This window comes from Lepeophtheirus salmonis, chromosome 6 (assembly GCF_016086655.4).
Source record: "Lepeophtheirus salmonis chromosome 6, UVic_Lsal_1.4, whole genome shotgun sequence".
In the NCBI taxonomy this organism is placed as follows: domain Eukaryota; kingdom Metazoa; phylum Arthropoda; class Copepoda; order Siphonostomatoida; family Caligidae; genus Lepeophtheirus; species Lepeophtheirus salmonis.
The window spans coordinates 37,729,797-38,014,865 of NC_052136.2; the positions used below are offsets into that span (position 1 = coordinate 37,729,797).

Genomic DNA, 285,069 nt, shown 5'->3' on the forward strand with positions numbered 1-285,069 from the left:
GGTATGTGACAGTCGATGTTTACAAACTTTGGCTGGGAAGTCCATTTCGCTATGCTGGAATGAATCCTCTTTTTCTCTATGTAGGGCATGAAGTTCTAAAAAACTTACTTACCTTTTAGTTGGCTCCCTTATACCATATCTCACGCAGAGAATTTGTTTATGAATATATGGGGTACGGCCATGTGGCTATTCATTGCATATTTCTCACATAAAAAAGGTTTCTTCATTACTTTATAAACTCTTTTCAATGGAGAGTGATTTATGATAATAATTTACTCAAAATTAAGTACTAACTAATTTTATTTTAATATATATCCATGTATCTTGGTTGATGATTTTAATAATAGTAATAACACATCCAACTCAATGGATGTAGTTTTAAATACTTGTGTATGATAATTATTGTTGTTCAAGTGATATATACCTTGAAAATGTCTTCAAAAATCTGCAAACTTTTAATATAAAAATATCGGCTAGTTGTAGAATAATTTGTGTTTCTTGTTAAATTATCTATTTTTGTATCAGCTTTAATGTGATTAAGATGCACATTGAGTATATTTGGAATAGTCAATTTATTAATCTATAACATAAATATTCCAGGTAGGTGACACCTCTGTATTTTTTTTTTTTTTTTGGGAATTAACAGCAACAACTTACGTTATGTATTTTCATCAATCTTTTAGTCGTAAAATTATTCATTTAGTAAACAGCAATGATGGTCCATTAGCGATCTGTCAACAAAATTTCAACTGCCGAGCTTGGGGATTAGTCAAACAGACATATAATTACAACATTTGTTTTTTAGTACTGGTTTTGTAATTATAATTATTTATTACTTAAGAATTATTATTATTTTTTAGAAATTTAGCTCAACTCCATCATCTGTAATTGAATAATTCTGGAGTTGGTAATCCTCTATATATTCAAATCAATGTATGTTTATCCCTAAAAAATAAGTGTCAATCCCTCGCTCGGAACTCAATTGATAGTTTAAAAAGTTGATGTTGAGCTGGAAATTAGTTTAAGCTTATGAAAAATTGAATTGGAAGCCTATTAGGTCCTAATAGATATACTTCAAAAATATTTTTTAAAACATATTTCTCTGTATTCCATAAAAAATTAATTTTAATTATAAATAAAAAATATTTAGTAATACTAACTAAATGTTTTTTTATATTAAAAAGGTTGTAAGAAGTGTCATTAAATTATAGATTGTAATTTCGGCTGGGCTTCTTCTTTTTTTTTTTCTCCCAATCATATGGCCGGTTATAGATATATTATGCAAAAGAAATTAGCCTCACAACCAAGGTATTTTATGCTATCTTGTCCCTTTTTTACTTGCAATTTAATATTTTCTATATCTTAGCTTCTATAATAGGTAAATACACTATCTATTAACTTTCTCTGTTATACTTAGCTGTAAAACACGTTTTGGAATGTTTAGTCCAAAACGTTGAAAAAAACTCACAATTTTTAAGACACAATTTGATGTAGAAGTTCCCAGTATTTTTGTAATGAGAATAGGAATCAAACAATATCCATTTAATTTGACTAAATCTATTCAAGCATTATTCCGGTATAATCCCAATCTCCTTAACTGGGAATATTTGTTTATTATGAACGTCGAATAAACCATTAGGCCTAACCAGGGGTATCTGTAGCCCCTCCCTCATCAATTTAAGGATTTATTTTCTAGAAAAAAAAGGCCATTCGTTGTGGGGGGAAAAAAAAACCAGGCCCCCAAAAATAAAATCTTCATTGCCTTTTGGTTCTTCTACAGGCACAGAACCATAATTTTTCAACTTACCCATCATCAGTGGAAGTTAGTGTTCTGCTGCATAATTTGCCCGAAATACCTTTTTTTAAAGAAAAAACAAAAAACCTATTTTTGCGTAAAATTTTTTCATCCTGACCCAAAATAATTCTAGTCAAAAGCAAAAATACCTTGATTGGAGGGGGGGCTACAGTCTAGCCCCTGTGGACCCTTCTGAACCTTTAACATTTAAAATAGCATTAGTGGAGGTTTAAAGCTTCATTGCACGGAAAATATTTTAATTTTAGTGATGGCTGATGACTTATGAGTCATTAATATACCTAAGACTATGAATCATTCAACAGGCTCGTAGGCGTTCCGCTCAATTTATTTTTTTTAGTGTTCAGCCGTTTTTAACGTTCTCTTCAGCTTTAAATTCATAAAGTAGAAAAATGAATTGAAGTTACAAGGCAAATATAGGCTGAATTCGAAGGTTGAGCAGGGGAGTCTGTGGGATTATGTATTATCTACTATAAATAATATAAAATAAATATTATATGAACGTGTATATTTGTCCACGAATTTGCAAGTTTCAAATTTTTAGTATGTGCATTAAAAAAAGTTCATAATAAAATATATAATACGGATACTTCCTAGTATATATAAATATATATTTATTATTTATTTTTTTTTTTGGGGGGGGGGGGCTTGGATTCTATAATTTATGGAAAAAAATCTATAAATTAAAATTTTTTGCAAAAACATAACAATAATCCATAGCTATTCACAAAATATAATTTTTTTTGCTCTGCTGCATAATTTTCTCAATGACTTTTTTTTTTACAAAAAAAAAATTATCCCTATTTTGGCGTAAAATTTTTATATTTATATTACCTAACAAAATTATAGTATAAGCAAAAATTCTTTAAATTGGGGGCTACAGCCCCTCCAGCTCATATCTTGTGGACGCTTCTGTTGACATATACCGTACACTCTCTTATAATAGCTTAGTTAGATGAAATAATACATCTATTAGTAAGTTTTTATTTTAGCAATAGTCATAGTTTTTAAAGAATTTGAAACTATTCTAACAAACCAAGTTGATATAATTTTATTTGTGTGGATATATGGCTAAAATCATAATATGTCCACAGCAATCTGGTGTTTCCCCCTGATTTCACACAAAACATCTTGAAAAAAGCTTGGAGTATACATACATATATATCTAGAAAGAAGTATGGATTATAGGCGTTAAATTCTTGGTAATCGTTAGTTTTAGTGAAAATTTCAAAATAAGTACTCTTCACTTTGTTTTTGGCGAATTATATATCTATTAAGTGCAAGTTAATAAATGTTTTAGCTTTTTCTGCTAAAATAAAGACGGCTTTTCGATCCAGATACTTTAGTGCGATCAAAACCAGCTGATAATTACGGTTTAATAATAGTTTTTCTTCCTCTATCTCTGGTTGGTGTATGATTTAAAGTATCCTCGTCATTCAGAAGGGGGCTGAAGAGGATGCCCCCCCCCCCCCCTCAAATCGAGAAAACTGTCATTCATCTCTTCTTTACTTTCAAATTTAGTGGAGATCGACCAAGGTAGTGGATACTATAGGTGTGTCATTTAGCGTCTACATTCTGATCGGCTGAGCTGAGTGACGTCACATATGTTCAAAATCATTAATAAATAATATTATTAATATAACAACGTGAATTGAAAATTTATCAAGTTGGTGGATGATATAACTCTCTTCAATGTAATGGTCTGATAGAGGATCTCGACTCTTAACGTGAGATCCAATGAACGAGTGTTTCACTTGGTGGATCTCATCTCCTTTATCTCGTTGATAGGATCTGCGGAAGGCGGAGCAATATGGACTGTGCCTCAGTTTGGGCCTCGTGGAGGAAGGAAGAGAACCTTGGTCACTTACAAGAAGTGAAGTGTGTGTCCGGGTCAGGGACCACATAATTAAAAGTGGATTTAGTCCTACACAATTTTGGTTCTCTGCTGTTCCTACTCTCCCGTTCACATCATTGGTTAATGGATGTGCAACGGTCTCTCTCCTGGATCATCTCGAGTTGGATGAGGGTACATCGAGCAAGATCGATACGTCTCCCTGGGACGAGCAGGTTTGCTCGTGTCCCTAAAACCTCTATAAGGGCGAAGGTTATGTCTCCCAGGAACGAGCAGGGTGCTCGTGTCTCTAAAACCTCGTTAAGGGTGAGTGTTATTTCTCCCAGGGACGAGCAGGGTGCTCGGGTCCTTAAAACCTCTATGAGGAGTATTGTTCTCCTTTCTCCGGTGCGCGTGCTGAGAGCACGGCACGTCTATGGAGATAAAAATTTGCTGTACAAGAAAGAATGGTTTGTCCGCGCCTGGACATGGATGGAGCGGATCCATAAGCTGCTATTCATGGAGCGGAACCTGTGTAAGCACCGTCAGGGATTTGGTGCTTGGGGGGTGATGTTATGTATTTCATATTTCCTTTCCCCTTGTTCTTATCTTCTTGTATGTTCTTTTATGTATTAAAGTACTGTATTTTACGTAGGATAAATAGTCGCGTATTTTGTAAATAAATTAGAGTATGGTTTTGTACTATAAAGAATACACATGATCTTATAATAAGTGTAGTATTATTCCTCCACGTGATTTCTTCTCCTCATGTCTCTCGGTCATCCTGGATCTCTCCAACTATAAATAAGTTTGTGTCTCTCCCTCGTCAAGACACAACAATGTCGAAGAGATCTTCAATGGAAGAAAACAAAGACTGATTCTCTCTAACGAAGACTTTTTCCTGTACTTGCTTTGTTCTTTTTTTTAGTAGCCTCCATTCTTCACAGATATTCTTAAGTTCATTTTGGCAATTTCGATTAATGTTAATTTGAATCCTTAATACTTCTTATAAATTAGCTATTTTAGTTAAAGTAACATCTGACGATTGACGGATTGTATTCTGAATAGTGTTGTGCCAGTCCTTATTCATTCCGTACAGTTCAGTCCAATCTTGGGACCGATCCTTTAAGTCCATGGGACCTGTTTTAACACAGTTGGTTTTTGGGACTGCCAGTAAGTACTACAACTTATATGTAGGACTGGAGCGACATTGAATTGAACGGGACAGTAGTCTTCAGTACAAAATAAGGACTGACACAACAATACTTTTGAATACTAATATGGCGATATAAAAATAGTCCTAGTCTGATAAAAAAATAGAGTAATTTATTACCTGTCAATTCAGTTTACCTTTTCGCAATAAGGTATAATTTTGTTAGAGATCTTGTCAAATTTGCCAGGGTAGAAATTTTACAACATGTAACTTGACTATACAACAAAAATCCAAGGATAAACTATAATAGGGTTTGATATTTAATTGTTTTTAGTTTATGTATTATTACGTAATTAATAGCAATTACAAAGAACTAAACTTATTATTCTGTTTTATACTATCAATAGTTATACGAGTGCTTAGAAATGTATTTTCCAATTCAGAAAATAAAATCAAGTTTATATTATTCATAAGCTCTGATGCATTTTGATAGTTATTAATAGTAAAATAATATATTTATATTATTTAGCCGGTCGGTACCCTCGCCTTCAAGGTACCTCAAAGGTAATTTTTATATAACAGCGACTTTCATTAAATTTTCAAGTAAACTTTAATTTATTTTATATAAAATTCTGTCTTATTTGACATAATTTAGTTACAAGGACATTTTTTCTCAAATAAAGCCCCTCTAAAGATCATTCAGGTCAAGGTGATCAAAATTTTTACTTTTTCGTTTATGTAAGTAAAAAATATGAATTCTTGCACATTTTTGTATGTATCCTTTGAATTGTTTGCCTGTGATACGGTAACGAACGGACAGAGAGGTGGAATGCTGCAATTCATTTAAGTAAACTTATTATTGTTTTGGAAAGATACATAATTTTCATATAAATTTATAAAAGTTTGTTGATAGCAAGGTTAATAGAAATACAAGGTTAGACCATCATGTAATCGAGATTGCTAGAATATACAATTTGAAGTATTGTACCGACTGCTGGGCAAAACAGACAGATTTGGACAAAACACTCAACCACTTATAGTCTATGACGTTATTATTGCCGGAATTTTCAATTTAATGTATCGTACCGACTGCTGGAGAAGAAAAATAGATTTTGACAATACACACAACCACTTATCTACTTATCAATATTAAAAGTGTGGTGGAAGTCAACCTCAATCGTACATGCTTTATGTTAAAACCTTGTATTTCTATTAACCTTGGTTGATATAAATTGTATTCAAATAGTTTTGTTATTTTAACCAAGAAGCTGTTATGTGTGCTATATAGATTATATCAAAACAAAAACTATACACTAAAAGATCTTATAAAAATTTCACATTTCAAAAATTTAAATATAAGCTCCACTCTACCAAGGTAATTTGAAATACAAGGTTGTCAATAACATACATTGGGCCAACCCTCCTTTTGAAATTATTGTACCCTACCGACTGCTGGTCAGCTTAATAAAAGAATTACTTTTGTGACGTAAAAGCGTATGTGAAAAATGCATATAATATTGATATAAATATTGTATTTGAATCGTATTCATAGTAATTAGATAATAATTATTATTAAAATGTCCTATACCTCTATTTATATAGTGACTTGTGATGGAGTCCTGCAATAAATCTCGGATCTGTGCAGTTGCTATTAGTGACTCACCGAATAAGGTGGTTTATCGGATTTCCCTAAGGATTACTCAAGGAGAAGGAGATTGTCATCGAAAGGGTTTTCATGGAAAGACACCCGGAATTTGTGAAATCATTTTGAGGAAAGCAATAAGAAGCTAATATCTCATTCATATTTTCTAAGGATGATAAAAGCAGTACTTGAAAAAATATTTAGTGAGGTCCAAAGTAAACTCATTGTCAGCGGGAAGAATCTGGTAGATCGAAGGAAGAGGATATTATTCAGGGACTGGTTCTCAAGTCTCTCTTCTTAAAAGGTTACAGATCCTACATTCAATTAAGTGACCTTCTTCTCGCTCCTTGTGTATCAACTATAAAAAGGCGGATTCGGAATTTTAATGCAATCTGTCAGTATCAAAACTGTGTTTCAATAATTTAAATCCTAAAGTAGTATTTTATATTTGAGCCATCTTATTTGATATAAATTATCGTTATAATTAATTATTATTAATGATACTTTAGCTTGAAATGTTTAAATTAAATATAATGTGATTTGCAACGATCCTCACCAGAATCCCTTTGACAAATCACTAGTAAGAAATATTCCATTTCTAATATTTTGCAACTGAATCATGGTATACATTTTCATACTTTTTAGTCATTACATCTTGAGACAGATTAACACCAAAATCGACCTAAGATCTCTGAGACCACAGTAAAAAATGGATAAAGCTACAGATACTTTTTTTAGTATTTCACAAGTTAAATTATAATAATATATGGTCAAGCTTGGAGCTATGTCTAGCTTATATATCCATGATGATGTTAACGTATAAGATATTCAATTTTAGAACTCTCACGATTTATAGTGCATCAGCGTGATACAATCCTCAACTCCTAAGCATTTACATAACCAACAATTCAGTTATCATTTCATGAAATATATTGAAAAAAATGAAGAAGCAGTACCTAACTTTTACATTAATAATAATTTATTTTGACTACACCTTTGTATATATTGACATTCCAATCAGTTCGTTCGATGTATAATATTGAACGCCTTTAGTTTAATATGTCTTAGCATTATTTTAATATATTGACATAAAAATCATTTAATATCTTTGCAGAATAAATTTGGCTCTCTATATCTAAACTTAAGTCTTTCACTAACAAATTCAACATTTTTAGAGATAGTATCTAAAAAGTAGTTAAGTTTGTTTAAAAATTGAAAAACATTTTGGTCTGAATTATTAAGATCAATTACTTTATAATTATATGTTAAACTCAATAGATAAATTTAAACGTATATCGACTGTGACATCACGCTCCATCGACAAAGGGAAAAAAGGAAAACACGTGGTGGATGACATGCATCAGTCCAAATATGCGTAATTGACATACATTATATTTCAAATTACCTTGCACACTACTACATATATCTACACATTAATGCTTAATATTAAAAAGCTAGTTTGATCTAAAACTTTTTGTATTTTATGTTATTTTTTTAAAGTTACGTAAAAAAAAGGAAATCATGAGCTTTATTCTCATAAAAACTTCAAAAATAGACAGTAATTAACAGTAATGTGAATGGATAATAGTTTCAATAAAAACTTTAAGTATCTTCTAGATTTTTATTTAAAATTTGAAAGCTATATATATTTGACTTGAATTATAACTAGACAAATATCAAGTATTTATACATGATTAATGTAGATTCAAGTTTGTTTTGATTAACTAACTCATTGCAGTCTTTTGGATTCTTCTTCTACACTAACTCTTCAGAACTCTTCTCTTCCTCAGTGATACTGTGTTCAATTTTTTTTTTTCGTCTCCTCCTTGATAGTAATTGGATTCATTTGTCACAAGTTCTTCACTGCTATCAATTGCATCTTTCGGATACTTGCTAAAACCTTCATTATCTTGATTAAATACCTCAGGGTGACCATTCTCAGGGGGGATCAAAGACATCATTTTGTTCATTGAAAGTTGACTCAGTTGCTTGATTATCATTTTTGAATTTTGAAATAGAGGAGTCATTCTTTTGAAAGTATTGAGTAGCAAAGGATATGAATTTTCCAATGAAAATTTCCTTTGATGAACAAAGATCCTGATTTTTTACGAGATCATACAAAAAATCTTTAAGTGATGCAGTTATATCCATACTATAGTCATTTTTTTGAAACTTTTTACATTGTGCACGAAATCTGTCTGATTCTTCGTTATCTTTAAATGAGCTTACAAGTTTTTTACCAATTTCAAGAAGTGTTTCTTTTGTCTTCTTAAGATAACTTTGAGGTTTTAACTTTTTTAAATCAGCATCTGTATTCTGATCATAATGTTTTGTGCTTCCTATAAAAAATACTTTAATAATTTACACAGAATACATGTAATAATTGGATATACTATTGCATAACGTTTAATTCAGATCTAAACTATGAAATAAATATAAATGTAACGTGTAGGCTTAGTTCTATAGCTTATGTTAGATGAAGACAGTAGCAATGAGGTCCACGCCTCCTACCTTGCAATAAATATTTGAGAGGAAGGTGAGTTAGAAAAAAAATCATAAAAAACAAGAATAAAATTTATTTCCTTTAAATTTTTTTTTCGAAAAAAACAAAATACGATTTTCTTTAAATATTAATATCAGTCGCCTAGGAGCGCCTAATCGAGAAAAGATCTGAACTTTTGTTATAAAAAACAATAAGTTCCAAAATATTCCGAATATATACTTTAATAAATTTATAGCGTAGAGCTAAAATTAAAACATGCCCTTAAACATTAAAGTCGTTCCACATCACCACTAGTTGAAAGTATTTAAAATTTTAATTTTTCAGCCCATTTTAAGATTAAACCTTTAAATTAATACCTAAACTGAAATATGATTAAGCAAATTTTGATAGAAGTTATTTAATCAGAACTCTTATTGCAATCCTCAAAAACATTCCTTTTTAAAGTATAGGACGGAGATAACAACTTTCCTTACGTCTTTCATCATCCATTTGATTGACGTCTAAAGTTCGATGATAACCAGGTCGATGATAAGAACCATGGTGTGATTTCTTCGCATGCAATCCCCCAAGAAGTTTTCCAGCCAATAGCTTAGCTCCAATTCCCAATATTAATGGTTTAGCAAGGTGAATGAATCGATATGATTTAGAACTATGATGGTTTGGTTTTTTTCTTGATGTATCAATTTCTTGGCCTTCCAAAATTTCTGCAAAATAATAGGAACAGTAATTGTTGGTTAGTTAGTTAAATTATGTTTTGATCTTTGATGATATGTTTTAAAGGCTCAATGGTGTATGTATGTATTGTAACTCAGTTAGATTTAATTAAAAAGAAATCTTACAAATTGATAAACTTTTAGATAAAGAAATTCTAATTCCCAAACTTTTGGTTATAATTATACAACAATAAAAGAAAAGCTAATGGACAAAATAATTAAAAACAATGATTTATTGTGTATTGATTATAATGATCTAATGTATAGTCAAAATTTTTATGAAATATGTAATCTAGATAACATTTAGATATTATCCATTTTATTAATACTTTCTAAAATTTTGTTTTTTTGAATATGTTTTGAAATGTCTCCTGGTTTTTATCATAAAATTCTGATGTAGAACATTCCATCATCTTTTGATCAGCCACTGAGTTTACTTTCTTCCTATCATCCCGTAAATTAATAAGATTTTGATTGAATCTAACTTTTTCGATGAATGGAGGCTTTAACAATGCGGGAGGAAAATATTTGAAGTTATGTAAAGTGTCTTTTGGAACAAATTGTAGCAATGATCTATACCAATAATATACTAGTATTCATTGTCCATAAATATTTGAAGTTTCTGCATCATGCACCTTATATTCAATAAGTTTTCCTTTCAATAAACCCAAACAAGTTGAGCAAAAGGCTTGGCAAGAGCAAAAAACATGACGTGTCTGAAGGATTGAGATTTTTTAATTGTTGCTGGATTTGAACTTTTTGAATTCTCTGTAATCACAAAAGATGTGCCTTTATAAGAAAAAAACCCCAATGGAATCAACATATTTCCTTACATCTCTTAGTGATAGGATACTCATCAATTATCGTAAATTATGTGTAATATTCTCACCATAATAAAATTTATTCAAAAGAGTCTTATTCAAATCTAACATTTCCAAGATTTCAATTCTTCGATTTTCATCCAAAGAAAGAAATAAATAGCAGGATTCTGAAATTGTGGACGAAAATTGAACTTTTGCAACGATATTTACGATTATATTATGTTAATCGATCTCTTTATTTTTAAAGATAATATTGCAATCCTCTTCCTCCTCGAAATTAGTACTCTCAATCTGAAGGCTCCTGAATCCATTATTGGTATCACTTATTAGAAATGTTTGTGAAACAGTTTCTAGATTTTTTATTTTTTTTAAGTATTTAAAAATTCAGACCATTCCCAGGTGAAACATCCTTGGAAGGAATCTTTATACCTTTATTCCATTATAAATGACCAAGGTAAAACGGTTGGAATTGATAATTTTATGGAGAAAAAGAGTTACATAAATTGTATAAAGTATCATCAGACTGATTAAGTAATGCATTAGATACGAAGAATAAACGGTTGTTGCAATTACAATAAATCGTCCAATATTAAATATGCGTTAATAGTAACAAAAAATCCCTGTACTTAAAACACTGACTTCCATTAATTTCCATTTAAAAGGACAATTTATATTATAATGTAAATACATATACATGTATACATGTATGTATATACAAACATAAAAAAACTGAACTAAAATACAAAAAACCTTTTCTAAATTTCTTTATTTAATCTACTAATATTTTGCTCATTTTAAAAGGTACACGTATTCCTTGGGTCTATTTCCATTTTTGCCTGAAACTATGATGATTATTTTTGTAACGAGTGTAAGATGATTTATGTCCTTTATATTTTCTTAATCCTTTTTCCTTATTAGACGAAATTTTGCGGACCAGACTATCAATTTCTTCAATTGTGGCGATATTTTCACTATTATATGGACAACTCTTGAGAGATGATTTTAGATCTTTTATTGAACTTGATATTTGTGTCAATGAAGAATGGAAAAAATTGCAGTTATCTCCTATCTGATTCTCTTTACCCATCATATCCTCACCCATGCGATATTTATTATCAGACGTAAATATTTTATTTATCTTGTTTGAAGGTCCATCAACACTTGGATGTTTTGATAAAAAATCTTCTGTCATGAGAGATGATCCAAGTCTATATACAAGTGGTTTCGCAATTTTAAGAAAGTTATTCCAGGTATTTGGACTTATATTACTATCTGCAGGTGGCCTTTTTTCTTTAGAGTTCCATTTTACCATGGCTTCACTCTCTATAAGAAAAATAAATTGCGAGTGTCTAAATTGCAAAAGTGAAAAATTATTATTTGAATTTGTTCTACGTTCTAAGGTATTTGAATATTTAGTTATGTGTAACTGATTAATTATGCACGAATCGGTATTGATCATTTGTTTGTGAACGACATAATACATATTATACACCACAAGTAATGTAATAATTTAGGTACATCAACTAAAATAACTTGAAGGACTGTTAAATAAGTTATTTATATTTACATAAATATATAAGTAGTTTACAACAGTTTATGTCTTTCAGGACATCTTAATATAATATAATAAGTGAAATTATGTTACTATATATGATTCACGACATTATTTTTATTCTATCTTTCAACCTTTCCTCCAAAATCATGAAAGGAAAAAAGGCTCAAAATCAGTAAATAATTAGTAACTTCTCCACAATTATTGGAATATTCTTAAATATATAGATAAATTTAGGGCTTAACAAGAGCTAATTCCATTTGAACCAACCAATGCTGAGGACATTAATAAGTACAATAGAAGTAGAAAAGTTGATAGTTAAAAAAAAACATATATTTAAACATTTTTATGTCTGTGGAATATCGTCGTGGATTATAAAGTCAATATTTATATCAAACTTGAACCTATTCTTCCAAAAACAAAATATATATATAAAAAAATTGCACTATTACGGATGAACTCACAGTCACATTTTGATGAAGTATTGCAATTTTAACCAATTTAAAGCAGCTGTTTTCTTACAAAAAGATCTTTGATCGGGGTAATACCAGGCAATAATTGAATGAAGAGTGTAGCCTTACCATAATCTTTCTAAAAAAACATTTTCCTTATTTTGTAGACGATATAAGTACGACAAATTAGTATAGAATAATCATTTTTCATCACATTTGAGACAGTCAATCATTTATAGTAGAGTTTGATAGCAGGAAGATTTATAAAAGGCCAAGAAGAAGACCTTCATTGAAATATTTTGAACTTATAGGGAGGAATGAATAGAACAAAAAATTTCAACAAGATGTAACCAGGGTATTGCCTTTAGACCGTCATCTTTTTATGCAAACATATAAATCTATGATTATATAATGATTTACCCTCTGAGGACGATGAAGTCATTGGGGAATCCTCTCCCTCTCTAAAAGACTCGGTATCATATCCCGCTGACATAAATTCATCCATGCCCTCGATGGATCCCCAAGTTAGGACAATGATTGCTAAAAGGCAGCACTTATTCATTTTGAAATTTAAGGAGTAAGCCCAGCAACAACTAGGAATGAACAATACTGATAAATTTATTTCTTCAAAAAAATGATTAATGTCTTACTTCAAATTCTTAATTCAAACGCAATGATTAATGTTTTTTTTATGATTTATATTATTTTTTCAAATTAAAAATCAAGGAATATCTTAAGGAGCTTTGTTGGGAAGGACCTCTTGGCTTTGACTTCTTCAAGCGTGGAGAAAGGAAATTTAGAGAGACATCCTTTATGAATATGTGCTACATAATTTAGTACTTAAGTCATTAGAAGTAATGAAATTATAGTTTTAAAAGATTTCCAGAGTTCTTATCTTACTTTTCACAAAAGAAATGCGCCGTATGAACTTTATCATTATTTTATAAAAGTCAATATAAGGGCTAAAATTATTCATCTGAGCTTCATTTGAATATAATTACAATTAAAGTTAATATCTAATTATGTATATACTAGAGGGAGTATCTGGCATTGTCAAGAGTAATTAGGTATTGACAAACAGAGAAACTATGCTCTATTAATATAGAAGTCTTACGAAGTTACTCAATACTTAGGTTTTTTCTCCTCATGAATGAATATAACAGCTTGAGAAAATAAAAAAAGATTGTTCAGGTGCCCAACAACAAAAAAACTCCCACAATAACAATGCTTAGTATTTACAAACCTTTTTATATTTACTCCCTTTTTCTTTTCCTTTTTAATATGACGTGAAGATTGATGACCAGGGACTCCACTAGAGCGCTCCCTGGCCGAGCTTTAGCTACACAAGATCGTTGTTTAACCTCATCTAAAGACACATAGGTTATTTTTTTTTTTTTTTTAAAACGGATATTTTAATGCTCTTTCCTTTTTGTATATGAGCTCCTTCTTAAAAATGAGTTCTTAACTCATATTTTATGCAACACTATACAATATTGACATAGCCGTATGTCAGTATTGCGCTTTTTCCGCATCAGCGGACTATAAAAAAAAAGAAATTCAAAGGACAACTCCAACCCAACCATGTAAATCCACCATTCCCATATGTAAATATAGATTAATTATGTCATAATTAATTATTAAAATCTATTATATATGACTTATGAACAGCTATTAATAGTACTCAGTCATTATAATATAATTACATACATATTTGAAGCACGTCGACCCAAAAGGAAACTAGAATATATTTTTTCTCAAAATTAAATATGGAATACATTTTCCAACAAATTATAGTTCATTTTAATGAACAAATGATTTTACTTAATCCTTTGGAGGCACCGCAAATTGTACTTAATGTAGCTAAAATTCAAATTAAAGATTAAAGCATCCAAAGTGACAGAGAATATAAATGAAGATGTCAAGACTTGTGCTAGCGATGATGACTACTGGTTCTCTGGGATTGTTGTTCATCATCAGATATATAAAATACAGAGTAGTTCAGTCTGTCACTGGGATATCTGACGAGTGAAGGGATCAAGAAAGGGAGCTTCCTCAAGTTTTTTAAAGTTACTCCCGCCCACACTATCTCCCTGGCCGTGGATGGTACTTCTAACATATCCGGTATCAAGCAAGGTCTCGTCACTAGGTGGAAGGAGCCTGTGTGTCTACATCCATTGCTGACGCCCAGTAGTCAAGGATCTTCTCTCAGATATAACCCTATTGAAAAATACAATGAGGACAGTGCAAATTTTATACAACTTCATTGAAGGGTCACCAAAGAGGTCGGCAATCTACAAGTCGGTGAAGATAACAAGTGAAGATGAGGACCTTGCAAAGATGATGACCCTGAAGAACTACTCTGCCACCCGCTGGAGTCTCCGCTACAATGCTATACACGTTGTATCTTTAGGGATGATCAGAATCATGAAAACCCTCATTATAATGAGAAAAGATAAAAATACATTCTCTAGTTCAACAGCAACTTCTTCGCTCGACAGCATCTTTAATCATGATTTTTTTTTCGTCATTGAATTGTTGAAAACACTCCAAAGACACACATCTTGCTTGTCAGGTGAATTTCAAGGCAGAAAAGTTGACTAACAATGGCCCGAAAACAAATCAATCAATGATATTGTATCGGAGCTTGAGAGCAGATTTGCCACCTATGATACAGGCATCACAATGGATCTCATTGCAATGGTCAATGACAATGAGGTGGAGACAGTTCGATTGATAATATAACCAAAAGGAACGAAAGCGGGTTATTATCATTGGAAAAGGTACAGTATTGGGCGTAACGCGTTACTCTAAGACATTACATTAGGCAGTAACTGAGTAATGTAAATCACTACTGTAATATTACTACAGTTACTGAGTCCGGTAACGCACATTATAATCCGAGCTGTCTCACAGGCGAGGTGTTTAAGAAGAAACATTCAGACGCAACAGCCGTAAATAATGAGGAGAAGAAGACTGTTTTAAATCAACACAAGAAGAAGATTATTTGGTTTGGAGATTTTAAGATGGCAAGAACGAAGGATAATTCAATATTTTTTAAGTGGTTATACTCGCATTGTTTTCAATTTATCAGAGAAAACTTATTACTCTACACAGAAGATAATACTGTAAAGAAACGTATTACTTTCAAATGCAAGTAACTAGTAATATGAAATATATTACATTTTGAAAGTAACTTGCCCAACGCTGAAAAGGTATGACATAGAATTACAGTCGACAATACGCATGTCGGGTATAAAAAGTTCGAAACCATTGCCGATGGTAGACCGAACAGATTCGCCATATGAAAAGTGTTAGAAAGTGAGAATGAAGTGGAAGTGTGCCAAAGAATGGGATAAGGGTTATGTCAGATAGGACCTTCCGAAGATATTGTGTGTGATAATGGGATGAAGTTTAGGTCAAAATGTTTTGTATTGCCTGAGCGAATGGAGAGTCAACATTCTATTTGAAAGTGTCTTAAACCCTCAGGTTGCGGAATTGTGGAGAAGAATCAAGGAACAATTAACTCAATAACTGCAAGAACTCGAAAGTCGATCAATTAGTGTGTGTATTGGTGCAACGTCTCCCAAGATCGAAGACCTCTTATATGAAGGAATATACACTCGTAAATGACTCCCTGGGTGTATGGAAAAATGGGAGGATTGGGTTGTTACAACTCTCAAATGCCACTTAAATTTTGCTGTTCACAGGGTCCCTCGGCATGTTAGAGACCTGAAGAGAACGAAGGATTGTGGACCCTGACTGTCTCGTAACATCAAAAGAAAGTTTTGTAAATCGTAGTCACAGGAGAACGTTAAGAACAAGAAGGAGGCGTGAAAGATTTAGAAACTTTGTAATTGTTATGAAAATCATGGGTGAATGTTGCTCCGAGGGTACGAGCTCCCCTGAGAATGTAAAAAAAACGAAAATCAACATGTTACCCTTGACAATTTTAAAAATGTTTTGGAGGAGAGCAGCTTAGCTGTCATGATGTTTCTCAAGATTACTCTACGTCCGCACACACGAATGTTCCATCAAGTTTGGTATGTAATAAAAAAAGAAGTTCACTCCTATGGAATTAAATAATAATGAGAACATCTGAGGAATGGAAAATTAATTCTTCAGATTAAAAATTTAAAAAAACGGGGAGCTAAAAAAAACAACGGATTTTCATCCCTAAAAATAATATGATATTGAAAAAAAAAACGGTTTTTTGTATTTGCTATCTGAATATATGTTTTTTTATTTTCCAAGGCTGTTAGCATTATTCTTATACTCTTGAAGAGAGAACATATAACTTTTAAGTATAAAATAATCACTAGTGCTTAAAAGACGAAAAGAAACACTGAGGATTTGTTGTGGAATTATAACTGTAAGTCCTAGTTGGATTCAGAGTAGAATTGAAGATCGATGTGGGAGTAATTCCTACTTGTGTCATTGCCGGATACGGAGTAGGGTTTGGGTTTATTTCCTTCACCCTTAAGCTGCTCTCAGGTAATTTAATGAAACGTCATGACGGTTATGCACTTATTCTCCCAAACATTCTTCAAATTATCATAGTGACCAGGTTAATTTTCGGTTTCATTTTTCAACATACAAGTAAATAATTTTTATCTATATAAATATATGCTTTAGTTGAGTATAAGGAGTTCAGTAGATAAGTTGTTTCTGAATTCTTTATTGTAAGAAAACGAGAAACAAGTTACAGGATTTAAGGAAATTTAAGGACAATATACTTAAAAATATCAAGTAGTTATTAATTTTTTGTCTTTTACATATTTGATAATATATCAATAATTATATAATTTTTATTCTACCCTCTAAAAGAAAATCAATCGTGAAATATGGCAAAAATTCCTATCTTATTCTAACTTTTTTACCCACAATTATCACATTGAATTTCAAAACGCAGAACAATATATTCCTTTTTTTCCAAAAAATTGTCTTGAATTGTTGTCATAATAATTAAAATCATGTACGAATTCTTAACTTGGTTAGGGTTATTAACACAATTTATAATTGCATGTCTTCCTCCATTTAGTAAGTAATATGAAGCTCACAACTCATTCACGGTCTTCGTCAATAACCAAGAGTTAAAGACAAAAAAAGTTTTTTTATCAACATCCTTGGCCTTTTGCTTTATTATTTTTATTTACTAAATTGTTGATTTATCGCATTCAAACGATGATTTTCTGGTATTACAGGCAGAATAATATATGTCCGATAAACTATTAGAGATTGCATTCAAATTTCTTCGGGCAAATATATCCAACATATTTTTATTTAAGCTATGATCATTCATGGAGTCCATATTATTAAGAATATCATTCAAACAAAATTCTGGATTTATCTATTTTGTACTCTTCACCAATATTGGAAGTTTTTATAAAATCATAATTGTTCATATTCATAATTTGGAAAGTATGCACTCTGCAGTGAACACAAAGTTGCTCACCAGGAACTAAACAAATTTCTTCTGACCAAAGAAATTTAGCAAATTTAAGATTAATCTCTCAAACAGAGGCTAAAATAGAATGTTACATTAGTTAAAAAAATATAGGTATACTTATTGATATTAATTTTTCTAAATTTCCTTGATGTACCGAAAAGATTGCAACAAAGCATGAGGAGGGATAAGGCTTAATTTTTTGTAGAGTTTTAAAGTTAAAAGAAAAAAGAAATTTTTTAAAAAGAATCCCTCAAAGGGATAATTTTTGGCTGATAAAAACGGAAGTTCCTTGATTGGGGGGGAGTACAACTCACCCTGTGCAGACCCCTTTGAATATAAATAGGTGATTATGACATATTGTTGGATTTCAATTAACTATTGAAAGCCCAGATCTCCAAAATATAGTTAAACTATTTTCTGCTGATTATATTAAAGAAAATTTAAATGATAAATAACCTCATAACTACATGACTTAGCCATAATGATATAGTATGTATATTTAATAATTGATTTTTGATAAGTTAGAGACAAATAAATTGAATTGTTGATCAATGTAATTGATTTCAAAAACTTAATTGATACCTAGTTACATTATCCAGTTTAATTTAAAATTACGTCATACAAAATATTCGAGAGGTTGCTGAATGTTAGTTTAAAACTTCCGAAAAATACAGACACATTGCAAATATTACTCATCTATTACATTTTAAATACTAATTAAACAAAAATTAATGCAATCGAAAATTTCATGTATTAAAGTCTATGAACTGTAATTTCTAGTGATACCCCACACCAATTTTTACACCAAGGGAGACTGATACTATCAACGTTTAAATAAAGGGATTAAGTATCCGGATCAGGTTTACGTTAATACTTAATATATGATTCTTAAACAATTTATTTAAAATAAGAATAAAATTATACTAATTCATATATATTTTAATTCATTTAAACCATTTATTATTATATTTAATCTTATAGTGTAGGGGTAAAGTCAAGTTTCTGTTGCTTTGTAAAAAAAAAAAAAAAATCAGAAATATTAATTACTTTGACTAAAATTGGGTATAATTTTCATAAAGAAGTATGTCATGGACATTATCAATTAAGCAACAACGAATATCGCTCAATCTTTATTTTTGTCACGGCCTTTCATAATGCCAAATTTTGCAAAATCGTAAATCGTAGAAATAAATCGGAAATATTACACTAGCTAAGAGAAAATTAAACACATCAGTCTAAAGGATACTATTTCAGGTAAAAACGATAAATTTTTAAGTACATGGCTCCAAACATTTTTATATAATATCCATTTTTATGACAGATGGTATTTTTTTTCAGACGTCAATAAAATTAGGGAGTAGGGCTAATATATATATATTTTTAATGTCCCTGTTCAATAAATAGTTTAAATTAGGTATCAATTCAAAGATGATTAAATTGCCAATAAGATAATACGTAAATGAAGCATGTAGGTCTTTCTTATAATTATATATGGTTACCTAAAGCCAGGCATTTATCAAAAAGTGTGAATTTGATTCCCGTTTCTCAGTTGGTACATCTTTTTTAAACGGTCATTGCACAAAAGTTATGAAAGAAACAATTAAACAAACAGTTTTATTTTAAAATCCTGGCCACTATCTATTAATTTAACATATATAATGGTCTTTTAAATGTACATTGAAGATTCTATAGGTCTACAAAATTGGAATTTCAAAAAATTTGCCACGCAAAAACAGTCATTTTTTGGCAAAATTAGTCACAAATTCAAATTTCTTGGCTAAACGACATAAAATACAGGATTGAAACTAAAAAATAATAATTTATACACATAGAAATGACTTATTAAACAATTCAATGCTTATTTTATACCCTAAATATTATTTTTCAAACTTTTGGCAATGAAACAGGAGTCAAATCTCTAACCATGTCATACACATATTTCATGACTCAATGAAGAAACAGAAAACATTTATAAGTATTAATCTCGCCGATAAGAAACTATTTCGTAGTTTAACCAAATAAAGCAAGGAGCTTTGTTTCCTAATGTAAATTTCCATAGAGGAAAAACTACCAGTTCCTACAAACCTTTTGAATCTAAGTTCTTCTTCAACATCATAAAATGTGACATTTCTGTGTTTCCAAGTTCGCATATTAGAGATATTGTCAACAGATGAAGAACATATCGGGGAAATACAACTGGTGATAATATGTTTGATCAATAGAATAATGACATCTTATAATTGAATAAAATATAGTTGAACGTCATTAGAGATCATCTGGCTAAAAACAAAATCCTAACAACATCAAATTTTGCTCATACTTATAATCTAACTAGCACGAGTATCTGGCATTGCTCGAAGTTATTAAGAGGTGATAAACTTTGTTTTATATAGTCCCATTTTTTTAGAATTATTATTACACCAATAATAAACTTTGCTTCACTACATTTTTATTACACGCTGAGCATTAGCCACAAACACGTGCTACATTGTTACTTCTTACATCAAAAATGACTTTACGACAAACATCTAGATAAACTTTGCTTATGTAAATATAATGATATGCCATCTTTGAGAGGCTATTCTCTGAAGCATTATATTTATATAAAAAACACATTCATATTAAAGAAAAAATTCTAAGCAACGATACCTTTGCTTCATTTTTTTGAATTTTAAATAAAATTTGTGAAATTTTGTGTTGTAAGAATAGTTTTTTTTTTTTCTTATGGATCAAAAATAGCTAGAAATAGAAATCTCCGTTTTTCTCTATTCCTTCCATTTTTTTCAGAATCATTCCTTGCGATAACCTCAATTAGGTATGAACAATACATAGAATAACATATGATATTAAAAAGTTGATTTTATCTAAAACTTTTTGTATTTTATGTTTTTTTAAAGTTTTTTGATATAAAAATAAAGGCTAAAATTATAAAAAATTTCAAATAATTGTTAGCAGTAATGTGAATTTATTATTTCTTCAATAAAGATTTTAAATACACTCATTGGTATCCAGAGATGGAGATCGAGAGAAAAGTAAGGAATTAATATACAAATTATAAGATTGCATTAGTTATTAACTTTGAAATTCTTCATTCTATTTCTTGATTCTTAGAGGTTAAAAATATTAAATAAAAAGTAAACGTTGTCCGTTTTTTATTAAGTTTCCCATAATATGTATATTTATTTCTACGACTTTTTCTTTATATATTGGAATTGGAAGATGATGGCATCTGGAAGAGTAAATTATTCCTTCGACTTTGCTGATAATCGCTTCTACTTAGAAAGTATATGGAGAATTGGGACTGGTTCCTGTGAATCAGTCAACTTCTGTTGTCCTGTCTTTCATGCTTACTTCTATTTTAGACTGCAGAGTTATATTACTAGCCTTACTTTAAGAAAGTAATAAGTATTTCCTAGATTTTTTTTTTTTTCAAATTGTGAAAGTTTTTTAAAACTAATTGCTATAAGTATAACGTAAGAGCCCATAGAGAGTAAAACTATTTATAAATAAAATTGATGACTACTCAAAAATTTATAATTAGAATAAATAGTTATCAGATTGAAAAAGTTATATGTATTTGACTTTAATTACAACTAGATAAACATCAAGTATTCATAAATTATTAACATAGACTTAAGTCTGTTTTGATTAACCAACTCATTGCAGTATTTTGGATTCTTCTGCTAGACTAACTCTTCTCTTCCTCAGTGATACTGTGTTCAATTTTTTTTACGTCTCCTCCTTGATAGTATTCGGATTCATTTATCATAAGCTCTACATTGCTATCGATTCCGATACTTACTAAAACCTTCTTAATCTTTATTTAAGTCTTCAGGGTGACTATTCTCAGTGAGATCATAGACATCCTTTCGTTGATTTAAAGTTGACTCAGCTGTTTGTGTTGTGTCTTGACGAGTTGTGAAGTTGGAATTAGAGAAGTCATTCTTTTGAAGTATGGAGTAGCAAAGGATATGCATTTTTCAATAAAAATTTCCTTTGATGAACAAAAATCATGATTTTCTCAGAGATCTTGCAAAAAAATCTATAAGTGATACAGTTATTTCATTAGTATAGTCATTTTTATTTTTTTTAAACTTTTCATATTGCAATGAAATCTATCTTTTTCTTTGTTATCTTTAAATGAGCTTATTGTTTTTTTACCAATTTCAAGAATTTTATATTTTGAACTTTGAGGATAACTTTGATAAGTGGCTAAATTATAGAAAAAATAACTATAATAAAAACAAGAAGTAAAATTTATTTTCTCTTAATTTTTTAAGAGAAAAACAAATTTAAAATCAGTCGCCTAGAGGCGCCTAATGGAAAGAAGATCTGAAATCAAGATCCCACTTCCTCCAATCAAGAAGAAACTTTTTTTCAATAGACTTTAGTAAATTTGTAACACCTGTTTAACTCTTGCCACATCATCACTGGTTGAAAGGATTTAAAGGAGGGATGTACCGATACCAAATTTTCAACCAATTTCGATTCCATCGTTATGGACGATTCCGATACTGATTCCTTATTATGTATAAAGGAATTTCATAAATATATCTCTCATAATTACTTGTTAATAAGTTTAAATTTTTATAACTCTCCGTGCTCGGAGTCAATTACTGGTTAGCTCATATTAGGGAATTTGACGTTCCTCCTTTGTTACATATTTAAATATCACCCCTGGGCCTTTGATCTAATTTCAACTGCGACACTAATAAAAAAAATACTTATAACACTGACAATAGGTTATTTTCTATTATTTCACTGGTTCGGCTGAGATCAAATGGTATTGAACTGTCTCTAGTTCCTGACTGAGTTTTATATAGTAGCCTTAGAAATTGAAATATAGAAACCATATTTTCTGAGTCAAGTTCGAGTCAACAGTATCCATCCCGGACTCTTGAATTTTCAATGGCCCCAGGATTTGTACTGATGACTCGAACTTGATTCAGAAAATATGGAATCGACTTCAGTACTGTTATAAACAATTTTATTTAACAAACATACAAAAAAGAAATATTTAGTGATAAAGTTACTTAATGGCTTTAGAGTAAACCGCTTAACCCAACGTCTACATTTACGGACTTTTTGAAAGAATCATAATTCTAATTAAATTTATGGGGCACTAAAAATGTGGTTATTATTAAATTGTTACTTTAAAGTAAATTTAATGTACAAACTTGCAGATTTTTATAATTATTGTGTGTACTTCCTCCCCCCTCCCCCCCCCCTTTCTTTTCTTTTTTTGAATTTGTCTGAACAATATAGATATTTTATTGGTTTGTAATCGTAATTTTGCCTCGAAAAATGAGCTCTAATAAGACATATTATCCAGATAAATTATTATGCATAGGTAATGGTGGAATCGGCAGTAATGAGCCAATTCCGATACTTTAAAAAAGGTCAGTTCTTGCCAATTACGATGTATCGGTACACCCCTAATTTAAAGTTTTAATTTTTAAGCCTATTTTAGGATCAGACCTCTAAATTAATACCTAAATTAAAATAAAAGTAATCCCTGTTAAGCACATAGTTTTGATAGAAGTTATTTAATCAGAACTCTTATTGCAATCTCCTAAAACATTCGTTTTTAAAATATACTGAGATAACAACTTTCCCTACGTCTTTCATAATCTATTTGATTAGCACCTAAGGTTTGATGATAACCAAGTTTTTTATACAAGTTATGAGAAGAACCATGGTGTGATTTGCCATTGTTGGTAATTTAGTTTAATAATTTTTTGACCTTTGATGATACGTTTTAAAGGCTCAATGGTGAATGTATGTATTGTAACTCAGTTTGTTTGAATTATATTTTTTTAAGAAGAAACTTTCCAAATCGATGAACTTTTAGATACAGAAAATATAATGAAATTATGATTCCCATACTTCTGGTTATAACTATATACAATAGAAGAAAAGCTAATGAGACAAGATAATTAAAAACAATGATTTATTATGTATTGATTACAATGATCAAATGTGTGGTTACAATTAGTATGAAATATGTAATCCAAATAACATTTAGATATTATCCAATTTATTAATATTTTCTAAGATTTTGTTGATTTTGGATATGTTTTCAAATGTCTTCTGGTTTTTATCATAAAACTCTGATGTAGAACATTCCTTCATCTTTTGATCAGCAACGGATTGTACTTTTTTCATTTCACTCTGTAAATTAACAAGATTTTGATTGAATCCAAGTTTTTCCATGAATGGAGGGCATGCCACTGCAGAAGGAAGAGCTTTGAAGTTATGTAAAGCGTCTTTTGGGAGAAATTGTCTCAATGATCTATATGTATTTGGATGCTTGCCTTCATGTCCACGCCTTTGTTTTCCAACAAATTTTGTTTTCAATAACCCCAACAATTTGACTCCTATAAGCAGAGCAAAAGGCTTGGCAAGAGCGAGAAACTTTAGGTGTCTGTAGGATTGAGATTTCTTAATTGCTGCTGGAGTTGAGCTTTTTTGAATTCTCTGTAATCATAAAAAATATGGCTTTATCAGAAAAAAAAGAACCAAGGGAATCAACATATTTCCTTAGAACTCTGAATGATATTATGTTCAATCAATTATCGTTATTTATGTGTAACATTCTCACCGTCATAAAAATCATTTAGAAAAGTCTCAGTCAAATTTAACATTTCCAAGATTTCTATTCTTCGATTTTCATCCAAAGAAAGAAAGACATTGCAGGCTTCCGAACTTGTGGATGCAAATTGAACTTTTGCAACAATATTTACGATTGTATTAGATATTTTATCGATCTCTTTATTTTTAAGGATAATATCGCAATCCTCTTCCTCCTCTAAATTAGAATTCTCGATTTGAAGACTCCGGAATCCATTATTAGTAACACTAATAGGGCCAACTCTTTCTGAAGCAGTTTCTAAGATTGGTTTTTTCAAAGTATTTAAAAATTCAGACCATTCTTCAGAAGACACATCTTTGGGAGGAATCTTTTCATCTTCATTCCATTCAAAATCCCCCAGTTCCCCTAGTTCATGGAGAAAAAGAGTTAGATGAATTGTATAAAGTATCATCAAACTAATTAAATAATGCATTAAATACGAATAATAACATGTACCTCCATTAAACATGGTCCTTTTAGACTAACTAAACGGTTGTAACAATTACAATAAATCGTGCACTATTAATTATAGTTTAATAATAACAAAAATTCCCTGTACTTGTATGTATTATAAATGCATAAATATGCATGTTTATATGTTGTGTACATGTTGTACAATGTATATCCAAGTACAACATTGATCTTTTTAATTACCAACTATTCGTTGATATTATAATTTTATTTTGATTTATTAAAATTACTTGTTTATTATGTATTTATGAGTAATATAACTGTGGGAATTTGAATTTCATAATGTACCATAGAATAGTTATATTTTAGTAATTTTTATAAAAATAGTCAAAAATTAGAACACTTATAGGTCGATAATTCACGGAGTATCCAATTATTGAAATATCTTTATCCCAAGTACACTAAATCCTTCATTTAAAATTATGCTGATTATTTTTTTGGTTGCAATTAGTACAATTTTCTTACACAAGTTGCATCTTGTACACTTCTTAAACCTTAAAAACCTCTTTTAAATTTCTTTATCTAATCTACTAATATTTTTCTCATTTTAAAAGATACGCGTTTCTCTGGGGTGTAATTCCTTCTTCGCCTTGAACTATGATAATAATTTTTGTAAAGAGTGGAAGATGATTTATGTCTTATATATTTTGTCGATCCTTTTTCCATATTAGACGAAATTTTGTGGACCAGACTATCAATTTCTTCGATTGTGGCAATATGTTCCCTATTATATGGACAACTCTTGAAAGATGATTTTAGAACTTTTATTGAACTTAATATTTAGGTCAATGAAGATTGGAAAATATTGCAGTGATTTCCTATCTCGCTATCCTTATCCATCATATTCTCAACCAGGAAATATTTATTATTTGCTATAAACGTATGTTCAAGCTCGTTTGAAGGTCCGTGATGAGTTGGATGTTTTGTAAAAAATAATTGTTCTGTCATGAGAGATGATCCAAGTCTATATACATGTGGTTTGGCAATCTTATGAAAGTTATTCTAGGTCTTAGGACTGATATCTGTAGGTGGCATGTTCCTTTAGTCTTCCATTTTACCATGGCTTCACTATCTATAAGAAAAATAAATTGCGAGTGTCTAAATTGCGAAAGGGAAAAATCATTATTTGATTTTTTCCTAAGTTTTAAAGTATTTGAATATTTAGATATGTATATCTGATCAATTACGCATGAATCAGTATTGATTAGTTGTTTGTGAACCACATAATACATATTATACACCACAAGTAATTTAATAATTTAGGTACATCAACTAAAATAACTTTAAGAACTGTTAAATAAGTTATTTATATTTACATATATACATAAGTATTTTAGACATTTGTTTTGATTTTTAAACTCAATTTTATGTATTTCAGTTCATTTAGAATTAATTTAATACGTTAACTGATTTTTTGGATAGACAAGGGAACAATTAGAAGGGGAAATTTTGTAGTGGAGCTTTAGCAAATAAACTACCAAATAAGCAACATTTTCATAATATAATTTACGATTTTAATGTCAATTTCATGACGTCATTATCACCGTATATAACAAAAATCAACGATCTCTTTTTCAGGATAAAGTACCTCAGACTTCTTTTTTTTGCCCTAATTCTTAAAGAATATGGAGGTCTTTCCGTCTTCAATCAATGAAGATCGGTCTAAGCAAATGAAACCATAACCAAATTTAAGATGAATCTTTCCATTTAGTTAATAAATTTTGATATATTTAAATTTTATGACTATAGCTCATGTATAATATACATGTTCTGGTAATACTTAATTTTTTACATTATTATAGTTACATATGAGACATCTAGTCTCTTATTGTATTCAATTCAAACAATAGTGTCTTTACATTGACAAAATCGATATGACTATTTTATCGCTAGTTGATAAATGCAAATGATAGTTTTGTAAATCCTCTATAGTAACTATAGAGAAAAATCTATAAAAAAAGAAAATAATATTTCAGATAAACTAATCACTAAAATACATTATCTATTTTGTTGTCAGCTGTCGATTACCTCCTTTCGCTTGATACGTGATGACTATTTCATAATGTATTCTTTTTATTAATTAAATAGTGTAATAATTTATTCAATACTTATGCTCCGTTTCTAAAAGAACATAAATACAATTTCTTGTTGATCCCTCTTTGTTTATTTTATATTTATTTTTTGGTCATTTTATCATTTATATTATTAAGAAATTTTGGCTACCCTATATAAAAATCAATTTATAGCTAAACCTTTAATAGTACTGAAGCGTATTTAGAAATTACAAAGGTTCTTCTTTCCTTCCTTCTTCCCCTCCTCTTATTATTAATATCATTTAATATGTGTATATGTAAAGTACTGTTCCATCTTAATAGTATAAATAGCTGTAACTCTCATACATTTATCCGAGTAGTGTCGAGAAACAATGATGTCTATAATATATGTACTTGTTTCTATATAACTTCTTCTAGTCTCATTCCTCCCCGCATTCTCTTTGTTCCTATATGTCGTCCTGGATTCCTGATATTGAATAGTTTGTGTTTTTCAACCTCGTCAACAAACAACAATAACTAAGCAATATTATGATACAATATCGAATAAAATACTATATATATTTTAATATTACGAAATGTACTGGATAGGGAAGCAAAACGTGGATTTTTAATTATCATTCTTATAAAAAAGGTTTAGTGATTATTTTTCCATATTTTGTTTCCGCTGGTCTTTTTACATAAACAAATTATACTAATCATTTAGTCATTTCATCATCATGAGCGAGAAAAAAGCTAAAAGGCAGCACATCTCAGATCTCCTAGATGCTGGAGTTGATTTGATGAAGATTACAGACATTGTTAAGTATTCTAGAGCCTTGTTTTTAAAGTGGAGAAGATGAAAAAGAAAGGAAAAATACCTCTCCAGGATGTCAGGAAGTGGAGAGCGTAATTTCAAGAGGTATAAAATGTTCTTTTTAAATTTGGATAAGAATATAAAGAAGGATAAATCACAACTTGGGAATTGCTTCTTTCACAAAGACCCAACCCAATATTCTGACAGGGCTTGAAAACAATGAGGCTAAAGAGATGCAAGAAAATCCTCACATTGATCTAGGCAAATGCGTCAATTTTGCAACCACCTGGGAAAGAAGAGGTCCAAGGGGTTTACCGCACCAAATAGCCGCCCAAACAATGGTCCTCGGCGTTGTAGGCTCTGATGGCCTCTTTCAAAGGCTGGACAGAAAATCCGCCAGGAGGCCTACTTTAAGGTGCTTATGTACACCATCTTACCATGGCTGAAGACTAACTACACGGGAGATAACTACGTGTGGACTAAGGACGGTACCCCTCTTACAAGTCAGCCGAAAGTTATGTGCAGATAACATGGTTCGATTCTGGTCCAAAGTGATATGGCCCTTTCTTCACCGGATTTGAACCCACTGGACTTTTCTATATGGGGCAATTTGGAGTGTAAAACCTACAGGGCCACACACCCATATGTGGACTCAGTGAAGTCCTCCTTAGTGGCTGCATGGTACAACTTGTCCGAGGAGTTTATCATCAACTCCTACATGGCCTTCAGGCGACGTGGAAAGGTTGTCATTGATAATGAAGGTGGCCATATTGAGTGAAAAAAGTTTTGCAAAAACCTTGTCTACATGTTTTGTGAGTATTATTATTTTGCCTATTATTTAAAATATGAAATTATTGATGAATTTCGAAATCCATCTCTCGAGTCCACGCTTTGCTGCCCTTTATATGTGTAATTCATTTTAAAAATGTTGTAGAAATAATATGACAGTGATAGAATAGAAGTACGTAAGAGATATAAAGCAGGTTGTATGATTGACCTATTTGGCTAACTATTAGATGATTTTGGGCCTTTTTTCTGTTTCTTTTTGTTGTAAAGATTGCGTCATACAATAAAGGTAACAACGTGTAATAGCAACACAGATTATAATTTTGAAAATATTATAGATATTTTAATATATATTAGTACCGAGCAGTGTCAAATCGGTTTAAAAAAACTATAAAGACTGCAGTCCTATCAGTCCTAGAACAGGTTCTTATCAGTTTTTTACGGAAACTACAACAGCTGAAATTATGTAGTTACTTCCAATCAAGGTTAATAGAAATACAAAGTTATACCATAACGCGTGTACGACTGATGTTTGACTTCCATCACGCTTTTAATATTGACATCATAGTATATGAGTGGTGCCATATCTGTTTTTCTTGCCCAGCAGTCGGTACGATACATTAAATTGAAAACTCCAGCAATAGTGACGTCATAGACTATAAGTGGCTGCGTGTTTTGTCAAAATCTACTTGTCTTGCCCAAAAGATTGAAAATTCTAGCAAGGCTGATTACATGATGGTATAACCTTGTATTCCTATTAACCTTGCTTTTAATTACGTCATTAGATTTACTGATGTTTCATTATAATTCGGAACCTTTTTCAAATAGAAAAGATACCTTAAATTAAAAGTAGGAGGTGTGTCACTAGAACGTATAATAATATGTAATATGTCTTTTTTTCTTCTTTTTTTCATTTAAATTAGTTTTGAGACTACGAACCTCAACTCATACTTCATAAAAAAATAACATATGCCCAAAAAATACTATGAACACATTATTGCAAAATATAAAAAATAGCACCCCAGCTATGTTTCAAAATTAACCTCGCCAATTTTTTCGAAGACTTTAACCTACTCATATTTCATATGTGTGCATAAAAATTAGAGCGGAACCTCTATAGGATGGATGATCTTCTTATAACTTGAAAAGTTATAAAATTCCGACTTTTCTTTTGAAATTTTTTGAAAAAGCTCATATTAGCTAGTCTTCTGTTTTTTTTCGTTTTATCAACTGTTAATAATTATTTAGATAATATTAATTAACTATTATGTACCTTGAATTGATAGTTTTATTAAAAGAAGTATCAATGACAGAGTATGAATTGTTATAAATTATAAAGGAAGGTCAATGATAGATATAAATTGATATCAAAATCCAAATCCTATATAATACCTTTTTTGAGTTAATTATATTTTAAATCATACAAGAGTCAACCTATGAAAGTTAATGAAAACAGCAGAAAGGAATGTTGAGAACACTAATAAGTAGAATACATAGTATAAAGATCGACAACTGACAAAAAAAGTATGATGTACATTTTTATGTAAGTGGAATATCGTCATGGATTATAAAGCCAATATTTATACCGAACTTGAACCTATTCTTCCAAAAACAAAGTATGTACATAGTTAAATTGCATAGTTATGGTTGAACTCACATTCACATTTTGATGAAGTATTAGGGTTTAACCGCTCAAAATGATAGGATTAAAATCCCAGAAATCCTCCCTTAACCAATTTAACGCAACTCTTTGAAGGGATTAGTGCACAGCAATAAATCTATGATGAGTCAAAACTTACCATAATCTCTATAATAAACATTTTCCAAAGTTTTTAGACGATGTAAGTACGAGTAATTAGTATGAAATAATCCGGTTTCATCATATTTGAGACAACCAATCGTTTGTCGTATATTTTGATTGTAGGAAGACATATTGAAGGCCAAGAAGGAGACCTTCACCGAAATTTTGGGAGGAATGAATAAAACAAGAATTTCCAACAAGATGGAACAAGGATTTTACCTAACTATCCTTTTAGGGCCCTAATATTTTTTATGACACATACAAATCAATGATTTTATAATGATTTACCTTCTAAGGACGATGGGTAATCTTCTTCCTCTCTAAAATTCCCTTCATCATATTTTGATGGCATAAATTCATCCTCCATACATTCAATGGATCTCGAAGTAAGGACAATGATTGAAAAAAGAAGGCTGCACTTATTCATTTTAAATTTACGGAGTTGGCCCAACCACAGCTAGGAATGAACAATACTGATAAATTTATTTCTTCAAAAACGAATAATTAAGGTCTTACTTCAAATTTTAAATTCAAACGTAATGATCAATGTTTTCTAGGATTTATATTGTTATTTTAAATTGCAAATCAAAAAATATATTACTGAGCTTTGCTAGAAAGGACCTTGTGGCTCGGACTCCTTCAAAAGTTGAGAAGCGAATATTACAAAGAAATCCTTTATAAATAGGCGATGAACAATTTAGTACTTAAGTTATTAGAGGTAATAAAATTAAATTTAAAAGATTTACAGGTTCTCATCTCACTTTTCACAAGAGAAAAACGCTTTATGAATTATATCATTATTTGATAAAAGTCAATATAAGGACTAAAATTATTCCTCTAAGATTCAGTTGAATTTTATTATACAGGAGCGATAGTACCCGGCATTGCCCGGTGTTATTAAGTCTCGACAAACATAAAAATGTTGCTGTAATAATATATTAAAATAACACCCCAATAAATCATTCGTGTTACCTTCCGTTTTTCATGAGCACACTCACACAATACTTAGACATTCTCTCCTCAAGAATAAAAAAATAATAGTAACAGATTGAGAAAAAAAATGTAATATGATTCTATGAGTCAGGGAGTAGTCAACCTTTATTTTTTTTAAATTTTATTTAAAATACTTCTTTTTTTATATAAGATGAGTTGAACTAAACGTTTACGAGATTTCATTAATTTTTTGCAATGGTCACTCTATATTATACTGCCTTTTTTAGCTCTATACTATATTGGTATATGAATCAAGTATCACTATACCCAGTCACGTCTTTTCATATATAAATTACTTTTTACTCGTTAGACGGCTCTTAAGTCTAATCAGTCTTACTTTTAAAGACTTTTTCATGACAATTATATATATATATATATTTATTATCATATCTGATGGTCACATAATAAATTCCATAATGTCCCTAATAGAACCAAGGGCGTCTGCAGGGGGTAGACTGGAGGGGCTGTACCCCCCCCAATTAAGGAATTTTCGTTTTTTTACTAGAAAGTTTATTATTTGAGTTTTTATTTCAAAAAATTTTATCCTTGAAATTTAATTTTTTAATTTTTTTTTGATAACACCTTTGAATTTTTGATTCTTTTTACAAAAAGAGTTGAAGTATTAAAAATACCAAATTTATAGAGATAGATATACTTAATGTGCATTATATGTACAATGTATATATATTTATGCTTGTACAAAATTATCGTCACAACTCATCATAATGGGAGTTTGCAAAATTGAGTAAATTCGGCCACAATTGTTCAATTTAGTAATTTTTTTCTCAAAAATCATATGACATGCAGTTGATGTTAACAAGGGTATTTATTCAGTAGTACCGTAAATCTCTCTCCCACCTTCTCCATGGCCGAAATGCGCATACACATGTATATCTGTTAAAACGTACAAGGACTTGTTTGCTTTATATTACTTCCATTAAGAGTATCAGGAACAAACACTGCTCTGTTGTGTATACCACGGGTATCCACAGGATTATATTTGGGGGGAGGGTGGGGAGATTTTCATAAAATTCCAAAAATTATAATTTTTTCTCAGCTACATAATTACCTTATTTTTTTAATTTGAACCTGGTTTCTCATTATTTTGATTTCTAGAGCGATAATATTTCATAGTCCTAAACAAAAATTCATTCATTTGGGGTGGGACTACAGCTCCCCTCCCCCCTGCAGACGTCCCTTATACCAGTACTATAGTAGTACCGAAGTACTAAAGCATTTAAAACGGTACTGAAAAAAATATATAGTACTTGCAGTTCCACTACGTCATCAAAAAAAAAAAAAAAAAAAGCCCGCCAATGACCTTACTTATCACATTTCTGCTTGCCAAAACAAAATTGTCCTTTTTAGAAGAACAAAAATTAAAATATTGTTTAATAAAAACAAGTCATCAAATTTCTGAGCTAGACCCCACTCTAAAAAAACATTCTATGGATGCCCCTGCAAAAGGGTGTCAGTTGGCCTTAACCACATTATTGTTTATATCTTTAGTGGATTTGGATATTGAAAAGTATCCAAATACCGAGGTTTAATTGGAATCGGAACCAGTACTAAAATATTGGTATCGCAAAAACAAAACACTCTTCCTTCGTATTCATTATGTATTAATTCTTAAGGGAACTGTATGTAAATATTTATCTCGTCCACCTACAAGTTTCTGAGTTATTCAATAAATTTTGATATTTTTCTTAATAATGAACTTACAGAGTCAAAATTAGCGCCAAACTTATATTTTATTTCAATTATTGTATGTATTCATTTTGAACCGATTCCAATCTGTAGTTTTTTAAAATTTATACGAAAACACTGAAAAACTAGAATGGCCACACGGTAGAGCTCAAAACCTCCATCTATGCTCATTTTTCCTAAATGAAATATAATTTCTTGTTTCTGTTAAAGTCAAAAATATACCATATTGAATTTAATGAAATTTAATATCTATTGCATTCATACTTTAGTATGTGTTATATATGTATAAATACAAGTAGAGGCATAAGTTCGTAAAGACATGTTTTAGCTTATGAAATCAATATAAATTTATTAATTGACATTAACTTTTTTGAATATTATCTAATTGTAAAATATATTAATTTAAAAAAAGTTTTGTTCGAAATATCCCCCCTTTCTCCTGATTACACGGCGAACACAAAGAGGCAATGGGTCAGAGGTAATCATGGACAGATTATTCATAAATATTGACTAATTCATGGATGAGCACACACTTCAGAATGTGGAGTGTCTTTGGCGGGATAGTGCTTAATACAAGCCTGGCCTGATAGATGGATCATACAGAAAAGTCCAATGGATTTAAGTAAAACCTTCTAGGAGGCCACTTATTATTTTCCTAACAGGCCATGAAATTTCTGCAGGTGTGAGAGGGTGCCCTGACTTGACTGAAGATATAGGTCATCACCATATGTGTCCTGAACCCAGGGAAAGATCTTGTCGACCAACATGGCCTTGTAAACGTGTTAGTTGATCTTCACACCCTCTTCAAAGAAAGTGAGGGTCATCTTCTTCACGTCTGCCTTAATACCAGATCAAACAATGACACGGGGTGGCGTGTCTATTGTCAATGGTGATGATGCAGTGCTCCTAAGGGATGCTGTCAATGGTCTTGCCTAAAAGGTTCGTGTGGATGGCCTCAACGGTGAACAACCTTTGGCTGTGCTGTCCCTGCCCAAATGCTTCTTTGTCTCTGCAATGTAATCCGGGAAAACGGTAGCTATTTCGAAACAAAAAAAAGTTTGTTTATATTACAATTTGATCATTTTTACAAAAGTTTATGCTAATTAATAAATTTAAATAAAAATATATCTTCCCGAACTTATTCATCAACCTGTATTGTCTGTCACAAAGAACAAGTAAATCCATCATTAGTTGTTAACAATATTAATTTTATTCCAAACTTGTTTATAATAATAACATTTTGTTCTAGAGATTATTTCAAAATGCCTTTGTTGTAGTGATGATGTCAGAATGCTGAGTTAGCACTATATCTTTATTCATGGGATGATTTCAGCTCTGTACATCAATTTGTTCAAACATGATGTTCGATTATGTGTTTTGACCTTTAATGTGACTTTGACCTATAATTTTGACCTTGGATTTTTTGTTATATAAAGCATCTTTATTAAACCTGCCGAATGACAACAATTTGAGCTCTGTATCTTAATAGTAATATGTTTATAGTTATTGTCGATTATGTTTTTTTAACATTTTGTGCTACATTGACTTCTCAAATTTTAATTACCTCTTACGCTGACCATATTTAATTTTCTAATCAAGTTATATCAAAATCGATGATTTGTAACTTTTGCCATAATCCTGTTGACCAACAGTCAAACAAACATCAGCAATAACATCCCCTCTGTTCAATATCGTTGGACGAGGTAAAGAGAATTGTCAAAATAAAATCTATTAACAGTCCAATGAAACCATCCCAGTTGGATGATCATCTCAGAAGATGTCAGCATCATTTAAAAAAGTTATAATTGACATAATATAAAAAACGGAGAAAGAAATATTCAGTAAGAAAACCACTGTGGACAAGATATTTGCTTCAACTTCAAGGAGAAACGTATAGATGAAATTAATCTTGATGTTGAAAGCTTTATATGTAATTATCTTTCTCTGCTGGGCAAGCCTAATTTATCCGGTTATCAAGGACTTATATTAGCTTATGTGCATTTTGTTAGGAATGATGAAATTCACGAAGAGTTTCTCTTTTTCATAAATTTGACAACAAATACTAAAGGTAAAACTATGTATATTTAATGTTCCGAAAGATTTTTAAACTCAACAATCGATCGCTTTATAAAATTTTATACCAGCACAAGATGCACCCTCGGCAATTTTTGGGCACTTTCGTTATTTTATAGCCATTTAAAACGAAGTGTACCTTGGGGTACTTAGTGACCAATTCTCTGAGGGGCAGACTGAATTAATCTCTTCAATTAATCATTTATACTATAAATTAGATTCGTACAAATTCGTTGAGTATTATTTCAATAAAATGACGAGTACTTAAATAAGTTACTGCTCCACAATGAAGTAAGATGCCTGTCTAAAGGCTTTAGCTTGACAAGATATTTTTCCTTATATGATTACATTTGAGAGTTTTTAGCTACTAAATATCCCATTTTGAAATAAAATTTAAATGGAAACTAGACATAGCTTATTTGACTGATTTATATACTAAATTTAACTAAGTTATAGGGAGATAGTCTAAATTTAGTGAAAGCAAAGTCCATTCTTGGTAAAATTGAATTTTAAAGCAGAAAGTGTGATCTATGGACTAAAAAATTTGATGAAACTCTGCTCTAGAGGATCTTCAACACCAACAAAGAATAGCATTTTATATTGTCGAATATATATCATAATTCAAAATCTTGCTACTTTTTAAACCCTTAAATCGAGAATACCATATTAATAATCTGTAAGTGAACATACACAGATTGAGGACCCAAAATTTACAGTAGGACCTAATTAAGATTTTTTCCCTGTTATTACGAGGTTTCATTACGTACCCTCTAACAACTGAAACAAAAATAAACAAGTTTTGTGGTTATCCAATGTCTCTAAGTGTAAAAATGCCGAAGCAACAACAAACAAATTCAATTAATCTTGCATGCATGTATACTTAAAAACTTCAAAATAAGATTTTTGGAATAAAGACTGCCTCACTTTCATGACTCATTTTTCTACACATTGTGTCTTTTATTTCAAAATATCATATGGATCAAAAAAAGATTGATAGAACATACCTAACCATTACATGGCGTTTTTCAGTACATATTATTTAGATTTAATTCAAGTATCACTAAATATCATTGACATCAAGGAGTATTCAATGTATGTTTTAATTTTTTTTTTAAACGTATTACAAATCTTATATACAAAATCTACAACATCATCTGGTCCTGGAATTTCTAAATTTATAAAGCTTGTACGCTATTTTTATTATGATTAAATTAATATCCTATTGATTGGGTCAATGGGTCATATATAGATAAAATTTAAAATGATTCGGTTTTAATGTAACTCTATAACTATCATAAAACATTTCTGACACTCGACTACTTATCCCTTCAGTATGCTTACATTTTGAGAAAAAATGTTCCGGAATCTCCTTCTCTATTTTACAGAAAAAACATTGTCTCTTCTTGCGTGTTTTTCCATAAATGTTTCCATACGGCTGAAGTATTTTTTTATGGTTCTGTAAATGAACCAACACATAGAAAAGTTCATTTTTTTAATATTTATGAAATGTAATATTCCCTTTTCCCCCAAAGATTCCAGTTTATTGTTTATTGATCTCATATATTCTGTTTTTGTAGATTCAAGGAACTGTAATCTCCGAATCTGTCGATTTCCCAGTCCCCTTATGAAATTAAAAAACTATCCATCGGTCTAATATTACTTCCACGTTCTGTTATGTTTTTAAGAACTCTCTTTATCTCCAACTCATCAAGGTGGGTCGACTTACGGCTTTCATTGAAAACCTCATGGACATAATCAAATTTATTTTTTATTGATATCTCGCACAAAAAGTCAAGTCTAGGATTTTTAATAAAAAGTTCCTGTCAGCCCATTTTTACATAACCTACGACGACATCTCCCTAAGTATTGTTGATGTTATTCTCCGAAAGTTGTTAATTCGCCCAGTGGCTCCCAATAATTTGAAAGTTGTCTTGGCTCTGAATTTCTTGCATCGAAACACTGCCAATAACAGCTCGTCCTTTGAGAAGCATTCCTTAACAGTTTCATTCATTCTCAAAAATTATCTTCTGAGGTATGAGAATAGCGTAATTTCCCATAAAAATTCCCACACAAAGTAATCCAAGACAACATATTTCTTCGGACATGTAATTCGTTTCCATTATTTTGTCTTTACCTCTAGGAAATAAAAAGGTCTTATATTTTCATCTATTTTTGAGGACAAATTCTCTATTGTAAAGAATCATCGTTAGCAGATGGGGATCCAATGTAGAATAAAGGTATTCCACACGAGTATCCTAGTTGTTAATTATTATATACGAGTATCTTGATGCTGTTATTTTATTTCATCTTCGATTTGGTTTTCGTTTTTAGAGTTGTTAAGTTCACTAAGTGATGTCAAAGTACTAAGAATTTTAATTTGCAGAACATATTGTTTCCCTTCCTTAATGCATTAATGCTCTAAATTTGTCAGTTTCTTAGTTTTTTAGAGTTTTCTATACCTGATATTTTCCCCAAGTATTCAATTGTTTTTAAGCTCCTGCTAAAATATTTTTTTACTTGTTCTGTAGTCCCAGAGAATAAAGTCGTCACGTCGTCTACGAAAACTTAAACTCTAATATCAAAATCCTCCAAGTTAATTCCCTTTATATGTTTGGATGAGTTTATTTCTCAGATCAATGGATCAAGTGCTCTAATAAACAAACTAGGATCAATTGGATAGCATTTTCGACATCCTCTGTCTATATGAAAGTCTTTCTCTGATCAGCATATTCTATTCGGAGATAAGATAAGCTCACCTCCACCATTCTTATGAATTTATCACCAAAACAATATCTTTTCAACGTACGTATTATATATTTGTTGGATATGCTGTCGAATGCTTCCTGAAATCTATCGACATAAGTATCCATTTTTTTCACTTCAGATATGGTGCTCCTCACCCCTCGAACTGCATCCTCTATTCGTCTTCCGGGAACAAACCCTTTTTGTGAGTTCTCAGCATCCTTTGTCAAAAATTTCACTAAATATATTGTAAGAAGTGTTCAGAATGGTCAAGGGTATTATATTTTTTCCCCAAGAGCAATGTCTTCATTTACAATTATTTATATAAAAATAAATACATAAAAGGAACATTTCGTTTTTATAAAAACATAATTCAACATTAGAGTTAAAAAATATTTTTCTTCTTAAGACCTAAAAATCAATCATATTCACACATGCACTATTAGAATATAAAAGCCGATTAAGAAATGTATAAAGAAACCTATTCTGAAAGACATGAAAAAATGAACAGATAAGAATGATTTTCATACACTCAGACTTATTATTATTATTATTTTGTAATGTTTTCTATACTGACTCACGTTAAAATTTAAAGTTTTGAAATGTATGGCAGAGACTGATAGATAAAATTTCACTAAATTTGCGGCAATATTTCCTTTTGTTCGGCGTATCTGTGGAATGATGATGGAAGCATAGAATATCTTGCTCCTGCTGAAATCATTATTCCTCGAATATCGTTTGGCTCGATAAGTTTTTCTTCTATTAATGTTTATACCACATAAGCTTTGACGTTACTGATGGCCAGATTCATAGACTTTTCTTCTTTATTATCATTTAACTGACCAGAAGTAATTCCAAATAGCATTGTAGCTTTTAAAACATTGGACAGTGTTTCCTTCAAATTCAGCCCTAAAAACTTATTGACTATCTATAGAACGGGACAGTTAAAAAAGGCGTGCAGTGTATTATTGTAATTTTTCCCATAGTATTTGCATGACTTAAAATAACTCATGATAACTCATGATAAGCTGTAATTAAGACGTGAATTTCCTACCGTCATGAATTCCCTTCATTGAACAAAGTATTTTTTGCCCCAAGATACTGGCAGATCTAGCGATTATTTATGCTTTATGTAAATGATTCCTGGTTCCGCTGACATCTCAACCATACTGAAATTTAATATACCATGACATCAGAGTTAGGTGTATTCTCGATGTTCTCTCACAAAGCAAAAAATAATCTTCCACTAGTAAAATAGGAATCAAGTTTTAGATCGTAAACTGTAAGAGGTTTTTCAAACAGAATAAAGCCCTAAAGCTCCTCAGGTCCTGGAAAGTTTTTGAGGAAGTGTTCTCTATGTCGGTTTTGTTGAGTGATATCAATCGTTCTATTATTTTCAAATCTCGAAGTCCTGGACCATACAATTCTTTGTACAGCTTTTCATTCAGTAGATATTTCACTGATGGAATCATTAGAGATAACAGAAGCAAATATAAGAATATCATAGATTACATATTTTGTCAATCGACAACCCCCCCCCATTGGTTGCAGGGTCTTTTTAAGGCAGAAATATATATTTTATGGAAAAGTATTTTTAGCCAAACTTCTTCCTCTTTCATGACTTTGTCATCTACTGAGGGAATAGCCGACGCTACATAAATTATTTGCGAAACAAGCTTGGTATTATATAGATCGCCTCTTTTTTGCAAGTAAAATTTACGCTATTCATAGTAAAATATTTCTGCAAAAGAACGTAAGTTCGAACAATTGGGGGACAAAGTCCATTGGAGTTCCATACTATCAAAAAAAAATCCTTGTTGCTTACTTTACATGTATTGATAATCATAAGTGGTGAGAACTAACTGGAGAAAGCAAGGAGGATATATATTCTCTTTACCAGTTGAACTTCTGAATTCGCCTCGACTATGAGGGTGAGATTATCCACATACAAATCCACTTAATTGTGTTTCTCACCGAGGAAGATACGTTAAAGCTCCTTACTTACGTAATAAATTAGAAGTCATTAATTCCATAACTACAACTAATAAGAGAGGAGATACTGGATAGCCCTGTCTACAAATTTTTCACAACACAATCGATCCACTCGGTATTCCATTGATGGAGATGGTTGATGTTCCATTATAAAGAAGAGCACGTATGGGTTGAAAAAAAAAGTCTAAGTAAGTATTTCTTCACACCTCTTAGGATGAGTAAATCGGAAATTGTGTCAAACACCTTGCTAAAATCAGTAGCAATGAGTGCAACATATTTTATCTTTTACCTCAACGAATCCATAGAAGCTTGAATGTTTCTGTGCTTAAGAAAAATATTTATACTCAAGATTCAGCTTCTCATTTAAAATAGGTTATAATTGCTTAGATAAAGTAACTGCCAATATCCTACCAGATTTGTTCAAAATCGTCAAGGGTCTCCAATCGCTGAGTTTTGTTCCATTCCCTTTTTTTTCGGAAAAGGGTTTATTCTACCCCTGGCAAGGGATGGGATAGCTAACACTTCCTCTCCATATAATTTCCAAAAATTAAAAGATAACGGACACATCTTTGGAGAAATGAGTGAAAATTTTAGATTTGATACAATCTGGACCAGAGGATGTATCATCCTTTTATAATTTCCCAATATAATCCAAAATGATTTTATTAGAAAGCATAGAGATATATTTTGCTTTTTTGGCCGCAGGAAGTTATTTTTACGGCCACTAACTACTTTTTGTAAGTGATCATGAAACATATTTACCATCAATTTTTGAGTCTCTTAGTTTTTCTTTGCCAATAATAAGTTTGTCAATTTTTTGGACTGAATAATTATTTTCAGATGACAGCATTTTAAATCTTCTCATAGTGTTGCATTCTTTGTCGACTTTACTTGACTTCTCTTCTTCTGCGATCTCCGACACTTAATAAAAGGTAAAAGTATCGGTTGTAATATTTCGTACAAATAAAGAGCCGTTATTCAGTAGTTTATCTACATCTTCTTGGAACTGCTTCTCCACCTTCTTTTTTAAATTAATATAAGACAGTGTGGTGTCTCCAATAATTTTTGAAATATTTTGATGATTTTATTGCAGGAGAAATCAGGATCTAATGAAATTCATAATTTATTACTGAGAGACGATTTATACTTTTCCAATTCCAAGATCCACTTTGGAATTTCGAAAACCTTTCTTGTTGGTGCAGACAAAAATTTTAATACCACCATTTTGTGATCAGAAGACGGTTCGAGTCGGTAGGAATCTCTCCTCAAATACTAATAAAGAAAAAAAGATATTAAAGTATGATCTACCCAAGAAGAACAAAGACCCATTCTCCATTTAACTAAATCACCCTCTGGACATGACATTTTAATAGCGTCCTGCAACTTCAGCTCATTAATTAATTTCAAAAGTATACGGAAGTTTTTTTTGTTGTTTTTTTGTCAAAACCTACGTTAAGGTCACCGATCAGGATAAGAGGATTTGCATCACTTGAAAAAAAGAAGATGACTTGTTGTTAGGTTCATACACGTTGATAACATAAAATTCAAGACTCCTAGAAGAGAATTTTATTTTGTGCGAGTCACTTTTGGAAGAATATTCAGCGAAATACTTCAAAATTCCATTAGACTTAGATACAAAAGTCAAAATTCCTCTAGAGGGACTTAAATCGGTGTAATAACAGTTATAATAACCCGGTATGCAGAAAGGACATGAGTTATTGCGAGTAGACGACACTTTTGATCGAAAATCCTGAACACAATTTATGTCATGTTTCAAATCCAAAATTGTTTTCATCAATCCATGTCTGGTTTTCCGCTCTCTTCCACCTCTCACATTTATTGATATCACTCTTTTAATTGACATGTTTCTTCGTAGATCCGCATTAAAGGGTCCATGATAGAAATCATCTATAGTGTAGATTGACATGTTAAAAAAAAGAAACCGAAAGTCAACATGGTAACCTTGACAATTTGAAGTATGTTTTAGAGGAGAAAGAATAATTCTCATGACTCATGACGCTTCATTTGATCAGCTACAATCAGCTATGACATGGAAGGAGGGAGAAAAGGATATAAACAAGTATATTTGCTAGAATTTCTCCGATTTCAATATCCAATTCTACTCCGAGTCCAACAAATAACCCTTTTACTAGTCATTGTTTCTTGATATGTCAAATATAGTTAACATTTGCAATTTCATTTTATGCAAAACAAAAGGCTAAAAAAGATGGGGAGATGTAGTCAGACATCACAATAAAGAGTTAATAGAAAATAACCTGTTGATCCAAAAACGGAAAGGATCAAAAATCCTTGTGGCCAAATGATTAAAACAAAAAATAACAGAGGAGAAAGACCAAACAAGCATTAAATAAGAATTTAAAAGAAACACAATTATATAATTTGTAAAATTTTACTTCCCCTATTATTAAAGTAGTATTCGATGCTGGTATTAAGTATTATTCTACAATTCGTTACATGAAGATTTATATAAAATTTGTTGAATTTATATAATAAAAATATTAACTATGAGCCTCCAAGATGGCGTTGCCTTCCAATAAGATACAATTGATGACGTTGGTGGAGATGCAATATAATTGAAAGGAGTAATCTTTGACACATTGGTTAAGTAATTAATTTCTAAAGTTCTTAAATAATTTACAATAAGTTATACTTGGTATTTTGAGTCTGGTACTAACTCCTTCAATCTATTTAGTTCTCTCCCATTTTAGGAATTTTTATATAACTTAGAATAAATTATGATATGATATACCTAAAATGGGAATTGAATTTACTATGTTAATTAAAGTAGGAAAAATTATCGTCCCCCCCGTGTTTAATAATTATTTTATATTCCATTAGGTATAATCCCATTGGATATAATATTTATATTTCGGTGATGTGTATTAAAGAACTTAATAAAAAGTTTCTAGGAAAGTTTTTATTTTTTTAAACATTAAATTCTTTATAGAGGTTAAACGCTTTTTTAAGTATCATGTTTTCTTATAGAAAAAGTTTATCTATGTGTAAGAAAAAATAAAAGAAGATATTTATGTAAACAGATATAGTTTTTAAAAAAAAGAGACCATATCTGTAATTTAAACAAAAATAGCAAATTTAGTTGCCTTGAGTACTCTCTTCGGCTGGAAATCACACATCTATATATATAAACAGGTGGGCACGTCAATTCTTATTGGTAGGAGTTCTTTGTTACATGATAACACAAAGTTTTACAAAAACCTTTATTACCCACATTCATTGTAGATTTCTAAAAAAAATTCGTGCCCATAAACTTTGCCCAATGCCATTTTGCTGAACAATATTGTTTATGGGCAAATGTCCTAAAACCGAAAATTTGACGCATTCTTATATTTAAAATAAAGAATAAATTTTCTAATACTCCTCTTGCTAATGTCACATATAAAATATTATCTATTTAAAGGCTTTTACATACATCCATAACTTATAAGTTAATTTTAAAGTCTTGAGAGCCTTACCTAATATTATGAATACGATGTTTTAATAAAATTATTCACACAAAAATATAAATAAATAATACTATCAAAATCTTACTTATCTATTGAGCTCCAACGAGAGACAAAACAGATAATATTAATTAAATAATATAAGAAAATATACAAACACAACAGCCATCAAAATGGAAGATGTAGTAATCCCTTCTCCGTTATAGTTATCATCAAAATGACTAATTATTCATATTGAAAAAGACTAATGGATTGGCGAACAAGCATAACATTGAGCAAGAGCACTGATGGTCCACTTTGTTATAATCTAGGATGTGTCAGAACAAGATACGATTGGCTATTGGTGAGGCAAATTACTAAGAGAATTCAAGGAAACACTATCTATTCCTGTTTATGGCAACTTGGTCAGCTTAAGGTTTAATGGAGTCCGTCAGCAGTTTCAAAAATGCTTCTATTCCAGGATTAAATGCTCTGGCAATAGGCTTCAGATTTTCGAATATAGATCTGTTCTCATCCAAAAATCTACTCTTCTTCGAGAAAGAGAGTTGTATGGAGATACAATCGAGAAAAATGAATCAACTACCAATAAGGATATTACTACAACAACAAATAAAAATGTTAATACTCCTAATGAAAGTGTTCCTATATCCTTAGAATCACTCAAGGAGGTTGGTAGCAACTGTGTTAGTGCCATTGATGAAGAAGCTGAGGCTCAGGTATCATACATTTTAGATGTTCTCACTGAATCACCTGATAAAGCAGTTAGGATTAATGATCACGAAAATGTGAGTCAAGGTGAGAAAACTGAATACATATATCATAAATATAATATATTCTTCAAGAAAGTGTAAATACTATCTTATTAATCATTGCTATACAGTAGAATTGTTATAAATTTTATTATTCATTTAATTTGTTAATAGCTGTTACTTTTTAAAAGTTGTTCTTAGGTATAAAAAACATGCTCTGCAACGTTTCAGTACCATAGAAAGAATATTTGTATTGTTCCAGAAGCATGAATATTCATATTGATATTGTTCCAGAAGCATGAATATTCATATTGATATTCTTCTTAATAATATGATTTTTAAATGCAAGAATTCAAATACTGTTTTTGAATGTCTCATCTATTAAGCAGATGTTTCGAAAAGTGGAGCCTCTAAAAATAAATCTTTAGTTAAGAAACATCGATTAAATAATTTTATGATACAGAAAATAGATATATCATTAATATCCTTAACGATTAAAGGCTCAGTATCATAGTTTATTTCGATGCAAATGACAAAAATAAAAGTAAAAATTAATCGTTTTTTGAGAATAATTGAACCTTTTAATACTTAAATTTAACTAAAATTTGCTATATGTCTTGTCAATAATCACCTATGAAGTATTATGTGTCATTTTTATTTTTAATTACTTTTATTAAGTTGAGGTAGATAATCTTTTGAATCATTAATGTACCTTTTGACTATAATTCTTACTTGTATTGATCTTTTATTATTCGATGAGTATGTACCTATTTTACCTTTTAGTCCATTAGAAATATATTTAGATAGTGTATGCTTGTACCCTTAATTAAGTAGTCATTATTGAAAACTCTTTCTCCAGTATCTTGCTCTCCGGTAGAATCTGTAGTATTTTAGGAAGACTTCATCAAGTTTTTTTATCTAGTCAATATCCATTTTCAACTTTTTTCAAAACACCGTCATAAATGATCAACTCTACTATTCTATCCACCGGACAAATAAATAGTAATCACTTAAATAAGTATTACTTTTAGAAATAAAACAAGAGTTATCCATAATTTGATATATTATGGATCAAAATTATTATGGTTAGACAATAATGAAACTCAAGCGAGAACTCGTAAAACGAGGTGCTAGGACTCATGGGAGAAAATTACTTCTGATTGAGCATCTCCAATCATATGATAGAAATGATGATTTTGGAGGATCAGTAGTTCAGATTCTTGATCTGATTCCGATGGCAAATTGGGAAAATTCACCTGAATTGAAGACAATTATTAAATATGACAAATCGTGTATTCCCCCTGTGAATAAGGCCCACGTTAATTAATTATTTCAACTTATGCGACAAAATGTTTGAGATCCCCCACTTTTTTTCCTAGCCTTTTTTTCTCTCTATTTCATAGTTTTTTCATATCTTCTTGTCTTCCTATATGGCCCCTTTAATAATTAAATAAATGGATCTGATAAGATAATTCAAAAATGAGCTGTATCTCCGAAATATTACAAAGACATAGAGGGGTTTCTGAATGGAGGCTTTGTTAAATTATAGTTCAGACTTTCAACTATCAAATGGATACTTTTACAGTTTCTGGATTTATCCTTTTTGAAGCTATGAGCCTCTAAAAAAACTGTTTTCAACTTTAAACAAAGGTAACTCAAGTTCTAATGATAATAAATACATTTTTTTTTAAATTTTGGAATTGTTTAGCATTAAGGTTTTCAAATATTTTAATATCATTTTAGTATTCAATAACAAAATTAGGGGATCAAATTCTACTATTTCAATTTTGTGGCATTTTTGCAGTTGAGCAGCATTACTAATTACTGCCTTTGTAAATGCCATTCAATTTAGTTTTTGTTTTCTTTCAATAATATGAACAAGGCCCAAGTATGACGCGTCATCTAGCAGTATAAATTTTTTATTAGTTTGCTCGCATCCCATTAATAAGTCCTTTAGTAGAAATTTGGTTTCTACACGTGTAGAGAAATTCAGTACGACTTTACCTAAGGAATTAGAAATTAATGAAGAAATGGAAGTTGGAATATTGATAAACCAACCAAAAGTATACGGGCTAAATTGTGACGATCCCGTTCTTTTTAACAAAAAACTTTCAACTGTTATTTTACGCGTACTAACCAAAATGAGTGGAAATTTTAATATAAAACTTAAATATGGTCGAGATTCATTCAGCGTAGAAGGAATCATCATCCTCGAGCTATGGCGTCCCTCTCTTCTATTTTAAAGACCAACGGGTTTTATGACTCTGCTAACTTAGTAAAAGATTATAGTCATACTTTTTTTTTCTTTGAATAGATTTTCCAGACCTGTGTCCTCGAGAATAGATCTTTTTCTCTTTGAAGGTTATCCAACAGATACATTAAAGTCGTACAAAGTGATAGATACTAAAATATCTGACCATCGTGGTTTATTTATTGAAATGAGCCCCATTTTAAGGAAAGCAAGAATTAGAGGTCTTTGGAAGCTTAATTCTTTACTACTGGAGGAGATTGATGTGAATGATAGAATATTTGATAAAATTGAAAATGAAAAATCAAGTGTTAAGAATGGTAGTTACATTTTCACTGAATTGAAAAAAACGTTTATCAAATCAAAGGTATTTGTCGACAAGCAGTTGCTAGACGTGTCTAGAAAAGAAGCAGACAACTGAATGTAATACAAAATATAAATCAAAAATTAATAGCTGAAAATGTTAAAAAATATATGTTGGGACAACTTTATTGAGAAGCAGACCTTTTTCATAGAGTTAAATTGAAAATAACAAGCATCGATGACTTATCGAAATTAAGATTACAATATTTAAAGCTTGAAAAGAAAAATAACCTTTCCAATAACTTATTAATCATACTTAAAAATGTAATGGAATCGAATGATCCTGAATTAGTTTGCAAGGAGATGTGGTCTTTTTAATCCAATATGTATAATTGTATCGACTGCAAACATACATCAAAATGTGTGAAATACAATTTAAGAAATGCTTCTTTCTGTGAAGACTTCAGATGCAGGTCTCCTAAAGAACTTTCACTATCAAAGGAAGATAACAACCTGGTTGAGTGTCACCTTTCAATAGAAGAAATTATATGTGCCATTAATAAAAATGTAAAATTAAATAAAACTCCTGGCCCATCGGGTTTTACCTTTGAATTTTATTAGGAATATATCTCCTATCTTGCACCGATTTTACTCTTGTTTTATGAAAAGGTTCTTAGTGTTGGTTTTTTCCCTGACTTGCCTGCAGAGGGACACATCGTCTTGCTTCCGAAACAAAAAAAGGGTATAGGATATCTTAAAAATTTAAGACCTCTTGTTGACCTCAAAATTGGTTGCACAAATTTTTTACATTCAAATCTCTAATCGTATACACAAAGTTTTAAGTAAAATTTTACATGGATCACAATATGGTTTTGTAAAAAACAAGATCATGGATATTAACTTTTTCCCACCACAGACTCTTGTCGAGTCTAACAGTGACTTAACAATGATGATAACCTTTGATACTTTGTCTAATGAGTACAAAATAAAAAAGTTGTACCGCTTGGATTTGGTGTTTTTATTATTTGCATGGTTGCAGTTACATTAGCGCGTACTCGTACAATGATTAAATGCAAAAATGAATTCGAATATTTTTCGAATAACAGGGGCGTTTGTAAGGAAGATCCTCTGTCACCAATACTTTTTATTATATGCCTTGATAGGCTAATACAAGAAATAGATCATAGAAATGGAATAAAAGGTTTTCAGTTGCCACATTTAAATTTAAAATGTCTATGTTATGCAGACGACTTAACAATGATATATTGTGGGAGTCCGTACAAGATAATAAAATCAATCATAAACACGTTTGGGGTCTTATTTTCATTCTCTAAATTATTTGGTCTGTTGTTGAATGAAGAGAAAACTGAAATTATCAGTCCTTATAGTCAGTTTACTTGGAAAGGCTTGACCTTATTTTAAATTAAAATCAAAGTTACAACTCTTGGGATCTTGGATAGGCGAAGGGAGTTGCGAAATGAATGGGAAAAATATTTGTAAGATAATTAGGAAAACAATTTCTTATTTCTCTTCTTTCAATTTAGAAGTATGGGATAGGATCAAGGCATGGAATATTTATATTATTTCTAAAGTAACGCACATCTTCCATGTTACACCTTTCAACAACAGTATCGCTAGGGAAATATTATGTCTAGAAAATTCCTACTTGAAATTATTGACCGAAAAAAATGAACCACCAAAGAGTCTATAACCCATTGAACTTTGGGGTCCTAGGTGTGGTGGATTTTGTTTTTCTATAGAAAACTCTGAAATTAGATTGTATTAAAAAGTTATGGGAATATGACGACTATTGTAAAATTCATTTAAATGAATTCTTAAAGCTAAATCAAGTGAAATCTCAGCTAAGCCCACATTTAGGACTTTCGTATGCTTTTATAGTATTATCATTATACTCGAAGCCTTTTAAAATTTATTTTGGTGATGCTACTGAAATAGTTAAAAATTTTGAATTATCTTTACAACAGGAAGATGCCAACTAGAGGTTACAAAAACAAAAGTTGTGTGTACCATAAACTCCAATATTGCTGCAGATGTTAATTTGGCAGATTATCTAATGAATAAAACGACTTGTTTCTTTTATTCATCTATTTTTGGAACAAGCATTTAAGTAAAATGTCCTCTCGTCCCTTTTAGACTGAAATCATGTTATACAAGTACTTACTACTTGAGAAAAAGTATGTACAGACCAACCTTAACACTATTCAACGCATATTTGGAACGACGCAACATTAAAAAAACGCAGTCAAGAAAGCCTTAAGGCAATCACCAACAAGTTTTTTAGTTCGAGCGAAAGATGGTTTAAATATAGAATATTATCCAGACACTCAAGGTAGCTGCCAATGGTCTTATTAATTTTCGTTTGTCTACATGTTTTAATGAATAATTTTTCGAGTATATTGTGTTATATTATAATAAGATTGTAAATGTTTAAATGCATGCCAATAAAGACCAATAAAAAAAAAGAAAAAAGGAGACACTCAAAGGTTGGGGAGAGTACAAAGAAATGAGAGACGTAAGTGAGGAAAACTGTAACAGTGAATACAGTTGGAGAAATCTGGAATCGAAAAACAAAGGTGGTGTCGTCCATCTAGTCATTAACTTTATTGTACTCTAATATTTTCAAATGACGAACTTTCCTGACACCAATTATTGTAGAGTCAATTTGAAAAATTTCACTTTCTTTAAATCAGGGCGGCCAAACTTTTTAGCTTGAGGACTGCATTCAGAATTATATTCAGTTGGAGGATATGTCTATAAATTTTACATAAAATAATATTAGACAAAAGTTTATTTTAAGTATTTATTCGTAAAATTTGAGACACTTGTATCACAAGTACGAGTATTTATTAGATTTGTTCATTTGATCGCAGTCATTAGCCAACTTTTCATAAGTAGGAGTAAATTTGGTTGTGCTGATTCTTAAAGCATAGTGAGGATTTAAGGTCTGTGATCAGTGATCCGTTCTTTGATTTGTTAATTTTTAGTATTGAAAAAGTATTCTCGCAAATGTAGGTTGATGCAAATATCACGAGCATTTTTCTTGTAAACTTTTTGAGGTTTTTAAATTTATTGGCGTCAAGAAATACATAAAATTCAATGAGTGATTTGTTTCACTCATTTTTTTCAAAGATTGATGAAAATCAATCAGCTCTTACCGTATTTTTTTTTTTTTTTTTTTTTTCAATATCACAGGCAAAAGATGAGCTAAGTAAATTGAAATTTAAAAAACTACTGATAATTATTCATATAAGACTATAACCCGCAACTGTAATTCTCTGACGATTATTGTGTGACGACTGTTTGTGTTTTCAAAAGTGAGAAATGAATACAGTATGTCCAAAAATTGATGGTTGGATTAAAAATATCCGTTTTATAGTTTAAAAAAAAAATTTTTTGGAGCGGAATAAAATAAAATTTATCTGATACAATCATTACGCAATATTGAATTTTTCTGATACAATCATAACGCAATATTGAATTTTTTCTGATGCAATAATTTTCGATGATTGCATCATACATCATTATAAAAGGGCTCCGAAAACACCACAGAATGTTAGTTGAAATTCAATATCCGAAATAGTGAGAGAGCACACATTGAAGACCAGGGACAAGGTTGTTGGCATGAGAGGGGATGGATCAAGCCAGAGAGACGTTACTCAAAGGTTACAGATTCCTCTCAAGACAATTGAGAATTGGTGTAAGAAAAGTAAGGATAGACAAACTCTTGTAACTCAGAAGGGTTGAGGAAGGAAGAAAAAAATTAGCAAAGTTCCCAAACTGGTGATTTCAAAATGTTTGACCAAAAAAAGGCAATCCACAAGGAAACTTGCAGAAAGATTCACTTCAAAAGGCTATCCAGTATCCAAGTCATCTGTCAATAATACCTTTGGCACTCTTTGAATGCTTTGCCATACAAACCTCATCTAAACCCCAAACTTTCAGAAAACCAAAGGAAGGCCCAGCTTCAATTCTGTCGTGAGCGGAAACACTGGACTCCAGATGACTGGAAATGTATCTTCTTCAGTGATGAGAGTCCATTTGAGCTTTTCCATGCCCCAAATTCCCAAACAGATCGGATTTGGGCAAGAGATAAGAGAGAAGTGGAACCCACTCCAACTGTGAAATTTCCTCTGAAAATTCAGGCTTGGGCCATTAACAGCCAACAGGCAGTGTCAGTATCTTCACCTGATTCCACGAAACCAAACTGTGACGGCCGAGTACTACGTAACAGAGATCCTCAGCAAGTGTCTGATGTCAGCTTTGTCTCGTACTGAATAAACTGGGCCTCCTTTGAAGAGGAAAATGTTGTCTGATACATCAAGAGCCATTTTCCAGCAGGATGCTGCCCTTCTCACCACTCCAAAAAGGCACAAAAGTGGTGTTCAGACAACTTAGATTCTTTCCAGGGCAAAAACACATGGCCTGCCAACATTCCAAATGATTCTCCCATTGAAAATTTGTGAACTTTGGTCCAGAGGGAACTTAATAAAGATGCGCTAGCAACTTCAGAGGATGAATTTAAAAAAACTGACAAAAGCTTGGGAAAAAATTTATCCAGATACTTTGAATAATATGTATGAAGGAATGCCAAAACGCATGAAAAATCTATTAAGCTTAAAGGTCGTTGGGGATATTGGGAAGTAAATAAAGTTTTTCGCCTAAAAAAATAACTTGTTTAGGTTATTTCAGGATTCTTTTAAAAAACCACCATCAATTTTTGAACATATTGGGCTTCAACTCCATGGCAATAATTTTAGCCTTTATTTGGAAGGCTTCCCCTTCCGATATATTTCATGAGCAAATACAGTCTTACTTTGTAGTTTTGCGTTTGATTCATTAATCTTTTGTAATATATCACCAGCAAATGTAAAATAGCATACCTATTCAGGGGCGTCCGTAGGGGAGATTGTAAAAAGTTTACCTTTTTTTTTGAATGAAACTTTTAAAAAAAAATGATAACCTCTGATATCTCATTAAATTTTTCCTACCAGTGCAATATTTTCTTATATTACAAAACAAAAATTCCTTCATTTTTTTTTTTGGGGGGAGACATATATAATCTCCAGCCCACTGCTGGACGCCCCTGATAATCTTCCAGATGCCCAGTTAAAAATAGTTTTCTATGACCATGAATATTATCAACAGATCAGTTGATAATTATTATTGACCGCGGAGAAAACAGCTTATTTGCTATTTACATTTCCTATGTTTAACAAGGAACTTACTTTCTTGTTGTTGTTAGTTTTATGAACATTTAATAAAAAAATAAATAAGTATTTATTGTTTTTCATAAAAAGAAAAATAATGCTGATATTTATAAATGAAATATAAGAAAAAATTCCCTTTTCATAAACTAAATACTTTTTTCGTGAGACAAAGTCTTTTCATTAGACAAAGAAAACAAATATAATTATCGCATCAACTAATTTTCGTTTACAATGACTTCCATCCAAACTGAGGCTATTGAGGTGTGGTACGGGGTCAGTAAAAACTATTTGAACTACATTGAGCAATGATGAAAGATATGACCTTTTAAATGATTAAAGGTGACTATTTTCACATGATGTCTTAAGGAAATTACTCAAAGTCTATGAAAAATATGAGATCTTTGTTTGTATTTGAAGAAAACTCAATGTTGTCATAGATACCAATTTCTCCATGCTATTCAATATTTTTGACTCTATTATTTAGTTCTTCTGAAAACCAAGCATGCATTCTAGGGTCATCATGTCCCGTTAAATTGTTTTTGAGCCGATCCCAGGAAATACCAGAATTCCATCAATAGTACTCGATCGCTCTAAAGAAAAAATAAAATGACTACAGTCCTATCATTCCTTTCTTAATAAAATGCATCAGTACGAGGACCAGTCCTTATCGGTCTTTTGTAGAAACTACAACAGCTGAAATTACATAATAATTCGTAACCTCTTTCAAAAAGACAAGATACCTGTAGGAGATGTGTGACTAGAACGTATTTTATACATTATTGCTATCATTCATTATTTTATAGGCTCTTATATTCTTCAATCTTAGCTATTATTGAAGGAAATAAAAGCTAGGACCGTAGGACTGAAAGATCGATGTGTCCCTCCTTAGGGTCGTTGAATGGTAAAAAAATCGGACCGATAAAAAAAAAAGACTCAAACGGGATGGAAAAAAAGACTGATAAGGCAATCAGTCCTATGACTGATCCAACACTATCCATCAGTAAATAAAAAGTACTGTGTAATTTAAGTATTTACCAATTTAATCTCCATTTTCATGTTCAACATTTGTATAATTGTGAAATACATAACCTGAACCGTGTGCTAAAAATAAACTCATGCATCACTAGAATCCATGTAACTCTTTTTATAAAATATGAGATATATCAAAGAAAGGGGTAAAAGAAAGAAGGACCTAGAATGTATAAAATTCGTGTACTAAGGTTTCATCATTTGAAACATTTTGGTGCTTCGTGGAGCATCATTTATTATAATAATGTTATATTTATTATTATAGCCCCAAGTATTCCTGGAGATTTCGGGAAAAAATCCCTAAACCTTGGCATATTGTGCTCTGTCTAATTTTCAGTCTTTTACTTAGTTACATATATATGTAATATATGTATTTTTCTGATGTTTCCTTTATACATCCATTAATAATTAATTATTTAGAGTTTCAGGAAGTGGAAGGCTATTGACAATTAATGAGGAATTTAGAATAATTGAACAATGCAAACCTGACTATGGGAGAACAATTATAATTTTCTATGATTTGATACAAAATATAAGGGTTTTTTTCTGTATCAATACGGATGTTATATTATACGTTTATATATTTTAACAAATTATATATGTATATGTTTTTTATTTGTTGATGTTTACATTAGTATCATTGTAATTGCACCCAGGTTTGAAGCCCTTCACACTTTTTCCATTTATCCATTTTTTTTTTTTAGTTCAAGCACTTAATCGTTAGTTTCTTCTCACTTTTCGTTCATTTTTTTAAAGGAAATGACGAGATCAAATTTACTTGTTTACAAAAACTTTTTTCCTCGCGAGAGGACTACAGATGACCTCACATAATCCTTTTTCCTCGTTACGTATGTAACTTTTTCCTACAAAATACACTTTGATAATTAATGGGGGATGCGTAGTATTATATAGTAATTCATGATAAACATAGCACCCCCTACCGGACAAAAAGTATTTTTGTAGCCAATTAAATTTGGACCTTAGCAAATTGGTTTTAGCTTTGTTACTGAGATAAAAATATGTCTTTCATAACAATAAAAAAGGACGGAAGAAATGACCACCGTTCAAAGATATTAATTGTACAATTTTTCTCTAAGTGAGCAGTCCTCAATTTCCACTCCATATTCAAGACAGATTTTTACCATACCCAAATTTCCCATATATTACAGGGTGTAGAATCAAAACTTAAAATTTAATTAAAACCTCTGTATCTCCATTATTACTCATCTTTGAAGGTTGCATTAAAAACATTTTAAAGTTCTGATTTTCAGTTTTATGTTTATACGCATAAAGGTCGCATAAACGGGGAAATGTCTGAACAAGAACATAAAAGAAAATGTCTGTATAATTTACTCCTCGTAAAAATGGTTGCAAACATTGTTGGCGTCTTTTTGGCCACAGTCTACAGAATGGGAGGCTCTGGATAAAGGTAAAGGTGTAAAAAATGTGACGATAATCTTGTTGCCGGTATCAAATCAAAAATAGAGGAGGACCCCACGATCTCCATGACAAAGTTGACTTGGTAATTTGAGGTTGACGAGAAGACCATCAGGATCCTTTTCAGGGAGATTTGTGTATAAGATAATATGGAAGGATTGTGAAACATCTTCTGACCGATGGTATTAAAGTCAGCAGGTTGGAAAGCTACCGAAAAGTCTTAACCTATCTGAAACACCATGACTTTACTGTGAAAATTTTTGCCAATTAAAAGATTTTCACAGTGGATGCTGTTGCAAACAGAAGAAATGACAGTTACCTATCCAAATCAATAGAAGTGGTTCAGGTGATCTTCACGATAAAACATCTGGCTGAGGTGATGGCCTTGGAAGTCGTGGCATCAGATGGAAAAAAGATGTCCATGTATTATTTCCTCCTAAATGAAAAAATTGGTGTTGAGATTTACTAGAAGGTATTGCAGTGCACTGCTTTACCTTAGTTGAAGATTTCTTACCCCAACACCTACACTCAGGGCCATAAAAGTCCAAAAGTTTTGTGCCCTAAACATGGCTGGTGTATGCCCTAGAAATAGTCTAGATCTTAATCCATTTGATTATGCTGTTTTGGAGTCCAAGACCAAAACGACCTTTAATCCTTGTGTGGAATCTCTGAAGTCTGTCATCAACAAGGAGTGGTACAATCTTTCTCACCAGTTCATTCTTAACAGCTCCTTGAACTTCAGGCCTCGTGCAGAGGCTGGCATTGAAGTAAAGGGGGACATATTAAAGAAAATTTCTCCTTTAAGCATTCCTTTATAAATTTTATAAAAGTAATTTGTCTATAAAATCGTTTCTACAAGCAAAAAAAAAAGTTTTATGTTTTGTTTCCTAACCCTCCAAAGAATCAAAGAAGTGGTTACTGGACATTACAAGCATTGAAACATATTATAGGGTCCATATATAAGATCATAATAATGGGGTAGACGGCCTGTTCAAACTGGTTGCGTGTCTAGAAGAACATGTAGCAGCTTCTAATTTTAAGCTAATCAGAATTAAGAACTACTAAATCCTCTTCCTTGCCTTGAGTGTCCCCTTTTTGCCTTGAGTGTCCACTCTTTACTTAGAGTCTTCTAGTGAGAACTAATATTGGATCGTTCTAAAAAAGATTGTAGTCCTATGAGTCCGGTCCTAGGACCGGTCCTTATCGGTGTTTTATGGAAACTCCAACAGCTAAAATTACGTAGTGTCTTCTAACTACGTAATTTGAGTAGCTGAGGTTTCAGCTACTAATTCATAACTTCTTTTAAAGAGACAAGATATGTACCTGAAGTTAAAAGTAAGAAGTGTGTGACTAGATGATACTATAATAAATTCTAGCTATCATTTGTTATTTTCTTAGTTCTTATTCTTGAAGAATTTCAATCCCAGCTAGGAGTGAAGAAAAAAAATGATAACTAGTACTGTAGGACTGAAGCCCCCTCCTTAGGACCACTTGAATGGTAGAAAAGATCGGACCGATAAAAAAAGACCAAAAAAGGGGAGGGGGACTGATAAGGAAATCACTCCTAGGACCAATCCAACACTTGCGCTGAGAACTGAAAATGGTTGAAAATTGTTAACATTGGTACATGGCTCCTATCAAGAAAAAACAAAAAAGTCCTCAACTATTTTGCTTACAATTAAAGACTCCCGATGCGACTCGAACTCGAAAACTAGTTTATACTTAACTCAAGAAAAACCATATCAGTTTGAGCCAATAATATTATAATTATGGACTTGAAATTAACTCGAATGGAATGTGAGGATTCAAATTGGCTTTAAATTAAAACATTCATAGATTTGAACTTGTGAGCAAAGATTTGAGATTCGACTTATACTTATAGTATAATTATGTCCTTTTTCCCCCTCTGATACAAGCATTCATTATTTAATTATTCGTAATATATTATCTATACAAGATGCACTCTGAAGAGAGAACGAGAGTAATTATACAAGTTATGAAATGTCGTTGTTATTTTTTGCATTCAAATTAATGAGCAACTTGTCGGCGATTTACATTTGATTTATAAATTGATATAGTAATGTATACTTATTTATTTTTAAAAATATTCAGGACGCCTGAGAGGACAAGGCGAAGAAACATTAGCACTCGTTTTTTTTGTTTTTTTGTGTTTTAATATTTTTTTTTTTTTCATTACTTACTAACAAAAATACATCGATAATAATAAATAAATATACGCGTGTTCTATCGTAATTTTAGTCTTCAATCAGGAGTCATCTCTAACTGACTCAAGGAAACAAGCTAAAGAAGCCACATTAAGTTTTTAATTAATTAAAAGGGACTATTTTCATCGATACATCTGTCAGCATCAGTAGCACATCATAACTGTTGTGTTGTTCGTTCTTTTAAAATTTTCTACATTATTTGAGGTAAGAATTCCAAATTCAATATTATGTATAGGATAATTATAATTGATATTAATAAAATTGTATATTCGTACGTCATAGAAAACGATACACGTACACTTGAATAGTATATCCACAACATTATTATTAGACATTTATTATTGGTCAAATTTGAAGTATATTCAAATTATTATAATGGACTTCCTCAAGTCTATAATGATAAGTTTTATATTATGTTCCTCAGGACTGCTTCAAGCAAATTATAGGGCCCTGATTTGAGCAAATCAGGGAATAAATAATAAAAATACACCTTTTAAGCTCATCAGTGGCCTATTAAACTTGAAGCCCTGAGCTTCATCCCTTGCATTAAAGGGGGTCGGATGTCCTATGTACAAAATGAGAAAACATTAAGATTGAAGTTTTGAGACTTAAGTTTACAATCAAATATCACCATACTAACTAATAATTATATGCAATACTTGATGTTATCTAGGTAGTATTGACAGGTGTCACATTAGTAGTCCATAATAAACTCTCTGCTCTATCACGTTAGCAAATATATATATATAATTACATAGGTTTTGTTGCTTCATAATTAAAAAGATTAGTATTTCCTAAAGTAAAGATTTAACTCCTTAAAAACACGAATGTTTCTTACATAGAACAAGACAACAACGTTTGTAGGTGGAGGAAACCTCAGGGTTCTTCCGGATTATTTTTGTTATTTTTTCACTTTTATTGTTGTATCATCATTTTAATCATGTCCAATGCAGTAAGTTAGATGTGTATGTGAGGCTTAATTCTCTTTGGAACGCCTCTTCCAATTATGCATATCTATGGAAATCAATGTATTTATGAGACTACTGCGTTGGAAGTATCAATGTATTGAAACCTTATTTTTTGGAGGATCAATGATTTCAAAGAATGTCTTTATATTTTGATGAGGGAGAAAGACGGCGCAATAGATTTTCTTAAGAATGAGTGGGAAACCACCAATAAAATATGGTTCTTATCTGAATGAGTGACCATGCTATGGGTTCAATGTGTACATATGAGACGACCGTTTCTTTAAATAAATAAAAATACACATCTCCTTTGTGTCTATTATTACATTCCTGTTGGAGGTCTTTAGAATAATTCCTTCTAGATATCTAGATGGATATACATAATTAAAAAGGTATGATGATGACTGAGGAAGAATATGATGACTTTAAGAAAACATTTCTCCGGAAATTCCATTTCTTTTCTTCACCCTCAAGTCTCAGAGCTTTTAAAAGAATGTAAAAAAAATATTCTTGAACTTAATTATAGTATTTGGGCCATCAACACAAAACCAAGCTAAAACAATTTTTTTACAAATTGAACAATTGTATTCCTCGACAAATTATCCTCTATTTTTATCAACAAAGTATTCTTTCTAATTAGGCCTACGGAGGTGCTGCAAATTGTACTTAAAGTAGTCTAAATTAATTTTCATAATAGAAAAATGAGAAATTGACAGATTTTATATGAGAGGCTATATCAGGCCAATATAAGTCTTAAACCAAATAAAAGTTCTAATCTAGAACTAAAATTCAAATTGTGGTTTTTTCCCCCTTTTCTTGATTTTTGAACAAGATTGATTTTATGTTGAACAACACCAATCATTTCAATTACCGATTTCTAATTTATAAGATCACTTCATTTTGGTTTTATTAAAACTACTTGGTCATTATGTATTTTTGACTAATGTAAGTATGTACATTTGAAATTTAAAATCTTCCTCCAAATAATAATGATTTGTAATTTTCATCAAAAATTACACCATAAATATATCAATCTTCACCTTGGCCTAATGATAGGGCCTGGGAATGAGAAGACTTGTGGGCTGTATAACCTACAATATATTAATATAAATTTTCGGCTCATCAATGGACCCCAAAACTTAGTAGGCCCTTGGGATTCAGCCCAGGTTAGTCCTTACATTAAAGTGACCCTCTCGGCCATCTATAATAGATATTGAGTTATTGCATTATCCTAATCAAAACTACTCCAAATTTCTCACTTCAATTTTAGGTTGCAACTTTTGCACAATTGTGGCCTATCAACAAAAAGCTAGAATGATTTTTCTCAAAATTGAGTGTGGATTAGATTTGTATTCTCCGGCAAATTATCAGCTATCTATATCAGAAAATTATTTAACTTAATCAAGTGGAGGCCCCGCAAAATGTACTTAAAGTAGCCAAAATAGAGTTGTAATTAGAGGTGTGTCAATCCTAATTGATTCGTTCCAATCTAGGTCCTAAAGACCGTAGACCCATCGGACTATCAATACTAGAACTGATAAAAAAAGATGGAATAAAGTTTGAATAACGTCTTCAAGCGCCGAGCTTTATTAGTTTTAGGACAGAACTGGACGGGACTGCATTCTTGAGTCCCAAATGAGGATTGACATAGCACTAGTCGAAATAAAATAATGAGAAATTAATAGATTTTATTTACAGGGGCCATATTGTGGCCAATATAAGTCTTTAAAATCAATTAAAAGTTATTAACTATATATAAAATTCTTAGAAATCTTAACTCATCCCACGAATTTGAATACAAAGCTAATTGACTCAAATATGCCTATGAAACATGAATGAATCTATGGGTGGGGGGGGACTGTCCTTTTTTTTAATTAAAGATTCTTTTTATTTCGACGCACCACAACTATATCCATATTGTTATGGTTCAAAATTTCAAACTGGAGGTAGGATTTTGTTTTTTTGTATGAGAAATGACATCAGACTTAATTCAAAAACACATCATCATTTGAACCTTGAGACGTTTTTTATATTATGTACACATAATAACTTGGAACAATTTTAGACAGTATGATTTATTTATGTTTTTATTTTTATGAACGATTTTTATTGCTTTCTGTAAAAATGTTTCTTAATTATGTAGAAAAATGATTCAAATACATACATTGATACTTAAAAATGAATTCACCAAAATCTATGTAATACTGTATAATAATTGGGTCGATAATGATATCATCTTCAATAGATCATCTATATTTTAAAGATGACGTCAATAATGATTGGATTGAAATGCTATGTCATCATCCGACCTATGTACTTGATTCAATTTGCGGAAGTGGTGCATGCAAACAATGTAGAATTAACACTTTCCGCCGCATATCCTGTTCACTATCTATATATGTACTAGTACATAACATATGTATGTATCTATATAATAATAAATACCAAATACAAATATGTAGTCTCTATGTACGGACATATCTACGTTTCACAAGGTCAAGCAAGACAATTTTTTTCATTAAAACTCTTGCTATTCATGTTATTTGCACGGAACTTTGTTTTTCTTTTTTAAAAGTATTTAGTGATTGTTTCCAAGGATCCAGGCAATTGAACCAAACCAGTGGGACCATTGGCCCCCATTGTTAAGAAATGTGTATCGTTATCCTCATATAAAATTATGTTCTATTCTAAAAATGTCAAAAAAATTTAAAATACAATTTTTCCAAAAAGTATTTTGTCTCTTCTAAAAAAAGTCATTTGGCATTTATAAAAAACACAACATTATGTCAAAAATGTCCAACATCCAATCCCAACCACCAATAAGGCCATTGGTGACGTCAACAATAGAATTCTCCCCCCCCCCCATACATTCTAGCGCCGCTGGTATTAACTTTGAATTGTTACCAAAATAGAGGAATCATAACCAAGCCCGGTTGAAAGAGGGTCTTGCCCCAGGACCTCCCCTTAACCGGAAGGTCCTATCCCGATTATATTTCTTAAAATTTAAACTGAGAAGAAATTTTCAAAAAAGTAAATAGAAATTAATGTTATTTGAAAAGAAAAGCTACGCATTCTATTTTCTAAAATATTCAATTATCTTTTAAAAAATGTTGTTAAGAAAAAAAATTGCCCGCACATTTATCTTTGCCCCAGGCGCCGGTCACGCTAGAACAAGTCGTGGGTCCAGGAAAAAGGTAAATGTGTGCTTGCCGGGGCAGCTATCCCCATGCTTCCTTAAAACCACTCCTGTTAACAATTCTTAAAATTAATTTTATTATCACGTGTGTACATTTAAAATGGATAAAACTCTAGTTCACCTTTGTATTTTGTTGTATATTCAGTGGTGGTTTAAGGTAATCTTAAATGAGTAAAACCTTCCCAAAATATGATTTAGACGCACCTTAATATTCGGCCATATAAAATGTGGTCGAACAAGGAGGAGCAGAGGGAACAGAGCCATCCCTACTTATTGTATTTCAAGGGGAAACCAATTGAGAAAAAAAGAGCCATTAACAAAATACTATATATTTTCTCATATTAAAACAAAGACCAAAATTTTGTCAAGGTAAAAAAATGGCAAAAGGGCCGCAAATTTAGAAAATCGGCAGTCGAAGGGCGGTAATTTTTAACACTGCTCTCTGTAAACGTCAAATCATAAAAGCTATATGATATGTTATAGGTATAATTAAAAAGTAATATAGACCGATTGCACTTAAACTAAGGCCCTGATTGTACTAGGCCTTGAGCAACTGTCCAAATTTGTTAGATCTATCATATTTGGAATTCTATTTTTTAAATGAATGCCTTAGAATAAAATTATTTATATATTTTGATCCCTGTTTATTAATTTAAAACATTTTGATTTTAGTATTTCTATAATTTGGTTTTAACTTTTTATTTGAAGTCCCACGTAGAAACAAACATTTGATGAAATAATAATATAAAGTCCACTGGTCCCTACTGTTAAAGCTTTTCTTGAGTTCTGTATAAACTTAGCTTTCAAGTACAAGTTGAGTCGTGAGTCTTAGTTATCAAGTTAAAGTCAAGTCACGAGTCTTTGATTGTAGGATCAAGTCGATTTTTATGTCTTCAAAACATGGATTGAAATCCAAGTTAACTCCTTTATTCATTACTAAGAACTACTTCTCTTTAGAGAGGCAAAGTAAAAAATGTTTTAACACAAATTATTAATTGACAGGGTTTTTGTTATATTTTCAAGTTAACAAGCGAATAAATATTTTTATTAAGTAGAAAGTGGATCAAAAATTTGAGGTTTTGGGGGCATGTAACAACGGGCCATGAATTCCCAAATTTTTGATAATTTATGGCTTATCATAGAACTAAGGTGTCCATATTTTGATTTCCAAAAAAGGGCACGTGGCCCAATTAGCCTCTGTTTTTGGGGAAGAGGGTCAATATTTTGAAATAAGGGAAATTTAAGGTTAAATTAGGGTTCTTATTGATTGTTTTAGATTATTTTATACAAAAAATTTGATTTTGATCTTCCTTTATTTTTAAATTGACTTATATATATATATATTTTTTTTTTTTTTTACAGAAAATTTCTATTGTATATTAGATTAGAGAGGCCAGCTGGGGGTAAATAACTCTTTTACGCCCTGAAAATTGGTTGAACCCATAAAAAAGTATCCCGGACGCTATGGACAGTTTATAAAAGAGAACATGTACGGGCAAATGAGAACGTTTGATCACCCATCATAAAGCAGCAAAAAATTTAGTTTTAAATAAATAAAAAATTATTCGCCCCTCCATTTTCAAAAACGGTGCGCTGAGCCTGGAGTAAGAGTTTCAAATTCTAAAGCCTCTTAAAAACATAAATTTTCTGTACAATTTACGAACTGATTCCAAAAACATGAAAATTTTCACTGTATTTCTTTGTCAGTTGTTGATTTTTCTATTACTCTTGATTATTAGTTTTTAGTAGTACGATCTTAATCTTGATGAGTTAAGCTCGAATTGCTTATCGTAGAGTTGTGAAGAATTCCCTATTTATAGAGAAGAATAGTACCATAGTTTGGAATAATTGACTAATTACCTACTGATTAAACTTTTATAATTTTTTTTAAGGACGGACTACGATATACACATTGGTGGAGTATGTGGGAGGTCCGGGGATTAGTCCCCCCTGGCCCTCAATATTCATTATATTAACATGTATATTTTATATGTACATGAATACAGTTACCCTTCCCCCCCCCCCTTCTTTTATATATTTCATACACAGCCTACGTATATACAAGGTAGGGTAGCAAAACGTATACCCGAGAGAGGATTTCGAAATACATCAATAATTTCATATTTTGAATAATAGGCAAAAGAATAATGCTCACAAAACATGTAAAAAAGGTTTTTGCAAAACTTTTTTCACTCAATATGGCCACCTTCATTATGAATCACACCCTTTACATGTCACCTGAAGGCCTTGCAGGAGTTGATGACAAACTCCTCTGACAAGTTGTTCCATGCAGCTACTATGGAGGACTTCAGTAAGTCCATATTTGTGTGTGAGGTCCTGTTGGTTTTCCTCTCCAAAGTTCCCCATATAGAAAAGTCCATTGAGTTCAAATCTAGTGAGGAAAGGGCCATATCTCTTTGGACCAGAATCAAGCTTTTGGCACTTGGTGGACGTGTGAGAGGGACACCATCCCAAGTCCAATCGCACTTATCCTACGGTAGTTAATTTTCAACCATGGCAAGATGGTGTACTCAAGTACCTTATAGTAGGCCTCCTGGCCGATTTTCTGTCCAGCTTTGAAAAGGAACAGAGGCATCATCTTTCCGTCAGAGGTAACAACGCCAAGGGCCATTTTTCGGGATGGATATTTGGTGTTGTAAACCCCTTGGACCTCTTCTTTTGTTTCCGAAAGTCAGCGATTGTTCCGGTGGTTGTAGAATTGATCAACAGTAAAAATATTTTTGTCCGATAAAATTTTAACAATTGACCCATTTGCTTTGATCCACGTGAGAATTGCCCTACACTTCCTGATATCCTGGAGAGGTCTTCTCCCTTTTATTTTTTATCTTGCCCAGCTTAAATACCAGGCTCTTAGAATACTTTACAATGTCTGTAATCTTCATCACATCATCTCCAGTATCTAGGAGATCTGAAATGCGCTCCCTTTTTCTTGTTGCTCGCTCATGATGATGAAATGACTAAATGATTAGTTAAGTTTGTTTATGTAAAAAGAACGGCGGAAACAGAATATCAAAAAATATTCACTAAACCTTTTCATAGTAATGAGAAAATAAAAATTAATTTACAGTCCACGTTTTGCTGCCCTACCCTATACAATAAATGGGGATATGAAAATTGTCGAAATCCATGTGAGTATAACTTTTTTTTAAAGTATATGTTGATAACAATCAGATATTTGTGCATGATTAATTATGTCTCCCTAAAATATATATAATCCTCCGGATGCGCCTGAAATTGTTCTTTTTATTTAGACTTACTAGGATTTAGACCATTTTCACATCCCTAAAAATAAAAATCACAACGTGTTATAGGATCTAAATTCAGAATATGTAATTATCCATCTCCCAGGTCAGAATACCTTGCTACACCACCGCCTCTATATTTCGATCGTATAGAATCCAAAAATGTCTACATATTTCATTTTAAAGATCAATGTGAATAATGGGGCTATAAAAATCCCTACTGAAGATAAAAAATAAAAAAACTTGTACAACTATTAAAATTTGTGAGGTCAGAGTTGAGTTCACATCACTCTTTTATTTCATGTACAAATCCGTTTAATTGGTAAAGTCAGAGTTTAAAATAAAATTTGCGTTATTTTCATTAAATTGATGGGCGATCAGTTTAGATATTTATTCACAATTGAATGATTTATCGTAAGTGAGATCATGAACAACTGTTAGTTCATAGTACCTACACCTTTTTTATAACATTATATTTATTAATGAAGAATGACGTCAGAAAAAATAGATGTCTCTACACTCTTACACTAAGCTATACGTTAAAATGTACATAGTTCAGTTAATACAATGGTGATGAGATCATATTTTATATTAGGATATTTAGTGAAGTGGAAAGCGTTAGAATAATGGTATTACCTTCTGGAAGAGTAAGCTATATGTTTTCCTTTAAAATTATGTCACCATTATTCATGGAAAAGGGATTGAATTAATTTTGAAAATGTAATCAAATGCATGCCATTCAAAAGATTTTGAGGTTTCTCATTGATTTGTATTATTTTTCAATATTTTATAGGTTTTCTTCATTTACGCTGCTCTTGTACTCAATATGTCAATCCTTCTTTTATTTTTTCTTGCTGGTCAAGAAATCCTTCTACAAATGACATCCTCTTCACCAGAAGCAAATATTACCAAGAAAAAAATGCTATTCCCCGACGAAATTGCTCAAAATGATGGGCCTAGAAATAACACTCAACTTAAGACTGCAATACGAGGAATGGGTCAAAGAAGAATTACAAATCGTACGCCATCACATTATCCAAATCCCAAAAGAGTAAAAGACAAAAATTTCAACAACATTTCTCAAAAGTAAGGATTGAATACGTTAATAGGTACTTTGTACTATTATTTATAACTTAGTTACATATAATTATTTGTGTATAACGAGCATCTGCTCTTCAGTTTTACTTAGCCACATAAATACATATTGGGGCTTAAAAGGTACGCTAAACCCACGTTTTGGTAGGAACCGCGGTACACCCTTCACGGTACGTGGTTCGGTACGGGTATTTTGTCAAATGTTTTTTTAATAGAATTAATGTAGTTTTTCAAGTTTTTTTTCGATATTTCATTCTTTAATAATTTATTTTCTGTACAAATATATATATACATTTTTTTTTCTTTTTTTTTGAAAAAAGATGAGCTTGTCTACATTTTCCTGTAATAAACAATATCAATTAGCAGTTAAAATATTGCCAGCTGTCAAAAAGAATATATTTCGGTTGATACTGATGTACCTGTAGTTGCGAGGTATCGACAAGCTAACTTGGTAACATTGTAAAATATATTTAAAATATCCCTACACTGGGATTTCGTCTTCTGGTATGTATTTTATCAATTTGTAAGTAATTATCCCTTTTTTTGTATAAACAAATACGTAAATTATTTCTTATATAATTGGATGCTTGTGGATTAATAATCTTACCGCACTATCGAAATCTATTAATTAAAAAAAATGATCAAAATTTTATAACATCAAAATATTTCATACGTGATTATATTCATATATATTCATTCCGTCGTACAGAACCGTTAGAGTCATACCGAAGCGAACCGCGTTACAACCCCTTGCCGTACCAGCTCTAATGCATATGTTCACATTTGGGTACATATGTGGATGAAAATTAATTTTATATTTAATTAATATATAGAGTATATTGAGGCTTTGAAGTAAAACTTTAAATTAATTCATGCTTAAGTGTAAATAAATAACTTGTTAGTACAAGGGTGTTAAATTCTAAGTCCATTGACGGCCCTTTTATATGTTTTAACAGCTTCTATAATTTAGAATAATATTATTTGTAAATCCTATGTATATCAAAATATTGAAGCACATAATATCATTTAAAAAAATTTAATCAATAAGTAATAAAATTTGAGGGACACATACAAAAAAAAATTGAGTATTTATGGTACATGTTTAACATGCCTGGTATAGGTACATCATGACTTTAAGTTCATTTTAAATCGTTAAAAGATATGTAAACAAAGATTCAATTATAATCAACTAATTAAATTACAAATTCATTATTATAGGAATCCAAGCCCAAGAACGTAAGAATATATTTGTTGTTGTTAACGTGCTAATAATGTCTTAACAATATTAATTTCTGTTTTTTAAATGTTGTCTGTGATTCTGTATTATAAAATCCGTCAAGTTGATTTTTATATGACATCTAATCGTCTTAATTTTTATACACATTCGAATTATTTTTTTTTTGAACGTTTATATAAAGTGAATTTAAAAAAGGTGAAAGAAATTGTCTTGATTGTTATATATATGTAACTGATTCAATCAACTTTATTCTTTTTTTCAGAAATCTCTGCGGCGGCCAAGAATTTTGTGAAAATCCAGATGTGTATCCTACAGCTCTGGTAAATAAGCTCATTAAGCGTATAATGATCAGAGAAGGAGGCTCTAACTCCCTAATTTCCCTTCTTGATGAAGAAAAGAAAGAAGGAATGCAAACCGAAGGGAGATCCGCTAGTTCCTATGTTTCAAATTCGCCTATAGATATATTACCATCTCAACTCCGTGAGATGGATGGAGACAAAGAAACTCCTGTTTGTGTCTCCATACACGAATACATCATACCCAAGAGGGCTATAACCAAGGATAACAACTACAGATTTATAATCAATTCAGAAAAATTTGGAAATAGCTCTCTAGTTCAAAAAGTTTTAGTGAGTAGTTTTATAGGTGTCATGACAAGTCACAACTTAATTTCCGTATATCATTGTATTCTTTTAGATAGGGAAATGTCATAGTCCAGGTAGTGAGTGCACACTTGGATCCAACATTAAACCCTCTGACTATGGCCTCAAAACAGTGTGCCGCCAGAACTACACTTTCAAAAGACTTTTGGCCGTAAGTGACTCTGGTGAGGAAATGGTGGACTCTTTCAAGTTTCCTTCATGCTGTGTTTGTCATTATAAAGAAGAAATACGACGCAGAAATGGTTAGTTTATGACAGATTTCGTTTAAATAAAGACATATCATGGCATACAATTCATTTATATTATTAATAGCCAGCTCTACCAGAGTCATTGATTCAAGCATAAGAAAAAAACGAAATATTAAACCCTAATATTGAAGAAAAAATCCCCATCTGTTCCGTTCTTACCTCGCGAATATTTGCCCTAGCTGCTACCAGAACTACTATATATATTAAATAAGAGATTTTACTACAACTCAACTATACTTTTTTTATTTTTTAAACTATTTATAAAGTGTTAATTATTTGTATTATTTATGTCATGTTTTTATGTTGATTCGAAAACATTTATTCATGCATTTCAATACTTTGGTGTACTTATTTCTTTATATTAATAAATATATTTTATTATTTACCAAAAAAAAAAAAAAATTACTTGCTCGTATTAAACAAAGAAAAACATTTGAATATATTATTATCAAAATGGACAACTCATTTGCTATCTCTTAATAATTAAATTATGACCCATGAAAGGAAATCATCTTCAAACTGATCCTTCAGAGGTGTTTCACACTTCAAATGTATGTGAGGGTAATAAAATGAATCTTCATCAAATGGAGGAGATTTAGCTTGAAGTAGCAGAGTTCCATCACTCTTTTTTAATGTCATCTCACAGGAGTGCAAAAACATTCTTTCGGGAATGATATCCTTTTTATTTGAATAAGTGTAGTCCCCAACAATGGAATGACCCATTGCAGAGCAATGAGCTCTAATTTGGTGTCTTCTTCCAGTAAGCAATTTAATCAGTACTAAAGTTGCTGGATATCCATCTTTTGTGACCCCTTTACTTATAACTATAATACGCGTCTCTGCATGTCTCCCATTCCCAACTGTGGATACCCTGAAGCGATCTATTTCATGAATTGGGAGTTTGATCATAAAATGAGTCATTGATGGAAGACCTCTTAGAAGAGCAGTATAGTATTTATTAGAATTGTTTTGAAGAGCCTTGGATGCGATGGAGGCAAACTTTTTAGTTAAAGGGATTACCATTATCCCTGAGGTGGAGAAATCCAGTCGATGTAGAACAGGGAAACCGTGTTTATAGGTATTGTAGTTTACAAGGTCATAAATAGAGATACTACATCCAATTCATAGTTATTTTAATGTCTACATTGCATTTTTTGCAGTGAATTTACGAGATTTATATTCAACATTCAATAAAATCTTATTTTTTTACGTACAAAAATAACTATGAATTATAGGATTTATATCAATGAAGGTACTAGGAAATTGACGTCCGAGTCTACGATACAAAGAATCTCGTCCAGGATCATCATCATTTATCACAAGATCCGGAGGTTTATCAACTACCACATAGTTTTTATCCATTAAAAGGATAGGGACCTACGAGTTGTTAAAAAAAATAAAACTTCATTATAATGATTAAATAATAAATATTATAAACTAGAACCGCTGGTCAAATACAATTTTTAAATCATCTTACACTTGACTTGGAATATAACCATTCCAAAAAGAAGTCAATGATCGAAATGCATGTAACAATCATTAATAATCAGACCAAAAGGCTTATAAGTCAGCAAAAGTCCGGTCTATATGAGATTGAATTTGTTTCAATTTCTATATCTAATAGAGATAAACGATAATTGAAAAAACAAGTAATATCTAATTTTGTACTTTATTATTATGTTCAAGATACATAGACTTAGAGACAAAAGAGACTAAGTATCTTGATTATGTTTATGCGGTATATGAATATTTTGACATTCAAAAAGCAGTGTGTTTCAGTTTTAAAAAATATTAACTGGATCAAAGACACCTAGAACCAACGCAACCTTAACAAACCATACTATGTAATTATAATTATTTCTAGGATCGATCCTCTATTATAATGGGTGACTGATTTTAATTTTGGTAACATAAACATTCCATAAATCCTATAAATAATGAAAGAGAGTTACAAACGCTTGTATTTTAGATTATTTAATAGATGTTAAGGAATTTAAATAATATTTATTATTTAGTAGTTATTAAATAACTAATTATATAAGTGAAACCCCAAGTTATAGCTATACAGGGCCGATGCCAGAGGTGAGAAGATGCGGCGGTCCCTCCCACATATGACATGTATATTATCGAAGAATTACTTTAGACTATGGTAATTCATTTATTATCTTATTCCTTCTTAAACGAGACACATATTATAATAAATAAACGTATTTAATAATTATGACGATATTTATTAGATACTTGGTCAATAAAAATATTAATAGGTTATAGCCAAAGAGATTCAATTTATTAATGGTTAATAATTAATTTTATTATTTATGTATATAATATTTAGTAGTTCTTGGTCGTATTTAATTACAATTCTAGGAGGGAGGTTCGTTAGTTATTTAAGGAAAAGTCCGGTAAAAGGATGTAATTGTTTTGATTTGTTAGTATCAAAAGAATCAGAAAATACGTAGGGACATGCTCTTACTATTTATTAGCAACAACGCCAACTACTAAGAAGCACGTGGAAAGAAAAGATCCTTCACATTTTCGGTTTTGTTAATTGTTAAAGACTATACTCAATAGAAAATAGTTCATTCCATTGATTGTCGGCATCTTTTTGGGTCAACATGGGAAAGTTTCGAATAGCTAAAAATACACGTAAAACGCGATGGGCCAAGGGTGGAAGTTCATCTTCGAATCCTCAGGGTCGTAAGTTTCGTAATGCCTCTCAAGGCTTTGTTGGTACCTTTGGAGGATCCAATTCTTCGAGTTTTCCCTCTAAGCTCACTGCTGAGAACCTGCTTAAACATACGGTTGCACTGGGTGGAGAGGCATCTTCTAGAGGCGAAGAAGAGGAGGAGAACGCAACTTTGGGTGCGACTTTCAAGACATTTGACACTTTTGCTTCGGATTGGACTCAGTGCACTCATGTCTCATTCAATAAAATTATCAAAAAGTTTGAGTAAGTGAATACAAAATACTAATAAGTAATACACCTCCATCCTCTTCTTTCCTTTCAGCTCCACAAATGCACAGCACAAAGAAATGCTTGCAGTCCTGGCTGCAGTCACTGAGGTAATCAAATCTCGTGGAGGAGGAAACGATGATGATAATCCCACAGAGTATTTCGGTGCTCTCCTCGCCACACTCGAAGCAGCCGACAATGAAGAATCCTTATCTGCAATTCTCTCTTTACTTTCAATGACTATCAAGTCTATTTCTCCTGCAGTACTCCAAGACAAGTTTTCATTCATATCCAAACTTTTTTTGGATTTATTATCCAAGCATAGTCAGACAGAAAAAGTTCCCCTTGTTAGATCACTGATTGGTTGTCTAAGTGTAACTCTACGAGCTCAACCTCGATTAGTGTGGGGGGATTTATCTACCAAACGTATCTACGATTCCATTCTTACATTTGTTATTCATTCTAAGCCTAAAATTCGAAAAGCGGGGCAGCATGCTATTGTATCCATACTCAAAGGGTCATCTTTCATTGTTCAGGATAAGGAAGAGGATAAAGTTAGAAATCATCCCATGGCTGCGAGTACGGCCAAATACTGCATACATCTCATTGAAGATAACATTGGAAGTGGTGGAAAAAATAATGTCGTTCTCTATACACTTTCACTATTAAAAGAACTTCTGGGTACATTTCCAGCACAGCAAGTTAAATCTGTCTCTGAATCTATTTTAAAAATTATGACTCTGGGCAATGCATATGTCATATCTAGCGGTATGCAGGCTTTGTATGGTCTTTTCTCCTCTAGACCTCATGCATCATCTCTGTCTGCTTCCCTTAACGCCCAACTGGTATCTGCACTCTACGACTACCAGCCCTCTATCAATGATTGTCAGCCTATGATCGCTTGGCTTACTGTCCAACAAGAAGCATTGACTAATTTGGCGAGTCAAGACAACCAGATTTGTTTAAGTAACTTACCAAAGTTCTTTGGTATTGCTGCTCTTAAAGGTTGGACATCTGATCGTGTTGAAGTGGTGCGTATAGCGTCGATAGGATTATCAATTTTAATCATTTTGAATTTTGTCATATATATTCATTTCTAGATTACAGCCTCTACTACAGCCATGAAATGTGTCATTACGCAATGTTTGCTACCATATGCAGAAAGATTTATAGGTGAAAAGATTAATTTGGTTATGGCCGAAAAGATTTTTTTAGTCCTGTCTGAGGGCCTCCGTTATCAATTTCATGCTGCTTGGGCTCACGTAAGTTTTAGTTATGATACTTGTTTTATATGGTTATAATTATTGATAATATATCATTATAGGTTTTTCATTTGTTGGCTGAGTTTATTGACGTTTTTGGTGGATATGATAAATGCTCCAATTTTATCGGGAAATGTCTTAAATCTCTCTCGGAACTAAGAGAATCTGTCAATTTCTCACTAACCAACGAACTTGACTATGTTATTGGAAAAGCTATTCGTAAAATGGGGCCTCAGAAAGTATTGGAGATCATTCCTCTTCAAATAACTGGCGAAGAAACCTCTTACGATTTCCCAAGAAGTTGGCTACTTCCTGTGCTTAGGGAAAATATACAAAATACACAATTGTCGTATTTTGTAAATAATTTTCTACCTTTAGCATCTATTTGTATGAATAGATCGAAGCAATGTGAAGCATCTGGTGATACTGTAGGAGCTAAGAGTTATGAGTTAATTATGTATCAAATATGGAACCTCCTTCCTGGCTTCTGTAATAATCCAACTGACTTGAAGGAAAGCTTTAAAGGATTGGCTAAGATACTTGGTGTTCAATTAAATGAGCGTAAAGAACTAAGAATGGATATTTTGGCTGCACTCCGTAAACTCATTCTCAAAAATGGGGACAATGAAGATAATAAATCCGAGCTTGGAAAATACTCCAAAAATTATCTCCCTATTTTGTTTAATCTTTACTCTAGCTCTTCTGATGTTGGTCTTAGAAATTCGATTTATGAAACTATTAAGTTATATGCTTCTATATCTCCAAAGAATCTCATGAACTCCATGTATGATACTGCTCTGGCCAGACACTCTGATAGTAGTGATGAAAATGTGAAAGAATCTATACTTGAGATAATTAAAGTACTTGTTTTATATCAAGATGAAGCTAGAATAGATAAGGTGTATAATATCATTGTCTCAAAAATCAATTCTAAAAATCATAAAGATCAGAAAAAGGCTTATAGACTACTTGAGGATCTGTGTAAAATTTCTAGCGATGAAATGAGGAAATTTGTGTGCCAAAGATTGTTAAAAATAAAGTCTCTTATATCTGAGTCACTCACTTCTTCTAGTCCTCCAAGTCAAGCTTCAAGATTGAGAACATTGCTATTGATTCTCAATCTTTTAGACAGTGAAACTGAAGATCAAAAGCAATCGAATATTGAGTTTGCAACTTCTATAATTCCCGAGGCTGTACTTTGCATCAAAGCAGTCAACGAAAAGGCCCGTTCTGGAGCTTATGTTCTTTTGGTATCAATTGGAGAGTCATTGGTGAGGTGGTCGTCTGACATTGACGAAGCTCTAAAAAAGTATTTAACAGTCTTACTTGCGGGGCTTGCTGGAAATACTATGACCATCCATTGCTCTCTTCTTGCCATCACTCGAATATTTTACGAATTCAAGGATGTGTTTCCTGATGGGATCGTCGAAATGCTTCTTACGAATGTGTGCTTGCTTTCGACTTCCTCTTCAAGAGAGGTCGTTGGTGCTACATTAAGCTTCCTTCGAGTTTTTGTTTCTTCTCACAATATACTTAAGTCAACCAAGTATATAGAGCACATTATCAAGTCTCTCGTTAACATGACTGAAGATTGCAAACGGAATTTTAGATTAAAATCAAGATATTTATTAGATAGAATAATTCGTAAATTTGGCTATGACTTTGTCGCAGCTCAAGTTCCCCAGTCTGATATAGTAATGCACAAGAGACTAAAAAATATTCGCAAACTTCATATTCGTAAGTCTCGTATGGAAAACGATCAAGAGGAAGATGAGTGTTCTGGTGATGAGGAGGAATTATACCGAGTAAAGAACAAACCTAAAACTATAGAGGATATATTGAATGATTCAGACGATGATAGTGTGATGGAATTTGATGCTGATGAATCTTCCGGAAAGTCGAAGAAAAAGAAGAATAAACCTAAGACATACCTTAACGAAGAATCTGAAAATATTATCGACTTCTTGGATCCAAAGGCATCACAAAAAGTTACGAGTTCCATGAAGCTGTCACAGGACACTCATAATGAGGAATCAACCTCCAAGAGGAAGAAAAAATATTTGCCTAACGGTGGATTTAAAATGACACCTGATGGAAGGCTTATCATCAAAGACAATGATAATGACGACGACGACGATGAGTTCAATGAAGAGGCTGAAGCTGCAGCTGAGTCTAGAAAGAGGAAATATATGATGATGGAAGACGATGAATTAGATTCTGACGATGAAAATACATTCCAGAATCTTGTATCCACATCAGCAGCTCAGAAGCGCAAAAGAGGGGGAAGCATTGCTAGTTCAAAACGCTCATTTGCTTCTTCTGTGGGTGGACAAAGCAAAGCCTCTACTATGCTTTATAAGGTAATTAATTTTAACAAATATTAATTTGTAACTGAAGTTTTAATTAATATTTTCCTCCTTAGTCTGGTGGAACTGGAATTCATCGTGTCTTAGATCAAAAACAAGACGCCAAATCGGACCCTGGATCAGAATATAGATCCAAAAGGGCCAAGGGAGATGTTAAACGCAAGGGTAAACCTGATCCATACGCATATATTCCTTTGAAAAAGTCTACTTTGAATAAGAGAAAGAGGGCCAAGAATGCTGGTCAGTTTAAAGGACTTGTTAAAGCAGCAAAAACTGGCGCCTCTGTTGGATCTAAAGGTGCTAAAAAAGCTAAATTAAAAGAAATGATGAAGAATCTTAAAGTGACTTGAGTTGATTGATTTTATAGATATATGTCGGGTGCAAATATATCACTCTTTATTTTATATATATATATATATATTTTTTTTTTTTTTTTTAATTATGTATTCATAAGGAATATAAGTTAAATAAGTTTTAGTCCCACTATTTAATTATTGAGTTCTTCAATATAAAACTCCATGAAGTATTTGTGAGGCTAAGTATAGAAAACCATTCACTAATCTGTTAGTATTAACTTTATTAGATGATCTTACGCATGTAATAAAACAGTGGTTCTCAAACTTTTTACAGTGTGTGCCACTCGATAAATTATTACCATCAAGTTCTATGAGCTATGCCCAATAATAGCGAAGGTTAAACCTATTACGTTCTATCACGTACGACTAAAGGGACTAAAATATGTTCCGGGTTATTTAAAATTGATAATAATTCTTACACTATTATCATATGAATAGTGTTTTGTTCCAATAATATTTTTTTAATTATTATTACTGTCATTGATGTATGAGCTTTGATACGCCACAAAAATATCATATTGAAATAAAAGGTTAATAAAATTTATGTACTTATTTAAATCCTATACAAAAAGTTATATTCATTAGTATGGTATTTGATATACATGATTGTAACAGAAAATATACATTGAAAGATCTGTGTTAGAAAATACAAAAGTGCTATTGAACACAAGTATCTAAATAAAATTTCTGTCACTTAAACAAATAGTAAGTATGGTAATTATTTTTTAGGAATAGAAAAATTGAGAAATTCCCTCAATTTCTGATATTAGAATGGCTCATGTTAAAGGAATCAAGGAGTCCTTTAACATAAACCATGTCGTAATCACGGTTTTGTTGGAAGGGGGTGCTGATTTTAGTGACTGTAGAGGGTTCACCTTAACAGGGCTGATAACTACCACTACTGGCAAAAAATATTGTGTACCCAAGTTGTCAAAAGGTTGTCCATATCAGCTCTAATAGTTCATAAATATATTTATATATTATCATTAAGTGTGAGCTAGACCTAAGAGAATCGTGTTTTTCTTAAAAATATATATTTTTTTTTCTTTAGTATGATGGAACAAGTTCAGCGATGCCCGATGAGATGATGGAGGGAAAGTCCCATTTTTTGCTCTTATACACTAGATAGTAACTTTCCATTCAATTGAAATAGTATATTAAAGGGAGAGAGAGAGTAAAGTCTCTTGGTGTTTGGGATGTCTTTTAATCTTAGATAGTGTGAAACGGGACACATTGAGCCCAACTATAACAAAGTTGTAACATAAAAATGATAATTGAAAACTCGATTAAGCTCGTTGGAATACTGAGTCAAATGCTAATATGGAGTCAAATTACTTAAAGGAAGATGTAATATGTATTTAAATGAGTAGTATAGCTTTATAAATTATAGGACAATTAATATTAGTGTGTCAGCATGCTCAAAAAGAGGTAGCTCTCAGGTACTTTATATTCAAAAAGATGCAGGTATATGACCGTTTGTAATATACAGGTATTGTGTACATAAGGAGGCAATATTTGTTGCTCATAAGAAACAACCATCGAAATTAGATGCTGAATCATAATGGGGCATTTATGGATAGCCCTAATTACGATTGCTCTAGCAAGGAGTCAAGATTCATATGAGGATTATGGCCTGACAGGCAATGAAAGTCCCGAAGGTCCTACTATCAGCGATCAATTTTCTGTAACAGATCCTCCAATTAAAGAATTTCCTACTACATCAACTTCTCCGAGATTTAATTTCATTGATCCTTTTAAAGAACGATCTCGTCCTCAAGTTGATGAGTTTGGAAATCCAATTGGTGAGATACATTCTGTGGACACGACAAAATTTGAACTAGGAGAGGGGATTGATTTTGAAGAATTTCAATGCCCTCGGAATTGGGTTCGCTATGGAAGTAAGTGCTATAAATTTACAAGGAGTCCTTTAAAAAGATGGTCAGATGCCCGTTTGATTTGTCAAGCATATCGTCATAAAGATGAGGTTTGTTTTATTCTTTCATGATATAATATTATGTCTACAACAATTATTCTAATTACAGGATAGTGCAGACTTAGCAAGCATTAACACGCTTGCTGAACATCGCTTTATCGCAAGTCACCTAAATCGAATTGATCCTCAACATAGGCGTTGGTATATATCTGCTCGTCAAGAGAGTGACAACACTTGGATTAATCAAGGAGACTTAACTCAAATGAAAAATCTTCAAGACTATTTTATTGATTCTGCTGAATGGGGCGAAACTTCTGGAAATAATTATAACAAAGATTATCTTGTGTATGAGTACTCTGAAAAGATGGGTCAATGGGGATTTAAACCAGTGTTTGGCGATGAGGAATACTTGTATATTTGTGAAATGCCAATTGATCAGGTAACATATTTGATGACCGATGAAAGAACACATCAATATGGCCAACCTGTTGGAGATCCTCGATTTTATGAAATGGGCCCCGTTTTCATTAAACAACCAAATCAAACGATTTTTGATGTTGGTTCTCGCAGCGTCAAAAATGATATTTCACTACTTTGTATTGCACATGGTTGGCCCACACCAACTTATTCTTGGTACAGCGAATTTTTTTCTAATGATAGTTACACCGAACAAAAAGTCGACCCTCTTAAAGATTCCAGAATTACCATATCTGGCGGACAGTTAATCATCAATAATCCTAACTCTGTGACTGATAGAGGAAAATACTTTTGTCAAGCCAGTAATAAATTTGGTACAATTCGTTCAAGGTCTGTTACAATAGCTTTTGGATTTATCGGTGAATTCATTCTTCGAAGAAATTATGAAACCGGAGATATTAATTGGGGCAAATCAATATCATGTGACCCCCCACAGTATTTTCCACTTGTGAAATTTTATTGGAACCGTGATTATTTTCCAAATTATGTCGAGGAAGATAGACGGATTATGGTTTCGTATGACGGAAATTTATACTTTTCTTCGGTTGAGAAAATCGATGAAGGAAATTACTCATGCTCTGTTCAAAGTTCTGTTGCAAGCTCTGGTCGAACTGGACCTTTTTTTAGATTAAAAGTTTCTCCACATCCTAATTATCAACAACTCCGATTTCCGCAGAATTTTCCAAAAATATTTCCCGAAGCCCCAGTAGCTGGACAATATGTTCGGATGGAATGTATTAGCTTTGGATATCCAGTAGCACATTACAATTGGACAAGAAAAGGATCGGATATTCCAAAAGATGCCTTAGTCACAAATCATAATAGAGTTCTTATCATACCAAGGGTTAAAGTTGAAGATCAAGGGGAATATATATGTCGAGCATATAATGACAAGCTCTCAATTTCGGCATCTGTAAAACTGAGTATTCAATCAAGGTAATTTCTAATTTACTCAATTATATATTTATATATATGACCCTATCATCCGTCTTTCATGTTAGACCTGTTTTTACGATATCGATTGGAGACTTACATGTGGATGAAAAAGATGATGTGACATGGACATGTGAAGCTTTTGGAATACCGGATGTCAAATATAAGTGGCTAAAAAATGCCAAACTATTGAAGACTGGAGATGACAAATTGGCGATTGAGGATAGAGGAAGATACGAAATTAAGGATAATGTTCTCATAATAAGACAAGTATGAATTTATTAAATTAATGGGACGTTAATTTTAATAGTTATCTCTTTGAAGGTCAGTAAAAGAGATCAAGGGATGTACGAGTGTCTGGCTTATAATGATCTTGATGCTCGATATTCTTCAGGTCAATTAAGAGTTCTCAGCTTTTCTCCTTCCTTTGATAAGTATCCTCTGGAAGAAAAACTTTTTGCGGCAGAAGGTGGAAATATAACAATTAAATGTAAACCTGAAGGAGCTCCAACTCCAGAATTTGTTTGGCGTAAAAATGGTGCCAAAATCGGTTCTGGTGGCAAGTACATCATTTACAAAAGTGGAAGTTTATTTATCAGAAGAGTAAATGCAGATGATTCTGCTGTATTTACTTGTGAGGCTTCAAATGAATATGGCCGAGCAGAAAGCACCGGACGTTTGATTGTTAAAAGAGGTCCGAGTTTTCAAGCAGGGATTAAACCTAAACCGTTAGTGATTGTGAACAAAGGATCAAGTGTAAATTTAAAATGTAAAGCAGTAGCAGATCCTTTGTTGGATATGGCATATAGTTGGAGCCTAAACAATTTGAAGATACGCTTCTCTGAGGATGAAGAGAATTATCGTTTGTTGTCGCTACAAAATGCTGAAGGGCAACGAATTGGAGGACTATCTTGGTTGAGTGAATTGTCGGATCATCAAAAACTATTGCAGTCAAGTGGACAATTTCTGAACCATCACAGTTCATATACCAAGGGAACAGGAAATTTCAACAAATTCAGGAGAGGTAATTTTTAGATATTCCTTTAAAAATAAAATCAGAGTTTTGATAACTATATATTTCCGTGTATGTCACTAGGCAATCGAGATGGATATTTAAAGATCTATAACATAAGTTATGCTGAAGCTGGAAAATACATATGTATAGTTGATTCAGCCGTAGGAAGAATTACTGCTGAATCACAAGTTATTATTCATGGGCCACCTGGTCCTCCTGGATCTGTTTCTGCCGTTTCTTTGTCCTCTAAATCTGGCACAATTATTTGGACAGATGGTGCTATTTATGGTAGTCAAATAAAATATTATCGTATTGAAGGTCGTACAAGAGACAATTCAACTTTTACAACTCTGAAAGACTATGCTGAGGCTCAGGAAATTACTTATCTTGGAAGAAAACCAAAGGTTCATGGTCGTCGGCAATATAAAATTATTGATCAACTATCTCCATATTCTGCATATCAATTCCGAGTTACAGCATATAATGATCTTGGGCTAGGTGAACATTCTGAACCATCACCAATATATAACACACTGCCAGACAAACCAACAAAAACACCAACAAATATACGAGGAGGCGGAGGACATACGAGAGACTTGACCATAAAATGGGACGCACTATCGAAGCAAGATCAAAATGGGCCTGGAGTTTTTTACAGGATATATTATAGAAGAACTGGAATCGATCCTGAATGGGATTTCCAACAAAAAACACTTACAGACCTCGGAAATATTAATATTTACGTTATTAATATCCAAAGAAAATATTTTTTCACAACTTATGAAGTAAAAATACAAGTTTTTAACGATCTTTGCCAGGAACCTAAATGTGAAGGTCCTATTTCAGATCCCGTAGAAATTTATTCTGCTGAGGATCTTCCTCAAGTGGCTCCAACTCGAGTAGGTGCCAGACCTTTCAATTCAACTGCGATAAGAGTCACTTGGCTTCCAATATCCAATAATAGAGATAAGATTCGGGGTAAACTAATTGGCTACAGAATAAAATATTGGAGAAGAGAATTAGAAGAAATATCTGAATCGCAATATCTTTTAAGTCGTTCTCTGGATCCCGAAGCTTTTATTATTGGTTTAATACCTAATACATATTATTGGGTTCGAGTAATGGCCTATAACTCAGCCGGCCCTGGTCCTGAGTCGGAGAGATTTTTAGAAAGAACTTTTAAATTAAGACCTCAGAAGCCGCCAACTGCCGTACAAGTAACAGGAATCAATCCTTCAACTATACGTGTCACATGGCGATACGTTGCTCCTTCTGTCGAGGAAGAACCCTTGACAGGTTACAAAGTCAGAGTCTGGGAGTCAGACATGGATATTAGTCAAGCCAATGACACAGTTATATATATTGGCAATCCTCTTGACGTTGAAATTACAGATTTAACTCCAGGAAAAGTCTACCATCTTCGAGTTTTAGCATTTTCTCAGGGTGGAGAGGGGAAAATGTCCTCTCCGGTTTGGCAATTTCAAATGGGTGATCCCGATAAATTAAACGGCTAATGGGTTTCTTTTTATTTTATACGTTTATAAATCGTCATCAATTAACATTATACATAAATATAAAATTAAGGGTCACGCTCAATATCAAAATTGGGGATTTTATAAGTACATAAACCCCTTAACTTTAAAAATGCAACAGACCTCTTCTTGTATAATAGCTTTAAATATATATATATATATATTATATAATAATAATACCTCAACCTATTCTTTTAAATACTTTTTTTATAAATGCAAATAATTTTAAATATATATATCAACCTGTGTATTCCATGATGTAGTAACCTACACTTATTAAATATATCCTTAAGTACCTATTAGAGACTGACTATATTAATTTATTATACAGAAAATACTAAACTTAATGTAATGAAATATGAAGATTGACGATAATTCATTTCATATGACAATGAATATAATAAAAACATGGCTAATAACTAATAAGAATCCATATTTGCGTAGAAATCAAGCTTTAAGCTGATACCACTAATAGTTAGTACTTACTTATTTTTCAATTATTATAATTTATATTATGAATTCGGTCAACTCCTGATATTATTAGTACAACTACTAACGTTTAACTTGCTCTATAAATGATGAAAATAAGAGAGGAGGCAAACACCAAAGCATTTCATGAATTACAAAATCTTAAGTCTTCAACAGAATAAATAATAAAGCAGCAGAAGGGAGTTGCTGCTGATGGAAGAAAAGGTTCCAAGCTGGAATGACGTCACAATCTTTAATTTGGAAAGGAAAGAAGAAAATAAAAATTGTGTAGTGTAGAAGTAACTTTAATATATATTAATATTTTTATTATTTAGAATCAAATGGAGAAACCCTTTTTATTGTTTAATCTCTTGTACTACTGAATAGTGAATACACACTTGTCACTTGGACTCTCATATATCTCTTCTCGCTCTAGCTAACCTATTTACCACTCACAAACATCTTACATCATGACTAATAGTACTAAAACTATAAGTCTATAATTAATAATAAAGTCTATATTAATATATAATGTTAATCAGCGTAACAATAACTTGAAAGTATGTATTATCCCGTGGGTTGGCCAAAGGTCCTCCAATTCCCTCAATTGGAGTCGGGAAAGCTTCAACAGGTTATTTGTAATTTAGACAAGATTCTATGTGCCATTCTTACTTCCGACTCCTTACTCATTTGGTATATCAAGGTAGGAAGGGCTGATCTTCTCCATAATGGATCACCCTATTGCATTTTGATAGTACATCCATTCCTTTCATTTCTCTCTCATTTTTAGCCCTGTGTTCCTATCATTTGCCATCGCAGATGCGAAAATTCCCTGGAAGAACTTGGAAACAATGTATCTGTTCAATGGAAACCTGATTCATCTATGCTCATCGTCTCTGTAACTATCATCATGATGCATTCGGCATTTTGTGTGTAGTGTTGATACGTCATTCTTTTTTTATTTTCTTTTATTTAGACGTCCAAAAGCCATCTCATTGTCTATGAGCTCGTTGTTCCAACAAATACGAAAACCCTCTACGAATTGGTAGAGTCTTCCTATCCAACCTTTAAGAGAGAAAGTGATGAACTCTTTATCAAAGAAAATATTCCTCCCCCCTCATCTTTTCAAAGGCCTATGAATTTGAAATTGAGGGTGGAATATCTGACGTTGTAGCCATTCGTGAAGAGCTCATGATTGCAACTTGCGATGGAAAGATCCTTCGCTACTCCTGGCAGGGGGGAGGAAAAACGTGATTTTTCATTAAATCTAAAACGAATACCATTCTGTACGGATCAACAAGTCATCAGAGCTGTTCCACTTGCTGATCCAGGTGTCTTTGTTAAAAATATTAAATATTCTCCACTTCTTGGTGGATATGCCATTGTATTAAATGATGGACGAGCCGGCTTTCTTGCTTCTACGGATTCCAAATTTGACCCAAATGTAAGGAATTGTTAAATTTTTAGCTTCTTTTTCGTAAATGAAACGATCAATTCTCCTATAATTTAATACGCAGTATTTTAAGCTAATTTATTATTGTTAATTAAATATAATTCTATTTGAGTAGACTGTTACTGGTATATGGGCAATGCATTTAGAGGATGCAACAACGGTGGCCCTGAATCACAAATACAAGCTCATAGCTTTTGGAAGGAAAAAGTATGATCAAAGTTAATTTATTTTAATAAAGTAATCAATAACCTCTACTCCAGCTCCCATGGAATTTTGTACAATATTGATGAAATGACAGGAGGGTTATCTGAAGTTCACAAACTTATTCTTTCTACACACGACTATCCTGGATTTCCTGGATCTGTAACTACACTCAGATGGACTCCCGACGGAACTGCACTTGCTATGGTCTGGTCCTTTGGAGGATTTTCCATTTGGTCAACATTTGGGGCAATGATTATGTGTTCATTATGTTGGGATTATGGCATTCATGTCTCTGATCCTGTTATTCAGAATCCTCTTTGTATTAAATCGCTAGATTGGACTGCTGAAGGGTATCAACTTTGGATGATCAATGCTGAAAAGCGTACAGAAAGAAAGAGTGATCCAGAATTCGCTCCTTTTCCAGATAAGGATAGAAATGGAGCAAAAAAAGAGTCCAAATTATTCGCCTTTGCTAATAAAGCTCTTGTTATTAATTTTGCAAAGAGTCCAATGACTGTTAATCCCTGTATGAGTAAACAACAGCACATATATCTCCAAGCAGAAGATCGGATATACATCAATCTGGGTAGAATCAGCTCTGTTAATGTTGATGAAGAAACTGTCATATTAAGTACAATAGAAAACGGCATTAATTTACACCCCCCACTACCTAAGAATGATTGTAATAACCATTTAGCTCTAATGTCTGCTGGTGCTAAATCCTGGAATACAATTAATATCCCTCATAGTTATATCGGAAATAGCTATCCTATTCGTGTAAGTGATAGCAAGATCCCTTGTAAATACTTTTTGATTGTATATTCATGGATTTGTATTTTTAGTATACTGCACTTGATGATGAGTGCGAATATCTAGCTGTTGCTGGACGTACCGGTATTGCTCACTACTCTCTTATTCAAAGAAAGTGGCGACTTTTCGGTAACGAAACTCAGGAAAAGGATTTTATTGTCACAGGTGGCTTAATATGGTGGAAAGGAAATATTATTATGGGGGTATACAATTTTTCATTGCAACAAGATGAAATTCGCATTTATCCCAAGACTGAGAAGCTTGATAACTTGTACTGCAGAGTTGAAAAAATAGAATCCCAAGTGATTTTGCTAAATACATATAATGATAACCTCATAGTGTATACAAGTGATAATAGTATTACTTTGTATACCATGAAACACTCTTCACCTCCAGCCAGTGAGTACACTAATAATAATTAATCGTTATTCATGAAAAATTAAAAGAAAAAAAAAAGATTAATTTAACAAATTATTATTATTTCAGTTTCTTCAGTAACGTTGACAAAAAGATACGAATTTGACTGCAGAGATATACAGGGTTTTACCTTTCACCCTGCTTGTGTTATTCTAGTGGCATTAACTAACATACGAATTGAGACATCACGTTTCAGTACCAATAATAGAGATTCCGTCCCTCGTGAAACGTCTGTTTATCCTCCTTCAATTCCTGAAGCTCAACAGACTTCAAGTCTTAGTATCATAATGAATGTTCATGGCAGAGTTATGATGATCAAAATTGAAAAGGATGATACCAATGAGTATCATCGAAAACTTAGTCTTCCCACTGTTTTGGTTTCCAATTGTGAAACAATATGGTTTCCAAAGGATACAAATTTAGAAAAACCACATTTAACTGCATCCCTTTGGTTGTATTGCGGATCACATGGTATGAAGGTATGGCTCCCTGTTTTTCCAAGAGAAGGTGATGAAGCTCATACTTTCATGTCGAGGCGGATCATGTTGCATTTTCCATTGAATAAGTTTTATCCTCTTGGTAAGGAATTAAATAATAAGATTACAGGTCAATTATTATTACATGGATAATATTATATTGTTTGTATTAGCCATTCTGTTTGATGATGCTATCATTCTTGGTGCCGAAAATGATACGATTTTACTTGGAAATGACACAAATTCAACAATTTCTCTTCCTTATTCCACACTTGAACGCACTGTAAGACACACTTAAATAAATATTTACATGGATTTACTCACTATAGTTTTTTTTTGTTATTTTATAGAGTTTATTATTTTTGCATCCAATTTTACGCCAGTTAATAAAGCGTAATCTTGGCTTCCATGCTTGGGAAATTGCTCGTACCTGCATGATGTTACCTTACTTCTCCCATACATTAGAATTGCTTTTACATGAGGTACTGGAGGAAGAAGCGACTTCAACAGAACCCATTCCTGATGCATTACTTCCATCTATTGTTAGTTTCATTCAGGAATTTCCTGTATATCATCAAACTATTGGGAGATGTGCTCGTAAAACGGAAGTCGCTCTGTGGCCCCATTTGTTTTCAACTGTTGGAAGCCCAAGAGCCCTATTTACTGAATGTCTCAACTGTGGAGATTTAGATACTGCAGCCACTTATTTACTTATTTTACAAAATCTTGAGCCTCCTTCTGTAGCACAGAATCACGCTACTCTTCTTTTGGATGCAGCATTGGACCAAACCTATTTCAATTTGGTAAAAGAACTTGTTAGATTTTTAAAAAAGAATAGATCCTGATGATGCTGGTGGCCCTAGACAATTAAGTACAACTAATCCTTCTTATGGTCCTGTATCTCATAAAGTCGAAGGGCCGGAGGATGAAATTTCAATCTTATTAGGGACCTTGCAAGTTCCTCGAACTAGATCCGCAAGTGTTCCTATAAAGACAACATCTTCCCCAAAAGTAAGTAACTTTTTAATTGTTCATATTTACAAACTGATTTTCATTGTTTTTCTAGGAAAAAATATCGAACAATAGCATCAATACAAGTAGTCATCGGCCCGGAGATGTTACAAAAAATACAAATCAAAATCGAACCCGCAAAACTTCTTCGGGGGGATCAAAAGATGCCGATAAATCATCTTCTCTAGAGTATTTATCCCCTGATGAGTTTTACATTGATGTTATTTTACAGAGACATGCTCGAAAGCTATTGTCAAATTGTAGACTTTTCGACCTTGGAACTTTTGCTGCTCAACTGGATTTTCATACAGTAACATGGTTAAAAAAGGAAGCCAATCGTGCGGCCCGTCTTGACAATTATTTACAAGCATTAAAGAAAATTCATGCTGACTTCAATTGGCCTTTTCCCATTTTCTTTCCTAACTCTGTGATGGAAACAGAAAATGGCATAAACACGACTTCCTCCTCATCACTCGTTGCCCCCTCTCAATCTGAAGACGAGATATCTTCATCATCTGGACTCCCTCAAGTTCAAGTTGATTCAGGTTATCAATCTCGGCCTCCCACGGAGAATGGTAGAGAAGTAGGCGGAGGAGAGCTTGGAATTCTATCCGAAAAAACAATTAATGCCATGCTGAGACCTCATAGTGGTTATAGAGGTAAGATATTTAATACGATAATGATTAATAAAGGCACAATACATATTTTTATTAATTCGTTCTTGGTAGAAGATCTGTCTATAGCAAGTGAAGACGTGAGTTCTATTGCTGGTGGAATTGAAGATAACTCGGTTTTAGAAGAATGGGCTAACAAATCAGAATCTATATCAAAAACAGTTTTATCAAAAAATGAGAATTTTGTTCAGCAAGATGTAGAAAAAAAAGGTTCACCTAGATCAGAAGTTCAGTTGAGGTAATTATATTCTATCGATTAGGATTTTTTTTTTATCCTTTCTATTTTAGATACTTATTACAAATTATGATGGAAGCCAATTGTTTAGAAATTGCTTCTTTGATTTCTGTGGTACTTAAGGACTATCTTGCCCTGATTCGCATTGTCAACGCAGCAAGGAGTCCACCTAATGATAAAACTGTAGTTTCACGTTTGTATCAAAATCTGAAGGCTATAGAAGCATGGGCTCAGTCTGAATGGTATGTTTTCTATAAATTTGTTTGTCCTTATAAAATTTTATTTGAATTTTTAGTCATGGATACACTCCTTTTTTCAATCGCATACAACCACAATTAAATAGTTTAAAAGCCTTTCTCCTTCAAATGCCACAAGTACCAAATATACCAAGGCAATCATCTGCTAATTCAAGCCTCCTGAAAGGTGGAGCAAACAAACATCTTAATTTAAATCGCTCTTTGTCTATGGGTGACTACCCTAAGGATCCTGGAGTGAAAATAGATTTGTCAAAATATTCACCTTCCAAAAAAAGCCACTATGATGCTACTGAGAGTAATGATATCAAAGAAAAGGGCTCTTCCCCATCTGAGGAAATTGTTGAGTTACCAACGGTTGATGAAGATGGCTCCTGCATTATATCATAAAAAAAATTATCAATTGTTGTTATTTTGATTAATTGTAGTTATTTAAAGCAAATGTCCTATTTTAATTATGTTATATATTTCTACTGTGATTTGTTTTTATAAGAAGAAAAATTTGTAGACACTTTAATTGTAATACTTATGTATTGGTTGACTATGGTATGAAAATTTTATAAAAATAAAAATCTACACACTCATTCATTATTAAAAATATACCAATGAACAATTGTTATTAGTTAATCCAAGGACTACTATAAGTTGTAATCCTACTCAACGCCAGCTTGACGAGGCTTCCTTTGCTACCAGAACACTTTTTTCCCTCGACAGGAGTCGCTTTTGAAATACCATATATTTTTTTAATCAGGGCCCATGGTTTACTCCATAGAGAAAGAAATATATCTCTATGGTTTATTCTTACAGGACATATAAAAAGTCCCAAGATTACTGAAGAAACGGAGTTAACTTTATTTTGATTTTTTTAACTAAGATTTTATAATGATCATCATACAAAACTTTCACTCATATTAAAAATAAGATAACAAATTTATCTTAAATCTCCTTTCTGATATCCCATAATACATCCACTCACAGGTTGTGCAAAGCACTGCAGGTTCAAGAAGTGGATCATTATCCACCGCCATCGCTTTCCTGAGCATCAATGATCCCTTTCCATATCCTATAATACTACCGGGTTGAGCAAGTGAACAGCTATTTGGAAAGGTGGATCATTAGCCACCGTCACCGCTTCATTAAGCATCAAGAACCAACATTATTCACACAACTCAAGGGATTGAACTTTATTTTGGTATAATACATATTGAGCTCTGTAAAGGTATGTGTAACTTTGTTGGTGGTTTATGCCCGTCATGCGGCTCCTCTGCAACTGGAGGGTTGAGGTGTTTTTTTATACTAAAATGTAAACCAAAAAGGCGAGCAATTTGAATGAACGTGATAAAATGTGGGTATATCAGGATGACTATAACAACAAGTAAAGATCTAATAAAAAATTTCATTAGAATAGTTGTTCCTATTTAATGAAATTAGAACTATTTCATATAGGTACATTTTATTACTTTCTTCAAAATAGAAAAAAACAAAAACTTATTTAAATATACTTTTCAACATGAAATTTAATTATTTCAAAAAATTATCTTTTTGCACATAACTAACATAACCTAATTTTTTACATTAATATTTATACTTAATATATCCTAAACATAAACAAATTCACCAAAAAACTACTTTTGCAGCATGTTGTGCTATTATGCCATTTGTACACCATTGCATAACTTCCAATAGCTGAGATGACAACAGCTATTATCTCTTCAGTAGCTAAGGGCTCATAATTTGTAATTTTGCTGGCAATAAGAGCTCTGGAATTCAATAACGCTAATTCCAACGCCTTCGTCTTTCCCGGGTATCCCTTTTGTTTTGAAAGCCAAAAAAAAACCAGTGTTTTTGTGAATTTTGATTCTTTGCCATCTAGTCCCTTTACGTATAAGAAAATAAATAGTTAAAGAATTCAAACACTGGGATAATCTACGAAAGCGTGTATGGAGGAGTTATTACTTATTACTTATTAGTTTTTCCATAGTCTTTACATAGACTATTATACAAAATGAGACCAGCCAAGATTTGAAACTGCGCAGTAAATTTTTTGTCTTCATAAATATATAGTAAGGATCTCTATTTTTTTATCCCTAAATTTCGGGAGATCTAAAAGTTTTATAAAATGTTCACATATCACTGTAATATTATTCTTAAAATCTTTCGAATATAACATTTTCAAATTATTCTAGTTTATTGTTGGCTTCTCAAAGAACACTGGCTTTATTTTATAAGAGTTTTTATCAATGAGAAGGATAAGAGGAAGACCGTTTGGAGATCCAAAACGTAAGTTAGTTAGACGCTGAACGATGAAAGTGAAAGAGTACTTTAACTAAAAGAAGGATTCCGTTTTTATGAATTAACAGACAATAATACTTCGATAAATTAGGATTGAAAAGGAAGGAGAAGAACTGGAATCTTATCTTTATCTGAAGCCTCTAATGTTCAGGGTGAGAGATAAAAATTAATAAAATAATTATTATTATAGATACCTAACATGGATGTCAACAGCTGACGGATAACTCTCCTTTTCTTTACCAATTGAGTATCAAGTTATTATATAGGTTCGTGGAGTCAAAGTATGCAATTTAATGAAAACTGCTAAAAGAAAAACACATAAGAACTAAAAAAACAGTAGTGTTAATTCAAATATCATTGTTTATCATTGGCATCAAGTAGGATTTAATCAAGGTGTCTTTTTCGAATCATAAAGCCATTTGATGGAGTTTAATCAAAATTTATTGGAAATCTGTCAATTTGATCTAGTTACATATGGGGTGAAATGTTCCAGGCTTTGCAAATAGATGGCGTTTTTTTCCTTTATCTGATTTTTAGTCAGTACGAACCTGACAAATGTCATGACAAAGACGAGACTAAGACGAAACTTTGACGAAGACGAAACTCTGACGAAGACGAAATAAAAGATAACTATGACAAAATGTAACAAAGACAATATTATGAGGCAGACGAAATGATGACGAAGACTATTGGCTGACAAAGACGAGACGAGACAAGACGTTAACGAAACGAAGACGAAACGAAACTGAAAATGGCTGACGAAGTTAACACTGCATACCAGTGGCAAAGTTCTTTAGTTTCGAAAATCCTTATCAGGTAAGGAGCTATAAAATGCAACAAGTTTCCCTTCTCTGTGCTTCTTTTTCAAAAAATAATTTGCTGTAAATCAATGAGCTCCAACTGGTACATCATCAAGGTTACAATGAAAAAGATTCTGAAACTGAAGAATGTCACTCGCAATTCTGTCAAGATCTGAAAAGCTCTTCAAAAACCCTTCCTCACTCCAGCCAAATTTTTTCCTCCATCCCTTGTAACACGTTGAAGCTGATTCCACTAAAAACTAAAGTCTTGCAAAGTTTTTTGAACATCCATAAATATGTCTTTCCCATTTGATATTCCATGCATACTGTAAAAGTATGCCAACTCTTGCGTTATCTGAAAGTCCAAATTGAAACTACGAATTAAAACGAGAAGTTGTAAAGTACTCGAACGATAAGTAGACTCATCCAGCGCCAGAGAATACCACAAATTTTTTGCAGATTTGAAGCACTATATTATCTCCAAGTATTATCTATTCTCCGCATAACTGAACTTGCCTAAAGGCTGATACTTCTAAACAAATCGGATTTCTCAAGACGCAAGTCATTTGCTATTCCATCAAACATTTCATGAAGTTGCCATGAGTAAACGGTTTTCCTCGTTCTGCCATCTTATACACTATTTTGTAACTTGTAAGAGTGACAGATTCATTTTCAGCAACCTTTATCTTGAAGAAGTTTCTTTGAGTTTCTAGACCACATTTGATGGACTCATATTTTTCAGAGCGTAACTTTCCAGAAAACTTTAAATATGTTGATGGATGTTTTGTTTCATAGGGACGCCTAAGCCTGTATTCTTTCCAAACTGCAACACTTTCGCTCTATATTACGCAACTGCTGGTTCTTTGTTTCTACATAGAAATACTTTATTGCCCACTCTTCATTGAAAACGCGACACTCGGTGTCCACCTTTCTTATTTAGTAGCCATTATGAAGGGTGAATTAAAAGGGATCCGAAAAAGAAAGAACGGGAAAGATGCGTAATTGTGAGATACCCAAATAAAGAGGGAGGAAATGAATCTCGCTCCTGCAGGTGCTACATGTACATTGAATATATATTTCTAGAAATACACAAAACAGGACAAAAGTACTCTATAGTTATTTACAAAATAATATGCATAAAATACACTACAACAATAATAAGATACATAGCAATCAGGATCTTCTAGTATTCTAAACATAATATTCAAATTTAAATTTTATCACAAAGTTTCATGTTTCCTACGTTTTATCAATCAAATCCAAATACGGTTGGCGGGACAGATGAACTGACGTTGGGGATCTGATCTGGCTCGCGGGCAGTAGTTTTGGTGACTCCTGCTCTAGAGCTTCATTCTACAACACTCTTTTGATGATAGTTAATGCCTGTGTTGGTCTCAGGTGGTGATGGTGATGAGAGATAGCTTGCAAGATAAGATTCGTCCACTTTGATGGGATAGTATCATCTTTCAACCGCCTGTGAATATACATGTGTGCACGTCTAAAACTGAACACTCTGAAATTTTTAAAATATTTAAATAATTCTGTAATTTTTAAAGTGGTTGTTGTGTCTTGACGAGGGAGAGACAAAAACTTATTTATAGTAGGAGAGATCCAGGATGACCGAGAGACATGAGGAGAAGAAATGCGTGGAGGAGTTAAACACTTTTTACAGGAACATCTGTATTATTTATTATACAAAACCATACCCTAATTTATTTACAAAATGCATGACTATTTATACTACGTAAAATACAGTACTTATAATACATACAAGAAGATAAGAACATGAAAGGAAATATGAAATACATAACAGTGGTCGACGAATTAATTTATTTAACATGAAAGATGAGAGTCTTACACACAAACCTATTCAATATGGCCACCCATGTTCTCCACTACCAACTCCAGCCTGGACCGGAACATGCTGCATGACTTGGCAGTGAAGCTCTGGTCGAGGTTGGCTCAGGCATTCTTGAGGGCAGACTTCAGCTGGTCCTTGGACTTGTATTGGACTCCCGACTGCATCCCCTTTAAACGCCTTACCACTGCGAAGTAAAGCGGCAAACAATCAGCCGAGTGAGGCGGCCAAGAATTCCGATCGAAGAAGGATGGAGTCTCAATCTGAAGGAACTCTTGTGTAAAGTTGCAAGTGTGGCAGCTGGCACCGTCCTGCTGCCAACACCACCTGTCCCCGTAAGTAGGCCTGGCCCAAGGGAACACTTTGTCCTTCAAGTATTGGCAGTACGTCTCAGAGTTAAGCCTCTCGTGGTCCTCCAAGAAGATGAGATCCTATTTCTGACCGTCGGGCGCAACAACATCCAGGACCTGGAGGTTGTCGAAGTGCCGTTCCTTACCCACATGCACCACGTCATCATCCCTAGCACCTTGTAGACCTTAAGGCCAAGATCTTTCTTAACTCGCAGGTCCATGGTCCTTCTGCTGACGTTGAACTCCCTGGAGAGGCTGCTGACGGTGACCTTGCCTCTCTTGTCCTCGACAGACTTTTTTACGGCAGCAACCATTTCGTCCGACCTTCGAGACCTTGACTTAGATCTTGTGATCGCCTCAGAAGTCCCTTTGGCTACCACGCTGTAAATGGTGGTGCGGCTGCAGTTCAGAACCTTGGCAATTTCAGTGGGAGTTTTTCCCCGCCCGGAAAGTTCCAAAATTGAGACTCGACGTCTCTCCATATTATCGGCTGTTGTTTCACTGTTGCTATTTAGATTTTGCTGGAGTTTTGTTTATAACTAGTCAAGACCCTTGCCTCGAAGTATAAATCGGTTTCAACTTAATAAAATCACGAATAAGTGTATGATGTAAAATTTAAAGGAGTGTTCAGTTTTAGACGCGCACACCTATGTATCATTTATAAGTATCATTGATTACTAAAATTACAAGGGTAGAAATTACAATATTAAATTAAATAATTTAGAATTTGAAGGGAATGTATCTGAAATATCCTATAATTTCGTTGTCCAGACAACTAACACTTATCACACAGTGCTTTTAAAAATATTTTAAAGGAATTTAACCAAAAAACGAGTCGTCTCAGGGATTCACAAGCATATGTATAGTATTAGGGAGCATTGCTTACCTTAGTTAGAGTGGTTTTCCTTTATTACAGGATTTATCTACTTATTCAATGATAAAATCAGTCACTTTAAAATGCAAACTACATAATTGTGAATTTGCTGTTGGTGTCTAGTCAATTGTATCTCTTGGCATGGTCCTAAGCTGGTTGGTTATTTTTTTGGTTTCTTTTATAAGGAATTTGGGAAAGCTCACATCCAGACCCTTTGTAATGCTGTCATGCTTCCCTCCAGAAGCAGGACACTTGTACACTAGTATTAATTAAGAAATTAATAATGATAACAAAACAAATCAATTGATTAATTTTTGTGAACCACGTTTTCCTTTGTTATAATTTATAAAACAAAGGAAGAATCATAGCCTCTGTGTTTGGTTTTAGTATTCCTTGATTGAGTTCAAGAGAATAATTAGAAATTCAAAGAATATTAAATGTCGTTATGTCAAAAAAAGAAACAGAAAATTAACGAGGTCAGTCTGATCATTTGAAAAATGTCTTGGCGGAGAACAGCTTAGCTGTCATGACGTTTCATAAAATTAGCTGCGAGTAGCAACGTTATGAAGGAAATAAACACAAATCCCACACCGTAACTAGTAAAGATATGTGAACAAATTTCAGCAGTGTCGATCATCATTTCTACTCCGAGTCCAACAAGGAATTACACTTATAACTACACAACAAATTCTCAGAGTTATTATTCGTCTTACACGCACTAGTGAATAATGATTATTTTACGCTAATTCTTCTCTTTAATAATAATAAATGACAGCTTTGTTAAAGCTTCAGATTTCATATTTGTATAACCTCTGAGAATCAATATTCCTGGGTACGTTGTCCACTGAGCTACGGCTATTTCTTGCATACTTAAAAAAATTGAAGATTTTTGATGAAATTAAATTAATAAAATTTTGAAAATAATGACCATCATCACATTCGGAAGTAACAATTTCAAGGCATTCTGTCCTTTCACAATTTCATCGAAAGCCGTAAGAAGCAGCACCGTTCTTGGGAATTAAGATGACAATATTTAATGCCTTGCAATGAAAGATATGGTAAAGCAGATTGAAAATATGAACCACGATTGAATATAATATACCACTTGGGTTTTTGGGATCACCTTTATTTTATTTATTTATTTCATATAAAAAGGAATCGACTTTATTTTGACTACCAAAATAAATTAAATAAACCAATCCACAAAGTCTTATGGTATCATTGTTTAAAATACAGATGTGATTCTGATTTGCCTGGTTTATTAGGATTTTTGAGGGTATAACGTAAGTATTTATTAGCAAAATGTTTAATGAAGATATACTACGTACAATTGACTTAGACGTTTTTTATCCGTTACAGTAGATTTGAAAACGTCCCACTCCATGAAATCGTCATACATTTATATTAAATATACAAAATTAAACAATTATAATCATATAACTAATAATAACAATAACTTATAAGTACAGAATATTGAAATAATATATTGATCTTAATAATATTTTCTTGGTCTGACATCGGAATTCAGTTAAATATGTCATAACTTTAGGTTGCAAAACATAAATCAGACGTCGAGTTTAATCAAAAAGAGCTCCACCCCTTTTTCTTCATGTGGAAGTTGCTATATAATACACTTGTGCACAGGATAGATATATCTCTACCGATGAGATCTAACTAATTATTAATAATAAAGTAAATGTAAAAAATCATTAAATTAGACAATAAATATACTAATAAAAAAATGTTAGAAATAAATCCATCTTAAAGATTTAGAGCAAAAGCTAATTATGTAGTAATGTCCGGCGATATTACTCTTTATTAAGAGCATCAAAAAAGATATTTTCCCCTTTATTTATGCTTATATAACAACATACTATTATCATGAAGGATATACACAATTGCTAATTATAATGCTACACCCAATGTAACTACCCCGTTGTTGTGACCATTTAAGCAGTTGTTTTTGCCTTTTATGATTTTTCCGAACACCATTTCTCGGAGCCTATCAACCATAGCTAAGCCTTAAGTGATAAAAAAGTAATATTTATTGACTATGTAATATTGGAAAACCTAATTATCATAACCAAGTCTTTAAGTGAAGAAACTAGTCTCAGACAAACTAGTTGCGAACCATCCAAAGCTACTACCCCCGTTGTTGTGACTATTTAAGCAGTTGTTTTTGCCATTTAATGAGTTGTGTATCATAATTCTTGATATGTTTAGCTAAAAAAAATCCTATTTTATGGTTATATTTAAAAAAAATTGAATACTCTTTTTTCTTAATGACCCGCATTGACTTCGCTAAATTTATAAAACTGATATTAAACATCTATCGATGCAGAATGTATTAGACTTCAGTCTCTAGATAAAATTCTCGTAAGAAAGATTATAAGTTTAGTTTTTGATATATATGTAATAAAGGATCATGAATAACCCTCAAAGTCTTGAATATTATATTTCGATTCAAATGCATATTATTAATTGTTTAAGTATCTATCTCACGAAAAAAATATACCATGAGGGTTTAAATTTCAGTAATTATTATCCTAAAACCCCCCCCCAAAAAATTCAAATGACCTTGAAAATTACTAGTTTTAGGGAGTTGTAATTTCAGTTGACAAATAAATCTTATGTAAAGTCTCGAAATATCTTTTGAAAAAAGATAAAGAGATTCGAAATTCAACTCAAATTTAAAAAAAGAAAGGACCATAGATTCTGCTTACGATAAACACCGGAATGCCCTTGTATCTCGACACAATATTCTTCGAGACCCCAATAAAAAATTGTCTTGTCTTCGTCATGAAAAAAACCTTCGTTAACGAATACATTTCGACTTGTTTTGTATGATGCAAGTAACACTCCTAGGATTTAACTGGAAAATCTATCAATTAATAGAATAAATACTATCACAAGGCTTCTTGTACCTCGCAAACTTTAATCTGAAAAAATGAATAAAAAAACAAAATCAGTTAGTAGTTAGGTACTTTTTCGAAACAGTTTAACCACCCTTGAAGTAACATATGTTAATTGTTCAAAGCTTAATAACAACTAGTTCGAGTTCAACCAATCAAGGTTCCCAACAGCAATAAGGGGAACTGGAAAGAGAATTAGAAAAATCAAGAGCTGGCAGAAAATACATAGTGAACTTCTATTTCAGTGAGATAACAGTATGTTACATTTTTTAGTTGAAACATTTTGCTTATTTTCTTGAAAATAGAAAATAATGGTTCTAGGTAATTTTATCACATAATAATAATTTAAGTATGTTTTTAAATGGGCATTCAGAAATACACATAATAACTACAATTTTTTTCTTTGTAACGTGATTATTATTCTCTAATTGAATAGGTCTGTAAAATTATAAAATGTAATGTTTTTTGAATAATAGTAAACACATAATCCTTACACAAATCCTTAAACGGAGGAAACAATCATTATTTAGTTAGGATTTCATCGAAAGTTCCTTTAGTTAATCATCCATCAGTATCAATCAAAGGTCAAGAGCTAATTCATGAATTTATTAAAGTCTATATTATATTAATTCACGTGAGACTGATCACGATATGAGCTCATCTATTTCTTCGTGAGTCAGTCCTTGGTGAATAAAATGTATACTCCGAAGGTTGAATTTCTTTACGATCACCATCTAAAATATTAAATAAGGATGATAGTCAGTCGAACCTCGTTTATGAGTCCTCAACGAATAAAGAGGCAAGAAGACGAATACATGGATTCCACTTGGGAAACGAACCTTGTTCATGAATACACAAATTAAAAAAAAAGAGTCGTTTAGTCGAATAATTAATTAGATTATTATCTTTTATCAAATCAAGCAGTTTGCTTTGTTACGTAGATATACTAAAGGTTGTTTATGTCAACCTATGTATTTTCTAAAAGACGTTCACTCTTCATATATATTAATAGTGATCCCTGGATAAGACTAAAGCCAAGTGAGATGAATCCAAGAAAAGAGATGCAACTTTGTGATTTATTTAATCTCGTTGATAGTAAAAATAGATACGGTGGAGAAATAAGAGGCTATTCACCATCCTCGGAAAAGAGCTATGATTCATCAATAAATATTCCATTCTTTCTATCGATGAAATTTTGTTCCATTTCTTAAAGACACATCTAAGGGGACGATTATGATTCATTGACAACCCACAAGTCTATGAGTCCTATCGAAATAGATTCAGCATCCCAGATCCGTGATTTCTTACTCCTTCTCCTTGGTTATAATAATATATAAACAGTACAAGATTACAGATTACCCCTTTATCATTATTCCTTTTTTCTTCTTCTCCTATGTTATATAATTAATCTGATCGAGATACAACTGTAAAGTTCGAGCCGATAATAGAAAAACATAAAAAGGTGGCCAAGATGTCATACGACAAAATCCAAAGATATATTTTACTATAGGACTTGAATAGCTCAAGCAACCTATTAAAAGTGCGTGCTGTTTTCTTTAGTTATATTCAATACATAGAAGTGAAGTGAAGAAAATATTATTCAGTTAATTTGGACATCAATTAATTATAATTATAACTCACTAATCAGAATTGGAAATTCCAACATGGGTTGTAGTTAACGTTTATTAAATTGAGACTTCGAACTCCAGGAGGACTCGATTTGGACTAAGAAAAGAAATTTCAGATCTTTCCTAGAAGAACATAATCCATTTCTTTGAATTTTAATAAATATATTGAAAGTTCAATCTCACTAGCCGACGAATGTTTCAGAGTGTAAAAAGTTTTCTTGCTTAAACCTAATTTATTTAAGTTATCCTATTTACAAATCCAGTTAACAAATTGTTTGAAAATAATAAGGGTTTCACAATCCCTAAAATCAACAACTGCCCTTCTATTATCTTTCAAACGATGGCTTCGGATTTATTTTTTAAATTTATGCGACACCAGAACTCTTTTATCAAGGACAAAAAGTTTGCCTTTTCTCCCCATATTAAATTCATATTTTCATACGTCCTCAGAGTCATGAAAAAATACAAATAGCTAGTTTGACTTTAGCTTGCTCAATGGTTCGTGGATTAATTACTTTATCAGTTAATTTGTGCGCATACTTCACTGGAAAGAACTTTGAATGATTTTTGAATATGTTGAAGAATGTTTTTGTAGGCTCCAAGGTTAAAGAAATACAAGGTTAGACTATCATGTAATCGGACTTACTAGAATTTTTAATTTGATGTATCGTACCAACTGCAGGCCAAGATAGGCAGATTTTGACAAAAACGCAGCCACTTATAGTCTATGACGTCACTATTACTAGAATTTTCAATTAAAATTATCGTACCTACTGCTGGTCAAGATAAACAGATTTTGAGAAAACACGCAACCACTAATATAATATGACGTCACTAACAAAAGCGTGGTGGAAATCAAACATCAGTCGTACACGCGTTATGGTATAAGTGAGTTATCTTATAACTATAGTTGATAATATTGTAGAGAAAAAACGCGTGCAAGGAGGAGGGGGGAAAAAAGACATATGGTATCATTGTTTAAAATACTGATGTGATTATCATCTGCCTGCTTTATTATGATTTTTGAGGGTATAACGAATGTATTTATTAGCAAAATATTTAATGAAGATATACTACGTATAATTGACTTCGACGTTTTTTATCCGTTACAGTAGATTTGAAAACGTCACACTCCATGAAATTGTAATTCATTATGAACCTTATTCTCAGAATAATAGCTAATGAAACGACAAGGTAGAGTATTTGAAATATATTTGAAGCTCAAAGTTTAAAACAGAAGGCTTTAATTAAATATAATCTACATACTAAAAAATAAAACATTAAACATTTAAGTTAAATATACAAAATTAAACAATTAAAATCATATAACTATTAATAATAATAAATTATAAATACAGAATATTGAAATAATAGATTGATCCAGATAATTTTTCCTTGTTCTAACATCGGAATTCAGTTAAATATGTCATAACTTTAGGTTGTAATACACAAGCGAGACGTGGAGTTTAATCAAAAAGATAATCACCCCTCTTCTTCATGTGGAAGTTGCTATATACAATTGTGCACAGGATAGATATATCTCTACCGATGAGATCTAACTAATTATTAATAATAAAGTAAATGTCAAAATCATAAAATTAGACAATAAATATATTAATAAAAAAATGTTAGAAATAAATTAATCGTAAAGATTTAGAGCAAAGCTGATTATGTAGTAATGTCCGGCGATATTACTCTCTATTAAGAGCATCAAAAAAGATTTTCCCCCGTTATTTAGGTATGCTTATATAACAACATACTATTATCATGAAGGATATACACAATTGTTAATTATAATGCAACACCCAATGTAACTACCCTCGTTGTTGTGACCATTTAAACAGTTGTTTTTGCCTTTTATGAGTTTTCTGAACACCACTTCTTGGAGCCCATCAACCATAGCTAAGCCTTAAGTGATAAAAAAGTAATATTTATTGACTATGTAATATTGGAAAACCTAATTATCATACCCAAGTCTTAAAGCGAAGTAAGTAGTCTCAGACAAACTAGTTGCAAACCATCCAAAGCTACTACCCCCGTTGTTGTGACCATTTAAGCAGTTGTTTTTGCCCTTTACTGAGTTGTGTATCATAATTCTTGATATGTTTAGCTAAAATAGAATCATATTTTATGGTTAGATTTAAAAAAAAATTGAATACTTACTATGAGATAGTACAAAATTCAGAGTTCCATTTAGATATTCGTAAATACTTTTTACTTATAACTTGATCGTCATTTGGTGTGGATGACTCAAAACATTTTTATATGTATTTCTATAAATGACATCAGTAACAACATCCTCCATTAATTTAATGATGGTTCATCGGGAAGGGATATGTTTACCCTTGTATTTCTCCATAAATTTTTTGAACGTAGATGATTAGCAATGGATAAGGTTATATTAGATGCAATAAGCATCGTTGTGAGATCAGAGTTAAAGTCTGACTTGATGTATTCATCGTTTATTTGATTTTATAGATGAATATCGATACTCTTATTATGAGATGAGGATAATGAGTGGCGTGTAATTCTAGACAGGGGACTAAAGGCACATTTATATCGACAAACTCGACAAGCCATCTGTTTCTCATCCGGTAAGTATTTTCCAAATTCCTAGGCCTCCATTTTCAGAAATCCAGACAGAAGGCGACGTTATTTTTTGCATTTTATTCAGTTCTCTATCAACTATCCCCATCTAATATTATTATATTAATATTGAATAATAAAGGCGGGAATGATAACGTTCATGATTGATAGAAGAAGATGTATATTATTTAATCAATGATGCCATAAGTATTTCTTCTTTTCTCCTCGCACGCTTTTCTATTCTTACCAAAATTATCACCCTTACTTATAACCTTGTATTTCTATGTATTAACCTTGGTAGGCTCCATGTTTTCTAGCCCTGTAAATTTCCCTTTTGAATATTCAATTTTTTGAATGACATACACTTCATCAATGAAAATAAGTACTTTATGATCTTTATGTTGTATTGATTTGAATCTGGTTTCTAGATATTTATATGATTCTAATTCTATCCCTTACATCAAATAACGTACCGTTAGTAATATAAGAAGGCCTTCCTTAAACATGTATTTATATAAATCGGGTGAAATATTTCCCCATAGAGAAACAACAGTCAAAAGAGTAGGAGAATAGTGTTTTCCTGTTAGGCTTTAATACCAAAAGAAACTGTTTCATAAGAACACTGATTGATTTAGCGATATCATCCTCAACATCTGAAAGAATATTCAAAATGCTTTCAACTTGTTTTTCAATGTATTTAATTGGATCAGGATTGGAATTTGTTTCAATACCCTTCAGAATTACTAGAATATTCAATACTTCGGAACAGGTATTGATTTTTTGTGAAGGCACTATATGGCTTACTATGGATAAAGGTAATAATTTATTTTCCTTATACATTTCAAATGTTAGGTTCGAGTCTATGACCGAACTAAAGACAATAGTTGGAGCTCCTAAAAAAATGTTTTAAATTATGCTCGTATTAGAAATCAAAAAATAATTGAATTACCTAAACTTGGTTTCTTAATAAGGAAGTACGTTAATGAAGTATCTTTGGAAATAAAAAGTACACTTGATGGAATATTGTTCTCTTTAATTTTTTCTTTTAATTCATCCAAGGTATAAATATCATCGGAATTTATCCATTCCTGGTTCATATGATTAATTTTTTGATTTTCTTCTATTAGCTGCTTTTTTTCTGTATTTCTACATTTAATGGATTTTTTAGAAAAATAACTTGGACGAGGGAATTTTAAAAGAATAGCACCCTTCTTCAATAATCGAAGTTTTAAAGGGTGGTCAGTATTTAAGCTTTGGTCTCTATAATTACTATCTGTGAAGTGAAGGGAAGATATTACTGTTTTTTTTATATTTATTGATTTGCCATCTGAAAGAAATACAAAGTTGAGAAAATAATTATATACTGTATAATTTAATTAATGAATTCCGATGTAACAGATACGAGTATAATACCTTGTGCCTAAGTGCTTGGAATGGCTATTTTCCATTTATTTATCATATCTATATTAGTTGGGAAGCCATGTAATGTGATTTTCGAATAAGTTTCTTTATTTTAATTTGATCGGTATCCAGTTCTACAATCCGAAAGAGTGCATGTGCTATTTTTGCCCATTTTTTAACTTGCAAGGAGCATTGAAAATGAAACGATGATAAATGAATGACCTAGCATTTAATAATTTACTACAGCAACTAATAAGAAAATCAATAGCACGTAATTCTTGTGGAATACAAATGTTCGTTTTTTGCGTTCAAGTCCTGGAGTAAAGGATGTCTTTGGACAAAATCTACTCAAGGAAAAATTGCGAGCGGTATAATTGTAGGCGGAAAAAATGTTAGCTACAAAAATACAGGTCACGGAAAATATTACCCATAATCTCACTTGGCCCAGTAATTGTCCAAACTAAACCCCAGTAAAACATGCTTTAACCTATTAAAGATTGCTCTGCAAATTAATTAACAGTTGAAAGGCGGAACATTAGATTCAAATACATATATTGTAAATAATTTAATTAACATTTAGTCTATATAGACTTTTTGATATTGTCATTTAGATAAACTTAGGGCGTATCCGCTAAATATCAGTCATATTTGATAGAGTAATATAATTACTAAATGTCATGTTGAATATATTTCCAAAGATTGTGGATTTTTTTCTTCTTCTGACACTTGCTCTTATAGTTATAGTATCTCGCAATACATATTTAAATTTTAGTCACAAGTACATTGTCAAATTTTAATAAATTATGTCCAATTATGGGGCTACAAGACAATTTTTTTTGTTGAGTTTGTCATGAATATTACTTTAATAACTATTCACTCTTTGCAAAATTAAAATTTATTGGAAAAAAATGGATTTTTTTTTAATTTGAAAAATTAAAAAAAAAAATTTCAATTAATTTAAAAAATTCACAACTATTCAGAAAAAAATTATCATGTGAAAATATGTGAAATTCCATTTTAAATATATATCTTCTAATCCTGCAGACACTCTTGGAACTAGAATAGGTTTGCCCGGCGTTGCCCGTACATTAAGAAATTAAAACTAACTCTGTACTCCTCTGCTTCACTAAAAGAAAAGATAAAGAATTATTCTAGCTGCATGTTGTTATTCGTATCTTTGCACACTTAAAAAAAAAAAAGAGACTATAAGGCTAAGGGAAGAAAAAATATCCAAGTTGAACTGTCGTTCGCTCAACTTTCATATTATTTACAGAAATCCTTTGTCTTATTTTCTCTTCTTCTTCTCTAAAACTTATAACTTATCACTTTAAATCCCGAACACATACACCTACACATAGACTAAAGTACTCCCTGGCTCCTAACATCATATTAAAAAAAATCATCAACCTGTTATTATTATTTAATTCTGGGGAGAGCGCTTATAAGTATTGAGTAACTACGTGTAAGTGTGCTCTTGAAAAAAAAAATAGTAACACTGAGGATTTTCTTGGGAAGTTATCTTCTAAAATATTAAATCACAGTTTGTCCGTTCGTCTACACCAAATAACAACGGGCAATGCCCGGTACTACCGCTATTATACAGAGTGCGACAGGAAAATTTTCCACGAAATGATTCTTTTCATTTTTTTTTTGACTAATAAAGGTTTCAGGTGACATCTCAAGCAATGTTCCGATACATGTGTTATTTTTCTTACAAATTGTTTTGATTTGATCAAAATCGGACGAAAAATGAGTGAAAAGAAATCTTAAAGGTTTTGGATCTTCTCGACACGAATGTTGATCCGATAATTATTTCAGACATTCTCGGCGTGACCGTGAGGATAGTTCTGAACAGCAGGGTGGCCAAGGAGAATTGGAAAGGAGTCAAAGGGAAGGAAGATGAGGAAATGGTTTGAAGCGAAATTAAACATTTCTCAAGTCCCTGGAAGCCAAGATCAAGGAAGATCCAACAGTATCAATTCACCGTTTGGCCGACGAGTTCAACTGGGACGATATCACCGTCAAGAGGGCAATTCATGATGACCTTGGCCTTAAAAGCTTTGTTAGGACTCCAAGACATCTCATCACCGACAAGATGAAGGCCTTAAGACTTGAGAGATACAAAAAAGTCCTTAATTACTTGAAAAGTAATTAATCCGTCAACTGTGAAGACCTTCTCCGACAAATAGATATTGACAGTCAACCTGGTTTTAAACCCCAGAAACCACACATTTGTAGCAGCATCACCTAAAGAAGTCCAGAACACCTTCAGGACAAAAAATGCGGCCCAAACAATGTTCTTGGGAGTCGTGGCCTCTCATGGGAAGAAAATGGATCCCTTCTTCTTTAAGCCTAATGAGAAAATCGGAGCTAATGCCAACTTTAAGGTCCAGAGCCCTTGACTTGGCTGAATGCTAACTATCCTGAGAACAACTATGCGTGGACCCAAGATGGTGCCCCCAACCATTCGGCCTTGAAGACACATGAGTTCTGCAAAGAGCACTTTGCTGACTTCTGGGACAAGACTTTCTGGTCCTCTTCCAGTCCTTATCTCAATCCTCTCGACTTCAGTGTGTGGAGTGTCTTAGAGAGCAAGGTTGGGAAGACATCACATAGAAATGTGCAGGAGCTTAAGGTCAGCATCAAGAAGCAATGGGCCAACGCCGAATATATTGTGTTAATCTGTGCCAAGTTCCTACCTCGTATGGAGGCTGTGATAGAGGATTGAGGCGCCCATATTGAATCATTCTTGCCAATATTGATTGCTAAAAGTTTTCAATATCATTTTTCATTATACTTTTCTAATAAAAAGTTATTTAGGTTTTGACTTTGCTTCTTGATCGCGGAAAATTAAACTAGGCAACAAAGGGATAAACTTTTGATAGACAGTAAGCTTTATTATCATGAATAATAATTTTACGAAAAGATCGCTAAAATAGTAATTTGAGCCTCAAAAGTGCATGTATCAATGTATAATAGTGCTGTTTGGTAACTCGGTACTACAGTGGTCCTGGGGTAATTATACATTTAAAACAGTACTATAGTAAATAGATATTGGAACCGGATTTGGCAGAGCCACTGCATCATTATCAAATTGTCCTACCTATGATGTAACCCCTCCTCCCAAATTTATAAGTTAGATGATTATACTTTATAAAAGAAAGCAAGAACGAAAATGGTCTAGTATAGTATTATCAAATTTATGAGCTAGTCCTCTCTCCCATCACCTCTCGAACTCCTCTGTAAGTGCATGTTAATTACCTTTAGCTTTGTTATGTTTAGAATGATCCAATAATGATGACGACTGATTATTGTCTTATTTACACAACTATATTATATTATTAACTAATAAGCAATAAATTATCTACACGTCATGGTCAATGCTATATTAATAATGATTCTCCTCTCCAGTACCTAGTGTTAGAGAGAGCGACATTCTTACCTATTTAGTAAACTACTAAAACCCCAACAAACGACATTTTTTTAAATATGTTTAGTCGAATATATATCGAAAAGTATTGAACTACCGATACTTATTTTAGAATCGACACCGGTACCAAATTATTGTGACCGTGACCAGGGCTGCGGAGTGCCTTTTTTGGTGAAATCGAAGGCAGGAGTCGAAAAATTTGTACCGACTCCGGCTCCAGATTCAAAAATTATTATAATTTATCTAATAAAACTCATTTAGAATGTAAGGCTTACATTGAGTGTTTGTAAAAAAAATCATAAATGATTATAAATTATAAGTTTAAAGTACTATTAATTTATGAAACTTAAAAGTTAACTCATTTATAAATTTACTTCACAAATTTCAAACGTGCTCTGTAGTATATACAATCACAATTCCTGACCATTTCTAAAGTCTAAACTATTATGTTGGGTAGAGCATAGTCAGTAGCCATGCTAGTTTGTTACTTAATCTTGTGAATAGACAATGTCATCTGAGTAAAGAGTAACGCTGTAGTATGAGGTTGTTTTGTCCTCGGTTACAAGTACATAAATTATATTCGGGAGTCAGAGTGGGGAACATTCAAAGTACTGCCTATGGACTCAGAGTCGGGTATTTTATTTACCGAATCAGCGGTCCTGATCGTGACAATACTACAATTTAGGTCAATCAATCAGGTGAGACAGGCTGCTATTCTATTTTTGCTTCCAAGCCACAACGTTACCATTATTTTAACGCCAATTGCATGAGATTTGCGAGCCCTGGGCCTTATCTCATACAATGAAAATGTTCAAAAATTAACATTATTTATATTTATTCATTTATACGCTATATATATAGTAACATGCGTTAAAATTGCACATTAATCAACTGTATTTTCAAAAAAAAACCTGAGCCCCCAATAATCAGAATCAATCGCTGACCATCTCCCTGGTTTGCTTTTACAAATTCGACCTCTGCTTATAAGGAACCCCTTGATTATCAATTACCAGGAGCTGCTACACCAATAATTTGTGTGAAATTGCTGCCTGTTTGGGCAAAGTTCTACTTCGGTATTGAAGAGGATTCTCATACTTAAGAAACTTGTTGCCATGAAGATGTTTTTCTTGGAAAAGTCGGAATAAACTTTTTATTCGCTTATATTAGGTCAAGGAGAACAATATAAAGAGGCTAACAACGTAGCCAATGTACAACTCGCTTGGAAAAAATTAATTTTTTTGAACTCATACAACGTGCTCAAGAGAAATTATTCTCTTGAACTCAATGTGGTTTGATCGTTCCTAGAGAAGCAGATATATTTAATGTATATAGACTTCAAAGATCATTCCTAGGTCAGATGGAGTAAATGTAATACTATAATGTTTAACTATTGTTAATCAGTGCAACTTCATCTGAACAATTAAAGAAACATTAAAATTCTAAAAAAGTGGAGAGAAACGAAAATGGAACGAAATTTTGAATGAAAGGGCTAAATAATCTTTTCCGTTATTAGTTCAATTTTTTCCTTCTCAGACACTCACAAATGAACAGAAAACATGTAGGGCTTTAAGTCTGGTTATAGGTAATATTTATTAATTGTGAATCATTGTTAGGAATTCTAGAGTAGGACATTAAGGAATCGATACATCATAGACTTAGTTTCAATACAATAACTACCTACATTTAGAAATAAGTATGTATTTTGAAAAAAGAATACAGATTTAGAACTTGATTTGAAATCTTATACATTATATTAATCAAATTGGCTTTAATAGTACATATTAATAACAAATAATATCAGATAAAACGTAAATAATAATGATATTATGAACCAACACATGTAGATTAAAGAAATATCGAACCTTAAATTTTCGTTTGTCAAATATAGGCTTGATTCTTATCAAGCGTACAAAAATAACATGCAGTTTCCTTTAAAATAAATCTCATTTCTATATGAAAATGAATAAATTATAGGTAAAAAAATACTCTGATACTTTTTTGGCAAGCATATAATCTTATACTAAATGTAGTTAACTAATAAATTAATGTTAGTTCTTAGAAAATAAGGGTTAGATGTGTATTCAAGGTTACCGGTCGTATCCGGATTTTTGAGAATCTATTTTTTTTAAATTAAGTAAGATCAATAAGACCCAACAAATTTGCAATGTAACATTTGCATATTAAAAAAAAAATAACTTTGAAAGATCTAAATAAAAGAAAAAAATATATAAAATATAGTTTGTAGTTACAAGTTTCCAAATTTAAAAAATAAATAAATAATTTTTGTGTCTTTTTCTGAATGGGAGAAAATGTCTTGTATGTACTAAAAATGAACTTTTATTTGAAAGAAAAATAAATACTTCATTTTATTTGTCGTAAAAAAACACATTAAAAAATAATATCTTACCAGTTATTTAAGAATTGTTGCTCGAAAAAATATTATTGTACCCTCATTTGTAAGTAGTTAAGGTTAATTGATGGTTTTTTGTAGAACACAAAATCAAAAAATTTGGACTATAAAGGTCATTATTCTGTTTTTCGAGGTAAAAGCAACACATCATTTCCATCAAAGGGTACAATTAATGATTTCAACATTTGCAAAAGATTCACTCAATCATTCACGGATTTAATTTCTGTCAATCATAACTAATATAAAATCAAATCTAAAAAATATTAGGTTGACCAACCCATCTCTTCTCCTACTGACATGTCCCCTTTTTCTATACTGACCGAAGCTTCCAGAACATTATTTTATAAATCTATGATATCACCGGTGTTTTTTGAGTGAAGTCGATTTTAATTTGATTTAAAATTAAAGTCAAATTAATAATAAGGAAAAGCCAAAACAAAATTTATTATTAAAAAAAAAGATTCAAAATATACAATTATAATGAAATTTATTAATATTTTAGGTATTCTTAAATTGCATTAATGCTAAAATATCAACGCCCTACCCCAGGGACGTCGCTAGGGAGGGAGGAGGGTTATATATATCAAATTTCCCGCCTGACATCCCATTTTTTCGACTCTAATATACAATGACATTTTTCAGGAAAGACCAAGACAGTTTAGTGTGGGAAGGGTCTTGGGAAAAACAATACATGTCTTTTCTTTTTTCCTTTTAGAAAATGAAAATTACATAAGCTTTTATAGAATATAAAATGGGGGCCTTTCTATTTTTTCCAAAAATATTTAGTTTTCATAAATGTTTAGTAATATTTATTGAATTACCTTTTTTAGAGAAGGTCAAGCCTTTTTATTGATTTTTTAAATAAATTTTGTCCATATTTAATTAAGATACTTTTTAAATATTTATTTTCTTATGGAAAAGGCCAAATCAAGTATAAAATATCTTTTTTTACATAAATAATCAATATTTTGTAACTGACATACTATTTTTCCTGACTCATGGCAATAATCACCCCTCCCTTAACCCCTAAAACCGTCACTGACAGGCCGCGAGTCTCTTTTTTGAAAATCAAAATATGGTCACCTCAAAGATTATAAATGTATATATTTTTATCAAACTTATGGTTTGTTGTATGACTTCATTTTTCTGTACTTCTGAAGATTCGTTGTAATTAAAACTATAATATAGACACAAATTACTTGTAGCTATTAAAATACCTGTGTAAATACCAAAGGTGTGGACTTGAACTATAATCCATATTTTAAAAACATGTGACTAGACTGGGATTCGATAGCTAAGACTCGTAACTCCCCATTGACTAATTTATACTGAACTCAAAAGATCCTTAACACTATAGACTCTATTATATAAATATAGGGTTAAAATGAGCTCAAAAGAAATCTGAGAACTCGAACTAGAATCGATAAAAATATTTAAGATTTGAGATAGATTTGTAGAATGAGGATTTTTTCCCCTACATCTCGTTCGACCCAAGTTCAACTGTACGTGTCTACTCGGTTCCCAAAATCCATCCATAGTCCTGGTCTACATATGAGGAGGGTTCATTGTATAATCTAATTATATTATAGGATAATGTAACTAGATTTTTTTTGTAATAGATAGTGGTATGTCGGTCCTTATTTAAAATCATAGTCAAGTCCAGTATTGTACCATCCACTTTTCGGTCCTCAAAGAAAGTAAAATCGATCCCTCGTGAAGTCAATAAGGGTATTTTTCCTCTTTTAATTATTCTGTTATATAATAGAATGAATTATATAATTAATTAACAATATAATAAGTTCTTATTATATTCTATTATAATTAAAAGTGTAATATTTTTTTGCAAGATATGTATAATAATCTTAAAACATATTTCATATATCCTCTTTGGGTTAATTGGCCATTGATATTTTTATGAAAAATTCCAAAAACCGGTAGTTAAGAACCGGTCCCAAGGAACAACACTCCTTAGGACATGTCCCAACGACCGACGGTATTAAAGATCTGTTCTAAGACTGGACTGGACCAAATAAATAAGGAACGACACAGCACTAGAAATAAAGAGCACAGTAACTCGTTTTTGTGTCCGTTAAAATGATTATGGTAAAAAGGTGTCGGGCAAAAACGTTGGCGTAATAACTTAAGGTGGTAATATCATCGTGAACGTTATCATAGTAAGCAATATGATTTTGATTAATTTCACTGCGAGACAATATTATCCTTTTACATTTTCTTTACAATTTATATTATATTCAGACGATAAAACTATTAAATGATGGAGAGACATATCAGGATAGAATCCTTCTAATAAACCCTAGCCCAAGGGTTGTGTAAGTGAACTGCTAGACCCGAATGCAAATGAAGTTTATCTTCATTTGGCAATACAAAAGTTGTGAACAATATTCTTTAATATTGTCTATTTTATATAGAGAATAACAATGCCCTTTTTGTAATGATAAACCTAAATTTGAAAAGGAAAAACAGTTGTTGCGTATTATTCAATAGGCTGTGATGATGTTACCTTCTACCTCTGAAGTACGCATTCTAGCCTATCTTTGGTATAAATTGTATTTACAAATGCATAAAAAATAAACGTATATCAATTTAAATATAATTGTAATATTTTCCATGGACTAATGCTACAAGAATTATTGAAGGTTCCCCTATCTATAATACTAATATATTTTTTATCCCTCTATACAAATTATATATTGATATTAATGTATTAATACCATAAATTTCGACCCACCTTCTCCTCAGACTCAATTTCTTCTTTACGAAAATGACGTCCTTACCTATTAAATAAAGAACAAAAAAGAAGAAAGAGCACACGCATCAACCGTTTTTTCTTTTCTAATTGGTATATTTAGTTGTTGTTTTTTTTTCATACAGATCCCTTCTTTATTTATAGTAGAGAGTTGTTTAAAATAGGAGTTGACCTAAACGTCAGAAAGATTTTACAAACTGTTAATATCCAACACTATTCTTTGGATACTCACTTTCCTTTTTTAATATGGTATGCTACATACCTAAGGCCTGGGAAATTTCATTAATGGATTTCATTGATGGATGGAAGACGGATATGAACGATTTATAGTGTTTATGCGTTAGAAATGACGTAACAATAAATCTTCATACGTGGATATTTTTCATACTTTGTGAAGTAGAAGTAAATTCCGTCATTACTCTTCTCCTGCTATCGTCTTTCACTACTGCTTCTCAACAATTTCATCATTCCGTTTCTTTTCATTTCCTCTTCTCACAACTCAGATCTACGTAAGTAATAGACAATTTTACTGGGCCCCCTCACTCAATTCTTCAAGATCTCTCACCTGCTTCGAGTTCACCTCTAGATTGAAATCGTTTGTCGTCACTACATATAAATATTTAAAGGGGTAATTTACTGCGAATGAAATTAAAAAGACAGAGAAGGAATTTACTCAGAATGAAATTACCCAGCACGTTTTCAAAAACTATGCTAGCTAACAAAGGAATGATATTCGAGTCTGTTCTGAATAATGTAGTCATAATACAAGAATTGATTTGCTCCAAAACATCAAAAGAAGGAATTCCGATTGGTTGGTCTGTGAACATGTTTGAACAAGTGAAAATTAGTAGGGGTTGGGGGGAGTGAAAATGATTTCACCTCTTGTTGAGGTGGCATAAACTTTTTAGGATAATTAAAATACCATGGCTAATAAACTTTGCCTAGAGGTGATGTTCACATGTCTAATAAAATACTTTTTTTCAGAAGGCTAGGGCTTGAGTACAAGATAATATTTTACAACAAAGTCAAAATGATATCAAAAATGATAGCATTGTAGTTTTAGGCTTAAATATCGATGAAATCAAATGAATAATTATTTTCTTTGTTACATTTTTGCAATGAAAATTTTACTTAAAGACATATATATACGATGTGGGTAATTACTAAATGTAGTATACCAATGTGAGCTAAAAGTCTAATACTTTGACAAAAAATGGTTTGTTCCTCTTTTGCTTTGGACACACAATATATATTCATCTACATATGTATTAAACCCCCAATAACACTGGAGGTACAGTGCTTTACCAATATTCCGTAATTTTTACTCAGAAAATTGCATACCGTCACATAAATTATGCCTAATTGCACAATAAAGAACTAAATTATTTCTGCAAATATTTTATTTTGAATATAAAAGTGAAAATTTAAGTTTGTGATGAGTTTCGATGACAAACAGAACTAAAAATTGAGATTTTTCTTGGACTCGGACTTGAAAAAAATGACTGTAGAAATGCTTAATAAAAATAACGGAATGGAATGACGTGCTCAATTGACGACGCATTCCGGAGAAATTATTCTCGTGAACTCAATGTGCGTAGGTTCGTGCCTTGTTCATTTCTAGAAAGAAAATTTACTAAGTCTATATGGACTCCAAAGAAGATTTCTAGATTATATGGAGTAATTGTAATACTATAAAATGTTTACTTATAATTAATTAGTGCGAATCGATCTTACCAATTAAAGGAAAAATAAAAAAAAGAAATAATAGAGCCAATTCATTTTATTCTAATCTCAACTCAACTTCCGACCAGAAAAATAAAAACCAATTAACTATTATGTGGAGAGTCCAGTCGCACACAATAATTGTAATTTCGTCCCATAGGGTCATTGAGAGGTCAAATATGTAGCACAGATACTTTTTCAGTTATGAGCTTCAAATTCGAAAAAATGAATCACAATCACATGACCAGGGCTAGGGCCCATCAGACCCCTTCCCTGCAAATAAAAAATGTTGACTTGGAGGTATGATAAAAATGTTCTACCCATAATAAAAATATGAAATATTTTAAAATTCGAATAAATTCTACCGGGTCCGCATTATGTATTTTTAAATGAGAATATTATATTAAATAGTAATATTTCTATGGCAAGCAAAAGTAAACATTCATTTTTGCTTTTTACAAGAATTATGTCTTTAATAATATCGTTAACTTCCACTTCTTCAAAAATATGTTGATTTACTTTCAGTTAGTAAGAAATACATGGTTACTAATCTAGAAACATTGATTTAATGGCGTAAGAGAGCCATAGTAAAGAAATTACTTCACTTCAGTGGAATTCAAAACTTACGGGTACTTTAACAAATTTTGAATGTTAATGAAGAGCGGTTGACTAAAGCGATCAGTGATGTGAACGAAATTAAGCGTCTTTGGATCTGTCTATAAATTTGAAAAGGAAAAAAAAGCAACAAATAAAATTAATGCCATCTAATATTATGTTACATTCAAGTTTATATTATATGTGTGTATACTTGTAGTGTTGTCAAGATACCAATATTTTCGTATCAGCTCGAGTTCCAATACTGATAGCAGTATTTCCGAATTTTTCAACATTATATATATTTTTTTTAAATGTCGTTAAGGGCAATTCACAGAGAAATTTGATTATACCAAAAATATAATCATGTTCAATTTTTTTTTTAATATAAAAGACAAGTTAGTTTGATGGTTTACGTCATCGACTCCCTTATTTTTGTATGACGTAACGGTGCTGCAAGTACATGTTCCAATACAAATTTGGTAGTGTATAACTTTAAATTCAGCAATACTAAATATGGACTAATATATCAGATTAAAATCAGATAACCGATCTATCGGGAAAAATATATCTGTTTCTTATCAGTATCGGAGAAAATTCTAATATTTTATATGATACAATCAGAAAAAAGAAGGGAATCAAAATATAATTGCTATTCCATTTTTGTAGCAAGAAAATGCTTAATTCACAGAGTTCCCACCCGAAAGTTAATGATTTCATCTTTTATGACTAAAGAGGGGATGTGTGTAAAGAAAAAACTACGTGTAGCGATTAGAAAAGGAAAAACGGTTGATTCCTGTGCTTTGTCTTCCTTTTTGTTCATTATTTAATCAGTCATGGGTGTGTTAACATCTTCCTCTAAAAGAAAAATTATCACCTACATTTGGTTTAAATTGTTTTTCAAATCCATAATTAAATAAATATATCATATTTATGATATTTTCATAATTGGTTAATATATGCATCTGTTGGCAAATGAAACAAACAAATTTAGAAAAAAAACATAAACTTTAATTTCATAATTATATCGGATCGAAAAATATATTGATATCAAGCCATGTCTAATTAGTATCCCGGTATCAGTATAGTACCGAAGTACATTAATATCTACGTATATTTTAGCCCTATCTTAAAATATTTTCTTTCTAATTTTATGGGCAATCCCAATGTCTTATAACTTTTGTATATATTTGGGTCATTCTATAGAAATGTAACTGTTTTTTATTTATTTTCATGCGATTTGAATAAAATATACTATGTCAAATAAATTATTATTGGAAAACTTAAAAATAAAATGTCAGATCTGAAACTAAATCCAGTTCTGAGATCTTTTTCATGATGAATTTAACCAAAAATAGTCTTGAAGACCCTTCCATTTGGATTTTATTTCGTAAACAACTCATTCGATGGATGCAGATAATACATCATTTGGTAGCTGTTCAGTTATGCAACAAAAAACTTTCAACATTTTTTTAATTCTTTTATAAAAAAAGTATAATTGTCCTTGACCTTCTTTTTTTACCTTAAATATCTCAAACATCATATCCCTGATTTTGATGAACCTTTTATCAGAATAAAATTGAATTATTGCTTTAATCTTTCGAAAAAAAGATTAAAGCAATAATTAGAATAATTTAATTATTATTTTTTTGTGACATCTATGAGCATGGTAGATAGGAGATGTTTAATTAGTTAATATAAGTAACATTATAAAATAAATTTCACATTTAATACTTTTTAGAGGTGTAATGCTTTTAAAGTTAAACCAATTCACATGTAATATTCATTCCTAAAGGATTTAATTCTTACTCAAAGCCAATAGTCTAACTAAACCATTGGTTGTATGAACAATGCAACTAAGCTATAATCTTAATAACTTACCCATATATGTTGAATAATTTGAAGATTGAAGGTACCTTATAGCGAATATGGGAGGTTTAATTTGTTCTCATATTTAATTTTCTCATATATAAGGGTTTCTAGAGGAATAATGCTTATAAAATATCGGCAATTTTCAAATTATACTACCTGAATTGCTTAGTTACTAAAGTGGTAGCTTAGTTTTATTATTCATGGGTTTCTAAATATTAGTACAACCTATGGTTCAACTAAAACATGGATTATATTCTCAACGGGGATATTAAAGCTATCCGATTAACTTTAATTAAATGCGTATATTTAGATTAATTATACAATATATTGTTAAATTAATTGTTTTTATTAAATAAAATCCTTGGGGAAATATGAATTATAGTTAAGTCATGTAGAAAAATATGACATTATTACAAGTTGGGCTGGGCCAGAGGCGGGGGGGGGCGTCGTGAATGATTGAAGGGGTACCAAATTTTAGATCTATGAAAGAAGAAAAATTATTAAATTATTTTCTAAAAGCGGAAAAATATATATATCCCCCCTCCCCATTTGAAGGACTGCCTAATTTTAGATTCATGAGAGATTCTCTGAATTTTTAAAATTAGGGGCCGTAAAGTTTATACATGGTCACTTTGCCTTTTAAAGTCGAGTCACTTCGCCATAGATAAAAAAGTCGACAAATTCTGGAAGGTTAGGAAGTCTACGAATGTTTTGAATTACATCAAATGATGTCCAAAAGATACAGATTGGAAAATTTGCCACTTTTAGAATGGAGTCATCCAAAGAAATTTAGGACCATACCATAGACGAGTGTTGTGTAGGGGGGGGCGAGTCTTTTATGATTATACTCTTCATTAGACCTTGACATTGAATTGCTTGCAGGCAACATATAGTCCTTTGGTCGACTCTGATTGGCTGTATATAAGTGTTGTTCGGTATAGATAGGGTTGTAAATTCTAAGCATTTTTAGTATTGTTGGCTAACTCGTAGTTTTTATTTTTATTTTCTATATCTGTTGTCATTTTTATCCATAAGAGAATAGAATAAAAATAATGACGTGTAATTGGTTCACCGTTAGGGGAAATTAGCTAACTACAAGATAATATCGGAGCTTTATTCCTTATCTTTTAGATGGAAAGGTTCAGAGATTAAATGGATATATGTGGTCGTCAACACAAAAACAAGGTAAAATGGTTTTTCTCAAAATCAAGTCTTGATTACATTTGTATTGTTCCACAAATTATCGTTAATCACTATCTACAAATTATTCTTAATAACCCTTTGGAGGCGCCGTTTATTGAATTTGAAGTAGCCAAAATGAATGGACTTTATTTGAAGGTCATATCGGGCCCGTTATAAGTCTTTAAAATCAAATAAAGATTCTAAACTAAAGTAAAAATTGAATACAAAGGCCATAATGAACGATGTGTGTTCCTTTCCTTTTTACATGTTACATGGGTTAAAAATATGAAAATTGAAGATTGTGCCCTTTATGTCATTCTTACCTAAAAATAATTTCTATATTTACCAAAGTTGTCATCCTGATTCTTTTATTCTTGAAGAGAGAACAATAAGTATAAAATAATCATAATTTCGTGAAAGACAAAGAGTAACTGAGGCTTTGTTGTGGAATTAAAAGTGTAAGTCCTTGTTGGAATCTGAGTAGAATTACTGTAATTCCTGCCTATATCATTACTAGATACGGAGTGGAGTTTTTGTTTATTTCCTTGATCTTATAGTTGCTCGCAGCTAATTTTTATGATACGTCATGACAGATAAGCTGTTCTTCTCCCAAACATTCCTTCAAATGGTCAGGGCTTTTTTTTTTTTTTTTTAAACTAACATTTTATTAGGTACTATTTGAATCTTTGACCATGTATGTATAGAAATGAAAGTAATACTTTCATTTTAAGTCAAACAAAGATTGTTTCGAGAAATAAAAAAATATTGAAGTTTTATTTTTGTAATTTTTATTTTCTTATGACAGGTAAACAAAATACAGAGTGTTTAATGATAACATCAAGTATTATAAACGATTTCAAATAAGGATAATATTATGCAGTCAGTTTAATAATTAATTATTCATTAAAATGTATGTATATATATAAATATATATTTTAATTATAATCAAATACACTCACAAGAAATAATAATCAAAATATTTTGTGTTGTCTTTTACAAATTACAATAATGAAGAAAAATAATCGAAAATATCATTAATAGGAACAATATTTGTGATTGATTTTTTTGTTTTTGTTTTTTAAATATTGAGGAATTATAACAACAATGGATGATGATTGACAAGCGTTAACATCATTTTTTTGTACGTTGTGTTCATTAGTAGCCTTATATGTGTCAAAAAGGGTTGAGATTTGTGCAAAAGATATTTTTTGTTGAGCGCTTATGTAGTAGGTAAATTTTTTTCTTCCACTTTTTGTTTTTAGGAGAATGCTCTAAAAGAGCTACTACTAGAGCTAGTAGTCTAATAACAATTTCTAAATGCTAAATTGTAGTCTTTTAATATTGATTCTTTAATTTTAAAAAAGAAGTTTATAGTGTTAGAATTAATTTCCGTTCTGACACGCAAAAAAAAAAAAGAAAAATATGCCAAAGAAATGACGATAAATATAAAAAAAAGTAGGTTCGAGTCACAACAACATAGCAGGAACAAAGAATAAATTATAATTACATATATATAAAAAAAGTCAAGCACAAAAACCAAAGGCTTTCTTTATAGATTTTGTCGTTACAGTAATTATAATGATTATAATTTAATATTTATGAATAAAATGCGTTTTTTTGTTTTTGTTTTTTTTTCTTCATGTTTTACGTTCAGCTAAGGAGAGTTTTCCAATTGGTGCCTCAACACTTTTCATTATGAGTCGTGACCAAAGTGGTTTGAGGAAGAGAAGTGTTATTAATCGGCGGCGGATCCTGGGCTTGGTCATTATTGTCCTTGTGTCGATTTGACTCTATGGAAAGAGGAGGAACAGAGGAGGAAAAGGTATTGGAACATCTTCCGATCTTCATTTTGCGTCTTATATAAGGTAGACAGCCCTCAGGTTCAGGCTCTGGTATCATATCCATTCTTAGATCAGGTGAGCGTGTGTAATTAGGAGCAAATACATTCAGCTCATCAAAAACTTTAGTCTCAATCATCTCCTCTTGCCAGGGAATGGAAACGGCTCCTGTACTAAATTTATGATGAAATGAATCATCCTTAGAATCGAGATTGACACCTTTCACCGTTGAAAACTGTTCAATATCTAATACATCCTTGGCGTAGACTGCGTGAGGATCTGGAATAAAAGGAGGTTGATCCTTAGTAGCTTCCATGCGTCTCCAATTAACATCATGAAACCAACCGTGGGCCATAACGTCTTTTGCTCCATGACGACCTGAGGTACAACCAAGTCGTTCTGACACTTTTTTCGCTAAAAGAGCCTTACAAATGGATTTGGCTCCATCACTAAACTTTTTAGAGTAAGACTCATCCATTTCCTTTGTGCGACGATCCACTTCCTCTTTCTTTACCTTTTCTTTCCTCGCTCGGAAAGGACCTTTCCCAAGGATCATTTCGTAAATTAAAACACCAAGACTAAAGTAATCTGGACTGAAGGAATATTTCACATTTTCAATTACTTCGGGAGCCATATAGCCAACAGTTCCAACTCTTCCACGAACTGACTCTCCCTCAGGAATCTGAAGTGCCAATCCCAAGTCAGAGATACGAACATGACCATGGTCATCCAACAGAATGTTTTCAGGCTTACAATCTCTATAGACAATTCCATTTGAATGAAGATGATCTAATCCAAGAAGGATTTCTGCTGCGTAGAATTTTGATCTTTCTTCAGTAAATCCTGGCTCACCTCCCATATTGTAGATGTGGAATTTAAGATCTCCACCTGTCATAATCTTAAGAACGAGACAGAGAGCTTCCTTAGTCTCAAAGGCATAGGCTAAACTCACAACAAATCGAGAATTGATCTTTTGAAGAATTAACTTTTCAGATAGAACCATAGCCTCGCCGTTCCTCTTTTTGATTCGTTTTTTCTCCAACTTCTTACAAGCGTATAGTTTTCCAGTAGCACGAGATTGGCAAGCACACACCTCGCCAAACCCTCCTTTTCCTAAGACACGATACATTCGAAAAGTCTTGTAAGTCACATTCGCCCTTTCCAGAGAAATCCATTGAAGATAGCGATCAAAATACATTGAATCCCTGAATTCCAGAAATGGCTCACCCGACAGATAGCTCTTAACTTCTTTAACGCAAGTTCCAAAGAGCTCTCTTGATCCAGAGTCCACATTGTCAATGGCACCCTTGATGGTCTCTTCTTTCAATCGATCGATAAATTTGTCTGAAGATTCTTCTCCTGTATCTACTCCAGAGTCTGAAGTATCGGGACGTGTCAAGTATTTGGACACAATTGCGTTTGCGACTTTTGCTCTGACATCTTCAAGTTCTAATTCATAGACTTCCACAGCGTCCAGGAATTCATTGTAGTGATAATATTCCTTTCTATGATTGATGCAGAACTGACGAAATAGCTTTGCTCCAATGGGTTGAGAGTCCACAATGAAGTCATAGGAGTCGGATGTGAGGTTGTGTATCAAGTCTTTACAAGTAGATATATGAGGGAAATTGAGAATTTTCCGCCATTTTTTAGATCTGCCTTTTGAATTATCAGGGCCACCTTCTCGGGCCTTCAGGTACACCGTATTGGCGACAATATTCTCTAATTCCATGAGCTCCAGCTTGAATGAGGTATGTTTTGAGCAAGAGAGTGTGAAGAATTCCCGGATAAAGAATTCTTCAAACTCTAATGGCTCTAAGTTTGAGGTCAGAAGAAGTGAGGCTAATAGTATTATCTAAAGCAATCTGAAAGTAAAATAATCAAGAATAAAATAAAATATTAGATACATAATATTATTTATGATGGTAGGTACATAAAATACGCAAGTAGAGTAAAATACTCTTATTACTATTATGTTCTATGGTTTCGTGGTTTTTTTGGTAGAAAAAGTGGCTGTCATTTGGGTTCCCTATTGATTTTAAATTTATTACATTTAAACTTATACTAGTCTAGACACATTATATATATTAATGTAATATGTAGTTTTTAGATATAACTTTCTTATAAGGAGAAAGAGAGGAAAAGAGAGAACGAAAAAATAACTAAAAAATTTGCCTAGTGAACTTGAAAAAAATACTACTACGTTTAAAAAGGAAAAAAAAACAATACTTAATTTATGTATATTGAAAATAAAAAAACTTAAGAAGGGACCCACATAATACGTATGAACAATACATAGCTGTGAATACCTTCATCTGAATACTAGATGCGATAATAATAATTACTCGAACCTTAAGAAACCTACTTTTTTTTAAAGAGGAAAGATGATTTTTGTATTGGTTTTTGTGGTAAATATGAAGTCATACGATAAGTATTTAAAAAGGAGAGACTGTATCTATTTCCTCCTCTTTTGATTCCAAAGTGAATATTTAAAAACAACAATTAAGGAATAATAGAATCTTTGAGTAGGATTGCCCATGGATCTTGGATTTTTTTTCTCCTTTCCATCCTTTTATCAATATGTGAAGAATTTATTTATTGTTTGGGAGAGAGACACAAACAGCACAATAGTTTCTGTTTTTTTTTTCTATATAAAATTTAAATAAATGAAGAACAGAGACTGATGAATGATGTTAGTTTTGTCATTACTCTACCCTACTACTAATCATTAATCGGGTATTGTATGTATGCAATGCTAGTAGATTTGAAAGGAGCTTTTTCTCTCCCTATTTTATTGTTATTATTCGTAGTAGAAGAACATAACAGTGTTGTATGTACGACCACCATCACGAAAGGGGAAAAGCTACTTCTCTCCCCTCTCTACCCTTCCTTCCTCCATATCTTCCTTACGGAAAGGGCTCTTTATTTTGCGCGTGTGTATGTAAAAACCGAGATTTAGTACAGCCCCCCTACTGTCTCCGTATAAGAAAAAAAGAAGAGACTTTCGTTTCTGAAGATTCAACATCAGCTAGAAAGGAGGCTAGGAAAAGAAACACAGAGAAAAGGAAAAGAAAGAACTTGAATTTTGTGGATATCAATAACAATAATAAGTTACTGAAATTATGAAACACAAGTTGATGAGGGGTTATTGGTTATGTTGTGACCTTTAACAAAACCAAAACGCTCAGGCGTTACACTACGATGTACACTAAAAACAATGTAAACACCCTTCTCTATGACTGTAGAATGAATGTAAGTATCCTTGTAGCAGATGAATCAATATCAAAAAGATTATGATCAACTATTATAATCAGTAAAATCAACAACCAAAAACCCTAAAAACAACAACAGAGATATAATCTAGAAAAATGGTTGGGTGTTGTAATTGCATTCTTTACTTTTTTTTAAATTTGATAATAAACCAATTAAACAAAAACATTTTTAAAAAAACATAAAAAATTATCGAGCAATGGGACGCATGTGTCGTTGTCTACTATCGTCTCTATTTCTACTCCCATTTCGGCTCCTGTTGCTTGCAGAGAATCGATCTTTAGTCCTTGAATTACGGTCACTGTTACCCCAATTACTGTTTGAGTTACCACTTCGCCGTGAGGATGAAGAGTTACCGTTGTTTGATCCGAATCTTCGCTCTCCTCCATCCTCCCGATAGTCTCTGGACGTAAGAGGAGAATATCTGGGTGAATAACGACCTGTATTACTACGGTCTCGCGCAACTCGATCGTTATTATTTCCACTTCGATAATTCCCACCTCGAGCACTATTAGAGCTAGTTCCTCCACTACCTGTCCTATTTCTATCAGATCTGTCAGCATTACTGCCACGGCACCGATTGTTGTTGGAACCAGTTGAACGATTATTAGTCCTTCGAGAGTCACTATTACCACTACCACTTCCACCTCCACTCCCACCACCGCCACTACTCGATCCTCCTCCGCCGGCCCCAGAAAGAATTCCATTGTTATTTCGTTGTTCTGAATACACGGGTTTGTCTGTAGCTTCTCGATAACCAACAACTGAGTTTTTACTTTGAGCCGCCTCCCTCTGCGCGAAGAGCTCTTTAGCAGCTTTGACTGACTGCTTGTTATAGCCAGTAGGTCCTGTAGGCTGCTGTCCCAAGGATTGTAGAACAAGAAAGTCATCGACATGTAGAGAAGGAGGACGAGAAGTATTGGGTGGCCGAGATCGAAATGCATCAATTCGTTGGCCACTACGATTAAATCGATTTCCATTATTGTTACCACTGTTGTTGTTATTATTGTTACTACCATTGTTCTGACGATGTCCACTATTTGAAGAGCCACTTCCGGATTTATAATTTGAGCTCACATTTTTATGGTGGTGATGATGGTGATGGTGATGAAGAGCCTTGGCTTCGAGCATAGATTTTTTAACAGGTTGATGGTGGTGGTGGTGATGAGTCTTTTTCTTTTTAGCAACTGTCTCTCCTTCGTCATCCAATGCTTCTAGTTCACGAACAAGATCAAACTCTTTGGGCAAACACTTTTCAGCAAATTCTAATAAATTCACTTCAATATGATCTCTCTCACATATCTCTTCACAATAATATCTTTCGTCATTCCTCACCATTTCAAAATCAACTTCACTTTCCATAACGCGTGTATCAACGTCTATAAGAACCCATACAACTCGGGATTCAAATTGTGCACTTAGAGTGTCCGGGGCAGGAAATGAAGTATCATTATCACATAGAACCGAGAGTGAGAGTTTAATGGCATTATCATTTTCAGAGCTACAAGAAGAGGACTCAAGAGTATCCACATAAGACTCTAATTCTTGCGCCATTTCCTCAAATTCCTTTCCCTCCGAGAGTATTTTCCCCTTCAGAGTTTGAATTGGATGTTTAACGTCATTAGGACCATCTGCATTCTCAGTAGATTGATACTTCCATTGAAGTAAGTGAGCTAACTCTTGAGTGGTAAGATGATTTGAACCGGATGTCATATTTTTTAAAGTATCTAACCACAATCTAACTCTATGTTCGTTAAATCTTTCAAATATAATATGGAAAATAGTCTTCATAGCTGTAGGTGTTCGAAAAAATGCAGTCCTTAGAGAATAAAAGCCATACTCATTACAGCTAAGTCCTTGGAAACTTTTAAGTATCATCTCCAAGAGAGTATCATCTTGAGTTGAATCCAATTGAAATGAGATTAAATATTCCATACACATAGATAGTATAGAGTTTATTTGAGCTTTACTAGGTAGTCCATTAATAATACCAGGGGCTATCGATACATTGGAATCGCACAAACGAGTTAGAATCTTAAAAATGGGATATTGAACAGTTCGGTTTGAGTTTAAAACTTTCTGAAAGGTTTCATAAATACTTTTATCCTCCTCAAGCGTCAAGGAAAGGAAGGAACTTTTTATAGCTCCGTTATCAAGAACATCGGCCAGAAATGACAAAGAACGATAATAAGTTGGTAAGTCCTCTTCATTTTTCTTTAAAGAGTCTATTAATGCTTTAGTTACCATGGTAGAAGAATGATACGATAGATCTGATATTTGTATTAACACCCGTTTAAAGAGTCTTAGAAGCAAGGGTGAAACACAGCCAGATATCATCGCAACTATTTCACAAATAGATAACTCTAAAGGAAACAAGTGTCCACTCCATAACTTACGGAGATTGATAGCGTTTTTAGCATCTTCAGAGTCTATCGGTACACATGACTCAAAAGGAAGAGGGAGTGGTAATATATCTGAAAGAACACGAAGTCCAGAATAATACGATTGAGGAGACGATAATGTAAAATCAATTATTTCCTTCACAGTCTTTTTCCATAAGCTATCGGCCATATTATGCTTGGCAGGGTCAAAAGGCGGCTGAGTGAAAGTGAGTATAGTCTTTAGAACATCACTACGAATTCGATCACCAAAAAAATGGCAGAGTGATCCGTTTGGAAATGCTAATGATAGTGTGTATGTTCGCAATAGTATAGGAATTGGTCGGAGATCTTGAAACTCAACCCCACGACAATTAACAACAAATTGTAAAAGATGCCTTAAAGTTCTGAGGAGAGGGCAAAGTAAAGACACAATTAAAATACCATGTCTATAAGATGATAAACTTGCAACACGTAGATGAGGCTGATCATAGAGCTGAAAAACCTTACCAAGAATTGAAAGAAAATGTTCATACAGATCTTTACTAAAGACAGTTACAAAGTAATATTTCGTTTTATGTAGCTCATGTGAATTTTCGTCTTCTGTTTCTAATGGATAAAGAGCTAGCAAACGAATTGAAGTGATTAGGATAGGTGAAATCGAATTGAAGGACTCCACTGATCTTTTTACTATATCACATAAACGCGTAATAGCTATTTCGTCCTCATCAATATTATTATCAGCATTTTCATTGCCTTCATCATTGTTTGCTTCATCCCTGGTCGAACTTCTATTAAGATCTTCAAAAGGACTTAGCCAAGGAACTAGTTCATGAAGACGTGAATTTTCGTCAAACTTTGCTAAATCAATCAGCGAAGAAGAAAACCTTTTAAGATAGCCAACATCTTCACGAGCTTTGATAGTAAGAATAATAAGTTCACATGCATATCCTCGAATTGCAGACTTTTTCATATCCTTTCCCGTGTCGTGTTTAGCAAGTCTAATTAATACTTCAAGGTTATCATCAAAACCTAACACTTCTACAACCGCTTGTTTTCCTCTAATATCATCAAAAGTAAGTCCATAAAGATCTTGAATTGCTATAAGAACTTCTGAGCACTCGCAATCTCTCCTAGATAATTTGTCCTTGCAAATATCATAAAGTTCATCAAGAAGAGATAATACTTGAACGCGGTAAGCAATTAATTCGGCTAATAATGGACAATCAGTATTTAAGAGTGCTTCAATAATTCTAATAGTAGCATCAGGCTCGTCAGCCATGAAAATAAGTCCTTCTTGAGACTCTGAAAAAACCCCTAAAAGGCGGTGTACTGATACTGCGACACGAGGTGATATTTTAGGATTTGTTAGTAGAATAAGAAGAGAATGTAATATGCCGTTGTTCCGTAAAAGAGAAAAGTAACCCGGCTTCGCGTCATAGAAAACACCATCAGAGAGTTCAAAATGAGATTTCACTGGTAAAAACCGATCCGACTGAGAAATTCTCAATTTAGCGTCTTTATACGTATCGATAATTTCATCCAAGATTGCAGTCATTTCTTCTTCTTCCCCTTCAACATATTCTGTTACCCTTTCACTTAACTGTTCCATAATTTCATTTAAATGGGCCTTTCTTGCAAGGGCTGATAATGCAAACTTGGATCTAGTAGATTGTTTACTAAGACAAAGTCGCATGATTTTTTCGTAAGTAGTATTTAAGAATGCGTCCATACCATTTGCATAATTCATTAAGGAATCTATAATTCTTAAAATGAGGAGGCGTAAAGAAATGGCCATATATTTATCTTCGAAGACTTGAAGGAGCTTGTTATATATATCTCCGACAAGTAGGTCCTCAACAAAATCCCCACCATATCTCACAAGTGCAAGAATTAATTTAAGTCCTGACTTAATATGACGCACTTTGAATGTAGGCATTGATTGAGCTAAGGCCTTGTCCATATCTAGACCTACGTCGGCATAATGCAACAATCGGTCTCTATAGTCATCTTCGGCTCGAAGTACATGAAGAAGATTTCTTGTTACAGCTTCAATATGTTCAACCCATTCCCCACTACTGGCAGCCTCTTCATTAGAGGATAATTTTTCCCAGTCGGCGTCCGACAAAGTTTCTTCCTCATGGACAGAGAATGGATCCTTTAATAGTCTAAAATATTTTAATGATCCTGCAATAGAGTTTTCTAAATTTGCAAGGGGGTCAAGGGTTTTGATAGGATCATCTTCGTCCTCAAGGCATTCTCCAAGCCGAACAAACTCTTCATCACTCCACTCTAGAACATCTTCATCAGATAGCTCCTCCACTTCTTTGACAAAACGTCTTGGGCCTCCCCCCCCAGGATAACAATATTCTTCCGCATCCGGAATATCCCCATCACTAATGTCCGACATATCGTCAAGCATACTCTCCGTGCTTTGTCGGCGAGATGAGGGTCTTGGGGATATTGAAGGTTTGGGAGGTGATGCCAGCCTTCCTGGGCTTGCTGTTGTGGGAGTCTGAGCCAGGGGAGGTGGGGGAGGAGAAGGGTGTAGCTGTTGGGGCGGCGGGGGAGGAGGGTTTGCATTTCCATTCACGGGATTTTCGCTAGTGGAGCCTTGAAGAGCGAGCTGTTCAGGAGTGGACTTGGAGAAGGTGCCATAGACTGCGAGGGTGATGGCAGTGTAGAGACCTCGAAGGACAAGCCCGTCCGTGGGGATCTTCTTCTCCGTTCCCAAGTGGATCTTGCCATCGTTGCGATAGGGAAGCACACCTGCACCAATTAAGGAAATAAGGAAATCAATTAATCAAAACCTCACACAGACCCGTCTTTTCAATACCCACGTCCAAGGGACGCACGTATTCAAAAGCCAGCTCCACCAAAGTCTTGCCTAAGCTTTCGAACGTCGAGCTTCCGGGTTTCGTCAGATCATTCACAAAGAATTCAAGATCGAATTTCGTAGGATTCGTTGCACCTAAGCGAACTCCTCCAGGGAAATTCGCCTGAACACGAGCCCCCAAAGGAATCACACGGACTTCATCCACCACAACTGGGCTGGGAAATTGAACCAAGTCTAAATTAAGTTCTTCCTCCGGAGGACTCTCGTGGGAAAAAGTGTCAAAGAACAACAGTTCGGAACAAGGGATCATCTCTTGGACTCCTTCTTACTCCAAAACAGACACATTTACAGATACGCACACTACATTAACATTCCAGCCACAGCCAGTCCAACAATAACCTGCCCAACTTACACTCACTCACTCACTCACTCAGTCACACACTCAGTCACATAGCTACTTCCAATCAACGTCTTCTTTCTTTTCCTTCCCTTTCTTCTTTTGTTTTTTCTCTCTAGCTAGCTCTCTCCCCTAATCATTCACGATGCAATTTCACCTTCATCTGGCTATTCCTCCCTTTTCCTTCACCTTATAGCTACATACACTCATACGGCTAAAATTTCTTCTTTTTTTTTTCACCCTCTCTCCCAACCTACTTCTACTTATTCACATTTTTTCTTGATACGCATGGACAGAGAATACTAAAGTGAGATGTCGGATCCAGGATCACTTAGACCTTAAATACACTCTGATTATTCACCAAGTAAACAATTAATTAATTCCTATTATATTGAAGTATAACTAAAAAAAGGGTCATGTTATTACGTGGGCGTTCCATTATTATTTTTGCTCGTAATCAATACATGGGGTAAAAAGTTATGCCATTAAATAATATGTTAACATATGCATACAATCAAAATTTAACAAAACCTACTTCAATTATGTACCCTTAGCTATGAAAGGGTTTAAAAAATATTTTTTTTTACTAATGATAATCCATATGTAAATGAAAGTACATATCATTATTTAATTTATTCGGATATTTTCATCGAAGATAAAATGTAATTTTTTTTGCAATTACTCTTCTCTCAATTGCACATAATAATATAAATTTGGCTGGAAGGCAGTTTTGCATACAGATCTGTAGAGGATTTTCATGTGATGTCATTATTAATAATGTCAGCCATATAGGGGGCCTAAACAACCACGTTATAACAATGAAAAACCTTTTTTTCATTAATATTAAGGAAACTAGTCAACTATTACAAGATAAAATAGAATCAACCAATGTATCCTTTAACTAAAAGGAAGAAAAGGCGTACAAGAGGAAATACGACATGAGGTATTTCTATGTTTTTATTTCATTTACGGGTATATCAATGTAAATAAGAGTAGATTGGAGTCAATTTATGAATTTATTCAATATTAATAGTAATATTGTACAATAAAATTAAACCAGTGAAATTTTTATAAAGGTCTAAGAACATAACCATTATGCCTAATGAAATAAATCATCATTTTAATCTCAGCCTATCAATTTTTGAATACTTTCTACTCTTTATTTTTCTTTTTAATAAAAGTTATTTTTATATAATTTACATCAGAATTTTTTTTTTTCCCCACATGTACTTGCAAATTTGACCGAAATATAAAACGATCATAATGATGATTGAGATTGAACGTCTAGAATTAGTCTTCTCCTCTTAGTTTTAAAAATATTTTAATTATTGAAATTATTCTTTTAGATTTTTTAGTTGAAGATATAATTTTCTTGAATTTAGATATGTAGTTTTTAGTTTCTGTAAATACTGAATAAAAAACGTACCCACTAAGAAAAGTAAGCACTACAGTTACTTTTTTTAGATTTTGATGCCTTGTAACTACTACATAAATCCGGGACAAACCAATTATTCACCATATCGATGGATATCAATACGAGGGACTTAAACTAAACATTAAACCAATTAGAGTAGTCAATCAAATTCTTACGTTTTTACTACTTTAAGAAATATTTATAAGTATATTATCTAATAAGTGTAAATCATAGTAAATTAATCTATTACACTATGCAACAGGATTTTAGCACCTAGTCTGAAACCCACAATTATTAATGTTATTTAAACCGTAAAACACAAATATGACCATTAAAACTTTCATACGATAAAGTTTTGGCCTTTAAAGCCTTTTTTAAATCAAGTTTTTAGGGTATAACTAAGATTCAGCATTTGAAAATGAATTATTAATTACTTTATTTTAATTATAATTAATAAAAAATCTATATAACTACCAAAAAAATGCATTTAAAAAAGGTCAATTTTGATTGATTTTTGGACTATTTAGTTTATAATATTTATTAAAAAAATTATATCCAATAAGCTGGTTAGGTTTAGTTGATGTACAATAACATTTAATTATATTTAAATTTCTTAGTAAATATTAAAAACTAAATTGACCAAATTTGTATTCCACGGTTTAAATAACAATAATACATGTGGGGTTCATACTGCAGGAACTCCAACACCTTTATTTTATTGCATAACGTTACCAAGGCTAAAAATTAAGACAAAAAAAGTTATTAACTTAAATCAATGAAACTCATAAATAAATACTTATTTATGTAGACGCGTGAGACCATTATTTACAATTGATAAATAAAAAAATAATTACAAATGTTAATGTCATATTATTATGTTTTGTAATTGTCAAAGCACTTAATCAATCTTTTAATGTCAGTGAATAAGAAAATAATTGTTTGTATATAAAGTTTTGTCACATTGTAATCGCTTAGTATAATCGGTAATTTATTCATAGAATATTGACTCGAAGATTTCAAATCCTCAAAAATAGTGGTATTTAAATATGGTTACAAGTAATTTAGTAATTCAGAAAATGACTCCCGATCACTAGCCTTAAAAAAAATATGCAACGAAATTCATTATTTATGTATATTATTACTAAAGTTATAAGATCACTGACAATTTTTAACATATTTATGACGTAAAAGTTACGATGGACTTTTTATGCATATATGTAGGCAATACGAAAGTTAAATATGCTGTACAGCTAAAGATATCTGGAAAAGAGGACCATATTAAATTTCATGGTCCGAGATCGTCTTTTTACTTTCTTTCCAATGACAGAAGAGACTAATAACTAATAATGAAATCGGAAGCGATGATGAAGGGTCTATAATTACAGGAATAAAACAGCCTTATAAATGAATTCCGGCCATAGATATTAAATGTATGTTTGTTATACACATTGTACATCAATGATCCTTAAGGACTCCAATAAATAAAAAAGTTTTCTCAGAATATTAAGAGACAAAACAGTGTAGACTTTGGAAGGAATTTCAATGGAAGAGCTGCAGATGAAAGATTGCCTCTTAACAGTAGTATTCATCTTTATCAAACTTCTAAGTTCTTGTTAAAGTATACAATGATTCCATACAATATCTAGAGCAACTGATGTATATTTGAACCAATGGACGATGAAGTAACCAATTTAGATATTAAAGGACATCTGCAAAATGAATGATACTTGCATTAAATGAGATGGCATCACTGAATATCATGGACATCTCAATGTCATAAACGGATATGACTTCAATGGAACTATGAGAAGACTCAAATCTATATATACGTATGTTCCACAAAAAAGAACCATCCAACCCATCAAGTCATTAATTTTATGAATATATCAATATTATGACTAAAGTTTATCACACAAACTGTTTTCACAAAAAAGTACTATATCATTTTGTTTATTGATAATTTAAGCCCATCAAGTAGGAGTTTGAATGTAGGAGGTTTTGTGGGGCTTCTTATTTTTTCTTTCTTAAATACTATTGGACCAACATATTAAAAGTACTGTAACCTTACAGTTTATAAATATTTTATCCCTCCATTGCTTATTTTTATTATATGTATTATCCTAAAATGTATTAGAGATATGTTGTAAAATCATTATACAATCTCTTATTTCCATATTGTAGATAAAAATTAAGTATTGCAATGGAAAGAATTAAATATTTTTTCATTAATTATCCTATATTTTTTCCTCCCTAATTTAATCAATCAAAAAAAAATGTAAAAATATAGACACTTGTAGGGATTTTTACAACATATTACATTGATTTAATTCAAATATTTGTATTTATCATTGACATCATCTAGTATCCAATGCAAGTATTGAGTCTGTTTTTATTTTTAAGACCATTTGATGGAGTTTAATCAAGATTGATTGTAAATTTGTCCTTTTTATCTACTAAAATATTAAATTTGAGCCCTCCCTTAATTATGATTCAATTTATGACATCAGATAAATTGTACTGTATATCAAAGGAAGGTCAATCCAAATTCTAAAAGGGGCAAAATTAAAAAATAAACGTTTATTTATAACAAGAATCTAAGATGTCTTCATAATTATTACAGTATTCTTGAACAATGATTATGTAGTTTTAATATCATACATTTTCATTAATGAACATCCACGTTGTACACATTGGGATGATTACGTTTTTTTATATTGGGTTACAATAATTACTACTACTGAAAAAATTATAAAAGAACCAAAGCAATAGAGGAAAAAAGTAAATAAGTGACTTGGTATACAAAAGACTGCTACATTGCCTTCAGTTGTAAACTTTGGTATGCATAAGGAACTGTATTTTGCCCAAACAGCCATCAAATTAATGAGCTGACTTTTTTCTCAGGATTTTAACATAACATTTACTGGTAAGCCAAGTACAGCAACTGCATTAAACTTCTCAAGATAAGAATATTTGTCTGCCTGACTGAGCCAAGCAGCCAAGTAAAAATCCTAGTCACCTTTAAATGTTTCTTTCTCTATGCCCCAGGTCTGCCCATTACGTGCTGAGAATAGGTATGAACCATGTATCGAAATTTTCTTTTCTAATTTTTTTTGTGTAGATTGTATTTAACTACGTGATTGGTTCATGGTTAGTTCAGTTTTACAAAAATTAATACGCTCTCAGACCAATCAATGGTTCCCAGACGGAAACCGAACACTTGTACACTGTCTTAAGTGATTTTTTGAGGACGGATTTGTATGGCTATTTTCGTCCCGGCAGCAATTTCAGACAATAGACTGAAATTTAATCGTTTTCAAATCATGGACCGATTTTTCTACCTTATCCTGATTTATGAGTCGTAACATTATTTATGCAACAAATTTTAACTTAATATGAAGTTATTGTAGGTCAATATTCACTATTTTGAAACACACATGACGTCTCAACAAAATCGGTCTGGACACAATTTTTCTCTGGGATCGACCTGGGTAAAAATTTTCTTTGAGACCGTTCAAGTTGGACTTCTATGAAGTACAGTTTTAGTTCGGTCCACCAGAAATAATAACAGTCTAGGATTTTTTAGACCGAAAACCAACATAGTATTATTTCTATTTTAGTTGGCAGACACAAATATCTTTTTTACAGGTGCCTCCCATAGTTACCAACAGTGGCGTTACTAGCCCTCCTTTTTTTACGACTATATGTGTATAACAAACCTATTTATATATTATTATATTACTGTATTGATCATTTTTGGGGCGAAGCCCCCCCCAATAATGAAAACTAGCACTATCAAATTAATAAGAATATAATTAATGATTATATTTATTTCTCATTAACTTATCATGAATAAAAATTAAATAAATAGATTTAAAATATTATATTAAGTAAATAGTTCATAACTATTTTATCAGTCGGAGAAAATAATATTATATAAAAAAATAGAAACCGAAAATCAATATGGTAACCCTGACAATTTGAAGAACGTTTTGGAGGAGATCAGCTATAATCAACTGTGAGAAAGGAGGAGGGGGAGAAGGAAAGAAACAGAGACATTGAAAAGAATTATTCCATTATCGATCCTCAATTCTACTCTCAGTCCAAGAAGGACTTACGTCTTACAATTATAACTCTCCAATTTCTCCGTCTTTTATGAGCACACACGAATGTTCAATAAGGCTTTAAATATAATTGAATCTATTTAAGGGAGGAAGTTCACTATACTATGGAATTAAATAATAATGAAAACTGCCAAGGTAAATAAAAATCTTTCTTCAGATTACTAATTCCACAAAAACGAGACAGGTAAAAAAAATCACATGATTTACATCACTACATATGTACCTATAATGGTTTTGTGTCACTTGAGTTGATAAATTAGAAAAGGCAAATATAAAACACTGAAACAAATATAGCTATTGCAAAGACTACTAGAACTACAACAGACTATCGGCTTTAACGGACAACATCTCCCACCCTAATATTCCGTTAAATCGAGGTTTAACAGTATGGGAATGTTTCAACAGAAGTTCAAGCCTATAATATATAAAATTCATAAAAGGGCGGCAAAATTACAAAGAATCCCTTCTTTTAATGAAAAAAAAAAGAAGACATTTCTTTATAACCTCGTGGAGCCCTGGTCGGTGATTATGTTTGGTTGAAGCCAAACATAACTTCTATTAAGTTTTCAAAGATGGAAAATCAATTTCCTTGCAGTATTTTCTTATTGTTATACTTAATTCGTATAATCTGTAAAAAATATAAATATATATAATAGAGTTTGTTTGTGTCTGTCCTTTATGGGTGTATCGTTGGACCAAGGAGGCTGAGACTTTGCAAGGGTACCTCTTTTTTTTTTTTGCAATTTTCTTCTTAAATTTCGATTTGACAATTTTTTGACAAAAATAAAAACTGGACTTCTCATTTCAATAATTTCTTTTTGTTTATGCGTAAATGTTGTTGTGTTATTTGAGGTTTACAACACATTTAAAAAAAAAAAAAAATTATAATACTACTACTAAGGTTACAAGAGCCAAAATTAAGAGTTTTTTTTCTTTTTTGGGGTGGGGGGTGTCTATGATGAGACTTTGTTGATCACCTAGCTTAGTAGGATTGATATAGTGTTATTAGTATATTTTGTAGTATAAAATATAGTCAATTTCCCACTCTATCGTTATCATCATAGCACGATAATTAGAATTATCCAGATATTTCTCGACAACAACGAAACATTAATATCATAATTATTAGTATAATATAATTATTCTATATAAAGAATTATTTTATGAATAGTTTTTCAATTATTTTGAACACTCGTGTCAAAAATCAACGAATTGATCCGAATATATGTGGTATTTTATTTAAACACGCGGGTTCAAAACTGCAGTTTTGGTATTTTCAAGGTTAAGTCAATGTGATGTCCCACTCCCTCCTTGGCCGAGCAACACCGGGTAACCCTTTTCTAGTAATACATAGGGGTGTTGGAATCGTTGACAAAGAACGAATTTGATTAATTGAAAGAGATTATATAAAAAAAAGGAATACAACAAGTTTGTACGCCTGCATCTTCTAATAAATTTTCCTCATTATTGTAATAATCATCAGCAAAGCAACCTCCCCTTACTGCTCTCTCTGTCTGAAAGAAAAAAGAGGAACCAGATAGTTGAAGTTCTATTTTCGGGCGCGCTTGCGCAAAAGACTATTCCAACAACCCTAGACAACAATCACTAATACATATATTATAATGATCGCCCGCTCTGAAGGGGTCTAAATATTAACAAGAAATAGTATTGACCATTGTCCATGTGATTTCCTGCTCCTTTCTTGGTCTGAGTAACGCCCACTAATACTTTGCTAGTGAAAAACAAAAATCAATTCCATTTTTGGAACTATGATTAACAATACTTACTAAAAACTCGCTAGTGTTATGATGCCAAAAATTTCCTCTGGTAGGTTCTGTTATATTACTAATGCAATTATCATATATCTCATTAAACATGTTATTCATTTATAAAATTGAAAAATATAAACAGTGAAACAATTCTGAAGGAATGAGAAAAGGATCATAAAATAAAATATTATTATAACATTGAAGTCAAAATTTTAGGAATGAAACTTATTAACAATTGAGGTTGAGTGATTAAAAATCAAATCCGCTAGAAAAAAAATATTGGGTATTTTACATGTTTGAAAATAACCTAAGAGTTTGAGTAGAGTCGCAACCCCACAAGTCTACGTATAAACTATCACTGAAGGTCAATTAATATGTATATATTTATGAGTACATGTACCTACCTTGTTATTTACTCTCCTCACGCATGATTTTTATAACTTTGGGTAAATCTATTCAATATTTAAAAAATAAGTATAATTTAAGTTAATAACAATGCATGTTTATAAAAAATTAAACTACATTGATGAATACAAAGGTACATACAATACAATTTAAAAGTAGTGATAGGAGGGGTTCCGAAAAGATCCGAACCAACTTTGGTTACTCCAACTTTTTATAGTTTTATAGAATTAGTTCTTATTAAGCTATGAACTGTTATTGAACAATTATTCCATAGTTGGAAGAGTTGGCTAACTACCAACTGATTTTGGGCCTTTTTTCTGTTTTTTGGACAAGAGGCTGCAAGATATGGGAAAGGTAACACCGTGTCCTATGATATTATAATAATAGTTTTATTAATAATTAATAACTAAAAATCATGTTCTAATATTAATAACATTAGAAAATTCATTGTTTCAGAATCAGTAATAAGTAAAAATGTAACCGTAATCTTATTAAGGTCCCAAAATTCGGGTCAAATGCTCATAAAATTCGAGACAAGTATCCGCCTAATTTTGGCTTTCGGATATGGATCCGAAAGTTCAAGTATCGGGAACCCGAACTTTACACGAATATTTATGTCTAAAGATACAACTCGACTCGAATCCGAGAAATTATAGATCCGTATTATTTTCATTGACAAGACGAGTAAAGAAATTGAAGGAAAGAATCAGAACCTTTAAGGAAATAAAAGATCATTATAGATTTTGCATCCAATTCAAAGATGAGATATATAAATAAACAATCAATTACCCTTTTTTGAGAAAAGACATTTCCATCAAATTTTTTGACTCCCATTCCATTTTTTCCAACTCGAATAATCAATGGATTTATTAAAATACCCCTGAAAACGCTTTTGTTTTTGCACAAATCTCTATAGTATATTGATGTGGCTCCCAAGATTGGTCTCTTGGGTCTCAATTCCTCTAAGTCTTGTTCATGTATAAGGTGGTTTTGACCACAATACTATTATTGTACATTGTATTGATCATGTTGTCTACCTTTTTAGACTATAATATTTCATAAAAAAACAGCAGGTGTCAACGATGCTATTATTTATCGACCCGATTCATTTTATAATTAATGGCTTTATGCATAAAATATAGTCAGGATGCAATATTCATGCTTCAAGGTAGGTATAAATAATAATTATTTTTATTACTGATACAATTAAGAGAATAGTGAAGAAAAAAAATCTTATATATTGCCTGGATCCCTTTACAACGTGGCAGAATGATACCCGGAGTCTCCAATCTGCATTATCACTATCAGGAAATTCAAGAATAATGATAGTGCAAAAAAAAAAAATATACATATATATATATTTTTTTATATAAAAACTTGAGGTTATAGAAGACGTAAGAAAAAAAAATTGAGCACTTTAATTAAAAAAAGTGATTTCCGCGTTACTTCTTCAAAGTTTTTTAAAGTAAACTGCAACCATGAAATGATTGCTCCTGCAACGACGCAGCCGACTTTTTCTAACTCACCCACCACAAAACTAGCATTAGTCATAGACACATCTTATTCTTTTATTAATAGAATGAAATAAAACAATTAATAGAATTGTAAATCCTAAGTGGTGTAAGGAAAAAAATAATGAAAAACGAAACTCAACATATGTTAACCCTAAAAATTGAAGAGTGTTCGGGAGAAGAGCATCTTATCTGTCATGACGTTTTAATAGATCAGCTTAAAAACTTTAAAGTAAAGTAGCGAAACGCGTCTGTTTGCTTCGAGAGATACTTGATCCTTGAGTTATCTTTTTCCCCGACCAAGAAGTATTTTATCATACTACATATGACGTTGCTATATCATTTTTCCTTATGCCGTATGCAACCTTTTCTTCATTTTACATAATTTACTCAGTCAATTCAGTTATAAGGTTAGATTTACGTACGGGCGTAATTAGTGATGGATAGGGCTGGGCAAAAAGCAGAGAAAAATAACAGTTTTGAGATTAGAAAAGGAAACACGGTTGGTGCTATTTTTTTCTTTTTTGCTTACTCTTAAATAGATCGTCGTGGTGTTAACATCATGCATAGAGTGATCAATTCTCCCCCCCCCCTCTTTTTACCGTAAATTGCTTTAAAATTGCGAAATAAAATAATATAATTATGATATTTTCCCTGCACAAATGTTATTTTAAACCTGGAAGGCTATAATCTCTATTGCAGTAAAATATTTCCCCCTCCCCCCCCCCCTTCAATCATAGAATAGAAAACTGATGTTAACATGGATCTTAATTAAGTATTACCATATGTCTTGCTCCACCTTTGAATCACGTCCTCAAAAATACCCACCCCTAGTTATGGAGTAATATGTAACACTCTCAGTGGACATAAAAGGCGTCGCCACGATCACTACCTACTACAAATATTGATCATGGGATCTTCGTTTCGCTACTTTTTTTTAAATGTTCAAAGCAGCTATGACGGGGTTGGGGGGGAGGGATAAACAAGGATATAAACAGGAATGTTTAGGATTTACATTTAATATATACATACTGTTATTTATTACCTTGAAATAATATAAAGTGATGACAGGAAGATTTCCTCCCATCGATGGGGCATTTTCATCTTTTATCTTTGAGAAGATATTTTCACTACTTTTTCGTTAGATAAAGGAATCTTTGGAGTCATATCTAAATGGGAAAATAATACAAAATTATTATTAGGTTAGATGCAGAGAGATATATATAAACGTCTTTACAAAGAAGAATCATTACTCAAGTATTTAAGTATAGCAATATTTATGAAATAATATACAAATCTTTCTGGGAAGGAGTGAATGACTTCCTTCCTAGTTATGAATTTTTGCAATTTTCCTTCCTCTTAATTTATTATTAGTAATATAACATAAAATAAAACAATGACTTTACAAAAATTAACATACATTGACTCTTATTCAATATTTCTCATCGTTACTTTCAAAGTATGTAGAACATAATAGGTGTTGAGACGTGGTTCGAGCCTATATCTATTTTCAGCTCAGTCTTTCTGATAGGACTTTTTTTTGAGCCATTATTAAACAAAAACGTCCAAAAACAGTTATCAATAAAAAAAATCATAATTTAGATACAAAAAACTATTCCACACATTGATTCGGATGTAATTCAGTTATTTTTCAAGATTGAAATTTCGGTTCTGACCCCCGCTTGAAACTGTAAATCGAAATTGAAATGACTGATGTATTTTCTAAAAAAAAGTCTGAATTAATAGACCGGTCTATAATTTATTGTCAGACCGAAACCCATCACTAAAAGGAAGTACCTTACTTATTTACTTTTAATAGTGCTGCATATAAATTTTAAAAATGTATGTTATTTTGACAAGAAATTACATACATAGAGAGACTGATAAATATCAAATGGTGTGCATCAACATAAAAATAATGTTGAAGAAAAATCAAGAAAATAAAAAAGATCCCTACTTATATTTTTACTTCATATTTACATACTGGCCAATATTTCATTGACATATCAATTATGGGCTTTATATTCAAATTTGTGGGTTGGTTGAATCGAGATGTTGAAGAATATAAGAAATTGTTTAGAACCTTTATTTGATTGATGATACTTAGTTTGGACCATGAATTTGATTGCAAATCACTTGACTATGGAATGGTCCTGTTTAAAATATGTATTCTAGGCAAAGTAAGAGATCAATTTTCTACACACCCATTCATTTTGTTATTTTTAATCTTGAATATTTCATTAAAATCTGGATTTGATTAAATAACAAGACTGTGAATCTCGTGTAAAATCAAACAAATTCAAAGGAATGCACATAAACATGTAAAGTAGCAATTTCTTGGGTCTCAGATTATGTATCACTAGGGCAGTGAAATGTGGACGAAAGAAGAGATAATAAATAAGGTTTCGACTCGTGATTGGACGATTCTAAAAAAATCCCGATGCCATTCTAGTAAAAAGTCCTAATGCCTATTCCAATTCTTTAATATTTCAAAAATATAATTTTGCTATAGATTTCTAAGAATTACAATGGATAAAATAAATTGCTTTCTTTTATTTAATATAAATATTATTTACATTAAATAAAGGAAGGCGATTCATCTGCCCGGCGAGCTTTTTCTAAGGCGAGTAATCCCATCGCAAACTTTTCAAAGGCAAATTTTGCAAGGTGAGCTTTTCTAAATCCCTTTACAAAACTTATTCCCCTAAAGTAACAATATCTGCACTGACTGCATGTGTTTAAAACACTTGTTCACGTTTAGGATGTGTTCAATTCGTTTCTTCTCAATTTTCGAGTATTTTTTATCATAAATTATTTTATTATAGAATTATAAGAGTCGAGAAACGAATTCACATGGTCGTTTTTATATCTTAACTGATATATTTAATACTTTTTTTTTCTTCATAACTTAGAAAAGTAATAAATAATAATAGTACATAAGAATTGGAATCGCAAATTAAACATTATTTTCCCAATACCGATTCCCAAAAAAAACACTCGATTCTCCGATTTTGATTAATTGTCCTATCATTAGTTTCAACATACTTAATTAATATCATCAAATTTAAGGCATGTCTATTTCATAATGTAATCATTTTGATAAATAAACAATGTGATAAGTTATTCCGTACTTATTCTCCGTTTCCAAAAGAACAGGAATACAATTTCTTGTGGATCCCTCGTTGCTTATATAATATATACATAGGCCATTTTATGATTTATATGAAGCAATTTTAGCTATCATACACAAATACAAATTTATAGCTAGGCTTTTAGTTGAATATTACTAAGCAATATCAGAATACAGTATCGAATCAAATACTATGTAGATTTTAATATTACGAAATATACGTAATTCATTTTAAAAATGGGGAAGAAATAATATGACGGCAATAGTCTAGGAGTACATAGTTTAGTAGGAGCTAATATTATAAAAACTAATTCAATTCGATATCATTTGAGGCCCAGGTAACTCAATATTTAAAAACGAATGTACCATTTTAATATTAATATGCAAGTTTCAATGTTTAATTATATATTAATAAATCGAAAATATTTTGTTTTTTGTCTGAAAAGGAACAAGACCTCGATTTTTCAATTGTTCTTACGCCAAAGAAGTTTTTTAAAGTTTCAAAAATCAAGGTTACATTTACGAAAGAGTATTTGTTTCTAAGAAGTCTAGTTTAGCTGCAATATTGTTTTATTTTCATTTTTATTGAGAAAAAATCAATAGATTAATATAATAGTAAATAAAACATTCATTGTATACCAATTTATATTTGGATATATTTTCTTATTTTTGATACATTATAAATTATTAAATCGGAATGGTGAAAACTCAGACAATAAACTATGAGAAATTTCTGCATCAAAAAATTTGAAATCAAATCAGTAATGCTACTTAACTAAACGTCTTAGAACCAAATATACTATTGTAAATGAAACCCCAATTATTTATGCTTCAATTGAACTCCTTTGGCGTAAAAACAATTGAAAAATCGAAACGTTATATTTTCTCAAACAAAACCCTTCAAATATTGTGATTTTTTAACTTTTAAATTAAATTTTCTCAGGATTGAATAGTTGCATATAAAATATAAGCACATATTTGAAATGGACATAAATTTTTGGGCTCAAATAAATTAAATCTCATGCGAATGATTGATTGTTTTCTAATTCAAAATTTGGCTCAAACCATTAAAAGGTTAGACATTTTTATAAATTAAAATTTAAAAAAATATCGATAACTAGAAGTATTACAAAAAAATAAGTATATATATATTACAGATTCGTAATCAGTAGTGTACTGAGTACTACATAGTAGAATGAATGTAGAATTTAAAAGATTTTTTTGTTGACTCGCGTTATTTACTATGCATTTCTGGAACAGAAATAATGTCTACAATACTATGTGATCCAAGTGTAAAAATATAAAGATGTTCAAGGACCATTTTTTATTTAAAAATTACATATAATATTCACATTGGTTACTTATGACTACTTGATAACCCATGAATTACCTAACATCTGGATACATAATATCACTCTGCAAGAATGTTAAAAGTAATATATTTAAATATTCTTATATTTAATTGAAGGGAAGAATTAACTCTTCAATAGTCAGTTCTTTCATAGCTATGAATATTTTTTTATCTTATATTGTAGAAGAACGTCGTTTCTTGATGAAGCAATTAAAATCTCTATAAAACTGATGAAATTAAAGATATTTCATTCATAATTCATTAATTGGCTAAACATAGTGTTTCAGATTTGATTTCCAAAATATATTGATGCTTCTGGTTAATTCCTGCAAAATATACTATAATTAGTGATACCCTCTTTATGGACGATTCCAATTTATTATTATGTATAAAGGAACTTCATAAAAAAATAACAACATTATTTAGTTACGAATAATTAAAAAAATGTATCAATCAGAATTATTTGTTGATAAATTTAAATTCAAATTTTAAAAAGTAAATTACTCTCCGTCCTAGGAGTAAATTAATATATGGTTCACTCATATTAGAGAGTTTTCTTTGTCCAATATTTAAAATCAGCCTCCTCGCCCCTCGGCCTCTGATCTAATTTCAACTCCTTCACTTCTAAAAAAAAAACTTGCGGCACTAAAGAAAGGCTATTTTCTATTATTTTAGTGGTTCAGCCTACATGAGATCAAATGGTATTTAACTATCTCCAGTTGCTAACTGAGTTTCATATGCTTGTCCTAGGAATTGAAATATCTATAAAGCAGTGCTGGAGGCAGGACTCGTATTTTTTTTTTAATGGACCCGGGACGAATACTGGTGACTCAAACATGACACAGAAAATATGGAATCGACTTCAGCTCTGTTTTGTAGACAATATTAATCAACAAACATAAAAAAAAAAAATATTTAGTGGAAAATATATTAATGGTTTAAGAGTTAACTATTCAAGCCAACTCCTACCCTTACATACTTTTTGAACGACTCATGATGCAATTCAAATGTATTGGACACTAAAAATGTGGTTATTTCTAAATTGTTAGTTTCAAGTAAATTTCCTGCACAAACCTGCATTTTATCTTTCTATCTTCTATCTATCGCCCCCTTCTTTTCTTTTTTTGAATTTGTCTAAACGACGTCGTCTAGTCAAGCTATTTTATTGATTTTTAATCATAATTTTGTATCCAAAAATGAAATTCAAATAAGTCATTCTATGTGTATAAATAATTATACATATGTATCGGTGGAATCAGCATGATTTAGCCAATTCTGATAATCGATTCCGATACTACAAAAAAAAACCGGATTCTTGTCGATTCTGATGCGTCAATACACCCCTTATTAGATGCTTTCTGCTTCACTGTGTAGCATTAGTTTCAGTAATTTAAAATTAAATTATTGATTAAGAACTTAAGTGTTACTAGAGCATCCTTGTCTAAGTCGTTATCAATGCCACAACTCAAATTGAAGAAACGATAAATTTGGAAATCTGGTTCATATTTCTTTTATTTTTGAAGTATCGCTTCCAATGAAATTGTCCAGCAAGGACTGCAAATTTTATTAGTTTTATAGTGTGCCTATTTACTCTTAATTTAGATCAATACTGACTGGAAAGTAATATATAAAATTCTGATTGATGCAAATTTGATTATTTTTAAAAACAATTGAAAAAAAAGTATTATTTCGTATGTTAATGAAGCATTGTTTTTTGGAGAAAACAATACAGTTGAAGCCAAGGCTTAACATTAATTATTATTCGGACTCTACTCCAATCAAATTAACCGCTGAAAGAAGGTTTGCTAAATTTATATTTGACGAAATAAGCGTTGAAGGCGATTCACGCACTGGACGCCCAAAAGAGGTAGTTAATGACATATCCAAAAATAGGTTGGTTTATTTTTTGAAAAAATTGTGCTCTTATGATTGATAAAATGCAATTTAAATGTTAAAAACCACTACATTTTGAGGGCTTTGCTTGAAAAGTATTATATCCTCGGGATTTCAATTGTTTCTACATTTTATTTTATGTTTAATTAAAAAAAATTCTTAATAAAAATATATTTGATTCTAGAATGTCAAATTCTCTAGCAATATTGATTTTTCTTCAATTTTATTAAGAAAATCAAGATTCTTGACTAATAAAGCTCTTTGTATCATTTTTGAGTGCATCTTTGAACTGCTTAGATATTTAAGCATTTCAAAATAACATTTGCATTATATTAAAAAAGAATATATTTATCAAAGTTAATAGAAATACAAGGTTATACCAGCATGTAATTGGCTAGCTGGAATTTTTAATTTTATGTATCGTACCGACTGCTGGACAAGACAGGCAGATTTTGACAAAATATGTAACAAATCATAGCCTATGACGTCACTATTGCTAGAATTTTCTATTTGATGTATCGGACCGACTCAAAGTGCTTTATTTTAGAGAAAAAACGGCCAAAACCCCCAAATATTAATATTATTGAATTAGATTTTTTATGTATGCATCTAATAAAAATGTGTCAATATTTTCTTATTCAAGCAGTATCAATCAATTTAGTGAAGAGTAATATTGTTTTTTAATAACTTAATTAACGAGTATATTAAACGTATGAGAATATACCAATGATTTACTATGATCGAGTTAAGTTTGAAGGCTATTTAGAGCTTTGTACACAATTTTAAATAAAAATAGGTCAATGCATTTGTTAAAGATAACTGTTTTACAGTAATTTTTTGTAAGGTTTATATTTATATATTATTAAAAAAATATTTTTTTGTTTTTCAAAATTTTACTATTTTTATGATTTAAATATATAAAATTATTTATATACCTAATGTTTCAGTATGGAAGAAGAAGTGTGCACAAAAAAACTAACTAAAAAAAACTCAATAAGGTGAGTTAGATGCATCATTAATAAATAGTATAAAATAAAAACAACCTGCGCATATTTGCGCACTTTTCCAAAATAAGGATTTTGCTTTATAGTCTACTGCAAAGTTGAACAATCTTAAAGGTATAATCCAAAACAAAAATTAAAATAGCAACGGTTTAATTGTTGCGAAATTTGCGTCTTGACAATAGAAATGAACATAGAAAAAAATATTTTTGGGCTCCCCACTCAAACCTCACATCTTCCCCCTCCATTTGGCACTCAAACGTTTCCATTTGAAGTAATTTTTTTTTGGTCATGCGTAATTTAAAATATTATATTTATAAAAAATATGTGTATTATCATATAAAGAATATTTTATGCTATTAAAAAATTATCGGGAGATTTTCCAAGGGTTCAAGAAAAAATAAAGGCTTGCGTGTGCACTGTTTGATAAAATAAGTAGGTGCCCCAAAAAAATGTATATTCATTTCTATTGCCAAGACACAACTGTTGTCATGGCTAAATCTTTACTATCTCAATTTTTATTTTGGGACGGTAAGTCTTTATGCATGAAAAACAAGTAATTGAGTCATCTGTTTTTCCAATTGGGCTTGATTGCTGGAGAAACATTAAATTATAAATGCCAGACTTAATTACTCAAGAAAATCATTAAGAATTAACAACTTAACACACATCAGATTCACCGTTTTCTGATAAGCATTGACCCCTTGATATTTCACCTTCTAAAATATAATTCATAAGAAAATAAACAAAATTGGCAGATACTAAATCAATATTGATATTGATAAAGTTAACGATGAATCTTATGAGATAGATTTAATTTATTTTCCCTGTATCAACAAATGAATTATTTTCATAAAAATAAACATAAATGCTTTAATAGTCATGAAATCAGTTGATGTAATATATATTTTTGATATATAAAACTTAAATTACAACTGGACTTGTAAAAATAAATATAAAATATCAATTTTTATAGTTTTGGCCGTTTTTTGGGGGAAATAAAGCACTGTGCGACTGTTGGGTAAGAAAGACAGATTTTGACAAAGCATGCAACCACTCATACGTTATGACGTCAATATTAAAAAGCGTGGTGGAAGTCAAACATTAGTTGCACACGCGTCATGGTATTACATTGTGTTTCTATGAACCTTGATGCATACCGTTGTATATTAACGGTACATAAACATGACTGAAATATTGTATTCGTTTGGTCAACACTTATTTTTAACAAAATATGTTCCTTCTTTAAAAATAATAATGATTCAAATCAATATTGCAATTGAACTAGACATTTAAAAGTAATATATCTAACAAGACTTGATAAATTACTCATTTCTTAAAAAAAAAACACTATTTGTGTATTTAACAGAGACCTCCGCAGGGGTTGGACTGGAGGAGCTGTAGCCGCCTCCCCCTCCTAAAATCCAAATTTCCTAGAAATTAAATTCTTACATGTTTTTGCCGAAAAGTTAAATTTTTCAATTTTTTGTGAAAAGCTTTTGATTTCCCCCACCCCCAAAAAAAAATTCAGTTATAGGATTTGTTTTCCAAAAACCAAGCACCCCTCTCCTCTCCCCCCGCCAAAAATAAATATATATATCTATATCTATATATTTATTCCCGCGAACACCATTAAAATGAACACCTTTGGTGTAAAAAAAAAAAAGAAAAACTGAAACGCAATTCTTTTTCAAACTAAACTCTTAAAATATTGTTGTTTTTTCACCAAAAAATTGTATTTCCCTCGAACAGAATGATTACAGTTAAAATATAAGCAATTATTTGGAATAAACATAAAAATAAATTTAACAGAAAGAAAACTAACTTTTATGTAAATGATTGTTTTTTTAATCCTCCAAAACCAGATCTGATACGAAAAGACCAATTCCAGATTTATGGTCGACTTGTCAATTAATACTAGAATATAATACGGAATTGAAAAGATATTTAATTTTGATTTGTGAAATTAATAGTCAAATACATACATACATCATAGCCAGAACATTAATTCAAATACGCCACTAGATTGATGCATATTATAGGTATATGTATTTAAATAGATAACTCTTTGAAATACATAAATGTAAAATAAAATAAGAAATTTTTTGCACCTATGACTATAACAACTCTTTGTCTATACTTAAATGCATGTGTATACTTACATATATACATTTCTGAAGGTAAGCCAATAATAAAAACACCATTTAATAATATATAAAGTATATTGAGACAAAATATAAACATACGTAGGTTGAGTGAGTGAGTTATTTAAATGATAAACCATTATAATATTACGTAGATTCAAAAACAAAACAAATAATAGGGACGACAACTCACTGTTTCTTACGTTGTTACCACATTAGTAATTTACGGTGACAGGCAGCTTTGCCTCAAACACATTCACCTCGAACACACTCGCCGTCATACATGCTTGCCTCAAAACACGTTTGCCGTGCTACATACTTACCGACCAGCACTTTTGCCGTCAAGTTATATAATAGATCTTATGCAGTAAATACTCTGGCGGAACGCTTAAAAAAGAACTTCATGCTTGTAATGATATTTATCTATTTTATTGGAATTATGGAAGTCAATTCGTTATTTCATACGTAAGCCCTGGCTTCAATAATAGAACTAAGAAGTATTTATTTATCTCTGAGAAATACCAATAACATGTTAATGCTTTCTGTATAAGATATATTTTATAACTTTTGATAGCGAAAGTGCTGGGCAGCAAGTATGTAACACGGCAACCATATTGGAGGCAAGGGGAACGTGTATTAGGCTTTGTATACTCCTAGCTTTGGTTTGATTCAAAAGTTGGAAAAGTTTTATTAAGTGTAGTGACTATATGGACGACTCAACATTAATTGGCTGATATTTACTACTACTGAAAAAAAATATTGGGGTCCCATCCCGGTGATTACAGCCCTGCAATTCAGGATAAAACGTGCGACTGAAAATATTGGGTAGAGCTGACATTTTTGTAAGTAAAAAAGGAGCACGAAGAGAAGACGGGAGCAAGACACATGGTACTACTGAATTAAGACGGTTGTTCATATTGGCTGCCTGTTATATAATTGGGAGAGGGGTGAATACATGTTTTAAAGAAGAGAACCTTTTGCACTTAACCTATAATTAGTGCAGGAATATATTATAATTATATTTAAATTAATCCATTTTTACTTTTTTATCACCAAAGATAGACGAGAATTCTTACTTCAGAGGGAAAAGGCAACACCACGAGGACCTACTAAATAATGAGTAAAAAAGAACACACATAACAAACGTGTTTCATTTTTCTAATTTTTATACGTGGTTTTTTTCTTACAAACATGTCAACTCTAGTAATGGGATAACATTCATTCTTCAATAAAGAGGGAGGAAAGACAAAAATGTGGAAAAACATTCATATAATATATATTTTGTTTATTAACTCGTAATAAGTCTACATATACTATGGGGCGGTAACTCCTTTGTCTTGTACTCAACAACCTATGTAAGTTTAAAATAGAGACCATTAAAATCAAGTAATCTATGAAGTTATTTAGTAGCTATTTAATAACTTGTGTAACCACTGACCAAAGATTTAATGCTAAATGCTGTTTTTTATGTAATGAAATTCCCAGTGAGATGCTTAAATTAAGAGATTGTTAGATCTGGTTTGACTATATATAAATATAAAATGATTATCTTTCGATCTTACTTCATTTTAAGGAATGGACCTTTGGGAAAAAATTTATAGTCTTATCCTAATAGCACTCTACAAAAGTACCATCCGCAGTCATTTTTACTCTATATTATTTGATCGAGGTTACACAAATGAGCCTCTTAAAGCTTAACAAGAGCTCATTCGAATTCAACCAATCAACGGGGAGAGATAAATCAATTGCTGACAATACAACACAACACAGTATTTTTATGTTAGTGTGATAACGCTGCTTTTTTTAATTATCTTTTAATGCAAATTTCGTGTTGTTTGGCATAATCAGGTTATTGACCTTGCTGCTGAACTATCCACCCCATAGCTGTACATACAATATAATCAAGTATGATGTGTCATCCTTCTCCTATGGGGGTGTACTATTACTACTGCAAAATAAATACATATGTAAATACAAGTATCCCAATGTATTTAATCACTGTGTGTGATAATTATAAATATATACATAAATTTATGCCTAGATTGGCCTTGAATTTATTTTTATTTTCGTAGAGCTACTACATTTATGAATAATATTATACAGACTACTACATCTAAGAAGAAGAAAAAAAACTAAGACAAATGCAAAAAAAAAAAGACATTAAAAGTTGTAGAAATAATTATTATGTAATTTTAAAAGTTACACATGCAAAAATGTTAATACAATGATGTATAGATATATATATTATATGGAAATACAAAACTACGTATTAGGTAATTTTCAAACAGTTATGTTTTTGAGTGCATCAATAATCGGAATGGATGATGTGATATTGGAATTTGACTATATATCATCATATATAGTCATTATAATAAATATGGATAACTATCATAAGTGTAAAACAAAAAAACCTTTCGCTGAAAGATAAACTACAAATTCTCGATTATCTGTCAAAACCAGGATGTAATCAAGTACTGGTTGCCTCGAAAAGGGGGAAATTCAAAATTACGAATTTACACAAGTATCCAAAAAAAGTTGAGTTTTTATATACTTTGAATATAAGAAAAATCCGAATCTAGTCAACTTTTAACATGGAAAATAACAATTTCCTTTATCCAAATTTGACTGTACATATATTAAATAATATTATAATTCAGAGAGTTGTATTATTTTACCGCAAAACGACAAAATCGTTCCATGGTAAAATCGCCATGTACATTATAATTGTATTATAACATATTAGAAGGGGTCCTTGATGATTAGAAATCCGGCAGCAGTGAAATTTAATCTATTTTAGGACCCAGCAATTCACTTGTGGCCCAGGGATATTATATGGGGTCTTTAAGTGCAAGTTTCTTCATCATTAAATAATTTTATTGTCCGAATGTTATATAAATTGCACTCAATAACAATGTTTTGCAATGAAATTACTCACAACCACATTACTTACAATGATGTTGCTTCACGATGATATCACCCATGACAATTTTGTCTCACAATGATAATGTTCACGACGATTTTACCTCACAACGATATTAACCCAACAATTTTGTCCGCAACATTTTTACCACAATCATTTTAGAGTGAGCCATATTTTATTGATATCTTTCAATAATCCAGCTATATGACAAAAAGAGATGCGATTTGCTTTATTTTTGCTACTTTGTCATTAGTTTTAGAAGAGAAAAAAAAACAGTAAAGAAGATATTCTATTATCTCTGCTATCTCTTAAAATAGACTGTGTACCCCTGGAACAAAGTGAGTTGGAATAGTCAAAAAATCATTTCACTAAATTTTTATAATAAATGAAACAAATCTAGACACATGGAATACTCGCACATCCTACATAAAGATAATATAAATGGAGTGATTTGTTGAAAAAAAGGATGAGATGAGTAAACCTAATGTTTTACTGCTTACATCATGAGGGGAAAAAATAGAAGAAAAACAAGTGATTATTCCATGTGTCTAGAATTCTATTGGTAAATTAAAAAAAAAATACTTCATATGTTAAATCCGCCAAAAAATAATCATATGGGCCTTATTTAATTATAAGATAACTGATGTGTTGCTGAAAAGCTAAGCGCATAAAAGGATGACTGATGTAGATGAAAAAACATCCCCATATTCCTGGTTTTATTTATGGTTAACAATATAAAAATGTACATCATTTTTTCTTTGTCATTTTCCCCTATAATCAAGAAAATGTTGGTCTGTACTAACGCTTCAATCCAAGTAGCAAAACGCGACCGTTAGCCTGAGAAAATAGTATGGTTAGTATTTTTCAAAAATTTCACTATTTCTTGCCTTTCATTCATTAATACTGAAGACGTTAACACGTGTTTTTTGTTGATTAATATATCATATTCTGGTCTCTAAAAAGTTAGTTAATTATATTACTTTTAAATTATAAATAAATTATGTCAGTTTTGGGGTCTTCAGATTTTTTAATCTGTAAGGTCTGCAACCTGTCCTTCAAGGGAGCAGACGATTTTTTGATCATGCAAAGACGCATTTTGAAGGGAATGAAAAAGTTTCGTATAACTCAATCTCTTCCAATAATTTCAACTGTAAAGATTGTAAAGCTATATTTCTGACAGTCGGTGACTTAGCCATACAGTACTGGTAGGGGTCAATTGACTAGCAGAGTTATTCTCTAAAATTACTCTTGATATGGTTTATAGGGTAATAGGTAACTTCACACAAAACATTTTCGTATAAATTTATGAAGAAACGGGCCATAAACTTTATGAATAGTCATTTCAACGCGATGCAACCTACCTCTGATACTTAAAGAAACAACTAAGAGCCTCCAATTGTACCCCGAATATCGGGGGTGTTTTTGGGAACTGTCAGATCCTAAAATGGGATGCATCCCACTGCCGATACTTAAGAAACTGTTAAGATCCCCTCACAACTCCCCCCCCCCAATTGTACCCCAAACATGTATGAAATTATAATTTTAAGGCGATAAGAATTGAGAACTACTAAACCCCGAAAACACCCCAGCCATTGGGGAAGGGATTGTGATGGGCTCTTAGTAATTATTTCAAGTATCGGTGGTGGGCTGCATGCCGTTTTGGGATCCAGTGGTTCCCGAAAACACCCCCAATATTTGAGGTACAAAATGAAAATTCATAAAGTCTATGCCCCGTTTCCTTATAAATTTATGCGAAATTATTTAAAAAATATGAAAAGTCCTTATACGAAAATGATTTATACGAATTGTTCTTAAATACAAATATCTTTTATAGGAAGTTACCCTACATCGATAAATCTCATCCGCTCCCTTGAAGGACAAGTTACAGAGCTGTCATAGTCAACCCTTCTCAGAAGACCCCCATACATTCATTTATTACCTCACATAATTTATAACTAAAATATAGTTAATAGTTATTTATTAAGACTATAATTATAATGTATTCAGTATTCTACTTTCTACGCTTGTGACTCAAATTTAGATAATTTTCTGAATACAGGAACATATTCTAGTTTATAGCTAAAGTTGTATACAAATAATAGCCAAATAATGACCCAGGCAGATCAAAAAAGTAAATTCTGACCAAGACATTTTCCCCCGGTTAATTGTTTTCGTGCTCGTTTTTCTACTTGGTTTAAAGCTTTAATCTGTACTAGTTAAAAACAGGGGGAAAATATCTCAGCAAACAAATTAAATCTTTACTTTACTAATTCAATGATCCAACCAAAAAACATAAAAACCTGTTTATATCTCCAAGATGGCACAGATCTACTAAGCTCTAGTAATAAAAAATATGTAGACAATCTACTGATTAACAAAAGCAACATATAAATGTATTTTGTTTCAATTTTTTAGACACTATCCTGGACTATTTCAGTCCTGAACAAAATAGAATTCTTACCTACAAAAGAGTAAAAATAGATCAATGCTTGTATATCATAAATAACTATTTTACATGAATAAACAATGTTTAAAAAGTTTTTATATATTTTTTTCCTAAAATGATTATTTATTGTAAAAAAATGCTGAAAAACCTGGAAATAATATAAGAAAAAAAGCTTTAGTAGAAATCGTTCAATCAAAATCAATATCATAATTTTTAATATTGTCGAAAGCTATTTAATATGTACATTGTATAAAAACAAACGGCATATTGAGAAGATTTGTTTGTGAACAAAAAAAGAATGTACATGCATACATGATTCAACAAGGACTTTTAAGACAATGAATTCTTTTTGTTTTTTGTTTTTGCCCAAAAGAGGATCCCCTCCATGGTCATAAAAATGACTCCATCATCAACGACTCATCAATTAAGATTTTTGAAATAAAAGTCATAATTTATATATGTATGTATATATATGATTCTGAAGACCTTGTCAGGTCTTCAGAGTCCCACTGGGAGTTTGTAATTTATGTTTAAGGATATTGGAAGGAAGGAGCAGAGATAAACTATTGATTTTGTGAGCGGAATTTATATTTGTATATCACATGTGGTGCGTCAACATAAAAACAATCTTGAACAAAAATAGAGAAAATCCCTATTTATTATTTACTTCATATATGTATACATACAACCAGCCCCATATTTCAGACATATTTGAGTAAATTATAAGCGTTTTATTCAAATTTGTGGCATGAGTTAAGATAAGCAGGGATTTTATCTATAGTTTAGAACATTTATTTGATGCAAAAGACTTACATAAGCTCCAATATGACCCTTTTAAAATAAAATCCATCAATTTATTTTTCTTTTATTGAAATGATCATTTTGGCTAATTAAGTGCCATTTTCAGGCCCTGCAAATAGTTAATAAGAATAACTTTTTGATAAAAATGAACGATAATGCGTGGAAGTACACAAATATAATCCAGACTCAATTATTTTTTAGAAAAATTATTCTAATTTGCTTTTGTGTTGGTATATATATGAATGTAAATGTAATGATGATTTAAAGCCTTATCACAACTAAATTGTTGCTGTTTTCTTTCTATATAATTGTTCAAGGAATAATACATTCATATGTAGCTGCAATAGTGGCAAGTGTTGTTCCCTTGCGTTATTTTATTTGATTATTTATCACTTAGTCTGAAGGAAGTAGTGAACTTCTCATACTGGAGTAATGTACTTTATTTCATTCTACAATTGACAATATATATTATCAATAATAATAATAATAGAATCCTAGTCATAAGAAAAATCCTTTGCCGTATTTAAGTATATTATTGCACACAACAAGGATGATATTATCTATAGAAGCACAATGAGAGGATTATGACAAATTAAGGTTGAAATAAAATATAAAATAAAATTCAATACCTCTATCATTTAATGAAATCTGTTATTATTATATAAATATACACAATTATTGACTATGCCCAAGGTCCCTGGAATGAGCACATACTTTATATTCCTTGCGGAATATTAAGCCCTTTGAAAGAAGAAAAGGAATTGCCTGTTGGAAAATTAACCTTAAGAGCAGGATTCATAGGTGTGGGTATTTCGGAGAGTGCGACGAAAAGGCAGGAACGAAACATATGGTACTCCTGAATTAAGGCCTATGCTAACATCAGCTGCCTGCAATATGATTTTGGAGGGAGAAAATGAATTACTCCTATAAACAGAAGAACCTTCTGCATATAAGTTAGTCTTCGTACTGGGAAAATATTACAAAAATATATTTATATATGTGTTAAATATGCATTATTTTCAATGATGACGTCAATAAAATTTATGTTTCAGAAAATTAAGAATAATGTTTTTTTATAGAAGAAAAGGTCATTTGTTCTACCATAAAGTAACATAGTGGAGGAAAATTATTTTTTAGTGCCGTCGATAAACGGACAAAACTAAGGTTTTAAGTAATGCTCTAATTGGTTCTATGTATATAAGGCAATCTTAGAATCCTAAATTTTCGTGACTCCAACTGCTGCGAACAAATATATAAAAGGTAGTTTTAGCTACTAAAAGGTTCCTTAAATCAAAAAACTGGATTAAGGGGATGCCAGGACAAATCAATCGTCCCTTTTCTTAGCTGTATGTATGATGCAGCATATTTTAGATCTAATATTGCCTAATTGTGGCAAAACTGCCAATGGAAAACTGACCAAAGGCAAGTCCTAGTTATGGCCCTATTTAGAGGAACGTTATAAATAGATTAATCCTCCATATTGTACAATCAGTTTGGTCATGATGGAGGGTGGTAGGTAGTATTGATCTTGATCTGAGACCGTTGTAATTTTTGTAAGACCGAACCAATTCGGTTCATGTTCGATCTGGACTGGTATTTAAAAAAAAAAAAAAAAGTTTGAGAGCCACTGTTTTAGGGAATTGATGGATGTCACGACTCCAAAGTGAATTTGTCATTATATGTAGTTGCAATGATTAATGTGGATAAAGGGACTCTGTAAGAATGTTAGTGGTCAAATTTTATTAAGTACTATTATGTATTATGGGCCCCCTCCCCCAATATGAATATATGTCTGTATTAACATACATATAAGGGAGTAAAAGGCAATCCTTATTATTATATACATAGTATTATTTAATGGAGCAATTACTATGCAGCAGTAAATCATTCATTAGAGTCTGTATATATTATGGGCGTTATTGCTCAAATAGTAATAATAAAAATCAACAAGAACAAATGATTATAATAACCCAATGCACTTAAATAGAGTTGTGTCAATATTTATTTATATATATTATTCACATATTTTGTGTGTGCCCTTTCGAGAAGTTGACTCTAAACACAATGATAAATAAGGAAATACAAGGGGCTACTAATACTACCCTTGTATGGATTCAAGGAGGAGATCCTGCTGTTAAGACATATTATAGTAACTCACTTCTCCTCTTGATTTTTCATTTATTACTAGGATATATCATCATATACTATAAATGTATACCTAAAAAATGAAAGAAACGACGTAATTCAAACATTTTGTTTACAAGGACATAAACATAACTCGATAGGGGTAAAAGAGTGACAAATGATGGTGATAGTACATGAATCTAGTGTTGCGTCAATCCTTATTTAGAACTGCAATCCCGTACAGTTCACTCCTTGATGACATCACTTCTTCTACAGTCCCAAAGATCGGCCCTAAGACTGGACTGGACCCAATAAATAAGGACTGACACAAAAATCACTATAGATTTAAGGGATTCATTCAAATATGAACATAATATCTCACTCGTCAATACTAAAGCAAGAAAATTTTTTGTGTTCTTCAAATAATAATTATTATCGTTCACTTCTATTAATAAATTATTCTGATTAATCCTTCAAAAACATTGGTAATGAAGCATAAAGGTCACTTGGTCACAATTATAGAGAAATAATATGATATAAATGATATATCGGAGCAGAATAAAGACTTTAGATAAGCGCTGTTAGAGGGCTATGGTCCCTAGTTTTTCTGTAATCCCAAAATGTCCCACTCCCAAGATCTTACATTATTCATGTAATTAAAGTTTTGAATGTCCCCCTCCCCCTCCAGCTCAAAATAGGTTATATTTTTTCAAAATATAAAAATTAGTACTAAAATTTCTCATTATTTTTTTTTTTTTAAATAAAGGAATCCCGAAATTTAAAAAAATATATATTTCCTGAGATACTGCTAAACAACGATACCAGAAAATGAGCAACCCTAGTGCCAATACTTTGCAAAAATTGAATTTAATATGCCTGTGAAATGTTGTATTAACATATTATATGAATCAAAAAAGTAAATAGATAACTCTGAAATTATCATATTGTTAAATTTTGTTCAAGAGTGTTTTTGTGTTGACAAATCTCAATTATTATGTACGTATTGTAGGCTAACATCTTCATCTATCAGTAATAATCCGTGATAAACATAATGTGATCTGCCGGTAGGTTAAAAAAAAGAAACCAAAAATGAACCTGGTCACCCTGACAATTTGGAGGAAGCTAATCTGTCAATACCTTTTATTAAATTATCTGCGAGCAGATATGAAATGACGGTAATAAACACAATCTAGAAATGATATAGACAGGAATGACTCCCAAGTCAATTTTCAAGCAGGGGAGTCAACAGAATAATTATCTTTAAAAAAATAAACCCTTTTTCTCATTAAATTTGTTCTTCCAGAGCAATAATTTTTCCTAGTCAAAAAAATAAATAATAATAATAATTATTCGTTCATTTGGAAGGGCCAACATCCCTCCTGCCTACCCCCTAGGGACATTCCCATCAATTTTACTCCGAATCCAACAAGGACTAATATTTATAACTCCACAAAAATCATCCGCGTTACTCCTCGTCTTTCACGCACCAGTCATCCCTTTATACTTATTTATTCTCTCTTCAAGAACACAAAAATAATGATAACATTTCATCACTGGTAATCAAAATAATAGGAAAACAATTAAAGATTCAATAAAGGAAAGGAAAATGATATTTGATGGGGGTCACTTCTATTACATTATATGTAGTAACACTATGCGCCTTTACAAAAAAAGATAAGCTTCACGGTATACATAATATGTAGACATCGTGACACCTCATTGCACAACATCCAGAACATGAATAAGAATAAATATATTTTCTTCTTTAATCCGTCATCGTTCAGAAGTGAATACATTATAAATATAACTTTTTCAGAATTGCAGTTGCAATGGAATTTTACATTATTTGGATCAATTCAGGATTTAAAGCTTTTATTCAATTTTGAATTGGAATCATATAATCGGTCAACAAATAAAGGAAATATGAATGGTTCAAAAACACTAAAATATCTTCTCCGTATCTATTCAAAATTCAACTGTGATTACAGTTATTATTTAAAAAAACTCTAAGGAAAAAGAAGACAGACACATATAATCTTGAATACTGATGGGTATACATAAAATTGTCTACTTGCGCAATGAAAATCTTTAACCTCGCGTTATTGTTAAATATATAATTTTTTTTGAAGATAAATATTACAGTTTCATTCTCCTCGCATCTATAAATAGGTCCACCTCCCTAGTCATTTTTTGATCGAGGATGTGCGAATGAGTGAACATATTTGAGATGATTGTTTTTTTACTCAATATTATTTCCTCTTGGAGTATTTTTAGTCCTACCCATGTATTATAATCAGTTCTCATTTTCTTCATTTGTATCATCATCACACATAGTACAGGGTTTTTCTTAAAGTACGCAAGTCTCGCTTTTTTAAACCTCCGTAACCCAATCCGACTCGGAAACAAAAATACTAGGCTAATACTTTATGTTTATGAATAAAAGAATATAATTAGCAATTATCAGGTATTTTTATTAGGACAACATATTTGTTTTAACTAAATGTAGAAATATTCTGGAAGCTCTTGATTTTTAGTTGACAATAATACTTTGGTCTTTGATAGATAATAGTATATACCCAAGTGAAGAACAAGCTAATTTTTGGTGGATTATAAATATAATTAACTGAATGAAACTTATGTAATGAAATAATTAAATATTTATCAATAGTGAAAAATCTCAATAAATCCCTGGAAAACGGAATATAGAGAGAGAAAAAACTAAAAAGTTATTCAATAATTAAAGGGTACGTCGTCGACCATGAATTACAAAAATGCAAAACAGTTAGGATACGCTCATTCATTCCATATGCCTCCTGTTTTCTATTCAATGCTGATAACAATGACAAGAAAAAGTGCATTAAGTCGAATGAGAATATGGTTACAAGATTAGATCCAAGTCTATCAAAATGTACATGGTACTAATATATTTAACTAATTTATGATGAAGTTTAACATTAATGGAATGAGGTTTTTTGAATGAGTTTCATTAGATTAATTATTAGGAATGTAGCAGATCCAAAATTTTGACGTACCGTCCTAAATCTTCATCCATTTGCTGAATGACATCATCAGGGAATATGCAAGTTTTTGGGATTTTGCCCCCCGCCTGTTCGTACTTAGTTATATCAATGTTGCCATTTCAAAGCCCTCCCCAAATCCATACTGCGTTTTTAAATAATAGATAATCAATATCAGTTAGTGACGTAGTCGTCAATCAGTCTTCACCTACATAAATCAATAGGAATAATAAATAGTTACACTAAGCTGCAATTAGGAATAAGAGCGAATTATTATCATGCATGAAGGATACTTAATTTTGAAACTAATTACCTTATTTTACCAATGGAATTAGATTCACTATAGTGAAAATAATGCCTATATCTTGTTTTTATAGAAAAAAAATTAACGGAAAGGGATGTACTAAGATTGCATATCTCAGAAAAAGTGAACGGTTCGTTAGGCTATTCTAGGAGGCTTTTAAAATTTAATAGAGAGAAAGGACTGATTTTAAGTCCATTTCAAGGATCGCAAAATACAATTCTATATTTTACAATAAAAGAGAAAATATTATTTGAAGGAGTGAGCCAGCCAAAAAAAATGAAGATGAAGTCCTTCCTCCATGGAAAATCTTTTGAGATCCGAATTTATTGTTTGAATTTTTGGGAAGATTTATTCCTGTTTTTTGTTCTTATTATAAAGTTATTTAAAGTAAATGCCTCAACTACAGCAGTTGTAAAGTATTTTATTTTAAACATATTATTAGTGCTAGTGCATAATCAGATGACTCACAAATAATGATAATTATTATATATGCCTGAAACTAATTAACATCAAACAACTACACACATACAAGGTGCAAAGAACATATTTTTTAGGAGAGATTTAATTTAAGAGCAAAAAGGAGTAAAACATGTAATTAAGGTTGTACCATTTGGAGAATAATAGTAGGGAGGGGTGAGAAACGAGACATGAATAGGTAATTAGGATTTGTGGATTAGTCATGACTTAAAATATAATATAATACAATAATAAAGAGATATCCTTTTGGTCCAGAGTGTACCACATACCTATGTATTACTGTCCCGTTTTAAGCTGAATCTTTTTTCCCCCTTGCACAAAGACGTTTTATACACAGAAAAATCAAAAAACTCACATTCACAAGTTTGAGGCCTCCCAAGCCTTTTCGGTGTGATACAGGGCTTTTTAACTTGGGGGGGGGGGGAATTGGATTTTTCCATTCGAAATTAGCCACTTTTAGGCCTCTTGTACCAGCGGCACCGAAACCATAGGGGCATTTTTAGACTATATGTAATTACTCTACAAAAAAATTATGTATAAGGTTGCGTGATTATGACAACACCATTATATAATTATCTCCCCGAACTGAGGAATTTTTGTTTTTTAATAGATTTTTTTTTTTTTTTGGTCAGGATGACATTTTTTAGGCGCAAATAGTGGTAATTTTCCTTTTGAAAGATTTCTTTTATTTTTTTAGCAAATAATTAACATTTTTGTAAATAATTATTAATCTTGGATTTTTTTTCGAAATTTTTTTGTGAATAGCCATACATTTTTTCAATAAATTATAATATTTGGATTTTTTTTTCCAAAAACCAAACCAGCCCTTACCCCAAAAAAAAAAACATTTATAAATATATATAATCCTAGCCCCTGAATATACATTTGTTACTATTTGAGTGCCAGAATAAATTGATGCTGATCAAACAAATAATGATAATTATAATAACTCTCTCCTTCCACCTGGGAGCTTTGAATTATTATATTTATCTTGAAACAAGTAGTACGATGTACTTATATATATATATATGTAGGGTAGGACAGCAAAACGCAGACTATTAATTAATATTCATTTTCTCATTACTATGAAAAGGCTTAGTGATTATTTTTTCATATTTTCTTTCTCCCGTCCTTTTACATAAGCAAACTATAACTAATTATTTAGTCATTTCATCAATAGTGCTAGCAGCAAGCAAATAGCAAGTGCATCACAGATCTCCTAGATGCTGGAGTTGATGTGATGAAGAAGACGGACATGCTTCAGTGTTAATGAGCTTTTTTTTAAAAGAGTAATAGGTAACTTATAAAATATTTTCTTATAAAAACAATTTCGTATAAATTTATGAAGAAACGGGGCATAGACTTTTTGAATTTTCATTTTATACCCCAAATGTTAGAAAAGTTTTCGGGTACCGGCGATACTTAAGTAACTACTAAGAAGACCATAAATCCCCCAATTGCACCCCGAATATTGGGGGTATTTTCGGGTACTGCCGGGTCCCAAAAAGGGATGCAAACCACCGTCGATCCTCGAAGAAACAACTAAGAGCCCCTCAAAACCCCCAATTATATCCCGACATTTAGAAGAAACATATAGCAGATTATAATTTTAAGCCAATAAGAATTGAGAACTACTAAACCCCAAAAACACCCCAACATTCGGGGTATAATTGTGGATTTGTAGTTACTTAATTATCAGTGGTGGGTTGCATCTTGTTATGTCACCCGGTGGTACCCGAAAACACCCCCAACATTCTGGAGGTTGTGAGGGGCTCTTGCTTGTCGAAAACACCTCCAACATTCGGGGTACAATGGGGGGGGGGTTGTGAGGGGCTTTGATTAGTTACTTAAGTATAGGTGGTATCTCCAAACCCCCTCAACATTCAGTGTACAAAATGACAATTCATAGAGACAATACCCTGTTTCCTCCTGTTTATTCGAAATTTTTTATACGAATTGTCCTTATACAAAGTTACCGTACACCTTAGTTGCCCAAGATGAAAAAAATAATGGGAAATACATATCCAGGATTTCAAGAAGAGGAGGGCATAAATTAAAGAGGGATATGAAGTTCTGGTTAAGTTTGGAGAAGAATATATAGGAGGATCACACGAAGTTGATGAATCACCTCGCCGACGACTTCTCCGAGGCTCCTAGGACCCTCAGGAGGACTATTAAGCACAACTTGGGATTAGTTTCTATCCCAAGGACTCACGCAATTTTCTGACAAAGGGCATGAGAGCCAGGAGGCTTGAGAGGTGCGAGACAATCTTCAAATAGATCAAGGCAAATGGGTCAATTGTGAAAATGTTCCCGGATAAGAAAATTTTGAGTTGATCAATTCCACGACCCCCAGAACAACCACTGGCTTGCAGAAACAAAAGAAGAGGTCCAAGGGGGTTACCACCACAAATATCTGGCATAAAAAAATGATCCTCCGCTTTGTGGCATCTGAAAAGGCTGTGAAGGTGGCCATATTGAGTGAAAAAAGTTTTGCAAAAAATGAATGTTAAAATTATTTTTTTCCCTATTATTGAAAATCTAAAATTACTGATGTATTTTAAATCCATCTATCAAGTCCACGTTTTGCTATCCTGCCCTGTATATAGAAGCAATGAGACGAAGAGGTAGGGGTGAATAGCACTTATTGTTTCATACAATGTGGTTTTTATGTATTGTGCAACCACATAAAAGTATAGAATATAAATACATATATTATTCAAGGTCATTGGAAGGAAGATTTAAAAATAAATAAAACAACTGTATAATAATAAAAAGAATAACTAACTAATAATAAATAGGTTCCCCTCGTTTATCCAAAGAGTTCTTTTTAGAGTATGATAGACACAACAGAATACATATGTACGAGTATGTATAACCGGTATTTGGTATTGATGATGAAGAAGCTATCTCTCCTCCACCTCCTTCTTCTCCAAGTCCTCCCCCCAATTGAGCACTAATTTATGTCGAGGCCGATCTCCACACGAAAAAAATATAAGGATATAAATATTATGATAAATAATTTGTATGTATTAAGAGAGGCAACCAAACAAAATATATTTATATGAATATTCTAGAACTTTGAAACAAGGAACTACTTATGATACCTATAAATAGTTATTTCAACCCTCCCTAAAAGAATAACTAAGGGTGCCCTATTAAAGTATCATTCTATCCTATTAAAAGAAATAGAGAAGGCTACAAAAAGTAAACAATTGTATACTTATTAGAGGTGGGACGGGGGTAATCGGATTCGGAGAATCGGATGTTTTTTATGGAATCGAGTTTGGGAAAATAATGTTGTATTTTCAATTTCAATTCTTATGTATTATTATTTATTACTGGTATTTAACCATTTATTACTCTTCTAAGTTATAAAAAAATATTTACTTTTTTCTAGAAAATTGAATATTTAATTTTTTTTCTCTATAAATTTTTGAAATTTAATTAATTTTTTGAAATTTTATTTTCTGTGAATCACTATGTATTTTATAATTAATTTTTCTCCAAAATAATTTATTATAAATTTAATTTTTAACTTTTTTTCCATGGTTAATTTTTTTTCTATAAAACTTAATTTTTGTAAATTAAAAAAAAAATTCGAAAAAATTTAATTTTTTGGTGAATAGTTGTGAATTTCTTTTTAAAGAAAAAAAATCCAAAAACTAAGCCTCTTCTAAAACATAATCCTTTGGAACCCTTGATGTCAAAATAATATTTTCTAACAATTATTTAAAATATTAAAGAACCAAAATCGGCATCGGGAATTTTTACTAGAATCGCATAGGAATCTTTTTAATTTATTTTTGGAATCGCCCCATCCCTAATGGTTTTACCAAATCCAAAAATATTTGATACTTAAGCCTATAATCTAATACATAGGTGAAGTAAAATAAATCAATTATTTTTCAAACAATTCAATCTGGGCCCACGGTCCAGAAAAAGTTATTTAAGACAAAACCAGGAAAAAATCGGTCTCAGAACGAGTTTTATAACTACTACATATCTAGGTACATAGGATATGAATGGAAACCCATTGGTCAAAAGATAGTGCATTCTACATAATTTGTTATTTGTATAGGTCCAGTCCAGATTATTATAGGTATATTAATATTATCTTTATTCAAAATCCAATTAACTTTTTGATAGGCCTTTTCCTTTTTTGAAGTATTATATTTATTGGGATAGTTCTATAACATGTACTATACTACTCCTATGTTTTACTGCTATTTAAATGTTATTTTCAACATGTTTCCACACATAAAAAAAAATATATATCTATACATATAATTTTTTTGGGGGTATTTGATTGCCCGTTTTGGAATTGTATTTATACAATGAACATATGAATGTATATTGTATTCATCAAGTTCTCAGGTTGTGTGAATTTGATATCCTGCTATTGTCAAGACAGTGCACAATAAAAGGTAATCATATACCTACCTATATATAAGCAAATTGTAGCTAGTAGCTGTGGCACCAAGTCCTTAAAAACACCAATAAAACATATGTATTTTAAAGTATGCCCATTATATTATAGCACCTAATACTTTCCAAAGGTCTTTTAAATGAAAGTATGATCTTATCTAGTTACTTCTAAAGTATATGTGTATTGCATCCAAAGATCATAAGTACAAAAAAAAAAAAAAAATGATGGCTGTACAATGTACACACATAATATATAATATTTGAAAAAATTGCAAAATACATTTGCGCAAAAATAACAAATAGTAAAAGTGTTTTTTCCACCTTATATAATTTATAGCACTCATGCATGAATCACGCAAATAAAAGAAATATCTTCTACTTCTATTAGATATACCAAACTTTTTCCTCGGTTCAGTCTTAATTTAAGGTCTCTAAGCCGATCTGACGGGGAGTTTCCTCAATAACATAAGCATTAACAGTGTATTTTGTAGTCAGCAGTCTATTTCTCTAATCCTTTTCACCTTATCAGTGTTCTGAGCGTTGATTGGTTGTATTTGAATGAGCATTTTCGAAGCTATGAACCATTCTAGACAAATATTGAATTATAATTTCATAGTTGGGAATAGGAATTGGCTACCTAACAACTGTTTTTGGGTCTTGTTTCTGTTTCTTTTCAGAGAAAAAGGTAACAAGGTAGAATAAAATAACAACACGCTCAACCGATATTTCGGTCATGATGGCAGTCCCAAACCATGGACCGATGTCAAGGGTGTCTACAGGATTAAATAAATATATATATATATTTATTAGTAGCTTGGTTTTTGGAATTTTTTGAATAAAAAAATCCAAAAATTAATATTTTTTGGGGAAAAATTTAAAACTGTTGACAAAAAATTTTTTGGAGAAAGATTTCAAATGTTAAGTTGTTTAGAAAAAATTTCAAAAATGCACAGGTGTTCAAAATAATTGAATATTTTGGAAAACAATTTCAAAAAATACATTTTTGTGATTTTTTTTTTTTTTAAATTAAATTTTCTGGAGAAAAATTTCAAAAATCCATAGCTGTTCTTAAATAAATACATTTTTTGGAAAAAAATTTCAATAATTAAATTTTAAGTTTATTGAAAAGAAAAAAAAATCAAATTTTATTTTATTTGAGAAAATTTTGAAAAATCCATTGCAATACACAGAAAATTAATTTTTTTGGATTATAATTATTTAAAAAAATTAAATTTTATTGTAAAAAGGAAAAATTTCTTAATTTTCGGGGGGAGGGTGGGCTAAAGTCCCTCCAGCCCACCGCTTGCGAACCCCTTTGGATATTTCCTTTGTAAAAAAAGGTCATAAAACAACTTTGTTTATTTTCTTTTCTAAAAAATACTAATACCCAAGTTGTACATTCTGTTTGTCTTAAAAATAAATACATAAAATAAAGAATAAATTTTATTGTATGTAAAATATAAGATATTATGTATTCCAACACTACATAAACGCGTATCTCTATAACGAAATTAATATTCCTTGAGGTATACGAATAATCCCTGTTAGAAGACGTGATTTTTATGATGAGAATTTGAATCAAAAGTATGTCATTGAAAATGAATTTAAATTAGTCACATAATATATATTTATATTTACCTCTTTTGGCTCAAACCCAATCAGGGAGACACATGAAATTTACGTTTTGTTTTAAAAGTTACTAATCTATCTATGTACTCAATAATGAATAAAAGTCACGTATGAGACTTTTAGAACAAAATATGACTCACAATAGATCATAAATACGCATATTTTTAGTGGCGTCCAAATTTTTTGACAACTTTTGTGTTTTTTAAATCAAATAGTGGCTCAAGTTGAAGTCTCACATAGAAGTTATTGGGCAGCATGACTGAATCAACTTCATGTCATCAAATTTCAATGGTTATTTAAAAAAAAATATATAGGAGTATTTAAATGTTATGAAAAAAGTTAAAGAATTTGTGGAATGTCAATACTTTTGTATACGGCTATTTGTTGCAATTTTTAAGTGTCATACTACCTTATTTTATTATAAAGTCAATTATTATAATTACCAAATATGAGAGCTAAAGACTCGTATTCTTCACTTTGGACTACAGTCATACTTCAGGCTAATTTAACTGCAACTTCGAACTCGAAGTCTACGAATCTAAATTTGAAGCGGACTTGATCTCGAAGACTTGATTCAGACTCGTAAAAAAATACTTTTGAACAACTCTGCCTACAATAAATTTAATCTCTTAATTTTTTCTTCCAAATCTAAGAGAAAAAAGGCTCAGAATCAGTTGGTAATTAGACAATTATCCCCAAATGTGTAATTATTAATCATTTAATGGTAGAGATACGTTTGCAGCTTAACAGGAGCTAGTTCGAGTTCAACCAATCAACGTTCAGAAGAAGGGTGATGAGACGTATAACAATTCATAGCTGGCCAAAGAATAAATTGTAATTTTGATTTTAGTTGGATTATACCGTGATATCAATGTATATTATATGACGTGTATAAGTTGCAACCAAAAAATTAGATAAGAAATTTAGTGATGAAAATAATGGTCTTGGATGTTCAATATATTAATGGTATAATTTATTAATTGATAAATATTCTGTTAAACATTATATTGTTCAAATGTTCCGAGATTTATTATTTGTACATAGATAATAAATTAATCATGGACATGGTTGAAATTGATATGATAACCTCGATTAATAGATGACTAATAATGAAATAAAATAATGCTTTGATACCTAGAAACTGTACAATTTACAATAAAAACTAGATGACTTACTTTAAATGATGTATTGTGAACATGGATATGAAATTTTCTTTATCAATAACTCAAAGTTACACTCTTGAGTTTTTACAACAACATCAACTCTTGTTTCCTTTAATATAAAAGGATATTTCATTAAGGGAATTAGGAAATTTCATTATGTGACCTTAATATACAAATTGAGTATTCATTGAGTTGATACAATTTGACTGAATTGAGTGAAACATCTGTTCTTTTGCAGAACAAAATCTAGCTAATTCTCGTGAAAAAGTCTTAAAAGGTAACATTGTTTCAACTAAAGAGCCGTCGAGCGAGTAAAAAATAAGCTATGCATTTCGGAACGTATGTTTCTAAGAAAAGAAGTCGGTGGGTGCACCATAAATGGTGTTCCATGATGTATGTAACATACAATACAGTATAAAGAGGGGAAAAAGGAGTATAATACTCAAGGAGCACTGTTTAAAATGAATAAAACCTTTCAATCGCTAAAAGAAAAAGTGGGAAGTACTTTATAATAGAATTTAAAAAATCCCGTGTACTATCACTAGTAATAGAGTATTCTGTTGATGTTCGATATATCATCAATGGTGAATTTTTGACGTTTAAGAAATAAAAATTATTAATTGATAAGTTCTTTGTAGCACAGTAGATTATAATCCAAAGTTCCGCAGTTCGATTACTTATACTAGTTATCCATAAAATAAACAAATAATTTCGTCAGATCAAAATTAAAATGAGAACATCATTTAATATTCGGAAGTTAAAATAACTAGTGTTGTAATTAAATAAAGCGTTATAAAAGTACAAGTTTGAAATAGAACAATTTATTTATGCAAGTTACAACAAGTAGGCCTAACATATTATAAATATATTCTAGAACAAAAAAAATTACCAGACCTCTATGTAAAAAATAAATGGTGTATTTTATTTTTAACTTAGTAGTTTTTCTCAATAGAATTCCATATTAGAGGAACAAAATAACTACTATAATGTTAGAACTCAAATCATTATTATGATATAGATAATCAAAATATTATCTCACGAATGATGATATTATTTTTTCCAAAATTATATTAAATTCAGAACATGTAAGATCATTTATAAATTATACAAAAAGGAGCTTAACAACCAAGTATGTGTATTAGTAACAAAATTAATAAAAACTTTTAGGTCACGTATTCACAAGTTATTTCTCTTTTTTGCCCAACTATTAAACCACTATTATCAAATAATAACATTTTAATTGATATTATGACCTTCAATATTATAATGCTGATTTGGCTCAATTTGCGTTGAGTTGTGTTTAAAATAACTTATATTTATTTCAAGTGTCGAAAAAAGAAATGCCTTACTTTTGAAAAAATTAAAAGCTTTATTTAACATAGTTATAATTATCAAATTCAGGCCAAATTAGTATTGTTTTACTCAATAACGTGTTGCCATTATATAAATAATTATATTATTCCTCTTTTATAAAATCCCTTGTCCCTAATAAAAATAAAATACAAAACTAAGACAGCCCATTTTCACAAGTTTTTATTGATTCCAAAAAAATTTCACAGCAAAATCATTCGATATATACAGGAACAGACAACAATTACTTACTGCCAGGTTCAAACTAATAGGGTGTTGCACAATAGTTTTCTCGAATTTCGATTATGAGTTTTGCGGATAAATTGTGAATTGGTAAAAAAATAACCTATGCAAAATTTCTTAGTTCTACGATGTCATCTTCATTTCGCACAATATCTCGGCCAAACTTTCAAAAAAAATAATTCTTTTTTTAGTCAACAATAATTAAGATTGAGTGATATTCTTTATTTTACATTGCATCATTTTGACACTGATTTTTCTAGCCTATAAAAATATTAATAAAGTTATTCCCCCTCCCTCTATGGATAATGAATACTGTAAGGGGCCATATACAAAGTATGTACACACGCATTTGGCATTTTTTGTCCCCTCTCTCCCAATGTTCGCATTTGTTACACATTAAGTACGAACTTTATTATAGCTTGTGTTCGCAATTTAAAAAAAACCTCCTACCTGCGTAATTACTGATAAAGACTGATATATGAATATAATCAAAGTGATATGTACTAAAAATGTCTTAATTTGTATAAATTATTTGTTGATCGATTACGGACGAGAGAAGTAGGATAATCAAAGAAAAATATTTATTCTTTACATTGCAATAGTTATTTTTTATGGACAATGAGTAATACTGTGATAACATATTTTTAATAAATTTCAGTATCAGAGATATATAATAAAACTAGACCTTAGAGGGATATATTTTGAAAGACAAAAGTATTAAGTCCTTCAATTTGTTTGCGTCTCATTTTGACATTCAATAGTTCACTATGTTCCTTAATATGAATGAAAAAAGAGCTTTCATTTTTACAAAACTGGGTTGTACTGCCCTCCCCCCCACCTCATCCCCATTATAAGCTACCATATAAAACTAAGCTCTTAAAAAATAGATATATATGCTAACATAAAAATATTGTATATTTCCTGTGTTAAAGAGTTCTCCTACAAAAGCGATTGGCATGAAATTCGAATTGCTTTAAATGGAATGAGTTTCAGTCTTATAAATGCCTATGATCCGAATGATAGGTCTGCTTCCTTTTTTCAAGCGATTTTTAATAACCAAATAAAAGATTTAACTCCGTTCCTGCTAATTGGGAATTTAAATGCTGATCTCCATAAATTTGATTCACACTATCCAAACCTTACTGCTCTACAAAATATAATTCTTAATTTCAATCTTGTTGACTTAACAAAAAAATTCAGTCCAGAAGAAAATATTTCTTTGAGGAGAGGGAATCAGTCTTCCAGAATTGACTTGGCTTTGATTTCTCACATGGACTCATATGATAAATTAAAACATTTTATAAACCTGAACCTTCCTCTGATCATAAATTGATCTGCTTGGAATTATATTAACCTTATCAAATTTATCAATTAAGTATACCAAAATGGTTGATTAAAGACGATAAATACAAAACAAAATTTAAAAAAAGAATTGCTAGGAGGTGTTAATGACACTTTTTCATCCAACCAGCGACTCAAAAGCTCATAAAAATAATTCATTCAACGACTTCACGGTTTCTTTTGGAAAATAGGAAAGAAACAAGGTTATACGCCAGTGAAGTGGATAATGGTCTCAGTAATGGATCAATTTTTGTACGCACGTATTTTGCTGATTCTCTGAATTTCTTTAGAACTGCAGAAATTGCTGAGGCCGAAATGAAAGAAAGAGTTGAGTTGGAAGGGCCTGCGTAGAGAAGACTTAAGAAATTTTTTAAGAAAGACAGATTTTCTGCCCCCAATGTTGGGAAAAATTATTCATGAAGGAAATTTTATAACTAAACCGGTAGATGTGTTAGACTACTTTCATTCCCATTTCCAAAACATTGTTGGCACAAAAAGACACCACTTTCCGAAAAGAGATGTAATTTCCACTGTTCAGGGGAATTATATCTTCTCCAAAGATATTATATTTAACTTTATAGGAAAGTATTATAAGGATAATAAAGCCTGTGGTCCAGATGGAGTCTCGGGTAGAATTTTTGCGATAAAGTCGTTCCGTATCTTTTAAAAATTGGACGTTCTATGGGAAAGTTTGGACGACTACCCGAATCAAAAACAAAAGGAAGAATTGCATTGATTCCGAAAAAAGGTGATGGGACAAATTATAGACATTGGATACCAATTAAGGTTCTCAATGAATCATATAGGATTATCTCTGGAGTATTAGCTAAACAGACAAAAAAAATTGGGATTGAACAATAAGGATTTTTAAAGAATAGGAAAATTTCCAATGTTTCACGCAATATTCAAGCTGCAATTGACAAAATGGAATGTAGGAAGATGTTTGGAGGGATAATAGCAATAGACTTCTGCAAAACTTTCGACTCTATTTCACATAGGCAAATTCTTTGATCTGTAAAAAAAGTTAATTCCGAAACGTTTTTTTAACCCCGTTTGTGCCTTCCTATATAACGGCACTTCAACGATCTCATTGGATGGACTAGAAAGCCAGCCAATCATCTTAGAAAAGAGCTGTTGTTAGGGATGCCCCTCACCTCCACTTCTTTTCATAGCTGCAATCGAAGAACTCGTTTTAGGTCTTACAAAGAGATACAGAGGCTTTGGGATTAGCTTTGAAGTTTCTCAACATATTATTGATTTGTATGCAGATAATGTAACTTTAACCGTAGAGGCGAATTCTGAGTATCAGCTAATTGCCAGAATAAAAGTCTTACTTAATTATTTTCGGAAGTTTCAAGAAAAAACAGGATTGGCTGTGAATAGAAATAAGACCTCTATTTTATCTTTGGGCACCTGGAAGCCTGAAGAGGATCTGAAAGTCGGAATTTGTAAAGTTACAAGAATGGTGGAAATTTTGGGTATAAAATGGAATAAAAGTGGTATTCATGAAAATAACTGGAACGAAATTCGGACCTCAGTCAACCAAAGAATTTCTTTTTGGAAAAGATTCAACCTTAAAAAAAAAGTTGACTGTTATAACAATTTGGTAATACCTTTAATTTTATATAAGGCTACATCAAGTCCGCAACTAGTTGAAAAAGCTAGTTTAGAAGAAGACAAATGGCTTAATTGTTTGTTTTATAAGAATTATATCGAATCCGTGAAAACACCTTAATCCCATATAGTTGGTGGATTAGCCCAACAATCTCGTATTGTCCCGAAATTTACTCCAAAATTTTTGTGGATATTTCAAGAAATCCAACAGTAGAGTGGTGAAGAAATATAACGAACCGATAACTGTACATTTGGCTTTATGAGGGGGACTAATCTAACCAACAAAATTACATCTTTGATCTCTCCAGTTTGGGGCTCAGCTCAGAGAATAATTTGGATGCTCACCCCTGCATTTAGAAATGACTCAACCATTGATATAATTTTTAACAAATATTTATCATAATTGTTAATTTGCATGTTTACTGTTGTTTTTTTAAAAGATTGGTATTTAGAATATTAGTTTAAATTCTACCCCGGAGCATTAAGTATAAACTATAATGTTTATTTATGTAATTTTTTACGCAATTGCTCCGGTTTATTTATATATGTATGTTCTATATAATATATAAACCAAATAAAAAATGTTGAAAAAAAAGAAGAAATATTGTATGGCATTGTCTCGGTCCTTATCTAAGACTGTAAGTTCAGTCTCGTCTAATCCAGTTTCACTTTTTAGTATTTAAAAAAAGGAAAACACGATGTCATTGATGTGTTTCCTACTTAGGATTTATGAATCAACTAGCGGGAGTATTCAGGACTCCTCGGAGTAATTAGTCATCTAAAAACAAACACAAAAAACATATACACTTTGCATTAATTATATAGATGGTTCATTCCATGATACATTTCTTTATTTCCTATTATTGTTCTGATTTAAAATATATCGCAAATCAAATATCCATGAAACTATAATTATTCATCTGTAAGGCCTCTAAACTCAGAGTCGGAATAAGTAACAGCTCCAAAATTTGATTAATGAGCTGGTCGACTTTCAAAAGGTAATAAGACTCACCAAATTTTAGTGAAAATCCCTTTCCTCGTGAAAACTTCTAATGGAATGACCCAGATATGTACTCTAATTTTCTTTTTTAATATGACGCACTGAGCTTTAGCTACAAACGATCGTTAGTACATAGTTATTTCTTAGATCAAGTTGTCACGCAATTCTAAGATATGAAGTACACACTCAAAAGTGAGGTACGTACAGATAAACAAACATTGGTTTATTAATATAGAAACATACTTGATTCAATTGTATAGTAGGACCTATCCCAGACTGCACTGAAATTAGAACCGACACTATATTGATAGTGTGCCTACTTTTAACCTTAACAACCCTTAAAGAGAAAAGTACCTTGAAGTAAATAAACGATTAAATACCACATTACTATATAGGAATGTAAATGAATATATTACCATCTTAATTTAATGGGGTTTATCTTATCGCTTTATTTCAAACCATTTATAATGCTTCTAATACCGTTGTAATATAAAGTGAACTTGTTACTCTCTTAACGAACCTTATTCTCCACATAAGGACACACTTTATTATTCGTTAGTATTTCAATATTATTAGTTCTTATTATAATTTATTATTTCCTTTATTGTTTAATGAGATAAAGTTTAAAAAAAATAATTGAACGGTTCATTTTCCCCCCTCCTTCAAATGTTATGTACTGATATTTCTAATACTTAATTGGGGTTGTATCAGTCCTTAATATTGGATTTATTTAGTATTGTGTATGTCCCAATTTCTTGGATTCAGTTCAGTCTTGGATCAATCATCGGTGGAGTTTGGAATTGGTTCTAGAGGGCAATATTTTGAGGGTCAGGGGGAGAGCAACTCCACCTATGTTATCTAAAAATGTCGATAGATAGAAATAAAGAAGAGATGCCAGATATATTGTCGTTTATTTTACTCCATCTCGCAACCTTTCTTTCAAAAAGAAACCCAAAAAAAGAACCCATAATCAGTTGTCCAATTAATGATCTACCATTTTATGGTAGATCATCGATCAATAGCTCACATATTAACAAGAACTAATTCGAGTCTAATCCACCAGCATTTAGAACAAGAGTGAAGGGAAGTAGAAAAATCTACAGTTGACCGAAGAATGCAGTGTAATTTTGTATGTTAGTAAGGTAATTACTTACAAAAAATATACTCTGCTTTCATTATGATGCATTAAACAGAGGCATTCTTAATTATTTTTTTATTCATCAACAGCTTTTGCAATTTCATTTTTTCTTCTGATCCAGGTCAAAATGCATTGATGACGACTAGTGTTGTGTCGGTTCTTATTTATTTGGTCTAGTCCTGTCTTAAGACTGCTCCTTAACTGTTGATCCTTGGAACTTTTCCTAAAAATGGCGATGGTTTATTAAGGACCAACAAGTGGGACCATACTGGATCACAGTCCTCCATAAGGATTACACAACACTTATGACGACTTCTTCGGTTGATATTAATGATAATGACCTAATTGAACTAAGTTTGTTCCATTTGCGTCCGATTTGGACATGTGTTATTAAGATTGAGTATGGAACAAATAGACAGAAGGGGTACATTTTTTAGAATGGATTCATCCCATCCCTAATTCAAATCTTACGTACTTATATCATTAATAGTACAAATTTGATTTTATTAATATAATTATTATCCAAGCGCATAATTGCAAAAGTGCAATTAAGATAAGCAAATACATCCTTACTATGTACAAATATTGTATTATAATTATAATCATTCGTAGGTACATATTTAATATTAAGATCCCACGTCATTTAAAAAACAATAATAAGTCGTCTCCACAATATAATTGATTGTGTAGTTGAGATCATATGTAAAATTAATGTACCACTGAAATAATTGAAGTATCTATTAAATCAATAATAACGAATAAGGAGGGTTTATTAAACAGGACCTTCAAAAACCTTGAAGCTATTTACATATATATGTCAATTAAAATATGGGTGAAGAGTTATAGCTTTAAAATGCATCTACCTATGAGCTACATGTAAATATGTAGAGGGAGAGTTGCAACACTTTGTACTTGTGAACAATTATCTGTAGCTAGTTCAACTTTACCCAAATTTAAAACAACATATCGATGTCCCACATATCAATTTAAAAATGAGATCTGTCATTCGTTTTTCCATGAATTGTAAAGGAAATACAAACTGAAAAATATTGTAACTATACCATGTGGCCAGGGTTAGTTTTAGTGCAAGGGGCCCATGGAGCAAATATAAATGTGCAAAGTCCTTTTCATTCTTTTATTTAAAAAAAAATCACTTATTTAGGAAATAAATGTAGGGTCTTGACCTTTTTTAGAAAAGGTGAATCCTTTTAAATTTTTATGCCCTACATTTTGTGCATATTTTATTGAATGACGGTCTTTTTTGAGAAATACTTTTTTTAAATGACCTTTTTTTTTTTTTTTATAAAAGGTTGTTCCTTTTTAATTATTTATTACCTTTTTCTAAAATGTATTTAATATTTACAATTATACCCAGCGTGAGTATCTAATCAAGAGCAGGGCCTAGGGTACTTATTCCCTTCATAAAACTGGCTTTGCATGTAACTAGATGGTTTCAACTTATGTTGTGTGTGTCCCAATTTCTTTGGTGTACAGGGTGCCCACGATAAATTGGAACTACTTTAAACTTCATCCAGATCCATAATGTGGATATTCGGGGTTAAATCATACTAATATAAAAGGTTGCGTGAACAATACACCATAACTTCCACCACAATTGTTTTGACAACAAACAATAGTCATCATGGAACAAGCAAGGAGAGACGCCATCCTCGAATTGGCTCGCGTGGGACACAAGCCCTCTGCTATCTACAAGCTTCTTAACTACCCCAAGACCACGGTGTACCGGGTCTTCAATGACTGGGAGGTTGAGGGGAGGGTCTGCCCAAAGGCCCACAACATGAGAAGTAACCGAATCCGCACTCCCGGGTTCCTTGAAGGCCTTCAGAAGTCCATCAAGGCTTCGCCGGGGACTTCCTTGTCCAGGTTGGCCAAGAACCGTGGAGTGAGCAAGCAGCTGGTCTCCAAGACTGTGAATGAGGACTTCGGGTACAGGATTATACCGTATGGCCAAACAACACATCCTCACGGCATCCATGAAGGCCACCAGGGGCACCAACATCAATGACCTGAAAAGCCATGGAGGAAGAATCATCTTCTCCGACGAAAAGAACTGGACTGTCGACAGAAGCTACAACGTCCAGAATGACAGGTGACTTGCCAAGGAGAGAGAAGAGGTCCCTGCGGTCTTCACCACAAAGTTCCCGGCCTCCGTGATGACCCTGGATGTCATCTGCAGCACCGGTGAGATGATGCCTCCTTTCTTCTTCAATCCCAAGGAAAGGGTTAACGCGATAAGGTACTGCGAAGTCATGGAGGAGTTCGTCATCCCCTGGATGAAGGATAAAAAAAGGAAAGAAATAAATAATATTTCATTTAAGAAAAATGATCCGAGGCGGATGTTTGCGTTCTACCGAGTGCCCATTCTAGTTTCGATTAGAATAATGAAGAACTAAAAGAAAAAACCAGACCATCATTGACGTCATGAGGGATTGATTTGATATTTTTTTAAGGATCAACTTGTGGGATTGGAATGCACCATGGTCCTCGATCAGGATTGACATACAGTTGCAAGAGTTTCAGAAAATCAAGTTTGAGTTAGAAAATAAAAAAATTAAAATAAAGAATATTTTTTCAAAAAAGTAAGATGTTAAATCATTAACTTTTAATATTTATGATTCACTCTCTCACCCCTCTTCAAGCCACTGCTTTGTTTAACAAACAGGGTAGCTATGCCATGTAAATATGTTAAATATCAAATACAAGGAAAATTCTAACACTTGTTGCAACTCACGTCTTTAGTTCTGAGCTTTGCAACATCCCAAATTTCTCCTCAATAACTGTGTTTTGAATGTTAATAAAATAATATCAACTGCTATCAAAATTATCAATTATTCAAATGATGAAAGTTACAAAAAAATAATATAAACTTAATGCATGATTAAAAAAATAATAACCCTAAATATCAATTTTAATTCAATAACTCAAAGAAAAGCTCACAAAAATGATTGACTGTTTTCGCAATAATCTGCATTATATGTAATACAAATCTTGTGGATGCGAATCTTTTTTTAGGGGCCCTTTGCAACTGTTCCCAGTTCCTCCTACATTGTGCATAATTGGAACCGGAAGATTCACCCCACGGAAAGTTCACCCTCATATATATATATATATTGTAGCATAAATGTACCTTCCGCTAACTTTTCGGGCTTAAAATGTTATAATCATTCACTTGAAGTCCTTTGTAATTCATTTTTTTTTACATCGACAACTTGGCCAAATTAATTTCAACAGGCCTTCTCAAAATAAATCCCTCAGGATTCCGAAGCTTCATTTAGTCCTTTCAACGATATGAAAAAGTGGAGGTATGTCTCCTGCGATTGAGATAATAGTTATGCAAGAAGACGTGGTTTGCCCTATAACGGTACTTATTTTAAAAAAACCAACTGATTACATACGCCCAACGCTTGTAATTAACAAGGGTCACTTTCACCTCCAAAAATTTATACATGATTCTCATCGAATTACCTACTCTCAAATAGAAAGAAATCGTGCCCATTGGCTACCAAGGTATATTCGAGAATGAATGCGAAAATGCATTACAAATGACTTCAACTGGAGGGAGAACCATTTTAAAACTTAAATTATATGTGAGAAGATGTTTTTTAGCCAAAAATATATATATGAGGGCGAGAATCCCAGGAGAGAAATATTCTAGAACCGTACGTAATATGTACAAAGAAATTCATTTATTTGAAATAATATATAAATATTTACGCATAATAATAAAAATAATATTGATCTTTCATGCAGATGCATAAACCCTCACGACGTTATGAAAATGCATATAATTCCAAGGGTGTTTAACCTTTGTGCATCTGTGTTAATGATCAATAAATAACAAATGATCTTGATACCACCTCTGTAATTATTGAGAGTAGCAGAGTCTATCTAATGATGGAGGGAGTTCATTGTGAACCCCCTTTTTGAAAGCTTTAAAAATTATTACGCATCTTTATTTATAGTTTATCCATCGTATTGACTTATTGGTAAGAAGAGCCGGAGGAATGCGATTATACACTTATTTATAGTTATAAGAGGTACAGTCCAAATAAAGGAGGAGCCTCAATGGACAATCTTCTATACGTAGCCTATTATATACATGCTCAAAAAAGATTCATATGTCAATAATGGTTTGATACCTATATAAAATATGTAGGTCCATTTAACATATCTTGAGTCAAATGGAATTTTAATAGACAAAGAATAAACATATATGGTTCATCAACATAAAAGCAAGCTGGAATGATATTCATCACAATTAAATCTAAACTAAATTTGTACTCAGATGAATGATCAATTCCTAGGAATAATATATTCTGATTCATCCTTGGGAGGTACTGCCCCAAATTGCACAAAAATTTATTCTCACAATGAAGTAATTAAAAAGTGATAGATATTTTTTGAAAGGGTCTCATAAATCAAATGGAAGTTTTTAAACAGTAGTTAAAATTCTTCTTGGGTATTTCATCTCATCCCAAAAACTTTATTACAAACCTCATACTATTCTATGAACTATTAGGCTGTACCTGTGTTTAAAAAAAACATAAATTTTCTTAATGTTTGTTACAACTCACGGCAGAATATATTCTTTCAACATGAAGAAGTTAAAAGGGAAGTTTTGAAATGTCTTATCACATACAATCATGCATGCTGTAAATATTATTCCTTCAGGTCATAAGGAGTACCTATATAGATGACAAAAACAAGCACCCCCCTCCCCATCATCATAAAAACAATTATGAAGGAAAAAAGGAGGTTGGTCTACATATTATATACGATATACATTTTTAAAAAAAAATGTATACATGTAGATCCATATTTAAATTAGAATTCAAAAGAAGCATGAAACAATGGCTATAGGGAGTGTGGAAAAAAATTATAAATACATACGATGTGTGTTTGTTAAAGTCTACCAAAAAATCATCATACAAAACAAATACAATCCATAGTTCCTACTACTATTCATAACTGCGTGGAAATGGGTACTTTTGGAATGGACGTCTTTCCCAGTTACCTCACAAACACTACTACCCCTCTGAAACAATATATTGAGTGGGCAGTTCTCTACGTACTTTTAAGCAAGTAAGGATACCAATATAATAATGATCAAGATAGGAAATAACAAGGTTATCTATGCCTGAATGCCTTTACAAAATGCCATTTGGGGGTCCTTTATTGATATATGATAGAAATAGAAGTCTTCATTCAAACCATACATACAAAAATAACAATCAATCATAGTATGTTATTTTATTATAGAATTGTCGTAACACATCATAAAACAGTTCAATAATACAGCTTTATTGAAAAGGATCATCGTAACCTTTTTAATCATTTGTAACATGAGATATTCCTAATGATTATACAATTAAGTTATACATATCATTCATACACTTGCATGTTTCTACGATATATGTATATTATTTTAACTCCAATTTTAGCTCGAGTCGGGAACATAAATTTCTGGATTGGTTGGAATTAAATGAGGTGGATGAGGGGAGCCATTTTTGGAATATGACATACTTATTATTCTTTTAAGCAGAAGGCGTGTCAACAGTGGCACTGAAACTGTTGACAATTGTTGAATAACAGAAGCAAGCAAAAATTGTGTGATCATCAATATGTCACGTCATGTTTATAACCCACACTATTCATTCATGTCATATATATAATATGAACTTGATGTGACAAATTCAATAAAGTGGTAGGGGGTAGAGACGAGTTAGTTGACACACTTCAATTTTCTAGTAAGTATCTACGGGTTGTGTTTTATCACTTTGGTGGAATAACTACCTATTAGTGTTACTTAGCTACGGCTCTTTGAGAGTGTTGTGCTCACCCAATCCTGAGCTGTTAAATATTTTCTGAATTACCCACCTAGGATTATTATTATTCTTTTTGTTTTTAATTTTAAAGTATTTGTTTAGAAACTGAATGAGTTTATCATCAATTAATCATATTATATGATGAATTGAAGAGGTATTTGGCAAGCATTGAGTGTAATATTAGTGCTTGAAGTCAAAGAGTAGCTCAAGGACAAGCTGACATACTCTTGTTGAGGTACCTTACGACATATATACAAAAGGGAGACTATTATATTTTTCTAAATTTTTCAGATTAGAGAAAATTACATAAACCTTAAATGTTGATCATGTTTATCAGAAGATTATGAACCATATAATATATATCTTCCCTCAAATCAAACTAGTTATTAGTAATCCATATAATTGCTACTGTCTCAACTTACCCCATCATAATTTATATTACAGCTAAAGTACTACGGTATGAATGACAAAATTGGACTATGCAAAAAGAAAAAAGTAAATAACGTTTCAACATCACTTCTTTACCTAGAAGCAAAGTAACATGGCAAAAAGTGAATTTTGTGCATAACAACAGAGTGTCTTACACCAGAATGAAAAAAAGCACAACAGTATGAGGGGTTAATCACAGTCTCAGTGGAGGCATTTTCTTCTTCAAATGAAATACCCACAGGTATCATTCAAGGATTATTTTTTTCATTCATACATGGAGGAATTGCAAAGAATTTGCTATTTGAGGATGCTACTACTGTATGATATATAAATAGAATGGTCCCCCATCTGTAAATTGGAATAAAAATAAAAATACGGTGCCCGGCACTTTTGCCTTAGGACATTTTACTTTAATATATAAATAAATGAAGTTTACACGTTGTTATTGTTTATTCTTAGTCAAAATTGACGTTTCCTTTGAAATTTTTAATTAAAAAAATGTAATGTTTATTTTTATAAAATACATTTAATGTATGTGTTCTTATGAAATAATATTCTTGCCTCATATCATGCTGGTTCTTCAATCCATGAGTGTTTTCTAGTGCAAATAATCCATCGTGTCTAATAATTATTACTGACAGTGAAGTGATATGCAATTCTTCTATTCAAATCGTTGCCTTGTTTGTACATTTTTTTTTTCCTAATTATATTTATTTTGTCTCTGGTTCGAATTCATAACATAGATAGATTTTGTTGTTTTTTCCTTGGCATTGTTGGATTGAAATTTTGGGGCATAATTCCATCATTTTATAACAGAAAACAAATATTTAATGCATTTTAAAGTTGTTTAAATTACATTTTTTATTAAAAAAATCAATATTGATAAAAAATAAACAATAACGACGTATTCATTCTTATAAAAAAGCAACTAATTTATGTGACCAGAGAATGATGAAAATTCCCGCATTAGGTTTAGCCCTTTTCTGACCATTTACCAATAAATAATTAATTTTAAAAGGTTTTATTTATTGCTCATTAATAATTAAAATGGTTATTTATAGTTTTAATCATATAGTCAGTTTAGTTCAAAATAAATCTCATTAAATAGTTCAAACTGATTGATGAATCAAATATAATAAATTAGATGTAACAAAACACAGATGCAACAAAGTTATATTATTTATTTTGACTAAAAATAAACCATCTTGTTTTGGACAATTTGATCCAAACCCACTAGAAAAATATAAGACATATTTGGAGGGAGTGGTGTACTTCCCCGATAATACTCCCAATCAATAATGAGCTACGTAACCCATAAATCTTTGTAATTATATGTAGATTTATTAATTTAACATATTTCCAAATTTAATTATTTTTGAAATCCCTTCCATAGTCGGATAATCCTATTTATGTAAATAGTTCCCAGAAAGTTTCTAAGCCAAAAAGAAAAAAATAGCTTCCACGTCGAACAGAGTTTAGAAAAACTCTTTTTGGGAACCTGAACAATGTTTTTTTTTTATCGAGCTGTTATCATTATTATTTGATTCTTGATGAGAGTACATCAAAGTATTGAGTCATTACGTGTTAATAAAAAACGGAGATTAACACTGAGGATTTGTTGGGAATTTATCTTCTATATTATTAAAACAAAGTTTGTCTTTTAGTCGACGCCTAATTACTCCGTATAATCCTGGGTTAGTAAAAAATAATTGTTTTAATCGTACTAATTTCTATTATTTTTTTCATTCTTGAGAATCTTATTATTGAGTAACTAAGCGTGAGTGTGCATATTATTAAAGCAACATGTGTTTGTTGGTCGATCCTTAATAACTCCAGACGATGGCGGGTACTACCAATAAGTATATTATAGAAGTAAGTTTTCATTGATATATAGCCCACAAATTTATCATATTGATATAATCTGGTACAATGCATTAAAATTGATGGATGTTTAATCAAAAGAATGTCACCTTATCTCATAATAATTCAATGGCAAGAATTCCCGAGATCTGACCCCTTATTATTCCTCCAAATAAGAGATAAACCTCTACTGTTTTAGGTACATATCTTCAAAATACAACTTATAAGCAACATTTAAGGATGGTTTTTACATCTAACAGAAGGGCACAGAATACACATTATGACGTATTAGGCAATGGACACCTTATTTCTAAGAACTAATTTTAATTATAATCACCAACCACGACTGTTCTGTGATTTGAAATATTTCCTGCTTGTAGGAGACAAAATGCAGCAAAAAGGTAGATTTTTAAGCACGTTAGTGGATCTATGAAAGCTAGCCTTTGGAAAAAATGCATTGAAATTTTTGCCGTGGGATTACTCGCCATGGATAAAGTACGCCAGGACATTTACATTCACATGTTCAAATGTCATTATATAATTTTAGAAAAATAAACTTAAAAATTTGTTGAACTCATTAGTCATTACATAATTGAGATTCTTCTGCCCGGTGAGTAACCCCACGGCAAATTTTTCGAAAGGTTGGCTTTCCAGACATCAATATACATTATGTCCAAAACTACGAGTTTGTGGAAGGGGTACTAACAATCTCAGAGCTTGTAGTCAAACTTGTCAAAAGGAAAACAATTTTGTCGGTTATTTTTTTTTTCTGTCACAAGTTTGAAATCAACAATTTTATATGTTCTAATTTTGGATTTCGTAAGTAAATTTCATTTGGGTGAAATTTAGTCTCCCCTAAAATATTTTTTCCTCATTTGTCTTTTCCAAATAATTGTACCGTCTAATTTTTCAAAAAAGTAGTAGTCACTTTTCTAAAATTTTATTTGTGAAATTTGGCATTTAATAAGAAAAAATATCTAGCAAAATTGTCAACCCCTTTTCCAAACAAAAAACCTAGTAACTGCCATAGGGTCCACAAGTGTACCCCACCAGTTGCGAACTGTTGATGTAGACTATAAATAGTTATATGTGTGTGAAATAGGTAGACCTGGCCAAGTATAAATCCGCAAGAACATGAATGCTCACTTCTGAGACCAATTAAGCTTAAATGGACGATAATGATAGTAAGCTAATGGCAACATTTGTAGGTACAAACATGCATATACTTCTATCTATCATCTATAGATGTAGCTTAAGTAATAAATTAAATATTTATTAAAATAAAAGATAATAATAAATAAAGCCTTTTAAAAATTATTGGATCATTAGATATACTTAATTTTCAAGTTATATTCCTGATTTGATCAGATGAAACAATCCTCATCATCAAATACCGTTCTACTCTTACACACAAAAATCCACAAATGCATTTAAATTTATGGAGAAGTCTATTGAAAATGAAAGAGTGAGTGGACAAGCTACTATTGTTGTTATTGTTCACGTTGAGGTACTTACCAGGTGTTCCATGGAAATTGGGACACTTATCAATTATAATTTAAACAAAATACATATTTCTCTAACAAAATAGATAGAGCTACATTTAATTCTTTTCAATTTTCTTCACACACTCCTTGAGAACAATTAATTATCAATGCAGTCGCCATTAGAGGTATCTAAAGGATGCATATACGTTGAAAATAGTCTCATTATTCCTGCCTTCCCAGTACTCATTGACGCAGGCCTTCAGGGCGGTGATATTTGGGTGGTAGATGGTACAGGCCCTCAACTACAATTGTGCTCATAATGTAAAGCCACGGCTGTAGGAGGCGTCACATCGACTTGAGCCAGAAATCCAGCCTGTAGCTCTTTTAACGGAGGAACTTCTTTGTAGCGTTTACTGTAACGGGAGAAACGACATCCAATTGGAGGACAACATAACAGCCACAATTGGACACCTTGGCCTGGTTAGGAATATATGTTGGAGTTAATCCCACCCGAAGAAGTGTAAAGATATTGATACAAACGTCTCTTTCTGAGCTCATTTGTCCACTGTGCGATGTAGAAAAACAAAAATACGATCAGCAGTTGCTGACGTCTCCTAATATTAATATTAATTGTGAACCAAGTATTGATATAACAAAGTTTAAGGTACATCAAAAGTCGTCATCATCTTTATGGTGATATATACTAAATTATATGCATTATACTGGTACCAATGATGGATTTCGGTGTGGTCTTTTTGTAAAACATAAAAAAATTCTTTTTTTTTCCAAAGAAATTTGAGTAAAATAAAAATTATATTATCATCAGCTTCTTTAATCCAAATACGTGTTCCAAATAATGATTTGTTGAATTAAAATTCGCTATTTATAAGCTATGTACCATTCCAAACAATTATTTAATAATAATTATCTAGTTGGAAGAGGAATTGGCTAACTACCAATTGGTTTTGAGCATTTGTCGATTTATTTTCGTAGACGATGTAGCGTGATACAATAAGGATAACGACGTATGCAAAAGAGAAAAATTTAATCAAGGACAAATATTTTTCACTGTCCTATAAATTAGTTTTCAAAAAATTTATGACGACTTCATTACTATAACTTAATATATTTACTTACTCTCTTGAATGTACTATAAATGGAAAAGTTAATTTATTATTTTTAAAAGCTGTTTCTCTCTAAAAATTTATGAAATTTTAGATGTAAATTTTTGTTAAAATTTCAGATCATTGAGTTGCCTCGAGATGTAAAACAAGTCATCTGGGGTATGAAAAAACCAGAAAGTATTATGTTCATATAAGTTCCAATCTACTTATAGTAGAATAATAATTTAAAACGCCCTCTAGGAAACACAATGATAACTTAAATTAATGTAAAGTCCCTAGCTAAGTATAATAGTTTACCTATTGAATTCGCTCAGTAAAACTTTAAGAATCTTTTATCGTTATAAATATTGATGTAGACAAATATGCGAAAATAGTTTTCCGTAATTTTTAATTTAGACTCATCACGGCGTTGCCTCGTGATCACAAAAAGTTATTAGAGTAGATCTAGCTTAAGACCATCTCAAGGGACCAACAAAATCTGTCCGGTACAAAAGAAATCCACCATAACGAATTAATTATATACTAATAAATAAATAACTCAGTCCCACTATAAATGAATATTCGAATTAGGCCTTGACACATAAATTGGACTTCATAGTTGTGAAGAATTGACTAACTACTTTCGGGCCTTTTTCATGTTGTTTTTTAAGGTGGCAAGATACCTTCACGTGCCTTATAAACAGCCAATACATTTATAGTAATGAAAATTGGGTGATTTTTTTGGCTCGCCTGCTTTTCTTTTTCTGAGATCTTTGACATTATTATTTAATTCCTGAGAAAGGAAAGTCCTTTTCTACTGCATTCAATTATATTCATAAGCTTATTGACCATTTGCGTGTGCTCGTACAAGACGGAGAGTAACCCTGAAGATTTCTTGTGCCCTTATTGAACTCCGAATATAATTGAGGATCTATACCAGAATCATTCTTGCCAATTTCCTTCATCCCTCGTCACAGCTGCTTTTAATTGATCTAATGAAATGTGTTGACAATTAAACTGCTCTTCTTAAAAACATTCTTGAAATTTTCAGGGTTAACATGTTGATTTTCGGTTTCTTTTTTTAACATGTCAAACTGCTCCCAATTAGCTTCATTATCTATGATAGCATCAAATTTAGATATATTAGAACAGGAAGTCAAAATTTTGAGACCGGGCTATCCTTACCAACTACCTCACAAACTGTTTTTTCCTTTCTGTCCTATTTTGCAGGAAGGGTTGAGAGATATTAGACATCGTGATGGAAATGTCTGTGATTCAGTTTACAAAGCTTGACTTCATTGCCTTGTCATGGATAGCAATGAGAGTACATTGAGATTATATTGTATATAATTAATAGTGTGTATATATAGGTAGGTATGCACACTATAAACAAGAATCAAGAGCTTATTTTCATTAAGGAATTTAAAGTATTTTTCCGTAGAAAGATAAATAAATGTGAAATATAATAATGAGTGATTATTTTGTATGTAAGTACAAGAGCAAAGTACATTGGTATTCAACAATGCACGTCCTTAAATAATGAGTATCAAGTACCAACTAAACGTCAATAAAGATATTAGATCCTATGTTAAGAGCCCTCCCTCCTCCTTCCTTGACTTACAGTCTAAATCTAATATTTGTTCATAGAAAAGGAAAACACATCGCCCATAAACAAATAAAGAAAGGTTCAAACAGATAAGAGCTCCTTACTCACTAATGACGACATCAGCAATCATATTTAATTCCACAAAAACTGCTCTGACTTCAATATCCTACAAAATAAATATAAACTCCATATACAAACATATCGATACACATAATAAGAAAGGGGCGTCCGTAGAATTTTCTTTATTTTTGGAATTAAAAAAAAAAATTCAAATTTAAATTTTTTTTTAAATAAATTTCAAAAATCCCAAACTAATAACAAAAAAATTCAAAAATTGAATTTCAAATATTAAATTTTTTAGAATTTTTTTTCTTCACAAATCCACAAATTTTCACAAATCGATTTAGGATTTTATGGGACTGTTTTGTAATTTTTAAGAGCATTTGAGACAGTAAAATTCCCTCTTTTTTATTTGGTAGAAAAATGGTTTTTTAAGGGATAGCATTTGACAGTTTTACAAATACATGATGAATACGTTTTGTTCCATCATCTCACTTGTAATAATTATTACAAGTAAGTACATATTCTCATATTATTTGTAAATAATATGTCAGACAGAATGTTAAAAACTCTGTCTACGAAAATCAAATCTGAAAAAAAAAAAAATTAAAAAAACTATAATAATATTTTTGTTTGTTAGTTATTTCCATAAATTTGATATTTGAAAGAGGAGGCCTTGTGTTTTGTTATGAATAGTAAGGCATATGTAGGTATATTAATTGTGGCAAAGTTCCAAACTTTTTTTTTTTTTTTGCATGAGACTTACACGAACAGGGGTGTGCTTAAAGTCTTTCTTTCTTTATTTCAAATTCCAATAATGAATTTATATTTATCTATGAAATACTGCCCCTTATAATTTTAAAAATAATCCCCTATTCAAAATATGATCCAGAGAAAACAAATGTTAGAAGAATTAGGGCATCAACATAAAAATAATCTGTAGAGTCATGGGGAAAAACACTGTTATTGAATATATAATTGATTTTCTAAGTGTTTAGAAAAACAAGGATTTAATATAATTTTATTTAAACAATAGCCTTAATTTTTACTAGAGGGATTACTATAAAGAAATGAAATGTAAACAGATTTTAAAAGTAAAATCAATATTTTACTAAAAAAAGGAAAATGAGGAAAAATACTCATTAATTAATGCGACACTTGTTTCTACTTATTTTGTAATATTTTTTCTATATCAGGTGAAATATTTGTCAATGACAGGAGCAACACTTTTATAATGGTTATGATGAGTTTCATAGTGCCGCTTAATGTTAGTAACTTTCCTTTTGGAATAGTATGCCTATATTTAGATGATTGTTCACGATAAGATGGCGGGCCGCTCAAAATTCACTCGCGGCCAGTGGTTGCCGACCTCTGGCTTAGAGCCTCTTTCTGATTTAACAGGTTTAAAGTGGGCTCACAAAATTCCTTACGCACATATTTAGCACGCATAATTTATCCCTTTTTATTATTATTATTGCACTTTGCTTCATAATTTTTTTTAAATAAAAAAAGTTACTCCAAAAGGCTAATAAAAATAATATAAAGGAAGAAAAAATATGTGCTAAATTATACGTTAGCATTTCAGTGAGACCACCTTTATCTTGGCCCTGAAATGATCCTTCAAAATAATCCATCAATTTAGAATGTAATTAATGCAATTTGCGGCGCGGTTAATAAAAATAATTTATGGACAGAAATTGACGATAATTCTTCGTTGAAGAATACAAACGTCTATTATACACAGTTTATTTTGAAAAAACTTATTCAAACTTGTTTTGGAGTTGACGTGCCACAGTTCTTCTTTCAGCCCCTCTGTCATAGATACATTGTACTGATGGCATCAGTGAAAGTTAAAGAAAATAAAAGTAAAATACTAAGCACAAAAGAAAATAAGGAATCTTGAAAAGTCTCATTAAGAGATAATTCTGGTTTGATACGGATCTAAATACTGATAGAGCTAATGATGTATTATCATTATTGAATGTTTTAATATGGAATAAGCTGAGGGTGGGACTTGGACTCCAGCCCTTATTTTGAAAACTTGCGAGCAGCGTCGTTTTTAGGGAGCCACTTGCACAATGACCCCATTCTTGACTGGGGTTCCATGCGGATATAATTGATTTAACAACGTCATTTTCACAATATAATTATTATTATATTATTTTACAATTTTAAATAAAAAATTGTTAGAAAACATTTTATTTTCTTTTTATATAAAAAAATTATTAAAAAAAAGAGCTCCACAGTTTATTTTATAAAAAAAAACGAAAATATTTTTCAATGAATCCATTTAAAAAAAGAAAAAGAATGAAAAGGGCCCTCACATGTATCTTTGTCTCATGCCCAGGTCACGTTAAAATCGGCCCGGCTTGCGACTCAATTTGATATCACAACCAAAAACTCACAAACTTGACTTAGACTTGAGGCTTTATTGGATTTCAGAACATTCTTTAACAAATTTTATCGCAATTGATTCAATTTTTTGCGAAGAGGTGAGTTAGTACATGATTTTCTTCATAGTACCATGGCTTTAATTTTGGAATTGTAAATATTCTTCATACATTTTTTTAATTTATACTTAACTCAAAAATTATCACTATGGATGATACTTTATAATTATTACGGACTTATTCCAAGGGATGAATTTTTGACTAAGGACTTTTCCCCTACCTCAGGGAATAAATAGGGTGATATTTATTCAAAGTATGCAATAAGGAATGACAAGAGATTATTATAACTATTAATAGACTTTGAATAGAGAAGAGTTAGAAGTAATTGTCAGATACATACCTACTTAGTCCTTAGTATCATCATCTAATCAGAACAAGGATCGATTTTGAACTAAGCAAAGGACAATGATTTGAAGATCTATTTATAATAATTAAATTATGTTGAAAGAAAGGAAATATTAAACAAGCAATCATGACATTCAAAGGACTTATAAAATAAAAGTAATTATAGGAGCTATAGCATTTAACTCCTTTGCCATTGAGAAGATTGTAGTGATATTTCAAAATAATGATGCACTTTGTGAGTTATTGGCTCTTGGATCCCAAGAATGTAAAAATTGAAATTTATTGAATGCCTTTCTCAAGAAAAGTATGATTGAAAGCTACATATTACATCAATCCATGGACAATAAATACAATTTTTTATTACACCATAATAATTGATCAAAATCATCCTACTTTTTGTTATTCATTTTCATAAATTCTGGATCCCTATTAAAGTATTCCAAAGTGTGAGGAAAAGTGTTCAGTGCTCATTTGAGTGAGGGCAATGTAACAACATATTTTCTGTTATTCAAGCATAAGTAACAATCATAATGTGCTTAGTGAGTAGTAGACTCCTTTTATCATAATCGACCCTTGAACCTCTTTTTAAGCAATCCTTGTACTTTTAACAGTCATGTCCCTTTCTCTAGCTGATCCCAGCTATTAACGTAATTGTGGATATGGAGGCTACACTCATGGTGGATATGGAGGAAATCAAGTTTATCACACCGACTATGGGCATGAAATCTACAAAAGATCAACTGATGAAGAGTTGACATGGATTGGTCAAAAGATCCTCTAGCTTTGGAGGATACTATGGAAATGGGGGACATCAAGCTCAAAGCTATGGTGACAACAACTTTGCTTATGAATACGGATGAAATTCTGACCATAGTGGCCATCAAGGAGGTGGTTATGGGTGATATAGGAATCATAGAGGATACTAGGGCTATTCCATCACTTGAGAATGGATCTTGTGAAAACATCGTACACACAAGAAATTACTAAAATGTCTGTTGAGTTTTAATTGTGCAATAATCACAAATACATGTAATATAAATGATATCAATTGTCTTATTGTCAATTATTCACATTATGAAAGTGAGAGTAAGTGCCCTACTTCTAGGGCCATAATACAGCAATATCCTTAGACATCCCACTCCTTGATTTTTATCCAATGTACATTTGTGTACTGTAATATTGAATATTATGAGAAGATATAGGTAACTGTGTCCCAACAATTAATAACATGAAGGGAAACACAGTTGCACATAAACAAATGCATTTTATGTTTGATACAAATATTAAGAGTTTTAATTTATTACTTTTTGGACCTCTCAAAGTGACCACGCGTTGACCAAATACGAGAACTCTCATAAATAAATAGTTATTTAAAATAAATAAATGGGAAATTGAAAAATGAAAAGTACATACCTACATATTATAGGTAAGAGTAGGCACAAACAATTACACATTTAAAAGAGAAAACCCTTCTTTTTTTCAAATCCTCCAGATCCAATAAGGATTGTATCTTCCAAATAAATAAACTAGAACTGCATACTTTCGAAAAATGAAAACAATTTCGAAATCTCAAGGCTCAGTCGTTAACTATTTACAATTTGTCATCACTTTTTGTCAAATCATAACTGTTTCGGGACAATTAGTAAGAAAAACAAATTAAATAATAACTCGTATGTAGAATTACCTATTGGTGGTATCTATCACCAAAATCTCATATTTATGGAATAAAGAGACTTGACTTCATACTCCATCAGGTCAAATATCCATCAATAACTAAGAAAAACGGAATCCAAAAAAACATCCTTGGATAGTCCTTATTCTATTATTATGAACGAACATGATGATTGGAAAAAAAAGCAAAAAAAAAACAAACAAATGCCAATAGTTTCGGATGAGTGAAATTATTCTCGATTGTGTGATCTCATCCCCTTCTCCTCTCTTCCCCCTTGCAAAGGGATAATTGAAAATAGAATTAGTATATAAGACATTGTAAAAGTTCGAATCAGCAAGCAGTCGTAGGTTGTAGACACTTACAGTCACAAGCAAATTAAAGCAAAAGTAGTCTTATTTATAAAATCACAAATAATGAAGTGCTTTGTGAGTACTACATCCTCATTATATAAAATTCCTTTCATTAAACCTAATTGTATTATTATCCTTCACATAGGCTTTACTTATTCTTGCCGTAGCCGTGGCTGTAGCCAATCCAGTCGTAGAGGAAGATAGGGAATCCGAGATCCAAAAGAGATCTGCAGAGCCAACACACCATCATGGACATCACGATCATGGACACCATGGTCATCACGACTCTCATTACGGAGGCCATGCTCATGTCCACGTCTATCACCATCAAAAGGGACACCATGATTATAGTCACCACCATCATAAACATCACAAACATGGTCACCACAAACATGATCATCATCATGGAGGCTATCACAAAAGAGATGTCGAGGATGAAGAGATTCTAGAAGAGGAGATCCATGACTTGGATAAGAGATCCGCTGAGCCCACTCATCACCATGGACATCATGATCATGGGCATCATGAACACGGTCATCACAAGCACGGACATAACTCCTACAAGTTTGGATATGACTACGGATGGAAATCCCACCATCACGGACATAAACATCATTCACATCATCACAAACATCATGATCACCATCATAAACATCACAAACATCATGATCACCATCATAAACATCACGGATACTAAATGATCCCACCCACCTGCATTATGGAATGATGATTAGGATGATGACGAGAAACCCCTGTACTCAATCCTTTTCAAAATATGCATTTACATACAAAACATAGGTATGTAAATGCATGATTGTTTTCGTTGTTAATTGTTTTTTAGTTTAAATACATATTATATAGCAAGTTATTAAAGCAAGAGATTTTTCTTTCTATCCATGCCTCACATAATATTTAGACATAGTAAAATAAACCACTGTGTGAGGCCAATAATTGGAAGAAAGACAAAATTTGCAATGAATTCATTGTTGGTATATATACTATCATACCTATTTATATTGCAGTTAGGTATTAGTGTAGAGTTTGGGTCTAAAACCAAACTAATTCGCTCTTCAAAGAAGTTATTGACTTAAAAAATTATGAAGTTTCAAAGTGGTTCACATCATTGTGTACTAATCGTAAATATAACTAGGATGGGGAGAAAATCGATCAACTATTTGGGAACACGTTCAAATTTTGATTCACGGACTGAGACCCCAAAATATTAGTCCAAATCGTTTAAAAAAACACTTAAGACATAATTTGAAAAAATCGATCTCGGGCCGAGTCTCAACACTAGTAGGCATATGTATATGTAGTAGCAATTCGCTTGAAATCTATTCTCAAATATCCCTCATATGCATCTTATAATAAAGCAAATGAAGAATGGGATGTTGCAAGAAATGTATGCATAATAGGTGGGCAAAAGACTCCCAGACATTGAGGAATGAACCTTCTGTGTATACATTACAATATAATATACATATACGTGTACATAAGTACAATTCGTAAAAGGGCTAAGATATCCTTTATCTTTATATTCCCAAAAAACTTTAACTACAAGGATCATAAAAGTGAGGAGGGCCACGAAGAATGTTGGAAGTACATATTATATATATATATATATATATATATGTATATATTAACTCATAGATTACTTAACATCATATACTCTGAAGTTAATTACCACTTTTAACAAAAAAATAAAACCCCTTAAATAATGTATTCTTATACAGTTTGTATAAGGGCAGACAAACTTGATTAAAAGTGTTGAGTGTGACACTTCGGATCAAAACAAATACAATAATAAAAAACGGATATGAAGTACACAAATTATACATCCATTGTTTTCAAAAAAAAAAAAAAAAAAAAAAAAAAAAAAAAGAGATATTTCAAGTTTTTGGTTGGTGGAACTCCCTGTTCCTTCTATGAAGTATCACTTTTATTCAATATCATCACATAAACTTTACATCACATATTAATATACATAGGTTGTACATTTTTATAAAGTATGAAGTTTTGATTAACAAAAATAGTCCATGATGCAGCCTTTGCATTTCCGTATTGATTTCAAGAACAAATAGAATTCATTAATTTATATAAGGCAATTTAAGATGATGAATGGGTTATCTATGGTTATCTTGATGTTTCATATACAACAAGCCTGGGAGGACTTTCAAATTTCGTTAACTTAATGGATATCAGAAATTGAAAGCATAACAAAATAATATTTTATTGCATTGTATATTGATACTAACAAATTTATTTAGCGATTCACCACCATGGAGTCAACATATGAGAAATTAGGATATATTGATTTCAACCAAAAGGAGAAAACTGTGCTGAAGTGAATAACCTGGTAAATAAAAAGTGCTAAATGACACCAATAGGGATATTTATTTGAATGAGATTTTTTTTTTTGTCATGAGGCATTGAGATCATGCATAAAAAGTTTCCACTCACTGTAAGAATACCATCTATCCATGTATCTGAGAGAGGGCTCAACTATCTGATTGTAATGGATACCAAAGCCCTGTATCAAGGAGATTGCTTCTGTCACACACATGTAACAATGGTTACGACTTTATCTCAAAAGGCACAGTCCTCTCCAACGCCTCACGAGATTTGAAACCTACGGAATAATTTTTATGTTATGTATTGGGTGGGGGCAAGAGCATATAGCTACATTACCTCGCTCATCAACATCAAGGAAGAGTGCAACAAGTTACAGAAGGTTAAAATGAAGTTTACCTACATCCGCGTGAAGAGAGCAATTGAGGTTGAGGGCAACACCATTGAAATAACATCGATTTAAGATGTTGTAACCATTTAGTTAGTTTTTAAGTTATGAGAATATATTGATTTTCACAGAATTATTCTTTTCCCCCTCATTTTGAATGTTAGGTGAAAGTTACTAGTCCCAACCCTGTATATATATATGTATAATATACACATCTAACAGCCTTGTCCCTGACTTTTATAGCCCTACAAAGTAAATCCATGAATATATTCCCCCTCCACTCTTGTACTTACCCCCTTCATAAAAAGGTCCTTTTATAATAAGGAGGAATGGCTAAAGAAGAATTGAAGGTTACTCAGTCGTGGATACTCATTTCTTCAATAATCATATTATATGTATGTATAGATAAATAAAATAAGTGACTTCTACCGGTTTCCACCTTTACTTCAATGTCTTGATTTAATAAGTATTTCAATTAAAAGTTTGTGGTGTTTTTTTTTTTTTTTAATTCTACGGAAATTAGATTGAAGTATATACAACTTGGATGAAATAAATAAATAATATACATATAGGTATATTCCATTAGAATAAATGATGACAAACGATTAATTAATACAAATGTATTGTCAATATAATCACTGTCAAGACAGAGAGAGAGAGAGAGAGACGGACTCTTTTCTTTTCAAGAAAAAGACTCAACAAGAGACAGGAAGTGAGACTTTAAAGAAACGTGGAAAATATTATCTCCATGATGATGTACTAGCCATTCTTTCCGTATATATTTTATATACAGACATATACCCATAAGTTTACAAACAATCGTAATAATAATAATGATATGTACTTTAGACTGTTCCGTTTTCGGGGACAAAACATAACATATCTAAATTGAAGCCTAGTTGAAGTGATAGTTTTTGAACAAAAAGGAGGAGGAACGTTATCTTTGATAAAACAGGGGGAACCCACATATCATTTAGCACGTCTAATGAAATTATTGGAAACCAGCTGCAGCTCCCCCAAATTGAAATGACCTGCACCATGCCAAAAATGGCATTTAACTTTGTCAAAGTGGGTTTTGTGATTGTCAACAGCAGAAAAGATATATGTGCTTGAGTAGAAAAAAAAATATATCTGAAAACGAGACAGTCTATTGTACATAATATCAATATGTATGCCATTGAGACAAAAGGCAGTTGCGTTGATAAGATTACATATAACTCCCAAAATGGCCAAGTAAGGAATTAACGATTAACTCATTCTTTCCATCACCGAGGACCAGAAAGGGGTTTGCCAAATGTGTAGGGTGATGATGGGTGGATAGCATGATAAGATTTTTCATTAATCATGGCAGAAATATAGTGAAGTGATAACACGTCATAGTTGTGTGTTAGGGTGAGGGTTGTATCAGCTATGTGTGGTCATGATCGTAAGGTCTACATACCTAGTTATAAATATTTAAAAGACTTGGAACATGCATTATATATTATTTAAGATTTTGCAAAAGTTATGTGCATAAATATATATTATAAGTGACTCTCTTAAATTACGGATTGGATTACATAGATCAAAAATCCTGATCTTACAAATTGATATATTTGATTACATACATATGCACATAAAATTGATCCAATGAAGTAAATATTATTATTTTAATTATGAAGAAGATATCTCCAATATTATTTGATGCTTACTGGGCTTACCTGTAACAAGAGAAGGGATTCCTTGGAAGGGGGTTAGTGTCTGGTGGTGAAGCCTATAGGGACATATAGGAATCACATCTTTGTTTGACAGTTCACAAGTCACTTACTAATAGTCGTTGTCGTTGAAATAGGAGGAAAAACAGTAACACAAAGTTGTACTGATAACTGAATATATTCCGAGACTAGAATTCTTGGCACCACATATAATATCACACAAAGTAAAGGACAGATTAACTTTTTCACCCGTGTTTGGGCTCCGTGATAATTATGAAGATTATCTCACTTACGGATACATCAGAGTAGTAATATTCATATATAAATAACAAGGAAGACCACTCCTAATGTACTTATTTGTCTAATAATATTGCAGATATGAAAAGCACTAACGTAAATACGCGTGTGTAGGTCTGTCCTCTCTTACAGAAATACTGTTAAAGGTGAAGAAGCAATTTGAGGGCGCGGAAAGTGAGAGAGAGAGCGCCCCAAAAAGTATAATACCGGGAGTTAGGTAGGGATCGACCCTTGTTGGGATATGATGAGTTTCTAATGCAGCACACTCTCACAGGTACAAACGGCCATTCGGTTCATTATGTACAGTAACAGTCTATGTTATTGTTATTACATATTTTCATTTCGAAACCCAAATAAACCTAAGTGGATGAAAAATACCTACCATTTTACATACATATAACTTCCATTGTTCTTTTCCTTATTATAAATAATATGAATTTAGGCTTGCACGACAACCCAAATGCAATTTTGAAAAGAAATAAACCCACTACGTTTTATACAATTAGGGATGTTATTTTTCTAAACCCTTTTTTATTAAAATAATATATTCTGGATTTTTAAGAAGATCCTCATATCACAAATTTTACGCATCGTGTTAATCCCTTTCCATTCAATACAATATTAAGAATCATATTTGTTAATCTTCTGCTCAGAGTACTCTTCTAACTGGAAAGTCTCAAAACATTGGGAGGGTAAAATGAATTATTGGGGTAGCATGTAAATTATAATAATTTAAAATAACAGTGTTTATATTATAATTAATATGAGTCAAAGACTGTGCCTAGATATCTACCCCATGACTATCATAGTCATGCATAATTTCTGCATAGTACAGCCCAGGTAATAAACTTTTAAGTTGAGGATTATGACTTATGAGTGAGTCCTATGACGTCATACATTACATTGTTTACATTTTCCCGCCGGGATCTTAATCCTGGGGAATAAGAAAAACTAAGGAAGAACTAGAAATGGAGGATTCAATGGAAGAATCAAGTATTTCGTGCTCAGAGAAAGACTCTATCTATTCTCGCTATAGGAATTTGTTGGATAATGTTGGAGAAGAAGAATGCGACCCAGATGAGAAGGAGGATGTGGCAATTGAGGAAGCATTGGTTGAGGTAGGATTTGAATCATGAATGAAGCGTTAATTTCAGTTCTAATTATTATCGATAATACTCTCATTCATTCACTCATTTCTTAGGCGGACTCTTTATTCGCTAAAGTGGACAATACACGACTTTGTGTACTGGATGCTCAACTGATCGAGAAAGTATCCGACTTTTGCGTTAGAAATGCTCGCTCTGTAAATACAAACCTCCAGTCTTTTGAGCCCAATGAATTTGCTTCCAAAATAGCTTCTTTCGTAAAGGCAGGACCTCCTTCTTCTGAAGATCGAAGATATAACATCAAAGCAAACAATTGGATTAAACTTGGAAAAGGAACTCAGCTTTTATTTCCAAGGGTTCCCTATTTAACATACCTCAATGGGGCCATTGATAAACACGGAGTCCAAGAAGTCACTGTCAAGAAGCAAAGGTCACAAAGAAATGCGAACACTGACGCTGTTGTAGCAACTCGATCCACTCTTCTGAAAGAATCGGACCAAGCTTCAAAAGACAGTAGCAATCAAACGGAAGTTCTCGTGGAGTCAACTTTTCGACAACTAGTCAGAGAATTTAGGAAATCTGAAAGAAGACCCATTAACTATTTTATTTTCGTTCTGGACCCCACAAGTTATTCAAAGACAATAGAAAATATATTTCATTTATCATTTCTTGTTCATGAAGGCAAAGTAGCCATAATTATGGACGAGGATGAATCCCCCTTTCCTCATATTCATCCAGTTAAGCAAAAGAAAGCTGACAAAGACAGTGAATATCAAGATGAAGAGAAACCGCCCAAGTTCCAATCTGTAATTTCCATTCAAAAAAAAGAATGGAACGAACTCGTAAGTTTTTTACAGCTCGAAAGTCCCGTCATTGATCACAATGCTTTCCTTGGTAACGATGGCGATGATAATGGCAGGAAACGTCGAAAGAATTGATACATGATAACTAACATTCCCTTTTAACATGAAACCTGGATCGATCAAATGCAATCTAATTATTAAGTTATATTAAAAATATTTAATGTCTAAATTACGAGAAATAAATTATTTGAAATTATGATAATAAAAATCAGGAGAAAAAGATGACTTCTAGCACATTTGATCAAAGTTGAAAAGAAATATAACGTGAAATATTAAACAAAAATTTAATCATAAATTAAATAAAATGCTAAAAAGTCCAGGCCCATAACTGAGACGTAGTGTTCAATTAAATGCAGATACCATAAACTTGTCGAAAATCACATGGACCTAAGCTCATATCTTGTTTGAGCGAAGAGTGGAGATTATAAAACTGAGTGGTTTGCTGATTGAATGTAATGGAGATATCTTCTTAATTCAGAGTAATTGTCCATTCTTCTGCTATATTTGGTGAAGGTTTCCTAATTTTTAAGACTTCATCTTTGTATGTAAATTCTACAACGATTTCTCCGATCAGAGGACTTGATACAGTTACTTTGTTTGGTCCAGTTTTAAGGCCAGTAATAATCACACGCTCTAACCATGAAGGAGTCTTGAAGCCGGGAGACTCTAATAAGTGACTGGACAATCTATTATTAGCATATTTAAATTTGATATATAGGAATTCTCCGTTTCTGTAACCATAGGATTCCCCATCATCAATAAATAGTGTTCCTTCAGCTGTTTGATTTTTATCCAGGGCAACGACAAGAGTGTAAGGATCATTTGCCATGAGTTTTGAACTCCTTCTGACACGCTCTTTCTTGGGAATAATAGAGCCACCTCTTTGATAAACTGGAATACTAGATGCAGTCACTGGGATATTGATATTGCCCGGAGTATTGAAGGCTCTGTAAGATGATATATCGTACCAAATAGAATTAGGAGGAAAGTAAACATCCACAGACGTTGCACCAGAAGTAAAAACAGGTCGAACGAGAAGCGCATCTCCAACGAGATGTTCTTTGTCAATTCCAAAGGATTCCTCATCTTGAGGAAATTCATACCATAAGGGTCTCATTGGCGGAACACCCTTTACCTCTCCTTCATAAAACAAGGTATACCAAAGAGGAAGGTATGAATAACGAAGTCTTATAGCCTGTCTAATATCTTCCATTTCATTTGGGAAAAGCCATGGCTCCCTTCTCTTAGTATCAATATGAGCATGACTTCTAAAGAAAGGCTGAAATGCAGCAGCTTGATACCATCTTCTAAACATTTCCCCATCTGGATTCCCAAAAAATCCACCAACATCTGAGCCACAATGTGATAATCCAGAAATACCTAGAGAAAGACACATAGGAACCGATGCCTCAATATGAGACCATTCTGCTGTATTATCGCCAGTCCAAATGGATGCATAACGTTGACTTCCAGCAAAGCCGGACCTAGTTAGGATATATGGTCGAAGTTTATTTTCTGAACGCATGAGTTGCCCTTTATGCGTTGACATAACATATAAATGACCGTACATATTATGTATCTCCCTGTGTTCGCTATCACCGAAATGGATAAGATCTTTTGGCATTGTAATTTCAGGACCATTGAAGACACTAGGCTCATTCATGTCATTCCATGTATAAGTATCTTTTGTGGATCCAACATATTTATCAAATGCGTATTGCTTGGAAAAGTAATCTTGTGCAACAGGATTTAAGAAATCGGGGTAATAAGAAGCTCCAGGCCAACACCAGCCTTCATAATCACTGCCATCTCTGTTTTTCGTATACAATCCCAAAGAAGTTAACTCTTCATGAACCCAATAACCAGATTCTTTTTTGATGTGAGGATCTACAATTGTGACAAGTTTACGTCCACGAGCTGTCAAATTATTTACCATTCCCAAAGAGTCAGAGAACTTGATAGGATCCCATGTAAAGTATTTTTTGCCATCAGTATGCTCAATATCAAGCCACATCACATCCATGGGAATATCATATTTGTCAAATTTTGTTTCAACATCATGGACGTCCTTTTGATCATTATAATTCCAACGACATTGATGGTAAGCAATGGAAAACATTTGTGGTAATGGAGTTGTACCGGTCAAAGATCCATATTGCATTGATACATCCTTAGGTCCAGGTCCAACAAGAACAAAAATATCCATTATACCAGACTCAGACATCCAATGCGTACCAACAGAGGGTGTTGTAGGGTTGACAAATCCCGCTAAGGAATCCAAAACTCCATTTCCTGATTTCTTTATATCAATCCACGTCTCGGCAGCATTGAGCCAGAAAACTCCAGTCGTTCTCTTGGAATTATGTGCCATCATGAAAGGAACGGCAGCGTATAAAGACATGGGACTCCAGACTTCATATTCAAATACATCTAAGTTATAGAGGCGATAGGGTTCTTTACCAGTGGTATCCTCCAAACTAAAGCGATCAGCATGCTCAGGAATACCATAAACATGCTTCGTATCATGAAAATCAATGTCCAAGGCTATAGCCTGAGGTCCTCTCGGCTTCGTGTCCGTGTTTCCCCCAAAGGACTCCTCCCAGGGGTTCACCCAAGAATCTTCCTCTCGTTCTCCCTCTTCTCCCTCCTCTTTCTTCTTACGCGTCTCCTCAAAGCGCATCAAACTCCGAGAGTTCATACTCAGGGTTTTCACTCCTCCAGAACTCACTTCAACTCTAAAAGGATCCGCTTGGACAGAGACGCTATTCCCCAAGGAACCGAGAACAAAGCCACTCTTATCAGAGTGCGTCAGAGTCAGAGGAACTTGCTCCAATTTCGACAAAAGGACTTGCTCGTCCGGAGTCAAGCGAGGGATCAAAGGAAACGCCTCGCGAATCCGAAATCGGAAAACTCCGCGAAGCGAAACTACCTCCAAACGAAATTGAACTCCTTTTTCAGAGGTGAGAAGAGCCTCCGCAGTTGTTGTAGTCACACGCAGCGTTTCAGGGTCCATCTTGTAACCCAAACCAGAATTTTCCGCCCGGCATCGAGTGCAAAAAGCGGATTGAGCACAGGTCCGAAACTTGGATTGGTCTACCATATCCGAGGGCACTGCCAAGGAGCACAAGACACCTAACAGGACAACAAGCCTCCAATCCATCTCCACGAGAAAATGATATCAATCTTTTTCTTATTCTCCCTTTACCTTTTCTACTAAGAGGTTCAAACCGGGGATGACGACACCGAAGAGCCAACATGAGTTATTAATTTGTGTGTGGGCCTCTGATTGGCTCCTCACTCATGACGAGAAGCTTGCTCATTGAACGAAATTTTTACTCTTCTTCTTTCTCCGGCGCGCAGCGCAAGAGCTAGACTCACATAAAATACCCAACCCAATTCACTCTTTTTTTACTTAGTAAATTATATAATATTAAATGTTTACAGTTATTTACTAACGTTATTTTATTTCCTAGACTAGCTTTTTATTCACTCTCAACCTCGACTGAGAAAGGAAGAATGTGGGAAAAAATATGGTAGCTAGCCTTCTGTATTTTCCTTCTTGCCAACTGTTTATTATTATTTAGAGGATTTAGAGGATAATTATTATATAGGTACATTGAATTGATAAACTTTCAGAGTATGAAATTACACGAATTCCAAACGAAGGCCCTTGCTTTATATAAATTAATAAAAAATCCCAGTTTATTTGTTATATACTACTTTTAGTTCATAATACAAATTCTGTTACTTTAAATCAAGAGTTTACTTAAGCAAATTAATAGTGATGTGCAATTTTACTACATGAGTATATTCGAGTTTCTTAAAAAAATACTCAAGGAGCTTCATTCGTTACTCGCTTGAATACTTTATACTTGTCAGAACACTCGATACTCACCCAAACACTTTTTGCTCCCTAATAAAAACTCGTCAGTCAGAAAAATTATATTTTTTTTATGAATTTTATTAAAACTTGTCATATAAAACTTTGTGTAGTTCTCTAGACTAGAGGACTCTGTATTTCTATATTTCTAATTGAATATATTATATATGTATATATTAAAGAATCCTATAATAAAATTAATACTAGTATACTACCAGAAGGACTATAATTCATTTAATATAAGGTTCTGATTACCACACATTATTGGTTTTGTAATTTATTTTCCACAGATTAATTAAAAAATTAGTTGAATTTATTTGAATCGTAGTTATAAGCGTAATTTAACAGTTTATATAGTCAATAACTCAATAATATACTATAGTCTGGTTACAATTTGTAACAAATGTATTTTTAGTGGCACTGATGCTTATTAATATGAATGCATATGGCTAAGTAACTCCAAGTAATGTCGTGAACTCCCACTAGATTATGGTTATATCGAATTAGGATTATGAGTACACATTGCAGAAAAGTCAACACATTTCTAAACGTGGGATAATTTAGGTTTTCCCACATTTAGAAATGTCATAATCCTACTTTTACTTCATAAAACTCAAGTACCAATTTACAAATTTTGCTCGTGGCACATAACTAAAAATTATTGAAAACAGCGGAAACAAAAATACCCAGTATTTTTGTTTATGTCAAAAAGCTTGAGATATAAAACCTTAGATATGTTTTTAACATTGATTCCTTCTTTCTTTCTTTTTGTCGACGTCATCAATTCGTTGTTAACTAGATATTAATTAACTGCCAACTTAGTCTCGTATTGAGGTATGGCAGAAATTATTAATGTTAATAATAATATTAATATACACCTAACTTTTTATTTTTATCGTCCGTCGCTGTTTAAAAAAATAAAATCAAGTTTATAATCATTAATAAATACTGTTGTTTGATAAAACATAATTAACAAACGAAACATTTATCAAATGTCTTTGTTGACGTACAATAAGTATCAATGCTGGAAAAGCTAAGATAAAAATTCAACTTTATTACCTTAATGTACATAACATTCAGCCTATAATTACAGTTAAACCGGGAAGTGCTTGGTTTATGAATATAATAGGTAAACTCCCTAGACTGGAATTCACTCCCAATTAAGTTGGGACTCAACCCATTCGGAAAATGAAATAAAACAAGAATGAAAATTGTTTCTAAAAAAAATCCAAATTGTCAATTTAAGAAACTTGTCCACCCTACAATTATTTTTCTTAACTATATCAATATAAAATTTGTCAAATTGGTCGAAAAGACAAAGTTTTTTTTGTCTAAGAAGGAATGTATGTCGCCATAATTTGAAATGAAAAATCCATAAAAAAGTTTAAAAAGCCCCTCTCCCATAAGAAATAAATAAATGGTAGTATCAGTCATGCCTCGCCATAGACTGTTCCATCTCTTTCCCAACCTTTTTAGACATATATTAACACAACATGTCATAAATATTTTATTTACTCTGCAAATAATTATCAGAACTATTTTTGTTAAAGATGACCATTTAAAGAAAAGTACATACATAAATATATATCTTGGTCTTATTAAACTTCTTATTGAAATGAGTAATTTGATATAACTTATAAGTTACACGTATTGAAAAGCTGTCAAGTCTGAAACATACATAATATGAATCGTTATTAAATTTGATTAAACAAATATTGTAAAATGTGACTAATTTTCCTTATAAATAAAACAAGATTTAATTTTATTCATTAAAAAATTGATGGTTCGTATTTTCAACTTTTGTTAGAGATTTAATAATTTTTTCAAAGGTTTCGGTATTCGTGGATTTTTCAACTAAATTCATAGGTAGTTCAACTTTTCTTGAAGAATGAAATCCTGCTTGTAATTTTCATAACTATTGAAAGACGGAACATTATTGTCTACAACAAACCTCGAAAATATAACATTCATACAGAGCTATCCGAATCAGAGCCCTCTAAGAAGAGTTACGTCACTAGATTACAGCGTCCCCTTTTGACGGATATCAAATGGCCCAAGAAAAAAACTTAATACAATAAATGAATACTAAAAAAATAATTTTATTGAGCTTAATTATTATGAAAAAATTGAATAATTACTTTAATAATAATTTCCTTAACTTACTTAATTTCGCATACACATTCTTCATGTTCCGAAAGTAAAAGAAGGTATTCTATTTTCTTTGATAATCGCAGTTTGCATTCGTAAATGTATGTGCATTCTTATACTAGCATACTTAAACACAGTAAAAATAAAATTTTATGACATTTGGCCACATTTATAGACTACTTAATTAATGGAACCTCTACTTTAGTTATTGGGTTTATATTTTTTTTTTTAATTGATTTACATAAGATTTGAATAAAGTCTCTATTTTTGCAAATTGATCCAAATAGTTCTTGACGCAGTAGATTAATTGAACTTATAGTTCCTCAACGATTCTTAACTGAAGTGAATTCTCTATAGTTTTATTAGTCCAACGGCGGATTTTGGAATGTGAAAACTTGCAACTTAAATTTTTTATATGGTTTGAATAAAATATGGAAGAGAGGCGCATTTTTAAAAACTTAAACTTTGATTCTGCGTCCCAAATTTTGACATCTTTCTCCTACAACTTCTTTAATTCCTTTATTTCTGCTCCATAGACTCCAAGTTGAATTTGTATGTTGGGATTTATTTCCTTTAGATGTTTTACCTAAGGAGAAATATCTTTAATACAACATACAATTATTATTTTCTAACGATAAAGTAACTAATGCAAAAACAAAAAAAAAAAAAAAAAAAAAAAAAATTTAAACATCATTTTAAGAAGTTTCATCTTCTATTGTTATGAAATTAGATTCATATCCACTAGGTATGTTTCTCTATTTTCGGAAGTAGGAGGTTCCAAATAAGGAGTAAAGTATGTATGATCCTGAAATTGTGGAAATCTTTTTTTACCTGAAATTCGAAATAAAAAAAGTTGTTTGAGATTTCCTTAATTATTAAATTTTCTTAGCATCAGCATTCGTTCTCCCGAATGAAAATGGGTTGATTGGAGTTTTTGCTGAGCCTTGGAACTTTAGGTTTTAGATGTTTAAACAATGTTGGAATGGCTTGAAAGCTGGAATTTCTTATTTCTTCAAAATGTTTACAGCACAATCGAGAATTATATTATGGTTTCCAAAGATTTCATTTCATTTTTAGGACCCATTGCCTTCCAAAGAATTTGTCCCTTGGAAATGAAAAAAGTGTCATCCTCTCAGCTCAAGAACGATTCCTGTAATCCCCGGCACACGATAAGAGGGCATACTTGGAGTATTTTAACAAAATATATCGCCTTTGTAGATTTCTTCACCTAAAATATAGTATTCCATTTTGAATGTTTTGGGCTGTGACTCAAACACATGAGGAAGTAATCTATTGTCAAAACAGATAGCCCGATGACATAACTCTACTTATTGGGCTCTGATCCGAATAAGGGGCAAAGACATTTTCTACTTCAGTACTTGAATGGCATTCACAACCTAAGTAGGTTACAAACCTAGAGAGCACCACAGTAATATTGTCATACTTACTGTTAGAGGTTTTCTTTGTTTTTTCTATTCAAAAAAAAAAAAAAAAAAAAAAAAAAATATGTACATTTCTTCTGTCGCTAATTACTCTGCGATTTTTTTTTTCAGATAACTATTTTTCATGAACTAAGCAACAACTCTGTCTATTTTTTTTTATTTCAATGCCTCTAACACATTAAAAATCAAATTTTTAAAATGTGTTTTTTTTTAAAGTTAATTTTCGTCAACTTTCAGAGATCTATGGTTAACTACGGGTATGATCCGGTATCCTTTAGGGTTTTTTCTATCAACTTGCAAAATTTAAAAAAAATATTTCAGCTGACATGGACGTTATTGGACTTGCAAAATATAGTTTCGTAATCAAAATTTTAGGAGGGTACAAAACATAGAAAACATATCTTTTTATAGAGCTTCGAATACCTTTTTGTGTCATCTACAACTTTGTGTAAAAAAAATTCAGTTTAAATTGTTGTAATACATTCAAAATTGACTTATTAAAAATCGTGTTTTAAAAAAGGTAATTTTTCGACTACTTTCATACATCTTCAGTAAATTACAGTTATAATCCTGAAGACTTTTGCCTACAAACTGTTAAAATTTTATAAAATTCTTTCAGCTGACATAAAATTTATAGGACTTACAAAAATGGGATTCTTAATAACTTATTTATTTAGTGGCCACGAGACATGGAGAATACATTTGTCTATGGGTATAAATAATTTTTTTTGAACTCTACAATTCTATGTAAGACAAAATTGATTTTAAATAGCTCTAATACATTCAAAATTGACTTTTTAAAATTCGTGTTTGAAAAAAGATTAATTTTTGTCAACTTCCGGATATATCCGGTCAAATACGGGCATGATTCGGTAGACATTAGACTTTTATCTATTAAGAGGCATAACTTCATCAAATTATATCCGCTGCAATAGCCATTATTGGACTTTTAAATGTTTATTTTTTATATTCATTACACTATTTCAAAGTTGAAATAATTATCATTTTTCAAACTTTATGTTATGTAAATGTTATTTACCGCAGCTATGAAGTTGCACATTTATTACTCGGTTCATTCCGGATATTTATAGAAATCATTGCCCGATCCTTGTTAAGACTATCTTGTTTATTATAAACATTTAAAACTATGAACTTATATCGATAATTACTTTGTGAATTATGTATATTTTTTTATTTCTTTTTCCGTTGAAAATTATTCATATACAGAACTTAAACTCTTTGTAAAAGTATTTGGAGTTAAAATCGTTCTAATATATTAACGATCTACTTTTTAAAATTTGTTTTTTTTGAAAAGGTAGTTTATTGTCAACTTTTGGATATCTCTGGTTATCCGCGCGTAGGATGTGGCGAGTTTTATTATTTTGTATATCAACATGGGAAATTTTATCAAATTCGATCAACTTCTTAGAAAAATATGAACTTTCAAAACATTGTTTTTCAATGATAAACTGTAGAATATAATTGAAATTATATATAATAATAATTTAAATCTTTTAAATTTAAATTAATTAATGCTACAATGTTAATCAACTTATTGTAGTTCTTAATTTGTGTTGTTTGTTTTATTAAATAAATATATTTTTAATTAATGAATATTTATTTATTTCTGTAGAAAAAACGAAACACTGAAAATATTCGTTCATACACTCACACTGGAATTGCTAAATCATTTATTCTTCAACATTTCGATACATTTCCAAATTCCTGAAAAATGTACAAAATGGACACATTCTTTACATGTATATGACATCAAGAGAATATAATGAATTCAAAACAGCGACGAAATTGAAGGACTTTTTTTTCCAAATATTCTATAGACGATGATTTTAATTTTTATAATCATATCAGGCAAATTGTAAGTAAGACCTTAAAGAAATTTACTAATCTTAAAAAATCAAGCTGTTATGGATAAATTTAAAATGGCATGCAATGAGACATTACTTTTTCAATTGGATGCTTCTCCATCCAAAAGTTCATTGGATGTAGTAGCAGTAGTGATGTTCAATCATTAATCGCCTCGTTATAAAAAAACTAAAGACCAAAATGATAAACAACGCTTCAATTTAAAAAAAAGGCTTTCCGTTCTCGGAATTTAAAACTTTAATTTAAGATTAATACTATCAAAGACTACATCTAAATTAAAGTCTAGCAAAATTACCATTTCTTCGAATAAAAATAATATTGATAATTTGAAAAAAATATATATCAATTGGATATTGAGGTAAAAAAATTAAATGAAAGTGCCCTTAAGGAGGAATAAAAATTATCTTAATCTAAATTAAAGCGTATGAGAAATACGCATTGTAAATTATTGTTTTATAATAGCATAATAAAAACAATAATTAATATGGTTCCAAGAGTTAGTTTAAATAATGCAATGGCTGGATTGAAGAAGAAGGAAGTAATTATGAAAAGATTGAAGACAGAAAACTTATTTTTTCAAGAAAATTTTCAGTGTCAAGAAGTTACCAAATTATCTAGAAAGACTCGTCTAAATGTTTTACAGCCTAAAACTTATTCAACAAATATGAGAATGAAGGTATATCACTGTGTTGTCTATGAAGTTCCGACACCAAACACTGAAGTATTACTAAAATCATTATTGGGCACTGAAGATGACATTAATACACCTAAAAAGAGCTCTGTAGAAATGATGGCAAGAGAGCTGGGGAACATATCAAGTCTACAATCAGCGGAATGTCTTTTTAGTAATAGTAATGTTACATCGGGATTTGATGCCACGAGCCAAGAAGATGTTCTCATAAACTCTATTCATTTTACTAGTAGGGACAAAAGTTTTTCCGTTGGTGTGGAGGAAGTGCCTGTTGGTACAGCAGATAATTATACTAAACATATTTGTTCCACTATCGATGAATTAAGTGAAGTATACTCCTACTTCAATGAAGATTCAAATTTTAATGAAATAAGGAGTAACATTATAAACAATATTAAAAATACCTAAATGGATAGATGTCTAACAAACTTGGCTACAATTCGAAAAATTAAAAGTGAAGGGGGGAAGTATTTAAATGAACTGCATTGTCACTTACATCCCCTAGATAGAATTGCTACAAGTGTCAAAGCAGCTTCAAAGAATTTAGAAGAAAGGAAGGGCAAAGTTTTTGGTAATGATTGCATGGCTGGAAACTTGATTTACAACATAAACAAGGTAAGGCATAAAAATGGTAAGGGATATCCAAAGGGATTTATAATTTTCCTTAACCAAAATGACCTTTCCAAAACTTTATTGCCAAGGTATAGAGGCAACCGTCTTAATATTATCTTCTATATTGCTGGAAAGTTATTGGAATATGAGCAAGAATTCAGGGAATATTTTAATAGTGGTACTTCCTGTGGAGGATTACAAAGCGCTATATATGAAGATTTCAATAATTCTTATTGTTTGAAACAACTTTATGTACCGGCTATATTAGGGAAGCATTTGAGGGGTAAATGGATGAAAACTTTTTACACTAGTTATGATAACCAGCTCAATTATATAGATGTTATCCAAGTCGTCAAATATTTAGTTGAGAGATGGAAGGGGGCTTCAGCTGATCCTTAATCCTTATCTACTAATGAAATTGATTTCTTCGGGGAGTTTATATTAATGGATCCCACTTTCCGTAAAATTCACCAAACTAAAATTGATCCATCCGTTGATAAAATCATTGAAGTTTCACTGTCATCGATAATAACTGCTTTGGAGAGACAATACAAGAAATATTTTGAACTAAATCATACAACTTTGTCAGATAAATTGAAAGAAGAAGTTACCTCAGCAAAATACCATAATAGGGATGCTGAGGAAATCATTGGTATGTTTTCTGCCTTAAAAAATAAGTCAATAATGCAACAATTGATTTTCTCTCATGTCGCATGAGAGCTTCAAAAAATATGACTCTTAATTATTTGGAAAATCTTCAAATTCATCGGAGAGATGATATAATAGAAAAGAGTATACGATTTGGATGAGAAAACAGGATTTTTTTTATATGGTAAGGAAGTAAGTATGGAGCTGTTAAGAAGAAAATTTTGGAAATATACCTTCAAAGATGAAAAATTGAGAAAAAGGCTTGAAAAAAAATTGAAAAGTGGAGATTTGGAATTGATATGGAAAGAAATGGAAAGTATTGATGAATTGACCAAAGTTCAAGTAATATAAATTCTTAAAGGAAGAATAGTTGGAAGGAGAGCTTCTCACTTATGGTTAGTTAACAGTAAACTTGAACTTTATAATGCTAAAATTGAAAAATTTAATCTAGATGAAATGTTGTATAATGTTTCATACTGGTCTAAATCTGATAGTTACGACTCAGCAGCAGATTATGAAATGACAGCATATGCCTTGGGAGCTGATCTCTATGTAGGAGATTTATAAAATTTTAGAGTAAATTAAAAAAACTTATCTTTTAGGCAATTACTTTCATAATCTATCAATATGGTTATTTGTACTATAACTGTCTTATTGAATTGTATATTGCGTTATTATATTTTCTAATTATTGTATATATATATATATATATATATATAATTGTGCTAAATGACATTTTGAAAGAGTCATTTATCACAATTTGGTTATGTACCAACAATATTCAATATATTTTTGTAACTATAATTTAAAATTGTTATTATTGTATTTTATACATCTATGTTAAATAAGATAATATATTTATTATTATTAATATATAATTTCATTTGAATTTCCATCTTTAAATAAATGAAAGGTTTCGTTAGAATATCAATATTATAATAAATGTAAACAGATGGGGGTGAGTATAAGATGTGTATCTACCTGTATAAACATAAAATTCAAAAGAACAAGTGACGTCATTTTTTGAGGATGTATTATATGAAGAAAATTCACTTTTCGGCTTAGAAAAAATGCAAGAACTCAGTGCCTATCCAACAAATAAAAGTCATTTTGGTATCAACAAAATTGTGCACTTAATATACATCGTAGGAACCTATTAAAACTGTTTCATTAAGATATTTTTTGATTTTTTGTAACCTACATTGACAACCTAGTGAAAGTGCCTGCTGTTTTCTTTAGTTACAGTCAATATATAGAAGTGATGTGAGGGAAATATTATTCAGTGTATTTGGTCATCAATTAATTATAATTATAACTCACTAATCAGAATTGGAAACTCGAACATGGGTTGTAGTAAACTCTTATTAAATTGGGATTTCGAACTCCAGGAGGATTCTCTTTGGACTAGAAAAATTAAATTTCATTTTTGAATAGGACTCGATATGAAGTCGTAACTCGTCTAGAATTTGTCATCAGATCGACAAGGTTCAGATTTTAATAAGACTCTAGGTTTGAAACTCACTGACTCACGTACCCAAAAACTTTTACTTTTGAGACTTCACTCGAGCTTATTTCTCAATAATTGAGATTCTACTAGGGGTTGTAAAAATTACTTGTGAACAGCTCCGTTTACGATATACTCGTAAGATTGAATTTATATTTGATATGCGTCGAAAAAGATCTACAAAAGAATGATCATCATCACATACAATTGTTAATATGCAAGATAACTCTGCTCTTACACTCGAATTATATAATATATTATGGTTCTAGGATAATTGGACAAAACATTTTTGCAGAACGGACAATTCGCCGAAGGATTATTTAGGACATTTGGTCGAAACATACTATTTATTAAATCCTATATTGATATATGGGATGGTATATTTTAATTCAATTAGAAAAGATTGTATTATAAATTGCCCGATTGTTATTGTCATATAAGTAAATTAATTAGTGTTCTTTTCCAGAAAATATTTTTTTATTATTATTATATTCATTATTGATCAAATTATATATAAGAGCACAACACAGTAGCATGTAGTTCGAATATTTTACCGTTGGAGTACTTTAAATAAATTAAATAATAAACAAACACCACAGTGATTCAATCGAATGGACGAAGTGTTAGTAGGTAATATCTGTTATCAATTATCGTTCGACATGATGGGTTATTTATGTTTGAAAAGACTCATGGATGGACGAACAAGCATAACATCAAATCAGGGAAGAGTAGTGATTTCAGATTTTTACTTTGTCATGATCCAGGATGTTTCGGAAGAGGAGGAAGTTAGCTGTGGTGAAGCGAACTACTGAGATAATTTGGGGATGCACTAAAATGCCAGGCCGTAGAAGAGCACGAGGAAATTAGAGACGTAAGGGAGGAAAACTGCAAAGCTCAGTACAGTTGGAGCAATCTGGAATATGAATAGAAAGACGAGAACGACGATTCTTTGTCTCTTCGTGAACCTTCTTTCTTACACAAAGAATAAGAAACAGGCTCCATTTCGTAGTCACTCAAGGGACTCGGAGTTGTGTATCTAGGACTGTGAATGTATACCTTTAATGGATCACGAGCCAAGTTATGAGAACCGTAACAAGTTGCTTATAAGTTATAAGCTCACTCAACGAATTTTTAGGTGTATTTTTCTAGTATGATACAATTACACTTGAATATGTAACTTTATTTCTTAAAAAAAGCGTGAAAGTGACGTACTTCACTTTCTATTCATTTGGTTTGTAATCATTAAGAGTTAGAAGGATTCAATCTGCGATTTAAGTATACTTAGAAGTTAGAACATTCAAATTTGATATCTTCAAAAACTATTAATTTATCATCATTATGGTCCAAATTTAAAAAAATCATCCTTAAATTATATTTTTAAAGCCCGGAATATTATTGATCACCACTATACTATCAAAATATATTCCTTTTTCATTGTTAATGTTAATTCCAAGATCCATGTAATAGAAAATTTCTGAGTCTATTACACTTCAAATTGGTTTTTTAATTTAACTATTTTGTGACATTGGTAATGTGGTAAGTAATATAACGTACCTTCATTCTTCTGTCCTCCATCGCCATATCAGGAATTTTATCAATGATTTCTGGTGTAGTAACTTCAACAGGGCGTTCAGAACGTTCAGCGTCACTTGTGCTCATATGGTCTCTCCGAAGAAAAAAAACACTAATAAACAGTCCTAATCGAAGGTGCAGAGTCCCCATAATGTTTATCGCGCATCTTCTTAGTTTCCTGAGGTGTTTTGTCTTTCATAAAGTAATGTTTAATTAATACACAAAATTATTTTATTGTCCATTTTTTGATAATCACTCCACTTCCTCGATTCAAACGAATGCCAAACACAAAGAAATTAACCGATCAGGCTTTACGGATATTTTGCAAAATGCCCGGCCTGGTACGAAGAAAAAAACTTTATATATTTTTTTTTTTTGAGATTAAATTTTTTGAAAAAAATTCAAACATTAGAACTAATTCTTATCAAAGGATTTCTAAGTTTGTGTTGTTCTTCAAAGAGATTCTACTAACTAAAGATAACCTCTATACGTGCGATCACTTGGACTTTGCACGGACTTTTCAAACAATCCTTGCAATGTAGCTACAATTAATCATTACAATAAAAGAATGAGGAATTGTTTGATTTTATGTAAAAGGCTTTTATGTCTGAGCTAATAATATAAGTTTTGCAAACCAATTAGAGGTTCGAATATATAGTTTAACCTTTTCTCTTATGAATTAAAAATTGGTACAGAATACAGGCATTAGTTACAACGATCTTTACAAAATAATAAAAAAATTACTACGTACTATTTCTTACTTTTTATTTTTATGTGATTATGTGACAGCAACATATCACACAAGTAGATACCAACCATGAATTTATTATATTGTTGTACAATTATTGGGCACGTTATATCTAAATGGCGATTGTCTTTTTATGATCACCTTTTGGTAGGTCACTGATCTCGTGATATACAAAATTAGAGGCTAATTGAACATTCCTATTGTCTTGCCATCGAATAACAATGAGGTAGTTGCAAGCATCCACTCTCCAGTCGTAGGATCCCCTTCCCCTCCTTCTCAAACTTTTCTCAGACTCTGATATTTTTTTTCCTCCAGCCATTCTTTTTGCCTTATTGTTCCAACTGCAATAATCCTTTTTAACTGCCTCAATAGTGTTAAGGAGGTGAAAAGTTTTCGTACTTTGGTAAGAGTGTACACAATCTCATTACCAGATTAACAGTGATTCCGAGGCAAGATGGTTTATTAGAACAAGTAGATTCTCCCGTATAAACTTCAAAATCATCGACAATTCCATAATACCCACATCTGGTGAATGCTTGGTATCCCCCCCCTACCACGGCTTTTTTGGGCATGTACTGCTTGATAGTGGACTTATAACTTAGTTGTCATTCAATTAAATAAACCGTTTCAAGCTTTCAAATATGTTTACACTTCATTTTAGTGCTTTGGTTATTTGAGGAATACTACTAACTAGACTCCAATACATCCTATATTGTGGGTTAGGATAAATTCCTATGTAGAGAACGATTCCAATGAATTTCCTCCTTATTTTTTTAAAACAAAACTGTCTTTCAGACACTTTGCCAGAACTTTTTGAGTGTGATACAGATTTGTTTGTTCAGCAATGTGTTCAAAGAGAGCGCCATCGAAAAAAGATTTGAAATATTCGTTTCACCACCTATCATTTCCTAAATCAGCTGATGGTTCTATGAGTGATAAACTTTTTTTCAGCATTAGATGATCTTTATGATTGCAATGGGATATGAGATGATCATATATGCAATATAAGTTCTCCTCTATTCCGTTTGTGCAATAATTCGTTTTTGGGTATTTTATTTTTTTGGTGCATTTTCAAATCGACAACCCCTACCTCTTAAAAAAACTTTGAGACATGGGGAATTTATCTTATTTTATGCAAAAAAAAAAACTTATTGTCGAATAAACGAATTTAGGGATAGGGCAAAACGCATAAGGCAGAGTATTTATTTAAAAACAGAGGCAAATACAGACTTTAAACATAAACTAGAAGTTGTTTAGAATTCTGAGTTATGTTGTTAGGGATATGTTTCATTCTGATCAGACCAGATTCCTGAGTTATAGAGGGTGAGGCTATTTTTTTTCCAAATAGCTGATTTTTTCATTAAACAAGATCGATTTCTTGTGTCTCAAAGTTTTTATTAAGGTATCGTTTTTTTATTCAAAAATGTAACAAAAAAAATAAAAAAATATTATTGTCCTAACGGAAAAAGGGATGCCGTATAGTAAATACGAAAAAAAAAAAGAAATGGAAGAATAGAATTGGCGAGTTAATATTATTATGGATGAAGGAGGAAAATATTTGTAATTATAATGGCCAAAAGGATGGAAGAACTTCAAATGTTGTCTGGCGACAAGTTTTACTAAATTCCGGAACATTAATAAAATATATAATAAAGGTACGTCTTAGTAATATTATATAATAGTAGATATCTCTAATAAAATAGTAATTTCTATTTCTTTTTTTATATAAAGTAATATAATCGTATGAACCTTTACTCATTTAAATACTATGCTTATTATTACTTTTATCTGAAATGAATAAAAATAAAATTGACTAATTTTTTGAGAGTAGAACGTATTTGCAAGGCCTTTTCTCAAATTCAACAAAATATATTTGGGAATGATAAAAAATTCCGTATAAACATTTAGAATATACAAATTTAATATCTAGATTAAAGTTAGTAGAAATATAAGGTTAGACCATCATGTAATCGGACTTGCTAGAATTTTCAATTTGATGTAACATAACGCCTGCTTGGCAAGACACTCAGATTTTGACAAAAAATGCAACCAATCATAGTCTATGACATCATTATATCTAGAATTTTCAATTTGATGTATCGTACCGACTGCTTGGAAAGAAAGACAGATTTTGACAAAACATGCAATCATTAATGGACCATGATGCCAATATGAAAAAGCACTGTGGAAGTGAAACATCAGTCGTACACGAGTTAGTGTATTACCTTGTAATTCTATTAACCTTGGTCTAGATGTTATATTTTATGTGCCTCCCTTTTTCCTGAACGAGAATTTCGCTGAGGGGCATTTGCTGATATTTAATATATATTGATTATATATTCAATAACATATTTTTAATTTAGCAATTTTTTAATTTATATTATGATAAATAGGTATTTTTTATATGCTATCATTATCATAAAGGTATACTATTGTGTGTTTTTTTGCAGAATAATATTATCCTATTAATTATATTCATTAATGATCATAAATAATAGCATCTAGTTTGAATTATATTCTAATCTTGATTAGGATCTAATTGCAGGATAAAATTATATAATCGTGACGTCTGAGTAATGGAACCTTACAGTTTCATGATCTAACTATTACACTTAGTCTAAAAAGTGGAGAGCAGTGGCTCTTTAGCCCTTATGGTTTCGGCGCCGCTGCTATACAATGTCAGAAGCCGAGCTGTGTTCTTAAAAATGAAGAGGCTAGTAGTAGGAAAATAACAAGGGTCGTGGTAGAGATAAAGTTACAGGATCCCCTGCTGCATTATATATATATAAAAATATATATAATGTTCCTTTAATTGGTTTGATGGAGTAGCACTGATTAAGTATAAGTAAACATTAAAGTATTACAATTACTCCATCTATACATAAAGTATATTTCTTTCTCTAGGAATCACCGGGTTGCGAACGTACACACTTCAAGTTCAAGAAAATAACTCCTGAGTGTGCTGTCCATGAGCTATGACGATTCCTTGGGGACTTGGTTATTGGATTTTTTTTGAAAATAATTGGAAAATTTAATTTTAATCCACAGCTATTCAAAAAAAAAATTTTTTTGGAATAAATTTCAAAACTCAAAAAAGAAAATTCCAAAATTAAGTTTTAAATAAAAAATAATTAAAAAAAATTTCGAATATAAAATTTTCAAAAATTAAATTTTCGGAGAAAAATTTTAAAAATCTATACTGATTCTCAAAAAATTAAATTTAAAATATAAGATTCTTTGAAAAAACAATTCAGATATTAAATTTTTCCGAGACAAATTTCAAAAATCCATAGCTATTCACAGGCAATTAAATTTTTTGGAATTTAAAAAAAAAAAGTACAACAAAAGTATAACATAAACACATAAATTTTTCTATATGTAGTAAATTAGTAAAGTTAAAACAGTAAGAAGTAAGAACAATACCATGTATACTTAGTACAACTACACTATTTAGACATTAAGGGTCTTTAGTGCTCACATAAAAATGCACTATGTTTTTTGTTGTCAGCTGTCAATGTTTTTGCATCTGTTCTTCTAATTAATCTTTTGAACGATGATTGATATAATTAGCGGTTAATAATTCCCAACAATGATTGTGTAATGATTCCATTATCATGAAGAATTGACTAATTACCCACTGATTTTGGGCCTTTTCCCCCTGTTTCTTTTCTGAAGAAAGGTTCCGTGATGTAAAAATATAACGTATTGTAACCTTCTCCCGAAGAGGCGTTAACTTGGATAAATTTTGTCTATTAATTGGACATACAGGATCAAGAATTTATAACACAAAAACAAAATCCTAAAATAGTCTTTAAAAATACCTACATATTTATTGCAATATCATTTTAAATGAAATAAAAATATGTAATTCCATATCAAATATCCTTCTTCGGCCAAATGTCTCAAATGGACATTGGGTCATAGAATTTTCATACACCTGTAGGCCACATAATCAAATTTTACTCTGTTGTATGGGAGAATGGGGCAAGTTGACGCATTTTTCACTTTTTGGCAAATTACTCACCCCACTTTTAGTATTACAAAAAATGTGTATTTTGATATATTAAAATTTCATTTTAGAAGATATTTGAAAATATTACTTACGAAGTTCTAAAAATTCACGTAATCCATTTGTTTCTAGTTGAATTTGCTCACGTAAAGTGTCACCCAAAGAAAAATAAATTATGAATATAAAGAAAGTTTTGTTTCCACTAAATATAATCAAACTTTCTAGGTGATTGATATATATATATCCCTTCATAACAACACAAGCATCAACACTACATACATAATACAATGACGACCTCACATTTTACAAATACTGCTCTACTTTTTATTTCATTTGATCAAAGTACCTTTTTTTTGTCATCGAATAAAAATGTGTTTTTCAACTGGACTGTTTAGTTCGTACAGAGTGCTAACAAATAACACACACCTATCCTCATCTCCATAACTTTTTTTTATGTGGAAACCAAACATTCGGAATATAAGAACAAGTGTGTGTGTTTTTCCCCTCATACCTGTAGGTAGAAGTTCAAAGAGCTCTGCATTTCTTATTTCTGACATAAAATTTGACTCTTCGTGATGAAACACATCATCTATTTGACAATTATTGTTCTCTGTGGTTCGTAGTTTCTTTTCGTTTATATTCCCTGTACTATTTTCATTGGTGGAGTGTCACGATTTTCACTGGGGAGGCCGTTTTTAAATTTTAACGCACCTACGCTACAGACTTACAAATGTCTATTACAAAATTTAGCCCCTTGAATATCGGATCTTCTTTCGATTTGGTGCCCCCCCCCCCTCGGAATTATTTCTCACTTTGATTTAAAAAAAATAAAACACACAAAATTTTGAATCTTCTTTTAAAAATACTTTTGTAGTATATTTGATGTGAAGATATAAATTTTATTTTTCTCAACAGTATTTTTAATAAATGCTATGTAACGTAAATTTTATTAAATGACCTTTTTGAAGCAAGAAATTAATCGTTTAGATTATTTTTGCAACTTTTTTTTAATCAACATTTACAGAGAAAAAAAGGGAATTTCCATTTAAAGATTTATTATTTTTTCCCCGAATTTAGTTCCCTTTGATTTTTGGTGCACTTTAAAATACTCTCCGAAACTGCTTGGCTTATAAAATATCCAAACCAACGCTTAACTTTATTGTATATTTGGGCTTTTAAACATTTGTTCATTTTTGGAAATTACTTTTTTGAAAATGTCAAAATGCAAATTTTCTTCCTTAAAAGAATTCATTGAACATTAACAACAAATTACAAATTATTTTTATGTAATTCAATCTATTTTGTCGTTGTAAATTTGGTTCATGAATTTATGTGGAGAAAATGATTATTTTGAACATGGCAAAAACAAAATGAAGTCTACCTTTGATTAAAATTATACATAATGAAGTATTATGTAAATTTTGATTGAGTAAGAGAACATATTATTTTATTGATTGACAACTGTTTGAGAGATGATTCATGTCAAGTTCCAGGACATTTCCTTGATAATAGAAATGGAATAATAGTATTTAATATATGTTGTGTACATGTTGGGATTTTATACAAGTGGTTCCATGTTCAAGCAAATTGTACAAGTTGCAAGTAAAAAAAAAAAAAATGAGTAATTTCAAATAAATAATTAAGAGTACTTTAATATTTTTATATTCCATGGAGTGTCGATATATTAATGATTACTCGTAAATAAAATTAAATTAGTTAATTTCAATATTTTTAAATGAAATAATGATATAAATTAATGTTTAGTATTTAAAACGACTGATACTTTATTTTTATAAAAGTTACAACTTGTACACAACATATTATAAATGAATAAATAATTCATTATGAAACTATTTTAAAATGTGCAATTATTTTTTTGTTTCACGCCTTTTTGAAAACAATTATGTATATACTTTATATTACACTTAGCGTTACAGATAATCCAACAAACCACAGGCTGCTATTCACTATGTCCATTGGTTGTTCGCAAAGCACGAAATACAAGAGGCAGAGCTGGACCTGAAGGAACTGTTGTTGAGGATGCTATTTATAATCCCACAAATTATGGTTCAACCCCTGAGGAAATTCAGTCCACATCTGAAAAAGAAGAGGAGAATGAGGATAGAGACTCCATGCAGGGATCATTACCAGATATTTTGGCTGAAATTGGATCACTAGATGGTGATTTAAATAGCAATGTTAGCATTGATATCCCTATTTTACACTATTCCTTTGATTGTGAGTCAATCAATAGTAACGATCCCCTAATTAAAAATAGAGAACTTTGTCTCACTCCAGCATCAAATCTGTACAAATTAATTAATGTGACAGTAGGGGATATACGATCATTTGACAATTCAAGTGAGGCAAGTGATATTGATCAATCAAATACAGGCATAACCACTCACTCCGTCGAATTGAATAATAGTTTTATATCAGGAAATGATGAAGAATATAGCACAAATGTTCCAAATACATCCAAATCTTTAGAAGGTCTAAAATATGAATTAGAAGTTGAAAAATCTTTAATCAAAGAAAACGAACATAATCAAATTGTAACTCCAAGTAAAGGACCTAAGAATGTAATTGATAAACCAAAAGTTTCTATAGTAATAAGTAAAGATAATAAAGAGAATTTAAAAACTACCACTGAAGTTGAAAGCAAACATCATCTGGATATTGATGAAACGGTCGAAAAAGTTGATAATACCATTAACAAAGAAATACAAACATCTTTTTCAAATAATTTATATGAAAATGTTCATTCCAGTCAAGGACAAGAGGCTAAAGAAGATGAAATTATTGAAAAGGAAGAACTATTGAAAGATGATAAAAATGGGAACAAGATTGAAATTTTAAGGCCCTTAGATAATAACAACGACATGCAATCAAATGTAGAAAGATATACCACAAATGGAAGTCAAATTGATCTGAATCTTACACAAACTGAATCTCCATCCAAAGTGATGACAAATAAAAGTTATTTAAATTTTTCAACCAATATTGATACAGATAATGCTTCAAGTAATCATGAATCAGAATATCAAAATAATAAAAGTAAAATGCATGATCAAATAGATATTGATGAAGAGAGTGAGGAATTTATAAAAACATCAGATTCGTGCGGGAGGAACAATAATTTGGAATATTTAAATAGAGATGGAATGATGGAATCTTTAATAAATGACAGTGATGAACTTCACCACAAGATTACATTAATAACATCAGAATACGACGATATTCAATCAAGGGACTCAATTTCAAATGAATCAGAGTCAGAAAGGAATAAAAAGGAAATCAAAATCCCATTTACAATTATCCAGTCGACAGATGAGCAATATTTTGCAAATAAAGATAAACCTATTGATAGTGAAAAGCTTACAGAGAATGAAAAAGTGGATGTAACTGTTGTAGAAGTTAGAAAAGAATCTAAAGAAGATGATGAAAAGTCTTCTTTGAACAATCAAAGTCAATACATCAGACAAATAGCAAAACAAAAAAATAAGAAAGATGATCTATCCTCGAGGGAGGTGAGATTTCTAGAACTCGAACAAGAAGATATATCGTTTACAAAAAGAAATATTAGGGACGTTAAAAAAAAATCCGAATTAGAAATGGATAAAAGTAATAAAGATTATTCTACCCATATTACCATGGGCAATAACGATAGTTCTGAAGCTTCGTCTAAGCTAATTAAGAGTAAACCACATTTAATAGATAAAAAAACATATAAAAATGAAAGTACCAAAGAAAGTATAACTAAGTTGAATAAAAAATATATCCCATCCTCTAAAAAACAGAATCCTTTAACCCATGATACATCTTCAGTTGAAACAAGTCATCTTGAGGAATCGGGGTCAGAAGTGTACATGGATAATGATAATCGACAGGATAGAACTGATTTTGCCAAAAATTATGAAGAAAATTCGAAAATAAGAAATCACACAAATGGAACATTTGGCAATAAAACTGAAAAAGACAATATAACAACTACATCGAATAACGAAGTAGGAATTGTAAGTTCACAAAATATTGAATCCATTGAGAATGATCGGGATTTAGAAGAGAGTAAGTCTAATGATAACATTGATATTATATATTTTATTGAAGAAGAGCATTTAATTTTAGTGAACAATAATCCAATAGATCAACAAAACGTTTATGAAACAATATCTTCAGAGAGCACTGAGAAAGAAGTTGAAATTCCTGCTGGAAATCAAATCTCTGGCTACGGTTCTACAGAAAAATTCACCATTAATTTGACCACAACTATTTATGAAATAGTTGACGAGTCCAATGACCAGTGCTTGAACAGCTCAACTTCTCAATTTTCATTAAGTCATGAAAATGCTGTAGACTCCTCACTTGCTCAATCGGTATCAGTTGACGACGGATTTATAGTGAATGATACTCAAGAAGCTTCTATTTCTCATTCTCGGAAACGCTCACAATGGTATAAAAGAGAGCCTATCTATGGAAAAGGGGATACTCAATATATGTTATTTAAACATGATTCAAATGAGCCGATTGATAATGAAGACGACCAATCAAATGAAAAATGTACAATTAGTGAGGAGAGTAAAGAGGCTCAAACTTCTGACGATGAAGAGGCCTTTGATTTTGATTCGGGTGAAAATGTAGAAAGCATACTACCTGGAATTATAAGAAGCCATTTTGAAACTGAAACATATGACAACGAAGTCATTAATCAACGAATCAGTGTTCTTTATGATATAAGTGAAGAGAGTAGTTCAATATCTGAAAGAAGTAATAACGAAGAAAAGTTGAGCTCAGATATTTCACTGACTGATAGTACATCTACTAAATCAAGTGCAGGAAATGTAAATCATTCAACACCTTTTGAGGATAAACTAGAAGAAAAGGAATTGCAAATTAAAATTGAAACATTGCAAATTGATGACTTGAAAGAAGTAGAACATTTTGTACAAGAGCCTAACCATGAAAACGAAGAACGGCGGATAAATCTTTCTAATACAAAACTGGTCAGTGAAACTAATAATGATGATGCAAGTATCAACGAATTTGATAGTATATTTGATTACGATGATAAACAAGATGAGGAAAATGAACATTTAGATAAGTCATATGAAGAATCAACATCCGAATTTCTTCCAGCAAGAGGTAATTTAACTGAGACATCTACATTTCAATTAGAAGTACAATCGGGCGATATAGAATCTTCAACCGAAAAATATAGTTCAGGTTCACCAGAAACTATTTGGAATGATCAAAATGACTTATTGGCTAGTTTGAATGAAACTGCGACAAATGTTTTTGAAGAAGGTTACAAAGAAACAGAGGAAATGACTGTGATTAATGAGTCCATCGAAATTCCAGTAGATTGTTTGAGTTCAGAATCTTCCGGACAGTATGGATTTCAATTGCTGAATCCGTTATCTAGAAATAACTCAACGAGCGATGTAATATTGGACTCTCCATCAGAATATACTAGTGAAAGTGAAAAATGAAATACTATTTTTCAATTCAATGCCAAGTAGTTGGTAATTGCTTATCGTTTGTGGCTCCTTAAAGCCTAGCATTTTAATTCATGGAAAACAATTATTTTTTAAACATGGATGAAACTATTATAAAGAATTAGAATATAAACATTACAGAAGCCATATAACTACTTTTTCAGAATCTGCTCTCTGATAATAACATGTTAATGCTTTATTTGTTCTGTATTTCATTCAGGCTCAGTTACTCATTTTATCTTAGTACGAGCCATGACGTTTGCAGATGAACATCTTTATAAACTAAAAGTTTTATACAAAACTTCATATTTATTATCTAATTTCTGTAAATATATGTAGTCATATCAATTTGAAATAGTTTAATCTCTTTATATAATAGCTTTGTCATTTATATTATTTGTGATTCAGCATTTTATTTGAAATAATATGTTATTCATTCCTACTTATGTACATGTTATGTCCATTATTGGTCCTAATTGAATTCCTTGAGCTTCCTGTTTTTTATGTGCTTTATTTCAATTCAGTTCAATTTTCTTAAATAATATGGACAAATAAGCAAATAAATTTTTACAAAATGTAACATGAATTCATTACAAAAATGCAGCAAGTGTTTAAAGTAAGGCTTGTAAATAAACTAATAGTGAAGTGTTAAAATCAAATCAAGTCACGTAAAACTAAAAAAAATATTTACAAGTAAACATGCAATCTCATTATTCTAATAATTTGAAAAAAAAAAACGCCGGAGTATTTGATGTAATTATAATTTATTATTCAACCGTTATAAAAATGGGAAAATATTGTTTATTATCAACTGTTGGATTATTTACTTTGATTTTCATTTACATCGTTTTCTTTTGTGGAAAGATGGTACTGAATCTTAGAACTTGATTTAAAAAGAAGGCTTTAAAGGCCAAACCTTTCTGAATTGAAAGTTTTAATGGTCATATTCGTCTTCTACAGCTTAAATAACAGTAATAAATGTGGGTTTCAGCCTGTGGGCAAAAATGCAGTTCATTGTGTTATAATTGAAGCACATTTCTTTGGTTATTGATGAAGTAGGAAGATGACTTGAGGAAGGAAGCTGATTTAATATAGGAGGGCTTGAAGTAGGAAACGGATTCAAATAAAATAGGGCTCTAGATTGTTAACGGATTCAAGAAAGCAGAGGGGATTGAGGGTAGAAATTGATTTAAGGTTGCACGCTCCTGGGTTGAAAGAGGGCTGGAAACGGATTTAAGGAAGGATAAGTGCTAGAGTTAGGAAATGTACATGAGGTAGGATGTAAGCTTGGAGTAGGATTGAGGTAGTCTTTCTTGAGGTAGAAAACATACTTAAGGTAGGAGGATAGTTTGAGGTAGGAAACATATTAAAGATGGGAGGAGAGCTCGTAGTAGAAAGAGGGTTGATGTAGGCAACATATTTAAGGGATGAGGTAGGAAATTGAATTAACGTAGGAATAATCCTCGAATTAGGAAAGAGATTCAAATCAATACTTTGCTGATTTTTTAAGATTTAGACTTCTTCCAATGCTTCGATCAGCAGAAACCTTGGAATGTTTCTCTACTAGAAAATGAGCTGAGATTTATCCGCTTTCCCCTGAATTACAATGAATGCTGAAAGGCCCATAATAATGATTTTTTTTTTCAGACCTCTGAAAATGAATCAAAAAATAAATGGCAAACAAAAATATTTCTAATAGAAATCATCCACCCACAGTTAATGCATTGCATTTCAAGTCCAGGAGCTAGACTATAATACAATATTTCATGCTATATAAGTTATGCAGTACAATTAGGCCCTTTCTAGCAACTTTTTTGTAATAAGTATAGATGAAGTAAGATTTTATATATGTATTTTTCAATATAGGAATCATTACAGACTTATGTTCAAGCTGCTTAGAAATCGCGCATTGCCTTATAAAACCATGGGTTGATAGAAACTTTATTGAGGAGATCTGATGGATCAATGGTATGATGATAATATTATTAGAAGTTAAGTTCTATGTTCCAGACTGAATAATTTCTAGATAATCCAAATTACATCTTAAACTCAAATTAATGTTGGAGAGTAGCGTAGAGAAAGAAATGAAAGCAGCAGCTTAGGCAAATTCATTAAAAAGTTCATGAAAATATTGTGTGAATCAAGATTAAGTTCAAATCGGGACATGAGTACTACAGAATTGCTAGAGGCTAAGCGCATTTGAATTCAAAATAGGGAGCAATAGCCTCCTTAATTATAAACTATAACTTTATTTTTGAATCATCTCATCTTCATATGGTCAAAGTGAGAATAATTTGGTCATAGTACCGTGCAATCAATGAGGATTATAGTTACTCTTGAAACTCCTATTCCGATTGAAATTCTCAGAATTTTAAATGATCCATGACTTTAATGTATATATTGGCTAGATGAGTCAAGATTTTTGGTATTGATCTATCTCGTTTGTAGAAAGTAAAACATAGAGGGCTTCATAAATTGAAATTCTGAGGGATACATTTGTTATTAGTGTTTAATCTACGATTCAAAGTTGGTCACAGTGTGCCTTTTATATCACTGAAATTAAGTTCTCTGGATGCCTTAGGATATAAAGCAAAGAGCAAGGAGTAAAAACTCTGAAGTTGATTAAAAACCATGATTCTTCCCACGAGTTTAAAGAATGAACTAAATATAAATAAAGTTCGTTGATAGTTTCTAAAGGAAAGGTTGCGAGTTCATTGATTCCCCAGGTGCTTAGAAATTTACTATTAACCTGATAGACATTTTACAAAACTAGTTATTACGTCATTACCGTTATTATATCTCGTAGCTTTCATCTAAAAAGAAGGGGGAAAACAACAACCTCAAATCAGTTGGTAGTTTTTATTTATTTATTCATAATTCAAATCCACAAACTCTTTTGTTAATAAAAGTAGATAAAAAACGAAACCAATAAATTTAAAATATTTGAGGTGAAGTCAGTCGGTAGTTTGATAATTCTTTCTTTAGAATTATTATGTAATAATTGTTGGAAATAGGTCACAGCTAACCAAGAATGAATTCAATTGCCACCAATCAACAGTTGATCATTCATTAGGCGAAAATAAGCTGAATAATCGACAGCTGACCACTAAATACTCTGTAAATTTTTGTTAATAAGGTAACACCAACATGTTATGTTATCAAAAGTATTTAATTTACTATTATTTTTGAGTTACTTGCAACAAAATAAACCTGATTGATATGAACTTGAATAATACAATGGGATTGCAAAGGTCCTATTTGATTTAATAATATAAATGATTGAGACCATTGGAGATTATTTATTAACATAACGATGCATCTGCAGAAATGGAGAGCTATAAATAGATGACGTGGTAGGTAAATAACCTTATATCAGAGCATTTCCATTTTTTTCTGTTTCTTTTTAGAGAAAAGGTCGCGAGATACAATAAAGGACTACAACGTGCTAGTATTCCTCTCTATTTTTAATACAAATTAGATAATATATAATCATTTATTTTGTAGGAATTGGATAATGAAAATAAAGAAACAAAACAAAAATATTGAATTAACTAAACATTCATAATATCAATTAATTAATTATTATCATAATGATCTAAAAACAATACAATAAAAAAAAGCGTAACGGGAGGTTTTCTTGTAGTATGTAGCTGGCACTAGTTTGAGGTCATGAGTGTAACGAATTCTTCATAGTCTAAATGTCCATCTCCATCCTTGTCAGCCTCTCCAATGAGCATTTCCACCTAAAATTAATTTAAATGTCATTGAATCATCTTTTTGGGTAGTAGTACTATAGGTATATTTAAAAATATGTATGCTAATATTAAAGTAAACAATGCACATTAAATAATTTTTAATATGTTGGAAATGGGGCACATGACGTAAGTCTGACTCTCAGTTAAATATACGTAGGTAATATCTCATAAAAGACTAGATTTTTATTAGAGGTTCTCATTTCCTGGGAAACAAACTTTTAAATATGGGCCTCCCGTGTGTAAATAATAATTACTAGGGAATTTAATCGTTTCTTTTCATAGTTTACGAAAAAAGAATAAGTCCTACCTGAAGAGACGACATGCCAGTAACAATTATAATGAATCAGAAAACATGTCCCGAGAGAGAAACTCTACAACTATTTACGTAAGTACTTACGTATTACATAGATTGTACATCTAGGTATATAAAAGAAATATATATAAGTAAAACTCAATTCTAATATTAAGGAATGACGTGTTTTTTCATCTTTTTGCATAGTGTGCCTGGTGAATGGAGCTTTAATACAAGCACTCCAATACATCAGAGTACCCCTATATGTTGAAATCTATCTTGGTCTCAATATAGTATAATTCCCCTTAAAGTAACTCGATTTAAATTTTCTTTTTATATTATAGAAGATCTTTTTTTTCTAATAGTCGCGACTTATTGTTAGTATCGATCTCTTAGAGTCATGGACTTGTTTTGATCTCAGGTAAGGTGGTATTGAGTCTTGACCATAACACTAAGTATATACTAAAATTAGCCAATTATTCAATCATAATATCACCGATATTTTTATACAATTACCACTAATTTGATATCTAAATTGGAAGTTGCTATAGATTAAAATAATTTATAAGCATGGGTGTAGGAGATTAATATCTAATTCAATACCAATTGGGTACTAGGATTTCATTGGAAAGACTTTTTTTTAACCAACTCAGCTCACCTCTCAAAAAGTAAATATTTACTTCTGCAATTTTTTAAATCTTGTTTTATTATATTTCTCTATATCAGTGTCATCCCCCGAGATTCTAATCACAAGCATATTTTGGCCCGCCTTTTTTCTTTAGTTGGGAGGCTAAACGTGTCTTTTTGTTTCTTAAGCTGTTATCATTATTATTTAATTCCCACGTTTATTTCCTGGTCCCCTCCTCTTCGTTGCATCTACTTGTAGCTGATCTAATGAAACATCGTCACAGCTAAGCTGCTCTTCTACAAAACATTCTTCTAATTGTCAGGGTTAACATGTCGATTTTCGATTTGTCTTTTTTTTTAATATGACAAAATGTTAAGTATTTTCAGAGGGCTAGGAGGCACAACTAGCCCTCTGAAATGGAGCCTTCTGTTAGTTGTCGATTTGTCTACCCTTTCTTCTTATTAATTTTTTATTGTTGATTGGTTGGTTGAGCTTGAATTTATTCTTGTTAAGTTGTGAACAATTATTTATTATTAATCATTGAACTAATGATGATTAATCTTTCAATTGGGGAAAATGGGATAGCTACAGTTGATTTGGAAAAAAAATCATTTCACTTTTTGGAGAAAATGTTGTTAAATACAAATAGAATAACTTCATTCTCACTCTTTTAAAGAAAATGTCAAAATATGTAATAAAGATTACATGTGTAAATGTGTCCTTTAATATATTTGGTATGGTTCGACTTATAGTATATATTATACTTCTATCAATATAATTTCAAATGAATATATGAAAATATCTTAAGATGACATCAACTCGATTTTCTACTTTTCCCGTTGCTCCTCCAAAAATTGAGCTATTGTTTGCTTATATTTCTCACCTATTGAAGCGATTGTTAGGATTAATAAAACTCACTTCATTGACGCAAAATGAGGGAATTTTAAGAATTTTTCCTTTATTGTCAATAGAAAATTCCTTTTCATTTTGCAAATTCTACCTAATTATTAGACGATTATTCATTTGATATTATAGAAATATTCATAGTCTAGCAACTACTTATTCGAGTTCAACTAATTAAAAGCTTATAAGAATGATGAGGGTTACATAAAAAAGATATTTTGTATATTTTTAGGTTAACATAACGGAGTTTTAATTATCAGCTCGTCAAAATTGACCAATAGTAGTTTGTCACATAAATTTAACTAAGAAAAAGGCTAATAGATTTAATCATTCTGGAATTCGATATTATTATATATTTTTTTCCTTTCAAGACAATATATTGTCTTGTAGAAATGAAATCCACCATTTACAGTTCAAGTCATAGTTATGATACTTTTAAGCAGTTTAGTTTATTTACTGATGGTTTGAATTAACGTTGTACTAAAAAATTATTAGAAACACTCAAGAGCTCAAAAATGGGATATGTATATTTTTTTGTAATTGTTAAAAAAATTATGTGTTTTGGGCCCTAAGTAAATATTGATATATTTCAATGAAATTTCACAAATATGTTCATAAGTTACATAGTGTGAACAAGGACGTCTGCAAAATTATATATATATATATACATACTTATTTTTTGGTTTGGTTTTTGGAATTTTTTGGAAAAAAAAGTTAAAAAATTATTTTTTTTGGAAAAAAAGAAATCGAAAATTCACTAGTATTCACAAAAAATTAAATTTAAAAAAAAAAAATTCAAAAGTTAAATTTCAAATATCAAATTTTTTTTGTCATCAAATATTAAATTTTTTGGAAATAAATTTGAAAAGTCCATAGTTGTTCAAAAATTTTTTGGTAAATTTTTCAAAAACCCACAGATTCAAAAAAAATATATATTTTTTAGAAAAATTTCAAATATGAAAATTTCTAGTAAAAAGGAAAGATGAAAACTGAAGAATTATATCGCTCGTTCGTTCAGCTTAGATAATAGGGGATTTGGATTTGCTAAATCAACGCCTAACACTGTTATCAGGAAAAGAAGCAGGAATATTGACAGCTAACAATAAAATACAAGGTAAATTTTTGTGTTAGTGAATTAACGTAGTGATCCATGCTATAAACTGTTAGTTTTTTATCTCTCTATTGGAGGAACTCTTGATATATACATACCACTGAGGTAATATCGTGAGAAACATAATTATAAAAAATCCATGTTCCACGTTAGTGTATTACAAAAAATAAAAATAATTCTACTTCTTGGAGATCTTTGATACTTGCTTGTAAATTTATCGAATGTTTAAAATTTTACCTTAATGAAACTCATATTTTACTTTGTGTAAGCATTGTATATTAGGCATAATTAATAAATAATGAAAGTAAGTATACCTCAGTTGCAGATAGTTTATCACCGATGTTGGTCATGAGATGTCGGAACTCCGCACTTGTTATTGTTCCAGATCCGTCCCGATCTAGAACTCTGAAAGCCATTCGTACCATTTCTTCGTCATTAGCTTGACCCGTTTTCATAGCCATCATATTGCAAAACTCAGGGAATTCAATTTGGCCAGAGCCGTCAGTATCGAACTGTAAGGAAAATGAGTTATTAAGCAGTTGAAGTAAATGCACACACATTGTTACATAAGAACTAAAATATATAGGAACTCCATATTGCAGTCTCCAAAAGCTATAAAAATAATGTTTCAACTATAATATATAGTGTAAACACTCAATTACCCTCAATTATGATAATTAGTGTTGTTCTTGTACTTATTTAGAGTCTCTTGGAGTTCAATCTCAGTCCAGTCCAGTTAAATCCTACATATCAGTCCTTAAAACTTTTAAAATTCGGTACTTGATGACGCCACTCGACTTTATTTCTTCTTGTTTAATCAGTTCTAATATTGACAGATCTCAGGATCGATGGTCTTAAGGACTGATCCCAAGGACTGATAGGACCGGTCCGAAGACGGATTGAACTGGATTGAATAATTAAGGACCGACAAAACACTGAAATACACTCGATTCCTTAGTAAAAGGTCAGGTATTATTTTATGACGACAGATGTGTTTAAAATAAGTGTAGTAATATTCTAAAAGGATTCTCTTTTAGTTGAAAGTAATATAATAGTAAAACTGATATTGAGTATTTACCCTACAATGAATTACTACAAATCAAAGACGATTTACTATAATATATTTCTTCTTAGAATATTTTTCATACCTTATATTTTTGTTATTTCATTTAAAAATACTGTTTGAGCGTTTAAAGGTAGCCGTTTGAAGGATACGGAAAATAAATTTGCCAGGAAATGGACAGCTAAGGAATGCTTGAACAATTTTAATTATATTCTAACCGAATTTGAAACTCGTATATCTGTAGTCATTTTTTTGAGTATTTATGTAAAAAATAATAATTTATTTGCCCGTAAATGTACTTTATTTAACATAGTTTTTGTCATATTTATCTCTCTAGTCTAAGATTCATACACAGGTGGGGTCATTCCATAGAAAATGTATACATTTTATTTTTTGTCATCCGATTTGAATAAAATTTGGTATATTAAATAACGAATTACTTAAAAAGAAAATTTCGGAAATGTAACTCAATCCAATCTCAATCTGAGTTTTTTTTTATAATAAATTGGATTGCTTATCGTCTTGAAAACCCTAGTGTTTTGGATTGTTGTTCCTAAACCACTCATCTGATGGATGCATCAGATGAATGCCAATGAGTTACGCAACAAAATATTTAAAGTATTTTTATTTTATTCCGTTATAAAAAATATGGTTGACCTTGACAATATTGTTTTACCTTAAATATCTCAAATATTTTTTTTGAAAACGATATCAAATCAATATCTAATCTCAAAATAAAAGATTAGAGCAGTGATTCATAGCCTGAGTTCGATCGAACCCTAGGGGTTCAGTGAGTCTCTCTCAGGGGTTCGGCGAAGGTCAAAACATACATGATGTGTGATGACCTACTCCACTTGTCCAATGAAAAAGGGTTCGATGATATTAATATGAAACTGGCGGGGCTCACTACCTCCAACAAGATTAAGAAACAGTGGATTAGAGTCTATGTTCTTGGAGGATTTTAGAAGAATATTTGTTCATATAATTAAAATTTCAAATTGAATGGTTTCTATTGCTATAATATATGTAAGTTAATGCAAATCTTCCGATTGTTTAGCATAAATTGGCTATTTGTTGTAAGGTCACGGGTGAGTTTATTAATATAACCAATGGTTCAGTTGCACCATTGTTTTTGGTAAGGGATAAATGACGGTTAATATTAAACTGAAAAAGGTTTAGTTTAAATATACTTTATCGAAGACTAGTTAATTAATAAACTTCTATCATATTGAAAAATAGTAAATCGTAGTTAGTTAGTTAAATATTTATTACTGCTTGCCATACATACATAAAATAAAATTTTATGTATGTATGGCAACAAACACGACCACACAACGGGGTATTTGGGCTACTACAGCAGATTCTAAAAACTAGTTTACATTAAAATTTTGTTCAATAATATTTTTAGTATGCATATATTTCATACTTTGATCTTTTTTTTTATATCGGTCACACCAATATTGACAGAAGGAGTCATGAATTACCTTCTTTATGTAGCTTGGAGGTGTCCCAATAAATCATAGTTAATTAATCCATTTCTTTTGTCAAACTGTTTATCAAAAAAATGTTCAATCCATATAACAATTACCAAACCTTTTTAATTTAAATATTTGTCGTACAAATTGTTCAAATCGGATGATGGTAAAATATTGTAAATTTTCCATGATAGGTATATTTAAATAGATTTGATTTAAAAAGCAAACAACAAATAATTTCAGCCGAATACTTATTTGAATGAATAGGCAATGTAAATAAATCCTTTTTAAAAGTAGATTAGATTATCTGTAAATTATAATAGAAACCTTTTATCCAAATTAGAATTGACTAAATGGAAAGGTTGCCTTCCAATCTGTAGTTGTCTTTGTAAATGTTACTATTGATACGTCTCCCAACGTATTATTTAATTACAACACCACTTGTTTAAATTTAAAAAAAATGTTGTTAGAATTTATTTTGACAAATAAATTTAACATAATTAATTATTATAACAGTTAAGGGTGGCTTTAACTGTTATCAAATGTGGCATTATAGGATAATAAGATTAGTACAAAAACTTAATAAGTATCTAGGGTAAAGACTTGAATTTTAAAGAGCATTAAATTTCAAACACTCTGCGTATTTGTATTAAGCGTTAGGACTTAGTTCAACCATATAAATATTTTATAATTTGTATAACCTACTTTTTAATTAAAACAGTTTTTTGCACTAATATTGGCAGGTTGGCCCACGTAATTTCATATGCAAGTATAAAGTAAATAAAAAAAACAACCTTCAATTGAATAAATATTTGTATTACAACTTAGAGCCAACAAAGAATTCATACCTTGAATGTACAAAATTCATGTAACCACATATTAATATTAAATTATTAAATCACGTGTCTCCCAGATAAATTGACTAATTTCACAGTTACAACTAGTATATATTTGTATCTGCCTGCCTGTGTGTACCATATAGGTGTCAACACCGTTGGACTTAAGAAGTTGAAATTTTTCATGGGTGCCTAATTTGAATCTAGCTAACAAAGGGGTACCGATTATTATTGCTTTTTTTTTTTTTTTGGGGGGTCATATAAGAGTACTTTATTCTATAGCCAAAACACAAAAACCGTTTTTTGGAGCTCAAGGACTGGCGTCTTAAAAAACAACTATACGAATAAGGACGTGTTATAAATTAATCCAAAAGGTAAAAAAGTTATTGGCAAAAAATGAAATCCGTGAAAATTGTACTTTTGTTTTTTGAGGTGAACAAAAAATGGATTTACAATGGAATATTGTATTCGCAGTCAAACAAAATTTGTAGAAATTGGTCTGGAGATCCGTTTGCAAATAAATTTAACATATCAAAAATTATATTTAACTGAAATATCTGTCATTTTCTAAATAATTTTTTATTCTCTTTTTTTTTTCATTAACGTGAATTTTCAATTTTGAAGAAGAAACACCACAGAACGATACAATTTGTACATAAAATTTTAGACTCTAACATTACATATAGTATATTACAAACATATATACCTATGTATTGTAGTATTTTCAATTTCAGGAACATTTTATCTCATAATTATTGCTAAATTTGCAAAAATGAACTAGTTGTCGTGGTTATTTTTTCTACAACATTATTATCCATTCTTTTTTTTTTTTTTACGAAAAATATATTAAAGGGTTTTTGTTCCTCTTTCCAATGTCAATAAATGTTATTTACTACTTTTTTTTTTCCAAAATTAGTGCAAAAAAAGGTTTTTTTGGTAATTTTCTCTGCAAATTTCTATTTGGCAATTTTTTCACAAATATATAAGATGGACTTCTCATCTAGACAATTTGAAGGGGACAACATAAATATCAATGAATAAATAAATATTTTTTCTTAAAAGTACAAAGTCCCCTTACTTTTTTAACACAACTTGTATGTAGTATATAGTAATTTTCCCCTCCAACGTTATTATCATAGTAAGAGAATTATAATTATCAGGATCTTTCTTGTCAACAACATTTTATCATTATTAGTATAAGAGTATTAGAATAGCCAATTTCTTGTTCCATCCTCATTATCATAGTGAGAGAATTATAAATAGATATTTCTGGACCTTTTCCGACACTAACGAAACAGTCATATTATAATTATTAGTATATGTGTGGCGATAACATAAAAGCGATACTTTGTGATACTTTTTTCAATATTGCAGTAGTATGATAAAATGAGTACTATAATTTATATTCATTCATTATTATTAAAGAAGAGTGTATTCACGTTGTGAGAATAACGAAAATAAGAAAGGGATTAGCTGCTTAAGAACATGCCTCACCAACTGAAATTGTTTATATTGATGATATCAAAATTCGATTTAAAGTTCAAATATCATACGATCAAATTGACTGAATTGGTATATAATATGTTCGTGTAAAAATTTAAACAAATATCATTTATATTAATAACTTGTTGGACAGTTTTTCAGTGGTTTAATATTGTATTTGACTCTTTAAAAACTCCCCTTCAGTTTTTCATTGAAGTAAAACACTTATATTGGGGTTTTCTCCGTTTCATCTAAAAATTCCAAACTTCTTTTATATTATCGCCACACATATAGGAGTATTTTCAATGATTTTGACTAGTGTCGATGTGATTTCCCACTCCCTTCTAGGCATGAGCAACACAAGATAACCCGTTGGCTTATTCGTAGAAAGACATGTTATAATAATAACATGCCTCTCTGCGAAAAAAATTCTGGCTAAGCAATTGTCAAGAAGTAAAATGTAATTGGTTCAATCCTTCTTTCGAGTGGCAACAAGGATTCCCAACGGCCATTTGGTGGAAGAATGAAATATGTAGACTCATGAATAAATACTTTCTGGTCTTTTGAAGTATAATCCTATGTTGATGCTTAGAGATAAGTGAAATAGAATGGGTATCTCCCAATTTTGCAACACGTAATAGTGATAACCTTCATTATAAGAAAATCCTTGACTCCTAAAGATAATGTGCCTCTCTTTTCTCGATAGTTTTGCCTGTATTACCAGTGCATATTCTATTCTGCTAATAAGTATATTTATTTCAGTATAAAAATGTATCATTCCATTTTGTATATGTATAGTGTCGCTAATAATTTGTTGAATCTATTTGTTTTATTTTATATTAATAACTTCTATATCGTATCATTTGTCCTTTTAAATTTGTATAATTCTCTGCTTATCACTTTGAGTTATAATTAATATAATTATTTTTTTAGTTGTATTTCTTAAAAATTTACCCATACTTATTTAACTTACTATTATAAGCATACGTTATAACACTTGAATAAATTATCTTAATAATGTTCATTTTTTAATGCAACGATAAAGACGTCATACTTCGTAGTAATTAATATTTCTATATAATATTGTGTTTTGTACAAATTCAAATAAAGTAAATCCTAATTATATTTGAAATATTGGAATTCCCTATTCATCGTGAATGGATATCTTGAATGTTCCAATCTTTTAATCTCCTGTGCAAGGAAGGAGTCGAATCTGCTCTCTTTTTAGATGGATGATCAAGTCTTTCTTCGATTTCCTTTATTTGGCTTTGTTCCTATTTCTTTGAGAACATATCTGAAGAGTCTTCGTACTTTCGTCTCATCAAAAATACAAGTCCGGATTTTCGCAGTTGTAAGTTAAATTGTATCTGGATTTACGAACAATAAGGAAGAACTGCCTGAATGGTCTCAAAGGGGGTCTTAGCTTCAAATGGTAAACGAGGTGTTTTTACAACATCCGTTTCTTCGGATAAACACTTGGGTATGCTCCATGGATTCAAACATGTAGATGTAGAATTTATTTAAGACAGTTTTAAGTCTTTTTAGTGTATTTGAAGTATGATAGGAAGAAGACTTATTTTATTTCTAAATGTTAGTCATTAGTTTTTGATTACTCATTGTATAACATATCATATTAGCGACTTTAAGGAGATAAATTTAGGAGATCTCAATGTTAATAGATCTATAATATAGAAACATGAAAGTTATTTTTATGATTTTCACGAAGTAAATCGAATATTCCTTAATTTGAAAATTTCGACTACTTTTTATATTACCTGTTATAGCGTTATATAGAAAATTCACGTTTCTATAGTAGAATCACGTGATATTCCAATATCCTCCAAAACCGTAAATTTAATCATAAGTCTCGCACTCGCTCGATAACCATCCTTAATAATTACATATATATTTAGTGTGTAAATAATTACACACTTCCCCCCACTGAAAACTGTTCTTATATGAATATTCATATATTCTAAAAAGTATATAATTATTATTTATGTCCCTTTTTAACAATAATAATTTAATTTCTCTTGTACTCAATGAAAAAACATTCTCAGGCTCTTTGTTTTTTATTTTTGGCTGTAATTTTTCGTATGAATTTAAATTAATTCACATTCAGTGGATATTTGAGTTAGATATTATGTGTAGCGTTACTGGATACAATTACAGTTAATAGTATTCATATTAATTTAGACTAAAATGTATCTTTCAATGTCGCCTACATGGTGTGGTTTAGTTAAAAGAAAAAGTATTTATTTTTATGAAAAATACAAAAATCATACTTGGTCGTGCAAAATGGATGTATCACTAATCAACTTGAGCAAACTTTTGCTCCTCCTAAGTCTCAATTAAGACAGACGTGATATATTACTTAAAAACATTAATTAAGCACACAATGGCAGATATTATTTATGAATTTGACCTCTAGTGCCTTCAAAGCTAACAACCCGATTGCTCTGCATGCTGAAGACGGGTCTACAGTGAATGTTTTTTTATTCGAGAAGAAGATCACACGGTTACCATGATGCTTCAGGTTGCTTAGGAGCCATTTGGCCCGCTCCAAACGGACAGTTTGATACTGTTGAGTAATTATTAATCTTTCCACGTACCTCTTGGACTTTCCCCCGGCGCCCTTGATCACCCTGGACACGGTGGAGGGAGCCACTGACTTATTTTAGGCAAATTTGATCATAGACATAGTGGGTTTGGCCTAAACACCTTCTTGGCCACTTCTGGGATCAGTTTGGCCGGCCTTCCACTACTGGGCTCGATTTTTAAGGCTTTTTCCCTTTTTCATGAGCTTTCTGACCCTGTAGACGGTGTGCTTCTCGATCCCAAGAATCCTGACAATGTCAGGAAAGCTTAAAAAGTCAGCTGTCGTGTAACACATCGGGAATTTAAGAATTGAATCACTAAACCTCGAAAAATTAATCTATTGTAGTGGTACATCCATTTCGCATAACCCGTATGTATTAAGGTTCAATATTTATAAAATGACAGGCAATATTTGAAAGATATATTACAGTCAATTATAGGGCTTGATTTCAAATAATGGGATGAATTGAGATACCCGAGAGTGTTAACTGTAGTTGAAAACCTTTGTTTTATCTAGCTGACTTAATTTGGCCCATATTTCATTAGAAATATAATTTATTAATTTTCGAATTCTATAAATGTGGCATTTAATTTTGGCAAAGTACAATTTGCGGTGCCTCCAAAGAATTAATCAGAATTATTTGTTTGTTGTTGGAAAATGTATTCCATGTTCAATATTAAGAAAAATTATCCTAGCTTCCTTTTGAATGACGTGCTACAAATACGCAATATATTACAATGACTCAGTACTATTAAGAGTTCGTCATAAGTTATATATAATAGATTTTGATAATTAATGATGACTTAATTAATCTATATTTAAATATAGGATTAAGAGGAGATCGAAATGAATCCCAACGGACATGGCTATTCCACTTCTGTCAAAATAAAATATTGCAATTTTTAGTCGGCTATTAGTGTTTTGAACTCGAGCTCAATTAATTTTTTTAATGATTCCCATAGATATTTTAGACAAAAAAAAGAAGCTTTTGGCGCCCCAGACATCCGTGAAAACCATCTCGTTTTTATACATTCAATTTGATTTATCAATCTCCTTTGGGGTATCCCACTTTTTATGCCTCAAAAACTGTCCAGCTTCATTTAACAAGGTCGTTTGTGTACACTGCACAAGCATGGTACTACCTTATAATTGGAACGCTGAACGGAACAAAAATAATGGCTGAACAATGAATGCTGAAGGAAAAATAAATTGAACGGAACGCCAAAATAGCGGAACGCTTACAAGTCTGTCAATAGGCGAGTCATACTTTATTTTAAAGTTATGAATACTACTATAGTTGGAAATGTTCCTACGTCTTTTGGAGTAAGGTTGAGAAAGTGAATAAAAAATGTTATTCGTAGAGTTGTAGAAACTATGAACTGCCCCTATACTAAAAAAAGAAAACAAAAACGAACATGGATTTCCTCACGATTTGAAGAATGTATTGGAGGTGAGCAGCTTAGCTGCCATGACGTCACATTAGATCAGCTACGAGTAGGCATGAGAGGAAGGAACACAAACCTCACTCCGTATATAGCAGCAAGGACATGGGAAAGAATTACTATGGTTTTGATCCTCAATTCTACTCTGAGTCAAACAGTGACTTAGAATTATAACTCCCCAACAAATCATCAGTTTTATTCTTCGTCTTTCTCACACTAGTGATTACTTTATATTTAGATGCTATCTCTTCAAGAATAAAACAATAATGATGATAGCTTTGCTATATAAAGAACATGTTCAGATTAAAACTAAAAATGGAATCGTACTTATTAAAAGTCATATTTTGTACAACTCTAGTTATGCAAAGTTATAAGTAGAATTAAACTTTTGAATGAAAATTGAATTAGTTAGCTCTTAAAACGTTATTATTATTGGCCCATTAAGGGGGATTTGGCACGCATATAAACAGATAAATGTTCATACGTAGTACATAAAAAAAGTAATTACGCAAAGATAAAACAATATATAAACATATAATATATTTTGACTTTATGTAAATTTTAATTCTCAGAAATTTATTTGATATTTATCTTTATGAGATACACTGATTTAGTACGTATATTGTATACAGTAAACGTTGTTTATGTGGGGTATTGCTTTAAGGTGAAACTTCAGACTCCTCTAGATCAGGGGCTCTCAACCATTTGCAAATGAAGAGACACTTATGATTGTCAAAAAAATTCCGAGTCACACTCTCCTAACATGTTTTTACAACAAATATTAAACTGGGCAGTAGATTGTCTCACTGTCAAATAAACAACAAATAAAGAGTCTCAGCCTCTTCAAATAAGCTTTAGTTTTGTAGCCACTCGTATGTTACCTCCTGTAGGTTTTACTTGTTCCATTTGCTAAATAATAATCTAGTATTTCACTGGTTGAGAACCCATGCTCTAGTTATTATGACTGTACTATATATATTATATTTAGGTTAACTACATTATGGTGATATCCATGAATTCCAGGAATGTTTTGACAATTCAAAGTGTGAAAATAATATGAAATAATAAAACTGATCATTAATAAGCTTCACATATTTATTTAAACCTGTATCTACGAGACTGATAATTATTATATGTACAATATATGTAAAAAAAAAACCTATTTCAATAAAAAAACAGCATCATTTTCTGCTGAACATACTTTTTAAGTACAAAGGCTGTATCCGGACTTAAGAATAAAAAAAAATATTTGGACTTCAACAAATTAACGTTTAGAACACTTATAAGGAACAAGAGTAGACAAATGACAAATAGCATGATAAAATTCACACATGATATATTTTGAAGAATATAAGCATTTGTAGTAGAATTATGGAAATGGTTTGCTTTCCTAATTTGTGTTACTTCACTAATAGACAAATTTACAGCTATCGATTGTAGAGCTTCTTTTCTCCTTATCAGTGTTCTAAACATTGATTAGTTTAATTAGCTTTTGTTCAGTTGTGAACTAATTATTAACAATAGTTGATTAATTCCTCTACATATTATTGGTAAGAATCAGCAAACTAACAACTGGTTTTGGGCCTTTCTCTGTCTTTTGCTTTAATGGAATGGTTGCAATACACAATTAAACTAACAACGTGACCCTCAAATTTTTATGCAAGATTTAAATTTCTTACCATTTCCTCCACTTTTTTGACTATTTTATTCGATCATATTTTTTTTTGTTGTGATTTTCTGCAGGCAAAGCAAATAGCATTAATAGCAAAGGGTTACTCAGAGTTGCTCGAGCCAAGGAGGTAGCGGGAAATCACAATGCACATGATATTTCTTCTTAATCAAGAGTAGCTTTTTCCTTGTTCTACATGTTGGACCCCTATATGGTAAAAACTATTTTTCACTAAATTTGAAAAAAAAGGAGTAGATAGCATTTTTTGGCATTGTAAAGTGGAACACATACCTAACAAGATTTTTTTCGTACTTATATAAAAAAGTTGGGTATAGCATAATCCCCCTGATATGACTCCCTCGAAAATCGGTACCCGACATTTTATATATATATACAGATTAGTTATTGGCGATGGTTATAAATTACATTTATAGAAGTATATTCCTTAGTTATATTGCTAAGGTGTGGATAAATAGAAGAAAGAATACATAGGTGTACATAAATATAAGAATAAGAATTTTCTTTCAATATGTATGTACTTCTAAGAAAAGAGAGACACGTTCATGAAATGAAATTACTGACCTTCCTACTATCCTTTTTATGTTCATAAAAAGAAAAGAAAAATTCTAAAAATGTTAGCGACAGTAAGAATTCATTGGCAAACTTTCAAAACTAAGAAATAATAAGCAAAAAGGAGGATAAATAAAGGTGCAGAAATATCTAGGGATTGTAATCGGGAACTTTGCTTTCCATTGGTACTATTTTGAAATCGCTAACTTTACTGTATCTTGCAACTTTTCCATCAAGAAGAAGCAGAAAAAAGCCCTCAAGTCAGGTGGTTGAAGTTAACCAATCTTTTGATTAATATTTGTTGGGAATTGTTCACAAAACCTTATTCAATCAATCAACGTAGAGAACACTGCTTATGGAAGAAGAAGCAGAAAAATCTATAGCTAATAGAGATTAAAAAAAAAAAAAGGTGAATTAACGCCACCTTGTAGTTACGTATGTATAAATGCCACTAATAGACACCCATTAATCATATTAATTTTGTAGATCGAATTAGCAAAAGAGCTGTTAAAAGATAATTTTATTGAAGACTAGTCGTAGTATCCGGCATTGTTCAGAGTTATTTCTTGGGTGGACGAACACACAAAAAGACAGACACACTTTGTTTTAGTAATATAGATTTCCTTTATTCATATAGAAGATAACTCCCGAACAAATCTTCATCGTGACTCTCCGTTTTTCATGAGCACACAAACTTATTTACTAATAATTACATGTATTCTTCTCAAGAATGAAACCTCAACAACCTACAGCTTGAGGAAATAAAATAAAAATGCCAACATCAATAAAACTCTCACGATAAAGAAATGATGAGGATTTATAACCCTAAATATATGTATATGTACTTCTCTTTTCTTTTTTAATATGACGCGCTGAGGTTAAGATTCACACGCTCGTTGTCAAAAATAATCCCTTTCCAGATAAAAAAACACACCAACTTATAAAATTTGCTTTATTAATATAGATTATACATCAAATTTAACAAGGGACATATTTTCTACTTAGATATAGACAATTTCGTAATACCGTGAGAGGCGAAAAAATCTTTACAGTTCGTTTTTACTACATAAATCAAGGTGTTTGTAAATGCAGTAAAGTTATTCCGGTCAAATACTAAAAATAAACTAAAAAATGAGATAAACAAAAAACTAGATCTTCCTAAGTGTCTTAGAAGCCGAGAAAATGCCATCAGAACGTGACCCACGAATTTTGATCTGTGCACTTTTGGAGACTGGCAAGAAACCAACAGAGAATGCATTGTTACTATGGGTCCAAACTAACTATCCAGAAATTAACATAGTGTTCCAGCAGGATGGTGCACCAGCACACACATCCAAAAAGGCCCAGAAGGGGTTGGAGAACAACTTGCCTTTCTGGCCAAAGAAAATGTGGCCTCCTCCTCACCAGATACTAATTCATTGGTCTTAACTTTTTGGGTGCATGTTGAGTCTAAGGCCTTCGCCGTTTGTAATCCAAATATCAACAACCTCATGGCCACTGTCAACCACCACTGGGAAGCCATGTTTGAGGACTGCATCCTCAATGGGTGCAAGACCTTCTATGGCCGCCTGGAAACCATTATTCCTACCAAAGGGGGCTATATCAATGATTAGGGTAGCTAAGACATCATATTAGTTATTTTTATTTTATTGACATACCCTATTACAACTGGTTGCTGAAACACATCTGAATAAAGATCTAGACTGAAAGTGTAAAGATTTTTTTGGTGCACTCGGTAATTATAGTGCTAATATTTTGACTTTATATACCCTTTTCAAAAATTAATTTGCATTTCAATTGCTGTTCTTCTGCTCTTGTATTTTGTAAGGTTTTACCATAGAAATATAAATACATAGTGACGACACAGGGATCCCAATTGGTAATTTACCATAGTAAGACTGCAGTAGATTAAATTTTGCAGTCTAAAGCAACTAATATCAGCTATGATAGCAACGAGTACAAATAAAGATATAATAATCTGCGAGAGTCACTTCAAGGTGAATTATTTTTAGTTATTTCTTTTAGGATAAATTGCTTTGACTTACAAACTCCGGTTCAGAAACGAATTAAACTCGTATGTCAAGGTATGACTGAATATTTTTTATGTTTGGGTATAATGCTGTATTATGAGCTAAAGTAAACAAATTGATTATTTAACTTTTTATTACATCATCAAAGTCAATTAGAATTAATTATCATTTCTCTAGTTGGAGTTGTCGATTATTATTAATATAAGGAAAACAAAAAGTGTGACGTCATATTATACCCCTTTTGTCAGCTTATAACTTTGTTTCATCATTCGTGGATCTTGTCGCCTCTATATATTTCTTTCGCTTGGGTTTTACAATCACTAGTGATATTTTGGTCAAATAGATCAAATAAAGTAGTATGCAGATATTCATTGTTCGATCCATAGTGTTTGGTTCATAAACATCAATACGCTATTTACGTCGTTAGCTATATTATATCGCTCAATCTTTCATCCGAAAAGAAACAGAAAAAAATGACCTTAAATCAGTTGTTAGTTATTCAATAAATGTTGATAATTGTTCCAAGCTTAACACGAGTTTATTCAAAATTAATCAATCAACGATCAGAACACTGATTAGGGAGTTGATGCAGAAATATAAGCAGCTGACAACAAAATACTATGTAACACCGTGTATTGATTATTAGGCAATGACGTCATATGATTATAATTCTTTGTTTATCTTTGAATAAGACAGTTTTTCTCTTGTCAGTGGATACGGATAGAATAAAGTTCATATTGTTTTCTTTATTAGAGCTCAATTTATCAATCATATTTTATTTATCAACCATTTTTGAATCAATATAAAAATATATGATGAATGAGTAATTTAAAAATGAAATTACATTATTAAGTTATATACTTAAGTTAGAGCATAATTTTAATTAGTTAATTCGATTGATCAATGCTGAGACGGGATTATTTATATTAGTATTTTGTAAATATCTGTTATCGATGGAAAAATTTGTACTTAGGTATTTGTTATTTTCTATCAATTTGTATAAATTTTTGCTAGCAATCGGATAACCCCATAATAACATACTAAACAATGATAAGCCTAACTAAACAATCTAAATCTGGGAGATGTAATTTGCTTTCCCTTATATATACCAGGTTATTTTCTATTTCTTATTTTCAAAGAGAAAGGTTGATATATGTAATTAGGATATCTATATTTTGTGCCAAAGGTTTGAAAATAAACAACTGATGCTGAAATAGTAAGATCAATTATAAGAAAAAACATTGGCAAATGATAATGATTAAGTGTTTGTACATCCTACTAACTACTTGATCCTAGTTATTGCTCCGAACATTGATTGGTTAAAATCGAATTAGAAGTTGTGAAGCTAAGTAGTTGTGAACAATTACCTACTATTGAATGAAAAATAGTTCAACATTTGGGAATGATTAGCTATGTAACTTCCAACTTTTGAAAGAGGAAAGGTTGTGAGATGCAATAAAGACTATTAAAATTTGTAGTTAGTTGATTGTTTTAATGCATAATGTGCTGTCACAGATGAGGGGATTGTCCATTGAAGCTAAAAATAGTTACCTCAATGAAGAAATACTATTAACTAATTTTTGGGGGCTTTATTGTCCTTCCTTCCGTCTATAATTATATATCTTTTCCTTGAATGTCAGCCAACGGTAAATACTACCTTTTTTTAAAAATATTCCCTTAATTGTTCAGATGGAGTTGCACCGATTAAGAATAAGTAAACATTATAGTATTACATTTACTCCATCTGAACTAGGAATCTTCTTTGAAGTCCATATACATAAAGTATATTTCTTTCTCTAGGAACAACCGAGGTGCAAAACCTACGCACATTAAATTCAAGAAAATATTTTATATACACATATTTTATAAATTCATTTAGTCAGCAATTAACATGTAATACTAAATAATTTATGAACCTTTTAAGATTATGAGTATGTTCATTTCAACCCCATTTCCCTAATGACATAACTCCAATGTTAAATCATAATGTTAAAGAAACATAATAGTCTCTCACCTCATTAATGAGTTCTAAAAGCTCTTGTTCCGTAGGATTCATACCCATGGCTCGCATGGCATAGCCCAACTCCTGTGTTGTTATAGTACCCGATCCATCGTCGTCAAATTCATTAAATGCTTCTCGTAATTCCGCTACTTGCTCTCGTGTTAAGTCTATACCAGCCATGTTGGTGCAAGTAAGAAGTCTATGGTCTGAATTGAAGGGAGGAAAAATATAATCAAGGTCCACTCACTCCAACTATCTCTTGAATGTATTTCACAGCCTCAAATTGATAGAGAGGATTATGAATAATTTGACTAAGGAAATTCAATTGTAACCTTATGAGTTCCTTATAGTCTTTTTAAGAACTATACACTAAATTTAAAAGAAAATATTTTATGGAAATTGTGGTAGTTCAACATAAAAGCAATCTCCAACAAAAATTAAGAAATTATTATTTTGCCTCATATAAATGTACTCATACATACATCTCAATATTTAATAGACGTATTTAAGCCAATTATAAAGTTTGTATTCCAATTTGTGGGTTGATTTAGGATACCCATGAATTTGAACTATGGTTTAAAACCTTTATGAGAAGTTAGAGACTTATATTGGCTCCGATATGGCCTCTTTTAAATAAAATATGTCTACTTCTCATTATTTTAATTTGACTACTTCAAATACAATTTGCAGATCCCCCGATAGTTAAAAAAATTAATAATTTGATGAATGAAATTGACGATATTTTGTCAAAGAATACAAGTGTAATTCACACTCAATTTTGAGAAAAAGTATTCTAGTTTGCTTTTGTGTTGACAGACCACATGTCCTTTTCTATTTTCTGAGATTATTTCTTTAATTTGATCCCTTAAAATCTTCCTAACTACATGTTCCCCCTTAATATTACATAAAAACAGTTTTTATCAAAACTTTGTATTGGTTGTTTTTTATTTGATTTAAAACTTTCAAAGATATGTATAAATTGGAAAAGCCAAGTGCAATGAAAGAGAAAAAAACCATTTTCATGTCAGGGATTTGAAAATTTATCTATTTTTCAAGTATGTACAGTCAAACAATAGACATCAAAATACTTCATGAAATATATATATATATAAAAAAGACGGTATTTGAACCTTGGTAAAATTTAAAGTTTACAAATGAATTATGAATGATGTAATACGAAAATCCGTCTCTTCAACTCATCTTCTTCCTTGATTTATTGTTAATAATATGATCCTCCTCTTTTTAAGCCAGGAATTCTCACAAAACTTATTATAAACACATAAATTAGTTAAGTCATCTTTGGACCAATGTAGTATGAAAGATGTATTCTATCACAAACAAATCACTTTTATGAAACGCACAGTTTAACTTTTACACTTTTTTGAGTAGAAGGAAATCAAAACTAAATGTAAAAGCACTAAAAAAAAAAAGCAAAAACAACTATGCGTTCTATGTACTTCAGCTATTATCAGTTTGAGTAGAATAACGTCTATGTCTTACACCTTCTAGCACTCTCCTTCATAATATTATATATTTCTCCAGGCCCATATCCTTCCCCACACACGTTCTTTCCTATCGATCTACTAAGATAAAAGTCCGCAATAACTTTGTTGGGCCGTAGTCGTATATTTTGTTCTATGTATGTACTATGTGTCTTATTAAACTGACAGAGTCAACTCGCATTCCTCCACGAGGAAAGTGAAATAGACACTTGGCAATCCTTGAAATAAGGTCGATGATCAAGCTTTGTTCAAATATACCTTAGTACAAAAACATACAAACAAGTCTTTACTACTTATTTAATTGATTATTAGGGAAAATATTTTCTAAAGATCACAACATACAGTATACTTCACATATATTTTAAAAAATACGTCATTAGAAACACAAAGATGAGTAATCAATATCATTTACTGCAAAAATGTTTGACATTCCAAAGGGTATTTTTATCAACTCTTTAATGACTTATCTTAAATGCTTAGTTACTTATACTACCCGGCATTGATTGGAGTTCTTAGGCCTCAATAACAGACCGACAAAAGGTGCTTTATATATACGGTGCGGCACACAAATAGAAAGTAAAATGAAATACAAAATTCATATTCTGCACTTTATATAATTAATAATTATTTATAGAAAATTTTATGAATATATATTTTAGAAATATACATAAATAACTATTAATTAAATTTTCAATTTTCTGCTTCCATACATTTTCTAAACTAGAGCAGAAGCTTTGACATACACATATTAATTCTTTCGGTCCATTCACGTAAAATAAAAGCCTTCAGGGCTTCAAGATTTGGATGTCGTTTAAGACAAGCCTCCTCTCGGCATCCCTTCAAAAAGAATAATCCAGAGGATTCAATTCTGGTGATGATTATTAACCCAGAATCTGTTTTTCCAAAAGCCTCCAAACAATATTTTGGGGTGGCATTGGAGGTGTGACAGGGGCTCCATCTTGTCGCCGTACATAATTCCTGCCGGAATAGTTATTTCGGAACAATGGCATCCCGGAGTAAAGCAATGTCTATTGACCATTCGGAAACTGTTGTATCAAAATCCACCCATTCGGCGATAATTTCATCTGAATCATCCCTGGGTTTATAGGAAAAATGTCAAGAAAACAATTACAATGAAAAAAATAGCAAGATTCTTTTAAACTGATATAACCTTTCACCTATATTATATATTAAGATCAAAAAATTTCTTTTTTTTCCTCTGTCCTTTTTTCCTGACACTGGAGTATGTTAATGCTAGTCCGTCAATCCATGAGTAACGAGAGAATTAAATTCTAAGTCGAACCACTGTTGTATTTGTATATTTTTGTTTTATCTTAATATGTATTATATGGGTGATAGGTATTATATCAGTTTAAACGAATCTTGCCATTTTTTTATTGTAATTGCTTCCTTTTTTTTCTCCTGCCATTTTTTCCATTGACATTTGTTCCTTTTTCATTTTCCCCTTGCCATTTCTTTCCTGACACCCATTGACTTTTAACACTCCCATCCTCCCATTTTTGAGCCTGGAAATCTCGTTAGATCCAAAAAATTGTGCTTATCCAAGACATCAATAACCTCCTTCATCGTCTTAATAACGAGATGCTCGTGAAGTAAATCAAAGACTCTTTGATGTTGTTGCTTTGGCATCTTCCATTGTCACTTTTTTTTAAAATGTGACCAATATATAATCTATAATTGAAGCTAAAAAGGTATTGCCAATATGTACTCCCCTTTCCTTTTTTAATATATACCTAAAAGACTGATCTGAAACCAAAATTATAATCATTGAGCGAATTTGTTAAAACTACATATAACGATCTCAGACCCGTATATGATTTTCAGAACAAAACGCAACACTACTAAATATGTCGTGTACAAATTGTAACCAAAAAATACAATGACTAATATTACATGAATAAATTACAGTTGGTGGAGAGAGGGGCTAGTTGACATGAAGTTTACTTTATTGCATATTACTCAGCTTTTCAAAGTGATATTGAGACATGAATCTTATTTTTTCACAAAACTCAAAACATTATCGAAATTGGGACATATAAAAAGGGGGACTTTACTACTGATACTTGTTGTCTACTGTTGAGAGGGGGAAATATTACAATCACCTAGCTGATATTAGAAAAGAAGAGTTGCCTCTGAAAATAATTAAGATTGTGTATTTTTATTTAATTATTACTGGAATGGAATTCAGTATTCATAATTAAATGACAACAATGCCTGTTACTTATTGAGCGCCAAAGTGCAGGTCAGGTTACTCCGGCAATCCAAAGGACACCAATTATTTTTTTCATAGGCTACCTATAAAATATCAAACTATTCTTCACAGTTGGATCAGGGCTATACCAAGGTATCATTTAATAATATGATTTCTTAGCAATTACTATTTACTTATATCTCTTTCACTGATTTTAGGTAAACTTTGAACAAATGTTTTAATACTAAAATTTTCCGTTAATATACTAATCGGAAAGATTAGGAGCCCAATAAAAATTTAAGATTGTGCAGCAAACATTTTAGACAAGAAGACTATAAATCTGAAAGAACGGATTCAAACCCCCATATAAAAATACCAGCTATTCTCTCTCGCCGCATCTTAAAGAAAGATGCTGTTCCATTTATGTTTGAGGATTTTGAAGCCATATTACTCAAAACCAGTCCAGCTCCGAGAACTACTGCTTCAAGTTCGGCTACTAGGTAAAACAATAGTAATTAGAAGCTTAGGCAAAAGTATTTTTTGTGTACTAATATTTTTTCTATAATCATTACAGATTCCAAAATGAAACAAATCCTCAACTAAACGCAGAAGTAACCTTTTTTGAAAGAAATAAAATAACATTCTTATTAGATATCAAAAACAAAAATTGAACAGTGTTAATACCTATTAACCAATACTGTAATACCAATTTTATTGTTATCAATTTTTCGACGAGACAAGTTGAGACAGTAGCAATTATCAATAAATAAATATAGTTTTTATCTATATAATTTAAAGATAATTTAATTTAAACCCAAATATATATTTTTTGATACGTGATCCAAAAAAATTTCACATTTAAGGCTCAGGTGCTTTTTTATATTCATATAAAGCAATTTAGAAAAAAAAATGATTTCCTAATTTTTTCCCTAGATATACATTGTAATAGGTCTCAAGTTGCTTGAAATGGCCTCCATCTAATGTTTGACTTCTAACACTAATATCTGACTGAATACTTAATTGTTTAACTCGTAAAATAAAAAGTGCATAAAATTTTTAATTAATAATTGAATTTCAGAATAAAATAAATTAACATTAAAAAAATAAATCTGAGTTTGTAAATTTAAAAATGTGTCAACGCAAGTTTAAATGTACTCACCATCCCAAAGAGCTGTTGTTAATGCAACACTAATAGATGGTTATTTCTCGAAAGTGCTGGAGGACAGTTTGTAGAAACTTGATAGAAAATTGAAATCTTTTAACTTTACTGCGTGTCAACTAGCCCATCTTCCCTCCCCTACTTGTGATCAGAATAATGTACAAATTGAATATTCCTTAAATTGTCGATGAATGTATTATTAGTGTAATTTTGACTATTTTGATGGCAACAACTAATTTACATGTATTACAGGGCACATTAGATCTTCAAATACCCACAGTTATAGAAAAACACTTAAACACATAATAAATAAGTAATTGTTATAGATCAAAATGAAATGATATCATCAAATAAAAGTTAGTAATATTCAAATGAAAGATGTTGTAATAAAATAAGGGGCCATGAAACCTTCAAATTTTTAACTTGTACAATTTGTTGTGTACAAGTAAGAACTTTTACACAACAAATAAGTATTATATATAGCTCAGGCAATGTTAAGCTATTAGTCATCTACTTAATATAATTTTTACACTTTTACATATTACGTGCTCGTTTCCATACTTTTAACATAGCCTTTTATTTATTTTATGAAGAAAATTTGGAAGCATTTATTTTACATTTAATTGATTTTTTTATAATAATAAATATTTAATAGTGTTGGATTTCGGTCTGAAAGTACAAGACCGGTCTGAGACCTTTATGATTTTTAATTAACTGAACTAATTTGGACCTTTCAAAAAGCTCAGTGTGGACCAGTCTTAAAGGATAATTATGTTTAGATCGATTCCAAAGGATAATTCTGTCTGAATTGGTCTTACAAATAAATCAGTGGGATCAGTTTCATTTAAATTTCTTTCTAGAACACGGTGTTACCTCATTAATACAAAAAAAAAAATACTACTGATGTTTCTGCTTATTTTCTCCTAATCAGTGTTTTGAACGTTGATTGGTTGAATTAAAGTTAGTTTGTGTTTAGATGTCAACCCTTTTCAACAGTTTTGAATAATTATTACCTAGTTGGGAAGACTTGACTTCCAACTATCAACTAATTTTGGGAATTTTTCTCTGTTTCTTTTATCATGAAAGGTTGTATGATGCAATAAAGTCCAGTTCTATAGATGCATTTTTGATGACGTCATGTGTGCTTGTAAACTGTGAATGTCATCCGAAATTAAGTTAGTTGCATAAATCATATTTGTACAACACATGAATAAGGATAGGAGAGAAAATCAGTCTATTCATTGAGATCGAAAAAATTGGTCTTGGATCAAGTCTCATCACTAACATTTATGTAAATCCATATCTTTGCTACCCATACATCATATGTACAAAGTACATAGAAAAACTTGCATGCTCAAAGGATACTATCAATTTATTTGGGAACAATATGTTAACGTATACTTAGTCATGCCAGTTATCTTTCTTCAATTGAAATTCATTTACTATGGTTAAATGTGTAGATGTGTACGAGTATGTATGTACCTATCTAAATAAATTGCAAATTGGAAAAATGTCAAAAAATTACATACCTTTGTTGCAAATAGAGATAATATTTGTACCTACTCTACTATGTAGCTGCAGTAAGAAAATAATTGCTAATGAATAAACTGTACAAAAATGAGAAATATCAACATTGTCTAAGGCCAAAGATGAGTTCATTCATTCCCAATTTATGAAGACTCTAATTTCAGTCCCTTAAGGGTGATCCAGAATTAAAGTTATATTTCCTGTAACGTAATTAAGTTAAGATTGTTTGAGACGTTTTGTAGGCCCTATCTGTTTCTAGCATGATGGGGCCTTATCCCATACTGCAAATGATATGCAAGAATAGTGGGGTTAAACTCTTTGGCCTCCATCTTCACCAGATTTTAAACTAATTGACATTGCAATGTAGGGTATGGTCGAAGGGGAGACCAATGCAGTTTCTAGGTTCAGCTAAGACTCGTGGATGACACTCATGAAGACCGCGTGGGCATACATTCAGGAGGTATTTTACATACTAGCTGCAAGTGCAAGCTCATTTAATTAGATCTTTTATTCTGCCCTAAATTGAAAAACTGCCCTTTCTGACATTTTCAATTTTTAGTTTTTGCTTATATAGTATATATGTTTATCTTATTTTTGTTGTTGTCAAATAAACAATTCGATATTGAATAAAAATCATCTTGAACAAACAATATATTATCTACATGCTAAAAGAGATTTATAATTAAATATTACCCTTCATTAATTAAATAATCAATATCCTAACTAATAATAAAATATAGGAGTATTGAATAGAACAATCGCCATTGCCTCTGAGTCGCTTTCGATAACTGTTGGTGCTTTAGGCATTATGTTGAATCTGTCGAAGTCCACGAGTACATAAACTCGATTAATTAAATCTAATCATGAATAAAAATTATCTTGAACAAACAATATTGTAGTCTATTGAAACACTAGAAAGGTTCTTCTTTCCTTCCTTTTTCCCCTCCTCTTATTCTTATTTAAAGTACTGTTTGAGCATCTATCTTAATAGGATAGATAGCTGTAACTCTCAAGGTTTTATCCGAGTAGTGTTGAGTAACAAGGATGTCTATAATATACTTATTTATATATAACTCCTTTTAGTCTCATTCTTCCACGCATTCTCCTTGTTTCTCTCGGTCGTCCTGGATTCCTGGTATTGAATAGTTTGTGTCTTTCATCCTCGTCAAGACACAAAAAATATATTTCGAGATGATTATATGGTAAAAAAGATTTATAATTCAATACTGCCCGGTATATAATAAAATAATAATTATACTTACAAATAATAAAATATATAATTATGAAAATAAAACCCCACATGCAGTCTTTTCAGGATTTAATCTTAATCTAATAAACTGTAAGGCTCCCAGTTAACGTTATATAATTCTTCAGATATAAATATGTTGCAATAAAGTATGATTAGTATTATAAAACACAAGAATTTATTTTATATTTTACCGATATGGTTCGTGACCATAGATAAGGAAATTTTCACTATTTTCCCAATACGAAATCTTTATTGAAGTGTGTTCACATAGTCTTTCGTAAATATCGCGAAATAATGTACTATTTCCAATTATTATTAATTAACATTTTTAAGGATAAACACCCTGTCTACATTTTTTGGCCATATTAGGTGTTTTCGAAATATGAACCCTACCCATTTTAGGTTTGGTATAACAATGGAGACCGGTACTACCCCTCGAACTATTTTTCCTCAGGAAATTTAGTATTAAACCATTTCACCATAGGACATTTCACCTTAAAGCAATTTTGCTTAATGGATATTTCACCTTGATATATAAATAAATACGTCGTTATTGTTTATTTTTGGTTGAAATTGATGTTTCCTTCAAAATCAAAATATGTAATATTTATTAATATAAAACGCATTAAATTGTTGGTTTTGTCTTGAAATAATGATGGAATTATGCGTTTGCCTAATATTATACTTGTTCATCAATTCATGAGTATTTTCTAATATGAATAATTCATTATACTTAATGATAATTACTAACGAAGAAGTGATTAGCACATCTTTCATTCGAATCGCTGTTGTGTTTATTTAATTGTTTTTTTCTTATTATAGTAATGGTATTACAAGGTTTGTCCCTGGTTTGTCCTGGTTTGACCTCATTACATAGTGAGATTTCAATAATATGTAATCTTTAAAATTTTGGGCATAATTTTGCAATTTGTTCTATAGAAAACAACCAGTAATGCATTTTATGGTAACAATCAATACATATTTTGATTAAAAAATTCAAAGGGATCATCAATTTCTACCAAAAATAAGTTATAACGACCTATAAAACAGAGTTATTTAAATATTATGTGATTTATCCTCGAGGCAAAATGGTTTCTGGCAAAATAATTTAAGGTGAAAGTACATAGCGCCGGTAACAAACCTACGAACAATCATCAGAAAAAATTCCATAGGTAAACTTTACATTTATCCCAATATATCAGTTTTTCATATAGGGTAGTATTTTAGACTAATTCATTTTTCATTGAAGAAAATGTACTTTACTTTTTTCAATTGATTATATTTTTTCACAACAAATGATTAATCGTTTGACGGATATGTACAAGACATGGAACAGATTAAGATAGATTCTTCTCGAAAGACGAGTGTTTATTTCACCTTACTTTTATTGCATATAATCTACGCATATTCTTGATCTTCAAAAAATGAAAGTTCAAAATAATGCTATAAAAAAAACGACTGCCCACTTTTCGTGAGGTAACTTCGTCCACACTCAAAACAAAAGATAATACATATTATGTACAATTGTCGACAGAAAAACATTCGGATTGGGCAGTAAATATTACGAATAATAACTTTTGTCTCCGTATTCATTTCAAGTCAACATTTATATGAATTTCATATCTTGACGTAAATATTACGATTTACACAACATTATAAATTTTAAACTTATAATAAATTGGATAAATTTTATTCCTGTTCTAAACCAAAAAATACCTTTCATAATGTAAGTGTATTTGCAATGCACAATTTACCAAAATGTCAAATTAATGATGACTGGTGATGCTAAGTCCAAACTTACTAATATTTATACATATGATCTTACAATCTTAATGATTCTATATCAAAAGCTCAATTGATATTTTGAAGAAGTAGTAAATAAATCTTAATCACTTTAGAGGATAATACTTGTTATTTGTACAAATATAAATCAATGTAAATTTTGTATACATTGAAAATATGTTTTAGTTTCAGGAATCAAAATATTATATTTTATTGATGGTTCTTCTGGGAAGTACGATAATAGCAAATCCCTTCAGAATAAATGTAGAGTAACTGTCAGAGATAGTGTACTGGACCCTTCAAGAGGGGTTGCTTTTGTTTATTTTATTAATTGTTCAGGGTTCACTGTTTTGGTTATAATTATGCTACGTTTTTTGTATTTGTAGTTTTTCCCCCCTCTTTTTATTAGTATTGTTAATAAAAACCTTTTCGTGAATACTCGTGTGTTTCAACTGTATAAATAGATCAGCCCAGACACAAATGGAGTTCTTACAGTAACATTTATTTGTAGTTTCTCATGATAAAGGTACATTTTTTAATGTATTCTACTAAAAATTCAATCTACTGGTTTTAAGTAATGCTTCAAAAATTGTGCTACATTTGCATTCAATTTGAGAATACTAAGCGCTTTGGTCTTTCTGCAGGATGTATATGTTTTGAAAACTCTTTTGTGATAATGATATATTTCCAAATGAGGGTAAAGACGTGATCGATTTGTTTAGGTCACTTGGACTGGAAAGCCTGACAGACAGACGATGTAATCTACGTCTTTCCAAATTATGAAAAGTATTTTCATAGTTTTCGAGTAATTTATAACTAATGTGTACGTATAACTTTAAATAACATTTTAGAAGTACATAATAATGAAGTAATGCAATTAAGTAATGCACCAAACTTACAGATAAGTAATAGTACCTCGAAAAGGGGAACAAGTGGGTATTGGCCAATCCACTTTTTGAAAGATTATAATTATGAAAAGTTGCGTGATAATGTGGCTTAAGGATAATATGTCCTTTTAATAATTGTGCCTCCAGCTCTTTACTTTTGAATCGGTTTGTAGCACCCTGGAGTTAGGTAGTAAATTAGTGGAAGTTAGCGTAGGAATTCCTTGCAATGGAGACAATTTATTTTCCAAAATGGAGAGAATAGATATAATCATCTTAAGCTAAGAATTCCATCTTATGTATCGTCAGATTGATGCCGCTTTTCATTTTTCAACAAATCAGTTTCAATTGTAGTTATTTCCTTAGCGAGTTTGGAGTCAAAGGCCCTCCATATTAACATTTATTACTTACAATTGATGAATTATTTATTGTTTCTGAAACATTTTTTAAGGATATAAGTTAAATCTTTTTCATAACTTTCTGTCCAAAGTATTTAAGTATTCATAAGTACTACTTCTTAAGCCAATATTCGTGTAATTTAATACTTTATATAATAAATTAAAGGAGTTAAAGACACTTAAGAACACTTACTAAATGTACTTGGCCCCATCCCAAATTTAAAATGTGTGGACCCCTATTTTTTAAATTAAAGCGCAAGGCCTAGAGCAAGTGTCCACAATACATTTATGTATCATCAGTTATGTACAAAAAATGCATAAATATTCAAAGATTTCGTTATGAGATAGAGTAACAATTATGTAAATACTTTATTTGTTCATTATAATTTGTTATCTATTATCAAAGTTAATCAATTAGGGTTGTAGCAACAGCTTTTCAGAGTTCAAGATTAGGTTTGAGTCGAAAAGCCAATTAATTAAGGCATTTTATTTAGTTTTGTTAGCAATTAGTTTGTGACTGCAATTATATTCTGATTATGAATTACTATTTTTTGGTCCAACTCTATTTCTAATTAAATTGCCCTTTTTTATCTATATTATTGTCAATTGACGTATCAAAGGCTTATGAAATTAGTATCGACATCTAAACTGCGGATTCAAAAAAATAAAAATGAATATGAATTGATCTTGTTTGTACAATTGATATAACAAAATACAGAGCTCGACCTCTGTTTAACAACCAACACACTTCTTAAAAAAATGGATTTCCTCCTAAACTGATCCTCCGATTTTAATAAAAGCCAACCCTAAATGGCGTCAATAACGGCCTCGACTCTAATTCTTCCTAGATCCTGGACATCAGTTCGGATTTTGTGTTGAATGAAAATCTGTTGGTGTGTTACTCAACTGCACGTCACACAAATAAGTTCATGTGGCTTAGGCCCAGTGAGCGTGGAGGCCAAACACTGAGCCTAAAAGACTAAAGTAACAACCAAGTTTACGTTTTCTTTGGAGTGTAATATGGAGTAGAGCTTTGTTGCTCTTCCAGTTTTTTCCTGGCTCTAGGGACAAAGGACCTGTACAGGTTTAAGAAATTTGAAATCTCAACATTGTCTAGTCCGGTGTGGTTTGAAGCAAGGGCACTCTTACTTTTCCACGATTTGCAATAAATACTTCGTTTATCGATGCAATTTTTTAGCTGATACCAAATACTTCTGGCTAGACTTTGGTGCCAAAGTTTGTTGCTAAAAAACGGGAGCACGCTGCATGTAATTGATTGGTTGTAACTAAAAGACTCAAGGGAAAGAGTGGACAGAAAAAAAAATCATCAGCAATTTCAAAAATAAAAATAAAATATGTTCCTCTTTTTAGATGAGTCAGCTACTTATCGCATTGGTTGATAGGTGTTGTTCTTCCATGATTCATGTCATAAAAGTTTTTATTTATTTATTAATTATTTGACATATATCAGGGTTTGTTTTAAAAATCACATGGAAAAAAGTATATATTTATTTAGAGTATTTGCCTATGGGTTCTTTTCAATGACACCTGTCTGCAAAATTAAAATAGGGACTATCAGAGTCAGAATTGATTCCGAATTAAACACGAATCAAACTGCACATAAAATTGATGTATTTTATAAAAATATTTCAAAGATATACATTCTGTAGAAAAAGAGATGTTTTTGTAGAGTTTACTTTAGGATGAGCAGCTGTTATTTAATTTTTGAGTCGCTATAAAAAGGTATCTCACTTTCAAGATTCTAATTTCCTGAATTGAGGGGCCAAGACAAAAGACAAACAACTAAATTAATTATGCAGCTCACTTTCTCTTAAGGACTGACTATATTTAAAAATGGAATATTTATTTATTCTTTCCATACTATTTCATTTTCTACAAATTATAATCACGGTCTTCCTATAGAACAATCTATGCTAAATGACCTACTTATAAACATAAGCAATGGACTTATAATAATATTGTCATTAATTTTGGTTCTAATAATAAATGATTTAAATTTAAAAATCAATTTCTACAAAACAAATTCAAATTGTAAACAGAGGAACTTTATATTTATTATATTGAATCTTTATTCAAATTTAAAAACATCGAATCTTTATTCAAATTTAAAAACATCGAAATAAATACACATTTTCTGTCAGAATAAAACAAAAGTTAAAATAAAAATAAATAGAGGATACGAGCAGGGTGACTTACTATCGCCTTAAGTGTTCATTATAGCTATTGATCTACTATTTGAAAAAGTGATCTCTAATCCATTAATCAAAGATCTTAAAGCAGGAAGGATACCATTAAGGATAATGCTATTCGCTGACGACGTATCTGTATTTATTGTTGGTTCACGTGACGAAGTAAAAGCTGCTTTACGAGAACTGGAAAGGGTGTTACTCCAATTCCAAAAAGAATGTGGATAAAAGGTCAACCTATCAAAGAAACAAATACTTACATCTATGGGGATTACTTATCGAGGATTTTTCTTAGTATTCATACATTATAGTCTCCTGTCAAAGTGAGGAAGAAGAGTTACACGAAAATGGTGATAAAATGTTAAGTATAATTACCAAAGCGGTCGAGGTGTTAGTCCCATTAAGGATAAACAAACTTGATGAAATATACAAATTATATAATTTTTTTATCTTTTGCGATATTCCCCTTCCACAAAAACATTTGCAATATAATAACGGCAAAGAAAGAGCAGTTTCTATGGGAAGGACGAAGGAGGTTTATTTCCGAATTGAGGTTAACTGCTTCAACCTCAAAGTGGGATATAGGACTTGTAGACCTGTTTTTTTTTTTGTTTTTTTTGGCGAACCTTGAACATTATCTGGCTCAAAAGAATCCGTACAATAGAGATTTTTCAACAATATAAATTAAGTCAAAGCACAAAAAAAAACAAAAAAACATAGGAAGCCCTTACAAGGAAAACATATTTAATGGACCTTTATACCTTTTTCACGTGACAAATACGCTTAGTGGGTAAAAGAACAGAATGTCTCACAGGGGGTCAAAAACCTTTTTACATGTTAGCAAGATCATAGGCCATGAAGAACCAGTAAACTACAACAAGTAAACAACAATTAATACTATTAACTCCCTCAAGATTACCACCACTGGAGAACTCAGGCTTTGGAATAAGGTAAGGGAGAAACCTTACCGGAAAAGTTGGTAACCAAACGGTTGGACAGACTAGGTCTCCCAAGGGTTGACATCGATAGAAAAAGACAGTTTAGAAACCCTTTTACTTCATCAAAGCAAAAGTGTCTCCACTACAGAATAATTACCTCATCAATTTATACGAATATGTAGAATAACAAAGATGAGAGTATCAATTGCACATTCTGTAGTGAGAAAATAGAAACATCTACACAAATTTTCTAAGAGTGCAATAGGGCGAGTCCTTTGGTAAGAATGTGTGAAGTAAAATTATATGAAAAACTACAAGTCTCAACGTCAAAAACTGATTGAGTAGTGCCCACAGATCCGAAACTTCCATGGCTTTTAAGGTGGAGGCCATCATCAGGAAAGGGCAGGTGATAATATATTCTTGCATGATGTAACAAAAAACCCATACCAACAAATTTGGAAGGAGTAATTGAGAAAGAAACCGACGAATTAGCAAATTTCTCCGACAATGGTCGTTAATTCGGACTTTAAAGTGCTTGTTTTAAAAAAATTGATAAAAGTTGTGATTTTTATTGTCATTTTTCTTCTTTATATTTTTCTTTAAGCAGATATGCTTAGGGATTGTGCTATGCTCAGTCAGAATGTTTGTTTTGTTTGTCAGAATTATAGAAAAAGATATGGCTATTGTGTTTAAAAAACAAGAAAAAAAAAGAATTATTAGATAATATATTAATTTGGACAATATATATAATTTTGCTAACTTGAAAATAAATTTAATTTCTACAAAACAGATATGATTTGTTGACTGGGTACTTCATTATAATATTTGTGAATACGATATTTATAAAGCAGGGGTTCATAACCAGTGTGCTGGAGCACATTGGGGAGCTGCAGAGCGTCATTTAATGTACCACCGACGCAGTGGGAGTACGTTATTTTTTTATTATTAATTTATTTCAGAAGGTTTGCCTTGGACATTTTTTGACAATCACAAAAAGGTTAAGTAAGAACCCCGGTAGTAGAGACCACTTTTAAATTTTAAATGTTTTTCTAGGACCAATAGCAAGGATGGAAATTTACTAGAACGATTGAAGGTCCTCTATTATGGACCCATATAATCCTAATTTTAATTCACTATCTAACAAAAATGATTTTTTTACTACTGAAATCAAATGATAAAAAAATAATCTGGTAAAGTTGAGAGAACTTTCAAATATATTGAATTTAAAGGAGAAATAATTTCAAAGCAATATATATTGTATCCCATTGCTCACAATATTGCCAAAATGTTTCAAAATTTACTTAAGTTACACATATAATAGATAACATTGTTATTGATATATTATAATCCAATTTTTATGTAGTGTAAGGCTTACATACCAAAATTGAACATAAGAGAGAGAATGCACAAAGCATGAGATAAAACACACTCTCTGGCATTGGGATTGCACAAAGTAATTTAATCTAAGGAGTTCATAGATTTGAATTGATCTTATCTTAAACAAATGTGATAAGATGAGGTCTAGAAAATATAAAAGCCTCTTTATTGTTGCAAATCCTTGTAGTTTCATATCTTCAACTTCCAAAGAAACATACATACCCACATCATGAAATTCATTGCAGTTCTTGGTCTTTTGATCGCTGGAGCATCTGCTCTCTCAGTTGAGATCCCGTGGGATACCTGTGTTGAAGACAGTGCCGCTACCCTTGTCACTGACTTCACTCCCTATCCCGTGAGAATCGTTTCTGGAGAACAATTGAGTACAAAACTTGTATTGAATGTCCTCAAGGAAATTGATGGAGACCTTGAAGTTGAATTGAAAATGGCCAAGAAAGGAGCTCTTTTCAATATTCCCATTCCTTGCATTGAGGTAATTTCTTCCATTTTAAATTAGATTTTTAATTTCACAATGGATTTATAATTCATAGATTTCTGAGGGATTTTTTCTCGGATCCTGCAAGTACAAGGTTGCTGAACTATTGGAAAAATACGGAGAACTCTTGTGCCCTGACTTTGTTCCCGAAGGACAAGAGTGCTCTCTTCCTATCAAGCCCGGTACATTTGGAGGTGAAGGAAGTCTAACCCTTCCTGATATCCCCAAGGCCATCGCCAATTTGGCTAAGGGAAAGATCATTGTTTCCGCCAATATCGTAAAGGATGGAAGTGAAAGTGTTGCATGCATCTCTGGAGTTATTGAACTTACCAACAAATAAATTTCCAATTTAATCTTTTTTTTTAAATAGAAAAATAAAAGAAAATTGTACGACCGAGATCTTTAGTAATTATATTATTTAAAAATTAAGACGCAAGTCTATTTTCAATCAAATTTCATAGTATTAGATACCATGTTAATCCGAGACATTGACCAATTTCCTCTACTTTTTTGTCAGCTCTGGATTTTCACTGTCTTTTCCTTTATTTGGGGTTTAAACGTTAATTTGATGAACTTGAATCCGCTGTTTTAAGTAGTTAACAATACTAAATGGCATTACCTCGCTAACACACAAATATGCAGTTTATTTTGATGTCAGCTTTCCATTTTTTCTGTTTCGTTTCTCCTCATCAGTGTTCTAAACGTTGATTAGTTGAATTATAATGATCAATTGTTAATATGGTAGCAACTCCAATCATTGGTTGAATAATAGTTTCATAGTTTGGAAAACTACCAATGAGGATTGACCTTTTTTCGGTTTCTTTTCGGAGAAAAGGTTGTGCGATAAAATAAAGACTACTATTGTTATGGAGAATAACAAAAAATGCGGAAAGAATGGGTTAATTCGTAATTTTCTCTTTCTTTCTCCCTCTTTTTGGAAAAAATGTTGAGGGATACGATAAAGATGACTCAAAGGAAGCTTTTCAAAATTGTGTGTTTATACGGCCATTAATGATTATACTCTATGTAGAATTGACATTTTTGCAAGGAAAGAAGGGCTGGGAGAATGCAGGAGTAATACATATGGTACTACTGAATTAAGACCCTTGTTAACATCGTCTGCCTGCTTTTTTTTTTTTTGGGGGGGAGGGAGAAATTGAATTAATGCCAGTTTATATTCTGTAGGATAAATATCATAACTTTATAAAAAAAACATTTATATTCTATTATAGATTTTTAAAATAATATACACCAAAGATAAGCAAGAATGCTTACTTCCGTGAGAGAAGTTAACACAACAACAACCTGTTAAAATATTAAACAAAAAAGATGAAAGGCTATTTCTTCTCTTCTAATTTCTATAGTTAGTTTTTCTCATAACTAAAATGTCAACTCTAACTTTAAGGATGATCAGGAGTTATGATTTTTTAGCTCACCTGTTTTTTTTACTTGTCAAACTGAAATTTTCCTAAGCTGTTGTGATTATGTTGTGTAATTCTTGTCTACGACACACAATTATATACAAAACCGGATGGAACAAAATTTATATACAAGATGTATTGTCATTTAAAAATATTAATACCATATTTATCTCAATATAAAACTACTATACAAATAGTCCTCTCAAGTAGTTTCTAATATTTGATTTTAAACTATAAACCTAGACAAATAAATAAACTTGTTTTTTTAGATACTCCAAATATTCTTTTTTGATTGTATATTACTCTGTACAAATTTTCACTTGTTGAAATCAAACAGTTACAAATATATCTATTTACCATGTTAAATAGCATACTGAATGAAAAAGTAGTTGATAGATAGAAGTTGTTTCCTTTTCCATGGGTTTGCTTTGGTGTTCCTTTGTTTTTATTTAATGTTTTTGTCTTTATTCTTTCTTCATTATTTATTAATTTTTCATAATTGTATTAAAAAATGGTCATGGGATTCCAGGAAGATAAAATGGAAAGTCTATAATTAAAATTAAAGGACACAGAAAATAACAAGGGATAGGGCAATACATAATGGTTTGGATTAATAATGTTGTGAATTTTTTTTTGTGGATGTTGTATTAATGAATATGCTGAATTCAGATTGAACATGAAAAATTTCATTTGCTTACTTTTTACAACATAAACAAACTATATTTGATGACTTTGTCCATCCTCTCTTGACATTGTGTTTATAAATGAATATATTTATTATGAGATTTTTTGTGAGCTCATTAATGACCTTATACATGTTTATTTCAACAGGATTAGTGTTGTCTACAAAAAAGGATACACTCTGCTGACGTTTTAATTTCTTTGACAAAAACTTTAAATTATATCCAGTTACATAATATATCACTTCTTCTTGACATTTTAAAAGGATCATAATGTCATTAATACTCAAATAATTGAAATGGTTAATACATGGTTTGTAGATTTGGTAAACAGAAACTGATATTTTCCATGATTTAATTGGAAGCTTGAGAAAGATTCAGGGAATGAATACTTACCTTAAAGGCAAAGACATCTTTTACTAAAAATAAAAGATATCTTAGCCTTAAAGGAAGATAAAGCATGCAAGAGGAGATATGGTATAGTGTTTTTTAGATTCTTGTGAAATTATTCAATATTAATAATAATATCATATGTTGAAATTAGAGAATAATTTTTTTTTATAAAAGTTGAGGAACATTATCAATATTCCTAATAAAATAAATCCCCATTATAATCCCTACTATTCAATTTTTATTCTTTAGTTGTTGTTTTTTGTAGTTTTTTTTTAATATTATCATTTACTTTAGAAAGTATTTGTTTTGTACTTGAAAATTTGACCAAAATATAAAAACCATAAAAATGATGCTCTTCATTACATTCAACGTTAAGAATTTCTAGTAAATATAGTTCTTCCCTATAAGTTTTAAAATATTATAAATAGTGAAAATATTATTTTGGATTTTTATGTTGAAGATGTAATATTTATAATTTATAAAATATTGAATAATAAAACGTGAGACAAAGAAAAGTAAGTAATCACTATACGTATTTTTTTAGACTTTGATGCCTTGTAACTACTGCGGCATTCTTGAACGAATCAAAAACCCTCATGAATAAACCTTTGACCAATGAGAGTGTTCAACAAAATCTAACGTTTTTACTACATACCTTGATATCTAGAAGGATATAAGTATAATAAGTGTAAATTGTAGTAAATTAATTCATTATCAAACATATTATTCGGAATTTATTCCTATCCCCTTTTCTGTGTGTTTGACGCGGTGTACAACGTTTTTATTATAGAAGTATACAACGATTCCATGGATGGGTATTTGAACCAGTGTATGATATAGTATCAGATTTGGAAGTTAAATTACATCTGCACAATGAGTGATACTTCCATTAAATCCATCGAGTAGGGTGCAAGCACCTTTTCTAAAGCGATGAAATCCCTAAGCATTATGAGCATCCCAATGTCATAAACACATAGGAGTTGACTCAGATTCATATATTTGGATGCTCCAAGAAAAAGAACCATCCAAACTATCCTTATTGTCTTATAAGTAATTAAAATTTATCATAATAATTAATAACTTTTTTCAAGTTCTATATCATTTAATTTCTTCTTCCTTCACACGATGAAGTAGTTTGTTTGTAGGAAGTTTCGTGCCATCATGTTATTGGTTCAGGTCATAAAGAGCAATTATACTAGCATTTTCTGCTTCTATTTCTAAATTTATTGTATTGTATGAGAGTCCCTTCCATTTTATTATTAGCATGATGTATATATTTTCAAATCCCCTTTACTAAAATAGCTTATGTTAATAGTTTTTATCGCAATAGTGTACATAACCTCAATCAATCATCGTCCAGTTTGGCAATATTTATTTATTTAATCAATCTAATGGGTTGCTATATTAATCAAGTAATAATGTATATATAGATACTCTGATGAAGAATACAAGTCAACAAATTTCGATGTTTTGAAAGGTTTATGTATTTACCACGTTCCGTTGCAAGGATGCCTCATTTAGGTTGAAATTTAAAGGAGCTAAATTGCATTGTCAAAACTGTTTTGGCCTAGGACATACAAAACATGGCTGTAATAACACCAAGTTAAATCGGGTATCATGTATAAGTTTTCCCGTACGTCATACTTTCTGTTTCTATCTCAAAATTGGAGACAGCGACAGAGGATAATTGAAATTCAATTCTCTCAACCTTTTAATAATAAGGAAATAACTTCGGTACGTCAAGCGAAGGAAGGCGAAGTGAAGAGAAAAATATATTCACGGATGAAGAGGAAAAGAATCGACTTTCTTGAGTTATTCGGATGATTAGTACTTCGAAGGGTCACGGAAATAGATGGAAGGTATCATTGTGAGGAAGTAGTTGTGAATTTGACTCTTATGGAGTATTTGAAGGAGGGTAGGGGGTGAGTTCTCTCGGAGTCCATCCGTTGACTGAGGGATTAGCCCGGAGGAGATCATATCTAATTATGTAAGACATTACAACTTTTTCTTATATCTACTATGAATCATCATAGCAGAATTATTTTCTGAAATACTTTGCACAGTAGTCGTAGTGTGCAAATTCGTATTGGTGTTTTTCTTCGTCGACATCGATGAAATCGGATAAGAGTGAATTCAAAGCCTAATTGAAGTATTTTTACCCTTAGTCTATAATCATGGTCCTTATTCAAAAATAATTATTTGTTACCAAATAATAAATCTTAATATTATGTTACTTTAATTATCATTTGATTTTGTGATGATTTTATCAATCATAAATGTTTAAATAAGTTTTTAAGTTTGACCGGGAACAACTGTCATTTCTGACGATTGGGAAGCATATCCCAACCTTGGGAATGAGTTAGATATGGCGCACTTTACAGTTGTGCATAAAAAGAACTTTCTGGATCCATTAACTGGAACTCATACTCAGACGATTGAGTCTTTCTGGAGTCATTTCAAGGGTATGCTCAGACGGTTAGGGGTAATGTATACCTCTAGAGAGTTTTTTTAGACATATCTCAACGAGTATATGTGGAGGAAGTGTCTCAAGGATATTAGTCCTATTTATAGAATTCTTAACGACTTTATGACCCAATAACCAAATATGAGGTTCTTTCATATTTTTTATTTATTTTTTAAAGTTCATTTATGCTCCACTTTTTTTTCTGTTTCCTGACTTAGTGGATTTGATGGTATATATGTTTTTCACAATGATACCCATTACTTTCATCAAAGAAAAAGAAGAAATGTATCTGAAATATTATTCCCAAATTGGATCTGTTCGATAGCTTTCGGTAAAAAAAATCTTTTGGAAGGATTGTGAATTAAACGAATTGGAAATTTGGAGTTCTTTAATTTAATGTTTTTAATCTATTTTAGAATTATTTTCTTTATTTAAGTATGACCTTCCACACAATGAGACCTTCCATCTAGTTTTGTGACCCTTTGAAGTGCTAATTCAGGGGCGTCCGCAGGATTTATGATGATTTTTTTTTTTTTTTGGGGGGGAGGGGCTATTTCTTTTTTTTTCATAGAAGTTATTTTTTTAAATTTCTCCATTTTGGGGGGCTACAGCCCCTCCTGCTGACGCCTCAGTAATTATCCGAGTAACTCACAAAAGTTAATATCATTCTCCTCTTCACTTCGCTTCACTCTGAGGTACCAGAAATGATATTTGAGGAGGATAATAGTGGAGAAACCAAAGAGAGCCCTAAAAAAAGATCAACTTATGAAGAAACTTGATGAAAATAATATTGTTCTCTCTGAGGTAATTTTAAAGAATATTGCCTTTATTGACTCCTCCTCAGCGAATACAATTGAAAAAGTTATTGCACCTTCGTGTATTCAAAAGGAAGAGAGAAGAAAAAATTTAAAGGAAAATAATTAGGACTCATTACCTGCAAGCCAAAAAAACAAAACACAACTAAATCCTGAACTTCTTTTACTATCTAGGACGAGGTCTGGTTCGGTTTCAAAAAGATCTTCTTCAACTTCCGGTTCCTCCCCACAGAAAGAACAATCATATAGCTTCCAAATAATTAATTTTATATAACTTTCTAATAATGTATTTTAAGAAACATACCAAAATCGATTATTTCTTCATGCTGCTTATTTCTAGGGATGAAAATATTAATATAGGAGTTGGTAAAATAATTTCACTGAATACGAGGGGTGGAAGAGATCGAATTTCTTGACATTATCTTATGAAAAGTTGACTCTATGGAAAGCCAGATATTAACCCTGTCCAAGATGTAAGGTCTTCTACTTCCAAGTAGCACTTTAGCACTTGCTTCTTCTTCTATCCGGTCAAAAACAATTAATGCATTCTATCGTGCTCATCATGAATAAGATAATAAAATTATTAAAATTGATATTCAACAGTATCATTCAAAGAAACGTTTTAAGATCCCAATGTGTGTCGTGATGGATAACATTTTATTAAAGAACTTAAATCAAATTTTATTCACCCTTTTAACTCTACTTTTAATCCAATGAAAATCGCTAATATTTATTACAATTTATTAAAAGGAAAAGGAAGAGAGCAGTATCATTTCAAAATGATCTTGAAGATGTTTTGAATAACAGATCTCTCTCTTTACGCTCAACTATAGCAGAAACTGCCAATTTATTGAGTACTTCAGAGATTGTTAAGATACAATTTATGGAAAAAATTGTCTCAGGCACAAACGTATCTAAAAAATTAAAACAAAAATGTTCCCAAAAGACCGGTCAACAACCTTAATTTAGAAAATAATTGACAAGGGCCAAACTGACCCACAGGGAATTTTGAAGCTCCTTCATAGGTGCTTTCAAAAGCTTGTTGGGGGTGAAAGAGCTAATTTTCCTTGTTCTAAGTTAGGAAAACATTCAATCTTCAGTAAAAATGTTATATCATAAAACATTTTAAGGATGGAAAAGCTTCTGATCCAGATGACATTGGTGGGAAGATTTTCACCCAATGTGTAGATGAGGTTGGTTCATATTTAGTTGAAATGGGGAAGTCTGTGTAAATTCGTAGGAAACTTTCACAATCCATGACAAGAGGCCAGACAGTTTTGGTCCCTAAAAAGGGTTGGCCACCCATACCAACAATTGGAGATAAATCACGGTGCTCAGTAAGAGCTATCACATTCTTTCAGGTGTTCTCTCCAGTAGAATAGAACCAATTTAGAACTTCAAACTTGGCAAAAAAACAAAAAGGTTTTCGTAAGAGGAGAAAGATTTCAGACATTTCAAGAAATTTACAGTCTCTTGTTGAAATTCTACATAAAAAGGGAACTTTTGGTGCAATTATAGCTGTAGACTTCGGCAAAAAATTTGATTCTGTCCTACACAGTCATATTTTGAAAGTAGTTAAAAGACTTCTTCCAACTAAGTCTGAGGCTCAATTAACAAAATGAATTGAAGTGATTTTAAATTACTTAATGAAGTATGAAATGAGGTCCGGTTTGAAAATCAACAATAAAAAAACCGTTGTTTTTCCTAGTAAGGATATTCAAATTGCCAGCGGTTCAATTAAGGACACTGTGGAAATATTGGGAATTATATGGGATACAAAAGGTGCCTCTTATTAAAAAAATTCTTAAAAAAAGTACGCGTGCTTTTCCATTTACGAATGTAGAAGTTTCAATCTTCAAAAGAGGATTGACCTTTATAATTTCCTAATTACTTCTAATATACTATATAAGATAAAACCTATTCTCTGGTTCACTGAGACGGCAATTGAAAAAGAAGAGTCCCGGCTTAATAAGTTATTTCATAGAACCGATTTACCCTCAATCAAACAACATAGATCTCTTGTGGGAGGAGGATTATCTCTGCTCTCAGAAACATTGCCCAAAGTCTATTAAAAAGTTCTAATTGACCCTTCAAGACATTTAGAGACTGAGTAGTGAGCTACAATTTCCTTACACCTGATTTACATATGAGTTATGCTGCGAATAGATTTTTATTAATGATTACTATGTGGAATTATCTCCATCTTTAGCAGGAGCACATAGGATTATTTGGAAAGGAATTCCGTCGTTTTCATCCACCTCCACCATTGATGTGGTGTGAACAGAACTGTAAAAATAAGTTTTATTTTAAAAATCTCTTGGAACCAAAAAAATAGAATAGAATGGTTAACCTTATCATGGAGTATTATCTCCTTTTACGATTTGAGCAACGACTCAATGTCCAACGATGGGGAAAAAAATCTATCCACTAAAGAGAGCCGCAGACAATCACATAATGGCCATTCCATGGCATTAGAGAATGTTTTTTTATTAAACTATTAGGAGGAAGCTGACAAAATCTGCGACAAGTTTTTGAAAATATTGAACCTGCCCATATCGTTGAAGAAGAGAATGATTCGTTCAATTTCTAAAGTAAAAAATGAAAAGCAATTTACTTCGTAATTTCAAATATCTTCACGATGTATATTCTTCAATGTTCATTGCAAGGACTGTGAAAAATTGTTTAACACAGTTATTCATGTTTTGCAGAGCCCTTCACAACATATAATGAAAAAAATCCCATTGCATAACATTGCAGGAATAAGTGATAAATTCGTGACTGCTATTCTTTTATTCGGGCTCACTTCAAATATTTCGAGTGCTCCTACAACAACTTGCGCTATCGAGTTATCTCTCTCGAGTTGTAGAAGTCAGATAGCAGAGAAGCTGTCAGAAGGAGACCCTATCTGAAATGAAGAATTTTGAGCTATTCTTATTTCGACAGCTGCGAGATACTCTCTTTTTGCCATACACATTCCTGATTCTTCTAATCTAATCTGATTTGATACGCTACTATCCATCTGGTTCGAAAAATAACAGTTTAAAATAGACAGTTTAAAAAGTTTTGTGCGTCCAATGTTTAATTGATTTTCTTTTTGTCTCCATCCGACTTTTTTTATAGTCGTATAGTTTGTATTCATTTGCTTTCTAACAAATCATTTTACTCATTTTATTGAAGATTTTTATGAAATATGATAAACTACTACAGCGTATTTTTATTATCTTTTGAATCACCGTGCTAATTAACTGTTGTATTGAATTTTGTTTAGGGATTTACTTGTAACTAAAATGTTTATTTATATATGTAACTTCTCTAAAAAAATGGAGTCTTTATGAAAAAAAACCATATCAATTTAATATAAATCTCAATTATGGACTTGAATTAAATATTAAATTCGTCAATTAGCTACCAAGAGAAAGTAATTTTTAAAATGAAACATTCTTTTTTTCATGTAAATATACGTCCTTAATACTTATATTTATATTTGTATTAGGGGGATCATGGTTTAGGGTTTATTTTCTAATCATTTGAATCATATTGTATTAGTCTTCCTATCGTTAAGTACTCTGAATCTTCTTACTATAACTACGTTGTGTATGTTTTTTTAAAGTTTGTAGTAATACGTTAATATATGTTCATATAAGTGATATGATGTAACTCCTCAATATCTTTCTGATATCTTGGTTTATTTTTGTATTGACTAATGGCAGTAAAATAAGATTTTGTATACAAATGGATTTGTTCATGACTCCAATTTGACCTTTTTTTTAGTTATTTCAAACTTATTATTCCATAAAATATTTTTCAGTACAAACTTTGTTTTTGTTAAATATATTTTTCATGTCTGAGTATCCGCACGTACTGAAAGTTTCTTCGGGAGAGGAATAATTTTAAACTAATATGTTTATTTATGTTACTTATAACTCAATTCCTCTACCTACATATATTATCCAATATTATATAATATAAGTGTTTATGAGCCTTAATTTAAAAAAAAAAAATGAATGTTATATAAGTCAAAATGATCAATTCAAGGTCTATTGAATATAGTATATTCAATAAATACGTAAATATGTTGATATAAATAGAAAATATTATTGATGTATGTTTCATAATCATTTACAAATATAATACTTACCCTATTGATACTACCAGAGATGAATGTGTATTAAGACTCTAATATTGTAAACATTGATTTATTAATTCAAGTAAAAAGTTCTGAGTATTTTTCACTAGATGTCTTTAGTGGGTTAAATCTCACAAGAGGTTCCCGAAAGGCCTGAAAATCGGGGACAATGAGTACCAGGACGTCCTCAAGGAGGTGGGGTTGCCATAGATGAGGTCCAACTATCAAGACAGAAATTATATATGCCAGCAGGACTCCTCCCCCAGGGGTAAGACCGGTACCACGCAGCAATGCCTCGAAGAGAATTTTTCCAATTTCTCCAAAAACAATTTGTGGTCTCCCTCCTCGCCTGACATGAATCCTCTCTGTGGCTATCTCAAAAGTAGGTCCTGTGCCGTCCCCCGTCTTAGCGTCAACGTGTTAAAGAACTCGAACTCGAAGCAGCTGGTGGGCATGTCCGAGGGCCCGTCTTCTGGGTATGCTCAGCCTTCAGTCTCAGGCTCGAGGCCATACCAGTAGCAGAGGGACATGTTCGATAAGACCCTTAAAAAAGTAACTCCTGTGCCACTGCCACGAAATAGGTCTCCGAAGGGGTCGTCCTTGCTTTATTAGTCCTTTAAATCATATTTAAAAAAGTAAAAATAAATATACAAACTTTGATTTCTTGAATTTTTGTAAGTACTAATAGAACAGATCGCTAAAATCTCAATTGAAGCGTTCAACATTCAGCGTTAAAAAAAAATCATTAAACGCACGTTTCACGGTACGTCGTTCTATTTTGTGTTCCGTTCACAACTCTGATTTGGCACGTTTAACCCTATCAATTCTTGCATTTTTTTTTTGTGCTCCGCTGTATTGGCCAGGTATTTTAGTAACAAAATCGTACGACTTTGAAACTAGCTTGTTTGTATTCAGTTCGTTGTTCAATATTACAGCAATAATACCCTTGGCTATATATTTCCCAGTATTACTCTTTACATGTTTAAGTGCCAAACAACGTTCATAAGGAACCATATCTTTAATTATATCCTAACAACGACCATTTCATCATAACAAGATAGTTCAGGTGTTGTGTAAGTGTATATTCCGAACATTAAAAAAATTCTATACTTTATTGTATTCTTAAGAATCACGATTTTAATCAATCAACATGAATCATATGATTAGGAAATGATAAATAGAATGTGCATAGATAATTAATAATAATTAAGTTAGATCAATAATTTAGTTCCACAGCTTCCATTTATTTATTTTTCTTGACCCCCCTCCCCTTTGAAAGATAATTAAAAACAAGTAAATCTCCGATTAAAAATTCCCAGAGATAGAGAAGCAGGTCAAGACTAAAGCTTTAAACCAAGTAGCGAAACGAGGACCCACATGATCAATAGCTCAAAAATGTATTGGTGCACATAAACTTTTTTTATTCCCTAGAGGTACTATTTAGTTATTATTTGGGAATATAATGATGAGTTATCATGTTATCTAATGTATTTTACTTTTTAGAAGACCGGAAGACGGACTTAGCTTAACTAAAGAAGATTTTTATTATATGAATTTTTGTTAAACCAATAATTTGTTTATTCTAGTTCAAAGATTATGATGTTTATTCTGTGTTATTTTTGCATATATAATTAATGTAAAAATAAATATTTTATATTAAACTATGAAGTTCAAGTTAATTCTCGAGTCCAAGTTCCCACCTCCGACAATATGCTAAAGGGGTCCCTTCATATCTCCTTATTAAATTTCCGTAGGTATACAATATTATTTTTCAATGGTGGTGCATGCAATTTTGTGAATAATTTGAGCAAAAGTTATGCTTTTAGACATATAGATTTGTACTTTTATCTCTTTTCTCCAACCTCCAGTACGAAAAAGAGATGTCAAACGGGGACGTTGAAGCATCATTATGAATAGTTATTAGATTGTCAGTTTTTTCGTAGTGTATCATAATTATCTTCTATAGGAGACGAGTGCCTCTTAATGCACTTTGCTTTTATCTATAGATTACTTGTTATGTATTTAATATGTCCTTTCTGGTTTTTATCTTCCTGTATATTCGTTTATGTATTTAAGTACTGAGTTTTATGTATTATAAATAGTGTCGTCTTATGTAAATATATTTAGAGTATAATTAGAATACACATGATCTAGTGTAACATTATTCCTCCACGTGAATTATTCTCCTCCTGTCTCTTGGTCATCCTGGATCTCTCCTATTATAAATAAGCTTGCGCCTCTCCCTCGTCAAGACGCAACATTACTTTACATTAATTTATTAAATAATTCATTTCTAATATGAGTATATGTTTATGGGTCATTTTTGAAGAATGTATTATCAATTATCGTCCCGTTCTCCCCTGTTAATATATCCATATAGATAATATCTGCTTGAATTTGTATCATTAACTTCAGAAATTAGAAACTTATATTATTTATTGAGAATCTTTCTATGGATTACTCAATATGTTAATCAATTAATGAATTATTCCATCTTTTGCTTATTTTAATACAGCAAATCGTTATCCTCGCCACTACTCAAACTGAAGACACGGCGGCGTATGATGATGTTTAGTTGATAATTCTTTCATTTCAAATTGATTTTGACAATTTATTGTGAGAGCAAGTTCAACTTTTTTTCCCCATTAAGTTTTTTAAAATATACTTCTTATTTCATATTTAGATGCGACTGCTTCGAATCCTCTTCAATAGGAATAACCCATGATCTAAAACATTAATCACTCGATCAAGAGTAATTAATCTGTTTTATAATATTTTAGAACAAGCTTTGAATTTATTTTTAAATTGTATAATAATTATTTATACATGAAAATCTATCATAGATTACTATCATAAGTATTGGGTAAGTAAGAATCATATTTATTATAAACATTGACACCTAATGTTAAATCAGTTCATAGATTTTAATTTAATTATTTTTAACTGGGATGTTGAGTTTTTTTATTATAGATATAACAGATGTTTCTCTGATTGTTTAATTGTTGATACTACTAAGTTTTTTATCATAAGTTTACAAAATGTAGTGGATGTTATACACAAGAAAGATTAGAAGGAATGGCCTGATTGACATAATGTAGGGCAAAACGTAATAACTGATTCAATAGAGCGTTGAAGAAATTGATAACTTTGTAATATTTTGAATGCATAAGATTCTTCCACAATCATCTCCGGTAATACAATTGTTTATGAAACATAAAAATAGTCATTGTTGGTCCATTTTTGTTGTAATCAAAAAATTTGACTTCAATATATTATAGTGATTGAGCAAATTAGACTTCATTAAGTATAATTGAAAATCTTAATCGTTGTATTACACATTTGAAATTTCAAGTCTATTGGAATTATTATACTAAAACCAATAACTGGACAATCTAAAGTGAAGTAAAAATTCATTTAGTTTGTGTGTTGTGCATAATACCTGGAGTTTATTTTGTTATGTACAAACTGAATTTCTTCCATCCATTTTACTATTTTTTTTTTGTAGGTATACAAATGATATCTAATTTTTTGTTTGAGTTCCGACAAATTTGAAATAGCATCTTTTTTCAAAAACTTTTTCACCCTTAATTATATTACATCACTTTTTCATTTTGACATTATATTCGTTTTTGGTTGAATTGTCGCTTTTGTTTTTAATCGTAGAGATGTTGTGGCATTTTTTTGTTACGATTCGTCGTTTTAGTTATCCATTTGTTCATCTACTTTCTGTTCCAAAATCTTTATCTTTAAAGTGTAGAAAACTTTTTTAAATCTATAAATTGATTAGCCTTGTAGTGTATACAATAATCATTGTATATAAGCACTCATTAGATAGTATTAGAATTGATATAAGATATTTTTAACAAGTATCTAATTTCTTATTATACTTAATTTCCACTTAGCAAGAATTTTCATGTTTGATGTTTGAAATTTTTGCCGAGAAGTTCTTATATTATTGACTTTGAGGTTTCTACCAACTGATTTACCAGTTTGGCAAAAAGGAACCGCACAATTTGATGGCATATTTAACGTATAGGACGGATAATCATTTTCGATGCAAATTATAAACTTGTTTATATCTAGTTGACGATAAAATAGAATAATTCATTGAATTAAAACAGTAATGGTAGAGAGGTGGCGTGAATTTTAAAATTAAATAATTTACCCAGATGTTAAGTAATTTATGGTTAAATATATCTTCATGTTATACTAACTTGTGTAAATAGCAATTCAAGTTGTAGAATAGTGTAGACTGAAAGCAATTTGCCAATCTAATGTTTTAGGACTTTCAAATACCATGAGTACTGTGTAATAGTAGTATTATTTTATTTCCAATATCTATATTTACATTATATTTTGTTCTTATGCAGTAGTCTTATTGAAGTATAGTCTTTACATACCTATTATACAATAACGTAATCACCATTTGATTACCATTGATTATCACTATTGAGTGGGCCTGACTGGAGATACTATGGATGACTCACCATTAATTGACTGATCATTATTACTACTGAAAAAATTATTGCCCGGTTATTACTTCCCTCTTAATTATATACGTGTATTTTCACATTGGCACTGTGTATTGCATTAGTGTATCTAAAAGGCTCAAGAGAAAAAAAAATGAACAAGTTCACTGGACACATTTAAACATATATTATTACATCACTATACATTAAAATTACGTAGTTATTACTTTTGTATGAGTAAGATATTTTCTCTGATTATCCTCTTTTGCTCCTCTACATGCTTTAATTGTGTTGTCAAGGGGTCCTATCCAGTTTTCCTATTTATAAAATAGGAAATCTGGTTGAAGAATTAATTCAGCGGTCATTTAAGTATGAGTAAACGTTGTAGTATACGATTAGTAGCCTTGCATTTCTATTAACCTTGAATTATTCCATGTCTGATGGAATAAAAAGGGAGCGCTTTTATTTATACTTTTAACGTCAAATCTGCCTGGCACGGTTGAAAAAATGATGTTTGTCTTATATAGTCCCTAATAGTGCTTGGAATTGTGATTCCTTTTAGTAAACTGAATCATTGAATCAGTTCACTAGAAAAATTCGTTCACTGAATCATTTCTCCCCCCATAAAAATAATTTTCTACCATTTTTGAGAATGATTCAAACTGATATTTAAAAAAAACCTTAATTGAATCAATATAGAAAAAATTTTAAGGATTAAATTGCAACGGAAAAATCGTAAATTTTTAGATATAAATTTATTTAATATATATAAAATAAACATTACAAAATATTGTGGATGATTTATTACTACATTACGGTATTCATTCGGATTGAACTGAATTTACTCCAAATTAGTATTAAGTAATACAAGCTGGCTGACTTAAGTTTGACTTAAACAATTTATTTGTTCAGAGATTATTTATCATATATAGCTGAAGACACGTTCCGATGGGACAAATGTAGCAATAATGAATTTTTTTCCCATTAATTTATCAAGTCTAGGATAAATAATCCGTCGACTTTGCCACCAGACTAGAGGCTATGAAGTTCTTGATAATAAAGATTCTGCTACAATAGTACGAACTTCTAAAATTGTATCTGAAGATGTAGTATATCCTAAAGTCTAGCTTTAACTAATTAGATATTGGACGTCCTCACTGAATATGAATTTGAAGGGATGAAACAAACTTGGGAGGTTTTCAATCCCTCATATTAATGTTATTCTATAGAAATGATTACAAAATATAAATCTAAGGAGTATGAAATGAAATTTGCTTGTTCCCTTCTGTGGAACCCAAACGGATGAATCTACTATTACGATGCCAAAGACGACCATTTTTCATACGTATGAGATATCAACTTGAGATATTCTGTTTCAATTGTACCTGGATGGGTTTATCTTTTTGTTATATGATCTTGTATCCGAACCGATTCACATATTTTAATTACATAAAACTTCTTCCCATCTTCTTTTTTTTAAATTAGTTTTGGAACCTTATATAGTTCTTGGCTTTTCTTTTCATGGAATTCAGGTAGCATACGTATAATAGATCTAGTACTACGACCAAAGACAGTTTTAGTTGGACTCAATCTATCTTTCAATCTCAGAGAATTTTTCATTTCTAAAATTCCAAAATTGATTTTTGACTGATCTACCTTATTTCCATTTATAGTTTTCTTTACTAAATATTTTAATTTTCCCTTTTGTTCACCATCTGATTCTAAAACTTCAGGTATACCATAATCAATGAAGAATCTCCATTACTTTAATCACTCTTGATGTGTATCCACTATGCCCAAAATAATGTAAAGCAGGATATCCAGAAACTCTATCTAAAAGGATAGAAATACTTACAAAAATATATCCACAGATAAGAAATGGTTTGTTTTTCGATCCTTTAATCTGATTCTTAAAACTAGGTAATAACTTCTGGCATTCAATATATTTTCATTTCCTTGATTCCACGAGCACTAGGTTCTTTGGCTCTTTTCCATCTACCTTGCTCAATTTGACTTGGATAATCTTCAAAATTCTTAATTTTTTACACAATACCCACGACATTAGAAATTTAACATTTTCCTTTAAAATTATAATTTCTTCCTTAATCTCCTCATTTCCAAAACCTACATTTAAAATTATGGATCCTAGTTGATTAAAAGTAGCTCCAGTAGCTCCATTCAAACAAGAATCTGAAGTTCTACTTAAATCTTTATATGGTATTCCAATGTATTTGAAAAAATTATTTATCCACAATAGATTTCTTACTACCAGAGTCCGTAATTGCATAACTATAAGTAGATAAATATTTTCCATCTAGAGAGTTTAATCAGACTTGTATTGCAGGTGAGGGACTAAATGTGATCACGTTTCTTACCATGACTATTCTGTTTTTAGCAATTCCATTTTTATAGGCCTTCGAATCTTTAAAATGACCAATTCTTTTACAATTTCTACATTCCTGTTTCCAAACAGGACATTCATTTATAATATGGTCTCTTGAGCAGAATATACAATCCATTATTTTTCTTTCAGGAGGATTTTTCCTAAAACTATTTTTGTCTCGACTAAGGCTTTGATTCCTGAATTTTGCTATCGCAATCTTGTTAACTTTTTCAGAATTTAACTTTTCTTCATCCCTCTTTTCCTCAGCTCGACATCAATCAAACACTTGTTGAAGTGTACATTCTTTTTCTTCTATGGTCACAAGCTTTTTCCTCGTTTCTTTATCCCGAAGTCCCACAAATAATATAACTTTGATATTTTCTTCTAAACAGTCTTTATTACCGCATCGTTCATTTAATTCGGCACGATTTGCAGTTCGAGTTACCTCTACATAGAAGTCCTCAAATGATTGACCTTCTTTTTGATATAAGGAATGGAATTTAACCTTATCAAGAATGATATTATATTGACAGCGAAAATATTTCCTCCATTCTTCTAAAATTTCAGGAATGGATAACACTGTGTTTTCTTTAATCCCAATTGAGACTCTTAATTTCTCCCTCATTTCTATATCCATGAATGATCTTAAATTCGCTAGCTGTTTTGCGTGAGAGTAGCTATCAACTCCTGCTAGTTGCCTGTAGTCTTCAAAACTGGGTTTCCATTCAATAAACTCATTCAAATCCATGCTTCCTCTTAATAGTTCCGGTTCCTTATATGCAATTTTTCCGTATACTTTACACGCTCCATCCTTTGAAGGCAGATGCTGATGCTCCTTGCCTGCTAGTTCCTCCATTTTTTCCTGAGTTCCTTCATAATTTCTTCATCCATGCGATCTCTCTCTTCCATGAACATCAAGATATCCTCTTGTTGCTCCTTTGTTTCAGACTTGAACTCCATTAATTCTAAAATATCCTCTAAGACGTGTAATCTTCCACGGGCCCTTTGATGAGAAATTTCTACTAATTCCATTCTGTTTGAACGCTTCAGTTCATTAATGCTCCTTGTGACATGACCTTTGTATGCCTTAACTTTTGATTTTATAAAGTCAAACTTTTTACTTTTAAGTTCTTCCATTATGTTTCTTAAGATTGGTTCTGGTTTATCGACTGCGTCATATGATATACGTGGATATGAGATATATGAGGATATGGAGTTTATATATATACTTTATTCTACACGCGGAGAATACAGAATGAATCTCATATTAATATATTATTATACACAAAATACACAACATTTATACATAGGTCATCAAACCTTTAGCTATGAAGATATATAAAACTTGTAATTCTTGGGGTTCTCGGACAAGATGCACATATTCGTCAAATATACATATCTACATCATTTGTTTGTACTCTTGAGTCATTAAATATTAAATATGAGTCATATGAATGTTTTTAAACTGTTTAACCATGACGTCAAAATTTTGATTTTGCCCAATTTGGGGGTCTAACCAACCATGTTTTTATAACAATGCAAACCAATTATGATTCAAATTATGACACCAGTGAAAACACTTTATACCTAACTTATATCTTATTAACTCTGTCAGAAATCATATCTTATGCTTACATCATAAGTTGGAATTATTTCTAAATCGTCGAGTTCAAGGATACATAAAAATGTATAGTTATGAGGTAAATACTTGAATTTATCATTTATACAAATATTAGTTATTTTTTATGAAGTTATGGAGTCTTCATAATGTAGACTGCATTATAACTTTATTTCTCGAAGATTAAAAAACTAGAGACACAAATGTATATTACAATACAAAATATTATCAAAATCTATCCATATAATAATCCATATAACTTTTGTTCTAGATATTTACTAAAACAGATTTTTAGGGGTATAAATAATTTTTTGCCCAATCCATATTTTTTGTAATAAGTTTTACTATATTTTTTTACTGTTTGAGTTATTGATTCTTTTGTTATCAATAGATATAATTTTATCAAAATTCAAAACTATGATGATAAACTTGTGTAATAATAATATTGTAACGTTCAGATAAAATAACTAGTAGAGCAATTTTCATCATATTGTTTGTTTTTCTTTATTCAATATTTTACAATTTTTACTACATGCATGTTAATCATCAAGGGCAGAATGGACGTGAAGAGGGTTACGCAAGGGAATTTCTCCTATTCATATGTAATGCTGAATAATGGTAAATTGCATCATTGGTTTTATATCTTAATCTGCTACTTAAGGTTTATGATTCTGAATCGAACATCTTAAAAGGTGTTTATTTATTCCATAAAAAATATCATTCAGATTAATTTTCTTAATTTCAAAATCAAATTAGATTTTTAACTATTAACGAGACTGTTGCAAAATTGACAGGTCATATTCAATTGCAATTTCGTAGAAAAGCTATTGACTGGAATAATCTTAATTTAAAACATTGAAAACGTATTTTGGTATATTCTGTAAAATTTTGGTATGCCGGAGTCAAATTAATCCGGTTAATTAAACCAGAGGTGCAAATGGAATTTTCAAATGAGTAGGTTATGTGATTTTGAAATGTTCCGTATACATTTAGTGTAGAATATTTTTCCATCGTTACTGCTCATACTCTAATAAATAGATATTGACAAACTTGGACGTTGGACAGAAAAACGAACGGTGTTCACCCTTTCTATTCTTTTTTTGAACGAAGGATGTCGAACGGAAAAAATTATGAACGGTGTTCATTTTCTTATTGTTCATACCTTATTGGTTATTTTTTCCGAAGATTACTGCATTTTTTTTCTTGATTATGGGTTTAATTATAATCTTAATTTTTATCTTTGATGGTGGATAAAATATAATTTATTTAGTCTATTATTTTTTCAGTCCGTTACTTCGTATAATTGTATTATTCACCTGAAAATAAGTCATATCAAGATAGCTTTCAAAATCACAAATAGGTTGTAATGGACTAAATAAAAAGTATAATGGACGTTAATACATTTATTTATTTAGTATTTTGTGAAGTTTTTATCCAATTTGTCTATGCAAAGTGCATAAATTTCAACCCAACATTACCAACTTCAATCTTTATTACAACGCAATATGAAAGTACTTTGTCTTAATTTTTAACATCTTCTTTTTTCATTATCTATCATTAATTTTCTGAAGAGAGTGGGAAGATATTCATATATTCGAATTTTATATTATAAAATTCAATTGCAGGTATTTAAAAATAATTAAAATATCAACCTTTGCACAATACTGTATTCTGTAATTCCTGAAAATTTAATTCAATTCCCTTGATATTTAAGAAAGTTGTGTCGTTTTATTGAAATATCATATATTATAAAATAACAGATTTTTGAGTAGGAAATTAAAGTATACGAATATCTTCCGACGATTTCCAGACAATAAATGAGAATTTTTGAAAAAAACAAGAGGTTAAAAATTAAGACAATCTACTTTCATATTGTCGATTAAAGGTAAAATGTCAGGTTAAAATTGATGTACAACTCATGAACAAATTAAATGGAAACTTTACAAGATACTAGAGAAATAAATTTTTTAAGTCCATTATAACTTAATTTTGATCCATTACGACCCATTTGTAATTTTGAAAGCTATCTTAAGATTACTTAATTTCCAGCAAATGATACAATTAAACGAAGCCATTGATTGAAACAAATTTTAACCTGTGTGAAATATTTAGAATTTATCTACATGAAATATAAATTAAATGAATTTGATTTTCCCCATTTGAGTAATGAAAATTGAACTGTCTATGGGAATTCCCAAAAAACTTATATACTTCCGTGCACGCGACCTGCAAGTTTTTTTTTCTCTCCGTAAATCGGCATTTTGTAACATACCTACTTTATTTGCTTTATTTTTGGGGAAGGTATGATATATTATTTAGTGTTTATATTAACAAATATATTTTTATCGTGGATTCCAATCCAATTTAATTAATTTTCTGAAGCTCCAAAATACTATGAAATCAAACCATCATATATTTGAGGGTTACCTAAAAATAGTTAATTAATAATATTAGAGAGAAACATATTTTTAAGGCCCAGTAGCATACACAGCTTGATTAATGGGCCTAGTAAGCCGTGGAGGATTTATTATTGCAATACTAAATTCATATCGTTTGTCATTAACTGTTATTAGCAGCTGTGAGTCTTTGATATATAATTCTAGTCGATTGTATAGCTTTATCTTTGAGTTAGTTAGATTTAGTTAAACATTTGTGGGTCTCAGGCAATGTCAGTTAAAAAAAGAAAAGAAAAAAAGGCGATTGGAGGACGTTTAACGCTTCTCCCTACTCTTGTTTTTGTAATTAAATTTCATTTATATGGCATTGTGATCAACCATGCAATCGAATAGGGCCAATCCGAATCAATTCGGCGCACCATGCAAAATATTACCCAAAAATATGTATATACAATATTATACTGTTACAAAAAGCTGAATATATTAATTGCATTAGACATTTATTTGTTTCGAGAAAATATAAACAACTCTAATAATATAATAAATAATTAAAAAATGTAACATCCATAGCCAATGTAAAATATAAAATTAAACTATGTACAAAAAAGAAAACTGAAGACTAGAGTTACAAAATAAAAATATTACAACTCTACGAATATATGTATGTATAGTGTTGATATGTACTTACTATTTTCATACTAAGAAATGCAATTATTAAGTGGTGAAGTGATTCGGTACAAATTTGATCCTCTCACACCCAAGTACCCCATAAATAATATTTATATTTTAACTTTCAATATTGAAAATTCCCCTTGTAATACTGCTTTTATTCGAAAATTCTCATGGAAAGTTTCTACGTTTGAAAATTCCCATAACTTTGCAACCCGGTCTCTTGTGTTAAATAACTATTATAGTTTTTAAATATAAACTATATAATAATTTCAAATGTATTTAATCACCAGAATATTATATATTTTTTTTAATTTTTGTGGAACCTAAAACTTCTACAGATGGTCAAGAAAAACGTGAATGTCCAATGCTAAGTCAACGATTACCAACGGATATCAGTAATATAACTCTTGGTTCAAAATAAGTAAGTTTTTCAATCTTTTAAACACTTGCGGAACTTCTACACTATAGTAAAAGTTTGTGGCGGAAGGGGCCCTCCACCCTATTTACCAGGTCGTGTGAAATGGATATATCACTATAATAGATTAATTTTTCGAGGTATAGTGATTGTCATTCGTAAATTTCCAATGTTTCAAGGGGCACCTGACTTTTTAAGCTTTCGAATGAGCTATTACAATCGCTTTTATCATTTCTGTAAACAAAAATGGTAGCAAAAATAAATCAGATTGCTGCTTTGATTTGCACCGGCCACAGCACACCTAAAATTGTAAAGATTGTTGGGATCCAGAGGCACACTGTCTACATGGAAAGCTCATGAAAGAGGAGAAAAGCCTTAAAATCGATCCCAATACTGGAAGGCCGTCAAAACTTAACCCAGAAGTGGCCAAGAAGGCGTTTTGGGCCAATGCCACCTTGTTTATGGCCAAAAATAAGTCAGTGACTCCCTCCACCGTGTTCAGGGCGTTCAAGGCCGCCGGGGGAAAGACTAAAAATTACGTGGAAAGACCATTAATGACTCGATATCAACAAAATGTCCGTGTGGAGTGCGCCAAACGCCTCCAAACACCCTAAAGCATCATGGCAACTTTGTAATCTTCTTTTCGGATTAAAAAACATTCACTGTCGACCCCGTCTTCAACAAGAAGAATAATCGGATTGTTTGCCTAGAAGACACTTCTGAATACCTCCGCCACGTGTCTAAGACAAAACATCCAACCTCTGATGATGCTTGGGGTCATGGGTTCGAACAGTGATGAAATACTGCCGATTTTGTTTAAGACTGGGTACAGGCTGACAGTTGCCGACTACTTGGAGATCTTGAAGACCAAGGTACTCCTGTAGGTAATCAAGATCACGAAAAAGTTGGGCAAGGCGTCCAACGTCTTGCAGCAGAATGGACCCGCCTACACAGCCAATGTTGTGCAAGACTATATGGGTAAAAACATGTAGTTTTGACCCAAGAACTTTCAGGCCTTCCCAGAGGCCCTATTTGAATCCTTTGGATTACTTTATATGGTGGCAAGTCGAGTCCAAGGCCTGCAGATTACGCAATAGCAATGCCACCTACCTGAAGTCCTCGGTGGAGAAGGAGTGGAAGCTAATGAGAAGGGACTACATTGCCAGAGTGTGCTCCACCTTCCGTGGCCGCTTGAAGGTCTTCTAGAAAATGTCACTAGAAAATGAACTTGTTGTTGATAACGAAAACTGAGTGATTCATGTTTCAAATTGATTTTTTGTTTTTAAATAAATGAAAATCCCGAGTTGTAATTCCTCCTTTAATAAAACTTTTATAAAAGATTGATTATTTTGAATCAATGGAACTTTTTTTAAATATCAGTGATGCCCCGTCCTTAATTGTTAAAAATGCATCCCATAGAACAATTTTTACTGGATATCATTTAGTCACGTAATCATCAATCAATCTTCACCAATTTTTATCGGAATAATCCTACTTTAAGTTGAAATTAAAATTCATGATATAATTCTTTTGTCGTGCTTGTATGATACTTAAATACTTTACTAAACTAAAGTACCTGGTAAACTGAGGTACTTTATTTTAACCATTATTACAAATTAAGCTTTTTAGAAGTCGTTTTGAAATTTGGGAAGTTTTTCAAGATCCAACAACAGGGACTGGACTGGAGCCGCTGACTGACTTGTCGGATGAACTGATTCTATCTCTTACATGAAGTGACAATACAACTTTACAAAAAAATATCGTAAATAAAAAATATTGGCTTATGTTAAATTAATATTAAATGAAAATAAAAATAAGTCTACCTTCATGTGAATTTCTGAATTTTATATGAACAAAAAATGGGTAAAACCTATGGATAATGAAAAAAAATCTAAAAAAAACTCGAAATATAATAATTAAAAATAAGATTTGATTCAATAAAGGTAATTATAGATACGTAACTAATGTGTCAAGTTCCAATAGAATTGAATATGGAACCAAAAAGATGTTCGATTATGGAAAAGATCTATGATTAAAAAAATATTGATGTTCGGTGAAATGAGATACTTCAAATTTTAATGTATAAAAAATTAAACAAAATTTTATTGTGGATTATTTAAAAAATGAAATAAACTCACCTACAAATTTACGAATAAGAAAAAACTTAAGATGTTTTAATTAATTTAAATAGAAAAAATACTTTTTCTTTTTAAACAAATTTAGATTTTATGAAAAAACATTTTATTTTATAAAAAGAGAAAAATTTTTTTCGCTTTTAAGTATAAAAGTATATGTTCAATATCCTTATTTTTGTAACTTTTCCGGCAATTATTTAACTAACTATAACATAACATTTTAAAGAGCTCAAGATGTTATTTTGCGGCTCTAAAATAATTTTACTTTAAGGCAGCGATAGCGATGTACGTATAAAACTTATTTATGATATTTTCTAACTAAATATTTTATGTTCAAAATCTTGAAATTTGAAAAAATATATATTTATATATAGATATATTATTGATGAAACGATTAATCGGAATCGGAAAAATAATGTGTAATTTGCCATTCCCATTCTTATTTATTAGTGGCATTTAAATATTTACTTTTTTAAGTTATGAAAAAAAAAAAAAAATAGTCCCTATCAAAAAAATTCAAAAACCAAGCCCTCCTGATAGCAAAATTGTTTTTTAACTATTATTTAAAATAATAAATAAATCAGAATCTGTAATTTTTACGAGAATTACTTCAGAATCGGCATAGATATTTTTTTTGCAATCGCCCCATCACTAGTGTATATATATGCGGTACATCGCATAAAAAACTCAAGAAAAGGAGAAATCCCTATTTCTTATTACTTGATAGTATAATATTTTGTGGATTTATTACCGTCAATTATGGATTCTGTTGAGTTAAGATCCCCAACAATCTTAGATATTACTTAAAACTTCTATTTGATTTATTATACTTAATTTGATTTTTCAATTTATAATTTTTGTTATTGTTACGATCAATTTTTGCATCTTACATCGAAGTACAATTATCTACGCCTCCTCAAAGAATTAAACGTTAGTATATATTGACAATATAAAATTCATTGAAGAATACAGATTTTTTTATACAAAATCCTTTTTGAGAAAACTCACTCTAGCTTGCTTTAGTGTTTACGAGATAAATTGTGTATGTGTCCTTCCACGATAAATCTATGATTTTTAAAAAAATTTGAATCATTTATAAATCTTTTTTTATTTAAATTGTACAGTCATGAAATAAAAAGTAATGGTGTATTTTATAAAAATCATCACTTTCTTCATATCGTGTTTTTGTAAAATTATTCTATTTCGCTCAAAGAGTATAATGTTCGATAAGTAACACAATTACTTCTAATTCAATGACTTCACCAATCTATAAATTTAAAAAAAAGAGAAAATAAAAAGATTTATATGTAATCAATCTTTAGATGGTTACAACTTCAAAGAATTAAAAATCACTAACCTTACAAATATTTTAGTTTATATTAAGGGACGTCTGCAGGGGGTGAGCTAGAGGGCCGTAGCCCCCCCAAAAAAAAAAAAATTATTAATTAATTTTATATTCGAATTTTTTTTCTCAAAAAATTTAATTTTATGTGAATAACTAAAGACTTTTGAATTTTTTGTGAATAGCTGTGGATTTTTGATTTAAAAAAAAAAATAATATTTCAAATCTAATTTTAGAATTTGTTTTTAATAATATCTAATTTTAAGTTAAACAGCTATGGATTTTCGAAATTTTACTCCAAAAAGTTTAATTTTTCAAAGAAATACCAGAAACCAATTAGTTTTTAGTTTAAAAAAAAAAATATATATATAATCCTGTTTTAATTTGTTAAAAGATAGCTTTTCAATTATGTTACTTTACTTGCCTCTCATTGACCCATAGAAATTATTTTTGAAATTGCGTTATCCTTTCTTTTCTTTTTTAATACTATGAAAAGAATGAACGTTTTTTGAAGGAAAGTCAAACAAAAAAAAAAAAAAAAAAAAAGAGTTTTTATGAGCTTGTTTAAAAAGGAACTTTATAAAAATATTTTTAAAATAAAAAGATAATTTTAAAATATTATTTAAATTGCTTTCACATATTAGATATTTACTAGTAATCTAGTAAAACTAAGTTGTTTCGATTTTCTAGAGCATCTTATGCGCGCCCTATCTGGGCATTCTGCATCCTCTTCAGATTTATCTTTAAGATTTTCAAAGAGGATTTCAAGTTCTGGGCGTTTGTTAGGGCATTGCATACATTGCAGGGATCCCTTATCTACTTTTTATAAAAATAAACTATCTGGATAATCCCTTTTGATCTGGTAATTACTTAAATAAGTCTGCATTAAAATTTCTATTGGATATCAACACTTATCCTAAAGTAAGTTACAATTTAAAAATTTATTATTTCACTGATATGAGCTTGTCCTCAAATGATAAAATTGGTTTATGAAGAAGTAATATATTAGGAATCTTTATAAATAAGGATCTAAATCTATGCATTTTTTAGTGTAAGCGTTTGCTACTGTTTTTATCCTGGACTAGTATTAATTAAGGACGTTTTACATTATAAATAACTATTCCATTCCCGAAGTTTCTACAGTTTTATTTTTCATCATTTTGTAACCATGCTAACATATTTATACGCAAGGATGGCTGTTAAGCTCAAGACTCTTCCAGTAACTCTGTTTGCTCGTGTTACATTATGGAAATTGAGAAACACATTCCAATAAGAAACAAAACATATGTATGCTTGGTAAGTCTTATTCACGTAAATTTAAGAACAAGTTACATGAGGATGTTACACCAGGACCATTGCAACGGGGGATGAGGAGTTACCCCCTCCCCTCATGGAGTATCAGGGTTGGAAAAATAGGATTTCAGTTGGAATTTTTGATTTGTGATAGTGACCTCAAAAATAGAAATGAATTCATTTGAAAAAAACAAACAAACAAAAAATCTTATTTCAGAGAAATGACTTAGTAGGAAATAGATGGAAAAATATTACTTTCTGAAAAAGTCATGAAACAAATATCTCCACAGGTTAGGAAATGGGACCGCCCAAAAATGTCATTAATAAAAGACGAAAAATATGTCATTCGATAAACCAAATTATTAATTGAAAAGTCCCAATCTGATTTTTTTAAAATCATTTTATATCAGAGTCGGGAAAAATGAAATGTGTTAGTCGGTATATTGGAATTCTCATCTATTGATAAAGTATTTAAGTAACTTAAATATATAATTAGATCTATTGAAACATTTGCAAAATTTCAAACTCACTTAAAAATATTCCTGCAACTATATCTTTATAAAATTTTACGAAATTTGTTGTCAATATTCAAAACAAAATATATTAAATTAATCAATAAAAGCTTTTATAAGTCTTAGATTTGGCAGTAATAATTGAAGTTATTAAGTACAAAGAAATTAATGAGTTCTCATCTATTGATTTATTTATCTAAGTAATTTAAATCTATATTTAGTTCACATAAATTTGTTCCAAGGTTTTCACCTTTAGCAACTAAGTGAAATTTAGTATAAATGAGGTGCTTTAACATAAAAACAAGCATCAATAAAAATCTATACAAGGAGAAAGCCCGTATTTATTTTTTTACTTCATATATACAAAGAACCCAATATTTCATAGACATATTGGATTGAATTAAAGGGTGTGTATTCAAATTTATGGGATGATATAAGACACCCAAGAATTCTATCTATAGTTTATAACCTTTATTTAATTTAACAGATTTATATAAGATTCAATATGGTCTTTCAAATTAAATATACCAATTTATAATTATTTTATTATGCCGATCTATTATGGCTACTTTAATGTGCAGTTTGCAACACACCCAATTTTTTGGCATAAATCGACGATAATTTGTCAAAGAATACAAGTGCTACTCAAACTCCATTCTTAGAAAAATCATTCAAAAATGATTTTACCAAAATGGGGTTGTGATCGTACAAGAATATACGACTTTAATAACGAATGCCAAATTATAGTTGCAATTTATTCTACAATTAGTTAAAGACCATCAGCGATTATATTATAACTCAAAAAATAAAACTTCAACAAAACTACATTGTCTTTTTTTTTTTACATATATATTATACATTAAGTAATAAGAAAATAAAATGTTTAAATATGAAATCATTATAAAAATACAAATTGACAATTAATATAAAAAATAAAGTTTCAGAATTGCAAATGAATACTTTTGATTTGTTATTAAATCATTAAATCCAAGGCAATGTGCTACATTTCAATATGACTGTCAAATAGTAAAAACATATATTTATATTGTTAAATCCGTCCTTGCCCTTGCCCTCTAATTAACTCCTACTAATTTTTAATTGCATTCATTTAAATGACATATTTTTGTTTTATTTTTTTAATTTTGGCAATTTAGGTATTTTTTCTCAAAAAAAAGGTCATCAAGTTTAAGTCATCATTTGTATTTATTTTTTTGCTGACGTACTTGCCAATTTTTTTATGAATCAGATAAATTATTTGGCTGAGATACGCTAACAAAGAGACAGATAGGCAGAAGACTACATATTTGATAGATAGCAACTTAACTTGACTTAATTTGCTTATTTACATAAAATATGTAATGTGCAGTATTAACCTCTTAATTTTAACTTTTTTCCAAAATTAACTTAACTGTCACCCTAATACAGATTTTTACTAGTAAATTCTAGTAAAATCTATTTCTTATACAATAAGATGATTAGTTCCTGTGATATAGAGTAACTCTTTATTATTGCAATT

The 285,069-nt window shown here is 31.2% G+C and overlaps 15 protein-coding genes and 3 long non-coding RNA genes across 46 annotated transcripts in view; 10 read left to right on the forward strand and 8 right to left on the reverse strand.

Moving 5' to 3' along the window:
• Positions 1-608, forward strand: part of LOC121119858 (heparan-alpha-glucosaminide N-acetyltransferase) — a 2,959-nt gene extending 2,351 nt beyond the window's left edge. Inside the window, exon 3 of the mRNA XM_040714672.2 lies at positions 2-608. Within this exon, the coding sequence (XP_040570606.1) occupies positions 2-119 (118 nt within the window). The 3' untranslated portion in view covers positions 120-608. The remainder of the gene's footprint in view (position 1) is intronic.
• Positions 609-8,046: 7,438 nt separating this feature from the next.
• On the reverse strand, positions 8,047-31,138 carry LOC121120380 (uncharacterized). Of its 5 annotated transcripts, none has more exons than XM_040715241.2 (4): positions 30,979-31,138; positions 30,751-30,919; positions 9,416-9,646; positions 8,047-8,778 (listed from the first exon to the last, which is right to left on the reverse strand). In XM_040715241.2, exons 2-4 carry the CDS (start codon positions 30,887-30,889, stop codon positions 8,378-8,380), a joined length of 771 nt encoding a protein of 256 aa, XP_040571175.1. In that variant the 5' UTR covers positions 30,890-30,919; positions 30,979-31,138; the 3' UTR covers positions 8,047-8,377. The 5 variants fall into 5 exon arrangements, 4 of the variants coding, with proteins under 4 accessions (XP_040571175.1, XP_040571174.1, XP_040571178.1 ...); XM_040715240.2 differs by lacking the exons at positions 30,751-30,919; positions 30,979-31,138 and adding exons at positions 12,901-13,073; positions 13,131-13,299; XM_040715244.2 differs by lacking the exons at positions 8,047-8,778; positions 9,416-9,646 and adding exons at positions 23,863-24,403; positions 24,528-24,923.
• A 25,548-nt stretch (positions 31,139-56,686) lies between these two features.
• On the forward strand, positions 56,687-67,766 carry LOC121121088 (uncharacterized). 5 transcript variants are annotated; one of them, XM_040715966.2, is made up of 6 exons: positions 56,703-56,874; positions 64,888-65,180; positions 66,408-66,425; positions 66,689-67,055; positions 67,123-67,330; positions 67,401-67,766. In XM_040715966.2, exons 2-6 carry the CDS (start codon positions 64,921-64,923, stop codon positions 67,457-67,459), a joined length of 912 nt encoding a protein of 303 aa, XP_040571900.1. In that variant the 5' UTR covers positions 56,703-56,874; positions 64,888-64,920; the 3' UTR covers positions 67,460-67,766. The 5 variants fall into 5 exon arrangements, with proteins under 5 accessions (XP_071745489.1, XP_040571900.1, XP_040571898.1 ...); XM_040715964.2 differs by lacking the exon at positions 56,703-56,874 and adding an exon at positions 64,593-64,741; XM_040715968.2 differs by lacking the exon at positions 56,703-56,874 and adding an exon at positions 64,645-64,814.
• On the reverse strand, positions 67,564-69,050 carry LOC121121089 (RNA pseudouridylate synthase domain-containing protein 1). The gene is made up of 3 exons (XM_040715969.2): positions 68,814-69,050; positions 68,593-68,713; positions 67,564-68,433 (listed from the first exon to the last, which is right to left on the reverse strand). Exons 1-3 carry the CDS (start codon positions 68,874-68,876, stop codon positions 67,820-67,822), a joined length of 798 nt encoding a protein of 265 aa, XP_040571903.1. The 5' UTR covers positions 68,877-69,050; the 3' UTR covers positions 67,564-67,819.
• A 717-nt stretch (positions 69,051-69,767) lies between these two features.
• On the forward strand, positions 69,768-74,813 carry LOC121121085 (RRP12-like protein). The gene is made up of 5 exons (XM_040715962.2): positions 69,768-70,286; positions 70,345-71,320; positions 71,390-71,551; positions 71,614-73,911; positions 73,974-74,813. Exons 1-5 carry the CDS (start codon positions 69,952-69,954, stop codon positions 74,265-74,267), a joined length of 4,065 nt encoding a protein of 1,354 aa, XP_040571896.1. The 5' UTR covers positions 69,768-69,951; the 3' UTR covers positions 74,268-74,813.
• Positions 74,814-75,324: 511 nt separating this feature from the next.
• On the forward strand, positions 75,325-80,235 carry LOC121121087 (contactin). Of its 2 annotated transcripts, XM_040715963.2 has the most exons (6): positions 75,416-75,701; positions 75,763-76,257; positions 76,316-77,619; positions 77,685-77,886; positions 77,941-78,640; positions 78,713-80,235. In XM_040715963.2, exons 2-6 carry the CDS (start codon positions 75,835-75,837, stop codon positions 80,143-80,145), a joined length of 4,062 nt encoding a protein of 1,353 aa, XP_040571897.1. In that variant the 5' UTR covers positions 75,416-75,701; positions 75,763-75,834; the 3' UTR covers positions 80,146-80,235. The 2 variants fall into 2 exon arrangements, with proteins under 2 accessions (XP_071745488.1, XP_040571897.1); XM_071889387.1 differs by having other exon boundaries at positions 75,325-76,257.
• Positions 80,236-81,051: 816 nt separating this feature from the next.
• Positions 81,052-86,765, forward strand: Rich (Guanine nucleotide exchange factor subunit Rich). Its single transcript, XM_040715961.2, is given in 16 exon segments — positions 81,052-81,334; positions 81,422-81,529; positions 81,608-81,742; positions 81,745-81,867; positions 81,869-82,075; positions 82,200-82,291; positions 82,345-83,065; positions 83,131-83,497; positions 83,585-84,094; positions 84,165-84,274; positions 84,342-84,818; positions 84,820-85,002; positions 85,058-85,661; positions 85,731-85,914; positions 85,965-86,153; positions 86,207-86,765. Coding segments are annotated over 16 exon segments (4,500 nt in total). The 5' UTR covers positions 81,052-81,193; the 3' UTR covers positions 86,556-86,765.
• Positions 86,766-95,645: 8,880 nt separating this feature from the next.
• On the reverse strand, positions 95,646-97,506 carry LOC121120922 (uncharacterized). The gene is made up of 4 exons (XR_011780851.1): positions 97,395-97,506; positions 97,063-97,351; positions 96,893-97,002; positions 95,646-96,805 (listed from the first exon to the last, which is right to left on the reverse strand). It is a non-coding gene; the product is annotated as an uncharacterized lncRNA (long non-coding RNA).
• A 568-nt stretch (positions 97,507-98,074) lies between these two features.
• Positions 98,075-99,756, reverse strand: LOC139905835 (uncharacterized). The gene is made up of 3 exons (XR_011780909.1): positions 99,043-99,756; positions 98,850-98,989; positions 98,075-98,787 (listed from the first exon to the last, which is right to left on the reverse strand). It is a non-coding gene; the product is annotated as an uncharacterized lncRNA (long non-coding RNA).
• Positions 99,757-116,216: 16,460 nt separating this feature from the next.
• Gprk2 (G protein-coupled receptor kinase 2) lies at positions 116,217-192,378 on the reverse strand. 11 transcript variants are annotated; one of them, XM_040714510.2, is made up of 5 exons: positions 192,046-192,375; positions 191,939-191,991; positions 143,983-144,074; positions 135,828-135,951; positions 116,217-118,546 (listed from the first exon to the last, which is right to left on the reverse strand). In XM_040714510.2, exon 5 carries the CDS (start codon positions 118,411-118,413, stop codon positions 116,524-116,526), a length of 1,890 nt encoding a protein of 629 aa, XP_040570444.1. In that variant the 5' UTR covers positions 118,414-118,546; positions 135,828-135,951; positions 143,983-144,074; positions 191,939-191,991; positions 192,046-192,375; the 3' UTR covers positions 116,217-116,523. The 11 variants fall into 11 exon arrangements, 9 of the variants coding, with proteins under 9 accessions (XP_040570444.1, XP_071745492.1, XP_040570445.1 ...); XM_071889391.1 differs by adding an exon at positions 133,271-133,318 and having other exon boundaries at positions 191,939-192,375; XM_040714511.2 differs by lacking the exon at positions 143,983-144,074.
• vir (VIR_N domain-containing protein) lies at positions 120,038-125,821 on the reverse strand. The gene is made up of 2 exons (XM_040714504.2): positions 125,217-125,821; positions 120,038-125,098 (listed from the first exon to the last, which is right to left on the reverse strand). The coding sequence occupies exons 1-2, from the start codon at positions 125,473-125,475 to the stop codon at positions 120,141-120,143; spliced, it is 5,217 nt and encodes a 1,738-aa protein (XP_040570438.1). The 5' UTR covers positions 125,476-125,821; the 3' UTR covers positions 120,038-120,140.
• LOC121119745 (uncharacterized) lies at positions 125,810-130,731 on the forward strand. Its single transcript, XR_005864836.2, has 3 exons — positions 125,810-125,926; positions 126,411-126,505; positions 127,027-130,731. It is a non-coding gene; the product is annotated as an uncharacterized lncRNA (long non-coding RNA).
• Positions 187,430-188,374, forward strand: LOC121119744 (uncharacterized). The gene is made up of 2 exons (XM_071889395.1): positions 187,430-187,576; positions 187,647-188,374. Exons 1-2 carry the CDS (start codon positions 187,565-187,567, stop codon positions 188,196-188,198), a joined length of 564 nt encoding a protein of 187 aa, XP_071745496.1. The 5' UTR covers positions 187,430-187,564; the 3' UTR covers positions 188,199-188,374.
• Positions 192,379-193,106: 728 nt separating the features above from the next.
• Positions 193,107-194,420, forward strand: Nse4 (Non-SMC element 4). The gene is made up of 2 exons (XM_040715945.2): positions 193,107-193,347; positions 193,431-194,420. The coding sequence occupies exons 1-2, from the start codon at positions 193,198-193,200 to the stop codon at positions 194,271-194,273; spliced, it is 993 nt and encodes a 330-aa protein (XP_040571879.1). The 5' UTR covers positions 193,107-193,197; the 3' UTR covers positions 194,274-194,420.
• On the reverse strand, positions 194,336-197,513 carry GCS2alpha (glucosidase 2 subunit alpha). Its single transcript, XM_040715944.2, has one exon. It carries the CDS (start codon positions 197,356-197,358, stop codon positions 194,668-194,670), a length of 2,691 nt encoding a protein of 896 aa, XP_040571878.1. The 5' UTR covers positions 197,359-197,513; the 3' UTR covers positions 194,336-194,667.
• A 13,315-nt stretch (positions 197,514-210,828) lies between these two features.
• Positions 210,829-219,408, forward strand: LOC121120110 (uncharacterized). Of its 5 annotated transcripts, none has more exons than XM_071889397.1 (3): positions 210,829-210,982; positions 215,266-217,404; positions 217,465-219,408. In XM_071889397.1, the coding sequence occupies exons 2-3, from the start codon at positions 215,469-215,471 to the stop codon at positions 218,823-218,825; spliced, it is 3,297 nt and encodes a 1,098-aa protein (XP_071745498.1). In that variant the 5' UTR covers positions 210,829-210,982; positions 215,266-215,468; the 3' UTR covers positions 218,826-219,408. The 5 variants fall into 5 exon arrangements, with proteins under 5 accessions (XP_071745498.1, XP_040570878.1, XP_040570875.1 ...); XM_040714942.2 differs by lacking the exon at positions 210,829-210,982 and adding an exon at positions 213,721-213,951 and having other exon boundaries at positions 217,447-219,408; XM_040714943.2 differs by lacking the exon at positions 210,829-210,982 and adding an exon at positions 213,721-213,951.
• Positions 219,409-222,274: 2,866 nt separating this feature from the next.
• On the reverse strand, positions 222,275-242,208 carry LOC121120258 (calmodulin). Of its 6 annotated transcripts, none has more exons than XM_071889398.1 (4): positions 241,819-242,208; positions 240,701-240,999; positions 225,835-226,032; positions 222,275-222,574 (listed from the first exon to the last, which is right to left on the reverse strand). In XM_071889398.1, the coding sequence occupies exons 2-4, from the start codon at positions 240,866-240,868 to the stop codon at positions 222,488-222,490; spliced, it is 453 nt and encodes a 150-aa protein (XP_071745499.1). In that variant the 5' UTR covers positions 240,869-240,999; positions 241,819-242,208; the 3' UTR covers positions 222,275-222,487. The 6 variants fall into 6 exon arrangements, with proteins under 6 accessions (XP_071745499.1, XP_040571040.1, XP_040571041.1 ...); XM_040715106.2 differs by having other exon boundaries at positions 241,866-242,194; XM_040715107.2 differs by having other exon boundaries at positions 240,701-240,965; positions 241,841-242,194.
• A 13,887-nt stretch (positions 242,209-256,095) lies between these two features.
• LOC121120643 (uncharacterized) lies at positions 256,096-256,816 on the forward strand. Its single transcript, XM_040715513.2, has 2 exons — positions 256,096-256,416; positions 256,475-256,816. The coding sequence occupies exons 1-2, from the start codon at positions 256,153-256,155 to the stop codon at positions 256,757-256,759; spliced, it is 549 nt and encodes a 182-aa protein (XP_040571447.1). The 5' UTR covers positions 256,096-256,152; the 3' UTR covers positions 256,760-256,816.
• The last annotated feature ends 28,253 nt before the right edge of the window (positions 256,817-285,069 follow it).

Excerpts from the sequence above, each read along its gene's own strand:
- LOC121120380 (XM_040715240.2), bottom strand. The coding sequence starts at position 13,042 with ATGAATAAGTGCTGCCTTTTAGCAATCATTGTCCTAACTTGGGGATCC. Across the intron at positions 9,647-12,900 it reads GACTTCATCGTCCTCAGAGG|AAATTTTGGAAGGCCAAGAA; the intron begins GTAAATCATTAT and ends ATTATTTTGCAG. Across the intron at positions 8,779-9,415 it reads TCAAATGGATGATGAAAGAC|GAAGCACAAAACATTATGAT; the intron begins GTAAGGAAAGTT and ends TATTTTTTATAG.
- LOC121121088 (XM_040715964.2), top strand. The coding sequence starts at position 64,721 with ATGGTATTACCTTCTGGAAGA. Across the intron at positions 67,056-67,122 it reads CTCTAGTTCAAAAAGTTTTA|ATAGGGAAATGTCATAGTCC; the intron begins GTGAGTAGTTTT and ends GTATTCTTTTAG. Across the intron at positions 67,331-67,400 it reads AGAAATACGACGCAGAAATG|CCAGCTCTACCAGAGTCATT; the intron begins GTTAGTTTATGA and ends TATTATTAATAG.
- LOC121121089 (XM_040715969.2), bottom strand. The coding sequence starts at position 68,876 with ATGATTGTTACATGCATTTCGATCATTGACTTCTTTTTGGAATGGTTA. Across the intron at positions 68,714-68,813 it reads GGTTATATTCCAAGTCAAGT|GTCCCTATCCTTTTAATGGA; the intron begins GTAAGATGATTT and ends AACAACTCGTAG. Across the intron at positions 68,434-68,592 it reads ACTCGGACGTCAATTTCCTA|ACCTTGTAAACTACAATACC; the intron begins GTACCTTCATTG and ends TCTCTATTTATG.
- LOC121121085 (XM_040715962.2), top strand. The coding sequence starts at position 69,952 with ATGGGAAAGTTTCGAATAGCTAAAAATACACGTAAAACGCGATGGGCC. Across the intron at positions 70,287-70,344 it reads AAAATTATCAAAAAGTTTGA|CTCCACAAATGCACAGCACA; the intron begins GTAAGTGAATAC and ends CTTTCCTTTCAG. Across the intron at positions 71,321-71,389 it reads CATCTGATCGTGTTGAAGTG|ATTACAGCCTCTACTACAGC; the intron begins GTGCGTATAGCG and ends ATTCATTTCTAG.
- LOC121121087 (XM_071889387.1), top strand. The coding sequence starts at position 75,835 with ATGGGGCATTTATGGATAGCCCTAATTACGATTGCTCTAGCAAGGAGT. Across the intron at positions 77,887-77,940 it reads ATGTTCTCATAATAAGACAA|GTCAGTAAAAGAGATCAAGG; the intron begins GTATGAATTTAT and ends ATCTCTTTGAAG. Across the intron at positions 78,641-78,712 it reads TTTCAACAAATTCAGGAGAG|GCAATCGAGATGGATATTTA; the intron begins GTAATTTTTAGA and ends GTATGTCACTAG.
- Gprk2 (XM_071889392.1), bottom strand. The coding sequence starts at position 118,413 with ATGGAATTAGAGAATATTGTCGCCAATACGGTGTACCTGAAGGCCCGA.
- vir (XM_040714504.2), bottom strand. The coding sequence starts at position 125,475 with ATGATCCCTTGTTCCGAACTGTTGTTCTTTGACACTTTTTCCCACGAG. Across the intron at positions 125,099-125,216 it reads CTCGACGTTCGAAAGCTTAG|GTGTGCTTCCCTATCGCAAC; the intron begins GCAAGACTTTGG and ends TAATTGGTGCAG.
- Nse4 (XM_040715945.2), top strand. The coding sequence starts at position 193,198 with ATGGAGGATTCAATGGAAGAATCAAGTATTTCGTGCTCAGAGAAAGAC. Across the intron at positions 193,348-193,430 it reads TTGAGGAAGCATTGGTTGAG|GCGGACTCTTTATTCGCTAA; the intron begins GTAGGATTTGAA and ends CTCATTTCTTAG.
- GCS2alpha (XM_040715944.2), bottom strand. The coding sequence starts at position 197,358 with ATGGATTGGAGGCTTGTTGTCCTGTTAGGTGTCTTGTGCTCCTTGGCA.
- LOC121120110 (XM_040714941.2), top strand. The coding sequence starts at position 213,912 with ATGAAACACATCATCTATTTGACAATTATTGTTCTCTGTG. Across the intron at positions 213,952-215,265 it reads GACAATTATTGTTCTCTGTG|CGTTACAGATAATCCAACAA; the intron begins GTTCGTAGTTTC and ends TATTACACTTAG.
- LOC121120258 (XM_071889398.1), bottom strand. The coding sequence starts at position 240,868 with ATGGCTGGTATAGACTTAACACGAGAGCAAGTAGCGGAATTACGAGAA. Across the intron at positions 226,033-240,700 it reads TTTTAGAACTCATTAATGAG|TTCGATACTGACGGCTCTGG; the intron begins GTGAGAGACTAT and ends TTTTCCTTACAG. Across the intron at positions 222,575-225,834 it reads ATAAACTATCTGCAACTGAG|GTGGAAATGCTCATTGGAGA; the intron begins GTATACTTACTT and ends AATTAATTTTAG.
- LOC121120643 (XM_040715513.2), top strand. The coding sequence starts at position 256,153 with ATGAAATTCATTGCAGTTCTTGGTCTTTTGATCGCTGGAGCATCTGCT. Across the intron at positions 256,417-256,474 it reads TTCCCATTCCTTGCATTGAG|ATTTCTGAGGGATTTTTTCT; the intron begins GTAATTTCTTCC and ends TATAATTCATAG.